This window comes from Hyla sarda, chromosome 4 (genome assembly GCF_029499605.1).
Source record: "Hyla sarda isolate aHylSar1 chromosome 4, aHylSar1.hap1, whole genome shotgun sequence".
Classification (NCBI taxonomy): domain Eukaryota; kingdom Metazoa; phylum Chordata; class Amphibia; order Anura; family Hylidae; genus Hyla; species Hyla sarda.
In genome coordinates, this window is record NC_079192.1 from 273,860,016 (window position 1) to 274,148,373 (window position 288,358).

Consider the following 288,358-nt stretch of genomic DNA (forward strand, 5'->3'; position numbering starts at 1 on the left):
TCCTCCCGGGAGCGCTCACGGCGTCTCTCTCCCTGCAGCGCCCCGGTCAGTCCCGCTGACCGGGAGCGCTGCACTGACATGGCCGTCGGGGATGCGATTCGCACAGCGGGACGCGCCCGCTCGCGAATCGCATCCCAAGTCACTTACCCGTCCCGGTCCCCTGCTGTCATGTGCTGGCGCGCGTGGCTCCGCTCTCTAGGACGCGCGCGCGCCAGCTCTCTGAGACTTAAAGGGCCAGTGCACCAATGATTGGTGCCTGGCCCAATTAGCTTAATTGGCTTCCACCTGCTCCCTGGCTATATCACATCACTTCCCCTGCACTCCCTTGCCGGATCTTGTTGCCTTGTGCCAGTGAAAGCGTTTAGTGTTGTCCAAAGCCTGTGTTACCTGAACTCCTGCTATCCATCTTGACTACGAACCTTGCCGCCTGCCCCGACCTTCTGCTACGTCTGACCTTGCCTCTGCCTAGTCCTTCTGTCCCACGCCTTCTCAGCAGTCAGCGAGGTTGAGCCGTTGCTAGTGGATACGACCTGGTTGCTACTGCCGCAGCAAGACCATCCCGCTTTGCGGCGGGCTCTGGTGAACACCAGTAGCCTCTTAGAACCGGTCCACCAGCACGGTCCACGCCAATCCCTCGCTGACACAGAGGATCCACAACCTTAAGCCGAATCGTGACAGTAGATCCGGCCATGGATCCCGCTGAGGTGCCGCTGCCAAGTCTCGCTGACCTTCCCACGGTGGTCGCTCAGCAATCGCAGCAGATTGCCCAACAAGGACAGCAGCTGTCGCAGTTGACCGCCATGTTACAGCAACTTCTGCCTCTGCTACAGCAGCAACCATCTCCTCCGCCAGCTCCTGCACCTCCTCCGCAGCGAGTGGCCGCTCCTAGCCTCCGCTTGTCCCTGCCGGACAAATTTGATGGGGACTCTAGACTCTGCCGTGGATTTCTGTCTCAGTGTTCCCTGCATATGGAGATGTTGTCGGACTTGTTTCCTACAGAACGGTCTAAGGTGGCGTTCGTAGTGAGCCTTCTTTCAGGAAAGGCCTTGTCTTGGGCCACACCGCTCTGGGACCGCAATGATCCTGCCACAGCCACAGTCCAGTCCTTCTTCGCTGAGGTCCGTAGTGTCTTCGAGAAGCCAGCCCGAGCTTCTTCTGCCGAGACTGCCCTGCTGAACCTGGTCCAGGGTAATTCTTCAGTGGGCGAGTACGCCATCCAATTTCGTACTCTTGCTTCCGAATTATCATGGAATAACGAGGCTCTCTGCGCGACCTTTAAAAAAGGCCTATCCAGTAGCATCAAGGATGTGCTGGCCGCACGAGAGATTCCTGCCAACCTGCAAGAACTTATCCATTTGGCCACCCGCATTGACATGCGTTTTTCTGAGAGACATCAGGAGCTCCGCCAGGAAAAAGACTTAGATCTCTGGGCACCTCTCCCACAGTATCCTTTGCAATCTACGCCTGGGCCTCCCGCCGAGGAGGCCATGCAAGTGGATCGGTCTCGCCTGACCCAGGAAGAGAGGAATCGCCGTAGGGAAGAAAATCTTTGTCTGTACTGTGCCAGTACCGCGCATTTCTTGGTGGATTGCCCTATTCGTCCTCCACATCTAGGAAACGTACGCACGCACCCAGCTCACGTGGGTGTGGCGTCTCTTGGTTCAAAGTCTGCTTCTCCACGTCTCACGGTGCCCGTGCGGATTTCTCCTTCAGCCAACTCCTCCCTCTCAGCCGTGGCCTGCTTGGACTCTGGTGCCTCTGGGAATTTCATTTTGGATTCTTTGGTGAATAAATTCTGCATTCCGGTGACCCGTCTCGTCAAGCCGCTCTACATTTCCGCGGTCAACGGAGTTAGATTGGATTGCACCGTGCGTTACCGCACAAAACCCCTCTTAATGTGCATTGGACCCCACCACGAAAGGATTGAATTTTTCGTCCTTCCCAACTGCACCTCTGAGGTCCTCCTCGGTCTGCCATGGCTCCAGCTTCATTCTCCCACCCTTGACTGGACCACCGGGGAGATCAAGAATTGGGACTCTGCTTGCCACAAGAAATGCCTCTCCCCCCATCCCAGTCCCGTCAGGCAAGCCTCAGTGCCTCCTCATGGCCCCCGTCCTGGTGTCACCCTGCCCCGTGCCAAGCTTCACCCTCTGCCCTCCCTCCCCATTCCCACTCCTGCTGTACGGCCTGCCTTTGAGGAAACCCTTCAATCATTCCCGGTGTCCTCATCCCATGGGAAGCAGTTACCGGACAAAGAAAGGGGGAGACCTTGGGGGGGGGGGGTACTGTTACGCCGAGCGCTCCGGGTCCCTGCTCCTCCCGGGAGCGCTCACGGCGTCTCTCTCCCTGCAGCGCCCCGGTCAGTCCCGCTGACCGGGAGCGCTGCACTGACATGGCCGTCGGGGATGCGATTCGCACAGCGGGACGCGCCCGCTCGCGAATCGCATCCCAAGTCACTTACCCGTCCCGGTCCCCTGCTGTCATGTGCTGGCGCGCGTGGCTCCGCTCTCTAGGACGCGCGCGCGCCAGCTCTCTTAGACTTAAAGGGCCAGTGCACCAATGATTGGTGCCTGGCCCAATTAGCTTAATTGGCTTCCACCTGCTCCCTGGCTATATCACATCACTTCCCCTGCACTCCCTTGCCGGATCTTGTTGCCTTGTGCCAGTGAAAGCGTTTAGTGTTGTCCAAAGCCTGTGTTACCTGAACTCCTGCTATCCATCTTGACTACGAACCTTGCCGCCTGCCCCGACCTTCTGCTACGTCTGACCTTGCCTCTGCCTAGTCCTTCTGTCCCACGCCTTCTTAGCAGTCAGCGAGGTTGAGCCGTTGCTAGTGGATACGACCTGGTTGCTACTGCCGCAGCAAGACCATCCCGCTTTGCGGCGGGCTCTGGTGAACACCAGTAGCCTCTTAGAACCGGTCCACCAGCACGGTCCACGCCAATCCCTCGCTGACACAGAGGATCCACAACCTTAAGCCGAATCGTGACAGTAACTTCCAGAAGTGGAGAAAACACTCCTTTACTCCTGGTATATTGAAAGGGTTGTCCACAGAAAAATGTTATTCAACCTATGTGCCCATAATAAAACAAATAAAAAAGCTTTGACTTACTTCCCTCACTTCTTTGCAACCTCCAGAATCAGTGCCTGGTCACAGCCACTGCAGCACTACATGGAGCTTTAGATGACATCATGCTCAGCCAATCACTGGCTACAGTGATGTCCTACCCCAGTGATTGTATGCTACCCTGAGCCATACATGATTTAGTCGGCGCTAGGACCACGCGGACACTGCAGTCTCCAATTGACTGCAATGTGTTCCGCGAGTATTTCCGCCTGCAGAATGAGCAACGCCATTCTTCAGCCGAAAATTTTCAAGCGGATTTTCCGTTCATAAATTCACTATACTATACATTTTTAGTAAGCGGAATTTCTGCCTGCAATTTCAAAGCGGAATGGCAGGCGGAAATTCCGTAGTGTGAACCCAGCCTTACTTACGTAATAGCGTGTAATCCACCTACTTACACACTCACATTGTGGGGCAAGGTACTTTCAGACTGTGGGGGGTATCTCAAAAGGGAGGTACTTGGTTGGAATTAGGGATGCACCAAAAGGGAAATTTTTGCCCCAAACTGAAAATTTAGGCTGTGCTTGGCCGAAAACCTAAAATGCATTGTTCCACCCACTTTTTTTTTTTTTAATATAGTCTTTATATAACTTTTTTTTTCAGTCCTATTGCCCCCTACAGTTCACCCGGCTGCAGTGCTATTACCTGGGGGTAAGAACAAACTGTCCCTGACCGCCCCCTCCCTCAGTCTGTTCAGTGGGCAGAGCGATGACGCGGCCTGTCAATCAAGCCGAGGGGGCGTCGCTGGCGGCCAAAGACAGGACTAGGTGAGAAGAGCTTCCCTGCCCAGGGGACTACTTATGGGGCTGGTGGGGAGCGTCTTCTAAGTTCATATCCTCACCATCCCTCGGAGCAGGAGGGTCCCCTGGAGATGGTGAGGATAAAGATATTACTATATAACGCTTTGCTAAGCGTTATATAAGGTAAAATCTGATGATTGGTTCAGTTTATCTTTATATTTTAATAGTTCGGATATTTATGCATTTTGTTAACCTTTACTTGAAAAAGGGGGGGGGGGGGGGGGGGGGGGGTTGAGAATTAAAACTTTTTTAGGGGAGGGTCTTTTTTTTTTTTTACATTTATTGCCTTATATTTTTTTTTCACATTTCTCCCCCATAGGGCAGTCTCCAGTTGTAGTGGGAGTTGTAGTTTTGTAACAGTGGGAGACACACAGGAGCACTCTTGTGTTTGCAAACACTGATCATTGCTGTGCCATAGAAGCCTATAGCACAGCACTGATCAGTGTTATCAGTGCTCCATTTCTACAGGATGTTAAGGCTACCTGCATATTGGAGCGCTGATCGAACGAGTCGGAGGCAGGTAAGGAACCTTCGCCTTTCCTTTATGCTGATCGGGACCTGTGAGTTTTGCTGCGGTTGTCCCGATCAGCTCCACTGAGCTACCTAAGAGTGTGTTAGCCATTTTAGACACCGCAATCAATGTCGATCGCGGTGTCTGAAGGGTTAATGCGGACATCACCCAGATCGGTGATGTCTGGCATTAGCCAGCTGATCGGGACCTCGCAGGTGTCTTGATCAACTCCACTGAGTTACCGAAGACTATTTAAGCCAATTTAGGGTTAATGTGGGACATCAAAAGAATCAGTGATGTCTGGAATTAGCCAATATGAAGCAAGCTCAGCTCCTGACATCGCTTCATACAATCGTGCATGGCTGTGCTGTATTCATCCAGCGGGCGGTCGTGGAGGGGTTATTTCACCTATTCCCAGCGCTTAGCACTGCTGGAAGGAAAAACAGTTCTCATAATGGAGAGCTCGCATGGGACCTGAGGGGGGAACACACTGCAGCAGAGTACCGCCATCTCACCGAGCTCCCTCCCGTGGCCAGAGACACACAGAGGACACGCCCAGGAAAATCATGGACCTGAAAAAGGCAGAAACTGCCATTTTCAGACGATAATTTTCGGTGGCCGAAATTTCGGTGAATCCCTAGTTGGAATAATGTGGGTAAGGTCCAGGAAAAGTGTGGAGCCTAACATGTTTGTCCAGCAGATTCTCCAAAGATAAGGCATGGCTGGAAGATGTAGTCATGGCGTGCTGGACTGGATGAAGAAGAAAATGGAAAGTGAACAATTCTAATCTGAGAAGATGTCACCTGTGAGTCACTAGACAAAACTGCAATGTTATATGTATACAACTGCACTGATATATGTTACTGGTGTGGCGGTATTAGAAATGTATGTGTACTTTTATCATGTAATAGAGATGTGTGTGTACTTGTATCCACATGTAATAGAGATGTGTGTACACCTATATCCACAAGTAATAGAGATGTGAGTACACGTATATTAACAAGTAATAAAGATATGTGTAGGGCTCAAGTCTTGCACTTTTCCACAGCAGGAGCACCATTCCCATTAGCAGGAATCTTGCAGGAACAGACTTTTAGTGGAAAGAGTTCCCACAGTTTTTTTCCCCACGACTTGATCCTTGATGTATGTATGTGTATCCACATGTAATAGAGATATGTGTACATGGATCCCCATGTAAGAGATGTGTGCAGTTGTATTCACATGTAACAGAGGTCTGTGTGCAGTTGTATTCACATGTAACAGAGGTGTGTACGTGTATCCACATGAAGAGATGAGAGTACCTAAATGTAACAGAGATGTGTGTACATGTATCCACATGTAATAGAAATGTGTGTACCTGTATCTAAATGTAACAGAGATGTGTGTACATGTATCCACATGTAATAGAAATGTGCGTACCTGTATCTAAATGTAACAGAGATGTGTGTACATGTATCCACATGTAATAGAAATGTGCGTACCTGTATCTAAATGTAATAGAGATGTGTGTGTACGTGTATCCACATGTAATAGAAATGTGCGTACCTGTATCTAAATGTAATAGGTGTGTGTACGGGTATCCACATGTAATAGAAATGTGAGTACCTGTATCTAAATGTAAGGGTGCATTCACACCACGATTTTGCAATACAGTTCCCGTATCAGGTTTTTGATGAGAAACGGATTTCTCAAAACCGGTCTAAACTGTATTTAAATGTGTGTACAAATTTTAACCCGTATACGATTAAAAACGTATAGGGTTTGAAAAATGATGTCCGGTTGCATCTGTTTTTTAAGAAAAAAAGTATACGTTTTTATCTTTTCACTTCATTATGAATATAGTTTCACTTGTATGATTGAAATTCCAAGAAAAAAAACTTTGCAAAGTCAAAAACCGTATGGTGCAAACCGGATGGAATCATACACACATACGGTTCTATACGGTTTCCATTGACTTCCATGTAAAAAAAAAAAACTTATACGGTTTTTCACCTGGACCAAACACCATGGTAGTCTACGATTTTGGGTACAGGAAAAAATGGACAAAACCGTACAAGACGCAAAACAGATGCAGCAGGATGTATCGTTTGGCATATGGTTTTCAATGGAGAGTCAATGCGTACTGTTTTCAATACAGTTCCATACGGTTTTCACATTGAAAGCGTATACAAGAACTGTATTGCAAAAACGTGGTGTGAGTGCACCCTAAAAGATGTGTGTGTACGTATATCCACATGTAATAGAAATGTGTGTACATGTATCTAAATGTAATAGAGATGTGTGTGTACGTGTATCCACATGTAATAGAGATGTGTGTACCTGTATCTAAATGTAATAGAGATGTGTGTGTACGTGTGTTCAAATGTAATAGAGATGTGTGTACCTGTATCTTAATGTAATAGAGATGTGTGTGTACATGTATCCACATGTAATAGAGATGTGTGTACCTGTATCTAAATGTAATAGAGATGTGTGTGTGTGTACGTGTATCCACATGTAATAGAGATGTGTGTACCTGTATCTAAATGTAATAGAGATGTGTGTGTACGTGTATCCACATGTAATAGAGATGTGTGTACCTGTATCTAAATGTAATAAAGATGTGTGTGTACATGTATCCACATGTAATAGAGATGTGTGTACCTGTATCTAAATGTAATAAAGATGTGTGTGTACATGTATCCACATGTAATAGAGATGTGTGTACCTGTATCTAAATGTAATAGAGATGTGTGTGTACATGTATCCACATGTAACAGATATATGTATACAGATGTAACATCCAATGATTCCACAGCACACAGGAGTTTATCCAAAAAAAGAGAAGGTGATTTATTCCATTCCCAGTGTTACAAGATAAGTGCTACGTTTCAGCAGCCTCACGCCGCCATTTTCAAGCATGTTCAAGTGACTTATGGGGAGGGTATATATAGCCCCTCCCATTAATCAGTGTCTTTACATAATTATACATAATTTAACATCATAAAGTGCATATAAGGTATAATTTTCAAGTAAACACATTATAAAGTGCATCAGTGTTACATGTGTGTACTTGTATCTAAATGTTTTAGAGATGTGTGTGTACATGTATCCACATGTAACAGATATATGTATACAGATGTAAGAGATGTGGATACATGTACACACACATCTCTATTACATTTAGATACAAGTACACACATGTAACAGAGATATGTGTCGTGTATCCACATGTAAGAGATGTGGGTACCTGTATCTTAATGTAACAGAGATGTGTGTGTATGTGTATCCACATATAATAGAAATTTGTGTACCTGTATCTAAATGTAATAGAGATGTGTGTGTACGTGTATCCACATGTGATGAGATATGTGTATGTGTATCCACATGAACAGAGATGTGAGTACCTGTATCTTAAAGGGGTAGTCCAGTGGTGAAAAACGTTTCCCCTATCCTAAGATCTCCTGTACGGGGCCCCGGCTCGCTGGCCAGATAGTGCGTGTTGACCACTTCACGAAGTGGCCGCCGTCACACCCCCTCAATACAACTCTATGGAAAAGCCGGAGATTGCCGAAGGCAGCGCTCCGGCTCTGCCATAGAGTTTTATTGAGGGGGCATGTCAGCCGCCATTTCGTGCGGTGGTCAACACGCCCCCTTACCGTGGGCAATCGGGGCCCCGTACAGGAGATCACGGGGGGCCCCAGCGGTCGGACCCCTGCGATCTGAAACTTATCCCTTATCCTTAGGATATTGGATATGTTTTTCACCACTGGATATCTCATTTAATGTAACAGAGATGTGTGTGTACGTGTATCCGCATGTAATAGAGATGTATGTGCAGTTGTATTCACATGCAATAGAGATGTGTGTACCTATATCTACATGTAATAGAGATGTGTGCAGTTGTATGCACATTTACTAGAGATGTATATGTACATGCATCCATGTAATGGGGTGTATGTGTACTTGTACACGCATGCAATAGAGGTTTATGTGTACTTGTGCATAGATGTAATAGAGGTTTATGTGTACTTGCGCACACATGTAATAGAGGTTTATGTATATTTGTGCACACATGTAACAGAGGTTTATGTATACTTGTACACACATGTAATAGAGGTTTATGTATACTTGTACACACATGTAATAGAGGTTTATGTGTACTTGTGCACAAACATGTTATAGAGGTTTATGTGTACTTGTACACACATGTATTAGAGGTTTATGTGTACTTGTACACACATGTAATAGAGGTTTATATGTACTTGTGCACGCATGTAATAGAGGTTTATGTGTACTTGTGCACAAATGTAACAGATGTGTGTATGTACCTGTATCCACATGTATGAAGACGTTTATGTGTACTTCTACACATGTAATAGAGATGTATGTGTACCTGTATCAACATTTAATAGAGGTGTATGTGTACTTGTACACACGTGTAATGGAGTAGTATGTGTATTTGGAATAAACATGTGTAATAGAGGTTTATGCTTACTTGAATACACAGTATACAATTGTACACACATGTAATAGACGTTTATGTGTACTTGTACACACATGTAATAGAGATGTGTATTTACCTGTATCCACATGTATATAGATGTTTTATATAGACATGTAATAGAGATGTACGTGTACCTGTAGCCACATGTGATAGGTGTATGTGTACTTGTACACTCGTGTAATGGAGTAGTATGTGTACCTGTATCCACATGTGATATGTGTATGTGTACTTGTACACTCGTGTAATGGAGTAGTATGTGTACCTGTAGCCACATGTGATATGTGTATGTGTACTTGTACACTCGTGTAATGGAGTAGTATGTGTACCTGTAGCCACATGTGATATGTGTATGTGTACTTGTACACTCGTGTAATGGAGTAGTATGTGTACCTGTATCCACATGTGATATGTGTATGTGTACTTGTACACTCGTGTAATGGAGTAGTATGTGTACCTGTAGCCACATGTGATAGAGGTGTATGTGTACTTGTACACTCGTGTAATGGAGTAGTATCTGTACCTGTAGCCACATGTGATAGAGGTGTATGTGTACTTGTACACTCGTGTAATGGAGTAGTATCTGTACCTGTAGCCACATGTGATAGGTGTATGTGTACTTGTACACTCGTGTAATGGAGTAGTATGTGTACCTGTAGCCACATGTGATAGGTGTATTTGTACTTGTACACACATGTAATGGAGTAGCATCTGTAGCCACATGTGATAGGTGTATGTGTACTTGTACACTCGTGTAATGGAGTAGTATGTGTACCTGTAGCCACATGTGATAGAGGTGTATGTGTACTTGTACACTCGTGTAATGGAGTAGTATCTGTACCTGTAGCCACATGTGATAGAGGTGTATGTGTACTTGTACACTCGTGTAATGGAGTAGTATGTGTACCTGTAGCCACATGTGATAGGTGTATGTGTACTTGTACACACGTGTAATGGAGTAGCATCTGTAGCCACATGTGATAGGTGTATGTGTACTTGTACACTCGTGTAATGGAGTAGTATGTGTACCTGTAGCCACATGTGATAGAGGTATATGTGTACTTGTACACTCGTGTAATGGAGTAGTATGTGTACCTGTAGCCACATGTGATAGGTGTATGTGTACTTGTACACACGTGTAATGGAGTAGCATCTGTAGCCACCTGTGATAGGTGTATGTGTACTTGTACACACGTGTAATGGAGTAGTATCTGTACCTGTAGCCACATGTGATAGGTGTATGTGTACTTGTACACTCGTGTAATGGAGTAGTATCTGTACCTGTAGCCACCTGTGATAGGTGTATGTGTACTTGTACACACGTGTAATGGAGTAGTATGTGTACCTGTAGCCACATGTGATAGAGGAGTATGTGTACTTGTACACTCGTGTAATGGAGTAGTATGTGTACCTGTAGCCACATGTGATAGGTGTATGTGTACTTGTACACACGTGTAATGGAGTAGCATCTGTAGCCACATGTGATAGGTGTATGTGTACTTGTACACTCGTGTAATGGAGTAGTATCTGTACCTGTAGCCACCTGTGATAGGTGTATGTGTACTTGTACACACGTGTAATGGAGTAGCATCTGTAGCCACATGTGATAGGTGTATGTGTACTTGTACACTCGTGTAATGGAGCAGTATCTGTACCTGTAGCCACATGTGATAGGTGTATGTGTACTTGTACACTCGTGTAATGGAGCAGTATCTGTACCTGTAGCCACATGTGATAGGTGTATGTGTACTTGTACACACGTGTAATGGAGTAGTATCTGTACCTGTAGCCACATGTGATAGGTGTATGTGTACTTGTACACTCGTGTAATGGAGTAGTATCTGTACCTGTAGCCACATGTGACAGAGGTGTATGTGTACTTGTACACTCGTGTAATGGAGTAGTATGTGTACCTGTAGCCACATGTGATAGGTGTATGTGTACTTGTACACACGTGTAATGGAGTAGCATCTGTAGCCACATGTGATAGGTGTATGTGTACTTGTACACACGTGTAATGGAGTAGGATCTGTAGCCACATGTGATAGGTGTATGTGTACTTGTACACTCGTGTAATGGAGCAGTATCTGTACCTGTAGCCACATGTGATAGAGGTGTATGTGTACTTGTACACTCGTGTAATGGAGCAGTATCTGTACCTGTACGCACATGTAACAGAGTTGTGTGTACATGTAGCCACATGGAGTAGGTCGGGCTTTGCACTACTATGTACACACATACAATAGGACACATGGCTGTACAGTCCTCCCCCTCATCAGGAGGGATTCCCTGGCCGTAGCTTGGAGCGGGGCCACTCCGTGCAGCTAGTAGTCCCGCCGGCACGTGAGGTAGCCCCCGTGTTTCCCTCCCCAGCAGCGCTGCCGGACTTGTGTTATATCTGGCCGGCCTCCAGCCTCCGCTAGCTGCTTCTCTGCCTCCTCCTATTTTTTCCACCCACGGGTAAAGGTGTTTTTTTTTAACCATCCCACTATAATCCGTGGGCCGTCCTTGTATCACATGCCCTACTCACACAAACACAAGCCCTCCCTTACCCCCCAAATCACACACACGTGTAGCCGCACAGCAATACTTATATGTGGCCAGACGCATGCAGCAGCGTAGTGTCATTACCTCCGCTGCCCTGTAACCTCCATTGTCCCCGTCCCATCACACACACACACACATATCATCCCCCCCCGGGCTGCCAGCAGTGTGTATAGGGGAAGAAGCCCACGGTGGTCTGGACATAACAGGAGACCCATCGCTGCGCTCTCCTCCTCTCTTCTTCTCCTCTCACTTTGGTGGCAGCAGCAGGACGTCCGGTGCGGTAGCGGCGGCGGCTCCTCGCGTGGATCGCTTAAGGTGCAGCTGAATCGTCGGTGCACGGCAGAAATACCATGAGTTCAAAAGAGAGTGCCCGCCAGTCCACGTCTGCGGAGCATCCTGCATCCCCCTCATCAGAGTCACCGAAGAGGGCTCGGGGCAGACCTCGGAAACCGCAAAAAGTCAGTACCCGCAGCATGCTGCACCTCACACCGCACCTCACACTGCAGTTACCTCACACAATGCGCTGGAGCCCGTGCACAGCGTGCGTTTTCATTCATACTACTGCACTCATTGCGCTGTGGGAGTCGGTGCAGGCAGGGGGGTCTTCAGTCTGGCATTGGGGGAAGGCGGGGGGCTGTGTGTAATACTTCTCACATCATACAAAAGCTGGACTGTTCACACATAACAATGCAATAAAAGTATCGCAGCGCTCCATGCTTAGTGTTTTAGTTCTTGTGGACATACATGAGTCTGTTGCCTGTGGATACACTGCATGCTTTCATTCATGGTTTTTTTTTAGAGATGCATGTTTCACTATTGGTAGTGTGTGGTTTTACTAGACAGGTTTTTACATTGCCCTGTGCACACTAGCCTTTTTTGTCATTTGTGGTTCTTTGGGTTCTAAAGCAGAGAGTGACTGAAAAAGCAGAAGTTTCACCTCTGGGAAAGTTCATGGAGTCCCTAGAAGGAACCTGCAAAGAACACTGTATTCATGTAGTTCAGTGGTCTTTAAACTGTGGACCTCCAGGTGTGGCAAAACTACAACTCCCAGCATGCCCGGACAGCCGTTGGCTGTCCGGGCATGCTGGGAGTTGTAGTTTTGCCACACCTGGAGGTCCACAGTTTAAAGACCACTGATGTAGATGATGGTCACATGATGCAAGTGATTGGATCCAAACAAGGACTTTATTTACTACCCACTGAAGCACGTATGGAAGCGTTGAACCCTGTGGTTACCTAATGGCTATTTGGTGTCTTTATGGATCCATCAGTATCCGGTAGACCACACGCGTGTTTGCGTATTTGGAACGTGTGGCCACAACTCCATTCCAAATCAAGGTCCAGTCCCGTCTCTTTGTTTATAGGTTAACCTCACCACTGTAGTAAGCTGTGTCCTATGTAGTCATCGCAGTCCTTAAGTGCCCAACTTAAAGTTTTATGACCTATCTCAGTGCGTAAATGTTTTCTTTTCCTGCAAATCATTGGGTTTGTCCATTAGTTACATATGTTTCCCTGTAAGGTTTTCTTTTTCTTTTAAGTGTTCCAGTACATCATGGCAGGAGAGAGAAAAAAAAAAAAAAAAAGGTTTAGTTGCCCTTGGAGAGTCTTCTATAATTTCCCATGTTAAATTCCTTCCACTATATCAAGTTTATTTCTGTATTTAGGAGCCAGCAGCTGGAGAACCCTCTCCTAAAAGACCCAGAGGAAGACCTAAGGGGAGCAAAAACAAAGGTCCTTCAAAATCGGCACAAAAGGTGAGCTTAGCAGCACATTCTGGCCCAACAAGTTACTAGGAACATGTGCTTTTAGAGTGGGATTCTCTGCCAATATGTCCAGAATCTTTAATGTTTTTACCGCAGCTAACTAAGAAGCAGTTCTATAAAATACACAACACAAGCCATGCCTTTTAATGAAACACAGACAGTGTAATGACCCCAGAAAGGATTGCTTGCTTCTTTGTTGTGTACAGTGGTGTTATTGTTTTAGAATCTCTTGCTTATATTTAGTAACATGCGGTATATATGTGATTTCCATTAGCTTTTCATCCGGTATGGTCATAGGCACAAGTGTTCCTTTAAATAGCAAAACAAAAAGATTCTGGTGTCCATTCATAACAACCCCAGACTTGTCAGAACTATATGTTCCTTATCATTATTTAACAACGTAATTGGTGCAGAATGAGATGTTTCCGTTGGCAAATATTGTTTGATCTATTCTGCAGCACTTCTGTAAATCTATAGGATACTTCTAATTATCCCATGGGATTGTTGTAGAATGTTGTAGTGCCATTGTCACTTGTTATGTCCAAAAATATGTATATGGCACGTAAGGCTATGTTCACTCTTTGTAGTTTGGCAAGGAGTGGAATAAACACAGAGTAACTATAATGAAAAGATTTGCACCTTCTTCCACTCTTGGTTTGGGCTTCCTCAGATACCAAATGTGAACATAGACTTACTCTGGAATTCCTATAACTCTTACTCTTGTATCTTTTAAAGTTAGCAATGCCTGACTATATCTGTATTTATTCGTTGGGAGATTGGAGATTAAGACTTTAAACACTTTTCACCATGTAATGTTTATTGTCTGAATAATATACAGTATCTTCCAGTTGTGTGCTAGAAAACATGTCAGGACAAAGTGTTTTCCTAATGTATAGACAGTGATTCTCCGGATAGCCATGCAGCATGCTTTCCCAGTTTCTTAGTTTGGAAAGGGCATCTAAGGTCCTTCATGCACTTTATAGCTCATCTATGTCATGCAGAACCTCTGCATAATGTTTTATTGTTTAAAATGTATCACTTTTGTTTTGAAGTGTTTTTTTTTTTTACTTGAGTATTTACAGTTCTGTATTTTAATAAATTATACATTTTGCTTGTTAATTTTTTATTTTTTTTTATCATTGGCCACACATACATTTTCTTTTTTCATTACAATAAATACATACAGACTTATCACACCAATGACAAAACACTATTCAGACTGGTGTGCTGATGGAGTCAATACTCATCCAATGAATAATATTCCAAACAAGCCTCTCCCAAGTAAAGGATAGTTTAGCAGCAGCTCTGTATTCCCACCTGTTTGCTGTATGTTTTTCTCCTTATCTTTCACAACTTCTGTTTGATTTTTGCAAACTGTCCTTGGGCTGTTTCACAACAATTTTGCATGTTTAGAGTTTGTTGTGTGAAAAAGACTTGTGTCCCCTTGACTGCTCCTTACTGTTCTTTAAAACATAGGAACTTATGTCTTATTTGTTTAGTCCATAACTATGGTTACATTTTTATTTATTTTTTAACTTAGAGTTTTCAGGGAAACACTTTTAAGATATGTCAAACATACAGTACATGTGTCCTACTTGTGGGTGGTTTTCCATGCATGGCACGCTCTATTGAAATGGATGGGATTTATGGAAACTTTCAAGTGCTCCCACTTGAAAGTTTCCCTATTACTATATTTTGCAAACTGTTCATGAGCAGCTGAGTGGGACCCTCTCATCCTCAAGATCAGTGGTGGGAGCTAGTTTAACTGGATCTGGTTTTAAAACTCCTCAGTAGGTGTTTGTTAACAGTATTAGGCTTTATATGTACAACATTTAGTATTCCTAAAGGTCTTGTTGATGTATTGAAAAATAGCTAATATCAGACTTAAAGCAACATAGTTGGCTAAAGGAAAATGTTGACATAAAAGTAAGCCATCATAAAGTAAATACAGTGTTTTCTTTTTGCCTTTATTTTAACCTGTTGATTTGTTAAATATGTTCATATGGGCAAAAGCTTATCTGGAAAAAAAACACCTCAGAATCCTCATGGAATCAGCTGTTTCTTATTTTTTGTGTAGTTTTCTTGTGGCTTTTCAGGCATGTTGTGGAAGGGTGGTGTCATTTCATGATGAAAATTAGTAATATTCTTAGGAGTATTTACAAAAACTTGCACTTGTGATGTCTAGTTGTGTTCTCATGTTAAACTGGTTATTTATTTATTTATATATATAGTGCCTACAGATTCCGCAGCGCTTACAATTATGGGGTACAAACAAAGACAAGTATCAGACATAAAATTACACAATAACTATTCAAACAAGAGGTGTGGGGATATATTGAGGATATGTTGGGGATATGTTGGGATATGTTAGGGATATGTTGAGGCCAATTAGAGACTGTTATAGGCCTGTCTGAAGAGATGTGTTTTTAGGCCACGTTTGAAACTATGAATGTTGTTGTTGAGTCTGAGGGATTGAGGGATAGCATTCCAGAGAACCGGTGCAGCACAAGTCTTGGAGACGGGAGTGAGAAGTTCGGATTATAGAAGATGTTAGTGTGAGATCATTAGCAGATCGTAGAGAACGTGTAGGATGGTAGACAGAGATGAGAGAGGAGATGTAGGGAGGTGCAGCATTGTGGAGAGCTTTGTGTGTGAGACTGAGGATTTTGTACCTTATTCTAGACTGAATTGGTAACCAGTGTAGTGACTGGCACACGGAGGAGGTGTCGGTGTAGCGGCTGGAGAGGAAGATGAGTCTGGTTGCGGCATTAAGGATGGACTGGAGAGGAGAGAGTTTGGAGAAAGGAAGGCCTATTAGTAAAGAGTTACAGTAGTCGAGGCGGGAGTGAATCAAAGCAATAATGAGAGTTTTAGCAGTTTCAGTAGTGAGAAATGGGCGGATTCTTGAAATGATTTTGAGATGCAGGTGACAAGAACGTGAAAGAGACTGAATATGGGGAGTGAAAGACAGATCAGAGTCAAGTATAACTCCAAGACAGCGAGTCTGCTGCCCAGGAGTTTTGGTAGTACCACATACCGAGATGGAAATGTCAGGGTTAGGTACAGTATCAGTTGATGGAGAAAGACAAGAAGTTCTGTTTTAGAAAGATTTAGTTTCAGATATAAAGAGGACATGATGTCTGAGATGGCAGAGAGACAGTCACTGGTATTCTGTAGGAGTGCAGGGGTGATGTTGGTGGAGAAGGTATAGAGTTGGGTGTCATCAGCGTAGAGGTGGTACTGGAAACCAAATCTACTGATTGTTTTTCCAATGGGGGATGTGTAGAGTGAAAAGAATAGAGGACCCAGGACCGATCCCTGGGGAACCTCGACAGCAAGGGGAAGAGGAGAAGAAGTAGAGCCAGAAAACGAGACGCTAAAGAAGCAGCCAGAGTGATAGGAGGAAAACCAGACGAGAGCAGAGTCCTTGAGTACGATGGAGCGGAGACTACTGAGGAGGAGTTGGTGATCCACTGTGTCAAAAGCCGCAGACAGGTCCAAGAGAATCAGTAAAGAGAAATTGCCATTTGATTTGGCCGTCAGAAGATCGTTAGTGACTTTGGTTAGGGCCGCTTCTGTGGAGTGAAGGGAGCGGAAACCAGACTGTAGGGGTCAAGGAGAGAGTTCTCGGAGACATAGCGGATAAGGCGGGAGTAGACCAAGCGTTCCAGGAGTTTGGAGATAAAGGGGAGATTTGAGACGGGTCGATAGTTGGCTGCACAGGACGAGTCCAGAGATGTTTTTTTCAATAGTGGGGTTATGATAGAGTGTTTGAAGGAGGAGGGAAAGACCCCAGAAGAGAGGGAGAGGTTAAAGATTTTAGTTAGGTGACAGCTGATAGCAGGAGAGAGAGACTGGATGTGGTGTGAAGGCATGGGGTCACTAGAGCAGGTAGTGGGGCGGGCGGAGGAGAGGAGCCTGGAAACCTCATCCTCCGTTACAGGCTCAAAAACTGAGAGTGATGAAGAGCAGACGTGGCTGGGAATTGGATCAGAACTTTTAGGGGACTGGGAGAGGATTTCATCACGAATGTCATCGATTTTAGTTTTGAAGTATTTGGCCAGGTCTTCAGCACAGTGATCAGTGATTGGGGTCTGTACTTTGGGCCAAAGGAGAGAGTTGAATGTGTCAAAAAGGCGTCTTGGGTTGTTAGACAGAGAGGAGATGAGGGAGGTAAAATATGTTTGTTTGGCGAGATGAAGAGCGGAGTAATAGGATTTAAGCATGAATTTATAGTGCAGATAGTCTGAAGAAGTCTTAGTTTTCCTACACAGACGTTCAGCACACCTAGAGCATCGCCTGAGAAAGCGGGTTGTTAGCGTGTGCCAGGGTTGCTGCCATCTGTGTCGGGAGGTTTGTGTTTTAGAGGGTGCCATTTGATCCAGGGTAGACTTTAGGGTGTCGTCATGGCAATGTTTGGCTGCTAGATTAGGGCAGGAGAGAGAAGAGATAGGTGATAGTGAAGATTGTAGAATGTCTATCAATTGACTAGTGTTTATGGCAAGCAGGTTTCTGTAAGTGTACAAGGTTGGAGTGTCCGGAAGAGGATAGGAGTTACTGATAGAGAAAGAGAGAAGGTTGTGGTCAGAGAGCTCAAAAGGAGAATTAGTGAATTTAGAGACAGAGCAAAGTCTAGAGAAGATCAAGTTCAGTGTATTCCCATCCTTGTGTGTGGGAGAGTCAATAAGCTGTGAAAGGGCAAAGGAGGAGGTTAGAGACAGAAGCCGAGAGGCAGAAGTGGAGATTGGGGTATCAATGGGGATATTAAAATCACCCATGATGAGTGTAGGTGTTTCTGAGGAAAGAAAGTGAGGGAGCCAGGTGGCAAAATGATCCAGGAACATTTGGGGAGAACCAGGAGGACGATAGGTGACAGCCACTCTTAGAGGCAATGGGCGGAAGAGCCTGAGGGTGTGGACCTCAAAAGAGGGAAATGTGAGTGAGGGTAATGGGGGGATGACTTGAAAAGTGCATTGTGGGGCTAGAAGCACCCCAACTCCTCCACCATGCCTGGTGTCAGATCTAGGGGTATGGGAAAAGTGAAGGTCACCATAAGATAAAGCAGCGAGAGAAGCAGTGTCAGAAGGTTGTATCCATGTTTCTGTGAGAGCCAGCAGATTAAGAGAATTAGTGAGAAATAAGTCATGAATCTGGGTGAGCTTATTGCACACAGATCGAGAGTTTAGAAGAGCGCAGTTAAAGTTTGTAGTAGTTCCGCAAGAGGCAGGTAGTGTAGAGCAAATATTCGTGAAAGGTGGGCCAGGGTTAGGAGCAATGTCCCCAGCAGCTAAAAGCAGAAGAAAGAAGAGGGAGAGCAGATGGCTGGGTGAAGTGATGAAGCGACTTCTGTGCTGTACCATGGAATGAGGTGACTTTGGGTGGTTTATGATGGTGAGCAGTGCATGCGAGCAATACATAGGTGAGGGAAGGAGGCATGGACAGATGTATATAGAGTCCACTGGCAAAATCAGTGGGGGATAGAAGAGAAAATGTATCGCAATGATGTAAGCAATAAGTGAGTGCATGTTGTTTTTTTTTTTTTTTTTTCTGAAAAAGAGTGACTTACTTTTGTAGTTATAATGTTGAGTTAGTTCCCTTTTGTTCCCTTCTGGTTCAATTCTGGTATAATTCTTGATGTCACACTTAAGAAGCACTTTAGATGGCATATTTGAATGTCTCCAGACCTAAGGTCTAAAAGACCTATAGCCTCTGATATATAGTGCTAGGGTAAGCCAGAGAATTGGCAGAGGAGTGCAATCAGGTGTGAAACAGGGTGGGGAGCAATAAAGTTTGGGGAATAAAGTTAAGAAAAAATAAACAGTTTGGGATCACTCAGGGGAAATAAATTGTGATCAAACAAAATAGAAACACTTGCCAGATAACAGTAATAAATATGCATGACAATTCAATGATGGGGGAATGGGAGTACACAATCACAAGATGAGTGACATACCAGGTTGATTATTTAAATACAGCTAAACAGATATGCAGTGGTGAGAACAAATGATGGTGGTAGTTGTTCAAGAAATGAATGATGACATACCATTTGTTCTCACCACTGCATATCTGTTTAGCTGTATTTAAATAATCAACCTGGTATGTCACTCATCTTGTGATTGTGTACTCCCATTCCCCCATCATTAAATTGTCATGCATATTTATTACTGTTATCTGGCAAGTGTTTCTATTTTGTTTGATCACAATTTATTTCCCCTGAAGGATCCCAAACTGTTTATTTTTTCTTAACTTTATTCCCCAAACTTTATTGCTCCCCACCCTGTTTCACACCTGATTGCACTCCTCTTCCAATTCTCTGGCTTACCCTAGCACTATATATCAGAGGCTATAGGTCTGTTAGACCACTTAGTTGAAAAAACTCACCAGCCCACGTTGCCACTTAGCTATGACATGCATACAGTCCACTTTTATGTGGAAATGCTACACAGATGGATCCTTGGGTAAATTTCTTTAAATATCATGGTACTGATACTGCTTTGCAAGTCATAGAGAAAGCAAGATAAACTAGAGTAGACTACATGATAACATGTTTCTATAAAACAAATAACCCTGGAGAATATCTAGACCACTCTCTAAGACCAATAAGAATAGGTGTGAAAGAAGTTCCCTTAATGCCACTGTAAGTAGTCACTTCAAATTTCAAGTTGACCTTTTCATATTGATGCTATGAGATTGGAATGAAGGCAGTTAAAATGAATAATAGATAACAATCTCTGTTGAGGTTTACCTTTTCACTATGTCACTGTACTAATGTTATGGTTTACTGAGATGTAGATGTGACAACCAGTAGGTTGCCTTCTTGTTGTCTTTATGTTGATACAACAAACTGCCAATATTTCTGTATGTAATAGATACATAATCATGTTGCTTAACTATTGATGTACAATCAGCCTAAAGCCACCTACCTAGAAGTGTGCTGGTCCCCCTCATATGAGCAAAACAGCTCTGACCTGTCAAGGCATGGGCAAGATATCTGTGGTGTCACAACAGCAAATCCTTAAAGTCCAGTAAGTTTCAAGGATCCTTGGATTAGATTTGTTTTTTTTCCCAGCAGATCTATCTTGTGCTTGATTGGATTCAAATCTAGGAAATTTGGAGGATGCATTGAACTCTTTAACACGTTCCATATCATTCCTGATCAATTTTTCAGTGTGCAATTGCATATTATGCTTCTAAATTAGGCCATCTGTTTAAAGAGTACCTGTCATTAAAACTTTTTATATGTTGCTAAGAAAGCTATTTTTTTTTTATAATGTTTATTTCTATGTTTATTTTAACTTGGGAAAACCCACCACTAGGGGTCTCCCTACATGTCCCGGTGTAACACTCACGTTTCTGAAGACAGGACTCCGGTGTATGTGGATCCGCTGGACCTGTGTGGCAGATGACTAGGACCATACCAGGGAGCGGAGTCTAAGGTGCCGCTGGTCTTCACCAGAGCCCACCGCAAAGCAGGATGGGCTTGCAGCTGCAGGCGACACCACGGTCGCTACCCCTGGCATGGCTCAACCACACAGGCAGCTGAGGAGATGCGAGGCACAGGAGGGATGAGGCAACTCGTAGTCTGGATAGCAGAAGGTCAGGGCAGGCGGCACAGTAGCATAGTCAGGACGTAGCAGGAGTTCAGTAGACAGGCGGCAGAGGAGCAAGGTCAAGTCACAAGAGCAGGAAATCTGGTACACGGCAAGGCAATACAAAGGAACGCTTTCTCTAGGGCACAAGGCAACAAAGATCCGGCAGAGAATTGAGGAGGGTGAAGGAATTTATAAACAAGCCACAGGTGGTTACACTAATGAGCGTACTGGCCCTTTAAATCTTAAAGCTCCAGTGCGCGCACGCCCTAAGGGACGGGGACACGCGTGCCGGAGCATAGAGGTGGAGGCAGGAGAAACACCCTGAGAGTGATGGACTGGGGCTCGCATGCGGGCGCGTCCCACGATGCGAATCCCAGCCCCGTCGGCAGCAGAAGGTAAGGGGACCATGCGCTCACGGCCAGCGTGTGAGGCCAGAGCGCATAGTGTAACACCCGGCCGCTAGATTTTGGACTCATGCTGGTCTGGCATGTGTCCTAAATCTGACTGCAGCTGGGACACATGACCAGCACAGCGCTGCTCCTGGCGGGAGTGAGCGCTGTGCCTGCAGCAGCTGCGGACATGGCTGGCCGGGTGGAGACAGGAGACAGAGCTATGGAAGAAGTTCTCACCTTCTCCCAGCTGGCCTGCTGCTTCTCAGCTGCTTCTCCGCTGCTCCAGACTCCGTGAACCAGCATGAACTGAGGGCAGAAGCGTTCCTCCCCAGCAGGCTTCAGTGTCGTAGCGCCTGCTGGGGAACTCCCACATCCTCCTGCCGGCAGCTTACTCTGTGAGCAAGAAGAAAAGGTATGGCATTCACCCCCGTGTTCTAAAGGGATTAAGTAATGTAATAGACCCCCATTTTAACAGGGACTGTTCACCAGGACTGGTGCATGGCAAATGTGGTGCCAATATTTAAAAAGGGTGCCAATATTTAAAAAGGGGTCAAAGGGGTCAAGGTGACCCCGGGAATTATAGACCTGTTAGTTTAACCTCCGTTGTATGTAAATTGTTTGAGGGTTTTCTGAGGGATGCTATTTTGAAGTATCTTGATAAAAATAAATGTATGACTCCATATCAGCATGGCTTTATGAAGGATCGGTCCTGTTAAACTAACCTGATCAGCTTTTATGAGGAGGTGAGCTCCAGACTGGACCAGGGGCAATCGCTGGATGTCGTATATCTGGATTTTTCCAAAGCATTTGATACGGTGCTACATAAAAGGTTGGTGCATAAAATGAGAAGGATTGGGCTGGGGGAGAATGTGGGTAAGTAACTGGCTCAGTGATAGGAAACAGAGGGTGGTTATTAATGGTACTTATTCTGATTGGAAGACTGTTACTAGTGGGGTACCACAGGAGTCCATCTTGGGTACTGTCCTATTTAATATATTCATTAATAACCTTGTAGAGCGGTTGAATAGTAAAGTAGCAATCTTTGCAGATGATACTAAACTCTGTAAAGCAGTCAACACTATAGAGAACAGTGCACTGTTACAAATGGATCTGGATAGTTTGGGTGTTTGGGCTGGGAAGTGGCAGATGAGGTTCAACACTGATAAATGTAAGGTAATGCACATGGGGAAGAAAAATCTGGCCTGGGATTATGTATTAAATGGGAGAACACTTGGGATGACTGACGTGGAAAAGGACTTTGGAGTCTTAGTTATTAGTAAATTTAGCTCTAGTGACCAGTGTCGGGCAGCTGCTGCCAAGATAAAATAAAATCATGGGGTGCATCAATAGGGGCATAGATGCCCATGACCAGGAAATAATTCTACCACTGTCCAAATCACTAGTCAGACCACACATGGAATACTGTGTACTAGGGATCGACTGATATATTTTTTTAGGGCCGATACCGATACTTTGTGGAGGTTAGGGCTGATAGCCGATAACTTATACCGATATTCCGGTATAAGTTAACGGCTATTTATTCCCCCCCCCAGGCGACACCGCTGCAGATGAACTGCAGCGACTTTTGCGGGGCCAGAGACCACCGCTGCCACCCGCTTCTCTCCCCCTGCCTCTCCTGGGGTCCTGAGTCCTATCACCACCACCCCCTCCCTGCACCGCACCCCCCCACCATCGCGCCACAGTAAGGAATACTGTTGTCACGTAGGGTGTACTTGGACTGCAACAATGTTTTTGTAAGTGGTACATATGAAAGTAACATCCAGATATTCTTCCAGGAAATGTTGAGTGCTACCATTCATTAGCCATAGTATCACACTCTGCCACCATTTTCTTCCATTGCCTTGTAGGTGAATTCTGATGCTCACACACCCATTGTAGGTGATTTCAGCAGTGGATAAGGGTCAACGTCAACTGACCAGTCTGCAGCTACACAGTACCTTATGCAGAAAGTTGCTGTACATTGTTCTGACACCTTTCTACCATAGCCAGATTAATGGGGATCTCTCCAGATTGAAACTTCTTACCTATCCACAGGAGTTTGCCTGTGTCACATGGTTTTTGTGTCTCACAACAATATTCCCTTTTTAGGCTATGTTCACATGGTGAAATGTCCGCACAGAAAATTTCTGTGTGTCCATTCCAAAGACTGGAGTGCCGGTAGTACATGCTGGTGCTAGAACCGCTCAGAAGTATGCTGTCTCATAGACTGCAATGCATTTCTGAGAGGAATCTGCAAAAACATTGAACAGATTAAATGTTTTTGTGGACGCCGTAATTAGGAGTTCTGCCAGAATCTGCTGCGGAAATTGACATGTGAACAGAACAGCAGACTCCCATTGAAATCAGTGGGACTCTGCTGCTGTGGAATGTTCGTTCTTTTGTGTGAACATAGCCTTAGTCCAGCCGGCTTGTATAGAGCAGATTGTGAACCTTACTTAATTGAGGAAATTGAAGTGACGGTGTGACATGAAATCCAGTTATCTTTGGCTTCCTTTTCACAAACAAATATTACTGTGGGTCCAGCTACTGTAGCTAAGAAGAGGAAAATTTTCCTAAAGGAAGGCGGGCATCAATTCCGGAGGAGTATCTGGAAGAAGGGGAATTGTCTTTGGCTGACATAAAGGAAGATGACAGGAAATATTATTAAACATTATGTAGATTGATTACTGCTTTCTGTAAGAAGCAACATGGATAGTGAGGAAGTTAAGGAGAAACGAACCAGATAAAATGTTCACTTGTCTTAGAAAGAAAAGGGAGTTTCAAATGCCTAAGTGGCAAAAAAAAGACAATACTTCTGTATGGAGACAGAATCCAAGCTAAAGGATCTTGTGGATAGAAGAGCAAAGAGTCTTGTTAAGACTTTCTTGTAGACTTCAGTGGTATTATTAACCCCTTAAGGACGGAGCCCATTTTCACCTCTAGGACGAAGCCCTTTTTTGCAAATCTGACCACTGTCACTTTAAACATTAATAACTCTGGAATGCTTTTAGTTATCATTCTGATTCTGAGATTGTTTTTTCGTGACATATTCTACTTTAACATAGTGGTAAATTTTTGTGGTAACTTGCATCCTTTCTTGGTGAAAAATCCCAAAATTTGATGAAAAAATTAAAAATTTTGCATTTTTCTAACTTTGAAGCTCTCTGCTTGTAAGGAAAATGGATATTCCAAATAATTTTTTTTTGGATTCACATATACAATATGTCTACTTTATGTTTGCATCATAAAATTGACGAGTTTTTACTTTTGGAAGACACCAGAGGGCTTCAAAGTTCAGCAGCAATTTTCCAATTTTTCACAAAATTTTCAAACTCGCAATTTTTCAGGGACCAGTTCAGGTTTGAAGTGGATTTGAAGGGTCTTCATATTAGAAATACCCCATAAATGACCCCATTATAAAAACTGCACCCCCCAAAGTATTCAAAATGACATTCAGTAAGTGTTTTAACCCTTTAGGTGTTTCACAGGAAAAGCAGCAAAGTGAAGGAGAAAATTCAAAATCTTCATTTTTTACACTCGCATGTTCTTGTAGACCCAATTTTTGAATTTTTACAAGGGGTAAAAGGAGAAAATGTATACATATATTTGTAGCCCAATTTCTCTCGACTAAGCACATACCTCATATGTCTATGTAAAGTGTTCGGCGGGCGCAGTAGAGGGCTCAGAAGCGAAGGAGCAACAAGGGGATTTTAGAGAGTACGTTTTTCTGAAATGGTTTTTGGGGGGCATGTCACATTTAGGAAGCCCCTATGGTGCCAGAACAGCAAAAAAAAAAAAAACATGGCATACCATTTTGGAAACTGGACCCCTTGAGGAACGTAACAAGGGATAAAGTGAGCCTTAATACCCCACAGGTGTTTCACGACTTTTGCATATGTAAAAAAAAAAAAAAATTTCACTAAAATGTGGGTTTTTGCAAGGGTTAATAGCAGAAAAGACCCCCCAAAATTTGTAACCCCATCTCTTCTGAGTATGGAGGTACCCCATAAGTGGACCTGAAGTGCACTACGGGCGAACTACAATGCTCAGAAGGGAAGGCGTCATATTTGGCTTTTTGAGAGCAAATTTTACTCGGGGGGCATGTCGCATTTAGGAAGCCCCTATGGTGCCAGAACAGCAAAATAACCCCCACATGGCATACCATTTTGGAAACTAGACCCCTCACAGAATGTAATGAGGGGTACAGTGAGCATTTACCCCCCCACTGGTGTCTGACAGATCTTTGGAACAGTGGGCTGTGCAAAATTCCCAGCATGTACTGATTGCGGAAGGGCATGCTGGGAGATGTAGTTATGCAATGGCTGGAGGCAAGCAAGTACAACTCCCAGCATGCCAAGACAGCCTTATGCTGTTCCTGAATGCTGGGAGTTGTAGTTTTGCAAGATTTAGAGGGGTTCAAGTTGTAAATCACTGTCCAGTGGTCTCAAAACTGTGGCCCTCCAGATGTTGCAAAACTACAACTCTCAGCATGCCCAGCCAGCAAACTGCTGTCTGGGCATGCTGAGAGTTGTAGTTTTGCAACATCTGGATGGCTACAGTTTGAGACCACTTAGTGATCTACAACCTGAACCCCTCTAAATATTGCAAAACTACAAGTCCCAGCATGCCCACACAGCAAACAGCTGTCTGGGCATGCTGAGAGTTGTAGTTTTGCAACATCTGGAGGGCCACGGTTTAGAGACCACTGTAAACTGTGGCCCTCCGGATGTTGCTAGGCAACAACTCACCTAGCAGGACCCGGAAGCCGCCGCACGTGGGGGATCCCCGCATGGAGGATCGCGATCCGGGATCCAGGTAGGGACCTTCGGCGCCGACCCTCCCTGGACGGTTCCCCCGTTTTGCCCGGACACCGATAGGTGGGCAAAGCTGGGGAACCGAACTTTAACCCCCCCTCCCCCGGTCTGCTATCGGTCGGTCGCTCGGCCGACCAATAGCAGGGATAGGAGGGGTGGCAACCCTGCCACCAAACTCCTATCCCTTTAGGGGGATCTAGGGTGTCTCGGACACCTACGATCCCTCTTATTTTCCGGGTCACCGGGTCACCAGTGACCCGTATGACCCGGAATCGCGCAGATCGCAGGTCTGAATTGATCTGCGATTTGCGCGCATCGCGGTCATGGGGGGGGTCTCAGGACCCCCCTCGGCGATGTGCCGGGATGCCTGCTGTTAGATAACAGCAGTCATCCCGGCCCGATCACCGCTACCGGTGACGCGGCGCTCCCGGAACCCCGCGACGTACATGTACGTCGCCGCGCGCCATGTACGCCGTACATGTACGCCGCTCGTCGTGAAGGGGTTAAAAACTCTTTGTGTCTGGATGTGTAGTAAGATCCATGTTCAAGTGTCTAGGTCAGTTGGAAATTCTATCGTTCCTCCCTATTCTCCACAAAGCAAATTCTTTTTATTTATTTATTTTTTATCAAACCGATGCTTTTGTATAGCCTACCAGAAAAAAACATTACTGTATTTTTCGCCCTATAGGAAGCACCAGCGTATAACACGCACCCAATTTATAGGTGCAAAATCTAAAAAAATTAAGATTTTGAACCCAGTAGTGGTCTTCAACCTGCGGACCTCCAGATGTTGCAAAACTACAACTCCCAGCAAGCCCCGACAGCCGTTGGCTGTCCGGGCATGCTGGGAGTTGTAGTTTTGCAACATCAGGAGGTCCGCAGATTGAAGACCACTGCTTAGGAGGTAATACTCACGTGTCCCCGTCGCTCCAAACCCGTCACCGCTGCCCTGGATGTGGCTCCATCGCTGTCGCCGTGTCCCCGTCGCTCCGGAACGTCTCTGCTGCCGGCCGGGTATCCTCGCTGTCCGTCGCCGCCATCACGTCGTGACGCACGCCGACCCACGTACGTGATGACGAAGAAGGAGAGCGCCGGCCATACAGGGGATACCTGAACGGAGAAGACACCGAGGAGGCAGGTAAGGTCCCTCCCGGTGTCCTGTAAGCACTAACCCGGCTATTCAGTCGGGCTGTTCGGGACCACCACGGCGGTCCCGAACAGCACGACTGAACAGCCGGGTTAGTGTCACTTTCCCTTCAGACGCGGTGGTCAGCTTTGATCGCCGCGTCTGAAGGGTTAATAAAGGGCATCACCGCGATCGGTGATGTCCTGTATTAGCCGCTGGTCCCGGCCGTTGATGGCTGCAGGGACCGCCACGATAGGGGTGTATTCGCCATATAAGACGCGCCAACTTTTCCCCCCCCCAGTTTTGGGGAAGAAAAAGTGCGTCTTATACGGCGAAAAATACAGTACATATTTAAATCTCACAGATTGCCATTTCCTGTGTCTTAGTGGCAGGCAGTCAGTGATGATGATAAGGCTGCTGAAAAAGGTGACACTGGCAACCTTCCCTCCTCTGTGGAATGACCTCTGCAGAGGTCACAGAACATACTTACAAGCCTACCCAATGCAAGGAATAGGTTCTGCAGATGCTCATTGTGTCCATGGGGCTTGCTGTAAAGCATATAACTTACATGCTGTAAAAAAAACTGCTCCAGTAAGATGGCTGCCTCCATAATATTGCCCCTAATATAAGACAAAAAAAATGACAATCAGAAAATAGAAACAGATTAAAAAAATGTTTTAGTATGTGGCGCTAATCAGTAATAAAAAAAAAAAGTGACCCATTTACATTCAGATAAAACCTTTATTATTTTAAGGGTATGTTCACACTGATTAATATTTGCGTGGAACTCTCGCTGAAAAAAATAATTTTTTTCTGCGTGAAATGTGTACAGAATTCCGCACGGCATAGGAGACATTATTAAAAAAAAAAAAATTTTTTTTGCACGAATTCTGTGGGAATTCAGTGCAAAATCCGTGGAATTTCTGAGCGAATTTCTGAGCTAGCGGAAATTCCTCAGTGTGAACTGAGGAGCATAAATTTTATTACATACTATGGGGTTTTACACTGCTGAATGAATTGGAGAGGAATAAGCGAGCAGAATTACTTGCGGAAATTCCTTTCCAAACCTTCAGTGTGAACATACCCTAATAAGGAATATAAAAAATCTACCATCTGTGAAAAGATTACGTGGTGGCAACTATTGACCTTCTGGATACGTACCACATCCCTGTAAGCTTTCTTTATCACAAATACTTATGGTTCATGATCTACTAGAAATGAGTTGCTTTTTACTTATTCCGCTGCCATTTGAAATATATTCTGCTCCTTTATATTTCACCAAGCTTATGGCAGAAATGTAGTTTCTCAGATGTAGTTCCTCAAAGTGTTAACATTGTTCTTTGCTTGTTCAATCTCCTAATGGTAGCTCTACCAGCATCTCTTATGTCCAATAACCCAGAAAAGAGTTCCCAGATCTAAAGGAGAAATAAATAAATAAAAATGGTTGATCTTCTTTCATCCTGCACACATTTTCTGGGATTCTTGCTAGATTCACACAAGCAGATATCTTTTGTCCCCCAAGAAAAAAAAAGCATCCAGATCATTAGGAATATGTTCTCATTCCAAAAGCAGTGGACATTTAGGCCCACTTAAGACTAGGACAATCACGGATCTTGAGTGAGAGCAATCATTACCTATAATGGCAAAATGGGTTGGGGTCTCTTATCCTGCAACAGCTTTTTTTTCAGGGCTCCTGGCCTCAGTCAATGCTTGGCTCTTTTCTAACGATTGACAGCTTAAAGCAGTTTTGGAAGCCCTCAAGTATTCATCATATTTTATAATAGAGTATATTCAGACAATATGACATCAATTGACAATCTTAGCCATCAAGAGAGAGCACCAGACAAAAGAAAATGTTAATCTTTTTTAAATTCCTTGGCGGAAACTTGTCTACTATGCCTTTTTACAATCCATTTAACCCCTTAAGGACTCAGTCCATTTTGGCCTTAAGGACTCAGACAATTTAATTTTTACGTTTTCATTTTTTCCTCCTCGCCTTCTAAAAATCATAACTCTTTTATATTTTCATCCACAGACTAGTTTGAGGGCTTGTTTTTTGCGCGACCAGTTGTCCTTTGTAATGACATCACTCATTATATCATAAATTGTATGGCGCAATCAAAAAACACTATTTTTGTGGGGAAATTAAAACGAAATACGCAATTTTGCTAATTTTGAAAGGTTTCGTTTTCACGCCGTACAATTTATGGTAAAAATGACGTGTGTTCTTTATTCTGAGGGTCAATACGATTAAAATGATACCCATTATTACATACTTTTCTATTATTGTTGCGCTTAAAAAAAATCACAAACTTTTTAACCAAATTAGTACGTTTATAATCCCTTTATTTTGATGACCTCTAACTTTTTTATTTTTTCGTATAAGCGGCGGTATGGGGGCTCATTTTTTGCGCCATGATCTGTACTTTTTTCGATACCACATTTGCATATGAAAAACTTTTAATTAATTTTTTATAATTTTTTTTTTAATCAAATGCATTACAAAAGTAGGAATTTTGGACTTTTATTTTTTTTTTTCGTTCACGCCGTTCACCGTACGGGATCATTAACATTTTATTTTAATAGTTCGGACATTTACGCACGCGGCGATACCAAATATGTCTATAAAAAAAGTTTTTTACGCTTTTTGGGGGTAAAATAGGAAAAAACGGACGTTTTACTTTTTTATTGGGGGAGGGGATTTTTCACTTTTTTTAAACTTTTACTTTTAAATTTTTTTACATTTTTTTTTTACACTTAAATAGTCCCCATAGGGGACTATTCATAGCAATACCATGATTGCTAATACTGATCTGTTCTATGTATAGGACATAGAACAGATCAGTGTTTTCGGTGATCTTCTGCTCTGGTCTGCTCGATCAGAGACCAGAGCAGGAGACGCCGGGAGCCGCACGGAGGAAGGAGAGGGGACCTCCGTGCGGCGTTATGAATGATCGGATCCCCGCAGCAGCGCTGCGGGCGATCCGATCATTCATTCAAATCGCGAACTGCCGCAGATGCCGGGATCTGTATTGATCCCGGCACCTGATGGGTTAATGGCGGACGCCGGCGAGATCGCGGGCGTCGGCCATTTCCGGCGGGTCCCTGGCTGCGATCAGCAGCCGGGATCAGCCGCGCATGACACGGGCATCGCTCCGATGCCCGCGGTTATGCATAGGACGTAAATGTACGTCCTGGTGCGTTAAGTACCACCTCACCAGGAACGTACATTTACGTCCTGCGTCCTTAAGAGGTTAAAGGGGTCCTCCAATGTACAAGAAGAGTTTGAACAACAATATGTTTTTACTGCTAACGAAAAATTAGGTCTGTCTTAAAATAGACTTCTTTACCTCTCAGAACAATTTTAACAAGGTTCCTCTGTTTTGGAGGTGGATGCCCAGCAATAGCCAGGGTGTGTTACATCATTGTCTTGTTCATCATCTGGGGGCTTCAAAACTGCATCTTACAGCCTTGGCTTAATGAAGCCCCATTCTGAAAACGTGTTCCATATGTTACAAGACATCATTTTACCATTCTTCTGTCAACGTTCTACTAATGAAAGAGAAGAGTTTTGTATTTTGGTTGTCCACAGAATAATGTTAAAATATTATAACATCTCTAAACATTTAAGGAATAATTCAAAAATGTTTTTGTCCAGTTCAAATTAACCAAAAAAAGTGTCCAAAAGCTCCTTAACTAATTTTATTAACAAAGCGATCTGTACAGTTTATTAACTTCGGGTGAAGGTTTTCATCTCCAGAAAAGCTTAAAGCCCATTCCAGTAAGGCTATGTTCACACAATGGAATTTCCATGCAGAATTCCACATTGGTATTCTGCACGGAGATTTTGCAGCAAAGTCCCGTTGATTTCAGTGTTCAGTGAATTTCGGCGCTGGAACCATCTGGTGTGAAAATTAAAATTCTGGTATCTGCAGAAATAGACATGTCTATTATTTTCATGGACTCTGCACCGAATGCATTGCTGTCTATGAGACGGCGCATTTCCGAGTGGTCCTAATGCCGGCATGTTATGCTGGCGCTACGTACTCAAGGGCATATCCGCACAAAGATTCTCTGTGTGGACATTGCCCGTGTGAACATAGCCTAAGACTCTGTTAGGGTTAAAAAGGCTAGCCCATCCATCCAGCATATTGCAGAGCTGCGACCTGGTCATCACTTCACACTTCTCAAGACATGGCAGATCTTGCTTTTAAAACGACGTTCTGATAGGAGATTGGGTTCCCTGGTCTTAAAATTAGAGGGATTTCAGTGAATGAAACCTCCTTGATCAAATTCTTATCTCCTTTCCTATGGGTAGAGGATTTGTGTCATGGCCTAAAATACCCCTTTAAAGTAACTTTTAACAGAAATTTGGTTTCTAGGAATCCTCTCTGACATTCTTTATTTCTCTCATTGTCATTGTTTACCCTCTTGTGTAATTTAAAAGATGACTGACTACTTTAAAAACGCTGAAGTACTACTGAAGTAAAAGGTACTGAAACATCCACTGTGAACACAATCAATATACATGCTAAACATGTCCATATGCTTCCATTGCCTATGGTAGACTATTCTATCATGTTTGGCAAATTCTTTTATTTTTCGTTTGGTATAATTGACATGTAAACTTTGTATTTTGGGTCGGTACGATTACCATGATACTAAATTCATATAGTTTTTGTTATATTTTACTGCTTTAAAAAAAATAATAATAATAAATAAATATGTGTATATATGTATGTATGTATACATGCTTCGGTGGGATAGTTGCCATCCACGCCCACTGAAGCAGGGTATACCAACAGGCCAATATCTCCGGATTAGGAGAAATTGTTCCACACTGGAAGAATTCAGGATAAAAGCCAGTGAATTACGTCTAAGACTAAAAAACAGAGGCTATCCAAATAAGGTCCTAAAAAAAGCCTATCATAGGGCTCTTAGAGTAAATAGATCAACACTCCTTACCCCCAGACAAAGAACGACAAGAGGGTAGTGATGTATCTAGAATCATAGGGGTATATGATGAAAATGCGAGCGAAGTCAGGGACATCCTTGTAAAATACTGGGATATACTCAAACTAGATGCTACCCTGAAAGGATTAATCCCGTACGCACCCCAAATTACATACAAGAGAGGGAGCAACCTTAGGGATAGAATAGTGCAGAGTAACTTTGAAAAAGTAACCCAAAAAGGATGGTTTATGGAAAAGCCAAAAGGAACGTTTCCCTGTAGCAAATGCACTATGTGCCAATATGTTAAAAAAGGAAAAAGCTTTATAAGTGTGGTCACAAGTAAAGAATACTACATGAAAGAATTTGCTAATTGTGACACAAAAGGAGTAGTCTATTTACTTACCTGTACATGTCCCTATAATTATGTGGGAAAAACCTTCAGGACTTTCAGACGAAGACTACAGGAGCACATAGGGGACATAGTGCATATGAGAAACACACCTGTGGCAAATCATTTTGCAGCCCATTATGAAAGCGATGTCAAAAGTCTAAGTGCCCAGGTTATAGAAGTCGTCCCCCCACCGACAAGAGGTGGGGACTGGGACAAGAAACTCCTCCAGAGAGAAGCCTTCTGGACGTATACATTGGCCGCAGTAAAACCAGAGGGCTTAAACGACTTCATATCATATGCGTGTTTCATAGAGTAGTGAAAGTTAGTAATAAGAGTACTTCCAACATCATCAAAAATCACATATGCACTGGTCACCATAGTAAACCTAAATTATCAACTGTATAACAATGCTGAAGTTATAATATAATTAATAAAGGACAATAATAAGAAAGAACGTTTAAATATCTCCAGCAAAAAAGGAGTTAACTTATCTGAAAATTATCCTGGAACGCAAACACCGCTACTAAGCCACAGATACATCCGGAACTCAGAACGAGGGCTGAGAAGCACACCTGAGTCGAAAGGATACTCCCCTCCCTGCCATACCTGAAGAGTTCAGTTTCGGTAATAGGTAAAGCCGTGGACGGCTGTTCACACCGTGATTGGTTGGTCAGAGTAGAGGCGGAGTGAAGGAGGAGTCAAAGAATATAAAAACTCGGCGGGAAGGCAAAAGCAGTACGGCCGTCATCAGTGCCGCACAGATGAAATGGAGCTGCACGAGCTGCATAAACTAATGGATGCATAAAGAAGGTGGAAGCCGAAAATAAGGTCCCTGAGGAATCGTTTAGAGGAAACGCGTAGGACGGCAGCCCTGAGCATACCACTAGCTCCAGTGCACACAAAAGACGCACCTTACTCCAGCGCACTCAAAAAATGCACCTTACTGCCGGAGGAAGAGAAAGATAAGTGGCAATGTGCAAAAACCTGTGGTGTTACATATATTGACTGTAGATACATTGTGCAACATTTTACCATTCTATATATGCACTAGTTATATGGATACAGTCTGCAACATACTGTGTAATATGTGACACTTGGAGAAACAATTTTGCACAAGAGACACCGGCACGGGACACTTTAATTGCCACATTGCATAAAAAAACTGTATACTGTGAGCTCTGAGGAATATAAAAAGAACCACAAAAATACCGCACAGTCTGAACATTGCCCGGTATTGTGCAATGAAATATTGCACATGAAGGAATAGTTGCAATTCTCCTATGCACTTTATGACGGTGGCGATTTAGAAGGTAGTTTATGGTGACCCATCACTATTAGTACCCAGAGTGTTTGCATTTCACATTTTAATGGAAAGAAATAAAATGTAATTTTTAAGGTTCCCTAAAACGATTCATTTTTGCTATATAGATATATAAGATATATATATATATATATGTATATATGTTTGTTTGCATCCACACATACTGACACTCATAACCTTATGACTTCCATCTATCTAGTTGTGTGAGGACTTGTTGTGAGCTGATTGGTTTGAGGGTTCATTCATCCTTTTTTTTTTTTTTTTTTTTTTTTAGCACACTTTTTATTTCATGTTTTCTGGAGATAGACAAAAACAGCAATGGTGACTTTTTTTTATTACAGCGTTGTCTTTAAAAAATATTGCACATTCAGCAATACCAAACAAGTTTGTGTTTGTCTGTTATTTTTTTAGTTATTTAAAAAAATGCGTTGAACTTTTCATTTTGTGTTTATCCAGTTTAGACAGATTATTTTAAATATTCCCTTTTTGGGCCTATGAATATAATAGTATGGGGCTGTGGGGCTATTCGGCAAAGCAAAGAGCTGCTACAGATAGCCCTCTGCTTTTGAAGGTCTACTTCAACCATGCATAAGGAACACCTTTGTTGTGAGGCAGTGCACTTGGTCTGCAGGGATGTACACATGAATGCCAGGACCAAAGGTTTCACTTATTAAGGCCCTTATCTTCCTATATTTATGAGAAGTTTTGGCACATGTCATTAGCCACATTTATGATGCGACTTTTCCCAGTGTTGACATATGCGCAGGCAAATCTAGTGGTCGTGGTTTTCTAGGAGCCCTAATTTATTATGTACAATGCAGAGTTTTGCTCAATGGTCTCAAACTTTTGTGCAAGAGGCCACTCTAGCCGAGACTGGGTGCAGGCAGTCGCTCCAGGGAGACTGACTAGTATGCTCCATATTAGCTCTGTAAACATTAGCTAGCGTGTATCAAAAGGTGCAGGCATCTTGATAAATGCTGACCACCTGTGCCTTATCAGCTGCCGTATGATCCACAGGAAGTTCTTTTTTTTTAATTTCCTTTCTGTCAGACCACAGTGCTCTCTGCTGACACCTCTGTCCATGTCAGGAACTGTCCAGAGCAGGATATGTTTTCTAAGGGGACTTGCTCCTACTTTGGGCAGTTCCTAAAATGGACAGAGGTGTCAGCAGAGAGCACTGTGGTCAGACAGAAAGGAAATTATAACTTTCTGGCAGCAGTTGATAAAAAAAAAACAATAAAATAAATGTTTTCCAGTGGAGTATCCCTTTTAAGCCTGATGATTTGGTGGTATTGCGTACTAAGAGAAATGGTGCAGTGCAAGCAAAGTCTTGGTGATGGGAGTAAAAGGTTTAGATTATGGAAGATGTTAGTTTTGGATCAATAGCAGAGCAAAGAACTCCGGTAGGATAGTAGACAGAGATAAGAGAGGAAATTTAGGAAGGAGCAGCATTGTGGAGAGTTTTGTGCAGAAACAAAACAAAAACACTGTCCCTTGGCAGCTTCCATTAAAAATGGGATGTGGTCACGATAAAAGGGTGTGTGCCTTTTAGTAAAAAGGGCACTGGTTTAAAATGTGGTTTTATGTGGTAAAAATGCCCCGAAATACTGGTGCAAAATTCTGGCGCAGTTTAAGCCAACTAAACCTAGACAGTCTAAACAGTCTAGAAATGTGAGCTATTTATTTTAGCAGCCTGAGCCACTGTGATAAATTTAATTCATTCTTAGACTCTCCGATTTAAGGAAAAAGACAGTTTTAGTAAATGTGGGCCACTATGTAAACATAGCATTACTCATAGGGGGTAATTAACTAAGACAAGCATTACACACACCAATCTTATCCCCTAAAGAACAGGCTGATGTCTGCCATTAATCCTTCAGAGGTCATGATCGATACTGATTACAGCATCTAAAGAATCAAGGGGACTTTGTGAGACCCATCTTACAACCTGCAACATGAGTCTGATGAGTCAAAATGGCGGGAAGAGATCTGCTTATCCGCTCCACGTGGCTCTGTTGCATGGCCTGTCTTCATGCAGACTACAGTGGATCCCAGATATTACTGATAAGTGCTTTGCTAATGCATAGCATTGAACAGTAATCACAACCAATAAATTGCTACAAATATTCCCCTGTGGGGACTTCAAAAATGTAAAAAATAAAAACTGAATAAGCCAATCCCCCTTTAAAATGTAAAATCACTGCGTTTTCCCATTTTACAAATTAAACAGAATGTAAAATAAATTTAAAATAAAACGACCATCCATATTTGGTATCACTGCATGAAGAAATATCCTAACTATTAAAATATAATGTTAATAAAATCCTACTCAATGAATAGCGTAAATGTAAAAGGTACAAAAGTCCAAAATTGATGATTTTTGGTTACATCACATCCCAGAAAAAAAGTTATCAAAAAGTTATGGATAGAAAAATAAGAGTTATGGGTCTTAAAAGTCAAAGAACGGAAAACGCAAAATTGAAATCTGCTGTGTCCTTAACCCCTTAAGGACCAATACAAGTAAACCTGTACGCCACTGAAAAACCACGCCTGTTTTTTTCAAATCGGGGATGTCTGTCTTTATTAGAGAATAACTCTGGTAATGTTTTGCCAATCAAGATAATTCTGACATAGTTTTTTTGTCACGAGTTGTCCTTCATGTACATAGTAAAAGTAAGCCGATATCATTTGTATTTTTTTACAATTCAAAAAATCATGAATTTTTTTTTAAATAAACGATTTTTTGCTATTTTAACACTAATAGGTTGCATATATTTATACTTTCTGAACAAATAGTTTATGAAACTTTAACTTTCAGATGTCTACTTTATTTTGAAAGCATTTTTTTTTGTTTTTATTAACATTTAATATTAATTAGAAACCTAACAATTTACCTTGAAATTTAGAAAATTTGAAAAGTACATAATTTTTTTTAATGTGCTATGCAAGGTTTGAAGGTGGTAGAACATAGGAACCCCCCCCTGAAATGACCCCATTTTAAAAACTAGACCCCTCAAGGTATTCGCTAGGGGGTACAGTGAGTATTTTAACACCATAGTTTTTTGGCAGGAATTGTTACAAAGTCAGTGTTAAAAATTCAAAATTTGCTTTTTTTCACAAATGCATCATTTGTGGGGCATATTTTTTGTACATCGCTTCTGATATTGAAAGAAATTCCCCCTATATTTTGAGCTGCTCGGCCTGTGTTTGGAAATACCCCCGCTTAGGCCATAATTGGTTCCTTGGCCGCGTGGTAGGACCCAGAAGGAGAGGAGTGGCATTTGGCTTTCAGGGCATCGTTTTAGGCCGAATGGATTATAGGCTGCACTTCATGCCTGCAAAGGGATTTAGCTGCCAGAATCATACAGAACCCCCACAAGGGACCCTATTTTGGAAACTACACCCCCTAAAGTATTCACCTAGACCATAAGTGAGTACTTTGATTCGGTTTTTGTGTGGCTGGAATGGTTACAATGTCAGTGGAAAAATTAACATTTTCTTTTTTTTTTCACAATTGCATCATTTGTGGGACATACTTTTTGTACATTGCATCTGAAAAGTAGAAAATGTGTCCCATATTTTATTACGCTCTTTGTCCCGTGTTCGGTAATACCTCCCCTTAGGCCATATTTGGTTGCATGGCCACATGGTGGGACCCAAAAGGAGAGGAGCGCCATTCAGAATATCATTCTACAAATTATAGGCTGCACTTCATCTTGTAAAGCATTCTAGTTGTCAGAACAATACTGCACCCCCAGGAGTGACCCCATTTTCGAAACTTCACCCCCTAAAGTAATCACCTAGGGCAAAAGTGAGTACGTTGTGCCCTTATTGTGTGGCTAGAATTTTTTCAAAGTCAGTGGAAAAAAATAGCAATCAGCTTTTTCCCCCACAAATTCTTTATTTGTGGGACATCATTTTGAAATGGAGGAAATACATCCCATATTTTATGATATTTTATGACCCTGTTCGTCCCGGGCTGGGCAGTACCCCTACTTAGGCAATATCTGGTTGCCTGACCGCTTGGTAGAAACAAGGAGAGAAGCGCCCTTTGGCTTTCAGGGCATCATTATATGAATAGTCCCAATTCATACTGCATTTCTGCAGAATAGGTGTCCGTTGTCATGTCAAAAAAGGGATGCCAATGTTTACTTTCGCATTCTCATTCAGAAATTAATGGAGCTGCTACAGTATACGTCAGCATCACCTTTTTTAACGTGATGCTGACTGATACCTCCAACATACTGCGGAAACGGCAGCTGATAAGTACTGGAAGGATTAAGATTTTTTAATTAGAAGTAATTTACAAATCTGTTCAACTTTCTGGCACCAGTTGATTTCAAATAAAATGTTTTCCAGTGGAGTGCCCCTTTAACCCCTTAAGGACCGGAGGTTTTTCCGTTTTTGCATTTTCGTTTTTTGCTCCTTGCCTTTAAAAAATCATAACTCTTTCAAATTTACACCTAAAAATCCATATGATGGCTTATTTTTTGCGCCACCAATTCTACTTTGTAATGACGTCAGTCATTTTGCCCAAAAATCTATGGTGAAGCGGGAAAAAAAATCATTGTGCGACAAAATTGAAAAAAAAACGCTGTTTTGTAAATTTTGGGGGCTTCCGTTTCTACGTAGTACATTTTTCGGTAAAAATGACACCTTATCTTTATTCTGTAGGTCCATACGATTAAAATGATACCCTACTTATATAGGTTTGATTTTGTCGGACTTCTGGAAAAAATCATAACTACATGCAGGAAAATTAATACGTTTAAAATTGTCATCTTCTGACCCCTATAACTTTTTAATTTTTCCGTGTATGGGGCGGTATGAGCGCTCATTTTTTGCGCCGTGATCTGAAGTTTTTAACGGTACCATTTTTGCATTGATAGGACTTATTGATCACTTTTTATTCATTTTTAAATGATATAAAAAGTGACCAAAAATGCACTATTTTGGACTTTGGAATTTTTTTGCGCGCACGCCATTGACCGAGCGGTTTAATTAATGATATATTTTTATAATTCGGACATTTCCGCACGCGATGATACCACATATGTTTATTTTTATTTACACTGTTTTTTTTTTTATTGGAAAAGGGGGGTGATTCAAACTTTTAATAGGGGAGGAGTTAAATGATCTTTATTCACTTTTTTTTTTCACTTTTTTTTTGCAGTGTTATAGGTCCCATAGGGACCTATAACACTGCACACACTGATCTTCTATGTTGATCACTGGTTTCTCATAAGAAACCAGTGATCAACGATTCTGCCGGATGACTGCTCATGCCTGGATCTCAGGCACTGAGCAGTCATTCGGCGATCGGACAGCGAGGAGGCAGGAAGGGGCCCTCCCGCTGTCCTGTCAGCTGTTCGGGATGCCGCGATTAGCCGCGGCTATCCCGAACAGCCCAACTGAGCTAGCCGGGAACTTTCACTTTCACTTTTAGCCGCGCGGCTCAGCTTTGAGCGCGCGGCTAAAGGGTTAATAGCGCGCGGCGCCGCGATCGGCGCTGCGCGCTATTAGAGGCGGGTCCCGGCTTCACTATGACGCCGGGCCCGCCATGATATGACGCGGGGTTACTGTGTAACCCCGCGTTATATCAGAAGAGCAGGACCAAGGACGTACCGGTACGTCCTTGGTCCTTAAGGGGTTAAACCCAGCATCCACAGTTTTGAATATGCCCTTAAAACTCAACATCTCTCTTCTGGCATTCTGGCATTCATGTGTCATTTTTCTAATTGGTCTCTACTCACATCGCACCCCCCCCCCCCCCCATACACACACACCATCAATCAATCCTTTTATTTAGCAGTGTCCCCATGCCCTGTGTACTATAAACATTCAGAAATGTATTGTTATCTGGGTCACCCACCTTTATGTAATCTACCTTGTTTCTAAAGGATGGCTAGACCATTGTGGATTTATTTGTACCCTCAGAATTGTAAAGTGCTGCAGAATATGTTGGTGCTATAAATAAATAAATATTATTCTTATGAAGGCTATCTCCCAGCATTACTCATGGTCTGAATTATTTTCTCCAACTTCTCTGGTCAATCACAGGACAGCAGCTCCTCATAAACCCTCTTCCTCTCTGCCATGCCTTGACACAGTTAATGCTAGAGTAAGGTGTACTATATTGAACAGTATGGCACTGTATTGGGTGATAATTTACAATACTGTAGATCAATGTAAAACAGCAGAAGGATTTGCTAAATGCAGGAACACTGCTTGCAGAAGATCATCCATCGAGGGTTAGTTTCATAAAATTATACTCAATGGCCCAGATTTATCAATGAATGTCTACTGTAGAGCTATTTTCCCACGTTTATTTGGGTGGTGGGTTTGACTAGCGTGCATCTTATTTATCAAGAAGGTACAGCAGGATGATGAATTTTGCGCAGCTCTGCTGTGGTGGGAAAAGCTCTACCACATATACTTTTTCTAGACGCTTGTGAGGGAGGGAAGTAGACACTTCCTCGGATCCCAATTTGGAAGGTTAGGTGTTTTTACTTACTTTCACAGAGCTGCCGGGACAATTTTACTTGCATTTCAGACGCTACAATCAAATTTGGTGTCTAAGGGGTTAAAGCCGGGCATCACCATGATTGTTGGGGTCTGGCATTAGAGATGGGTCCTGGTGGCAGATAGGACCACCCAGCTATGACCCGCGCTCAGCTCCTGAGCGCGTGTCAAAGAAGGGGAGTGGCCATACTACTCTATTAGGCCAGATAGCACATGTAGAGGTAATAAGCCAAACAACAGAATAACCCTAGGGGGTTAAATATCCTCTAAATCACATGTGCTACAAATATATAGTAAAACCTAGCTTTTATTAGTCTAATCTAAATGTAACAAAGGTGAGAAGCACAGTGGTGGGAGTGGGACACTGTCGTCCACAAGAGGTTAAAGGTTGAATTGCGGAAGGTAGAAGTGATTCTCACTCCTATTAATGTGGTGGTGTACCTTTGCGCACAAAATAGGGACTTTTGACAAAAGTCGCAAATGATTAATACGTGACCACTCCATGGTGCATAGGCAAAAAGAAAAAAAAGTTCTATGGGTAGGCAAAAAGAGTGAAACTGTATATCAAGACGCATAAAAGTCGCTAAATATGCTGCTTGCGCCTGAACTGCGCCAAAAGATAGACCAAAATCATGCTCTAAAAGCAATGTAAATCTCCCCCAATGTGTTTCAAAATAAAGACAATCTCTTCAGGTCTGTTTTACTAACAACCAGAATAAGTATATATTGTGGGAGATTAGCTCTTTATAACCAGTCAAAAAGCAGTGAAACAGCATTTTTGACAGTCACACAGAAGTAAAGTTTAAACATGTCTTCTAATGTCTTAATTTTTTAGTAAAAAAACAAATACAGCCTTCAGGCACAAACTTCAGCACAAACAAATACAAATAAATCTTGCTTGAGCGCTAACTTCACAAAATCTTCCTACTCTGAACAGGTGACTTATTATTATCGGCCACCCAACAAAACAGTCACCAAAATGTGTTACTCACACAAGGTAAATGTCCCTTTCTATGTTTGCACGTCAGGACTTAACCCCTTAACGACGCAGAACGTAAATGTATGTCCTGGTGATGTGGTACTTAACGCACCAGGACGTACATTTACGTCCTGAGCATAACCGCGGGCATCAGAGCGATGCCGGCATCATGCGCGGCAGGTCCCGGCTGTGGATCGCAGCCAGGGACCCGCCGGTAATGGCAGACACCCGCGATCCCGCGCCATTAACCCCTCAGATGCCGTGATCAATACAGCTCACGGCATCTGCAGCATCGCGGTCACTTAACAGGATGATCGGATCGCCCGCAGCGCTGCCACGGCGATCCGATCATCCTGCACGGCAGACGGAGGTCCACCCCCCTGCCTCCGCTGTCTTCCGGGAGTCTTCTGCTCTGATCTGCCTTCCCGCAGACCAGAGCAGAAGATGACCGATAACCCTGATCAGTGCTATGTCCTATACGTAGCACTGAACAGGATTAGCAATCGAATGGTTGCTATAAATAGTCCCCTATGGGGACTAGAAGAGTGTAAAAATAAAAGATAAAGTAAAAAAAAATGTGAAAAAAAACCCTCCCCAATAAAAACGTAAATTGTCCCATTTTCCCTATTTTACCCCCAAAAAGTGTAAAAAATTTTTTTTTATATACATATTTGGTATCGCAGCGTGCGTAAATATCCAAACTATTAAAATAAAATGTAAATGATCCCGTACGGTGAACGGCGTGAACGTAAAAAAAAAGAAAAAGTCCAAAATAGCTTTTTTATAACATTTTATTCCCAAAAAAATTAATAAAAAATGTAATAAAAGTTTTGTATAAGCAAATATGGTATTAATAAAAAGTACAGATCACGGCGCAAAAAATTAGCCCGCATACCACCGCTTATACGGAAAAATGAAAAAGTTATAGGTCTTCAAAATAGGGGGATTTTAAACGTACTAATTTGGTTAAAAAGTTTGCGTGTTTTTTTAAAGCGCAACAGTAATAGAAAAGTGTATAATCATGGGTATCATTTTAATCGTATTGACCCAGAGAATAAAAAACACATATCATTTTTACCATAAATTGTACCGCGTGAATACAAAACCTTCCAAAATTTGCAAAATTGCGGTTTTCTTTTTAATTTCCCACACAAATAGTATTTTTTTGGTTGCGCCATACATTTTATGGTAAAGTGAGTGATGGCATTACAACGGACAACTGGTCGTGCAAAAAACAAGCCCTCATACTAGTCTGTGGATGAAAATATAAAAGAGTTATGATTTTTTGAAGGGGAGGAGGAAAAAACGAAAGCGTAAAAATAAAGAGTCCTTAAAGGGGTACTCCGCCCCTGGCATCTTATCCCCTATCCAAAGGATAGGGGATAAGATGTTAGATCGCTGCGGTCCCGCTGCTGGGGACCCCGGGGATCGCCGCTCCGGCACCCTGCCATCATTACTCGCTCTGCGCAGTAATGATAGCGGGGTGCTGCAGCAGCGATCCCCGGGGTTCCCAGCAGCGGGACCCCGGCGATCTGACATCTTATCCCCTATCCTTTGGATAGGGGATAAGATGTCTAGGGGCGGAGTACCCCTTTAAGGTCCAAATGGGCTGAGTCCTTAACCCCTTAAGGACACATGACGTACTGGAACGTCATGAGTCCACTCCCGATCTATAACGCGGGGCCTCTAACAACGGCCGGGACCCGTGGCTAATAGCGTGCGACATTGATCGCTGTTAACCCTTTAGATGCGGCGTTCAAAGTTGAACGCCGCGTCTAAAGTGAAACCGAAAGTATACCGGCTAGCTCAGTGGGCTGTTCGGGATAGCCGCGGCGAAATCGCGGCATCCCGAACAGCTTACAGGAAAGCGGGAGGGCCCCTACCTGCCTCCTCGCTGTCCGATCACCGAATGAATGCTCAGTGCCTGAGATCCAGGCATGAGCAGTCAAGCAGCAGAATCATCGATCACTGGTTTCCTATGAGAAACCAGTGATCAATGATAAAGATCAGTGTGTGCAGTGTTATAGGTCCCTATAGGAGCTATAACACTGCAAAAAAAAAAAGGGAATAAACATCATTTAACCCCTTCCCTATTAAAAGTTTGAATCACCCCCCTTTTCCCATAAAAAAACCAGTGTAAATAAAAATAAAAATGAACATATATGGTATCGCCGCGTGCGGAAATGTCCGAATTATAAAAATATATTGTTAATTAAACCGCACAGTCAATGGCGTGCGCGCAAAAAAATTCCAAAGTCCAAAATAGTGCATTTTTGGTAACTCAATCAATAAGTCCTATCAATGCAAAAAATGGTACCGTTAAAAACTTCAGATCACGGCGCAAAAAATGAGCCCTCATACCGCCCCATACACGGAAAAATAAAAAAGTTATAGGGGTCAGAAGATGACAATTTTAAACGTATACATTTTCCTGCATGAAGTTATGATTTTTTCCAGAAATACGACAAAATCAAACCTATACAAGTAGGGTATCATTTTAACCGTATGGACCTACAGAATAAATATCAGGTGTCATTTTTACCGAAAAATTTACTACGTAGAAACGGAAGCCCCCAAAATTTACAAAATCAAATAATTTCAATTTTGTCTCACAATGATTTTTTTTTCCGTTTCACCGTAGATTTTTTGGCACAATGACTGACGTCATTACAAAGTAGAATTGGTGGTGCAAAAAATAAGCCATAATATGGATTTTTAGGTGCAAAATTGAAAGTTATGATTTTTTAAAGGTAAGGAACAAAAAACGAAAATGCAAAAACGGAAAACCCCCCGGTCCTTAAAGGGGTATTCCGCCCCTAGACATCTTATCCCCTATCCAAAGGATAGGGGATAAGATGTCAGATCGCCGCGGTCCGGCTGCTGGGGACGCTCTGCGCATAATGATGGGCGGTACAGGGGCCGGAGCATCGTTACGTCACGGCTCCGCCCCTCGAGATGTCACGGTCCGCCCCCGTCAATACTAGTCTATGGGAGGGGGCGTGGCGGCCGTCACGCCCCCTCCCATAGACTTACATTAAGGGGACGGCCCGTGATGTCACGAGGGGCGGCGCCATGACGTCACGCTGCTCCGTCTCCCGTATCGCCCGTCATTACGCACAGAGCGAACTCGCTCTGTGCTGTAATGATAACGCGGTGCCGCAGCGGGGATCCCGGGGGTCCCCAGCAGCGGGACTGCGGCGATCTGACATCTTATCCCCTATCCTTTGGATAGGGGATAAGATGTCTAGGGGCGGAATACCCCTTTAAGGGGTTAAAGGGGAACTCTGGTGGAAACAAGTAGAAAACAAATGTTTTCAAATCAACTGGTGCCTGAAAGTTAAACAGATTTGTAAATTACTTCTATTAAAAAATCTTGATCCTTCCAGTACTTATTAGCTGCTGTATAAAACAGAGACATTTGTGAATTTCTTTTCTGTCTGACAACAGTGCTCTCTGCTGACACCTCTGTCTGTGTCAGGAACTGTCCAGATTAGATTTTTCAAGAAAATGAAGTATTTCTCACAGAAAAGTATTGCAGTAACACATGTTTTGCTATACACATGTTTATTCCCTTTGTGTGTGTATTGGAACTAAACCAAAAAAGGGAGGAAAATAGCAGATTGGACATAATGACACACCAAACTCCAAAAATGGGCTGGACAAAATTATTGGCACCCTTTCAAAATTGTGGAAAAATAAGATTGTTTCAAGCATGTGATGCTCCTTTAAACTCACCTGGGGCAAGTAACAGGTGTGGGCAATATAAAAATCACACCTGAAAGCAGATAAAAAGGAGAGAAGTTCACTTAGTCTTTGCATTGTGTGTCTGTGTGCGCCACACTAAGCATGGACAACAGAAAGAGGAGAACTGTCTGAGGACTTGAATACCAAAATTGTGTAAAAATATCAACATTCTCAAGGTTACAAGTCCATCAACAGGCGTCGGAGTTGTCATGGAATAGTGAAGCTCTCTGCACTACTTTCAAGAGAGGAATATCAAGTCAAATGAAGGATGTCCTCGCTGCCTGGGAATTGCCATCTAACCTGAATGAATTTATACAGTTGGCATCCCGGATTGATATCCGTTTCTCTGAGCAGCGAGAGGAACTGCGACAAGAAAGGGAATCTGCGCGACCTCTGCGCTTTCCTCGTCTGGCACCAGTTTTCCTGCAACCACCGCAACCTTCTATGTTGCCTCCCACAGTGGAGGCTATGCAAGTGGATCTGTCTCGCCTGACCAGACAGAAAAGAACTCGCCGACGAGCCGAAAATCTATACCTATACTGCTCCAGTGCAAACCACTTCCTTAAAGGGGTACTCCGGTGAAAACCTTTTTTTTCTTTTAAATCAACTGGTGGCAGAAAGTTAAACATATTTGTAAATTACTTTTATTAAAAAATCTTAATCCTTTCTGTACTTATTAGCTGCTGAATACAACAGAGGAAATTCTTTTCTTTTTGGAATGCTCTCTGATGACATCACGAGCACAGTTCTCTCTGCTGACGTTATTATAATAATAATAACGCTTTATTTATTGTTGTCCTTAGTGCGATTTGAACCCAAGTCCCCAGCACTGCAGGGCAGCAGTGCTAACCACTGAGCCACCTTTCTGCCCTTAGCATACATCTGCTATGCATGGTTGCTAAAATGGACAGAGATGTCAGCAGAGAGCACTGTGCTTGTGATGTCATCAGTGTTCCAAAAAGAAAGGAATTTCCTCTGTAGCATTCAGCAGCTAATAAGTACTGGAAGGATTAAGATTTTTTTAATAGAAGTAATTTACAAATATGTTTAACTTTCTGCCACCAGTTGATTTAAAAGAAAAAAGGTTTTCACCGGAGTACCCCTTTAAGGATTGTCCTCTGTGTTCACAGCCACAGGGAAATGCTCGCACCTAGGGTTTGTGGGAGAGGCCTCCCTAGGTGTGAGTTCCACCTCTCCACCCTTAAATCTGATGGTCCAGCTTCTTTTTCCTGCTAAAGAGATCATCTCCTTTCTGGCTTTCCTTGACTCTGGCTCAGCGGGAAACTTTATTGATACCTCCCTAGTGCATAGGTATCATCTTCCAGTGTCCGGCCTCTTAAAACCACTGTATATCTCTACGGTCAATGGAGAAAGACAGGACTGTACCGTGCTTTATCGCACAGAACCATTATCTATGAAAGTCAGAGTCTCCCATAGGGAGAACTTGTCTTTCTACGTTCTCCTACATTGTACTTCTCCTCTATTGCTTGGCCTGCCGTGGTTGCAACTCCATGCTCCGCAGCTTGATTGAAAAACTGGAGAAGTTCTTCGCTGGGGTCCGTACTGCAACCACCACTGTATACGTATACGTGTGACCAAGTTGAAATCTTTGTCTAGTCCTCTGCCAGGTTTACCTTCGTTCCTCCAGGACTTTGCTGATGTCTTCAGTGAAAAGCAAGCTGAAGTCTTGCCTCCACATCGTCCTTACGATTGTCCCATTGATCTACTGTCTGGCACCACACCTCCCAGGGGCCGAAACTACCCCTTGTCAGTTTCCTGAAACCCAGGCCATGTCAACTTACATCCAGGAGAATCTTCAGATGGGATCCATCAGGAAATCCTCTTCTCCTGCCCGAGCCAGGTTCTTCTTCGTGGAAAAAAAGATGGGTCGTTGCGTCCTTGCATCGACTACCGAGGACTGAATAAAATTACAGTAAAAAATCGTTATCCCCTTCCTTGAATCTCGGAGCTGTTTGATCAGTTGCGAGGTGCCAGGATTTTCTCCAAACTGGATCTTCGTGGTGCCTATAATTTGATTCGTATAAGAGAAGGGGATGAGTGGAAGACTGCGTTTAATACTCGAGACGGACATTTTGAGTACCTTCTAATGCCATGCGGACTATGTAATGCTCCAGTAGTCTTTCAGAAGTTTGTCAATTACATTTTTCGGGACCTTCTCTACTCCTGTGTTGTTGTCTATTTGGAAGACATTCTCATCTATTCGCCCAATCTCCACACTCATTGTCTCCATCTCCGTCAAGTTTTACAGCGTCTCCGAGACAACCAACTCTATGCAAAACTTGAAAAGTCTACTTTTGAAAAGACCAGTCTACCGTTTCTGGGGTATATTGTTACCAGTCAAGGACTTCAAATGGATCCTAACAAATTATCCGCTGTACTGGAGTGGCCTCAACCTTCTGGTCTGAAAGCGATTCAGTGCTTCCTTGGCTTTGCCAATTATTACCAGTAGTTTATTCCCCATTATTCCACCTTGGTTGCCCCCATCGTGTCTCTTACCAAGAAAACTGGCAATCCGAAGGTCTGGACTCCAGAGGCCGAGGAAGCCTTCAAGCACTTAAAGTCTGCCTTCGCTTCTGCTCCGGTGTTGTCAAGACCGGATCCGGACAAGCCATTTACTTTGGAGGTGGAGGCATCTTCAGTTGGTGCAGGAGCAGTCTTGACACAAAGCTCTTCCAAGGGCAGGACGGTGACTTGCGGATTTTTCTCTAAGACTTTCTCTCCAGCGGAGAGAAATTATACTATAGGAGATTGTGAGCTTCTGGCTATTAAGTTGGCCTTGGAAGAGTGGCAACATCTCTTAGAGGGCTCAGTGCATCCAATAATCATCTACACGGATCACAAGAATTTACTCTATCTTTAGTCTGCTCATTGTCTCAACCCTCGACAGGCTCGCTGGTCTTCTCCAGGTTTAACTTTTTTATTAATTTCCGTCCAGCAGAGAAGAATCTTGGGGCTGACACTCTATCAAGATCTTCTGAAATACAAAACCTGGAATCACACCTTCAACATATTGTTCCTCCTGATCGTCTTATTTCCGCAGCACCAGCAAGTATTCAGCATCTGCTCCCAGGGAAGACTTATGTATCTCCTCGTCTGAGACTCCAAATGTTCAAATGGGGTCATTCCTCTCTGTTGGCTGGTCATGCCGGTATCCGTAAATCCTTGCAACTAATATCCCGACAATATTGGGGGCCCACTCTGAAACGGGATGTCACAGACTTTGTTCGTTCCTGCCCAGTCTGTGCCCGGGACAAAACACCACGTGCCAAGCCAGCCAGTCTTCTGCATCCTTTACCTGTTCCTGGCCTGCCCTGGAGTAACATTGCAATGGACTTTATTACAGACCTTCCTTCTTCTAGTGGCAATACGTTCATCTGGGTAGTTGTGGACCGATTTTCTAAAATGGCTCACTTTGTGCCCTTGCCTGGTTTGCCATCTGCGTCTCAACCCGCTAAACAGTTCCTTTCCCATATCTTCCGTCTCCATGGATTACCGACACATATTGTTTCTGACCAATTCATTTCTAAATTCTGGAGGGCACTCTGCTCACATCTTCAAGTTAAGCTGGATTTCTCCTCTGCCTATCATCCCCAATCTAATGGTCAAGTTGAGAGGGTGAATCAGGTCTTGGGAGATTACCTTCACCACTTTGTTTCTGCCCGCCATGACGATTGGGCCGATCTACTACCCTGGGCAGAGTTTTTGTACAACCATAAGGATATCGAATCCACAGGATCTTCACCTTTCTTTGTAGTCTATGGACTTCATCCTCGTCCACTTTTGCCCTTGTCTTCTCCCTCCGGTGTCCCTATGGCTGATTAAGAACTTCTGCTCCATCTGGAAGAAGACTCGTCTCTCCCTTCTTTGTGCCATGACCCGTATGAAATTTCAAGTGGACAAGAAAAGGCGTCCTCCTCCCGAATTCTCACCCGGGGACAAAGTGTGGTTATCATCTAAATACATCCGCTTCAAAGTACCTAGTTACAAACTGAGTCCACGCTATTTGGGTCCTTACAAAGTCAAGAAACGCCTAAATCCAGTGGCTTATTCTCTTCATCTCCCTTCCTCCCTTCGGATCCCAAATTCTTTTCACGTCTCCCTCTTGAAACCCGTCATCTATAACCGCTTCTCTAAAAAAGGACGTTTCTCCTACTCCCATCTCGGGTACCTCGGATGTATATTTGGTCAAAGAAATTCTGGACTCCAAACTCATCAGAGGAAAACATTTCTTTCTTGCAGATTGGGAGGGGTTCGGACCAGAGGAGAGGTCTTGGGAACCACAGGATAACATCCTAGATCAGGATCTTCTCAAAAGGTTCTTAAGCCATAAAAAGACGGGGAGCACCCCAAGCACCGGCCATGAGCGCAGTGTCCCCGACCGCCAGCGGGGCCGGGATTTGCATCGTCCCGGCCTGTCACTCACCTCGTCCTGCTCCTGCAGCTCTCTCACTCTCAGCTCCGGTGCGCGCGTCCCCGTCCCTTAGGGCGTGCGCACGCCGGAGCTTTGAAATTTAAAGGGCAGTACGCCCATAATTATTAAAAGCACTTGACAGCACATTATAAGTTGTTGCACCTCCCATACACCCCTGCCATATCTTCAGTGCATATTGCCTGAGAGAAAGCGTTCCCTATTGCCTGTTTTGCCATACCCGTGTATCCATACCTTCATGCTTCGTTTTTTGACTATGAACCTTTGCTGCCTGCCTTTACCTTCTGCTACGTTGACTATGCTACAGCCACCTCCTTCGGTACCTCGCCTTGCCCAGTTACCTGTGTGGTCGAGCCATGTCGGGGGTAGCGACCTGGGTGTCGCCTGCCACAGCAAGCCCATCCTGCCTTGCGACGGGCTCTGGTGAAGACCAGCGGCACCTTAGACTCCGCTCCTATGATACGGTCCGAGTCATCAGCCACACATGTAGAGGATTCACATCCAGTTCCATTACATTTATTTTATTTTACTATTTAATTTCCTGCATTAAGATTATCAACATTATATTTTAATTTAAAAGCTTGGCTATTTACACATCAGCGTTTGTTTCATTTTTTTTTTTTTACTTCGATTTAGTAAAATGGAAAAAAGGGACATTATAATTTTTCAAGAAGATCCCCTACGCAGTGTAGCAGGTGAGCAGAGCTCCAGCCAAATTTTTCACTCAGCGTAACCCCACGATCGTGCTGCGGATGGTCCGATAAGTGACTGCAAGCCCTGTAACTGCTTTAGGTACCGGGATCTGTTATGATCATGGCATCTAAAGAGTTAATGACAGGCTTTAGCATGATCGCTGATATCCGCCATCAGTGGAAAGGTCTTGGCTGCTGATAAGAACCAGGACCTGGTGTCTATAAAGCGAGTGCAGCTTCTGCTCTCACTTTATATTCATAATGCCCCTTACGGTGCGTTCACACTGCATAATGAACTCTGAATCTTCACCTTCAGCAGAATTCAGCGTGTTGAGATTCAGCCTGGCAGCCGCCTGTCGGCAGTAGGACCCCGCTGCACTGCGCCATCACCATTGACTGCTATTCAGTGCTCACGGAATTCCGCACAAAGAATGAACATGTTCATTTTCTGTGCGGAACAATTTCAGTAGCGGAATTTTCCGCCGATGAAATTGCTCAGTGTGAATAGGTCTCGCGGAAACAATTTACAATGTAAAAGTTCACCGTTCGTAATGCCGCGGGAATTGCGTAGTGTGAACGCACCCTTAGGATGTAAATGTATGTCGTGATGCTTTAAATACCAGGGTACTAGGATGTACACTTACATTCAATGAGGGTACTGATTGCTTAAAGCTTCAAAATGGGTCAACAGTGTGGCCAAGCATTAGGTAAAGCAAGTTGAATACTTAAAGGAAAATTGTCAGCTTTCTTCCCCCGCACTAACCAGCAGTACTGGCTGGTAGTGCGGGGGACGCTGATCAGTTTAATGCTTACCTTGCCCGCATCCGCCGCGCCGTTTGGCCTTAATCTTCTATTTTGGTATATTCAAATGAGTGCTAACTGGCACTCTGACATCAGTGCCGGGCTGCAGCGCCGCCCAGCTCATCAATATTCATCCCCTCTCTCTTCATTACAAAGCAGGGAGAAGAGGGAGGGGAGGAATATTAATGAGCTGGGTGACGCTGCGGCCCGGCACTGACATCAGAGTGCCAGTTAGCACCTCATTTGAATATACCGAAAATAGAAGATTAAGGCTGAACGGCGTGGCGGATGCGGCCACGGTAAGCATTATAGTGATTAGCGTCCCCCGCACTACCAGCTTACAGTTTTCCTTTAACTGCATAGCTAGAGGTATAAAATAATACAAATTGGCAAAAGGTGTTGCTAGATAAGTTATTTAAATTTGGTCTTTTAGGGGGTTATCAGACCCTACAACATTTTTCTCTGCTCAGGCTGGCTTAAAAATAAAAAAATTATACTCTCATGTGTAATCTCTGCCTGTCACCGCATTTTCTGATTTCTTCTTAGCACAATAGAAATGAATGCTTAAATTTAGAAAAACATGTCAAAAGCTTTGATCTGTCTGGGGCTCAGTGCTAAGACCCATACCAATCAGAAGAATGAGCTGGAAGAAGTTCACAGGATTGCTGTTCACTCCCTGGCTCATAACTATCTTTGTCTTGCTGCTTCATAGATTTTAATTGAGTAGCCAGAAAAAAAATTGCTATGGACCAGGAAGTGAACAGAATTGCTGCGCAGTTCTCCCGGCTCATTCTCCTGATTGGTATGGGTTTCAGCACTGAGACCCAGACCAATCAAAACTTATGACAGTCCCTGGGACACATCAAAGATTTTTCTAAGTAAAAGCGCATCTGGCAGGTCACCACTACAGCCAGTAACTGACTGGTTGTTTTCTGTGTGTCCAGATGAAAGCAGGAATTGCTGCTCAGCAGGGACCAAACACTGTTGTGGTGGCAGCACTGGGAGATCAGGCAAGTAGCTATAGCTTTATTGTGAGATAGACAACCATTTAAATCCCTGGTTTCATGGATTTGCAGTTGGCTAAATGAAAGTTATTTGAGGGTTTCTATGTGCATTCTGGAGAGAGACTAGTTACATGTGGTGGACTAAAAGTTTTTGTCCTGGACCATTTTCTTTTTAATATTCCTATTAGGAACATAGGATGTTTGGTAGGGAAAGGTTTGCCTGTTTGTAGTGTCTCAATAGGGTTGATATTCCTGGAGGTTGAGGAATTGGGAGACCCTGTAAAGATGCAGAATTGAAGGTTTTTTTTGTTTTCATTTTCAGTTTCACCCCACATACAATATTTTTTTTTAAATATAAACAAACATAAAACTTAACAGTTAGTTTAGCAAAAAAAAAAAAAAAAGAAAGGCCTTGTACCACTCTGTCGATGGCAAAATAAGGGCTATGGCTCTAAGAAGGAAAAAAGGTAAAAGAAAATAAAAAAACGCTCTTAAGTGGTTAAATTTGTAATCTAGCACTATTCACTAGATATATAAAAATTGATGTCTTTCATGTCCCTTTACTTTTCAGAAATTGTTTGATCGTATATATTTGTTCATAATATACATTTTTTTTTTTATCCCTAAAGAAAGAAGAGGGCAGTGGTGAGAAACGTCCAAGAGGGCGTCCAAGAAAATGGGTAAGTATTTATTGATTTGAGTGTGCATGTTTATGAAGAGCAATATACCAAAACCCAGGGCACAAAACCCAGGGCACTAACTGTTTATGGAGAGACTCCCAAAAATGCATGAACACAATACAAATTTAAAAAATAGCATACTTTACTCAATCAAACTTACTTTACCCAAACAAATATTAAAACAACACGAAGAGGGGCATAATGTGGAATTAACAAAAATAAGTTCAGCGCATTCTGCATAGTTCAATGCATATACACAAGTAAGGCAGTATAAATGCATTGTCCAAGTAGTGTAGCATTAAGCATAGCATGTAGAACAACTGAGCTTGTGTTTCCTCTTGGCAGATTTTTGGGAAAACTGCCACTGCAGTTTTTGAGCCAAAGCCAGAAGTGGATCCATGAGGAAGGAGACATATAAGTCCTTACTTTATATTCCCAATTCCTTTAGAATACAGTCCTAGCTTTGGCTGGAAACATAGCCTAATAAAATCCTAAATCAAGAGTAATGCAGACGAAAACATTACTGTTGCCACAGCGAAATGTATAGCATAAAGAGTGTAACAAACAGCTTATGATGCACATACCCTTACATTACAGAGAACAGGGTAAAGTTTAGTAATAAGCCCCCTAATGAGCCAATGGTCAGTCAACATAGATCTAATATGAAGAGCTGGTTTAAAAATATGATTTGGAAGAACAGTTCTTCATTCACATGTTTTTTTTTTAACCAAAACTAGGACAGAATACATAATATGAATGAATAAAGCTAGGTTTACTTGTAGTATTTTGGTCCGTATATTAAGCCACAACCAGGAGTGGAATCAACATACACAACAACTATAACAGAAAGATTTGCACCTTTTTCTGTGGTTTGGACACACTCCTGGTTTTGGTTAAAATGCTGACAAAAATACTTTGCGTAAACCCAGCTCAAGTCTTACTTTCACTTTTCTGCATCTTCAGAATCCTCTCGTAATTTGGGCACCAAAATTATGAGGAAAAAAGTGCACCAAAACTGTACTGTGGGAATAATACTTAAAGTGTGAAACTGAACAAACTAATACCTAATGTAATAAGGACGCAACCTTTTATTTTTATTATCTGTGATGCAGCACAATTCAGGGAGCGCAGCACAGTGCTTTTTAGTGCATAACCTGTGTCATAGCCAAAGCCAGTGTGATGTGTAACCCCAGCCTAAAGGCATGCTATCCAGTAACCAAATAGTCAAATTGACAGTTTCACAAGTTTTAAGTAAAATCGTGTTGACTTCCAGTTTGCTTGATTATTAAGAGTCTCTAGAGAGCTAGGTATTTTGTTGTGTTTTATATTTTTATTCTACTTGTCTGGGTGTCTTTGTATATCAGTCTGTTTTTTTGTTTGCATAGTATTTTACATTCTAACCAGTGATAAAGAAGTTTACATCTTTTGTAGACTAAACATTTTACTGGAGCTTCTTATAGTATGTATATTTTAGATAAAAATCTTTACACAAAAAACTGTTTTATCATTAAAACTTCAAAGCATTCCTGTTTGTAAGATCTATAGCAAGGTCAGGTCAACTAAAATTCAGTTGTTTGAGCTGTCAAACTACTTTTTTTCCTGAAAGGATGACAATATATTTGCAGTCTATAAAATTGCATTAAAGGAAAACTGTCAGCTTGCTTCACCCGCACTAACCAGCATTACCAGCGGGGGACGCTGATCAGTTTGATGCTTACTGTGCCCGGATCTGCCCGGCCGATATCTTCGTTTTTCCCTATATAATAATGAAGTGCTAACTGGCAGAGGCTGGGTAACTGGCACTCTGACATCACCGCCGCTGGCCGCAGCTCTGCCGAGCTCATCAATATTCCTGAGGAATATTGTTGAGCTGGGCGGCGCTGTGGCCGGCGGCAGTAACGTCAGACTGCTAGTTAATGCCGCCTGTGCCAGTTAGCACTTCATTACCATATAGGGAAAACAAAGATATCGGCAGAACGGCCGGGCGGATCCGGGCACAGTAAGCATCAAACTGATCCGCGTCCCCCTCACTGTCAGCCAGTACCACTGGTTAGTGCGGGGGGGGGGGGGGGGGGGGGGTAAGCAGACAGTTTCCTTTAAAGGGAAGTAAAAATTTAATTTATAACTTTCAATAACACCCCCAAAATAAAATAACTACTCATATTGTTTCTCATTACTAAACCTACATGATTTTTCCTGCAATGCAGGATTTTTATTCAAATAGATGTAAGGCTGGGTCCACACTACGTTTTGTCCCATACGGGAGCGCATACGGCAGGGGGGAGCTAAAACCTCGCGCTCCCGTATGTGACCGTATGCGCTCCCGTATGCCATTCATTTCAATGAGCCGACCGGAGTGAAACGTTCGGTCCGGTCGGCTCATTTTTCGCCGTATGCGCTTTTACAACCGGACCTAAAACTGTGGTCAACCACGGTTTTAGGTCCGGTTGTAAAAGCGCATACGGCGCAAAAATGAGCCGACCGGACCGAACGTTTCACTCCGGTCGGCTCATTGAAGTGAATGACATACGGGAGCGCATACGGTCACATACGGGAGCGCAAGGTTTTAGCTCCCCCCTGCCGTATGCGCTCCCGTATGGGACAAAACGTAGTGTGGACCCAGCCTTACCCCTACCTTTTGTTATCAGTAAATTTTGTTTACATGATTTTGTATTTTAGCCAGTGAAAGTGGTTAATCATTTCAGTGTGTTTGTATTCAAGATTAAACAATAATAAAGGATTAACAACTGATTGTAGGAGCATTACACTCTCCACTGGATAGGCAAACAGTTATGCAACAAAATGATTCTTATGGGTAGGACACTCTCTTATTACTTAAAAAATAAAGGACTCTGAAGTATGGCTGTTTTGGGGAGAGTTTCCTCCTGCTTGGTAAAGTTTTTTGAATACAGTATGGGGGAGATTTATCAAAACCTGTGCAGAGAAAAAAGTGAACAGTTGCCCATAGCAACCAATCGGATTGCTTCTTCCATTTTTAGGGACCTCTGAAAAATAAAACAAGCATTCTGGTTGCTATGGGCAACTGGTCAACGTTTCCTCTGCACAGGTTTTGATAAATCTTTCCGTATAGCTTTTGATGAATGCTAGGTCTCCATTAAAGGGGTTCTCCACCATAAGGTGATTTTAGTACATACCTGGCAGACAGTAATGGACATGCTTAGGAAGGATCTGCACTTGTCTTGGGGATAAATTGCTATGTTGTGAGATTACCATAACGCTGTGGCTAGCTTTTTGTGAACTTTTATTTCCTGTTTGACTTTTCTTTTTTTTACTACAAATCCCACAATTCCATTTTCCTCCCTCCCACACATCAGCCATCCCACCCATTGAAACAAAAATGAGCTTCATCCATTCAAAAGACCTGTGGTTTTCAATCAGGGTGCCTATTTCTGTTGCATTAGTTGCAGATTTATCCCTCCACCCATTGAAGCAGACAGGCTCCCTGTCATCAGCTGACTAGTGAGTCAGGTCTCGGCCGCATTGCAAGCTGGGAAAAATCTGAGACAACAGTCATTTTGTATGCTGTTAAAAATAAATATTGGGGTGAAAATCACAGATGAATTGTGAGAAAACCGTCAAACTGGTACAGACACTATATTATGAACTACACTAACTTTACAGCATAGTGAAATAAAAAGAAAATCCTGGAATACCTCTTTAATATCTGTGTAGTGGTTTCTCTTAAATAAAAAAATGAATTAAAAAATTGCACATTCCATAATGGTGGCCATTATTTTGAAGGGAAAAATAACACTGTATGCTGCGCTATTCTTCCCATCAAATATGATAGAATTTGCAACTTGGGCTATGTTCACATCATCGTTGTTGAAATCCATTCTGATATGTCTGTTATTTACACATAACAGAGGTCGCTCATAATGGATGTTAACTGATGTTAACAGAAGTAAAATGGTAAAAGATTTAGTAAAACTTGCCTGTAAAATAACAGACTGTCAACATCCATTTATGTCCGTTAATGTCAGTTATTTTAGAACTGAGTTACTTGCGTCACCTTAGACTTCAATGTTAAATTACCACATATGTGGTTTCATCTTTTCTCTGCTCAAAAATAAAGCAAATGTAACGCAATGGACTATAACAGAGTACAGCAGAGATTAAAAACAGCCCGTTGACATGAAGGGGATTAGTTACCGTCTTTTTTTCATCTCTGTTGCTCATTTCTATAATGGAGATGAACAACGGAGGAGAAACACGCTGATGTGCAACTAGCCTTAGGCTCCTGACAGAGCCACTGAGCCTAAGGCTGGGTTCACATCAGCAACATTGTCTATTAATTTATATAATTCCTCTAATACAGTAACAAACATATTAACTGCAGACCATTTTGAAATGTTTGTTTTATCTGGTATAATCTCTCCTGACAAAGACTCCTGGCATTGTGTTTATCGTTAGTGATGAGCTGCAGGGGCCATATTCGAATTCGCGATATTTTGCGAATATATTGAAGATTATTCATCCTATGTTCACGAAATTCGCATATTCGCTATGTTCATTCACTTTTTTAAATTTGCATAAAATTTGCATGTGAAAAAAAGAATATTCGTTATTACGAATATATAGCACTATATATATTAAATATTTGCGAAATCGCATAGTGCTGATATTCACGATAAAATTTGCATTACAAATATTCGTGCTCAACACTATTCATCATTTATCAGACTGTTATTTGAATCTAATTTACAGTAGATTTGCATATTTATATTATACTTTGGTTATTGACATGCAGATTTGCATATTTATATGATACTTTAGTTTATTGCCATGCAGATTTGTGATTTCATCTCTAGCATATAGGCCATACATCACCTTCCTGGTTGCCTTTGTTGGCACCTTGTCAAATTCTTGTGGGTTAGAGGAATTCATTGTTCTTGTTTGAACTGATAAGAACAAAAAAGGGTTTTCTGCCTGAGACCTTGGAAAGGCAGGGGGTGGAATGTTGACATGGAGCAGCAGGGCTGCACTTTCCCAAGCTTTTCACACTGCATTCTTCTATAGAAGTTAGGTGTACAGATCAGAGCTTTATGTACTGTGCACGAGGAAACCCAAATAATTCAAGTCAGAGGCTATTACGAAAAAGTAATCTTTGAATCTTGGGGATTACCCTGTCTGTTTTACTTGTGATCATTTATCAGGGTATACCATGCATCGATTTATAACAGGCATCCTAATTTTTCCAAGGAAATTTGGGTAAAAAAGGTTTTTACCTAAATATCCTTGTTAAAATGAGGGTGCATGTAGGTGTGTGTACACCCTGATAAACTCTTTCTGGTCCAGCAGAAGCCGCTGCGGTTCAATGATTTAAAGTGGCCGCTTTAAATCGTGTAACTGCAGCGGCTTCTGCAGGGCCAGAGTCCCACCGCCACCACCCAATTCCCTCCACATCCCCGACTTTCATATCTACCTCTCCTGAGGGCTTGCCCCTGCAGGCGCCGGTGGCGTCCTGTGCTGTCGCTGTGTGCTGCGCTCTGACAAGTGTCGTCGCATAGGTGCAGAATTGAAAGGGTTATGATTTTTTAAAGGTAAGGAGAAAAAAAAACGAAAGTGCAAAAAATTGAAAAATGCTCAGTCCTTAAAGGGGTACTCCGCTCCCCAGCATCCAGTACATTGAGCATTGAGTTCCTGAACGCTGAGTGTGGGCTTCCGTGTTCACGCCCTCCCCCTCGTTAAGTCATGTGACGTCACGTCCCCCCCCCCCTCAATGCATGTCTATGGGAGGGGGCGTGACGGCCGTGGAGGTCTAGACAATAACTCCAGTGGGGTCGGTGAGTGTTTTCTGCACTGCCTGTGTGTGCGCGTGCATACACTCTACATCAGTGTTTCCCAACCAGGGTGCCTCCAAGTGTTGCAAAACTACAACACCCAGCATGCTTGGACAGCCGGGCATTCTGGAAGTTGTAGTTTTGCAACATCTGGAGGCACCCTGGTTGGGAAACACTGCTCTACATGATACTGCAGGGATCACCTATACTAGATACTGGCACGCTTTACGGCTGATATCAAGGATGTTGCAAAATCTAGACTAGTCTGTCTGGCTAAAAGACAAGGCGACTCCTAGTGGCAGCTACTTTGAGCTTTAATTTTGGGTGAAAATGATTTTTTTTTTTAACAGTTGTATATTGTGACATGGCATATTTTAATTAGTTGTGCAATATATCAAAAGTTTTCAACATTGACAGTGCCTCTTTAACCCCTTAAGGACCAGGGGTTTTTCTGTTTTTGCACTTTTATGTTTTCCTCCTTACCTTTTAAAAAATCGTAACTCTTTAAATTTTGCACCTAAAAATCCATATGATGGGTTATTTTTTGCGCCACCAATTCTGTTTTGTAACGACATCAGTCATTTTACTCAAAAATCTACGACGAAATGGAAAAAAAAATTGTGCGACAAATTGAAGAAAAAACACAATTTTGTAACTTTTGGGGGCTTCCGTTTCTACGCAGTAAAAATGACACCTTCTCTTTATTCTGTAGGTCTATACGATTAAAATAATACCCTACTTATATAGGTTTGATTTTGTCGTACTTCTGGAAAAAATCATAACTACATGCAGAAAAATGTATACCTTTAAAATTGTGGGGATCAAAAGTTTGGACACCCCAGGTAAAAATGTGTATTAATGTGCATAAAGAAGCCAAGGAAAGATGGAAAAATCTCCAAAAGGCATCAAATTACAGATTAGACATTATTATATGTCAACAAAAGTTAGATTTTATTTCCATCATTTACACTTTCAAAATAACAGAAAACAAAAAATGGCGTCTGCAGAGTTAATATCTTGTACTGCCCCCTTTGGCAAGTATCACAGCTTGTAAACGCTCTTTGTAGCCAGCCAAGAGTCTTTCAATTCTTGTTTGAGGTATCTTTGCCCATCTTTGCAACCCCAAAGCATGATTGATCCACCCCCATGCTTAACAGTTGGACAGAGGTTCTTTTCATTAAATTCTGTTCCCCTTCTTCTCCAAACGTACCTTTGCTCATTCCGGCCAAAAAGTTACATTTTAACCTTATCGGTCCACAGAACTTGTTTCCAAAATGCATCAGGCTTGTCTATATGTTCATTTGCAAAGTTCAAACGCTGATTTTTGTGGTGAGGACGTAGAAGAGGTTTTCTTCTGATGACTCTTCCATGAAGACCATATTTGTACAAGTATCTCTTTATAGTGGAATAGTGTACCACAACTCCAGTGTCTGCCAGATCTTTCTGGAGGGATTGTGCAGTCAAACGTGGGTTTTGAATAGTTTTTCTCACAATCCTGCAAGATCTGTCAGTTTTCTTGGTCTTCCAGATCTTGCTTTAACTTCCACTGTTCCTGATGACTGCCATTTCTTAATTACATTCTGAACAGAGGATATTGACATCTGAAAACGTTTTGCTATCTTCTTATAGCCTTCTCCAGCTTTGTGAGCGTCAACTATTTTCAGTTTCAGATTTCTAGACAACTGCTTAGAAGAACCCATGGTGCTGATTGTTGGGGCAAGGTCAGATGAGTCTGGGCATTTAAAACCTTTGGAATTGACATCACCTGGTCTTCCCAGATGATGATTGAGAACAATCCATGACACTGGCAGGTCTCAGCTTTGCAAAGGGGGCAGTGCATGCCATAAATTCTGCAGGGTGCCCAAACTTTTGCAGACGCCATTTTTTTCTGTTATTTTGAAAGTGTAAATGATGGAAATAAAATCTAACTTTTGTTGACATATTATAAGAATGTTTAATCTGTAATTTGATGCCTTTTGGAGATTTTTCCATCTTTCCTTGGCTTCTTTATGCACATTAATACAAATTTTACCTGGGGTACCCAAACTTTTGATCCCCACTGTATAACTTTTTTTAAATTTTTTTCACTTACAGGGCGGTATGGGGGCTCATTTTTTGCGCCATGATCTGAAGTTTTTAGTGGTACCATTTTTGTATGGACCGGACTTTTTAATTGCTTTTAAATTGCGATTTCATTAACAATATATTTTTATAATTCGGACATTTTTGCATGCGGCGATACCACATATGTTTATTTTTATTTACACTGTTATTTTTTTTATTTATTTTTTTATGGGAAAAGGGGGGTGATTCAAACTTTTATTAGGGAAGGGGTTAAATCATCTTTATTTACTTTTTTTCCACTTTTTTTTTGCAATGTTATAGCTCCCATAGGGGGCTGTAACACTGCACACACTGATCTTTTACATTGATCAATGGTTTCTCATAGGAAGCCATTGATCGATGACTCTGCCGCTTGACTGCTCATGCCTGGATCTCAGGCGCTGAGCAATCATTCGGTGTTCAGACACCAGGAGGCAGGTAAGGGGACCCTCCTTGTGTCCTACAGCTGTTCGTGATGCCGCAATTTCACCGCAGCGGTCCCGAACAGCCCCCTGAGCTAGCCGGGGGTAGTTTAGTTTCACTTTAGACGCGGTGATCAACTTTGAATGCCGTGTCTAAAGGGTTAATAGCGTGCGGCACCGCGAACAGTGCCGCACGCTGTTAGCCACGTGTCCCGACTGTTGTTAGAGGCCGGGCCCGCGTTATAGAAAGGGAAAAGACCCAGGATGCACAGGTACACCCTTGGTCCTTAACAGGTTAAGGACTCAAAACAATCTTCATTTTTGCACTTTCGTTTTTTCCTCCTCATATTCTGAAAATCAGAACACTTTCAATTGTGCACCTACAGACTTGTTTTTTGCGTAATTACATTACTTATTTTATAACATAGTCTGCGGCAGAACAAAAAAAAATATTTGTGGCGTAAAATGAAAAAAAAAACGCCTTTTTGCTTCTTTTTAGAGCTTCTGTTTCTATGCAGTGCACTTTTTGGTAAAAATTACACATTACCTTTATTCTGTAGGTTCATACGGTTACAGGGATACCCAATTTATGTAGGTTTTATTTATTTTACAACATCAAAAAAATTAAGTATATGCACCACAATTAGTATGTTAAAAATTGGCATCTTCTGACCCCTATAACTTTTTTTTTACTTTTCTCCATATGGGGCTATATGAAGGCAATTTTTTTTTTGTGCTGTGGTCTGTAGTTTTGATTGGTACCATTTTTGTTTTGATGGGACTTTTTGATCGCTTTTTATTAATAATTTTATGGTATATGAAGTTACAAAAAATTCACAAATTTGGACTTAGGTATTTTTTTATGTGTATGCCATCGATCGTGCGGTTTAGCTAACCTTATATTTTAATAGTTTGGACATTTACGCACACAGTGGTACCACATATGATAATTTTATTTTATTACATTATTTTATTTTAAAAATAGGAAAAGGGGGGTGATTTACATTTTTATTAGGGGGGCGGGGGGGGGGTTGTTCATATTTATTCTCTTTATATATATTTTTTTACCACATGGAGCAATAGATTGCCGATTGGACAACAAGGAGGCAGGTGAGGACCCTCCCGTCAGCTTACTGATCGGGACATCGCGATTCTGTCCCAATCAGCTCCGCTGAGCTGCCGGAATAGTTTTCCTTTCAGTTTAGACGCTGCAGTCAACTTTGGCGGCATCTAAGTGGTTAATGCCGGACATCGGCCCGATTAGCAGTGCCCGGCATTAGCCCTGGGTCCTGGCTGTCGTAGCAACCAGGACCCATTGGGTTTAACCCATTCTCCGCTCGTGAGAACAGTTTAAACCCTGTTAGCGGGATCAGGGTACCCTGAGTACGCCCTGAGTCCAGAGAAGTGCCATGACGTGCACAGAGGAGTGGCAGAGGCCTAAATTCATCAAGCAGAGGTCGCAGCAGACTAGGGGCGAGTGGCAGCAGGAGTTGCAGCGAGAGGCCTGAGCTCCCGGTATCAGCTAGCGGTCGTGTCTCGACCAGCAACCCATCTGCTGTCATCGATTGGTTAACACGGTCATCCACTTCATCCCAAGTGACATCTGACACCCCCAGTCAACAGTCGGCTGGTTCCTCAGACACACCCCTCAGTTGGCATGGCCGGTAGCAGTCCCTGTCCTCCCATTGCCTCTGTCCTATGCTGTCCCCCCCCCCCCCAACAGAAGTATCTTATGCTGTGGGTTCAGCACCACTATTTAGTAAGGACGATCTAATAGAGGACAGTCAGCAGCTACTGCCCAGCCAAGAACTGGAGGAGACATTCCCCTCTTCCTCCGCTAGGCGAGCAAGTAGTGATGAGGAGAGTGGCGTGGGATTTGGTGTTGCGAGCATTCAGGCTCCTGAAGCAGACACTGTTGAGGAACCTGAGGAGGACATCAGTGATGTGCAGACACAACTCGATGATGATGAAGCTGATTGCACTTGGGAGCCGGGTACAGAAATTGCTTCATCAGGAAAAGAGGGTTGCAGGTTACCTGTGAGGCAGCAGCTGAGTCAGCAAGGTGGTAGCATGGTTGGCAGTCAGCATGGTGGCAGAAGTGGAAAGTCTGGAGCCAAAAGTGCCCAGGGTAGACCACCTGCTTCGCGGCAGCCTATCTTCCTGGGAGGTAGTGGAACAGGGGTTCCTGGAGTCGGTGGCAGTAGCAGTCAATCAGTGCGGACTGTTGATGGGAAAATCAGCTACTCGGCGGTGTGGCAGTTTTTCATCAAGCATCCGGAGGATGTTAACCTGGCCACATGCAAGATGTGTCAGCAGAAGGTGACACATGGCCAGGATCCCAATGTTGGCACCACGGCCCTGCGTCAACATATGCAGCGTCACCATAAAGCGGCCTGGGAGAACCGTGGCGCCGATGTGGTGGTACAGCCTGCTGCATCACCCAGTGGCGTATCATACCCATCTTCTGTCGCTCCAGATGCTCCTGCTCCTCCTACTTTGAGTCAGTCATTCCACCAGCAATCCATAGGTGAAGCCATGTCCAAGAGACAGCAGTAATTGCCCACTCATCCAACCGCGCAGAAGCTGAATGTGCTCTTGTCCAAGTTACTGGTGCTGCAGTCCCTCCCTTTTCAAGTGGTGGACTCTGCACCTTTCAGAGAACTGATGGCTTGTGCCGAGCCGAGGTGGAGAGTCTCAAGCCGTCATTTCTTTGTGAAGAAGGCAGTACCAGCCTTGCACAATTTTGTGGAACAGAAGGTGGGCCAGTCCTTGAGCCTGTCGGTGTGTACCAAAGTGCCGACGTGTGGAGCTGTAAGTCAAGGACAATACATTTCCTTTATGGTCCACTGGGTAAATGTGATTCCTGCACAGCCACAACAGCTACTTGGACAGGTCACTCCGCTTCCACCTCCATGCTCTCAAGCCATTGGTCCTGTGACAGTGTGTGACTCCGCCTCATCATCCTCTATCGTGTCCTCAGCCTCCACTGCATGGACAAGTCTCAGCGCCCCTCCAGCATACCATGTGTGCAGGGCACGGTGGTATCACGCTGTTCTTCACATGGTTTGCCTTGGCAAATGGAGTCACACAGGGGAGAAACTGCTAAGTCATTTATCAAGAAATCAAATCATGGCTTACTCCACGAAAACTGAAAATGGGAACCATGGTGACCGACAACGGGAAGAACATATTGTCTGCGCTGCAACAAGGAAGCCTGAGACATGCACCCCGCATGGTACACATGTTCAATCTGGTTGTCCAGCGGTTCCTGAAGTGTTCCCCCCCCCCCCCATCTTCAAGACATCCTAACAATGGGAAGGAAACTTTGCATGCACTTCAGCCACTCATACAAAGCACACACTCCTTGAGCTGCAGCATCAGAATGGTATCCCCCAACAGTCTGATTTGTGACCTTTCCACATGTTGGAATTCCAACCTCCATATGTTGGACCGACTATACGAACAGAGAAAAGCCATCACCGATTTCTGGATGATCCAGGCAGATAGGGGGACTCCCCTGTGTAACTTGAATGTCAACCAGTGGCAGCTAATACGTGACACCAGCCGTTTGCTCAGGTCCTTTGAGGAAGCCACATTATTAGTTAGTCGCCAGTATTACGGGATGAATGATGTCATTCCACTGCTTCATCTACTCCAACACTTGTTGGAAATAATGGCTGGTCAGGGCACTGGAGACGTGGCTCCTACATCTCATGGCCACATGAGCCCTGTGGGGGCTGAACTGGAGGAGGAGGAGTACAGTTGAGCACAGTTTAGGTTTCGCGAGAAGCAGTTTGGCAGTTTTTCTAGTCCTCTGACAGGAGAGGAGGAGCCGGAGGAGCTAGAGGGTTATGAGGAAGGCGATACAGAGGGCCCAGACACACCGTGGCAGTATGCAGTAGAGATGGAGTCAGAGAGTTCCTGTTACGCCGAGCGCTCCGGGTCCCCGCTCCTCCCCGGAGCGCTCGCTACACTCTCCCCGCTGCAGCGCTCCGGTCAGATCCACTGACCCGGGGCGCTGCGATTCCGCTTCCAGCCGGGATGCGATTCGCGATGCGGGTAGCGCCCGCTCGCGATGCGCACCCCGGCTCCCGTACCTGACTCGCTCTCCCTCGGTCCTGTCCCGGCGCGCGCGGCCCCGCTCCCTAGGGCGCGCGCGCGCCGGGTCTTTGCGATTTAAAGGGCCACTGCGCCGCTGATTGGCGCAGTGATTCCAATTAGTGTCTTCACCTGTGCACTTCCCTATATCACCTCACTTCCCCTGCACTTCCTTGCCGGATCTTGTTGCCATTGTGCCAGTGAAAGCGTTCCTTGTGTGTTCCTAGCCTGTGTTCCAGACCTCCTGCCGTTGCCCCTGACTACGATCCTTGCTGCCTGCCCCGACCTTCTGCTACGTCCGACCTTGCTTCTGTCTACTCCCTTGTACCGCGCCTATCTTCAGCAGCCAGAGAGGTTGAGCCGTTGCTAGTGGATACGACCTGGTCACTACCGCCGCAGCAAGACCATCCCGCTTTGCGGCGGGCTCTGGTGAAAACCAGTAGTGGCTTAGAACCGATCCACTAGCACGGTCCACGCCAATCCCTCTCTGGCACAGAGGATCCACTACCTGCCAGCCGGCATCGTGACAGTTCCTCTAAGTACCTTGCACAAATGGCACGATGCATGCTCAATTGCTTGTGTAGTGACCGCCAAATTGTCACCATTTGGCAGCGTGATGACTTCTGGCTCTCCACCTTATTGGACCCTTGCTACCGGCACAAAATGGGGGCCTTTTTTTACACCCACTGAGAGGGAGGACAAACTGACCCACTACAGAGACATCTTACGTAGTCAGTTGGCTGATGCCTATCTGCGCCATCGTCTATCCTCTTGCAGGTCTGACTCGGGGGGGCCCTCTGCACTCACCTTCCACTACCATTGCTGCTGGGGAGGGCTGGAGTGGCAAGAGCAGTACCAGCTCCATCAGTAGCAGCCTGAGTCTACAGTCACTGATGAATAGTGTTCTTCACCCGCATAGTGAAGCAACTCTTCATCATCAGGTAGACTTGGAGCAGGACTTGAACCAGCAGGTGGTGGCATACCTTGACATGACCATGCCAACACACTTTGAAGATCTGCTGGACATCTGGGCAGTCAAACTTGATTTGTGTCCGCAACTAGCAGTTTGCCCTGGAAAAGCTGTCCTGCCCGGCCAGTAGTGTGTCCTCAGAGCAGGTGTTTTGTGTGGCGGGGGCCATAGTAACCCCAAGGAGAACTCGTCTGTCCACGAAAATTGTGGAGAGACTGACCTATGTGAAGATGAATTGGGCATGGATCAGCCAGAATTTCCACCCATCAATGCCTGATGCATCAGAAGTGATTGACCATGGTGCCACGCCAACACTTCACAAATATGGATAGTGCTTAACATAGTTAAGGCACTGCTCCCCAGTTACAGACATTTTTTTTGTTTGTCCCTGCCTATTGCCCATTTTTTTTTTACTATATTAAAAATGGCTTTTTGTCTGACTGGTAGTGTGCTCACTACCAGGCGGGTTTCCCCAGCAGGCACGACATCACTGATGCCTGCTGGGGGCCGACTTCCACCATTATTTCATATACACAGGGTGCCTCCAGCTGTTTCACCACTACAACTCCCAGCTTGCCCTGACATCTATTGGCTGTCAGGGCATGCTGGGAGTTGTAGTGGTGAAACAGCTGGAGGCACCCTGTGTGGAAAACAATAAGTTAGGGCCATGGCTGCGGCACTACCTCCTCCGCTCCGCCCCCCCCCCCCCTGTTGAAAACCATGAACCCCGCTCCGCTCTCCCCCAACCCCGCTCTCCCCAAGACATACCCAAGTGCAGAGTGTACCCGGCGTGCAGGAGACATCCCCGGCGTGCAGCAGACATAATAGTGTAGAAGACCTACCCAGTGCGTGAGGCTGCGGAGCCGATGCGCTCTCAGCGCTCGCTCCCGCCTGTCTGATTGACAGGCAGGGAGCGAGCGTAGGCTGAATTAATTCGGACCGATTGCCCGGCCAGTGTATTGGGACCGAATTCATGTGTGACGTCACGCCAGCCTGCAGCCGGCCACTAGGAGGGAGACCCCTAGTGGCCGGTTTTTAAAATTAAAATTAACTATTTTAATGAAAAAAAAATAATGGATGTATATTAGAGATATGTTGTAGTAGTTAAGTACTACAACATATCAAAAAAAAAAAAGTTTGGTGACAGTGCCCATTTAACTTTTAATAATATTCTTAGGATAAAATATATGTACCCAAATTTTTTTTGAAATCAAACAAAAGGAAAGGTGTGCAAAAAACGCCATGTGCCACCTACACCACCAAGTATTGTTGTGATGCAAATACCTCTAAAAGGGGGAAGGGAACAGGGTATATTCCATTGTAACTGTGGGGGTAAAATTTTCCCCTGTAAGGCCCTACTCTTGCATTATTAATTCCCTTCTTGGCAAGTGTTACTCGCAAACACTGCCATTTCACAGGGTTTTTAGGTGGAAATAGGGAGAGTTTCTTGTGTGAGGCCACCCTTTTTAGGGTGAGTAACACTTGCCAAGAAGGGAATTAATAGGGCAAGAGTAGGGCCTTACAGGGGAAGTTTTTACCCCCACCGGTTACAATGGACCATACTTTGTTCCCTTCCACCTTTTATAGGTCTTTGCTTCACATCAATACTTGGTGGTGTAGGTGGCACATGGTGTTTTTTGGACACCTTTCCTTTTGTTTGATTTAAAAAAAAAATTTAGTTTTACGTCATGCGTATCCTCAATACTTACTTGTGCACACTAACACTTTTACAAAAGAGGCTGTTTTCTTCTGCCTACCTACCTCATCTACAATTCTGATCCTGCCATCTGCCTGATGCCACACATCTGTTGCAAAGTTTTCCTTTTTCACCCACCTTCGTCACCTGGTACTGGTATTGCCACCCACCGCTCCACTCTGTCACTGGGTCACTTTCAGGACTCCTGATGCTGCTGCTGCCACCTCCAGGCCTTCTCATTCTGACACCATATGTTTTCCTCATGCTGATGCCAGCTTCAGGCTGTCTCATTCTGCCACCATATGTCCTCCTCATGCTCTTGCCAGCTCCTAGCTGTCTCATACTGCCACCATATGTTCTCCTCATGTTGCTGCCACCTCCAGGCTGTGTCATTCAGCCACTGCTTGTTCTCCTCATGCTGCCACAGACTCCAGGCGGTGTCATTCAGCCACTATAGGCTGCCGCCAACTCCAGGCTGTGTCATTCAGCCACTATATGGTCTCCTCATGCTTCCGCCACCTACAGGCTGTGTCATTTAGCCACTCTATGGTCTCCTCATGCTGCCGCCACCTCCACGCTGTGTCATTCAGGCACTATATGGTCTCCTCATGCTGCCGCCACCTCCACGTTGTATCATTCAGGCACTATATGATCTCATGCTTCCGCCACCTCCAGGCTCTGTCATTCAGCCACTATATGTTCTCATCATGTTGCGGCAAACTCCATGCTGTGTCATTCAGGCACTATATGCTTCCGCCAACTCCAGGTTGTGTCATTCAGCCACTACATGTTCTCCTCATGCTGCCGCCACCTCCATGCTGTGTCATTCAGCCACTATATGGTCTCCTTATGCTGCTGCTACCTCCACGCTCTGTCATTCAGCCACTATATGGTCTCCTCATACTTCCGTCACCTCCAGGCTGTGTCATTTAGCCACTATATGTTCTCCTCATGCTGCCTCAAACTCCAGGTTTTTGTCATTCAGCCACTATATGCTGCCACAAACTCCAGGCTGTGTCATTCAGCCACTATGTGGTCTCCTCATGCTGCCGCCAACTCCACACTGTGTTATTCAGCCACTATATGTTCCCCTCATGCTGCCCCACCTTGACGCTGTGTCATCCAGCCACTATATGGTCTCCCCATCCAGCCCCACCAGCACGCTGTGTTATTCAGCCACTATATGTTCTCCTCATGCTGCCCCACCTTGACGCTGTGTCATCCAGCCACTATATGGTCTCCTCATCCTGCCCCACCAGCACGCTGTGTCATTCAGCCGCTATATGGTCTCCTCATGCTGCCGCAAACTCCATGCTGTGTCATTCAGCCTCTATATGCTGCCGCCAACTCCAGGCTGTGCCATTCAGCCACAATGTAGTCTCCTCATGCTGCCCCACCTCCACGCTGTATCATTCAGCCACTATATGGTCTCCTCATGCTTCCACCTCCACATTGTGTCATTCAGCCACTATATGTTCTCCTCATGCTGCCTCAAATTCCATGCTGTGTCATTCAGCCACTATAGGTTGCTGCCAGCTCCAGGCTGTGTCATTCAGCCACTATGTGGTCTCCTCATGCTGCCCCACCTCCACGCTGTATCATTCAGCCACTATATGGTCTCTTCATGCTGCTGCCACCTCCACATTGTGTCATTCAGCCACTATATGGTCTCCTCATGCTGCCACCACCTACTTGCTGTGTCATTCAGCCACATTATGGTCTCCTCATGCTTCCGCCACCTCCAGGCTGTGTTATTCAGCCACTATATGTTCTCCTCATGGTGCCACCAACTCCAGGCTGTGTCATTCCGCCACTATGTGGTCTCCACATGCTGCCGCCACCTCCACACTGTGATATTCAGCCACTATATGGTCTCCTCATACTGATGCCACCTCCAGGCTCCGTCATTGTGCCACTCTGCGACAGTGATTCTAATAGCGACGCCTCTGATCTGCATGTCATACGGAATAACAGTAATATTTGACTAATCCAGCACACACCCTCTGCGTGTTACAGCAAGGTAAAGTGTTCTATACCCCTATTGAGTCTCACTGTAGGACAGAAATAGCTGTTTTTAATAGCGATTCACCTAAACAATTTTTTTGAGAAAATTTGGAGAATCAGCCAAATCGAATTTTTCTAAAATTCGCTCATCTCTAATAACATCTGTTACTGTAATGCCAGCTGTTGTATGCCATAATACATCCCTAAGCCACACAGATCATTTGGAGGGTGGGAGATTCCCATGCATGAGAAGAGCCTTGGTTTGTCCCGTGTAACAAACAGGCAGTGTTTCAGTGCTCTCTGCTGGAGAAGCTATGAGGTAGTACTACAAGGTCTCTAGCAACTGCCAAAAGCACAGGTGTAACTCATGCTGGCTTGTCCTCAGAAGGGTATTATGCATGTTTTTTTTAAACTTAAGTTTAAAAAGTGGCAGTCTTTTACACTACTTCTTAGTTTTTGTAACACTAAGGTATTTTTCACACATCGTTTTGTTGATTGAAAAAAGCTTGAAAAAGCTTCTTTCATTTTTAAAGAGGTCTGTGAAAATGACAATCTGGTTGCTATGGACAACTGGGCATCTTTTCCTTTTTGATCAATTTTTGTACTACTTATTTCAAACAAATGTTTTTTTTTTTTTTGTTACATTCTCTTCTGCTGCTCTTTTCCTTTTATATGTCATATGAAAAAATGATTTTAATGAGAACTAACATACAAAAAAACATCATACATTTTAAAGCAGGAATAAGACATATGGAGGTCTATGGGAGAGAAACACCATACTGGGTAAAAAAAAATCAACACACCTTGTTTTGAAAAGCTTAAACATGCGCCCCAAGTGAGTAAAAATGGCACAAATTCAAAAAGCATTGTAGTATATCCGTATTTCTCTATTGATGTCCAGCCAAAATCTGTAAAACCACCCTAAAACACAATAAAACTATTGTTAAACTGCAGGCTGCAGTGCCACATCACTTGACGTTTGCAGTATGTGTATTTTAAAGTCTAAGAACATTTTATTGTTGTTTAGGATATGTTCACATATATGTAATCTGATACAGATTCTCTGCAGCGGAAAACATAATCCATTTGCAGATTTTCCTGTTGCAAGAAACCTGTAGTTGATTATTTACATGTGAACATACCTGAAATGTAACTTTAATGTTTGGTATATGCTCATGATTACTTCACCCCTTTTTTTTTTTTGTCTTCTAAAAGCAAGTTGACCGAATTTAAAAGTTTTGTATTTATATTATACACGAGCAGACAGGGGGAGAATAATCGTTGACGCATGTTTACTGTGCCATTGCATGTTCTGTGAACTGTGTGGCCAAACCAGATGAATTATAGCTGGATCGGATAGTCTGGCAATTATCATCTTTTTTATCTTCTTTTAAAAAAAAATAGTCAGGGAGGGGGTGATAAAAGAAAAAGAACCCGCTCTTACCCTTCTTGCTCCTGCGCCACTGCTGCTATCACAGAGTTTGGGGTTGTGATGTCACATGCTTGCTCAGCCAATCAGCAGCTGAGACAGGACATCGCTGAGGCCACAGATGACCACACTTTTCACCTTTTGCCTTCTCGCCTTCTAAAGCCCATAACATTTATATCTTTATTATATACATGGCTGTTTGGGGCTTATATCTTGTGGAACAAGTTGTCCTGATGTTAACATTATTCTATGGGTCCAAAAATTTCATTTTAGCTTACACTGCTGTGATTGCAAATTGGGGGGAAAAGTATTTAGTCAGCCACCAATTGTGCAAGTTCTCCCACTTAAAAGATGAGAGAGGCCTGTAATTTTCATCATAGGTATACCTCAACTATGAGAAACATAATGAGAAAAAAAAATCCATAAAATCATTGTCTGATTTTTAGCCCCTTAAAGGGGTAGTCCAGTGGTGAAAAACTTATCCCCTATCCTAAGGATAAGGGAAAAGTTTGAGATCGCGGGGGGTCTGACCGCTGGGGCCCTCTGCGATCTCTCTGTACGGGGGCCTGGCTCTCCGGCCAGATAGCAGGTGTCGACCCCCACACGAAGCGGCGGCCGACACGCCCCCTCAATACATCTCAATGGCAGAGCCGGAGATTGCCGAAGGCAGCGCTTCGGCTCTGCCATAGAGTTGTATTGAGGGGGCGTGTCGGCCGCCGCTTCGTGCGGAGGTCGACACGCCCCCTTCCCGCGGGCTGGCGGGGCTCCGTACAGGAGATCGCGGGGGGCCCCAGCGGTCGGACCCCCCGCGATCTGCAACTTATCCCCTATCCTTAGGATAGGGGATAAGTTGTTCACCACTGAGTCACCACTGGACTACTCCTTTAAGGACTCAGCCCATTTGGGCCTTAAAGGGGTACTCCGGCCCTGAAACATCTTATCCTCTATCCAAAGGATGGGGGATAAGATGTCTCACTGTGGGGGTCCCGCGTGGGATTCCATTAACCCCTCAGATGCCGGGATAAATACAAATCACGGCATCTGCACCATTGCGGTACTTTGAATGGATGATCGGATCGCCCGCAGCGCTGCCGCGGCGATCCAATCATCCAGCATGGCGGCCGGAGGTCCCCTCACCTTGCTCCGGTCATCTCCCGGGGTCTTCTGCTCTGCTCTGGTCTGAGATCGGGCAGACCAGAGCAGAAGATGAACGATAACACTGATCAGTTCTATGTCCTATACATAGCACTGAACAGTATTAGCAATCGAATGATTGCTATAAATAGTCCCCTATGGGGCTATTAAAGTGTAAAAATAAAATTAAAAAATGTAAAAAATAAAAGTAAAAATAATTTGAAAAACCCCTTCCCCCAATAAAAACGTAAATTGTCCCATTTTCCCTATTTCACCCCCAAAGTGTAAAAAAAATATTTCATATACATATTTGGTATCGCCGCGTGTGTTAATACCCGAACCATTAAAATAAAATGTTAATGATACCATACAGTGAACGGCGTGAATGTAAAAAAAAAAAAAAAGTCCAAAATAGCTGCTTTTTATAAAACTTTATTCCCCCAAAAATTAATTTAAAAAAAGTATTAAAGGGTACTTCTCATCAAATAAACTTTTGATATATTTTAGATTAATGAATGTTGAATAACTTTCCAACAGCATGTTAATGAAAAATATGCTTCTTTCTATTGTATTTTTCCCGATCAGTCCTGTCAGCAAGCATTTCTGACTCATGCTGGAGTCCTAAACACTCAGAGCTGCCAGCCTGCTTTGTTCACAGCCAAACAGGCTGGCAGCTCTGAGTGTTCTCCTTTGTGAACAAAGCAGACTAGCAGCTCGTAGTGTTTAGGACTCCAGCATGAGTCTGAAATGCTTGCTGCCAGGACTAGTAGGGAGACCCCTAGTGGTCATTTCTTCAAAGTGGAAAATTTAATTGAAAGAAGCATATTTTTTAATAACATGCAATTGTAAAGTTATTCTGCATACATGAATCTATAATATATCAAAAGTTTTTTTGATGAGAGGTACCCTTTAAAAGTTTTATATAACCAAATATGGTAACAATAAAAAGTAAAGATCACGGCACAAAGAATGAGCCCTCATACCGTCGCTTATACGGAAAAATGATAAGTAATAGCTCTTCAAAATAGGGGGATTTTAAACGTACTAATTTGGTTAAACAGTTTGCAATTTTTTTTAAGCGCAACAGTAATAGAAAAGTATATTTTGATGGGTATCATTTTAATCGTATTGACCCAAAGAATACAGAACACCTGTCATTTTTACCGTAAATTGTACGGCGTGAAAACGAAACCTTCCAAAATTTGCAAAATTGCGGTTTTCTTTTTAATTTCCCCACACAAATTGTATTTTTTTTGGTTGCGCCATACATTTTATGGTAAAGTGAGTGATGGCATTACAACGGACAACTGGTCACGCAGAAAACAAGCCCTCATACTAGTCTGTGGATGAAAATATAAAAGAGTTGTGATTTTTTTGAAGGCGAGGAGGAAAAAACGAAAATGTAAAAATAAAATTGTCTGAGTCCTTAAGGCCCAAATGGGCTTCGTCCTTAAGGGGTTAAGGACTCATAATAAAAAAAATTACTTTTACGTTTTAGTTTTTTTCCTCCTCGCCTTCAAAAAGTCATAACTCTTTTATGTTTTCATCCACAGACTAGTATGAGGGCGTTATTTTTTGTGCAACCAGTTGTCCGTTGTAATGCTATGACCCACTTTACCATAAAATGTATGGCGCAACCAAAAAAATACTATTTGTGTGGGGAAATTAAGAAGAAGACTGCAATATTGCAAGGTTTCGTTTTCACGCCATACAATTTAAGGTAAAAATGACATGTGTTCTTTATTCTTTGGGTCACTACGATTAAAATGATACCCATGATAACATACTTTTCTATTACTGTTGCGCTTAAAAAAAAATTGCAAAAACTGTTTAACCAAATTAGTACGTTTAAAATCCCCCTAGTTTGAAGACCTATAACTTTTCCATTTTACGTATAAGCGGCGATATGAGGGCTCATTTTTTGCACCGTGATCTGTACTTTTTATTGATACCATATTTGCTTATATAAAACTTTTAATACATTTTTTATACATTTTTTTGGGAATAAAATGTTATAAAAAAAAAAGCTGTTGTTTTGGACTTTTTTACGTTCACGCTGTTCACGTACGGTATCATTAACATTTTATTTTAATAGTTGGGATATTTATGCATGCAGCGATGCCAAATATGTATAAAAAATATTATTTTTACACTTTTTGGGGGTGAAATAGGGAAAATGGGACAATTAGTTTTTCTTGGGGAGGGTTTTTTTTTCAAATTTTTTTATTCTTTTTTTTTATTTTATTTTTACACTTTAATAGTCCCCATAGGGGACTATTTATAGCAATCATTCGATTGCTAATACTGTTCAGTGCTATGCATAGGACATAGCACTGATCAGTATTATCGGTCATCTTCTGCTCTGGTCTGCTCAATCACAGACCAGAGCAGAAGACCCGTGGAAGGCAGCGGAGGCAGGTGAGGGGACCTCCGGCTGCCATGCTGTATGATCGGATCACCGCGGCAGCGCTGCGGGCGATCCGATCATCCATTTTAATGTCTGCAATGCTGCAGATGCCGTGATCTGTATTGATCATGGCATCTGAGGGGTTAATGGTGGACATCCGCGCGATCACGGATTTACGCCGTTACTGGCGGGTCCCTGGCTGCTCGTAGTTATGTATAGGACGTAAATGTACATCCTGGGGTGTTAAGTACCAGCTCACCAGGATGTACATTTACGTCCGGCGTCGTTAAGGGGTTAAATAATTTTTTTGCAAATGATTGTGGAAAATAAGTATTTGGTCACCTACAAACAAGCAAGATTTCTGGCTCTCAAAAACCTGTAACTTCTTCTTTAAGAGTCTCCTCTGTCCTCTACTCATTACCTGTACTAATGGTACCTGTTTGAACTTGTTATCAGTATAAAAGACACCTGTCCACAACCTCAGACAGTCACACTCTAAACTCCCCTATGGCCAAGACCAAAGAGCTGTCGAAGGACACCAGAAACAAAATTGTAGACCTGCACCAGGCTGGGAAGACTGAATCTGCAATAGGCAAGCAGCTTGGTGTGAAGAAATCAACTGTGGGAGCAATTCTTAGAAAATGGAAGACATACAAGACCACTGATAATCTCCCTCGATCTGGAGCTCCACAAAAGATCTCACCCCGTGGTATCAAAATGATCACAAGAACGGTAAGCAAAAATCCCAGAACCACACAGGAGAGGACTAGGCAGGAAAAAAGAGTGCAGAGCTTCCCATAGAGTAGTATTGCGACAAAAGGAGTGGTAAACGTCATGTCTCATTAAAGAAACTGCTCACCTTTTGGTTGTTGTGTTTCCCAAGACACAACAACTTATAGTAGCATAATGGAATATCCGTGGTAGTGGTGCTACCTCCCAGTTATCGGTACTGCGTGTTCCCCGGACTGATGAATACAAATCAGTGACTGGAGGGTAGAAGAACAATGCCGGATAACAGGCGCGATCCACTGGAACAGACTTGCTTCAGACAGGTTGATGATAAAAGTTGATTTATTAACCAAAGATGCACAAATGTGTTTCAAGATATAGCAACCTCTTTATCAATGTGAGTATGGCGTGACAAGAGACTGACATGTTACAAATTTAAAATACAGGAAACGGCGCCAACTCTTGATGACGTCAGTGGGACGGGAACACTGACGTGTTGTGGTAAAAACTTTTTATAAATAAAAACACAATAAAAGACAGTGAAAAAGATTTGCAATAAACATACACATATAAGAAATGTGTCATCATAAAATCATCCCATGTCTGAGAGCTGAGAGGTGTGGCTTATTTCTCTCATGCAGACCTCCGAGAGGGGGAGATGAGGGGGCATGGCTTCTTTCTCTCATGCAGACCTGCATTCTCCGGGAGGGGGAGATGAGGGGGCGTGGCTTCTTTCTCTCATCCAGACCTGCGTCCTTCGGGAGGGGGAGATGAGGGTGCGTGGCTTCTTTCTCTCATGCAGACATGCGTCCTCCGGGAGGGGGAAATGAGGGTGCGTGGCTTCTTTCTCTCATGCAGACCTGCATCCTCCGGGAGGGGGAAATGATGGGGCGTGGCTTCTTTCTCTCATGCAGACCTGCGTCCTCTGGGAGGGGGAGATGAGGGGGCGTGTCTTATTTCTCTCATCCAGACCAGCGTCCTCCGGGCTCTGAAAGACAAAAAATAAGCCCTGACGCATTGCCCACAGCCTAATGCTAACATGGCCGACGCTGTGGACGACTGTAAGAGATCCAACACAGAACTTCCTGGCCCACAAACAGGTAAGAAAAAATCACATGCTAAACAAACATATAATACATGTCAATTGCAAAAAACATGAACATTAAAAGAAGATGCAATATAGCCAAAAATCTTAACCACTGGGAGTACCCCTTTAACAGCTGCTGTCAGCTGCAAATAGCAGCCGACACTTGTCATGTATGGAGCAGGCTCAGCTCCTGAGTCTCTGGCCTACTTCTTCACCTGAATCAACTGTATGTGATTGGTCAGGAAGAGGTTAAAACAAGTTAACAAAGAAAATAAGTATTTTTTAAAAATATAGTCATGCAGGAACATATACTGTGTATGTGTGTGTATATATATATATATATATATATATATATATATATATATATCCCAGATTCTGTTGTCTTTTAGTGGAACTGGAAACATATAGGTATAAATCATGGGAAGGGCAATGTTGCAACAATGTCAGATTGCTATTATACCACACGCCTTTTTAAATGACTTATTGCTTGGCTTTGTAAAAGTGTGTTTATTTTACAGTGGTTTACCAAAAGTATGAAAGTGGTTACAAATATGTAGACTGCTAATGATAGGAGGTGCCACTACATTGTGAAATCCATTCACAAATATTACACACAGGCATTTGGATCACTAGTAAAATGTTATTGGGAAAAGAGCCTCTTCAATCACTAATCAATAGGTTTTATTTTTTCTTACAAAGATAAATACATTTATAATTGTAAACAGGGCAAAACAAAGCAGACACATAAGGGGATAATAAGTATATATCTCACAAACAGTACATTTTCAGAATGAACATTGGAAATATTTTTACTTTTTTTTTTTTATATATATGTGTCTTCATGGCAAAACCCATTTAACAGATCTATTACTATTATGAAGAATCTGACTAATTCTTTACCTGTAATAAGTCTGTTGGGTCTCCATCAGTGGTTCCAGTGTTTTTGACAGCATGAACAGTGCTGCAGTCTACACTATTCTATCATTAAAACAGTGAACCCTGTGGAAAACAGACACAGTGGTAATGTAAACAGAGCATAACACGCATCTGTCTAGTTTTTAAGTATGGATGACACTGTGCGCACCCAAGCGCACAGCGTCATTCGGCCATTCACTTGGGCTTGCATGTTCCGTGTCTCAGCCGCCGGGAGCGGTTCTCTCCCCTGTCAGATGACGCAGCTTCCTGTGGCTTAGCCTGATGAAGGACGGATCAGTTCCAGCGGTGGTAGATGTAGGTGCATGACATGCCACGTGCCATGTTAATTTGTCGTTATCATTTGATAGGTGATAGCCATGATCTGTGTATTCCATCCATAAATAGCTCTTAGACTTCCCCCACCTCACTACTCCTAGAAAAGGGAAAATGCGTTGGAGTGTGAGGTGGGGGAACACCTTGGTGGCAGCAGCTCTTCATTGCTAGTTTGTCTTATAGTTAACATCAGTGTTTGTGATGCAGTTATTTATTTAGTCATTTGTACTTGCCTTACTTCACCTATGGTGCACATGTCCCATAGTTCTTAGGTTAAGGCAATTTGTCTGCACTTGGGTGACCATACCCTTGTGCATATATTTTGTGTTTGCCTATATATTATTTACAATTGTACAAGGTCCTTTTTTGGTATTGTATATTCTTTCCAGCAAGTTTTGCACATTAAAAAAAATGTTTTACATGCTCTCCTACATTATGTATCTATTTGATATTCCCTCACCAGTTTGTCTTTAATACATCTGATGTGTATGTGTTTTTAGGGGGGTTTCCAATAATGTTGTATTTATTTGGTACATTCAATACAATTTAAGTACTTAATAGTATCATGACTATTGTTTTTCATATTCATTAGCAATGTTTGTAGGTGATTTAGCTTTGTGCTTTGTCTGAAAGACAAACAATACAAGTCTATGGAAAAGTGAGGCTGGAGCTCACCCTCCAGCTCTGGGAAAAATGCCTGCAGAGCAGAAATCTGCTGAAAAATATAATATACAAGTTATATAATGGCCAGGAATAGTGCTGCTTCTAATGTACACACACAGAGCAGATTATCCTAAAAAGTCCCCTGAAATGACGATGGTAGTTACAGTGACTTCAGAGCGAGCCCCCGACTGCAGCCAGGTAGCTCTGTGTGTCAGCTCCTAGCGGCAGATTTCTACAGCGGGAAATCCGCTACTATTAACACACACACAGAGCTACCCGGCCACATCTGTGAGCTCACCCTGCAGTCCCTCTGTGACTGCCATCAGTGCATGCGCAGTGGGAAATACTCTGTGTATGTCCCCCAGTGTAACCCTTGTTTTGCTTTGTATGAAATCATTGTCATGGTTGTGAAAAAGCATGGAGTTGCTGGATTTTTTCTTTTTTTTTTTTTGCTGAATTTATGTTATTATCTAATGACATAAAAGAATTAACAGTTCATGACTTTTGCTTCTTTAAATGCCAGTTACAAAAAAATATTGTAATTTAGATCTTAAATGGCATGGATAAGGCAGGGCTACTATTCCATAGAGGCAGTACTATATAAGCCATATGGAATAGTTACCTGGAATAGTTACCCTTCCTTATCCTTATCAAATGTCAGAATTTAGGACTGATTTCAAAATATTTTGGCATTAATAAGCATCTTTAGTCAATTGATTTCTTAAAGAGTACCTGTCACCAATCTAAACTTTTAATATATTGTTCCTTATGTTATTATAAGCCACTTTGCTATTTATTTGCTGTTAAAATTCTCACCCTTTATATATTTTTAATGTGATTGAAAAAACGGCCACTAGGTGGCTCTGTTCTGTTCTGTCAAACAGTTAGTTTGGTCTCCACTTAGACTTGCAGAAGTCCAAACTCAGGAAGTGCGTATGGGGCATGGCGAGGCACATCTCTCACAGGCTTGGACCCACTTTCTCTTGCCAGGAGCTCACACAATGTGAGCAAAGAGAAAGGTATGATACACAGCTTTTTAAAGCTCGGAATTGTTTTTTTACGGGCAGGAGGGGTGTTAGGAGTAGTTAGGGAATATAATCGGAGTTAGCTTAGAAACTATGGTTTGATGACAGGTACTCTTTGTTGCTATAATGTATGATAACTTGAAGAACAAATTTTATTTTGCACAGTTAGGGTCTATTCACACGTACAGTATTCTGTGCAGATTTGATGCACAGATTTGATGCATAGGATTTTCTGCTGCAGATTTCAATGTAAACTGAACACAGCTTGAAATCCTGCGCATCAAATCTGTGCAGAATACTGTACGTGTGAATAGACCCTTAGACATGCAGACAAATCAATTAGGCTGTATGTTTGCATACTACATACAATAAAAGACAAACCTGATTTCACAATTTGAAAATAGAAAACCTCAATATGTTATAGTTCTTTGTAGTTACAATACTGTTCTGTTCACATTTAGTTTTCCCCAGTATTTTGAAGGAATATTTTAGCAACCTGTCAAAAAATTTAGGCTGATGTGTACCCAGGAACTGGCAGCTGGCACATTGAGTTTAACCCCTTAAGGACATTCGCTGTAAATGTACGGCACTGCTAAAAGCATCTTAGGGCACAGCGAAGGGCATGCTGGGAGTCGTAGTTATACAACAGCTGGAGGCACACCACTACAACTCCCAGTATGCCCTTTGGCTGTCTGTGCATACTGGGAGTTGTAGTTTTGCAACAGCTAGTGGCACACTTTTTGATGTCCATGCATACTTGGAATAGTTATGCAACAGCTGGAGGCACACAACTGGAGGCACATAACTACTACTCCCAGCATGCCCTTCGGCTGTGCGTGCATGCTTGGAGTTGTAGTTATGCAACAGCGAGTGGCACTTTTTTCCATTAGCTGTTGCATAACTACAGCTCCCAGCATGCATGGACAGCTAAAGGGCATACTGGGAGTTATACAGTGCCTTGCAAAAGTATTCACCCCCTTGACTTTTTTTCATATTTTGGTACTGTTACACTTTGCGCTCCAGCCGTGAGCGCAGTGTCCCTGTGTCCCTGTCTGCCGGCGGGGCTGGGATTCGTATCCCGGGACATGCCCGCATGCGAATCCCAGCCCGTCACTCACCATGCTCCGCTGCTGCCGCCTCCTCTGTGTCTCTGCTCCGGCGCGCGCGTCCCCGTCTCCTAGGGCGCGCGCGAGAGCTCTGAGCTTTAAGGGGCATAGTTGGTTGTTGCACCTCACACTACATTATAAAGTCCCTGCACCTCCCACACTTCCCTGCCGGTTCTTCAGTGCCCCTAGCCTGAGATTAAGCATTCCATATTGCCTGTTCGTCTTACCCGTGTATCCAGACCTTTCCGCTACATTATTTGACTTCGCACCTCTGCCGCCTGCCTTGACCTTCTGCTACGTTTGACTATTCTGCTGCCTTATCATTCGGTACCTCGCCTTGCCCAGCTACCTGTGTGGTCGAGCCGTGTTGGGGGTAGCGACCTGGGTGTTGGGGGTAGCAACCGGGACCCACGGGATTTAACCCGTTCTCCGCTCGTGAGAACGGTTTAAATCCAGTTAGCGGGACTCAGGACGTACAGATACGCCCCGAGTCCTTAAGGATTTGGGAACGGGGGCGTACCTGTACGCCCTGCGTCCTTAAGTGGTAAAGGTCAAAATGGGCTGCGTCCTTAGGGGTTAATGGCCCGAACGGCAATATTCAGCCGTTAAAGATTTATTGGCACCACAAAAGATACAATCAGTCAATAAATTAACTTTTTAGTCAGCTGATTACTGGCCAATTATCATGAATAAGTGTTCCTTGGAATACTTATTTGCCCGATATTTGGCAGGTATAAAAGGGACTTTAGTCAGCTAGTGACTTATCATAGGGGATCCCAGCAGAGGGACAATTTATATTTGGAAAACTTAGCTCTGCCTCTGCTTCAGGCATATAGCCCTGGTGAATATTTAGAAGGCACCATATATTTATATGCAGTCATGGCCGTAAATGTTGGCACCCCTGAAATTTTTCAAGAAAATGAAGTATTTCTCACAGAAAAGGATTGCAGTAACACATGTTTTGCTAGACACATGTTTATTCCCTTTGTGTGTATTGGAACTAAACCAAAAAAAGGGAGGAAAAAAGGAAATTGGACATAATGTCACACCAAACTCCAAAAATGGGCTGGACAAAATTATTGGAACCCTTTCAAAATTGTGGAAAAATAAGATTGTTTCAAGCATGTGATGCTCCTTTAAACTCACCTGGGGCAAGTAACAGGTGTGGGCAATATAAAAATCCCACCTGAAAGCAGATAAAAAGGAGAGAAGGTCACTTAGTCTTTGCATTGTGTGTCTGTGTGTGCCACACTAAGCATGGACAACATAAAAGAGGAGAAGAAAACTGTCTGAGGACTTGAGAACCAAAATTGTGGAAAAATATCAACAATCTCAAGATTACAAGTCCATCTCCAGAGGTCTAGATTTGCCTTTGTGCACATTGCGCAACATTATCAAGAAGTTTGCAACCCATGGCACTGTAGCTAATCTCCCTGGATGTGGACAAAAGAGAAAAATTGATGAAAGGTGTCAACGCAGGATAGTCCGGATGGTGGATAAGCAGCCCCAAACAAGTTCCAAAGATATTCAAGCTGTCCTGCAGGCTCAGAGAGCATCAGTGTCAGAGCGAACTATATGTTGACATTTAAATTAAATGAAACGCTATGGCAGGAGACCCAGGAGGACCCCACTGCTGACACAGAGACATAATATGTGCCAAAATGAATTTGAGTAAGCCAAAATCCTTTTGGAAAAATGTCTTGTGGACAGATGAGACCAAGATAGAGCTTTTTGGTAAAGCACATCATTCTACTGTTTACCAAAAATGGAATGAGGCCTACAAAGAAAAGAACCAGTGCCTGCAGTGAAATATTGTGGAGGTTCAATGATGTTTTGAATGTGTACAAGGCATCATGAAATCTGAGGATTACCAATGGATTTTGGGTCGCACTGTACAGCCCAGTGTCAGAAAGCTGCGTTTGCATCCGAGATCTTGGGTATTCCAGCAGGACAATGACCCTAAACTTACATCAAGAAGGACAGAGAAATGGATGGCAACAAAGCACTGGAGAGTTCTGAAGTGGCAGCAATGAGTTCGGATCTAAATCCCATTGTGCACCTGTGGAGAGATCTTAAAATTGATGTAGGGAAGTTTGCAAAGGAAGAGTGGTCCAACATTCCGGATGAGAGGAAGAAGTATCTTATTGATGGTTACAGGAAGTGATTGATTTCAGTTATTATTTCCAAAGGGTGTGCAAGCTAATATTAAGTTAAGGGTGCCAATAATTTTGTCCAGACCATTTTTGGAGTTTGGGCTGGACAAAATTAACTTTTTTCCCCCCCTTTTTTGGTTTAGTTCCAATACATACAAAGGGAATAAACATGTGTATAGCAAAACATGTGTTACTGCAATCCTTTTCTGTGAGAAATGCCAACATTTACGGCCATGACTGTAAGTATATAAAATTAAAGAAGATCTTGAACTAGCAAAAAGACTGTCTGTGTATTTCACATTTAAATCTTTTTTTTCCTCTTAGGCTTAGTTCACACTCAGAAAATGTGCAGAATGTCCACTCAGAAAACATTAATGGACATTCCTACGCACATTTGAATAATACTGTAGGCGCTAAGACTACTCGGAAATGTGCTGTTACATAGACGTCAATGCATTTCCAAGCAAAATCCGAACAGTATTCCACCGTGTGCACAGTGCAGCAGAATTCCATTAAAATTAATGGGACTCTGCTGAAGTGAAATTTCCATGTGAAGTATTCCTGCACACATTCCGCCGTAATTTAATGTCTGTTGATTTCAGGGGGATTCTGCAGTCCCATTCAGACAGCTGAATTCCGCTGCAGAAATTCCATATTCCACAAAAAGTCTTTTATTAGGCAGAATTCCACGGCATAATCCAGTTAAGGTCAATGGAGCTTGCATATCAGTGGCGTTCCATGTTCTGAGATCTCAGAAATTCTGCCGCAATTCTGGCGGAATTCCGCAATAAATCCAGAAAGCGTTACTAAGTGGAGTTTCTTCGGAATTGTGAAAATATACATATCCTAACTTTGTTTTCTGCTTTGTACTTGCACTCAACTGCAGTCTAGGGCACAGGGAAGAAAATAAAACGAAAGTGCACTTATTTAGCAAGCCCCATGTTCTTGTGTTATTGCATTCCCTGCACTTTTTGATGTGAACTTCTACTGTATTTTTGCTGTGTTCTTTTCCAACTTCTCAGTGTGAATTCAGCCTTGGGGAACCAGTGCATTTAGCACAGCCTTTATGTAAACCTTTATGTGCAGTGACCTTACAATACCTTTCCATGGTATTTTTTCTGTGTTCATTCCTTAAATTCCATGTCTTTTTTTTTTTTTTTTTTTGCCACGTTAAACACAGAGCTGAGCTGCACATACATGCAGTTTTCTCTGTCTACTATTTGTTTGTAATGTGGTTTCAAACTGATGTAAAACTAAACATGACCGTTATATCTTCATGGATCTATGCCAAGACACATTTTCATTCAGACTTAAGAGATTCATGTCCTCTGTGAATTTCTGTATGGTACTCGGTTTGTGATGTTAGCCCATTCAAAGCTAAACACAACGATCTTTCTTCTATCCTATGCTTCTTGCTGGCTAGTGGTGCTATTTAAACAGTTATGTAAAAATAAGTGGTTTGTTTACTATGTGAAATCATGGAACATAATTTCTTCAGGAAACAATGTCTGTTGATCAAACCTAGACACTATAAAACATAAACTTCTTTGCCATAACAACATGGTTTCAGGTGGCAGGACTGGCAAAAAAGGTATGTGATCAGCCCCAGCAAAGGAACCTATACATACCACTACATTGTATTTTTAGAAATTAGGACAGGTCCTTTTTAAAGAATGAAACAAAGATAAATCCTGTTAGAATTTTTTCCATCTTTTAATGTGAACAATGCAATCGATTCAAACAAACGCAAATATTTGAGGGGAAAAGAAAAAAATAGCACACCTTACCTGGTTGTATAGGTTTGTACACCCTCTTATAACTGGGGATTTGGCTGTGTTCTGAATTAACCATTCACATTCAAACTACTCTAGAATAAAAGTCATTACACACCTGACATTTCAAGTGATTCGGAATAAGCATAAATAAAGTTCAGGTTCTAGGAGGATATTCCTGACATTGCTTAAAGCAAAAGCCATAGTCCACAAAGAGCTTCAAGAACAACAGAGGGATCTCATTGCTGAAAGATATCAGTCAGGAGAAGGATTCCTCCAAACTGGTCATGGAAACTTCCAAGAGGCCTACTGCAACCTGTAGGAATTCTTAGCAAGTACTGGGTGTGTGCTACATATGACAACTATATTCTTCCTAGCAATGGGGTATGGTGGCAAGAAGGAAGCCTCTTCCTACAAAGAAAAACTATACAAATATGACTTTGATGATAAGGTAGAGACTGCTGGAAAGTTATCTGTACAGCATTACAGCAAAAGGTGACACAAGTTTATAGATAAGACAACATTCACGGTAACTAAAGGTGAGAGCTCACGGCCTTCTTTCCTTTGGAATGTCCTTTGCAAAGGTCACAAAATGCCCAGCAATGTGTCCAGTTCATATAAATGGGAGAGCTCCTTGCCATTGTAGCCAATATTCATGGGGCTTGCAGTAAATAAAGCAAATGTCTAAATGCTGTTGAAACAGCTCAGGGAAGATGGTAGCTCCCATAATAAGGTACAAGAAAATTGAAATAACACAATTACGAGAAAATAGAAACCTATCCAAAATAAAAAAAATTCAGGGTTTCTTAAAAAAAAAATGTATGTGACACATTACCTTTAATGGTGCTAGGGGCACCTTTTGAATATTTTAGTTTTTTTTTATCTAATGCATTCTTTGATCTGTATTATCTTTACTAGCAGCTTTCATCTCTACTTGTATTTTCTATATGGTACAGTATTTTTATTTTTCCCCTGATTATGAATACACTTGGAGGGTAACATTTTACCTTGCTGCTTTTTTGCTTCATAGAAAAAGTAAGAAGGAAGAAGAGAAAATCTTGCCTCCCACTCCTGCACTTAGCCGATGGTTTTGGCAAACAGACAGATACTGTTGGCAGAGTTCAGAGAGACACTCATAGTGGTAGCAGCTCAGAGGAATTTGGCAGGGATATAAGCCACATGATTGTGATTCATTTTGTACTCTTGAAACAAGGAAAACTCGGAAAGGATTTCTCTGCCAGAGCACTGCAAATACGGTCACACTCAGACATCACATGCTTTTTATAGTACAAGCATGCCTGATGCTAAATATTGAACTTCACCTCTCAGTCTTCCCCAACTTAGTCTCCACCTCTGATCTCTCTGCGTGAGTCACCAAATTAATCAGTGGTCACTTGCATGGAGGAATTTAGGAAACATTCTATTAAATATTCTAAGTCAATTTGTTTTTAGTGTACAGTCTTCTTTTAGATTCTTTAAAACATGTTAACACTATTAAGAATCTACAAGGAATGTTAGGGTTCTTGGCACATAATGGATACTCTCAAGCCTATATTGTCCAAACGACGTAGAGAGGTATGTAAACATTTTTAAATGATCGCTCTGTAAAGATCCTTGATACATAACTGAGGATTATATTCAGTCAGTCAAAATCTCTCCCAAAAGGGGAAAGTACTCATCTTTAGGGGTTCTTGCCTCTCATTAGTATAGGGCACTGCGAGGTCTTTGTTGTGAGACTGGGACTATTTTTCTTCTTTGAGAAAACCACCAAACCAGGATACGGAGTCTTAGGCTGCTTTCACACTATGAGCATTCATCCGTTATTAAACGTCTTTTTCTGTGTAAAAACGGATGTATAATAACAGATGAAATAATGGGTGCTAACGGATGAATAAATATTCATTCGTTAAGATCCGTTATAACATCCGTCATGTATGGCCGAACACCTCTGCCTACAGACTCCCACAGCCGGGACTACTACTACTCCCATCATGGAACAGACTTCTTTCCATGATGGGAGTAGTAATTCCCTGGCTGCGGGAGTCTGCAGACAGCTAGGGAGGCTACATTAGTGTTTGTACGACAACCCCCACTAAGGGGGGATTTATCAAAACCTGTCTAGAGGAAAAGTTGCTGAGTTGCCCATAGCAACCAGATTGCTTTCATTTCCGAAAAGGCCTCTGGAAAATGAAAGAAGCGATCTGATTGATGCTATGGGCAACTCAGCAACTTTTCGTATGGACAGTTTCTCCATGAGGTGTTAAAACAAGTTTAATTCTTATCATTACTTTAGTTTGAATCAGTGAGTATTGCAGGGAGCAGCTGGAACTGGTTACTAAAGCAAATATTGCTAGCACTGCTATGAACTAATAAATTGTGGGAGATATATCAAAACTTGTCCATAGTAAAAGTTGCTGAGTTTCCCATAGCGACCTATCAGATTGCTTCTTTCATTTTTCAAAAGCATTTTCAAAAATGAAAGCAGCGATCTGATTGGTTGTTATAGGCAACTCGGCAACTTTTCATATGGACAGATTTTGACAAATTTCCCCCATTGATCGGGCTGTCTAAATGGTCAAAAAGAGACAAGTTATAATCCCCAAACTCTGTGTGCAATGCTTGTTCTTTTGAGCTACTGATTAAAGGGGTATTCCAGGCAAAAACTTTTTTATATATATATATCAACTGGCTCTGGAAATTACTTCTATTTAAAAATCTTAATCCTTCCAATAGTTATTAGCTTCTGAAGTTGAGTTGCTGTTTTCTGTCTAACTGCTCTCTGATGACTCACGTCCCGGGAGCTGTCCAGCTCCTATGGGGATATTCTCCCATCATGCACAGCTCCCGGGACGTGACATCATCATTGAGCAGTCAGACAGAAAACTTCAGAAGCTAATAACTATTGGAGGGATTAAGATTTTTTAATGGAAGTAATTTACAAATCTGTTTAACTTTCCGGAGCCAGTTGATATATAAAAACAAGTTTTTCCCTGGAATACCCCTTTAAGTACATAGACATGTGAATGGCTCTGCCACTGCTTTATTCATATGAATGGGGCCTGCAGCAAACCATTTACATGCTGTAGAAACAGTCCCATTCAGATCACTCGGGAATTTATTTGTGGAGGCATGCATGGGGCCACAGAACAAATTGCCAACGGCATGAGTAACAACTTAAAGGGAAAGCAAAAACTATTATTAGTCTTTTTACACTATAAAATTACTCTTATTTTCTCTGGTGAAAAAAATTAAGGAACAGCTGAAATATTCTTTCCTTATGGGGAAAGTGAACAGGCGATACCCACTGTACTGTATTTGTTAAAGTTATTCCTGTGCTAAAAGCAATTAGAAAGCTCAGCTGTAATTTCACCCCTCATTCATACAAGACCTTCTCTCACCTTAAACAGGAAGCAGGGGCTGGTTTACTGAAGCTTGAATATAATAGAAGCTTGTGACTGAAGTATAGCATAGTAATCAATATAAATCTGTCACAGACACAGGCAATAAGGGAGAGGAACGCCTGCAATCCACACGGCTAACAATTTTTTTTTTGAGCAGCAAAATATTTTAATATTGTGCAATAAAACCATTTAAGCCTGGATTCATACACAGCGTTTTAAAAAGCATATTGTTGCTGCAGTGCTAGATCAAAGCAGCTGAGATCAGATGTTATTTTAAAACCTAAAGCTAAATATTGATAGGTGAACATACACAGGTTTGGAGTGTAGGAGATAGGAACTGAAATTGAAGCATCATAGATCCCTATGAGCCAGTTAGTTCGGAATGTTATACTCAGCATCCTGCTTTGTACTTATGAGGATAGGTGCCACCTCCTTCTATCCCCTGTGATTGGCCGATCCGGACTGATGGCCAATCGCAGGGTATGGGTGGGGGGTGAATGTTAGTGGTTGTCGGGGCAGAGCGGGGGAAAGATGGAGGCGATGTGCGGGGGGCCTGTGGATGCGGTGGGGACCGCCGGTTACCTGGGTTCTGGCGGACCGAGGACCAGGGACCGGTGGCTGCAGGAGGGGGCAGGCAAGTGGAGGCAGTGGCGGCGGTTAGTGCAGTGAAGGCAGCGGTCCTAGATACTGCAGTGAAGATCGCCGTAAAGTGATCTTCACTGCTGTATCTAGGTGTTTCAAAACTACAACTCCCAGCATGCCCAGACAGCCTTTGGCTGTCTGGGCATGCTGGGAGTTGTAGTTTTGCAACATCTGGAGGGCCACAGTTTGGAGACCACTGTCCTTCCAGATGTTGCAAAACTACAACTCTCAGCATGCCCAAACTGTCCAGGCATGCTGGGCGTTATAGTTCTGTAACATCTGGCCCTTCAGATGTTGCAGAACTACAACTCCCAGCATGCTTGGACAGTCTCAGTATGCTGGGAGTTGTAGTTTTCCAACATCTGGAGGGCCACAGTTTGGAGACCACTGTCCTTCCAGATGTTGCAAAACTACAACTCTCAGCATGCCCAGACTGTCCAGGCATGCTGGGAGTTGAGGTTCTGTGACATCTGGACCTTCAGATGTTGCAGAACTACAACTCCCATCATGCTTGGACAGTCTCAGCATGCTGGGAGTTGTTGTTTTTGCAACATCTGGAAGAGCACTGTTTGGAGACAACTATATAGTGGTGTCCAAACTGTAGCGCTCCAGATGTCAATTCAAAGCATGCCGAGATTGTCCAGGCATGCCGGGAGTTGTAGTTCGGCAACATCTGGCCCTTTAGATGTTGCCGAACTAGAACTCCCAGCATGCCCAGGCAGTCTGGGCATGCTTAGAGTTGAAGTCTTGCAACATCTGGAGGGCTACAGTTTGGAGAACACTAGACAGTGGTCTCCAAACTGTTCTCCTCCAATTGTTGCATAACTACAACTCCCAACTTGCCCTTTGGCTGTCTGGGCATGCTGGGAGTTTTAGTATTGCAACAACTGGAGGCTCACTGGTTGAGAAACATTGTCTGTTTCCTAACTCAGTTTTCCCAACCTGTGTGCCTCCTGTCACTCCGAGTTACCCTACCATTGATTTAAATGGGTCTGTGGACAGTCCGCAAATCTTACTTACTGTCTGTGGACCCATTCAAATCAATGGTAGTGTAACTCGCAGCAGGTTTCCCGCAGCGTGAAACCCGCTGCTAGTAATAGTGTGTGAAAGCACCCTAAATCCTTTGATAAATCTCCCCCATAGTGTGAAAGTAGCCTTAGAAAGAAAGTAGTATTTGTAATTTAAAATGTTGGTAGACTGTCAGTGTGTTTTGCAAAAGGACATTTGCTGACATTTAAGCAGAACATTCCATTTATTTTACCATATTATAGAAATGTCACATATACTGACCAAGTGATAACTGTTTTGCATATCCAAATGCTTTTGTCAAGTTATGTTTTACTTATTTTTTTCTGGGATATGATATTCTAAAAAAAAGTGGTTTGGTATTTTTTTACGCTAACGCGAATGCCTGTACGGGATATATAATGTTATAATGTTTATAGTTTGAACAATTACGTGCCACTACTAAATACATTTATTTTTATTATGTTTTCTTGTTTTTTATATGGAAAATTTGAAAAGGGGCGGTGATGTAAACTTTTAATATGGAAGGGGTTAATGTGTGTTTTTTAAACTTTTGTTAAATGTTATTTTTTTTTTACACTTTTAGTCCCCTTAGCGGACTTAAAGAAGGAATCATTATATTCCTCATACAGATCAATGCAGTCCTATTAAACTCCATTGATCTGTATGATCTGTGCTTATTTGGTTAAAGGGGTATTCCAGGAAAAAACTTTATATATATATATATATATATATATATATATATATATATATCCACTGGTTCCAGAAAGTTAAACAGATTTGTAAATTACTTCTATTAAAAAATCTTAATCCTTTCAGTACTTATGAGCTTCTGAAGTTAAGGTTGTTCTTTTCTGTCTAAATCCCCTCTGATGACACCTGTCTCGGGAAACGCCCAGTTTAGAAGCAAATCTCCATAGAAAACCTCTTCTAAACTGGGCGTTTCCCGAGACAGGTGTCATCAGAGAGGATTTAGACAGAAAAGAACAACCTTAACTTAAGAAGCTCATAAGTACTGAAAGGATTAAGATTTTTTAATAGAAGTAATTTACAAATCTGTTTAACTTTCTGGAGCCAGTTGATATATATATAAAAAAGTTTTTCCCTGGAATACCCCTTTAAGCCTGCTCCAGGAAGGCTCAATGAAATTCAGATCCACGGCAGCCATGGGATGAGAAGTAAGCCCTCCGGCTACCTCTACAGTGGATCACCCACCAACACCCCCCACCCCACCGAGATTACATGGAAGGGAGGAGATCCACCCTACTAGACCACCAGGGATGGTTAAAAGGTGCCTTTAGGCACTGCTGTCAGCTTTGACAGCGGCAATCTAATGGGTTAATAGACGGCCACGGCGATCGCAGCATGCTGGCTAATAGCAGCGGCCCGGCTAATAGCCAATTCATCTGCCCGGTGCTGCATGTCCTGGACGTCGGGTGATAGGATCTCCATCTATATATATATATATATATATATATATATATATATATATATATACATACATATCCAATTTGGGTGACATTCATCAAAACCGGTTGCTCATAGCAACCAATCAGATTGCTGCTTATATTTTTCAGAGCCCTTTTTAAAAACTGAAAGAAGCAATGTGATTGGTTGCTATGGGAACTGGTCAACTTTTCCTCTGCACAAGTTTTGATGAATCTGCCCCTATATGTATTGTAATGACCAATACCTGGAGATGAGAACATCCAGGAATGTTGGGGTGAACCAGGTGACCAGTGCCTCAAATTCAGATTTCTGCCAGGCCACAGAACAAAAATGTCATCATTATATTTTTACCATAAAAGAGCATATTCTCCAAAATGCTTCAGCCAAATCTTCCCAAAACACAGCATCATAATATAATTTTATTCACATTTTATAATCTATTCACAGCACAATTGTTATGCTTTATACTCAACACTGTAGATGCAGTACTTGTCTTGCAGTACTGCTAATTCTACATTGAATCGCAATCACAGTCCTAAGCATCAACAGTGATAGGGTTATATGTACCTATACCCTTATAATAGAAGTGGGGAAATAGTTGCCCCAGCTACTATGAGAATTATCTCTTCCCCTCCTGTATTCTGGATGGTGGTCTCTGCTCCTATTTTTACAGGATCCAATATCATTATACTCTATTTATATAAGCACAGTTACAGTGGTCAGCACTCCAACCCTGTAAAAGTCCTGAGCAACAAATTGCACAATGAGAATAGCAGCAGTACAGTTAGGCTAGGATTCCACTCGTTTTTTTTTGTGAAAACGCCAAGAAAAACGCCAAAATTCTTATTCCACTTGGCGTTTTTTCACTTTGGCGTTTTTTTAAATCCTTTTGGCGTTTTTTCACTTTTTATGCGTTTTTCTTAGCTCCTTGGCGTTTTGAAAAAACGCTGTATGTTGCTCAAACCGGTGTTTTTAGTCAAAATCGTGGCGTTTTGCTCCAATAGAAGTCTAAGGGAGTGAGAAAACTTTAGCGATCCAAAAAAGCCATGTTTTGAATAAAATTTCGTAGGATACCATTAAAAAAAAAAAAAAAGATACAGTAGTGAAGGAAAAAATTGTATCTAACGAAATTTATATTTTTTTTATAAAAAAACATTTTTACTTTTTAAACAGGGATCAATTTATGTGTGCGGGGAAATAAAAATGTAGCCGACAATTATAAAAAATGTATTGTGTGTGTGTGTGTGTTTTTCACCTTTTTTCTTTATCTTTTACATTTTTTTAGTTAGTACTACTACTCCCAGCATGGAACACACTGTTCCAAGATGGGAGTAGTAGTACCTGTACTAATAGACAGATCACCTGCTACGATCTTTCTGTATAATATATAGATGCGGCGGCCGCTCTTCTATGGTCCCCTGCACTCACGTATATATACACATATTCATATTTCCCACAGAGAACTGTGATTGGCCAGATGGTTCCAGCCAATCACAGCTCTCTGTGGGAAATCGGAATGTGTATATATGCGGCCGTGCAGGGGGACCATAGGAGAGCGGCCGCTGCATCTATACATTATACAGGAGCATCACAGCGGGTGTCAGGAGTGATACCCGCAGTGATCTTTCCATAACTGCAGGTAATACTACTCCCAACATGGAGCACACTCTGCCTCATGTTGGGAGCTGTAGTACCTGCATTAATAGACAGATCGCAGCAGGTGTCAGAAGTTACACTCGCTGCAATCTGTCTATTAATGCAGGTACTACAGCTCCCAGCATGGAGCAGAGTGTGCTCCATGTTGGGAGTAGTAGTGCCTGCTAAGGGACACATCACAGTGGATGTCACTACTGACACCCAGTGTGATCGTCCTGTCTATAGCAGAGATGGAGCGACTGTATACATCGCTCACATCCCTGCTCTGTACTATACTCACTCTGGCAACTCACTCATTCATATTTCTCTCATAGCTGTGATTGGCTGCAACCATCCGGCCAATCACAGCTCTGGATGGGAAATATGAATGAATTATGCTCTATTTACATCACTGACCATCCCGGAGTACAGAGCAGAGATGTGAGCGCTGTGTACAGCGGCATCTGTGCTATATAATGGACGATCGCATCGGGTGTCAGGACTGAGACCCGGGGCGATCTGTCTATTACTACAGGTGCTACTACTCCCAGCATTGAACAGTGTGTTCCATGCTGGGAGTAGTAGTACTACCTAAAAAATGTAAAAAATAGAGAAAAAAATAGTGAAACACGCACACTTTATTAAAACAATTATAAAAAGTTTGTTATAAAATATATACATTTCGTTTAATAAAATGTTTTCCATCACTGCAGCATCCTTTTTTTTTAATAAATTTTTTTTTTTTGGGGGGGCGTTTTTTTAATCCCAAAAAACTCAGAACAAAAAACCGAGTGGAATCCCAGCCTAAGGAAGTGCGGGGTGCGTATTCAGAGAAACACAGTTCAAGCAAATCCAGCAATGGAGAAAATGAAATTGCACCCACCGCTTCCAAAGTGAAAATAGCCAGTTTATTTCAGCTTCAACAAGTAAGGTGCATGGTGCTATACATGGACAAGACGTGGCTCCATCATGAAAATGGATGACAGCTGTTGGGCGTGCGCTCAGGCACGCTTCCTCAGACTGGCTATTTTCACTTTGGAAGTGGTGAGTGTGATTTCATTTTCTTCATTGCTGGATACTCTATTTATAATTTCCCTATTAATCTTGATTCTCACCAACTGAGAGTTCTTTTTTTTTTTTTGCAATCTCCAGTGTTTTCATGTGTATTTTCCTGAGCAGAGGCTTCTATTCTCCATGGGGGTACGTTCACACTACGGAATTTCACACCGCTGAAAGTGTTCCGCGCAAGAGAAAGAACATGTTCATTCTTTGTGCGGAATCCGCGAGCACTGCATAGCTGTCAATGGTGACGGCTCAGTGCCCCGCAGCCCTAGCGCCGAAGTATTCGGCCAGCGGAGATTCCGCATTGTGAATGAGCCCTATAGCTTATGAAGCTCAGATTTGGGGGCTTTTTTTTTATTTTTATTTATTAGCAAAAGGCTGCAACTAAGCAAACTGTGAAAAAAATGAGTGTCTGAAAAATTTCTGAAAGCATTGTAGGTAAGATTACTTTCTACGGCTAAGTTTCCACTTGTTTTTTTTTTCTGGCAGTTTTTGGAATACTGCCACTGCAGTTTTTGAGCCAAAACTAGAAGTGGATCCATGAGAGAGAAGTATAAGTCCTTCCTTTATATGTCCTGTTCCTTTTGAATACATTTCTGGCTTTGGCTCAAAAACTGCAGTGGCAGTATTCCAAAAACTACCAGAAAAAAAAAAAGTGGAAACTTAGCCTACACATGGTAATTCTATAGACCTCTAAATAATAGTCATACATTTACCAAGTGAGACCTGTATAAAACAAGCAAATATCACCATATGTATTACCACCATACAGTTACCAACCAAATCTAGTATAGCAAGACGATTACAATGACAAAGAATCAGTATACAAGGAACAATGAATATTGCTGCACCTTGACAACTACCTCTTTCCACTACATAGACACTGGATAATACCATTATACTGTTACTGAATAAAATCCACTATACAAAGACCAATATTTCCTCTAAATAGTGACCCAGATAGAGGTAAGGTACAAGCTCTACACAGGTTCAACATACCGTATTAGTAATAGTGCAGATTTTCTGCTGCAAATCTTGAGGCAGGGATGTTGTGAAAAATCTGCAGCATTTCTACTATGAGTAATGTACCCGATGAGTTTTAGCTTACCAGAAAGTTATAAAATATGTCAGCAATGTGGTGCTTCAGATGCTCAATGTGTTTGTCTTCTCACTTTTTTTTTTTGTATGTGGAAAGATTAAGACTTGAAACAACCTTTCACATAATGTAACTCAACAAAATGATAGTTATACTGGCTGTATATTATTCTAAACAGATTGGTTCAGTAAAAAAAAAAAAAAAAAAAAAAAAAGGAATGTTTAAATGAAGTCTATGAACTTTTTTCCAAATACTTACTGCCTCTCAGATCCCTTTTTGTGCCTTTATTTGCTCCAGAATACCACTAGACTTCCAACAAAGGAGGACCTGTGCTCCCAGGAATTCACTGCATTCCATTCTGGAGTAGGCATTTTTCTGAGCTACAAAGGCCCTTTGGCAAATTCTCTCTAATCACTGGATTTATCCTAGACTCTGATAGGTGCCATTCATGAACCTAGTCTGCAATGTGATGGGGCACATTCATTAATGGGATCTTTTCATGGTACAAAAAAATAAAAAATGTAACATTACTGGAGGGATCACAGAGCTGCTGTTGCATAGTAGAGAATTGATGCCCCACCCACCTTCTCACTTCTTCTATACGTTTTTTAACATGCTTTTTTCCATTGTTTTTCCAAATACATTTTAGCACTCATGTAACCTGCTTTAAACTCAGCAAGTCAGTGGAACAAGTAGACTGATGGATCCTATTAATAAATACAGACCATGGAGGTCTGGGTTGTTGTTTGTTTGTTTAGTGCCAAAATATTTCACTGCAATGTAATATATATATATATATATATATATATATATATATATATATGTGTGTGAAGGTCTGGGTTGTTGTTTGTTTTATTTATATAGTGCTAAAATATTTCACAGCACCGTATGGTTATTCAGTCACATTGTTCCCTGTTCCTTTTGGGGTGCACAATCTAAATCCAAATTAACCAGAATGTTTATAGTGTGTGGGAAGACACCAGAGTACGGGCAGGGCAGGACAAACAGGGCTCTGTGCAGGCTCCTGGCTTGTCAATCATCCTGATGTGTGAGCTGGGAGTGTGTCACGGAACCTCAGTGCACAGAGCCCTGCTTGTCCTCAGTGTACAGAGCCCTGCTTGTCCTCAGTGTACAGAGCCCTGCTTGTCCTCAGTGTACAGAGCCCTGCTTGTCCTCAGTGCACAGAGCCCTGCTTGTCCTCAGTGCACAGAGCCCTTCTTGTCCTCAGTGCACAGAGCCCTTCTTGTCCTCAGTGCACAGAGCCCTGCTTGTCCTCAGTGCACAGAGCCCTGCTTGTCCTCAGTGCACAGAGCCCTGCTTGTCCTCAGTGCACAGAGCCCTGCTTGTCCTCAGTGCACAGAGCCCTGCTTGTCCTCAGTGCACAGAGCCCTGCTTGTCCTCAGTGCACAGAGCCCTGCTTGTCTTCATACCTCCTATCCCGACCTCCTATCCCGACCTCCTATCCCGTCCTCATATCTCGACCTTATATCCCGACCTCCTATCCTGTCCTCCTATCTCAACCTCATATCCTGTCCTCCTATCCCGACCGCCTATCCTGACCTCCTATCCATACCTCATATCTCTTCCTCATATCCTGACCTCCTATCCCGTCCTCCTATCTTGTCCTCCTATCTTGACCTCATATCCCGACCTCATATTCCATCCTCATATCTCTACCTCCTCTCTTTGTGAAATGGGGTTAGGCTTGCAAGCCGGATTGACACATTCACCAGGAGATGCAGAGCGGAGCTTGTGAAGTAAGGTACTGGAAGAGTCCCATATACTCGCACGGGACTTGAAACAAAGACTAATCTTTTATGTAAGGGTGTAGGTAAGGGTTAATTTAACTATCATATATTTTTATTTTACATATATGTACCAGGGTATTATTTAAATATCTCCAGCCGTATGAAAGTTATGTGGGAACATACATTTCCCATTGATTTGCAGGGGACTTTAGACAAAAACCCTGACCCTCACAAATGGGGGTAGTGAAGGGTTAAATTAACTATCCTTTATTTTAAGTCGACATTTAAGTAACATGTCCTATGTTTGTTATTGACATATAAGTAACGTGTGTGCCAAGTTTCATGTTAATATCTTTAGCCGTTTGGAAGTTTTTGTGGAACATACACACATACATACACACACACGTTGAGTTTTATATATATAGATATATATACACACATAAAGTCAAGGCTGTAAATGTTTCTAGAAAATTAAGTTTTGGGTCGAATTTTGGGTCGTACTGTATAGCCCAGTGTCAGAAATCTGGGTTTGCGCCTGAGATCTTGGGGCTTCCAGCAGGATATTGACCCTAAGCATACATCAAAAAGCCCCCAGAAATGGATGGCAACAAAGCGCTGGAGAGTTCTGAAGTGGCCAGCAATGAGTCCAGATTTAAATCCCATTGAACACCTGTGGAGAGATCTTAAAATTGCTGTTGGGCAAAGGCGCCTTTCCAATAAGAGAGGTCTGGAGCAGTTTGCAAAGGAAGAGTGGTCCAACATTCCGTCTGAGAGGTGTAAGAAGCTTATTGATGGTTATAGGAAGAGACTCATTTCAGTTATTTTTTCCAAAGAGTGTGCAACCAAATATTTAAGGGTTAAGGGTGCCAATAATTTTGTCCACCCCATTTTTTGGAGTTTAGTGTGACATTATGTCCAATTTGCTTTTTTTCCTCCCTTTTTTGGTTTAGTTCCAATACACACAAAGGGAATAAACATGTGTATAGCAAAACATGTGTTACTGCAATCCTTTTCTGTGAGAAATACTTCATTTTTTTGAAAACTTTCAGGGGTGCCAACATTGACGGCCATGACTGTATATATAACTCAATGTGTGAGTATCTATGTGTGTATGTTCCAGCATCACTACCACTGCTAAATATATTTCCTTGAAACTTGGTACACATGTTACTTATATGTCAACTTAAGATATAAGATAGGTAAATTAACCCTTAGCAAAGATAATCAACAAAAAATATTTTTGTGCTGATCGGAGGGGAACTCCATAAAAATAAACTTTTAATATTCATAGTTAAAAGCCACCAGAGTAATCAGAATGAGTGCTCAAAACTATATCCAACACCAAATAATACATCAAAAAGATTACCACACTTCAATGTGGATTTGTCAAGAATTATTCACATCTAATGCTAGTAGTATAAGCCCAACGCGTTTCTACCACAGTAGTGTGGTGTCATCAGGGGACTAAAAAAGATCCTGGTATGAAGGCTTTTTGTTCTAAGCCCTCCTTAGTTACCATAATCTTTCATAATGCACCTTACCACTATCCCCTCTGGATTTACTATGACTGATTAATAATTCACGTTAGATATATGGACCATGAGTCTTTATCCCCGTTTAAACTTATTTACACTAGTGATCATCTCCTTACACGCATGTCATGTTTTTATGTGTGTGTGGGGATTTCTGTTCATCCTAATCTATATATATTTATATCTATTCTAGAATAATATAGAGGCATGTGGGTGATTTAGATCATGGTCCATTATTATTTTTCCCTACCTTAATGAGTGCTTTATTGTTAGGAGAGTCATACTTTTTGGGGTTCTTTCACTGCTTAGTTAGCTCGCGGGACCTTGCATCCTTTTAAGGTTAATGGATGCGTGGCAGTGTTTCCCCCCTCCTCTCTTAGCTAGGTACCCCTTCTTTTCTTCTTTTTTCTTTATTGCATTCTCATAGTTTTTGGTCCATAATGCTCTGTCCTTCATTTGGATATTACCTACCGTTCGCTCCGAGCATATACATACATAGCGGCACTTTGTGTCTCTCTGTCTGTACCAGGCATATTGTCCGAGTATCAATATACCGCTGCCGTTACTAAGAACGCTGTTCTGTCATATCTAGCGCCGCCCTCTGTTCGCGTCTGGAGGGTTGGGCGCTTAGACGCGGCTTCCAGTCGGCAGCGGATATGACATCAGACGCCGGCATGGTCTCAGTGTGCGCCCAGCAGCCGCTAATACTAGACGGCTCCCCGCCACAGCGGGTAGGAGCGCCGCACTGAGAACCATTTGCCGGAAGCAAGTACATCCTAACAGTGAGTACACTTGCCGGTGCTTTATGCACCTTTTTGCTTTTCAGGTACACATAAGCAGTACACTTATGGGGATTATATTCTATTTCCCTCTAGGTACCTATGGACTCCTCAGGGCTATGTGAGTGATTATAACAAGTGGAATCTATTAGTACTTTTGAGGAATGTCTATTGAAACCATCCATTCTGTGTATGTTTTCCTTTCAGATCCACTGATGACAATCAACCCTGTTGCCTAGGAGTCTGTGTCCTGAAATTATGCATGGGGCACACTAAGTATCGGGTGTACCCCTTCTATGAGTAATCATGGTTCTCAGTTCTTTAATATTTTTCTAATTGTATTATTTCTAGTGCTTGATGGGCTTAGAACAAACAGCCTTCATACCAGGATCTTTTTTAGTCCCCTGATGACACCACACTACTGTGGTAAAAACTCGTTGGGCTTATACTACTAGCATTAGATGTGAATAATTCTTGACAAGTCCACATTGACGTGTGGTAATCTTTTTAATGTATTATTTGGTGTTGGATATAGTTTTGAGCACTCATTCTGATTACTCTGGTGGCCTTTAACTATGAATATTAAAAGTTAATTTTTATGGAGTTCCCCTCCGATCAGCACAAAAATATTTTTTGTTTATTATCTTTGCTTTAATTATCCGGGAATGATCTGGTCATATGCAGGCCGTTTAATTATTATAGGCATATTTCTCTAAATTAACCCCTACCCACCTCCATTTGCAATGGTCGGGGTCTTTGTTTAAAGTCCCATAAAAGTCCATGGAAAATATATTTCCCTGCATAAGTTGCAAACATAATATAGGATAGTTAATCTAACCCTAACCTACCCCCATTTGCAAGGGTCAGGATTTTTGTCTAAAGTCTATGGGAAATGTATGTTCCTGCATAACTTTCGTACGGCTGGAGATTGTTCGATCATACTTTGTACTCATGAAACTTATATGTCAAATAAAAATATAGGATAGTTAAGTTAACTCTAACTCTAGCTGGCTCCATACATGACAGTGCGCTCAGCCTATCACCGGCCAAGGCGGGACATCGCTGCGGCCGGCGATACGCTGACAGCGCTGTGACATTCCGAGCCTAAGAAACATGGAGCAGAGCAACGCCAGAGGAACGGGACACAAATATCTCCACAACGGGGGAACGTAGGAAGGTGGGTTACAGTTTTTTATTTTTGCAGCCCGGGCACAAGGATGAAGTAAAAGATTTTCGCCGCATATCTCCTTTAACCTGTTTAGTACCCAGCTTTTTCTGCATTATGTTGCACTTTTTCTTTTCTTTTGCCAGGAAACCTGTCTAAGGCTGGGTTCACATCTGTCTGACAAAAGTACATAAGTTGTCATTAGCTAGGCCCAGATTTATCAAAATGTGTGAGAGAAAAAGTGGAGGGATTTTCCCACAGCAACCAATCACAGCTTAGGCTGTCCCCGTCTAGATTTTGTCCATTATTGCCTCCTAAACGGACCATTCTATTAACGGATGCAAAGGGATGCTATTTAGTGGCATCCGTTTTCATCAGTTTTTCATCCGTTAGTATCAGCTGTCTACAGACTCCTGCAGCCGGGACTACTACTACTCCCATCATGGAACAGACTTCTTTTCATTATGGGAGTAGTAGTTCCCTGGCTGCGGGAGTCTGCAGGTGGCTGAGAGGCTAGATTAGTGCTTGAACTACTACCCCCATCATGGAACAAAGTCTGTTCCATGATGGGGGTTGTAGTACAGGGGCTGAAGGATTGATCGCACCGGGTCTCACTTCTGAGACCCAATGTGATCAGAAGTTATTAACCAGGGGAGCGGGCGGCATGGTCCGCAACCCGGGGATGTAGATCATGTGTGTGTGTTTTACTTTCATTTTTAAATATCTTTTTAAATATTTTGGGTGATAACTTGATGCCATCTGTGAAAAAGCTGAAGTTAAAGTGAGGATGGCTTCTACAAATGGATAATGATCCTAAACACACCTCGAAATCCACGGGGGATTACATCAAGAGGTGTAAACTGAAGGTTTTGCCATGGCGTTAACAATCTCCTGACCTCAACATAATTGGAAATCTATGGATAGACCTTAAAAGAGCAGTGCGTGACAGACAACCCAGAAATCTCAAAGAACTAGAAGACTTTTGTAAGGAAGAATGGGCAAAGATACCTCAAACTGAATTGAAAGACTCTTGTCTAGCTACAAAAAGCGTTCACAAGCTGTGATACTTGCCAAATGGGGCAGTACAAGATATTAACTCTGCAGGGTGCCCAAACTTTTGCAGAGGCCATTTTTTTGTTTTCTGTTATTTTGAAACTGTAAATGATGGAAATAAAATCTAACTTTTTTGTTGACATGTTATAAGAATGTCTAATCTGTAATTTGATGCCTTTTGGAGATTTTTCCATCTTTCCTTGGCTTCTTTATGCACATAATACAAATTTTTCCCTGGGGTGCCCAAACTTTTGATCCCCACTGTATAGATATAACTGTCCCCCTGCTGCCCTTCTATACACACATGTCCCTCGCAGCGATATCTGTGAATAGCATGCTATCAGCAGCGCATCTGCTGGCCGGGAAGTGAGCGGCAATGCGCTGCCTTTGCCAGCCAGCAGCATGATGTGCTGCTGATAGTATTCTAATCACAGATAGCGCTGCAAGGGATTTATGTATGCGCTCGCTGGGGGGACATATGTAAGCGCAGCGGGGGGCATTATACATAGCTAGCGCAGTGGGGCGTTATACATATAGCGCTATATGTCTGGCCCCCCATTGCGCTAGCTATGTATGTTGCCCACGGCTGACTGTGTGAATGAGCCCTTAGATAACGAGCTGTGGTAAAGTGAAAGCCGAGCTGGGATTGGTTGCTGTGGGAGAATCCCTCCACTTTTTCTCTCACACAGTTTGATAAATCTAGGCCTAGTTGTTTTTGGATCCGGAGTTCATTATTGCATTCCCCCGTCTGGCGTCTAACGTGAAATGCTAGATAAATGTGAACTGTCCCATTCAAATCAATGGAATCAGTTCTACAAAATAGTTTCCCTCTGGTCCTTTTTCTAAATACCTGGAGGAAAACGCCACTGGACGACTGACATATGTAAAAGAGTGCGGGCGACGGACATATGTAAAAGGGTGATTAATCATATTTTTGTCTTACAGTAAATAATAGTGTGCCTTTAGAACTGTTATGTATTTCTATCCATGAACGCTAAACATAACTGTTAGGCTAGGTTCAGACTACGGAATTTCCACCGGAATTTTCGCTTTGAAATTTCCGGCAGAAATTCCGCTTACTATAATGCATAGTGTAGTGAATGGTTTTCTGTTCCCAAATTCACACTTCGGAATTTGTGAAGCGGAAAATCCGGATAAAAAATCCACTCGAAAATTTCCGCCTGAAGAAATCCATTTCTTTCTTCAGGTGGAAATCCTAGCAGAACTCATAGCAGTCTATAGGAGACTGCAGTGTCGGCGCAGGTGGAACTCAGAATCTCCGGGCGGAAATTTTCTGCCTGGAGATTCCGTAGTCTGAACCTAGCCGTAATCTATTTTATTTTTCAAAGCTGTCATCTTCTCATATTTCTAGACTATATTCAGTTTTCCAGTTATACTTGGTGAAGCACATCTTAGTATCTCTCCTCTAGATGGAAGTAATCAGGGATTATTATGTACCTAATAAGTTAAGACTTGTTTAATGCAAAATAAAATCTATTACCTGTGGAATGTAGAAGGTTGTAAGGTGCAGTACACCCTCTAGGCAGGAAGCTAAAATGATAGCTTGCCTTTTATATAACAAATGTTCTATCAGGATAAAGTATGCAATGCTCCCAAGCTCAGTACTCTAATTATACTGCTAGCAGCTGCCCCAGAGATTAGCAATTAAAATCTGTCACAGATCATGTTAACACTGGTAATTAATTGTAAGAAAGATTTTGTAACTCTAGTTACTTTGTGTTTCTATAATAATTCAAATGTGATCTTGAATAACTAAAAGAAAATAATAAGTAAATATATATGTATGTTATAAGCTAACAAATTAAATCCTCATGAATTCTATTTACCACCAATTCTTTGCTTGTTTATTACCCAAATGGTACCTATAAAAACCATGGATCACTGCACAAAAAAATAAGCCATATTACAACTCCATAGATTAAAAAGCGATGTATCAGGGGTCAGAATATGGATGACAACTCAAAGCATTTTTTTTTTTCCAAGTAGCTAAATGTAACAAAATTTACATTCACTTTTAGGTACACCATGCTAGTATCAGGTCGGACCCCTTTATTCTTTGTGGCATTTCTACAAGGTGCTAGAAACATTCCTCAGAGATTTAGTAAGCTGTGATGTTTAAACAATGCTCAATTGGTACTAACTGGTACCAAAGTGTGCCAAGAAATTGTCCCCCTCACCATTACATCACCACCAGCCTGAACCTTTGATACAAGGCAGAATAGATCTATGCTTTCATGTTGACACCAAATTCTGACCCTGCCATCTGAATGTTGCAGCTGGAATCGAGACCGATCAGACCAGGAAATATTCTTCCATTGTCCAATTTTGGTGAGCCTGTGTGAATTTTAACCTTAGTCTTCAGTTGAAAGGAGTGGCACCTGGTGTGATCTTCTGCTGCTGCTGTAGCCCATCTGCTTTACGGTTCAATGTGTTCTGCATACCTTGATTGTACTGAGTGGTATTTGAGTTATGTTGCCTTTGCCGTCTCAAGCTATTCTCCCCAATCTCCCCTGACATCAACAAGGCATTTTCAGTCACACAATTGCAGCTAACTGGATGTATTCTCTTTTTTGGACCATTTTCTGTACACCCTAGAGATGGTTGTGCATCAAAATCCCAGTAGATCAGCAGTTTTTGAAATACTAAACCAGTCCATCTGGCACCAACAACCATGCCATGTTCAAAGTAACTTAAATCCCCTTTCTTCCCCATTCTGATGCTCGATTTGAACATCAGCTAGTTGTATTGACCATGTCTACTTGCCTAAATGTATTGAGTTGCTGCAGTGTGGTTGGCTGATTAGCTATTTTTCTTAATAAACAATCTAACATGTGTATCTAATAAAGTGGCCAGTGAATGTATATAAACTGGGTATTGCTATAATCATACCAATCATATACAGTGGGGCACAAAAGTATTTAGTCAGCCACCAATTGTCTAAGTTCTCCCACTTAAAAAGATGAGAGGCCTGTAATTTTCATCATAGGTATACCTCAACTATCAGAGACATAATGAGAAAAAAAATCTATAAAAATCACATTGTCTGATTTTTAAAGAATTTATTTGCAAAATATGGTGGAAAACAAATATTTGTTCACCTACAAACAAGCTTAATTTCTTGCTCTCACAGACCTGTAACTTCCTTAAGAGTCTCCTCTGTCCTCCACTCGTTACCTGTATTAATGTCACCTGTTTGAACTTGTTATCAGTATAAAAGACACCTGTCCACAACCTCAAAAAGTCACACTCCAAACTCCACTATGGCCAAAACCAAAGAGCTGTCGAAGGACACAAAATTGTAGACCTGCACCAGGATGGGAAGACTGAATCTGCAATAGGCAAGCAGCTTGTTGTGAAGAAATCAACTATGGGAGCAATTATTAGAAAATGGAAGACATACAAGACCACTGATAATCTCCCTCGATCTGGGGCTCCACGCAAGATCTCACCCCATGGTGTTAAAATGATCACAACAATGGTGAGCAAAAATCCCAGAACCACACGAGGGGACCTAGTGAATGACCTGCAGAGAGCTGGGACCAAAGTAACAAAGGCTACCATCAATAACACACTACGCTGCCAGGGACTCAAATCATGCAGTGCCAGACATGTCCCCCTGCTTAAGCCAGTACATGTCTGGGCCCATCTGAAGTTTGCTAGAGAGCATTTGGATGATCCAGAAGAGTATTGGGAGAATGTCATATGGTCAGATGAAACCAAAGTTGAACTTTTTGGTTAAAAAAAAAAAAAAACTCAACTCATCGTGTTAGGAGGAGAAAGAATGCTGAGTTGCATCCAAATAACACCATACCTACTGTGAAGCATGGGGGTGGAAACATCATGCTTTGGGGCTGTTTTTCTGCAAAGGGACCAGGACGACTGATCCGTGTAAAGGAAAGAATGAATGGGGCCATGTATCGGGAGATTTTGAGTGAAAACCTCCTTCCATCAGCAAAGGCATTGAAGATGAAACGTGGCTGGGTCTTTCAGCATGACAATGATCCCAAACACACCGCCCGGGCAACAAAGGAGTGGCTTTGTAAGGAGCATTTCAAGGTCCTGGAGTGGCCTAGCCAGTCTCCAGATCTCAACCCTATAGAAAACCTTTGGAGGGAGTTGAAAGTCAGCATTGCCCAGCGACAGCCCCAAAACATCACTGCTCTAGAGGAGATCTGCATGGAGGAATGGGCCAAAATATCAGCAACAGTGTGCGAAAATCTTGTGAAGACTTACAGAAAACGTTTGACCTCTGTCATTGCCAACAAAAGTTATATAACAAAGTATTGAGATGAACTTTTGTTCTTGACCAAATACTTATTTTCCACCATCATTTGCAAATAAATTCTTTAAAATCAATGTGATTTTATGGATTTTTTTCTCATTATATCTATAGTATCTATGATGAAAATGACAGGCCTCTCATCTTTTTAAGTGGGAGAACTTGCACAATTGGTGGCTGACTAAATACTTTTTTGCCCCACTGTAAATAGGATATCTATAATCATACTGACCTGCAGAATATAGTTTTAGGCTGGGTTCACATGAGCGTTTTCATTTTCATTACTCAGTTCAATTGAAGAATTTAATCCTATTCATTTTGAATGGGTGATTTTTCATTTCCACTCATTTGTCACCAATTCTGCTTAAGTTACGTTATTTTATTGAAAAAAATTAGCGGGTGTCTTTAAAAAGTACAGTTTTTCCTGCAAAACAAGCCCTCAAGACATGCCAAAAATCGCGATGGGGTAAAGGGCTAGTTAAACATCAGTTAGGCTAAAACGTTTTGTCTTCTTAGTGATGATGTACAGCAATAATAGTATGGTACTACTATGGTAGCTGGGGTCTATGTGGAAGCATTCTGGGATTTTGCTTAAAAGTGCTGCACATATTAAACAATAACAGTCTCATCTGTTGGATGACCTATGTGTTAAAGCTTCATGGAATTTTTAGTTTATATATTATACTTTGTGCTTTTAGTTTTGCATACTATTACAGTTTTCTTCGCAAATGCATATTATTGGCTGCTTATGTGCATCTGTAACAAAATGAATAGTCAAACTTGAATTGTGTCGTGGAAATATTAAGTTGTTATTTTGCCTTCATATTGTGTGATATGGTGTAGGTTCATGTGTTGCCAACTGGTCATCATAGCTGCAGATGTGGTGGTTATTGATGGCACATGGAGGTCATATCTTCTGTAGGCTGAATCATTACCTTGTAACCTAATGCTGACTATGTATGGGCGTGGCTTTGTACTGTATGTGGGAGTGGCTATTGAAAACCCTCCTTTTGTTGTCTGTATAAATAAACTGGACACTGACCTCCACCAGGTATTTTTTCTATGCTGGAGGAGGAATCAGTTTTCAGGATCACTAACTGTCTGTCTGTGTTTTACCGAACTATTGTGAATTCTCTATCCTGGGCAGGCACCACTGAAGCTGAATATTATTACAAGTCTGGATTCCTACAACAATTGTAAACTGCAGTCATTTTTTCCTTTGTCCACTAGATGGTGTAAATGTGAATGTGGGTTTTATTTTTTCAGGTGTTCATTTTGTTAATTACAAAAATAAAGGGATTTAGATAGTAATCAATGATTAAGTAAGATCTTGTACCGTATAGCATTTATGTTAAATCCAATCCTTAACATATACAACTGTGTTAGGGTGGGTTAACATGTGACATCATTCTATGCCACACATTTGGCTGCACCATCCACCATTAAAACAGCATTCACTACTAAAGACTAAAATCTTCATCCACATCTGCATACAACACATAACGTCTGTGGTATAAAATTGTCTCACAAATGTCTCCAACTTAATAGTGGGAGGGATACATGCACTAATGTGTTAAATTCCTGGAGTCTAGCTTTTTCCTGGGCTCGGGAGCTTTGCTCATCCACAAGTAATGGATGAGAAAGAAAGTGGTCATTTCTGTTTATTTCTTATGTATGGACTATGATTTCAGTTAGCCGCAACCTCAATTGATAATTGTACCAATTGGTTGTGTGTGTGTATACATTAAGGGTCTATTCCCACATACCGGATCCTGTGCATATTTTATGCACAGGATTTAAAGCTTCTTATTTGATGTTCAGTCGTTTGTTTACATTGAAATCTGCAGCATCAAATCCCTGTACATCAAATATGCGCATTATACTGTACATGTGAATATACCCTAGAGGTGTCTTCTGTTCTTAAGTGTTATGCAGTCTGTTGTGTAAGGGCGTTTCGCTACTTTTAAATGCATTTTATATGTTTGTTGTTTTTGCTGTTTATTTTTATTTAAGCTTTACGTTAGTGGTATGGCAAACAATAACAACAAAAAAGCCTTTATCAGCTGCGAGAGTTACACAAACCCCAGTCCTACACGCCAAATATGTGAACATATTACAGTCCGCATAAAGAGGACGAGTACTATCTCTTTAACAAAAGAAAAATTAAGTAACTAAATACAAATCTAAGAATACAGAAATGTATTCCAAGAACAGCAAAGTCAACAAAAGTGGCTAAGTACACCAGTGAATAGACAAAAGAAGTAACATGCCTATGAAGGTGCTGTTCAGGAACATCAGTTGCAATTGAAGAATGTCAAAACATAGGGAAAACAAGGACAAAAAAGGGGGGAGACAACCAAAAGAAACGTCACGCCCCCCTCCTCCCCTAGACTTGCATAGAGGGGGGTGACCTCACATGGGGCCGGAGTTGTGACGTCACGATACTCCGGCCCCGTGGTCGCCACCCGGCTGTTTGTGAGCTGGCACCACGACGTGCAGCTCAAACAGGTGGGTGGCGAATACAAGATTGTGGGGGTCCCCAGCGGCGGGACCCCCACGGTGAGACATCTTATCCCCTATCCTTTGGATAGGGGATAAGATGTCTCAGGGCCGGAGTACCCCTTTAATGATGTGGAAAAACAGCCTGGCAGCGGGTTTGCGGAGTCCCTTGGGAGGAATATTCAATAGGTAGATAGAAATGTCCAAGGGATACTGTCACCCACAAACTTCTGATATTAAATCTAACCTTTCCCCAATATGGCCCCATTTTAGAGAGGTCCCAAAACATATGCTGAAGGTAAAAATAGTCATACTGGTTTTTCCTGAAGAAGAAACAGGAGAAGGATTTTGTGTCCTGGGACTTTATCACTTGCCACATAGAAAATAGAAACATAGAATTTGTCCACAGATAAGAACCATTTGGCCCTTCTATTCTGCCCAATATTCTGAATACTATTAATAATCCCTGGCTCTATCTTATATGATGGGTTATTATGCCTATCCCATGCATGCTTTAATTCTGTCACTGTAATTGCAGCTACCTATTCTCCAGGAAGGCTATTCCATGCATCCACTACTCTCTCAGTAAAGTAATATTACCTGATATAACTGCATAAACCTTCGCCCCTCTAATTTAATACTGTGTCCACTTTTGGAAGTTTGCATTGAATATATGGCCTCCGTCTAGCCATATACATATGTTTATGTATAGAGGTTAGGGATCGACAGATTATCGGTTTGACCGATATTATTGTCCGATATTCCGGAATTTCAAAGTTATCGGCAATTACCTTGCCGATAATGCCGATCAATGAACTGCAGCGGCTTTTGCAGGGCCAGAGACCACCACTGCCCGCTTCTCTCCCCCTGCCTGTCCTGAGTCCAACCACCGCCGCTGCCCGATTGCCTCCCCTCTGGCCAGAGACCACTGCTGCCGCTGTCCCATTGCCTCCCCCATCCCCGGTTTTATAATAACCTGTTCACGGGGTCCGTGCTACTTCTGGCTCCGGCGGCGTCCTGAGCTGTCACTGTGTGCCGGGCCACTGATAGTGACGTCGCGTTGAGGACGTAACTCGTCATTGTGCAGCGCATAGCAACAGTGCAGTACGCCGCAGGAGCCAAAAGTAGCGCAGACCCCGGGAACAGGTAATTATAATTATATCCCCAGGACGGTGAGTCTGTTCATGGTTAAGGCCAGGCTGGTGACCAGGGCAGCACTCCTCCGGTGTCCGGTTACAGCAAGCTCCGGCCGCAAGGCAGGAGAGTGCAGGGCCGGGGCAGGGCTGTGGAGGGGCGGCTGGGGCTGAACTCACTCAGCAGCTTCTCCATCTCCATTGTGCAAAGCGGCCAGGTTGGACACACACACGGTAGCCCCCCTTTCTCTAAAGGTAGCTCTTTGGAATAGTTACAAGATTTGACTCTAGCAAATATAAGAATTAAGAAAGTATAGATTTTTTCAGTACTGACACTTTGCCAAAGAAAGTTTTGGGTAGCTTACTCCATTTAGAAAATAAAACAACCACTTTCCTGGAAGAGCGGAGAAACATTGGATTCATATAAGGTAGAGTAGGAGGAGGTAATAATCATCTTTTTACCTCTTAGGGACGGAGGGCGTACAGCTACGCCCTACATCCCCAGTCCTTAAGGACGTAGGGCCTACCTGTACAACCATGGGAATTCCTCTCCTTTTACCCCTTGTAAAAATGAAAATAATGGCTCTACAAGAACATGCGAGTATAAAAAAAAATGAAGATTTAGAATTTTCTCCTTCACTTTGCTGCTATTCCTGTGAAACACCTAAAGGGTTAAACTCTCTGAATGTTATTTTGAATACTTTGAGGGGTGCCATTTTTAAAATGAGGTAATTTATGGGGTGTTTCTAACATGAAATGTTGCACACTTCCCTACATTTTGCTTTTTGTACACATGTTCTGATCTGTAGGGTTTTTCTCAGCTCAAATCCACCACATTCCGTAAATATGTAGGGTTTTTGCTAAAAAAATAAATAAATAACCAAAGACATGGGTTTTCTCAGTAAAAGGGAGAGTTGGCCTGGTTTTTCATTTCTGGCACAGACAGAATTCTGGCGCAAATTGTGGCGCAGACAGATATTCTGGTGCAGTGCGCCAGATTCTGACACACAACCTGACAAAACATGTCGGGTTTACAATAGTAAATCAGGGCCATTGTATATGTGAATTGATATATAATTTATTTGAGATATCCATTTTCCTTATAAGCAGAGAGTTTCAAAGTAAAAAAAATGCAAAATGTAAAAAAATGTTATCAAATTTTGGAATTTTTCACCAAGAAATTATTCAAGTATCGCCGAAAATCTACCACTAACATAAAGTAGAATCTCGGAATCAGAATGAAAAGTAAAAGCATCCCAGAGCTATTAATGCATAAAGTGACAGTGGTCAGAATTGCAAAAAAGGGCTGAGTCCTTGAAGCAGTGTTTCCCAACCTTTTTCGGCTCGGGGCACCCCGTGGAAAAAAAAGTAGGGGGTGATAGAGGGGTTTACAGTGGTGGCAGAGGGGTGTAGAGGAGTGTACATGGGTGGAACAGGGGTGTAGGAGTGTACATGGGTGGCAGATGGGTGTAGAGGAGTGTACATGGGTAACAGGGGTGTACATGGGTGACGGAGGGGTGTAGAGGAGTGACAGATGAGTGTAGAAGGGTGTACATGGGTGGCAGAGGGATGTAGTGGAGTGTACAGGAGTGGTAGAGGGGTGTACATGGGTGGCAGAGGGGTGTAGAGGAGTGTACTTGGGTAACAGAGGGGTGTACATGTGTGGCAGAGGGGTGTAGAGGAGTGTACATGGGTAACGGAGTGTACATGGGTGACAGAGAGGTGTAGAGGAGAATACATGGGTGGAAGAGGGGTGTAGAGGAGTGTACATGGGTGGCAGAGGGGTGTACATGGGTGACAGAGGGGTATAAAGGGGTGGACATGGGTGACAGAGGGTTGTACATGGGTGTAAAGGGGTGTACATGGGTGACAGAGGGGTGTAAAGGGGTGTACATGGGTGATTGAGGGGTGTAGAAGACTGTACATGGGTTACAGGGGGGCGTCTGGGGTGACGAGTGGACAGGAGTGACAAGGTGGTAACAGGAGTGACAAAGGGACAGGGGGTGTACATTGGTGACAAGGAAGTGGTCAGAGGGGGGGACAATGGGGATGAACAGGGATGACAGAGGGGTGGACATGGGAGACAGGTTCAGAGGGGTGGACAAGGGTGACAAGCGGTTAAAAGAGGGGTGGACAGGAGTGACAAAGAAGGGTGGACTGGGGTGACAAAGGGACAGAGGGGTGAATAGGAGGGTGGACATGGGTGACAAGGGGTAGACTGGGGTGTGGACAGGGGAGGTGAACATTGGTTACGGGGAAGACTGGTGGGTGAACATGGGTGACAGGGATGGACAGGGGGGGTGGACATGGATGACAGGAGGATAAACATGGGTGAGGAGGGGGAGGATGGACATGGGTGAGAGGGGGAGGATGGACATGGGTGAGAGGGGGGATGGACATGGGTAAGGGGGGGGTGGACATGGGTGAAAGGGGGGGTGGACATGGGTGAGAGGGGGGGTGGACATGGGTGAGAGGGGGGGTGGACATGGGTAAGAGGGGGGGTGGACATGGGTGAGAGGGGGGGATGAACTTGGGTGAGAGGGGGGATGAACTTGGGTGAGAGGGGGGGTGGACATGGGTGAGAGGGGGGGTGGACATGGGTGAGAGGGGGGGATGAACTTGGGTGAGAGGGGGGGATGAACTTGGGTGAGAGGGGGGGATGAACTTGGGTGAGAGGGGGGGATGAACTTGGGTGAGAGGGGGGGTGGACATGGGTGAGAGGGGGGATGAACTTGGGTGAGAGGGGGGGATGAACTTGGGTGAGAGGGGGGGATGAATTTGGGTGAGAGGGGGGATGGACATGGGTGAGAGGGGGAATGGACATGGGTGAGAGGGGGGGATGGACATGGGTGAGAGGGGGGGATGGACATGGGTGAGAGGGGGGATGGACATGAGTGAGAGGGGGTCATGCATGGACATGGGTGAGAGGGGGGATGGACATGGGTGAGAGGGGGAGGATGGACATGGGTGAGAGAGGGGGATGGACATGGGTGAGAGAGGGGGATGTACATGGGTGAGAGGCTGGATGGACATGGGTGAGAGGGGGGGGTGAACATGGGTGAGAGGGGGGGGGTGAACATGGGTGAGAGGGGGGGTGAACATGGGTGAGAGGCTGGATGGACATGGGTGAAAGGGGGGGGATGGACATGGTACAGTACCTTAGGCAAGCCATTTTTCTTCCCCACCCCGGCAGGGCACCGACTCAGGGCTCTGGCAGGGCACTCATTCACTGCGCCGCAGGGGGAAGCTGGGGCACGGGTCACTACACCAGCCCGGCACAACTTCCGCATACTTCCCCTCTCTGGCAGGGCACTCACTGGGCCACAGGGGGACGCACGGACAGATGCACACACAGTGCACACAAACTTCCCTCTCCCTGCGGCGCCAGGGAGGGAAATTAAAAAAAAAAAAAAAAAACTAAATCCTGCAGCACCCCAGGCAGTGCCGAACCGGTTGGGAATCACTGCCTGAGTCCCTAAAGGGTTAAGATCATGGCTGTTGTCAGTGAATTGAAACCTTTTTGTTTCATCTATAATGAGGGTTTCAAACAACCTTAGTTATACAAAGCTTTTATTCAACATCTGCAAATGTCTGTTACTTACGTATTCTGTTGTAGCCTTACATTTACTATTTTGTTCGTTTTTTCTGACTATATAGTTGCTTGTATTTTTTGTAGGATTCCTGCAATGGATAGGAAATCTTTATACATTAAATATATTTCTAACATGTTGTAGACAAATAAAATATTTGTCTGTTTCTCTTTCCAATTAAACTAAGTTTCATTTACTGAGTGTGTGAATGTGCTAGAAGTTCAAGAGCACACAACATTCATAAATCTAAAAACACATGAAGAAAAACCCTCCATGTAGTGTCTGGAGCCACTGGGTGCCACAAGCTGGAAAAACATGCACATGGTTGTAACCCCGACAAACACTAAAAGTTTCAAGGGTCTGTTTGTATGGTGGTCTGAAAAGTATGGAGTTCATTTTTTTAGAAGGGCAGCTTTTAGAATTACTGTGACACATACTAGGCAGGATGCCAAAGCTGGCCCGGTTTCAGACTTTGTCTTTCCCCTCATTGAAGTGTCAGAAAGTAATTCATGGAACATTTGGTAGAGCTGGCAGCTCTTTCATTGAGTTCCAGTGTGGCAAAGTCACATGAGTTCAGGACCTCAAGCCAAGCGATGCACAGTGATTTAGTGAGGAGTGGGAATCAGTCAGGCTAGAAGAATGTCTGTCTGTGTTTGATGTGGTTCTAACATCGTTTCAGGTGTGAATAATATCACTGTAATGCAAAGGGAAAATTTCTTTAGGCCACGTTCCAAAATGCAGGTGAACGTATGCAGCAGAAACCAACATCACGTGGCCATTGGTAAATGCATGGGGGGAGTGGTTTGGCCGCATGCGTTTACAGGGTGTGGGAAATGGCTTTAGGATATTTTGGGAAATGCCTATTTTTTTTTTTTTATTCTATCCCATTATTTATTTTTACCATATTTTGTAAATAAATTAGATTTCCAAAATGAAAACATTTTCAATAAATAATTTAAAAAAATAATTGCTTTTCATTCAGATCAATGAATGTAAAGTTTCCACCTTAAAGAAGAACTCCAGAACATAAAAATTGTCGGCCATACTGCCGGCAGTAAAAAAAATAAAGATGTACATACCTTTCTCCGCTCCCCCGGGGCCTTCGGTATCCGGCTCCGGACTCCGCCGAGATCTACTTCCTGGTTGCCGGTGGTCGGAGAGTCTTACTGTGCTCAGCCAATCACCGGCCACAGTGAAGTCCCGACTCGGCCGGCTATAGGCTGAGTGGCAGTGTGACGTTTTCGGCCCCGGCAGCAGGTGCCGGTGTAGTGAAGGATTTTGTGTCCTGAAGCGTTCTCACACTGCCGCTCAGACTATCGCCGGCCGAGTCTGACTTTGCTGCGGCTGGTGATTGGCTGAGCGCAGTATGATTCATCCGACCACCGGCAACCAGGAAGTGGATCACGGCGGAGACCGGAGCCGGTTACCGGAGGCCCCGGGGGAGTGGAGGAAGGTATGTACATCTTTATTTTTTTACTGCCAGCAGTATGGGCGACAATTTTTATATTCCGGAGTTCTCCTTTAATTGCAAGTTTCCAGCAAACCCAACTGCTAAGCTTCAGAGGGCATGGCCCTATTCATGAAATAAATATACGAGGTATAAAAATGTCTCTTCATTTTTTGGGTGCACATTGCACCTAAAATGAAATAATGTGGAAATACCTGTAATACCGCAAAATTACACAAACTACATATAGCATTTGGGGCATGCACGCTAAAATGTATGGGTTGAACGCTATATGTTGATGCTTTAAAAATAAAAGAATGAAATTGTTATAGTGTTCAACCCAAACATTTATGTTTTAAAGTTTTAACATCCGAAAACTGTGGAGAGATTTTAGCTGTTCTATAGATCTACATTTTAAGCGAATATATCTGACTTCTTAGGCTGAGGTTTCGCACACACGCAGTATTTTGGTAAGTATTTTTATTCAAAACCAAGAGTCTAAAACACAGAAACATGCAAACCTTTCCCTGATATTTTTTCTGTGTCCGTTCCAGTCTGGATTTGTCTAAAAATACTGACCAAAATACTGCATTTGAACCCATCTTTTGTTTCCCACAATGAAGGGGGATAATTAAAAACCATCTATTAGTAAAGCTGTCTTTGTTGCTCTTAGCCAGCTGCGACACGGACTCAGCCCGAATAAAACTGGTAGCGATCCAATAAAATTGAGAAAAGATGTCCAGCGCAGCCAAGACTCAAATGCTAGTGATTTATTGTGGACACAGCAACGCACATGAAGACAGCAGTGACGCGTTTCGATCGGTTAAGCGATCTTAATCATACTGATACATCCGTCTGAATGTTAGGAATCCTATATAGGGGGAATATCCCGGCACAGGTGCGTGCAATTTTATTGCACCTGGATTCCAGGCACTCCCCCAAACAGGAAAACACCTTTACAACAAGATTTACAACAAGATTGCATATATAAAAATCCTAAGATTGTATATATAAAAATAAATATATCTATAAAAAAACATAATAGGTAATTAAATTAAAATATATATATATATATATATATATATATATAAACTTGTGTACACAGAAGGAAAAATACAAGCCAGTACAATATTGAACAATAACATAAACAGATAGAGTATATTCATGCTGTACTTGTCCCTTATGTGATCATATGTCAGTACAAACTCATTTATTTGCGAAAAAAAAGAGAGAGATATTGCATCCTATATAAATATGTGCATCGATTTCTTTTCTTCCTCATCTCTAAGATACCTTTATGTGTGTTCATACAGAGGATCTCATGAGAGACGAACATTTGGTTAGCAACACGTGGGAAATATAAGCAGCCATATAGCCCCCCAAAAAAACATGTATTCAGTCTCACATCCAGTATATTCGGACCATGCGTGTTGAAAATTATTTAATAATGTAAAATCACATCCTGTCTTTTATTCAGGCCCATAGGATATCTACTTTCAAGACGCATGATCCATTATACTTCTCTGTCGAGAAGTTTCTGTCTATGGTCGCCCCCTCTCACTGGGGCTGCCACCTTCTCGATACCCTGAAGAATAAGGCAATCATGGTTGCCACCATGTTGCTCTGCGCAATGCCGGCTGACCATGGAGACATGTCGGGAGTTAAAATGCTTGACATCTGACAAGTGCTTCCTAATTCTTACTTTTAAAGGGCAGGTGGTACACCCTACATATTGCATACTGCACTCCCGACTTGTCACCAGGTACACCATTTGCCCTATCGTTGGTGCTTTTCTTGGGACACATGTATAACCTCCTGCTAGCGCAGATCTATATAGGGGATCACCACTGATAATGGGCATGTACTTGTCTATAATTTTTGTGATTTCCCTATATTGTGCGCTATATTGAGTAACAAAGGTGACAGGTTGTTCAACTGCATTGGTGTGAGTTATCTTTGGTGATAGAAGGTCAGATCTATTTTTGGCTCTAGCTACATTTTTGTCATGTGTAATATGCCATTTTTGGCATCCTCTCGTAAGTAGGCGTGCCCCCACAGCATCAGCTTCTCTTTCGAAATCCTTGTCCAGTGTGCAATTCCTTCTGGACCATCTCCCCCACGGGCAAGTTTTTCGCCACATGGGGGGGATGGCACGAAGCCGCATGTAAGATGGTGTTGGCAGCACTGGATTTGTTTTTTTGGGGGGCTATATGGCTGCTTATATTTCCCTCGTGTTGCTAACCAAATGTTCATCTCTAATGAGATCCTCTGTACGATCAAACATAAAGGTATCTTAGAGATGAGGAAGAAAAGAAATCGATGCACATATTTATATAGGATGCAATATCTCTTTCTCTTTTTTTCGCAAATAAATGAGTTTGTACTGACATATGATCACATAAGGGACAAGTACAGCATGAACATACTCTATCTGTTTATGTTATTGTTCAATATTGTACTGGCTTGTATTTCCTTCTGTGTACACAAGTTTATATATCTATTAATTTAATTACCTATTATGGTTTTTTATAGATATATTTTTATGTATACAATTTTAGGATTATTTTTGCATAGTGGGACCTACCAAATGTCTAGGTATGTCCCGTGTTTTCTAGATGTATCACTACTTGTTGTAAAGATGTTTTCCTGTTTGGGGGAGTGCCTGGAATCCAGGTGCGATAAAATTGCACGCACCTGTGCCCGGGATATTCACCCTATATAGGATTCAGACAGATGTATCAGTATGATTAAGATCGAAACGTGTCACTGCTGTCTTCATGTGTGTTGCTGTGTCCACAATAAATCACTAGCATTTGAGTCTTGGCTGCGCAGGACATCCTTTCTCAATGTTATTCAATCTGTTATATTTAAAACTGAGCTCTGGTTGCTATAGGCAATAAAGACAGATTTACTCATTTTTACTCATGATTATAGCATTTACATTTCTAAAGTTGCAAGCCAAAGACTCTGAAGACAACATTTTAGGAGCTTTTCCTCTACTGACTGTGAGATGATGTATGTACTGCTTCAATAGTTTACTGACTCTCATAAAGGCAAGCTCACATTACGGAAAATCAAGGCGGAATGTCTGCATTCAATTCCATGCAGATTCCGCCTTGAATTAGACTCCCATTGACGGTATTGGGTTTTCCACTGCTGTGGAGAATTTCCACACAAATATCCGTTGCAGATTTGAATTCTGGTAGAAGAATGAATAACTTCATTCTCCTGGCGGAATTCGCAATTAAAATCCCATTAAGTCAATGGGAGTTTGAATTTGTGGCCTAAATTCCGCGAAAAATAAGCAACAATTTAATATGATTTCTGCTTCATTTTACCATGGTGCAGAAAGAGGATTTCTAAAAGGAAATATTTTGCTGAATTCAGTACTGTGAACATACCCTAAGGACGCATTCACATGGCAGAATATCACTGACATTCTGTGTGCTAGGACCGATTGGAAATGTGCCATCTCCATACATAGCAATGCATTTCCAAGAGGACTCGGCTAAAAGAATGAACAATGTCAGGAATTTGAATTTACATAGCACAATTTTCCGTCGCAGAAATTCTGCCTTGTGCAGGGTGCTGCAGAATCCCATTGAAAAGAATGGATGGATGTTGCCTTAGAATTTCCAAGCACAATTTTTATGCTGAATTCCGCTCGGAAATTCTGTAATGTAAAAGATTTGCATTTTTTTTCCTCTGTCTTGCATTAAAACCTTTTGCTGGACCTCTTAACTGTAAGCTCAAAAGACTGCAGAATTGTGAATGCATGTGTGAATTAGAATTTATGTACTGTATTTGTTACCATTATTTACATGAAAATAATTAAACCTTTTTTTTTTCTTTGCAGCCACAACAGGAAAAAAAGTCTGGGCAGGTAAATCACTGTTATATATATTTCTGATCTATATTTATATTGTTACTGACTTTAAAATAACAATTACCTAAGCTTTGCCCACAAAAATCTGGGGTAATATAAAAGTGGTTGTCTGCAGAAAGCAAACAATTTCTCTATTGCTGGGTGTGGTGCAATAACACTAAATAAGCTATACTCATCTCTTGCAACTGATATGCTGATGCTTCAGGTCCTCCACTACATTGTGGTTCCTGTGATGTTCCAACCCCAGAGGAACTTCCTGTTTAGCCAATCACTGACTGAAATGGGACAAAGCTTTGTCCACTTATTGGCCAAGCAGGACAATTCTTTTTGAATCAGGACATCACAGAAACCAGGAAGTGGCAGTGACCAGCCGAGGAACAGGAGTATCAGCACATCAGCTGTGAGAGGACCAACCATAAATCAAATTTTAAGGGGTACTCCACCGGAAAGCATCTTATCCCCTATTCAAAGGATAGGGAATAAGATGTGTAATCAAGGGGGGGGGGATGTCCCAACACTGGGGACCCCCCTGAACTCCGCTGCAGCACCCCAGTCATCCGGTGCACGGAGCGAACTCTGACTGCTGACCACAGCCACCACGTCCCCTCCATTTGTGTCTATGAGAGGAGGCGTGACAGCTACGTACTATCCGTCACGCCCCCTCCCATAGACATCAATGGAGGGGTGTGTGTCATGACGTCACTAATATGGAAGCTCCAAGCTTCTGTGTTCCGGACGCCACAGCTGCCTGCCCAGAGATCACAGGGGTCCCCAGCAGTGGGACCCCCCTGATCAGACATCTTACCCCCTATCCTCTGTATAGGGGATAAGATGTTTTCCGGCGGAGTACACTTTTAAGGGGTTGTCAGGATAAAACTTAAATTGTGCAATTTTAGTTAAATCGCATGTTACTGATCTTTTTTTTTTTTTTTTTTTTTAGCATTGTGTGATATTGCTTTTGCCCATTTGCTGGTTTATTATATAGATATACACATATATGCAGTTCATGTTGTTGACAGGTATTCACTCTAGATAGCACTGCCATTAAGTGAATGGAAGCTGTTCCAAAGATCTGTCAAACGCCAGTGGGGTGTAAATACTCACTGCACCCCTTATTAAATTCTGTGAGGGGTGTAGTTTCCAAAATAGGGTCACATGTGGGGGGGTCCACTGTTCTGGCACCACGGGGGGCTTTGTAAACGCACATGGCCCCTGACTTCCATTCCAAACATTTTTTTCCCCATAAGCTCAATGGCGCTCCTTCTCTTTTGAGCATTGTAGTGCGCCAGCAGAGCACTTGACATCCACACATGGGGTATTTCCATACTCAGAAGAGATGGGGTTTCAAATTTTGGGGGGCATTTTGTCCTATTACCCCTTGTAAAATATTTAAAATTTGAAGGAAAACTAGCATTTTAGTGAAAAAAAAAATCATTTACACATACAACTTTCACGAAAAGTCGTCAAACACCTGTGGGGTGTTAAGGCTCACTGGACCCCTTGTTACGTGCCTTGAGGGGTGTAGTTTCCAAAATAGTATGCCATGTGGTTTTTTTTTTTTGCTGTCCTGGAACCATAGTGGCTTCCTAAATGGGACATGCCCCCCAAAAACCATTTCAGCAAATTTTGCTTTTCAAAAGCTAAATGTGACTCCTTCTCTTCTGAGCATTGTAATTTGCCCGCAAAGCATTTTACGTCCTAACATGGGGTATTTCCATACTCAGAAGAGATGGGGTTACAAATTTTGGGGGTCATTTTGTCCTATTATCCCTTGTAAAAATTTTACATTTGAGGGAAAACTAGAATTTTAGTGAAAAAATAATAATAATTTTCACGGCCAATTTTAACGAAAAGTCGTCAAACACCTGTGGGGTGTTAAGGCTCATTGGACCCCTTGTTACGTGCCTTGAGGGGTGTAGTTTCCAAAATAGTATGCCATGTGTTTTTTTTGATGTTCTGGCACCATAGGGGCTTCCGAAATGTGACATGCCCCCCAAAAACCATTTCAGAAAAACTCACCCTCCAAAATCCCACTGTCGCTCCTTCCCTTCTGAGCCCTCTACTGCGCCCGCCGAACACTTGACATACACATATGAGGTATTTTCTTACTCGAGAGAAATTGTGTTACACATTTTAGGAAGATTTCTCTCCTTTTACCTCTTGTAAAAATTCTATAACGGGGTCTAAAAGAACATGCCAGTGTAAAAAATGAAGATTTTGAATTTTCTCCTTCAATTTGCTGCTATTCCTGTGAAACACCTAAAGGGTTAACAAACCTTTTGAATGTCATTTTGAATACTTTGAGGGGTGCAGTTTTTATAATGGGGTCATTTATGGGGTATTTCTAAGATGAAGACCCTTCAAATCCACTTCAAAACTGAACTGGTCCCTGAAAAATATCGAGTTTGAAAATTTTGTGAAAAATTGGAAAATTGCTGCTGAACTTTGAAGCCCTCTGGTGTCTTCCAAAAGTAAAAACTCATAAATGTTATGATGCAAACATAAAGTAGACATATTGTATATGTAAATCCCCCCCCAAAAAAAATTTTAATATCCATTTTCCTTACAAGCAGAGAGCTTCAAAGTTAGAAAAATGCAAAATTTTCATTTTTTTCTTCCAATTTTGGGATTTTTCACCAAGAAAGGATGCAAGATACCATAAAATTTTACCACTATGTTAAAGTAGAATATGTCACGAAAAAACAATCTCGGAATCAGAATAAGTAAAAGCATTCCAGAGTTATTAATGTTTAATAGTGGTCAGAATTGCAAAAAATGGCCGAGTCCTTAAGGTGAAAAAGGGCTAAGTCCTTAAGGGGTTAAAATAAATAAATAAAAAAAAATGATGGTGTTTCCTCTATTTTCATTATCAGCCAGATAGCAAACAAGCAGCAGCCTGATGTTAACAGGGTGGACAAGGACCTCTGTCAGCTCTGTCATCTTCCCAAGTAGCTCCGCCTCTATTGATGTCAACAGTAGAGACGGGACTACAAGGACCAGGCTGGAGCAGGAACGGAGGTGAGTAAGTAGATGTCTAATCACTGTGTAATGTATACAGCCATATATAGATGGCTGTATACGGTATACACCTTAACCAATTAACTAGCGCTTTTTTTCACATGAAAAATCTGCAATGGTTTTTATTATCCATTGACTTCACTGAGTCCACAATAGTGTAGGATTTGCAAATTTGCTATGGACCCATTTAAGTCAGTGGGTAGCAACAAAATCTGCAGTGTACCTCCCCATTTTTATCAAAGAGGTGCATGTTCTTCATGAATAGCAAAGTAGGTTAGATGTAGACAAGTTTCTGGTCTGGGCTAGCGTGAGATTGTTTGCACAATAATTTTACATCAATTAAAAAATAAATAAATCACAGACCACTGCTAAAAACTAACCATGCCACGATGCATTCAAGTTGTTTTCTTGAGTCTAAATAAGTTGCCGAAAAACTAGCAACTTTTTCACCCATTTGACATTGTTTCTTAAGAATAATAATCGGTGAAAAAGAAAGCGAAACCTTACAATTATTTTTGTCTTCTAAGACTTAAAGAGTTACACTACTTGACTTCATTTTTATTTGTTGTTAAAAGGATGCCAGACTCCCATCATAAAGGGTCAGAGGCCATATTCAACTATTTTGTCAGTCTGCGCCACAGTTCTCCTTTGTGTTAATGTGAGTTTCCCTTTAAAGGAGAGGAGTTCAGACTAAGACTTCACAACAAGGACGTGAGCTCATGCGGGTTTCCTAATCTTAGTGGTGTAAGGAAATAGTGATAAATTATATAAACATGGGGACTACATGGAAGTTCATGGAGGATAATGTAAATCTTAAACTACATTCACAGTCTTTTTCTTTTCCATCTGTTTCCTTGAGAATATCCCCATTGATGTCTTTTCCATGCAGCATTGAAAATTCAGTTTGAAACTTATCCTTTTTCTAACAATGCTCCATGGGGACTTTACACTCTCGGAACTGTTTAGCAAACAGTATACAAGCCTAATTTAATGCAAAATTACTGTACTTTGATGTTAATAATTGATTTTGGAAGATACTGCTCCCTGAAATGTGAAAAAAATTATTTATATTTTAGTTAATTTGTGAATTCTAAATGTATAATAAATAGTATTTATTGAATATAGAATATAAAGTGCAATGTGTCTCTTACAATAGATCTGTCTGATGTAGTCTCAGTTTCACAGATGATCTGCAAAAGAGGCAATCTGTGAAAATGAGACTACATCAGACAGATCTATTGTAAGAGACACATTGCACTTTATATTCTATATTCAATAAATACTAATTATTATACATCTTTTATATTCTGTCATTTTATTAAGCGCCAGCACTTTATATTTATTTATTTATATAGGTGGGTAAGACCACTGATCATATAGGTATACAGGACCCTATATTGTGCAAGGCAGCTCCCCATCATTAGATCATATATATTGCACTTGTATTATTTCCTATATACCAATTTGTGAATTCTATTTAGAGTTTTGTATTTTCTAGTTACTTTGCATTTAGAAGGTAGTAATTATCTTTGTGGAGATCCAGCAGGTAAATGAAGTCATACTAGCAATGCTCTCTGGGAAAAAATAATTTAGCTCCCCTTAGAATAAAAAAAATCTGTCTTTTTCTAAATATAGGGGGCTATACTGTAGAATACTGTAAGTCAATGCCTGGCCCATAAAAAAAAACCATGAAATATAACTATGGAGAAGTCTAATAAAATAATTGCTGGACTAGCACAAATCCCTTTTCTTGGTTGTGTTATTTGATTCAAGTATGCAAAATGCAGGTCTTCTTAAAATGTGCTCTTTATTTATGTCTGCAATATGTTTTCGGGTAAAACAGTACCCCTTTATCAGGTGAAAAAAAACTGTGACAGGAGTAAAGCTCAGCACAGCCTCCTTGACACTTGAACTCTGAGCTTAATCTAGAGTTGACTGATGCCCTTTAGGAGAGACCGAATGAATCAGGCCAGTTACTAAAACTGCAAATTACAGGTCAATGTTTAGTTAATATGAAAATGTAGATTCAGGTTCCTCCTGTCTAGAAACAGCATAGAAGGTTCAACACACTTTGTTCTCAGCATAAAATGTGGTTATCAGTTCCCTTTACTTGCATACCACTGAATGTGGGAATGGAGGTCTCCAAGCCTGAAATGCAAACCTGAGAAAAGTTTTTAGTGTTACATATTTACATAATTAGTATGGTTGAAAAAGGACATATTACCATCAAGTTCAACCAAGGAGGTGAAGGGAAGGGGTTTTTCACATGGTGGAATTTATGATTAAAAACCATGGGAATCTGCTGCACCATGCACACAGTGGAATTTCTGTAGTAGATGTTTCCACCACAGAAATTCTGATTCCTCTCTCCCGAAGCAATGAACATGTTTATTCTTTCAGCGAAATCCATTTGGAAATGCGTTGCAGTCTATGAGGAGGGTGCGTTTTCGAGCAGTCCTAGCGCCAGCGGAACATGCTATTTCTGGAATGTCCACAAATTTTCCACTGTGTGAATAAGGCCTAATTTTTAGTTTTCTGGCAATATGTATGATAAATACTCCATGCAGTATTGTTAAAAAAAAAATCCACATTTTATTTCCAGATTAGATACAATAAACACCTGTTTCAATTAGTTCATACTTTACTATAAAAAACAAAAACAAAAAAAATTGTAACTCAATTGTCAAAGTAGGTTTCGTTGCATATTTATTTTGCAGATAGCAGAACGAAAAGGATTTACACAGGGACTTTACCTTTCCCTATATCCCTCAACCTCACAATTCCCCCTCCTAAAGAATGTTCTCTGCAATGCTATGTTCATTTTCTTTGTGAAGTGGTTGGGGAAGTGACTGTGTGAGCTGTTCAGTGTTCAGCAGCCCTCATGCCTGGTACTCATAAAAACGTCACTGTGCACTTCCACTTTGAAAGGCTCTTTTATGTTACTTTCCTGAAGTCCCTTTCCAATGGCTAAGTGGCTTGACCTGGAAGCTTCAGATTGGCCTTACCACATAGCTAGGCCTTAATGAGGTGTGTATGTGTATCTCTTGGATACAAATTTTAATCCTGCATTAGTTCTCTTTTAAGGTTTAACATTTAGACACGTTCACAACAATAATAAAGAACCCACATATCAAACAACAATAATGTAGAATGCTAAACTGTATGCCGGACTATATTAATGTGTATTAAAAACTAGTCTATATTTAGGGATCTAGTTAGAAGTTTGTGCTACTGTAATGAAAATTGTAAATTAATGTTGACTAGTTGGTAAATGCCTTCACGTATGGGGCAGACAGATAGTGGTATAGGGAATTCCATGCTAAGCATTTACGTGGGCAGAAATTAAATATGTGATATACCGTATTTATCGGCATATAACACGCACTGGCGTATAACACGCACCCCCATTTTAACAGGGAAATTTAAGTTAAAAAAATAAAATGTCTAAATGTGACTAAATGCCACATCATCCCCCCAACTTCATTTTCTTCTGCACCTCAGTTTGGTCCTGTCCCCTCCAGTGCCACATGATTCCTTCCCTTTTATTAGTCCCTGTGCCACATTTACCCCTCTCATCGCCACCCCCCATGTCTCATCATCCCCCCATGTCTCATCATTTCCCCCTGTCATAGACCACCACTAGCCATATAGACATTAAGCATTTAGTGCTTCCCCCACCATCATTTCCCCCTGTCTCATCATCCCCCACCCTGTCTCATCATGTCCCCCATCATTCCCCCCTCATCATCCCCCCCACCCTGTCTCATCATGTCCCCCATCATTCCCCCCTCATCATCCCCCCCACCCTGTCTCATCATGTCCCCCATCATTCCCCCCTCATCATCCCCCCCACCCTGTCTCATCATGTCCCCCATCATTCCCCCTCATCACTCCCCCACCCTGTCTCATCATGTCCCCCATCATTCCCCCCTCATCATCCCCCCACCCTGTCTCATCATGTCCCCCATCATTCCCCCCTCATCATCCCCCCACCCTGTCTCATCATGTCCCCCATCATCCCCCCACCCTGTCTCATCATGTCCCCCATCATTCCCCCCTCATCATCCCCCCCCACCCTGTCTCATCATGTCCCCCATCATTCCCCCCTCATCATCCCCCCACCCTGTCTCATCATGTCCTCCATCATTCCCCCTCATCATCCCCCCACCCTGTCTCATCATGTTCCCCATCATTCCCCCTCATCATCCCCCCACCCTGTCTCATCATGTTCCCCATCATTCCCCCTCATCATCCCCCCACCCTGTCTCATCATGTCCCCCATCATTCCCCCCTCATCATCCCCCCCACCCTGTCTCATCATGTCCCCCATCATTCCCCCCTCATCATCCCCCCCACCCTGTCTCATCATGTCCCCCATCATCCCCCCTCATCACCCCCCCACCCTGTCTCATCATGTCCCCCATCATTCCCCCCCTCATCATCCCCCCACCCTGTCTCATCATGTCCCCCATCATTCCCCCCTCATCATCCCCCCACCCTGTCTCATCATGTCCCCCATCATCCCCCCACCCTGTCTCATCATGTCCCCCATCATTCCCCCCTCATCATCCCCCCCACCCTGTCTCATCATGTCCCCCATCATTCCCCCCTCATCATCCCCCCACCCTGTCTCATCATGTCCTCCATCATTCCCCCTCATCATCCCCCCACCCTGTCTCATCATGTCCCCCATCATTCCCCATCATTCCCCCTCATCATCCCCCCACCCTGTCTCATCATGTCCCCCATCATTCCCCCTCATCATCCCCCCACCCTGTCTCATCATGTCCCCCATCATTCCCCCCTCATCATCCCCCCACCCTGTCTCATCATGTCCCCCATCATTCCCCCCTCATCATCCCCCCACCCTGTCTCATCATGTCCCCCATCATTCCCCCCTCATCATCCCCCCACCCTGTCTCATCATGTCCTCCATCATTCCCCCTCATCATCCCCCCACACTGTCTCATCATGTCCCCCATCATTCCCCCTCATCATCCCCCCCACCCTGTCTCATCATGTCCCCCATCATTCCCCCACATCATCCCCCCACCCTGTCTCATCATGTCCCCCATTATTCCCCCCTCATCATTCCCCCCACCCTGTCTCATCATGTCCCTCATCATCCCCCCATCCTGTCTCATCATGTCCCCCATCATTCCCCCTCATCACCCCCCCCCACCCTGTCTCATCATGTCCCCCATCATTCCCCCTCATCATCCCCCCACCCTGTCTCATCATGAGTCTCATCATCCCCCCACCCTGTCTCATCATTCCCCCCCCCTCATCATTTCCCCCTGTCTCATCCCCCATCATCCCCCCCTCATCATTTCCCCCTGTCTCGCCCCCCCCATCATCCCCCCCTCATCATTTCCCCCTGTCTCATCCCCCCATCATCCCCCCCCCCATCATTTCCCCCTGTCTCATCCCCCCCTCATCATTTCCCCCTGTCTCATCATCCCCCCCATCATGTTCCTCCTATGGCATCCAGTGGTCTTCAACCTGCGGACCTCCAGATGTTGCAAAACTACAACTCCCAGCATGCCCGGACAGCCAACTGCTGTCCGGGCATGCTGGGATTGTAGTTTTGCAACATCTGGAGGTCCGCAGGTTGAAGACCACTGTTCCCCTTTCCTTACTTGTCTGCGATTCGGCTGTCTTGCGGGGTCAGTAAAGCAGATGAGATACGTCCTCTCCCGGCTTCTCTGTGCAGCATCACGGATGTCACTTTTCGGCGGCGACTACAGGAAATAAAAAGTGACGTGAGTGAAGCCGCACAGAGAAGCCGGTGCATTGCCATAGAATGAAATTTGCACCGGCAGAGGACGTAACTCATCTGCTTCACTGACCCCGCAAGCCCCCCCCCCGCCTGATCTGACCTGCCAAAGCGCAGACAGGTAAGGAAAATAAACAAAACTATAAAAAGCTAGGAAAGGGGGAATGATGAGGGAGGGGGGAGGGAAAATGAAAAGTAAAACTCACTTGTCTCCTGCACGATCCACAGGTACTGGTGGATTGTGTGGGAGACGCTGATTAAAAGGTAGCGCAGATCCGGGCAAGGTAGGGCTCATTTTAATCAGCGTCTCCTGCACTATCCACCACACCAGTACCTGTGGATAGTGCGGGAGAAAACAAGTGACAGAGCGGGGGGAGACGCCGCTGGTCACTGATTTAAAGTGGCCGCTTAACAAGCAGACGCTGCTGCGGCCGCTTTAAATCAGTGACCAGAAGACTTATAGGCGTATAACACGCAGGCAGACTTTTTGCCTTAAATTTAAGTTTTAAAGAGGCCTGTCATTTTCATCATAGGTATACCTCAACTATGAGAGACATAATGAGAAAAAAAAATCCATAAAATCACATTGTCTGATTTTTGAAGAATTTATTTGCAAATTATGGTGGAAAAAAAGTATTTGGTCAACATGGAATTTTTAACTCCCTCCAAAGGTTTTCTATGGGGCTGTGATCTGGAGACTGGCTAGGCCACTCCAGGACCTTGAAATGCTTCTTACAAAGCCACTCCTTCGTTACCTGCTTGGTGTGTTTGGGATCATTGTCATGGTGAAAGACGCAGCCACGTTTCATCTTCAATGCCCTTGGTGATATAAGGAGGTTTTCACTCAAAATCTCCCAATACATGGCCCCATTCATTATTGACTTTACACGGATCAGTCATCCTGGTCCCTTAGCAGAAAAACAGCCCCAAAGCATGATGTTTCAACCCCCATGCTTCACAGTAGGTATGGTGTTCTTTGGATGCAACTCAGCATTCTTTCTCCTCCAAACACGACGAGTTGTTTTTACCAAAAAGTTCTTCTTTGGTTTCATCTGACCATATGACATTCTCCCAATAGTCTTCTGGATCATCCAAATGCTCTCTAGCAAACTTCAGATGGGCCCAGACATGTACTGGCTTAAGCAGGGGGACATGTCTGGCACTGCATGATTTGAGTCCCTGGCAGCGTAGTGTGTTACTGATGGTAGCCTTTGTTACTTTGGTCCCAGCTCTCTAAAGGTCATTCACTAGGTCCCCGCTTGTGGTTCTGGGATTTTTGCTCACCGTTCTTGTGATCATTTTGACACCACGGGGTGAGATCTTGGGTGGAGCCCCAGATCGAGGGAGATTATCAGTGGTCTTGTATGTCTTCCATTTTCTAATATTTGCTTCCACAGTTGATTTCTTCACACCAAGCTGCTTGCCTATTGCAGATTCAGTCTTCCCAGCCTGGTGCAGGTCTACAATTTTGTGTCCTTCGACAGCTCTTTGGTCTTGTCCATAGTGGAGTTTGGAGTGTGACTGTATGAGGATATGGACAGGTGTCTTTTATACTGATAACAAGTTCAAACAGGTGGCATTAATACAGGTAACGAGTGGAGGACAGAGGAGACTCTTAAAGAAGAAGTTACAGGTCTGTGAGAGCCAGAAATCTTGCTTGTTTGTAGGTGACCAATTACATATTTTTCCATAATTTGCAAATAAATTCTTTAAAAATCAGACAATGTGATTTTATGGATTTTTTTTCTCATTATGTATCTCATAGTTGAGGTAAACCTATCAACCTAAAAATTACAGGCCTCTCATCTTTTTAAGTGGGAGAACTTGCACAATTGGTGACTGACTAAATACTTTTGTGCCCCACTGTATATATTAGCCTAGTGTACGTTTTGTCATAAAAATATCAGGGAATCTCCCAACACATAGGACAAACATATCCTCACACCCCCATCACCAAACAGAGGCCAACAGAATGTTATACTTGACTACATTTTTTGTCGTTTCTGTCAAATTTTCCATGTATTTGCTAGATGGAATAGCACAGACCTTTGCTCTGTTCTATCTAACAGGATCCAGTAATAATGCACACTATACTTTTTTAAAACCTTTCTTGACAATAGTGAATTTATTTCACTTGCATTTTTTTCCCTATTTACATCGTAACACCCATAATGTTTTTCCACTGAAAAAATTTCATTTCATCCATAATCGAAATGAGGTCGCATTTTTGTGAATTGCAGCCAAATTTTGTAATGTCCTTCTTTCTACCATATAATGTATTGCAAAACTAGAAAATATTATTTATGCAGTGAAATAAAAAGGGAAATAATTGCAGGGCAATAATTTTTTTCACCCGATGGTTAAAGGGCAACTGTCATGAACTTTTACTGCAATAACCTGCCCACAGCATGTGCCACGGACAATCGGGTAGGCGTGATGCGAGGTCCGCGATGCCCCGCCACCAGCCACATCCCACCTACTGTAATTCAGCGCTCGGACTCTGTGTGATTGACACACAGGTCCCAGCGATTGTGCCATTCACTACTTGTAACGTGCGCGCCACTGCGTATAATGCTTGCAAGCGCTCGCTCCCGCTGTCTTCTTTCTACTCAGGGCGCCTCGAGTAGAAAGACGGCAGTGGGAGCGAGCACTTGCAAGCGTTATACGCAGCGGTGCGCACGTTTGAAGAAGTGAACGGTGCATGCGCTGGGACCTGTGTGTCAATCACACAGAGTCCCAGCGCAGAATTACAGTCGGTGGGCGTGGCTGGCGGCGGGACATCTCGGACCTCATGCCACGCCTACTCGACTGTCCGTGGCTTTTCATAAAAAGCCTTTTTTAGGGTAATAAAAGCCGGGAACTATTAGGTAGAAAGGTTGTTATACGAACCACCTGCACACAGTACACATTGCAGTAAAAGTTCATGACAGTTGCACTTTAACTCAAACGGCTCCTTTTCCGAGTCCTTAAGGACTCAGGACGTTTGAGTACGTCCTGTCCATTCCCGGCCCCCCGCAGCTAGCTGGAGGGGAGCCGGTGCCCGATGCCTGCTGAAATCGTTCAGCAGGCATCGCGGCATATCGCCCAGGGGGGACAATTCAGCCCAGCGATCTGCGGCGATACCGGGTCAATCGGGTCTCCAGTGACCCGGAATTACTGGCTGATCGGGGCCGTCTCTGACGGCCCTGAACAGCCATAGCCAGCAGGGGTGAGGTGGCACTGGTGCCACCTCACGATCGCCCTGATTCGTTGGCCGGTTTCCCGGCCGACCAATCAGGGCGCCTGCTGCGGGTGTCACTCCCGCAACCCGCTCCGCCCCTCTTCTGGAGGACGTGAGCGGGTGCGGGACGTGCAACCCGGGAGCTGGGGACCCCGCTCCCCGGCGCGAATGTTGGGATCGGGGCCCCAGGAGCAGCGGCGGTGATGACGAGGGACTGACCTGATGCGGCTGGATCGTTGGAGGTGAGTGACAGCCTCCTGCTGTTGCTTAGCAACAGCTCCCAGCATGCAAAAAGGGCATGCTGGGAGCTGTAGTTATGCATCAGCAGGAGGCAGACCACCACAACTCCCAGCATGCCCTTATGGGCATGCTGGGACTTATAGTTTTGCAACAGCTGGAGGCACATTTTTTTCTATGGAAAAGTGTACCTTCAGCTGTTGTGTAACTACAACTCCCAGCTTGCACAAACAGCTAAAGTGCATGCTGGGAGTTGTAGTGGTGCATCTGCTGGTTGCATAACTACAACTCCCAGCATGCCCGTTGGCTGTCGGTGACTGCTGAGAGTTGTAGTTTTGCAACAGCTGAAGGCACACTGAGTTAAGTAGCAAACCAGTGTGTCTCCAGCTGTGGCATGACTACAATCCCCAGCATCCCCAGCCAAAGTAGTATGCCTCCAGCTGTTGCATAACTACATGACCCAGCATGCCCTTCCGCTGTCCGTAGATGCTGGGGGTTGTAGCTTTTGCAACAGCTGAAGGCACACTGGTTGCAAAACACTGAGTTTGTTACCAAACTCGGTGTTTCACAACCAGTGTGCCTCCAGCTGTTGCAAAACTACAACTCCCAGCATGCACTGATAGACCGTACATGCTGGGAGTTGTAGTTTTGAAACAGCTGGATGTTCCCCCCCCCCCCCCCCCCCAATGTGAACGTACAGGGTACACTCACATTGGCGGAGGTTTACAGTAAGTATCCGGCTGCAAGTTTGAGCTGCGGCAAATTTTCTGCCGCAGCTCAAACTGCCAGCGAGAAACTACTGTGAACCCCCGCCCGTGTGACTGTACCCTAAAAATACTACACTACACTAACACAAAATAAAATAAAAAGTAAAAAACACTACATATACACATACCCCTACACAGCCCCCCTCCCCAATAAAAATGAAAAACGTCTGGTACGCCACGGTTTCCAAAACGGAGCCTCCAGCTGTTGCAAAACAACTACTCCCAGTATTATCAGACAGCCACTGACAGTCCAGGCTAGTGGTCTCTAGACTGTAGCCCTCTAGATGTTGCAAAACTACAACTCCCAGCATGCCCAGACAGCTGTTTGCTGTGTGGGCATGCTGGAATTTGTAGTTTTGCAACAGCTGGAGGTCTGCAGTTTAGAGACCACTGCACAGTGATCTCTATACTGCCCTCTAGATCTTGCAAAACTACAACTCCTAGCATGCCCACACAGCTGTTTGCTGTCTGGGCATGCTGGGAGTTGTAGTTTTGCAACATCTGGAGGTCCACAGTTTGGAGATCACTGTTCAGTGGTCTCTAAATTGTAGCACTCCAGATGTTGCAAAACTACAAATTCCAGCATGCCCACACAGCAAACAGCTGTCTCGGCATGCTGGGAGTTGTAGTTGCGTACCTCCAGCTGTTGCATAACTACATCTCCCAGCATGCCCTTCTGTGATCAGACATGCTGGGAATTGTAGTTTTGCAACAGCTTGAGGCACACTGGTTGGAAAATACTGAGTTAGGTAACAGAACCCAACTCAGTATTTTCCAACCAGTGTCCCTCCAGCTGTTTCAAAACTACAACTCCCAGCATGTACTGACAGACCGTGCATGCTGGGAGTTGTAGTTTTGAAACAGCTGGAGGTTTGCCCCCCCCCCATGTGAACGTACAGGGTACATTCACACGGGCGGGTTTACAGCAAGTTTCCTGCTTCAAGTATGAGCTACGGCAAATTTTTCGCCGCAGCGCAAATTCCTAGCGGGAAACTCACCGTAACCCGCCAGTGTGAACGTACCCTAAAAACACTACACTACACTAACACCTAATAAAGAGTAAAACACTACATATACACCCCCTTACACTGTCCCCCCCAATAAAAATGAAAAACGTATTGTATGGCAGTGTTTCCAAAACGGAGCCTCCAGCTGTTGCAAAACAACAACTCCCAGCATTTCCGGACAGCCACTGATTGTCCAGGCATGCTGGGAGTTTAGCAACAGCTGGAGGCACCCAGTTTGGGAATCACTGGCGTAGAATACCCCTATGTCCACCCCTATGCAATCCCTAATTTAGTCCTCAAATGCGCATGGAGCTCTCTCACTTCTGAGCCCTGTCGTATTTCAAGGAAACAGTTTAGGGCCACATATGGGGTATTTCCGTACTCGGGAGAAATTGCACTACAAATTTTGGGGGCTTTTTCTCCTTTTACCCCTTATGAAAAGGAAAAGTTGGGGTCTACACCAGCCTGTTGGTGTAAAAAAAAAAATTTTTACACTAACATGCTGGTGTTGCCCTTTACTTTTTATTTTCACAAGAGGTAAAAGGAAAAAAAGCCCCCCAAAATTTGTAACGCAATTTCTCCTGAGTACGGAAATACCCCATATGTGGGCGTAAAATGCTCTGTGGACGCACAACAAGGCTCAGGAGTGAGAGCGCACTATGTACATTTGAGGCCTAAATTGGTGATTTGCACAGGGGTGGATGATTTTACAGCGGTTCTGACATAAACGCAAAAATATAAATACCCACATGTGACCCCATTTTGGAAACTACACCCCTCACGGAATGTAATAAGGGGTACAGTGAGCATTTACACCCCACAGGGGTCTGACAGATTTTTGGAACAGTGGAACGTGAAAATGAAAAATTCTATTTTATTGTTTGCACAGCCCACTGTTCCAAAGATCTGTCAAACGTCAGTGGGGTGTAAATGCTCACTGCACCCCTTATTACATTCCGTGAGGGGTGTAGTTTCCAAAATGGGGTCACATGTGGGGGGTTCCACTGTTCTGGCACCACGGGGGGCTTTGTAAATGCACATGGCCCCCGACTTCCATTTCAAACAAATTATCTCTCTAAAAGCTCAATGGCGCTCCTTCTCTTCTGAGCATTGTAGTTCGCTCGCAGTGCACTTGACGTCCACATATGGGGTTACAAATTTTGGGGGGCATTTTCTCATATTACCCTTTGTAAAAAAGTAAAATTTGGGGAAAAACCAGCATTTTAGTGGAAAAATTTTTTTTTTTCATTTACACATCCGACTTTAACAAAAAGTTGTCAAACACCTGTGGGGTGTTAAGGCTCACCGTAGCCCTTGTTACGTTCCTTGAGGGGTGTCGTTTGCATAATAGTGTGCGATGTGGGGTTTTTTGCTGTCCTGGCACCATAGGGGCTTCCTAAATGGGACATGCCCCCCAAAAACCATTTCAGAAAAACTCACTCTCCTAAATCCCATTGTTGCTCCTTTGCTTCTGAGCCCTCTAGTGCACCCGCCGAACACTTGACATACACATATGAGGTATTTTCTTACTCGAGAGAAATTGGGTTACAAATTTTGAGAGGATTTTTTTCCTTTTACCCCTTGTAAAAATTCAAAAACTGGGTCTACAAGAACATGCCAGTGTAAAAAATTAAGATTTTGAATTTTCTCCTTCACTTTGCTGCTATTCCTGTGAAACACCTAAGGGTTAGCACACTTACTGATTGTCATTTTGAATACTTTGAGGGATGCAGTTTTTATAATGGGGTCATTTATCGGGTATTTCTAACCAGAAGACCCTTCAAATCCACTTCAAACCTGAACTGGTCCCTGAAAAATTCCAATTTTGAAAACTTTGCGAAAAATTGGAAAATTGATGCTGATCTTTGAAGCCCTCTGATGTCTTCCAAAAGTAAAAACTCGTCAATTTTATGATGCAAACATAAAGTAGATATATTGTATATGTGAATCAATATATAATTTATTTGGAATATCCATATTCCTTATAAGTAGAGAGCTTCAAAGTTAGAAAAATGCTAAATTTTCAATTTTTTCATGAAATTTTTGCATTTTTCACCTAGAAAGGATGCAAGTATCGCCGAAAATTTACCACTAACATAAAGTAGAATATGTCACAAAAAAACAATCTCAGAATCAAATTTATAAGTAAAAGCATTCCAGAGTTATTAATGCTTAAAGTGACAGTGGTCAGATTTGCAAAAAATGCTCCCGTCCTTAGGGTCATAATGGGCTCCGTCCCCAAGGGGTTAAAAATGTAAAATTTTTGGGAAAAGAAGCATTTTAGGTAAAAAAAAAATGTTTTTTTTTACATATGCAAAAGTCGTGAAACACCTGTGGGGTATTAAGGTTCACTTAACCCCTTGTTACGTTCCCCGAGGGGTCTAGTTTCCAAAATAGTATGCCATGTGTTTTTTTTTTTTGCTGTTCTGGCACCATAGGGGCTTCCTAAATGCGGCATGCCCCCAGAGCAAAATTTGTTTTAAAAAAGCCAAATGTGACTCCTTCTCTTCTGAGACCTGTAGTGCGCCAGCAGAGCACTTTTCACCCCCATATGGGGTGTTTTCTGAATCGGGAGAAATTCGGCTTCAAATTTTGGGGAGTATTGTCTGCTATTACCATTTTTAAAAATGTAAATTTTTTGGGAAACCAAGCATTTTAGGGAAATTTTTTTTTTTTTATTTACATATGCAAAAGTCGTGAATCACCTGTGGGGTATTAAGGTTTACTTTACCCCTTGTTATGTTCCCCGAGGGGTCTAGTTTCCAAAATGGTATGCCATGTGGTTTTTTTTTGCTGTTCTGGCACCATAGGGGCTTCCTAAAGGTGACATGCCCCCCAAAAACCATTTGTCGCTCCTTCCCTTCTGAGCCCTCTACTTCGGTCGCTGAACAATTAACATAGACATATGAGGTATGTGCTTACTCGAGAAAAATTGGGTTTCAAATACAAGTAAAAATTTTCTCCTTTTTACCCCTTGCAAAAATTTAAAAAATTGGGTCTACAAGAACATGCGAGTGTAAAAAAGGAAGATTGTGAATTTTCTCCTTCACTTTGCTGCTATTCCTGTGAAACACCTAAAGGGTTAAAACGCTGACTGAATGCCATTTTGAATACTTTGGGGGGTGCAGTTTTTATAATGGGGTAATTTATGGGGTATTTCTAATATGAAGACCCTTCAAATCCACTTCAAACCTGAACTGGTCCCTGAATAAAAGCGAGTTTGTGAAAAATTGGAAAATTGCTGCTGAAATTTGAAGCCCTCTGGTGTCTTCCAAAAGTAAAAACACGTCAATTTTATGATGCAAACATAAAGTAGACATATTGTATATGTGAATAAAAAATTTTTGGGGGGAATATGCATTTTCCTTACAAGCAGAGAGCTTCAAAGTTAGAAAAATGCAAAATGTTAACATTTTTCATAAAATTTTGGGATTTTTCACCAAGAAAGGATGCAAGTTACCACAATATTTTACCACTATGTTAAAGTAGAATATGTCACGAAAAAACTGTCTCGTAATCAGAATGATAACTAAAAGCATTCCAGAGTTATTAATGTTTAAAGTGACAGTGGTCAGAATTGCAAAAAATGGCCGAGTCCATAAGGTGAAAAAGGGCTCAGTCCTTAAGGGGTTAAACAGATATATTTGCTGTATTCTTCAGGTCAGTAAGATTACAATGATACAAAATTAACATACTTTTTATTTTACTAGATTTATTTAAAAAAAAAAAATTACTTTTTAATCTTTACATTGCCATTATGTAATCAGATCCCCATAACTGTCTTTTTTTAATCTACAGAGCTGCATGAGGATTTTGGGGACTATTTTGGGGTAGACATTTTGACAGCTTTTTATTAAAAAAAAAATTCAGGTGTGTGATGTGACCAAAAAATCAACAATTCTGACATTTGGTATTTTAAGTTTGTTTATAGCATTCACTGTCTGGGATCAATAATATTATAGTTTACTAGCTCAGACAATTCCGCACGTGACAATGCCACATATGTAAAAGAAATTTTCAAATAAGTGACTAGATGCTGAACTTGCTAGTGAAAAAACAGACATCCTTGTATGTAGATATTGAGGGGACACAGTTGCGCATTTATGCATTCATTTTCTTACCTCTGGATTACGTTTTGGTAATAGAGTAAAGTCTTATAGTAGAGATGAGCGAGCCAAGCCTGGTGAACCCGGTTTTGGTCAGAACCTTGGGTGTAAACATGACTCTCCAAACTCTCAAGCTTTGCCTGCCAATGGTGCCATTTAGGAGGAGGGATAAGGTACACATGACGTTTTGATGCCTGAATGCACGATAGGATGAAGAACTAAAATTACATCAGTGTACCCCAGCATACCTTGCAGCTAGCAGCAAGATCACATGACTGCAGGTTAGCCAATCATTGCTTGCATTATGTTACATACAGCTCCCAGACCAATCAGTAAAGTATAGGATGGGTTTAAGAGACTGATAAAATCATATGCCTTCACAAATACAATACAAAAGCAAGCTAAACAAAGCATTGTGCAGTGGGCTGACCTCAGACAGTGACCTCTCACCAGCAGTACTGTGTCCATTTGCTGCATTACAATTCCCAACAGTGTGACATCAGAAAGAGCCCATAGAAAATTGTCACACTATAAATCAAAGCAAGTTGGGCAAAGCATTGTGCAAAGGGCTGACCTGTCTTTTAGCATAAATCTGCATTAAAAGTGTTGAGAGTGAACGTGGAATTAGCATTTTATGCCAGGTTAGGCCCCTTTCGCACTGCCGTTGGTGCCCGGCAGTGTGACTGCCGCTGCAGAATATCGGGGGGAAAAATTACAGCATGTGCCTTCTTTTTTTCCCGCTATTCATAACTGGTCCTGGGGGCCCCTATAATAGTAAATGGGAGCCACCGGGACCCATTGTTTGCCGGCTCCCCTTTAAGAGAATGGCCGTTAAAGTCAGAAAAAAAAGTGACGTGACTTTGACGGCCGTTCTCGACGGGGAGAAACAGCAGTGTGAAAGTAGCCTAGCTTGTATTTTCTTGGTTTAATCAAACAGCAGGAGCATCTTCATGTTGAAGTACATGATGCTAAAGTTTTTACATCTGGTATTCCACCCTGACATGAATGTCACTGAAAGGATGCCCACCACCACCTGAACAACCAGGTTGGTGCATGCCTAAGCTGTGCCCTTTCTCTGACAGATACCATGAGCCCAGAACTCATGGACTTCTGGGTCACCAGATTAGCTCATTGGCCAGCACTTGCCCAGTTTGCCATGGGTGTTCTGTTTTGTCCACCCTCCAGTGTAGCATCAGAGAAAGTGCAGTGTTACCCCTAAGTGAACAAGATTGTGTGCCAGCAATGTGGGAAAACTCAGATTTGTTAAAATTTGTCAGGCATGGATCAGTGAGGAATTTAAACCTTTTGTGCCAAATGCCACTGATTAGACAGTACTACCACCCCTCCTGTCTGCTGGCTACTACAACTCCCACCAGTCTGTCACTGTCTGCTGGTTACTTCAACTCCCATCTGTTATTCACTGCCTGCTTTTCACTGGCTACTACAACTCCCACCAGTCCACTACTATTTGCTGGCAACTACAACTCCCACCAGTCTACAACTGCCTGCTGGCTGCTACAAGTCCCACCATTCCACCACTACCAGCTGTCTGCTGGCTATTAGAATGCCCACCAGTCCACCACTGCCTGTGGTCTGCTGGCTACTACAACTTCCACCAGTCCACCACTGCCTGCTGTCCGCTGGCTACTATAACTTTCACCAGTCCACCACTGCCTGCTGTTCTGTCCACTGGCTACTACAGCTATCACTGGTCCACCACTGCCTGCTGTTCTGTCCGCTACCTACTACAACTATCACTTGTCCACCACTGCTTGGTGTCCACTGGCTACTACAACTTTCACCAGTCCACCACTGCCTGCTGTTCTGTCCACTGGCTACTACAGCTATCACTGGTCCACCACTGCCTGCTGTTCTGTCCGCTACCTAATACAACTATCACTTGTCCACCACTGCTTGGTGTCCACTGGCTACTACAACTTTCACCAGTCCACCACTGCCTGCTGTTCTGTCCACTGGCTACTACAGCTATCACTGGTCCACCACTGCCTGCTGTTCTGTCCGCTACCTACTACAACTATCACTTGTCCACCACTGCCTGCTGTTCTGTCTACTGGCTACTACAGCTATCACTGGTCCACCACTGCCTGCTGTTCTGTTCGCTACCTACTACAACTATCACTTGTCCACCACTGCTTGCTGTCCACTGGCTACTTCAACTTTCACCAGTCCACCACTGCCTACTGTTCTGTCCACTGGCTACTACAACTATCACTGGTCCACCACTGCCTGCTATTCTGTCCGCTACCTACTACAACTATCACTTGTCCACCACTGCTTGCTGTACTGTCCACTGACCACTACAACTCCCACCAGTCCATCACCTTTGCTGCTGCTACTGCCAGCCAGGCCTACAGATACACAACCCATGATGCCCAAAAAAAGGGTTAATTTTTTCACCTTTTCTTTAAAAAAAAATATATTTTTTCTTTACTATTGTGGGACACCAATCCCGTTGCAACTCCCAAAAGGTAGAATTTTTGGAACACTTGAAAAAACTCATGGTGTCTTGACTTGCCAGACTCAAACCTTTTGCTACTTCCAAAAACTTGGAAAAAAAAACATTGCATCTTCCAATACTTCCGTGTGCATCCTAACACGGACAGGCATCTGCCAACAACCAGGGATACTTTATGCACCTTTATTTTAGTGTCAGAAAGCATACAAAATCCACTATCGCAGTTTGTTTTTAAACAAGTTGTAGGTTACCATGGGTTATTGCATGTTGCTGTAACGTTGACATTGACCTAACTGTAAAACCACTTTAAAACATTTCTTGTTTTTTTAGGCTTATTTCATTGACAGTTCTTCACCGCAAACCAAACTCTTTAAAAAAAATTAGGCAAGACTAACTTTTAAAAAGCTTGCCCAACCAACTCCAGTGTATAGGTTTAAGAGTCCTTCATATGCATTCTTCTTTTGTCAAGAATAATTTCAATCCATTTTTCTTTATATTTTGTCTTTGTTGTCCCTCTATGTGGTAAAGACAAGATTACTTTGAGAATAATGAGATTCTTATACATCCTATTGGTGTCTGAGACCAGTTTGAATGGATGTTTACTACTTTGGTAACTGCCAGGTGTATAACCATATTCCAGTTAGCTATCTATTTACAATGGGATTTTCCCAGGTGAAGAAAGTATGGATCTTGGTTATTTTGCTATAGGAAGGGCTTCTCTTTGAGTCTTGGTTTTCATGTTTCCCACATATCTTTAAACTGACAGAAGTGGTGTGAAATGTCACAGATTGGTGCTGCTGTAGCATCTTGAAGCTGTCATCCATGCATGTGTTCATGTGTTTATTCTCTGAGTTTACAGCAAACGGAGTTGTGAATGTATTTAAAGCATCCCGCGTGAGGTTTACTGTAAGCATTAGGCAGTGATTAAAGGATCTGACTGCGTTCCCTCTGAGCTGGGCGCTCCTCTGCAGCGGCATTACACGTGGTAGCATTTAGGAGCCCCTTCACAGCTGAAGTGTTTCAAACACTAATGAATTAAATGTTGCTCATGTAACGCAGACAAACTTTAAGGCATACTTTACTGAATGGTGCACTGTAGTGGCCTGGGAAAGGAAGAAGGTTATAAATTCTGTCAGTTAACCACCCAGACAAAATGAAGCCATGTGGAAAATTAAATCTATTAAAGTATGAAAACTTTCATAATCTGGTTTAGCTAGTTCATCTTAAAGATTTTAACTTTTTTGTGGTTGTAAATGATTTTCCTCTGGGCGAATAATCATTTGCCAAATAAATAAATAAATAACCACCTACGGTTCTCTATACGTAATCTCTTTTTGCCACTTTTTAATGCCGCTAGACAAGATTTGCCACCTGATCAATCTCCTTTTGTAATTTATTTTCTTTTAGTGGAGAAACACAGTACCATATTAAGTGTGCAACAAACCTTTGTAGCAATTACTGTTAATGGGTGCAGGAAACTAGCCTGTATGAGGTGCTGTTGCTTTACATGCTTTTAGCAGGTGCCACCCAGGGTACCTTAGAAAGAAGCTTAAAAGACAGAGCAAGAAAGATTTGCCACAGACCTGTGAGCAAACATTTAATTTCATTATTTAGAGCGTTACAACACAAGTGTGAGCAGACCCCTCGACTGCAAACTGGCAGAGGAGAAATACTAAATGTAATGTGCGTCCCTTGTAATGTGTGTCATCTGGGGCTTCTATAATATGTAAGATCACTGGAATATGTCCCTTTGCAAACATCGTTCTTGTTGCATGGCAGCAGCTGGGGATCTGTCGTTGAGTATATATATTTTCAATGACAACCTGAGCCAGGACAAACATTCTGTGTTCGCTACCTTAAAGGAAAACTGTCACATATTTTCTCCCGCACTTGTAGTTTTAATCTGTGTATATCCGGCTGTAAATGGCAAAGGCGGTGCTTCTGCGGGCTAACTGACACTGACGTCAGCGCCGCTCATCAATATCCCTCCTGTTCTCCCTCTCTTCGCCGCTCCTAATCAGAGGGAGGGATGAATATTCATGAGCGGCGCTGACGTCAGTGTCAGTTAGCCCACAGAAGCACCGCCTTTGCCAGTTACAGCCGGATATACACGGAGATTAAAACTACAATTGCGGGCGAACGGCGGTGCGGATCAGACCAAGGTAGGGCTTGTTTTAATCAGCGTCTCCCGCACTATCCACCAGTACATGTGGATAGTGTGGGATAAAATATGTGACAGTTTTCCTTAAAATATATGCACAGGTTTGCATTTTTTTTTTAAAGTGTGTTGTACAGGCTCCATCAGGTGAAATTCCCATCCTTCCCAAGAAGCAATGCAATAAAGCAAGCAGCAGTTTCTTTCTGCTAGATTCTCTACAGAATATGTCCGTAAAGACCTATGTATGTGTCTTTGCACTTCTGTTTAGAGCTGTAACAGAGCTCTTACAAATCTCATTGTGCAAAGAGGCATAAATGCTGTCTATTTAGTCCCTGAGAACCTTAGTAAGTTCAGAACAATTGCATTTTTTTTGGTTGTTTAGTTTTTTTTTTTTTACACTATTTCATTTTTCACATGAAATAAATCAATCTTTACTTTCACATGTGTATTTGTGTGCGTATAAATATATACATGTGCAGGAACATTCTGACAGAATGCCAAGAAGGCTTTATAGAGGCTTAAAGTTAGCTTATATCTAAAAATGTTATCCTGCATATTGTTTTACTGTGGAGCCAGCTGCAGAAAGGAAGAAATGGACTAAAATGTGTGTGTATAGAGTGAGAACAGAGAGTTAAAGAGAAATTCTGCCATATCGGAAAAGGAAATAAAAGATACCTCTGTTTCAGTTTTGACGGTAGATCTGTCTTTTTGTGCCAGCCTTGCATATGCTACATTTCCTCTCTTGTTTCCTGTTTGGTGTCCAGAACAAGTATTCATTGTTACATAGCTGACAGATCTATGGAGATTAAAACACTTATCACCATATAGTTTTATTGCCAACAAGAACAGCCCACTCAGTTTTATCTGTTCTTTCAGTTTGCTTTGAGACTTTAGATGCTGGCTACAAGTATGTATTTTTTCTTTTTCTTCTGTAGCGTTCTGTCAACAGATCAATGGGTTTTTTACACATTTAAACCACCATTTCTACATGTTTATTGACTAAATCTAAACCATGCTAAATCTAAACCCATCACCCACATCTTGCTCAGGACAGCATGTAAAGTGATAGCATCACTATTAATATTTCCCTGTAGAGTGTCCCCTGACTATCTACCAGGCTGCCTCTATACTATTTAAAGGGGTACTTCAGTGGAAAACAGTTTTTAAAATCAACTGATGTCAAAAAATTTAAACAGATTAATAAATTACTTCTATTAAAAAAATCTTAATCCTTCCAGTACTTATCAGCTGCTGTATGCTCCAGAGGAAGTTGTATAGTTCTTTTCTGCCTTACCACAGTTCTCTCTGCTGACACCTCAGGAACTGTCCAGAGCAGGAGCAAATCCCCATAGCAAACTCCTCCTGCTCTGGTCAGTCCCAGACACAGACAGAGGTGTCAGTAGAGAAGAGGAAAAGAACAGTGCAGTAGAATCCAATTGATATCAGTGAACTCTGCTGATGCGGAATGTCCGTTGTGTGGTCTTCAATGGTGGCCTTAAAAATTTGCCACAATCTGTGTGCATCTCCTGTACCCTGGTCAATTCATGTATAGACAACATTGTTGGTAAACAGAAAAACCCACAATGCTCCCTGAAATAACTTGAAATAGACAAAAGTAATAGTGAATAAACATTTCCTAAAAAAAAAAGAAAAAAAAAAGTTTTTTTTTAGGAAATTTTATATTTTGTTGCACAATCTTTTGAGTCAGTTACTGTTATGAAGTGATTTCTGTAACTCTCAATGAGACTTCTGCACTTGTCTACAAGTATCTTGGCCCACCCTGTTTGTAGGATGCCTTCTCCAGACTTCATGTTTGATCAAGATCAAAGCTCATAGAAGCAACTTTAGAATAGTCCAGTGTTTTGCTCTTAGCCATTATTGGGTGTTTTTAGCTGTGCGTTTTTTTTTTTTTTAACCCTGTTGATGACCTGTGACTGAGACCAAGCTTCCTGACACTGGACAGGGATTGTGCTCCAGAATGCCTTAATAGTCCAAAAATTGCCTTGGACCCTGTACATATTTAACACATATTCTATGTGGGCCTCTATAGTTCCTCCTCGCATAGAGCGTATTGCACTGAAAAGATAATCTTGTTCCAGTACATGTCCATTGTGGGCTTTAACCCCTTCATGTCCCAGCTAGTTTTGGCCTTCATGACCCAGTCCATTTTTTCAAATCTGACATGTCTCTTTAAGTGGTAATAACTGCTTTTACCTGGCAAAGTGATTCAGAGATTGTTTATTCGAGACATATTTTACTTTATATTAGTGGTAAGTTTTTGTTGATACATAAAGCGATTTTTCTGAAAAACTTCTAAAATATTGTGAAAAATTTCTTATTAGAGAAATAGTCATGCCAAATAAATTTAGTTATTAATTCACATCCACAACATGTCTACTTTATGCTGGCATCATTTGTTAAACATTCTTTTACTTTTTTACGACATTAGAAGGCTTATATTTTTATGAGCATTTTTTAAATTTTTCTACAAAAGTTCAAAATCATATATATACATATATATATATATATATATATATATATATATTTTATTTTTTATTTTTTTTGGGAACAATACATTTTTTTAGTTTTAATATACATGTGTGTGTATATATATATATATATATATATATATATATATATATATATATATATATAAATAAATATATTATACATATATATACACACTTATATATAATTTCATTTAAGTAGTTAATCTGTTTTCCCTTAGTCTTGTCAGCAAGACAATAATGGGTTCACTTGGTCCCCTGTGTACTTGCAGGAATGTGGAATTTTTTATAAAAAATTTGTATTAACACCCCTCCTGGATAGTATATAAACCCCCATCACCCCCTGGTCACTGAGTTATTTATAAAGTAACTGAGAGGAATAAGAGGGAGGGAAGCTTGTGCTGCTGACAAGACTAAGGGAAAACAGATTAACTACTTAAATCTAATCTTCCCTAGTGTCTTTAAGCAGCACAATGATGCGATTTGTATAGTAATAGCCATGGGAGGTTAATTATTATTTTTAACTGAATTTAATACAGATTTTGTAAAATCCATTCTTTCAGAAAATAAAGATTACATTTTTTAATGCTTGAAGAAAGTCAATGGAGTGGACCATGAAGCACTCTGACATATATGGTCCAAAGGGACTGAACCCCTTTCAGCCCAAGATGTGGCGGCAGCCCTCGTAGAATGAGCCCTAATAAACTCTGGGGGCTCAGAGTCCTGGGCCTCATAGGCTGTTTTAATACAATCAATTATCCACCTAGATATTGTTGGTTTAGAAACAGTTTTTCCTCTACAATTCCCTTGATAAGAAAACAAAAGGTTCTTATCATTGCGTAAGGGCTTTGAACGTTTGATGTAGAGTTCTAGACACCTTACTATGTCAAGACTACTATAGTCCACTTCTCCATCATCAGAGGTGGGAGTATACCCGGGAGGCAAATGACTATCCTTTGGATAAGGGATAAGATGCCTTAGCACTTGAGTACCCCTTTAAGAAAGTCTTTCACTTGTAATACCTGATGTAATTTAGTCTGAAAACAGGCTGATAAAGCAGACACTTGAACTCATATAGTATTCGGAGAGAATCCTCTATCAAAACCATCCTGTAAAAATTCAAGTATTTGTGGAATAGATGGAGAAGTGGGATCTACATTTTTTGTAGAGCACCAAGAATCAAAAATATTCTTTATTCTAGCATATGTTTTTTGTGTAGAGACACTCCTAGAGTGTGCTAGTGTATTTAACACCCGATCAGAAAACCCCTTGGATCTTAATACGGGCCTACCAACTTCCAGGCTGTTAGGTGGAAGGTTTTCAGGCTGTGGCAAAACTGGGTTCCCTGGGAGACGAGGGGCAGCTCCCAATAGATTCCCTGAGACATCGTCATCAAAAGAGAAAACCACAACCTCTTCGGACAAAACGGAATGATTGCTATTACCATAGCTTAATCTTGCTTGATCTTGGCTAGGCCCCTCAGAATCATTGAGGTTGGTGGGAACACATAGGCCAGCTTGAATGATGAAAGGAATGGACATTGCGTCTATCATAAATGGGTGGTCTGTCCCGTAAAGAGAGCAATACTTGTTAGTTTTAGAAAGAGAGCAAAACTTTTTAGTTGCACTTTCATAAATGCGTGGTCTGTCTCGTAAAGAGAGCAATACTTGTTAGTTTTAGAAAGAGAGCAAAACTTTTTAGTTTTATATTTAGTCTGGTTGCCATCAGATCTATCTCTGGAAGTCCCCACAAATCCATGATTTGCTGAAAAACTTCCTGGGATAGAGACCACTCCCTCGGAATAGACATATTCCTACTGAGGCGGTCTGCGAGGATGTTCAAGAACCCCTGATGTGAATAGCTGACAACCTGGTTGTCTTCTGCTCGGCCCAACATAATATTCTCCCTACTTCTGTAAGTAGGATTGAGGACCTTGTGCCCCCTTGTTTGTTTATATAAAACACGGAGGCCATGTTGTCTGTTTTTTTATTCTGACTGCTTTCCCTACCAGGAAAGGTTCGAAGTATTTTAGTGCATAGTAAATGGCTCTTAACTCTTTCATATTTGAAGATAGTTGCTTTTCCTCTATCTTCCAGAATCCTGAGGCAGTCTGGAGCCCCAGGTGAGCGCCCCACCCTGATCCTGAGGCGTCTGTCGTGAATGTACTCCAGATAGGTTCTTCCAAGGATACACAGTCTTTGAGATCTATCCACCACTGAAGGGATTTCCTGGTGGCAAGAGAAAGTCTGTTTATTTTATCCAGGTCCGAGGAAGATCTGTTCCACTTTCTGAGAACCTCCGACTGTAGAGGCATTAAGCGCCACAGCACCCAAGACACGGCATCCGCCGAGGAGGAGAGAAGACCCAGATACCTCACTAGAGTTCTCGGGGTTACTTTGCGAGGAGATTTCAGATACCGACCTCCCAACTGGATGCAAGCTTTCCTCTGAGCAGATAGGTAAATGTTCATGGACTGGGAATTTATGACGAAACCGAGGAATTGTTTGGTTGTGGCTGGAACTAGGTCTGATTTCTCTTGATTGACAATCCAGTCTAGATCTTTTAGTAATGAAAGAACAGTCTGAAGATGCTCTTGGAGCATCACTTGTGTACTGGATATAATCAGCCAGTCGTCTAGGTAAGGAATAATTTTTATCCCTTGTAACCTGAGGACGGACACCACCGCAGATACCACTTTGGTAAAAACAAACGGGGCTGTGTTTATTCCAAAGGGGAACACTTTGAATTGAAAATGCTGAGGGACCCCCTTAATATGAACCGCAATTCTTTGCGCGGGAAGGATGGGCATTTGGAAATACGCATCCTTCAGATCTAAGAAAGCCATGTACTCTCCTCGAGACAGGAGAGTCTTGACTAATTTTGTTGTTTCCATGTGAAATTTCTTTTTCACTATATATTGGTTTAAGTATCTCTCAAGTCTATTATTAGACAAGATTTTCCTAAGGGCTTTGGCACTAGAAACACTGGAGAGTATACTCCTGTTTTTACTTGCAATGGTGGCAGAAGGTCTAGTATAGATTTTTCCAGTAGATCTTTCTCTGTAGCCTGGTTTGATTACACTGTAAACCTGTCTGGGAGAGGAAATAGAAAAGAGAGGGCATACTCGTCTTTTATAAGTTTGAGGACCCATGGGTCTTTTATTTTTTGCTTCCACATCAGAAAAAACAAAGAAAGGCGACCGCCTACTGGAATATCTTGACCGTCAAGCTTCTTATTTGACTCAGTGCTCCCCCACCCCTAGAGGAACCACCACTTCAACCCCTAGTAAAGGCTCTAGAGGGTCCAGGTAGGTCTTTGAGGTGATCTAGACCTGTAATTAGTGAACTTGCGGCGGGCTCTAGGAGCTTGAGGCAACGATTTCCTTTTCTTGTCAGACAGATGTAACATAATGTTATCTAATTCTGCACCAAATAATCTACCTGATTTAGTTACATAAATGGTATTTAGAGGGATAGTCCCCAGACCAGGGAATCAACCAAAGGGCCCCGCGACCCGCTGTTGACAATGCCATAGTTTTTGCAGCAAATCTTATTTGCTGGTTGGCCGAGTCGCAGAGTTATATATCACCGACAAAGTTACATCTACATTAGAGGGTTGCTGAAGCAGCCAAATGGAAAACTCAACACCAAAACAAGAAATAGCAGCAACAATAAATTATGAAACATAGCAAAACTTTATTAGGGGTATCATAAAACATAACATACGTTAAAAAATCTTTTTATGTAGAACAGCACAGTGCACAAGGCTAGATGAAATGGCAGGAACATACAGGCTAAGATAAATGGTATAACATGTAGAATGCTGACAACAATTGCATGTGATGGACAGGTACTGATAGAATAGAGATATAGCAGTCTCAATAAATAACCCAAAGTGAACACAAACGCAAGAGAAGTCAAAAGGAAAAAGCTATTTCTACCAAGACAGAGCCATGTATTACCTGCACCTACCCCAACGCACGTTTCACGCCAATGCGCTTCATCATGGGGCGTGGCTATTTCTGGATCAAGGGGCTCTACTTGTACTGCAGGCTAGCCTATCCCAAGCTGCCTAGATTAAACTGGCAGGCTCATGAACCAATAAACAACTGTTGCTTACAAGAAAGTAATCAACTGGTTACCTGCTGTGTGTCAATCGCCATTATGACGGCAGACGCCGTCCCAATGCCGCGCGAACACGGAAGTGACTCCGGTCATGTGACCGCACAGGTCACATGACCGGAGGCACGCTCGCCTGATGACGCGGCCATAAACTGAGCCCATGCATAGTATAGATCTTATCTGCGCAGGGATGCTCTGTACGGGTGCATAAATGTGAGTGAGTGAAGGTGCTTAAAAAACCAAACATGCAGTGTAAGTGAAATTTTTTTTTGTGAAAATAGGTGAATAAAATAAGAATGTGAACCCACCTGTGATGTGTGATGACTATTATTCAGAGGGGAAAAAAAGGTTATTTAAAGAAAAAAGAAACAAAATAAAAGGTATACCTATTAAATTTACCTCACTAGGTCTAAGTTCCTGATGCACTTTTTTCAGTACCCATCACATTCCCCACTTGTCACTCATATTAGTTTCAACCCCTTTTAGATGCACTGCACATCTTCCTCACTAGACATTATTTCCAATCAGCACTATTTTGTGCACTATACCCCATATTTGGTTCATTCCACTTTATTTTTTTCAGTGCTGTGTTTTATTCACATAACATATTTTCTTTAATGCATTACACTTCTTCCACACTTTCCCATGCACTTATCTCCTTTTTCACATTAATTTCACCCACATCACTCCTCTACATCACACATGTACAGTCATGTTCACTTCACACTTTCTTTATGCACTTCTCTCCTTTTTTTTTACATTTCATTTCACTCACATCACCCTCTCACATCACTCGTACACAGTCTTGTTCACTTTCTAAACATTGATCATATTGTGGCATTAGAGGTAGTCATCTATATTGCTTTTTGTATTATTTTGTAGGTTTCTTTTTTCTTTAAATTACCTTTTTTTCCCCTCTGAATAATAGTCATCACACATCACAGGTGGGTTCACATTCTTATTTTATTAGCCTATTTTCACGTGTGTTCACAAAATTTTTTTTTCACTTACACTGCATGATTGTTTTTTTAAGCACCTTCACCCACTCACATTTATGCGCCCGTACAGAGGATCCTTGCGCATGTGCTTATCATCACCAGCGCTCATTCCGTACTCTGCCAGCTAAGATCTATACTACGTATGGGCTCTGTTTATGGCCGCGTCATAACCCGAGCGTGCCTCCGGTCATGTGACCTGTGCGGTCACATGACCGGAGTCACTTCCGTGTTCGCGTGGCATTGGGATGGCGGCCGCCGTCATAATGGCGATTGACACACAGCAGGTATCTATCAACCAGGTGATTACTTTCTTGTCACCAACGGTTGTTTATTGGTTCATGAGCCTGCCAGTTTAATCTAGGCAGCTTAGGATAGGCTAGACAGCAGTACAAGTAGAGCACCTTGATCCAGAAATAGCCACGCCCCATGACGAAGCGCATTGGTGTGAAACGTGCGTTGGGGTAGGTGCAGGTAATACATGGCTCTGTCTTGGTAGAAATAGCTTTTTCCTTTTGACATCTCTTGCCAACTTTGGGTTATTTATTGAGACTGCTATATCTCTATTCTATCAGTACCTGTCCATCACATGCAATTGTTGTCAGTAATCTACATGTTATACCATTTATCTTAGCCTGTATGTTCCTGCCATTTCATCTAGCCTTGTGCACTGTGCTGTTTTACATAAAAAGATTTTTTAATATATGTTATGTTTTATGATACCCCTAATAAGATTTTGCTATGTTTCATCATTTATTGTTGCTGATGTTATTTCTTGTTTTGGTGTCGCGTCGCAGAGGTAATTAACTGCTAGATTAACATGTTTAAAAGCGGCAAGAATATCATCTCTCTGGACCCCACCATCTATGTCGTCTTGAATTTTATTCAGCCATTTCCTAAGGGAACGGACTACTTCATGGAAAACAATGGAGACCACATTCTGGCTAGCCGCAGTAGTATAAGTCCTTTTAAAGGCAACTTCAATTCTACGGTCCATGGGGTCCTTGCAACTTGAACCGTCCTCGGAACAAGAGTTCTTTTGGACAGCTTGGCTATTGCTACATCAACCTTTGGAGGGATCAACCAGTTCTTAGACTGTGATTCCTCCAAAGGAAAGATTGATTTAAATCTTTTAGAAACCACAGGGATTTCTCTGGTTTCACCCATTCTGTCAGGATAAGAGAATTAACCAAGCTGTCCACCTTAAAGGCCCTTGACCCTCTAGATGATGAAGAAGCTCCTCGTTCATCTATGGCTTCATCGTCTGATAGGCTCTCAGAAGCTGCAGTAACTTTGTCTTCCATAAAAGTAATGTCATCCTTAAAGGGGTACTCCGGTGGTCAACGTCTTTTCCTGTTTTTGACTTACCCTGTATGTATTGTTTGCTATCTTTTGTTAGTGTTTAGACAGCTTGTTTTTTGTTCTTTGTTGTCTTTTTATCCCCCACTTTGTTTTTCTATCTATGTTTCTATTTCCTTTTTCTTCCTGTGACAAAAACTACACATCCCAGAATGCTATATGGCCTGCTGGTTTGGCTTGGGGCGTTTCTTTTTCCCCCCTGGGTTACACCTGGTTGACGCCCACCTGTTTTTGCTGCTTGAACTCACATGGCTAATTGTGATGTCAGGAAGCAAGATGAGCAACAAATGTATTACACCTGGACATTAGAAGACAATCTACATTTACACCCTCTAGAAACAAACATAACCTTAAAGAAAACATACATGCGTATGCGCAAAATACACACACGCACACAGAAAAAGAAAAAACGGATGAATGAAATGAAGGGCATAAGAAACCACGCCTTATACATTCTGATTGGATGCACAGCGAGCGCAACAACACATACAAAGAGAAGCACGCATGCATATGAAACAACCAGCGATTGGTTCAGCTATGTAGAGGGAGAACATGGCTAACCAAGCAAACAAGAGCAGGTATGTGTATGCTGAATAGGCTAGCAGTGTTTCCTAACCAGTGTGCCTCCAGCTGTTGCAAAGCTACAACAAAACCCAGCATGCCCAAAGGCTGTCAGGGCATGCTGGGAGTTGTAGTTTTGCAACAGCTAGAGGCACCCAGGTTGGGAAACACTTGGTATATACACACACACAATAGGGACAACAACTCCCAGAAGTTTTTTTTTAACAGAGCGCCTGCACCTCCTTACTTCCACAGCCCTCAGACATGTTACTTCCACAGCCCTGCACACAGCATGATCTGCTATACACTGATGACAGGCAGATGGGAGTGGAGGAGGGGCCTGTATCTCCTGTCTTCCTCAGCTCTGCCTTCACCCGCCCTTTCCCTAAACAGCATGCATATTCAGAAGCTGGGCGTGATAGAAGCCACCCACTCTCGTGATGCGTTGTCCACAGCCTACTCCGAACATGGCCGACACTGTGGACAACAGTAATAGATAGTACTCTGAACTACAGAACTTCCTGCCCCACAAACAGGTAAGAAAAAATGTCAATTGTAAAAAGATAAAGCATAAACAGAAGCTGCAAGCTAGGCAAAAATATAAACCACCGGAGTACCCCTTTAAATAAGGTGTATAGGGGAGATTGGTGGACTAGCACCATATCTATTTTTCTTTTTATGCTGTGAAGCCAAGGCATCCTTTACAACATCTCTTATAGTGGGGTCTTCGGACTCTGGAAGACGGGGGCGGCAGGAATGACATGTAAAGTATTGGCAGTCATCAGGGAGAGGGATGTGACACTCTCTACATGCAAGGTGTTTGCGTTTTTGAGTGGACTTAGTAGCAGAATCTCTACCTCCTGAGTCCCTAGATTACATCTAGAAGATATATACAATGTATAATCAGTAGAGGTGCACCGAAATGAAAATTTCAGAACCGAAACGAAACCAAAATAAATAAAAATGTCCGGCCGAAACCGATATTGACTTCTCCCCGTCTTCTGGTAAAATGCAGCGCTCCGCTCATTAGATTCCCCCACATTAGATTGCCAGCTCCTCCACATTAGGTCGAGAGTTCCGCCTCATTAATAGGCAGCTCCCCCACATTAATAGGCAGCTCCCCCACAATAGTAGGCAGCTCCCCCACAATAGGTCAGCATTTCCCCCACAATAGTAGGCAGCTCCCCCACAATAGTAGGCAGCTCCCCCCAACAATATTAGGCAGCTCCCCCCCCCCCACATTAGGTCAGCAGTTCCCCCACAATAGTAGGCAGTTCCCAAACAATATTAGGCAGCTCCCCCACAATAGGTCAGCATTTCCCCCACAATAGTAGGCAGTTCCCCCACAATAGTAGGCAGCTCCCCCCAACAATATTAGGCAGCTCCCCCCCCACATTAGGTCAGCAGTTCCCCCACAATAATAGGCAGTTCCACAACAATATTAGGCAGCTCCCCACAACAATATTAGGCAGCTCCCAACAACAATATTAGGCAGCTCCCCCCAACAATATTAGGCAGCTCCCCCCACATTTGCAGGCAGCTCCCCCCCCCCCCCCCCCAATATTAGGCAGCTCCCCCTCAACAATATTAGGCAGCTCCCCCCAACAATATTAGGCAGCTCCCCCCACAATATTAGGCAGCTCCCCCCACATTTGTAGGCAGCTCCCCCCCCCCCACAATATTAGGCAGCTCCCCCCCAACAATATTAGGCAGCTCCCCCCAACAATATTAGGCAGCTCCCCCCACAATATTAGGCAGCGCCCCGCACAATATTAGGCAGCTCCCCCACATTTGTAGGCAGCTCCCCCCCCAACAATATTAGGCAGCTCCCCCCCCCACATTTGTAGGCAGCTGCCCCCCAACAATATTAGGCAGCTCCCCCCCAACAATATTAGGCAGCTCCCCCCACAATATTAGGCAGCTCCCCCACAATAGTAGGCAGCTTCCCCCCACCCCACAGACATACAGCTTCCAGCCATATACAGTTTATGGCTGGAGGCTGTATGTCTGTACTGCTGCCCCCACAGTGTTCCGGTCACCGCTCCTCCGGCCCGGGGTCACATCTACTGCTATGGCCTATGGACCATAGCAGCAGGTGCCGGGACCGGGGGAGCAGTGACCGGAACACTCAAAAAGATGACGCGGTCACTTACCAGGCCCCGGCCGGCGTGCGTTCTCCTGCGACGATCCTGCGGTCCTCCTGCGTCTCTATGGTTGTACGCACGGGACATCAGTGACGTCCCGTGCGTACAACCATAGAGGCGGAGAAGCGAGGGACCGAAGGAGGATCGCAGGAGGACGCCGGGGAATGGTGAGTGACCGGCGGACATCCTCATGTCTTTTCGGGACACAGGGATGTCCGGGATAGGAATACTTCTTTTTATGTGCCCGGGCCGACTCCCGTGTGTGGCTGCAGGCGGGGGCCAGCCAGAGCATATAAAACCTAATACTGTATACTAAAAACCAGGGGGCCTCCAACTGTTGTGAAACTACAACTCCCAGCATGCCCGGACAGACTTTGCCGGTCCGGGCATGCTGGGAGTTGTAGTTTCACAACAGCTGGAGGCACCCTGGTTTTTAGTATACAGTATTAGGTTTTATATGCTCTGGCTGGCCACCGCCTGCAGCCACACACGGGAGCCGGCCCGGGCACATAAAAAGAAGTATTCCTATCCCGGAGAGCGCGCCCCCCCAGATGTTGCGCCCGGCCCCCCATGCACCCCCCACGAGTACATCTGCCACTGGCAGTGTTTTTAACTTGTGCTGTGGGCGGGCAGGGGAGGTGGGTCATTATCGGCACATTTTTTGTTGTTTCGGCATTTCCCCGAAACAGCTATTTTCGGCCGCCGATATATCGGTGCATCCCTAATAATCAGTGTAGTGTAGAATAATAGAAGTGAGGGTAGGTGGGTAGGAAAAAAAACATATTAGTGATAGCCACCATCTTACTGGGCACGACGGGATGCTGCGAGTAGCGACCAGTATCTGCATGACGTACATGTATGTCATGGGTCGGGAAGGGGTTAAAGAGTCTCTATTAAGAGAGTAAATGCTAATTGTTAGAGCCCATGTACATTTAAGGAGTAAATTCAGCAAGGAATTTCCTCTTAAATTGCTCTAATTGCTCCTATCTTTACATTTTTATTTTTTTTGGTTTTGAGGTTTTTTCTTTTTGTTTGATTGTTTGTATCTAAGATGGTTCATTTTGTTATTGCAATTTATGTGGATTAAAAAGAGAGCAGGCGAGAGTGCTACCTGGTCTGTGCCATTGCCTTAACACATGGACAAGTTTAGAATAACAAAAGGCTGCTCCCCTTGTGGTGTTGGGCTCAGGGCACAACACCTTTTATAGCATGTAGTTAAAGGTGATAATCTCCAGTAGCTGCCTGTGATTTGGACCAGTATTCAACATTTTTGAATAAACAGTGATCACCAAACGGTAAGCCTGTTCTTTTTGAAAACTTTTGGGTTCCCCTAACTTTGTTGTTTTGTTATTACGGTATTCATTTCAGCAATATATTACTGTTTTCTCCAGTTTTCATTTCTGGCTGTTTTGGCTTAGGAATTGATAAGCAGAGTTATTTTTAATTAGGCTTCTTTTTCTTACAGGGAGAAACCGAAGAGGCCTCATCACATGAATCTGAAGAGGACTAGACTGCAACCGACGTGAATTTCTACCTCAAAAAGCAGTTGGTTTTCTTGGGTTCAGATTCAGTCCCTTCAGTTTATCTGGATCTCAGAAATGAAGACACTGCCTTGACCACTTAATTTGTACTACCACCATCTCTCCACTTCTTGCCTTTGGGCAGGAAACAAAGTCACCCAACCTCTTTAAGAACTTTCAGTTCATTACTTTCTTTGTTATTTTTTTACTGTCCCAGTTTTAGTGCTGAGAAGAAAAACTGCTGTAAAACGGGGATACAGATAAATGGTAACTTTTTTTATTTTATTTGTGACCTACTAGTTAGTGACACGTGGGGCAGACATTCTTATATCAGGTTTCGTTTTTGCCACTCACTGCACTGCATAAACATGAGGATACTTGTAACATATACTATGTTAAAATGGGCATTGAACTTAGAAACTTGGTGGATATCCCTGTGTAGACCACCCCAACCCCATTAACATTCTAATATGATGAACTCCCCATAGAACACCAAAGATTGGGGATTCTGTTCCCCAAAACCTCAGCACCATTTGTCTTACAGCAAGAGATTGCTATTTTGTGCATATTTTTTGGGGGGGTTTGACATTTTGGGATAAAAACATAATGCCAGATAATATTGTTTTAATCTGTATCTTTAAAATTATGTAACAAATTTTCTTTTTTCAAGGTACCACAAATATTCTTACCAGAATAAGGTTCCAGCTTTTTGCCATTTTGCAAGGGTAGCATGCTAGAGTCCGTACTATGTGTTTGATTTCTTAATCTCATAAAAGATAACCAGCATAGGGATAAAGGGCATGATTATTTTTGTACTGTTCTCTAACAGAAAAACAAACTAGAAAAATCCAGTTTAATTACGTTCCAAATATTAGGCTATGTTCACAAAGCATGCATTTCATGCTGTTTCTCTGCCAAAATCTGCATGTAGTATTCCTCCTATTGTTTTTATGGCACATGTTCTGCTGCACATTTAAAATTATGGGGAAAAAAATTGCACGTCACTTCTTGATTCAAAATCTGTGTGGAATCCCAGGAAAGTAGCCACACCCGGTTTAGCTGGTTAAATCCGTGGCACATCAAAGGGCAAATCTGTGGCAGAAATCCTAGGCACTGCCTCAGATTTCTGCCACAGATTTTCTTCTAAATCCCACGGCATATTTTTCAGTGAAAGAATCCTTGTGTGAATATAACATTTTTGGCAAACAGCATGTGTCCCTGTTCAGAGGCATAGATATTTGTTGCAAAAGAAATCCATATAATACATCTATGCACTGGGGTCATGTATAACTACTAATACATATAGAAACATATACAGTCCATATTTTGAAAGGGAATGTTTAAAGGGGTACTCCGGTGGAATTTTTTCAAATCAATTGGTACCAAAAAGTTAAAAAAATTTGTAAATTTTTTAACTATTTAAAAATCTTAATCCTTCCAGTACTTTTCAGCTGCTGTATGCTCCACAGGAAGTTGTATTTCTTTCTGGAATTAATTTCAGTCTGACCACAGTGCTCTTTACTGACACCTCAGTCCATGTCAGGAACTGGACAGTCCCTGACATGGACAGAGGTGTCAGCACTGTGAGAGCACTGTGTCCAGACAGAAAAGAACTCCAGAAAGAAATAAAACTTCCTGTGGAGCATACAGCAGCTGTACTGGAAGGAATAATATTTTTATATAGAAGTAATTTACAAATCTAAGTAGAAGAAAGGGGGGATGCCAGCGAATAGAAAACTTCTTTTATTTAGTCATATTAAAAACATTGACATGGAAAATCTTCAATAGACAACGTGGATAACATCTTTGGAAAAAGCACCCAGAATGCTGGATGCTTTTTCCAAAGATGTTATCCACTTTGTCTATTGAAGATTTTCCATGTCAATGTTTTTAATATGACAAAATAAAGGTGAAGTTTTCGATTCGCTGGTATCCACCCTTTCTTCTACTTGCACTTGGAGGGCTCTTTTGCCGTGCGGGGAACTGGTGAGCTGACTTTCCGTTACTCTAATTTACAAATTTGTTTAACTTTGTGGCACCAGTTAATAAAAAAAAGTTTTCCACTGGAGACCCCTATCACAAACTTCTTCTCTAATTTTACAGAGAAATCACTGGTTTTTGTAGGCCCAATGTGTCTGTCTCACACATGAAAACGTTTGTATAGAGAAACAGCTAAACATTATTCTTGTTGTTAATACATGACCCTATTGTCTAGAGATTCTGTAAACCCCATGTAGATTAATACTTTCTGCTTGCACAAAGAGTGCTTTTAGTTTGCTGGATTCAAAAGTGATAGTAAGGAACCCCTGTGTATTTATGAATGGAAAGCTAAAATTTCTTCTCAGTAATATGGCACACATACCTAAATAGTGATAGGGTCTGTTTCCATCACATAAAGCATTTGGATGCACCAGCTTACATAAATTATTATTTTGTATTATTGCTAGAGATGAGCGAACTTACAGTAAATTCGATTCGTCACAAACTTCTCGGCTTGGCAGTTGATGACTTTTCCTGCGTAAATTAGTTCAGCCTTCAGGTGCTCCGGTGGGCTGGAAAAGGTGCATACAGTCCTAGGAAAGAGTCTCCAGCCCACCGGAGCACCTGAAAGCTGAACTAATTTATGCAGGAAAAGTCATCAACTGCCGAGCCGAGAAGTTCGTCACGAATCAAATTTACTGTAAATTCGCTCATCTCTAATTATTGCTAAAATAGTTCTAAAGTCTTGCATATAGTATAATCAGCCATGACATTACAAGCACTTGCCTTATATTGTGTAGCTCCCCCTTAAAAATAGCTCTAAAATAGCTCTGACTCACCAAGGCCTTTACTCACAAGGACCTTTGAAAGTGTCCTGTGCTATCATACATCAAAGCCTATAATATATCTTTAGGGCTTGTTCACATGGGCAGATTTGATTGCGAACTAACAGCGATTTTGAATGGGGCGGGCTGTCCGCAGTAGATTTTTCGGAAGGGGAATTTTCACTGCAGCAGATTTTTGTCAGCGGAAATACTTAAAGGGGGTATTCCAGGAATTTTTGTATTTGACTATACTACAGGGGCTGTAAAGTTAGTGTAGTTCATAATATAGTGTCTGTACCTGTGTGTGACGGTTTTCTCACAATTCTTCTGTGATTTTCACCTCAATATTTATTTTTACTAGCATACAATATCACTGTTGTCTCAGATTTTTCCCAGGTTGCAATGCGGCCGAGACCTGACTCACTAGTCAGCTGATGACAGGGAGCCTGTCTGCTTCCATGGGTGGAGTGATCGCTTGGTAGGAAAGAGATTAATCTACAACTAATGCAACAGCTGTAAGCACCCTGACTGAAAACCACAGGTCTTTTGAATGGATGCAGCTCAATTATGCTTCAATGGGTGGGGTGCCTGATGTGTGGGAGTGAGGAAAATGGAATTATAGGATTTGTAGTAAAAAAAATAAAAGTCAAACAGGAAATATCAGTTCAAAAAAAGCTAGCCACAGTGTTATGGTAATCTCACAACATAGCCATTCAGCCCCAAGACAAGTGCAGATCCTTCCTAAGCATGTCCATTACTGCCTGCCAGGTTTGTACTAAAATCACCTAATGGTGGATAACCCCTTTTAGGCTTAAATGTCCTTATTTTGACCTTCAAATGTTAGCATGTATGCATCATAGAAGTTAGTTTCCTGTTTTTACAATCCAGCCCCCACCACCACCATTACCACCACCTTGACTCCGTAGACATTTATGGGCAGCTGTAACCTGATACTTCAGTGAAACTAAAAATAAAGAAAAAACATTGCTAATAAATCAATTGATGCCAGAAAGGTATACAAATTTGTATATTACTTCTATTAAGCCCCAATTTTCATTTTTGTATTTTAGTTTTTTCATCCTCGCCTTTTAACCTCTTAACGACGTACGGCGTACCTGTGCGCCCGGTCCCAGTCTTTAATGCAGGGTCACGGCGTGACCCCGCGTCATAGCAGGTTGGTCCCGGCGGCTAATGAAAGCTGGGACCCTGGGCTAATAGCGTGCGGCACTATTAACCCTTTAGATGTGGCATTCAAAGTTGATTTTTGTGCATGTATTTATGATTTTTTCCAGAAGTAAGACAAAATCAAACCTATATAAGTAGGGTATCATTTTAATCATATGGACCTACAGAAGAAAGAAAATGTGTCATTTTTACTGAAAAATGCACTGCCTGGCATTTTTTCTTCAATTTTGTCGCACAATGAATTTTTTTCCCGTTTCACCGTGGATTTTTTGGTAAAATTACACTGCAGAGTAGAATTGGTAAAAATAAGCCATAATATGGAATTTTAGGTGCAAAATTTAAAGGGTTATGATTTTTAAAAGGTAAGGAGGAAAAAACGAAAGTGCAAAAACGGAAAAATCCTGAGTCCTTAAAGGGTTAAGAGGCGTAACTCTTTCCATCTACTGACCCATATAAGGACTTTTTTTTGCACAACCAATTCAATTTTCTTTTTAATGACACCTTTCATTTTACCATAAAATGTATGGCAAAACATCTTTTCTGGACTTTTGTTTTTACGCAGTGCAGTTTATGGTAAAAATGACTTGTTTGTTTATTCTGTAGGTCAGTGCAATTAAAACAGTACTACATTTGTACTACTTTGGGAGAAAAAAAAAGCCAAACAGGTTTTTTTTAACAAAAGCAGTATGCTTAATATTGTCCTTTTCTGGCACTTACAATTTATTTTTATTTTTCCGTATACAGGACTGTATGATTGAACTTGATGGGACTTTTTGATAATATTTGCTGATATCATAAATCTGCATTTTTGGCTTTTGGTATTTTTTTATGTTTACACTTTTCTTCATGCATGGTCATAAACATAATATTTTATTTTGACTATGCACACAGTGATATCAAATATGTTTATTTTACTTAAAGGAAGGGCAATTTTATTTTTATTAGAGCAGGGGCTTTCATATAATTTTAGAAATATGAAGCTCCTGTGCTCTCTTCATAGGCATTTAACGATCCTGTTTGTACATGTATGCCCTGGCTTGTTGAGTTCACAATGGCAAGGAGGGGGACCTGTATGGCCTGTGTCATCTAAGGCTTAAAAAACTCAAGTCTAGTACTTATCAGTTCTATATATTTGTATAACTATCTGGCTCCAGTTGATTTGAGAACTTGTAAGGGCGCAATATGGGGAAGGTGCGGAAAAAAGAAGCCTGTTAAACGGAGGAAAAACTTTTTTGATAAGATATATTACAAAACATTTCTCAGGAATACCCCTCTAAAGCATACCTCCAGAGTTGCCGTGCCACACATTCTGCACAGTTCAGCATAGAGAGACCTGGTCAGGCTACTAAGGCAACTCTAAGACATGCCCAAGTCCCATTTATTAAAGACTATTGCATGGAACTTGCTGGGCATTGTACAGTTGCATTGAGAATCTGATCACCCAGCGTGACAAGCATTTCTCCACACCTCTCCAAACTGTGCAGAACATGTGGTACTGCAACTCTTGAGGTACAGTATAACACTTTTTTTTTTACTAAATGGTAGCTGAGCTGCAGTGCCACACACTGTTTTTGGAATCCTGTACAACACTTGTAATCTGATTTTATTGCTCCAAAATTGTACAGCTATTTATTAAGATTAATAAGTAGTAAAGCTATGTTCACACAATTGAATTTACGTGTGGAATTTCGCAGAAGAATTCCGCACGAACATTCCGCAGCAGCAGAGTCTCAATAGTTTCAATAGGATTGTAATGCACTGTTCACATGGCAGAAATGCCGTACCTGATTTTTCTGGAGCGAAAATTCAGATTCCGGCACCTGCAGAAAGAATAGTCATGTCTATGCGGAGTCCACACGGAAATGCATTGCCATCTATGAGATATCGCTTTTCTGAGCGGTTCTAGCTGTCTGCAGAGTGTCCGCACAGAAATTTTCTGTGCAGACATTTAACCATGTGAACATAACCTAAGAATTGTTAGAATACAAACAGTCTGAAAATATCTAAGACTGGGTTGACACATAGCAGCAGTATGCCCCATGGCCAATTAACACACTGCAAAGCTACATGGTAAAAATGTTGGACTAACAACAGTATTGCAAATCCACTGCAGTTTGCAGTAAAACGTGATTTTGCCCTGTAGTAATTGCATGCACAGAACACTACAGCTACATGTGTGATCAGCCTAAAATATGTTAAAACAGAATTATATTTATGTAAACCTTCAACTACGTAATGAAGTACATTTGACACCTTAGCACTTGCAGTTGAATGCACATATACACAGAATCTCTTAATTTACATTTTAAAAATGGCAGGAAATAAAAATGATGAAATCGTAGAGATGCAGTTTTATAGCGCCCATTGGTAAATGTTTACTTTCTCTACGATTATGGTCTACATCTCTGATTTACGGACCGTCTAGTGCTCAGTGGAATTATATGTGCCTTTATGCGAAGAATATTACATACAGGAAATTTTGGTTGGCTTAAAAAACATGCACTGCCCTGTAAATGGTAAATGAAAGCAGAATGAAACCTCTAGATCAGTTATCTTCTATATTGCTTTTATACCTGACATAGCTCAATGAAAATCAGGGTCATATGTTTAATAGTACATGCCTAACCCCAGAGCCTGCCCTTACCAGCAGATGTTTTACTCCCCTCACCACTCATGACTACCTCTGATTTCCACAGATCCCTACAGCCTAATCATTGAATGCTGCTATACACAGTACATTGCAGAGAACTGCTATAGAGCAGTCAGAGATCCTTTATTACATTTTTTATCTACTTAAACACAGTTAGACCGTTATGCAAGCAATATCATTGTTTCATCATGAACATGTTGTTCCTTAGTTTTCAGCTTTGTATTTAGATTTCTGTATAATGAACTGTTAACTTGAATATATTTTTGTACTGAATTTGTCTAGGTTTGTAAGGATAATCTTTCTGATATTACACATTACAGAACATTCTTATCCTTATGTTGAAATATTACTGTCCATATTTGTACCTCAGATTTGTGTCGTTAAAGGAAAATGGACTGATAAAACCAACAACTGTACCTCCAGATTATTTACAGGAACAAGTTACCATTAGATATTTTCACCAACATTTAGGACTGCAGTTAATCCCTAACCAAAGTATTTTGTAGGACATCGTACTAACTAAACACATATGTCAGTCCACGTTTGATATTTTGGCCATCAATACTTGAGAGCTGAAAGCAGTGTCCTGTTCTAGCACTCTTTTATGTACATGGATCCCAATGCCTTCTAGTGAAAACCTTCAAAGAAACTTGAAGCTTTGTAGGCGGGAAGATGCAAGCTTGGCTTTTGCATAATGCAATCATAAGTATGTGTTTAATGTAGTGGGGTAAAATGTATTTTCATGTATTTTACACAAATGTGATTTTATATTGTTTCATTAAGATGTTTATTAAATTCTCAAGTAGAGTTTTTATTCTCTGTTTAGCCAGTATTTACACATTCTTAACATTGTATTATTAACTGGGCAAGAGAGAGTTCCTCAGGGGCGTCAGTGCAGTTTGAGTGGAACTGGTAAATGTGGCAGACTTGCAATTCTCTTTGCCACAGATCAGCTTTACAAGGGCTTGGTTCTAAAGTCTTTAGTGTTCAAATGACTTGTGTGAGAAATCATCATGTTACTATATGCAGAACACCCCGGTCATCCTCCTACTAAAAGTGGCAATACAAGTGGATTTAGTTTATATTGATTTAGGTGTGCATTGTTATCTCCAACACAGTATCCAGTTTGTACCTTCTGAATGTTAAAGCACATGTGCACCCTGTGTCACATTCTGCTTGCACCTTTTTATGCAGTATTACCTCAAAGGACACAAATGAATATGCACCATCAGTGATCCTTAAGGCAACATGACTACACCTTTTGTGTACACTTAAGGGGGAATTTATCATTGTCGGCATTAGGCTATGTTTACACGGCAGAATTTCTGCACGGAATTCTGCAGTAAATTCCGCAGAAATTAATTGCCTATTCCCTTTAATAGAATTCCTTCTGCTGTGTGCATGGGACAGCAGAATCCCTTTGAAGTGTATTGGCTATAAATTCATCCAGTATTCAATGTGGAAATTCTGGCGCATGAACATAGCTTTAGACACAGAGGCCCTCATTTACTCTTGCAATCCCAACATGTTTTGTCGGGATGTGCGCCAGAAATTAGAAAAATCCGACTAACTCTCCATTTTACTGAGAGAACCTGAAAAAGGGGCGTGGTCATCTGGGGAAAAGGGGGCGTCGTCACAGAAAAGGCGCGTATTCCCGACATTTTCACAATAACCCAACATATTTACTACGGTTTCCACAGAAAATGTGGTGGATTTAAAATGAGGAAAACCCGACAGATCGGAGCATGTGTAATAAAAAGGAAAATGTAGGGAAAGTGGAAAATGTAGGGAAACCTTAGTAAATACCGTGGAAAATAAATTGTAGGGAATTAAAACCCACAAAGAAACCTACACAACACTCTTAGTAAATCAGGGCCAGAGTGTAAATAGTCCCAAAATATTTGTGCAAGTCTCCATTTTGCACAAAAATGTTGCAACTTTTTTAACTTTATGCCATCCCCACCAAGTGTGCAGAGCTTGGCGTAAAACAAGGCATGGTCTCCTACAACACCAGATTTATCACAATTTATGCCACAACGGTAGCATAAATTGTTGGTAAAATCTATGCTAGCTGTACGCTATCTCTCTACGTGTCTATTTTAGAAGTACTGTGCAGGGCCCGCTTCACTGCCTGATTTATTAAGAGGCATCCGCCTTTTAAAGGGATTTTCTGGAATTAGAAAAACAGAGCAATTTCCTTCTAAAAACAGAACTTCATCTGTCCTCAGGTTGTATGTGGTATTACAACTTGGCTCTATTCACGTCAATGGAACTGGTTTGCAATACCACATACAACCTGAGAACAGGTGTGGCACACTTTTTCTATCCTGGATAAGCCCTTGATGGTGGAAGTGGAAAGTAATGCGTTTTCATATTATGACTGATGTATGAAACGCAGGTCTTGATAAATTCCCTCCTTTGTTATTTACTACACAAAAGCATAGTATGTTTGCCTGCGGGACAAATGGTCAGTGTCCTGTCCCTATATTGCATGAGAATATGATACAGAGCATTGCTACTCGCAGGATCATGGGGAAGAAGTTCATAAAACAGTCTAAGGTTGTTTTCACACAAAAATTTGTTTTTCATTAGCAAAAAAAAAAAAAAAGGAAAATTGTTAATTTACAGCCAAAAATATACACAATAGTGTGTTATGCAGTGTAAACATGACCTAACAGAAAAATTGTATTTGTTGTCAATAGCAACCCATCACTATGCAACATATATTTTCAAGAGCATCATAAGAAATGAAAGTAGTATTGTGCTTGGTTGCTAAGGGCAAAAAAAAAAAATTTTTCTCCTTTTTAGACTGTGTATATATATATATAATCTAAATCTTCATTACAGTTTCTATATTTACAGAAACCACTAAATTGAAAGTGATTGCAAAATGATCTACATACGCTTTCTAACTGAGATCAGATAAACCTGGTCTATAAGCAATTATAAAAAGGAGAGTTACATTTAACCATTGCATTTCGGGTTGTGTTACAGGATTATGTGATCCGCCAAGTTGGATCATAAAACCAAATTTTCCATTTGGTATTCATCATGACGGAAATAGTAATCTTACATCTTCGTAGATGTAAGGAACTTCAGGCCAGTTTGATTTAAATTCTAGTAAATCTTTGACATGTTAGGATCTTGCCCTTGTGTGTTAACTGCAGAGACATCAGGCACTGAGGAGCTCATATCTCTGTGGCACCATTGTGTTTTCTGTGTTTTTAGTACAATCAGATAAAGACATTACTACCTCTTAGGGCTTACTATACCTCATTTTTCAGACTGAACAGAAGCAGCTGGTGGCCATCCAAACAGAAAGAACATTATAAATTTTTATACATATAGTTTATTTTTGTGGGAGATAAATTTTATAAGACTGTTCTTTGCTGTTCTTGGTCACCTGTATACAAGACTGGACATTTTACTTTTCAGTTCTTCCGTCAACATTATTTTGATGGCGGAGGGGAGCAAAAGTATCAAAATGCTTCACTGATGTTTGCTTTTATTCCTTTTCTCCGAGTGTCCTCTAACCTTTGCCTTGCTCCTTGCATAGACCTCATGTCTGTGATTGTACTTCAAATTGCTTGCTTGATGAACATATTTCTTTTAATGTCTGTTTAGCACAATAAACATAATAGCCTCTGTTATTCCTATGTTGTCTGTGAACTTTTTTGTTGTAAATTGTCAACTAATGATTCTATACAAATATAGTTATACATATATATGGCTAGTCTTGGCTGAAAAGCGGATAAACTTGTATTCAATCAAGGCAATGCTCTTCAAGCCAAAAATATCAACTCTCTGGTACTTTGCTATAGTGTATCAGTCTGGAGTTCAGGCTTTTAATGCTGGGCTTAAAGAGGTACTTTGGGATACAAAAACGTATCCCCTATCCCAAGGATAGGAGATAAGTGTCAGATTGCGGGGGGGTTCGACCGATGGGCCCTCCTGCGATCTCCCATACGGGCCCCTGGCTCTCCTCCTGAATGGGGCGTGTTGACCACTGCACGAAGTGGTGGCCGACACACCCCCTCAATGCAGCTGTGTGAGAGCCGGAGAATGCTCAGTGCAGTGCTCTGGCTCTCCCATAGAGAGGTTTTTTTTTTTAAATATATTTCTTTGACTTTGTTACATGGGACAGGGCTGCATGCCGGTATGAGAAACCTCACTGAACACACAGGGCTACTGCTGGGTAGCCTTGTGTGTATGCTGATAGGAGAATACACAGCGTATTTCCCACTATGCAGCCTATTTTGCACAGCGTGAAATATGCTGCGTAAACACTACATGGGACCGTAGCCTAAGTCAGCACTACAAAATTGTTAAGCACTGTGGGAGCTCAGCTAAACTGTATGGGGTGTCATTTTTGCTATAGACAATAGTGATACAGTTGTCCCTTAAGTTACAATATTAATTGGTTCTGGGCCGACCATTGTATGTTGAAACCATTGTATGTTGAGACCATAACTCTATGGAAACCTGGTAATTGGTTCTGAAGCCACCAAAATGTCATCCAAAAAATAGGAAAAAGTGAGGATTAAAGAAAAATAAGTAGATAACTAATACAGATAAAGAAAGTCCTTACATATAAAAGTAAGAAAGAGCTGCTGGGAGCTGTAATCACTGTCTATGTAGAGGACAGGAGCTTCTTCGGGGTCCTGTACAGTACACGCAATGTACTAAAAAAGTAACATGGAGCCGCACTTACCTGGTGTCCAAAGGAATAGCTAACCCTGGAACAGGTAAAGAGTACAGAACATGTAATACCTCCCTGTACTGTAGGAGGCACTACCAAACAGCCAGTCAGTGCATGCACTTCAGTAATACAGGTGCTTAACCAGTAAAATGCCCATTCTGATTGGTCAGTTCTTCCATCCATTGACACGTTTCACAGTTCTGAACTGTCCATAGCATTGTATGTTGAGTCTGGTTTCAAGTTACAATGGCCAGAAAAAATCTTTGTATGTTGTAACTATTGTATGTTGAGGCCATTGTAAGTTGAGGGATCACTATATAGCGGAAAGTTTTGTCTGAAGTAAATAATTGTCAGCATTGTCTTTCCTGTTTTTTCACCTAAAAGTATATGAATAATTTGACATCTGGGTGTTTTAAATTAGGGATGTGCACAGAGACACACACCACTGACAAGGGTAATTGCAGTACCTGTTCATTTTTTCCCTTACATTTCTATAAAGAATAACTAAGGAAAGGCAAAATGTAAAGTTATGACAATAGATACAAAAACGTAGTTTTATAGGCATACAGGTAAAATAATCACTATGGGGAAGTAAAGACATTACTACCTCTTAGGGCTTACTGTATCATATTTTTGAACAGAAGCAGCTGGTGGCCATTTCTAAATGCAGTACAACAGTGCTATATGCTGATCTACTTTTTGCACATAGTGCACCTTTCTGCAATCAATGGGGCCTGGCGTTAGCCACAATTAAAACTAGCGCTAACCCCTAATTATTACCCCGGTATCCACTGCCACAGGGGTACCGGGAGAGCTGGTACCAACAGGCCTGGAGCATCAAAAATGGGCCTAGGAGGTAACAGGCTGGTGTTGTTTAGGCTTGGGAGGGCCTGTAACAATGGTCCTCGACCAACCTGGTAAAGTCAGGCTGTTGCTGTTTGGTTGGTATCTGGCTGTGAATAAAAATAGAGGGAACCACACGTTTTTTTTTTAAATTTAATTATTGGAAAAAAAACGCATAGGGTTCCCTGTATATTCATTCTCAGTCAGATACCAAACAACCATCAGCAGTCTGACATCACCAGGGTGTCGAGTACCATTGTTACTGGCCCTCCCCAGCCTAAATAACGCCAGCCTGTTGCTGCCTAGGCCCAGGAGCGCCATTTTTGACAATCTGGGCTTGTTGGTACCGCTCTTCTCGGCACCCCTGTGACTGTGGGTACCAGGGTAATAATTGGGGGTTAGCGCTAGCTGGAATTGGGGCTAACACTGAGCCCTGGCTTAGTAATGGACTCTGTCTATAAGACAGCTTTCACTACTAAGCCTGTAAAGTAAATTAAAAAAGACACAACACGTTATAAAAACTTTTATTACAAAAAACACTCCCCCACAAGCCCTCATTAACCATTTTGTTAATAGTAAACAACAAAAAAATTGTTCAATCAGCGTAGTCCACCTAATCCGAAGTAGCCCTCTGCATACACAGATCTGAAATGAATAGAAAAAAAAAGACACAAAAAATGGTTAGTGCAATTATGGCACTCTCCTCTGGGTAGAACGCCCATAAAGCAGGGTTTACAAACAGGGAGCCTCCATCTGTTGCTAAACTACAACCTCCTTAATTTCCAGACAACCTTTGGCTGTCTGGGAATGATGGGAATTGTAATTTAACAGCGAGCCTCCATTTAAGCACCAGCTGGAGTCTTGCTGTTCTTAAACTAGAACTCCAGTGATGGGAGTTGTAATTTAGCAACAGCTGGAGGCACCCTATCTGACCTTTCTTACATTTGCGTCTTTTTAAGGGGGTTTGCACTTTATTTTTTTTGCCTACGTGTGACTTTTGCACTTTATAAATTCCCGACCACTGCAAAGTGTAAACTGAAAATTGCTTATTAGTACTTTATGCTTACCCGCAAAAGTCACACAAACATTTGCTTAGACGCACATGTGACTTTTTTGTGTGACTTATAAGCAAAAAAAAAACCTCTAAATCCCTTGATAAATCTCCCTCCTTATTTTCCATAAAAAAGTCTTAACAATTTGTTGGCACTCCTGTCACAACACCTTCCCTGGTACCCTAAAGTAGAGAACTGCATTGCGATTGGGATCCTGCAGGTCTAGGTATTAGGTACAGTGGGGCAAAAAAGTATTTAGTCAGCCACCAATTGTGCAAGTTCTCCCACTTAAAAAGATGAGAGGCCAGTAATTTTTATCATAGGTATACCTCAACTATGAGAGGCATAGTGAGAAAAAAAAATCCATAAAATAACATTGTCTGATTATTAAAGAATTTATTTGCAAATTATAGTGGGAAATTTGTATTTGGTCAATAACAAAAGTTCAATAAAGTTCTCAATACTTTGTTATATGCCTTTTGTTGGCAATGACAGAGGTCAAACGTTTTCTATAAGTCTTCGCAAGGTTTTCACACACTGTTGCTGATATTTTGGCCCATTCTTCCATGCAGATCTCCTCTAGAGCAGTGTTTTATGGCTGTTGCTGGGCAACGCGGACTTTCAACTTCCGCCAAAGGTTTTCTATGGGGTTGAGATCTGGAGACTGGCTAGGCCACTCCAGGACCTTGAAATGCTTCTTACCAAGCCACTCCTTCGTTGCCCGGGCAGTGTGTTTGGGATCATTGTTATGCTGAAAGACCCAGCCACGTTTCATCTTCAATGCCCTTTCTGATGGAAGGAGGTTTTCACTCAAAACATATGGCCTGGTCCCTTAGCAGAAAAAGAGCCCCAAAGCATGATGTTTCCACCCCCATGCTTCAAAGTAGGTATGGTGTTCTTTGGATGCAACACAGCATTCTTTCTCCTCCAAACACGAGTTGTTTTTTTTCCAAAAAGTTCTACTTTGGTTTCATCTGACCATATTCACCCAATACTCTTCTGGATCATCCAAATGCTCTCTAGCAAACTTCAGATGGGCCCGGACTTACGGATGTACCGGCTTAACCTCTTAAGAACCAAGGACGTTCTGGAACGTCCCCACACCCTGGGCTTTAAGGACCAAGGACGTTCCAGAACGTCCTGGTGTTTCTCCGGTCTCTGCCGCGCGCCGGGCAGAGATCGGAATGGCATTCCTGCTGAAATCCTTCAGCAGGCATGCCGTGCAAATGCCGAGGGGGGTCCCTGGACCCCTCCATGTCGGCGATCGCAGAAAATCGCATGTCAATTCAGACATGCTATTTTCTCCTATTCTGGGCTGATCGGGTCTCTGGTGACCCGATCACCCGGAAAATTGTGATGATATGACCTGTCAGTGACAGCCCAGATCATCCTGAAGGGTAGGAGTGAAGACGCAATGCTGCGATTTCCTCCTATCCCCTGCCATTGGTCAGAATTGATTCTGACCAATGGCAGAGCAGGACAGTGGGTTGCCCTGGCAACCCCCCGTTCTGGCCACCCCTGGATGTTGAGGGGATCGTGGGAAGAAGATGGAGGTCGGTACCTGCAGGAGAAGATGCCTGGAGACCCCGATCGTTGCTGGAGACTGCTGGATCCTGGGTCAGGTAGGGAAACTATTGTGGGGGAGAGGGGGATTGAAAGTGAAAGTAAAGTGATCTTTACTGTGGCAACCACTAGGAAGGCCAAACTGCAACTCCCAGCATGCCCAGACAGTCAAAGGCTGTCTGGGCATGCTGAAAGTTGTAGTTTTGCAACATCTGGAGGGTCTCAGTTTGGAGACCACTGTTACAGTGGTGCCCAAACGGTAGCCCTCCAGATGTTGCCAAACTACAACTCTCTGCATGCCTAGACTGCCCAGGCATGCTGGGAGTTGTAGTTCTGTAACATCTGTCCCTTCAGATTTAGCAATTTTCATGACATTTTTTAAAATTGCTGCCTTACTTTGAAGCCCTCTAATTTTTTCAAAAAGCAAAAATATGTCCATTTTATGATGCCAACATAAAGTAGACATATTGTGTTTGTGAAAAAAAATAAAATTTATTGGGAATATCCATTTTCCTTACAAGCAGAGAGCTTTAAAGTTAGAAAAATGCTACATTTTCATGAAATTTGGGGATTTTTCATCAAAAAAGGATGCAAGTAACGCCGAAAATTTACCACCAAAATAAAGTAGAATATGTCACGAAAAAACAATCTCAGAATCAGAATGATAACTAAAAGCATCCCAGAGTTATTAATATTTAAAGTGACAGTGGTCAGATGTTCAAAAAACGCTCTGGTCCTAAGGTGTAAAATGGCCTGGTCCTTAAGGGGTTAAGCAGGGGGACACTTCTGGCACTGCATGATTTGGGTCCCTAGCAGCGTAGTGTGTTACTGATGGTAGCCTTTGTTACTTTGGTCCCAGCTCTCTGCAGGTCATCCCTCTGTGTGGTTCTGGGAATTTTGCTCACTGTGCTTCTAATAATTTTGACACCCCAGGGTGAGATCGAGGGAGATTATCAGTGGTCTTGTATGTCTTCCATGTTCTAATAATTACTCCCACAGTTGATTTCTTCACACCAAGCTGCTTGCCTATTGCAGATTCAGTCTTCCCAGCCTGTTGCAGGTCTACAATTTTGTTTCTGGTGTCCTTCGACAGCTCTTTGGTCTTGGCCATAGTGGAGTTTAGAATGTGACTTTTTGAGGTTGTGGACAGGTGTCTTTTATACTGATAACAATTAATTAATACAGGTAATGAGTGGAGGACAGAGGAGCCATAAATCTTGCTTGTTTGTAGGTAACCAAATACTTATTTTACAGAGGAATTTACCAATTCATTCTATAAAAATCAGACAATGTGTTTTTATGGATTTTTTTTCTCATTATGTCTCTCATAGTTGAGGTATACCTATGATGAAAATGACTGTCCTCTCTCATCTTTCACTGCATCTGCAGTTTCAGAAGCCGCTGGGCTTCCGAGACAGGGACGTGACGTCACGCCCCCTCCATTCATGTATATGGGAGGGGGCGTTGCGGCCGTTACGCCCCCTCCCATAGAAATGAATGGAGGGGGCGTGGCGTGACGTCACATCCCCGTCTCGGAAGCAGTTTCTGAAACTGCAGATGCAGCTACGCATAGAATGCGGGCTGGTGCTGGGAGATCGCGGGAGGTCCCAGCAGCGGGCCCCCACGCGATCAGACATCTTATCCCCTATCCTTTTGATAGGGGATAAGATGTTTTTGCCCGGAATACCCCTTTAAGAAAACATAATAATAAATCCTGCATGTGCTAGCTGAAAAAGTAAACACTATAATCCAAAAATTATATTCAAAGCTTTATTAATTCAATATCAGAAACAGACATGAACAAGCCCTAACCCTTAAAAAAAGACATATACCCCAAAAGAATGGCACAGAGTAACTATCATGCAGTGACAAGTCAAATGATGGTAAGTATAACCATGTTCTATTCCCAGTACAATACAATAACTCTATCCGTGAGAAACCTGGGTTAGACATGGTGGTGTGCCATATGGGGACCCTCGTGCCTCCTCAACGCCGTTTTGTAGCAGAGCTACTTCATCAGGAGGTGCTGTTACCCACATAAGCCCCTATATTTAACCCGTCAAGGACCAAGGGCATACCTGACGTCCTGGTACTTAAGGACCCAGGGCGTATCTGTACGCCTGTGGGAATTCCGGTCCCTGCCACTCGCTGGGCGGGGACAGGACCGGGATGCCTGCTGAATACAAGTCCCAGCATGACATTCGACTGTCAGTGCATGCTGAGAGTCGTAGTTTTGCAACAGCTGTAGGCACACTGGTTGCGAAACACAGTTTGTTACCTAACTCAGTGTTTCGCAACCAGTGTGCCTCCAGCTGTTGCAAACTACAAATCCCAGCATGCACTGATAGACCATATATGTTGGGAGTTGTAGTTTTGCAACAGCTGGAGGCACACTGGTTGCGAAACACTGGGTTAGGTAGTGTTACCTAACTCTGTGTTTTGCAACCAGAGTGCCTCCAGCTGTTGCATAACTACAACCCCCAGCATGCACGGACAGCCAAATGAAATGCTGGGAGTTGTACTTTTGCCCCCCATGTGAATTCACACGGGCGGGGGTTTACAGCGAGTTTCTCGCTGCAAGTCTGAGATGCAGCAAATTTTCCACTGCAGCTCAAGCTCCCAGTGGAAAACTCGCTGTGAACCCCCGCCCTTGTGACTGTACCCTAAAAACACTACACTACACAAAAAAGGGTAAAACACTTCATATACACATACCTCTACACAGTCATCCACCGCCCCCCCCCCCCCCCAAATAAAAATGAAAAACGTCTGGTATGGCACTGCTTCCAAAACGGAGCCTCCAGCTGTTGCAAAACAACAACTCCCAGTATTGCAGGACAGCCATTGACTGTCCAGGCATGCTGGGAGTTTTGCAACAGCTGGAGGCACCCTGTTTGGGAAACACTGATGTAGGGTAATTTTGGTATCAGAGGCAAGTGTAATTTTGCATCCAGGTCTGTCCCTATGCAAATCCCTAATTTAGGCCTCAAATATGCATGTTGCTCTCTCACTTCGGAACCCTGTCGTATTTCAAGGCAAGAGTTTAGGGCCACATATGGAGTATTTCCCTACACGGGAAAAATTGCCTAGACATTTTTAGGGCTTTTTCTTCTTTTACCCCTTATAAAAAGGTAAAGTTGGGGTCTACACCAGCATGTTGTTGTAAAAAAAAATATATTTTTTTTACACTAACATGCTGGTGTTGCCCCATACTTTTCATTTTCACAAGAGGTAAAAGGAAACAAAGACCCTCAAAACAGGGCTCAGAAGAGAAGGAGCGCCATTGGGCTTTTGGAGTTGAGTTGAAGGCCATTTGCGTTTACAAAGCCCCCATGGTGCCAGAACAGTGGACCCAGGTGTCTGACAAATTTTTTGAACAGTGGTCCATGAAAATGAAAAATTTAAATTTCCATTTGCATAGCCCACTGTTAAACATATTTGTAAATTACTTCTATTAAAAAATCTTAATCCTTCCAGTACTTATTAGCTGCTGAATGCTACAGAGGAAATTCCTTTATTTTTGGAACACTGATGACATCACGAGCACAGTGCTCTCTGCTGACATCTCTGTCCATTTTAGCAACCATGCATATCAGATGTATGCTAAGGGCAGCATGGTGGCTCAGTGGTTAGCACTGCTGCCTTGCAGTGCTGGGGACGGGTTCAAATCCCACTAAGGACAACAATAAATAAAGCGTTATTATTATTATAATAACGCCAGCAGAGAGAACTGTGCTCGTGATGTCATCAGAGAGCATTCCAAAAAGGAAAGAATTTCCTCTGTAGTATTCAGCAGCTAATAAGTACAGGAAGGATTAAGATTTTTTAATAGAAGTAATTTACAAATATGTTTAACTTTCTGCCACCAGTTGATTTAAAAGAAAAAAGGTTTTCACCGGAGTACCCCTTTAATAACCACCCTCTGTTTCCCATCACTGAGCCAGTAACTTATCCACAGGACACAAGGATGTCCCTGTGTTACCTCTCTGCGGCCCCGTGGTAACTATAAAAACGCAGGGGCCACCAGGAGGTAGCACACGCAGGGACATCACGTGCGTGCACCCATAGAAGAGCAGAGCGGAGTGGAGCAGTGAGGAGGACGTGCGCATGGTAAGTCGCCACTCACCAGCACATCATCTTCAGTGTTCTGACCACCGCTCCTCTCCGGTTACGGAACCTACTGCTATGGCCCATAGGCCATAGCAGTAGATCGTGACCCCGGACCGGTGCTCGTGAACACTGGGGCAGTAAACAGGCATACAGCCTCCAGCCATATACTGTATATGACTGAAGGCTGTATGTCTGTGGGGGAACTATACTGCACCTATTGTGGGGAACTATACTGCACCTAATGTGGGAGAACTATACTGTACCTAATGTGGGAGAACTATACTGCACCTAATGTGGGGAACTATACTGCACCTAATGTGGGGGGAACTATACTGCACCTAATGTGGGGGAACTATACTGCACCCAATGTGGGGAACTATACTGCACCTAATGTGGGGGGAACTATACTGCACCTAATGTGGGGGGGGGCGGAACTATACTACACCTAATGTGGGGAAACTATACTGCCAACCTAATGTGGGGGAACTATTCTACACCTAGTGTGGGGGAACTATTCTGCACCTAGTGTGGGGGAACTATACTGCACCTAGTGTGGGGGAACTATACTACACCTAATGTGGGGGAACCATACTGCAACTAATGTGGGGGAACTATACTGCACCTAATGTGGGGGGACTATACTGCCAACCTAATGTGGGGGAACTGTACTGCACCTAATGTGGGAGAGCTGTACTGCACCTAATGTGGGGGAACTGTGCTGCACCTGATCTGGGGGGAACTGTGCTGCACCTAATGTGGGGAAACTATACTGCACTTAATGTGGGGAAACTGTACTGCACCTCATGTGGGGGAACTGTAATGCACCTCTAATGTGGGGGAATTGTACTGCACCTCTAATGTGGGGGAACTGTACTGCACCCCTAATGTGGGGGAACTGTACTGCACCCCTAATGTGGGGGAACTGTACTGCACCCCTAATGTGAAGGAACTGTACTGCACCCCTAATGTGGGGGAACTGTACTGCACCCCTAATGTGGGGGAACTGTACTGCACCCCTAATGTGCAAGGACTTATACTGCACCTAATTTGCGGAACTATGCTGCAGCTAATGTGGGGCAACTACAACCTAATGCGGGAGAACTATACTGCCAACCTAATGTGGGGAAACTATGGCCATCATAATGAATCATCATAAATTAATCTGGCCCTGCCCATAAGGTATATACATCTTACAGTTAGAGTTTAAGATATTTTTAAAAGTCTCCCCTTAAGTGTCAGTATTCTTGTTTTTGAGGACAGTATCCCATTTTATATTGTTATGGGCTTCTCTGAGTTGGTCAAACTTTGCCTTCCTAAAGTTCATTGTTTTTGTGGCCCCTCGAGAGATTCCCTTATTGCAGAACAAGTTATTATGATCACTATTTCCTAGGTGTCCTTCTACTTGCACATTAGTTACTTTGTCAGGTCTGTTGATTAAAGGGGTACTCCCGTGGAAAACTTTTTTTTTTTTTTTTTTAAATCAACTGATGCCAGAAAGTTAAACAGATTTGTAAATTACTTCTATTAAAAAATCTTAATCCTTTTAGTACTTATTAGCTGCTTAATACTACATAGGAAATTATTTTTCTTTTGGAACACAGAGCTCTCTGCTGACATTATGATCACAGTGCTCTCTGCTGACATCTCTGCCCATTTTAGGAACTGTCCAGAGCAGCATATGTTTGCTATAGGGATTTTCTCCTACTCTGGAGTTCTTAAAATGGACAGAGATGTCAGCAGAGAGCTCAGTGTTCCAAAAAGAAACTAATTTCCTCTGTAGTATTCAGCAGCTAATAAGTACTGGAAGGATTAAGATTTTTTAATAGAAGTAATTTGCAAATCTGTTTAACTTTCTGGCACCAGTTGATTAAAATAAAAATAGTTTTCCACCGGAGTACCCCTTTAATATTAAGTCTAGTAGGGTGCCACCTCTGGTCGGGCCCTGCATCGTTTGGGACAGATAATTGTCTTTAGCTATAGTCAGAAACCTGTTTCCTTTATGAGATTGACAGGTCTCAGTCTCCCAGTTTATATCAGAATAGTTAAAGTCCCCCATTATTATCACATCATTCTAATTTGCTGCCTTGTTTATTTCCCTCAGTGATTGATCTTCTGCCTCTTCCATTATGTTTGGTGGCTTATAGCAAACCCCTATCAGAATTGTTTTATTTTTATCTCCATATATTTCTACCCATAGTGACTCCACATTATTGTTTCCCTCCCGTATATCCTCCCGCAGTGCGGCCTTCAGACTGGACAAAGAAAGACAAACTCCTCACCCTTTCCGTTTTGTCCGATCCTTCCTGAATAGACTATAACCCTGTATGTTGACCGCCCAGTCACAGCTATCGTCCAACCAAGTCTCTGTTATACCCTCTACATCATAATTCTCCTCAGACATTATCAACTCCAGTTCGTCAGTTTTATAGGACAGACTTCTGGCATTAGTCAACATGCAATTCAATGGTGTATGTTTTTTTTTCCTACGATGCCTATCCCTATTACCTATCCCTATTAACTATTCTAACCCCTCCCTCTGCTCCACCCCCAGGTACATTATTAAGTCCCCCCTCTCTATCTACACTATCTTCCCCCTCTATGTTGTAGGTTCCCTGCCCCCCAGTCCCTAGTTTAAACACTCCTCCACCCTTCTAGCCATCTTCTCCCCAAGCACAGCTGCACCCTCCCCATTGAGGTGCAGCCCGTCCCTACGGTAGAGCCGGTATCCGACAGTGAAGTCAGCCCAGTTCTCCATTAACCCAAACCCCTCCTTCCTACATCAGCTTCTGAGCCACTTGTTTACTTCCCTAATCTCTCTGCCTCTCTGGTGTGGCTCGTGGTACAGGTAATATTTCAGAAAATATTACTTTGGAGGTCCTTGCCTTAAGCTTGCAGTATAAGTCCCTGAAATAATTTTTAAAGGGGTACTCCCACCCTAGACATCTTATCCCCTATCCAAAGGATAGGGGATAAGATGTCTGATCGCGGGGGTCCCGTCGCTGGACTTCCGTTCCTGTGGCCGCGATCCAGACCCTTCAGCGCTTCCGGACATGAAACAGGTGGGTGCCGCATGCAATATTGCGGGGGTCCCCACCGGCGGGACCACCGCGATCAAACATCCCCTATCCTTTGGATAGGGGATAAGATGTCTAGGGTGGGAGTACCCCTTTAAGTACACTCCACCTACCTCTTACTTTGTCATTGGTGCCAATATGTACCATGACCGCTGGGTCCTCTCCAGCCCCACGCAGCAACCTGTCAACCCGATCCGCGATGTGCCGAACTCGAGCGCCAGGAAGACAACACACTGTTCGGCGTTCCCGGTCTTTGTGACAGATCACCCTGTCTATCCCCCTAATAATTGAGTCCCCCACTACCAGTACCTGTCTGGCCTGCCCTGCACTCCTCCCTCCCTCCTTACTGGAGCAGACACCCCCTGGCGGTCAGAGGCAGAATCCTGCTGCAGTACTGCTAGCTCTGAAATGGCATCCCCTTCATCTGCCAACCGGGCAAACTTGTTGGGGTTTGCCAGTTCAGGACTAGCCTCCCTGACACTTTTCCCTCTACCCGGTTTTCTAACTGTAACCCAGCTAACTGCCTGACTGTCCTTCACCTCCGTTCCACTATCCTCCCCCACCTCTACCCCAGAGAGTACCTGCTCAGTGAGCAGGAGACTCCTCTCCAGGTTGTCAATGCATCTCAGTGCTGCCAGTTGCTCCTCTAGATCCAGGATCTGGGCTTCCAAATGAACAACTCTCACACATCCTGCACAACAATATGCACCCTCAAACTGCTGTTCAAGGATTGAATACATTGAACAGGATAAATTGGTAAATTTGGGGAAAAAACTGCATTTTAGTGGAAAAAAAATATTTCATTTACACATCCGACTTTACCGAAAAGTCGTCAAACACCTGTGGGATGTCCACATGGAGGCTCACTGTACCTCTTTTTACGTGCCATGAGGGGTGAAGTTTATAAAATAGCATGCCATATGTTTATTTTTTTATTTTTTTTTTTGCTGTTATGGCACCATAGGGGGTTCCTAAATGTAACATGCCCCCCCCCCCCCATAAACCATTTCTGCAAAATTCACTCTCCAAAGTCCCATTGTTGCTCCTTCCCTTCTGAGCCCTCTAGTGCATCCACAGAGCACTTTACATTCACATATGAGGTATTTCCTTATTTGAGAGAAATTGGGTTAAAAATTTTGGGGGGCATTTTCTCCTTTTGCCCCTTGTAAAAATTCAAAAACTGGGTCTACAAGAACATGTCAATGTAAAAAATTGAGATTTTGGATTTTCTCCTTCACTTTGCTGCTATTCTTGTGAAACACCTAAAGGGTTAACACACTTACTGAATGTAATTTTGTATACTTTGAGGGGTGCAGTTTTATAATAGGGTAATTTATGGGGTATTTCTAATATGAAGGCCCCTCAAATCCACTTCTAAACTAAACTGTTCCCTGAAAAATTCCAGTTTTGAAAATGTTGTGAAAAATTGGAAAATTGCTGCTGAATTTTGAAACCCTCTGATGTCTTCCAAAAGTAAAAACATGCCAACTTTATGATGCCAACATAAAGTAGACATATTGTATATGTGAATAAATATATAATTTTTTTGGAATGTCTATTTTCCTTACAAGCAGAGAGCTTCAAAGATAGAAAAATTGTAACTCTTCACATTATTCATGAAATGTTGGAATTTTTAACCAAGAAATGATGCAAGTATCGACGAAAATTTAGCACTAACATAAAGTAGAATACGTCACGAAAAACAATCTGGAATCAAAGTCATAAGTAAAAGCATCTCAGAGTTATTAATGCTTAAAGTGACAGTGGTCAGATGTGCAAATAATGCTCTGGTCCTTAAAGGGTTACTCCCCAGCGTGTTCACGCCCGCCCCCTTGTGACATCACCCCCCGTCATGTGACGTCACATCCCGCCCCCTAAATGCAAGTCTATGGGAAGGGGGCGCATCGGCCGCCACGCCCCCTTCCCATAGACTATCATTGAGGGGGCAGGCCATGACGTCACGAGGGGGTGGGCATGAACACGGAAGCCCGCACACAGTGTTCAGGAACTCAATGTTTCAGATGCTGGGGAGCGGAGTAACCCTTTAAGGTGAAAATGGGCTTGGTCCTTAAGGGGTTAGATACCAGTTCCTCCAATTGGCACACGGACCGAGTCCCGTTCTGGAAGTTCCGACACTGCTGGGTCATCGGGCTTTAGCAGTCACATGACTGTGACCACTAAGAAGACAGTGCCATGCAGGCTCTATCCTGAAGGTCTCTGCTTACTCTAGTGATGACATGTCAAGCATTGCCTCAGAAGCACCAGAAGGTTCATATACTGCTTTTTTCTTTTAGCCCATGAATATGAAGGGGGGGTGCTATAAAACTTAGGTTTTAATTGCTCAATTAAAATACACCACATATAAAAGGTGAATGTAAATTAGGAAACCAGAATGGTGGTTCCCTATCGGACAAAAGAAGACACAAAATATCATATACCACACACTGTTAAATATGCAAAAGGGGTACTTAGATATAAATAGCACCACGTAAATTGCGATATCTGTCACACCAAACCTCTCCTTGCCCCGGTACACAAGTGTTTGTGACCTCATCAGGGGGTAAACAAGGTGTGCATAGACTGAGTGAGTGGCTGCCAATACAATCATGGCCCCCAAAATATATGCCATAGCAGTCCTGGTACCTATGCTCCAGGTTACTAAGCAGCAGGTACCTACCGTATGACAAACGACTCATCGCCATCCAGACCAAAGGTAAAGTTGGTTTTGGTGTCCGGATAATTCCTGTGTGCACCCTCTGTGGCAGGGAGCCGTGCGATGCTGCCAGCTACTAGCGCACATGATCCTTTTAATGATTTGTTTTTACATTTTCATTTTTTCCTCCTTGTCTTCTAAGAGCCATCATTTTTTATTTTTTCCATCTACAGAGTCATATTGGGGCTTGTATTATACAGAACCATTGTACTTATTGTATTGACACCCATTTTGCCATAAAATGTACCACAAAACCCCAAAAATTCTTTGTGGGGTGAATTTTAAAGCCCCAAAAAAAACCTACACAATTTTTTAAAAATTGGGAGAGTTTTGACGTAAGCTTGAGGCACTCAAGGTCCAAGGGCCTGTTGGATGACCGATGGGGGGAGGGGGGATATCTGTGGTGGGGAAAGTTTGTTTGTTGGGGGAGGGTGGGGGAATTGACTTCATTTACTGTGTCCGTTCAAGTATTCCATTGTGTATGAAACAACCCTTATGGCGACTGCCGAAATCAGGGTATGCCCTGATGCCATATTTTGTAAAATTTAGAAAATGCTAATAAAACTTTGTTTTAATAAAAATTTGGGAGAGTTTTGTTTTCACTGTGTGGTAAAACAGACTTATTGATTGGGTCAGAGCAATTAATGTGATATCTAATTTATGCCTGTCCCATCATGGCCAGTGATTTGGCTGAGCAAGATGGTCCTGCTACAACCACTCATGTGAGAAGCAGGCAAAAAGACAGAGGGAGGGTATAAGCTTATATATAACAATATATAATTTTTGTTTTAAGGATACTGGAGTGTCCCCTTTAATTCCCGCAGTGATATCAGTATTTAAAATAATAATCACAATAAAGTCAAACTGCTAAAATATTTAAGACATAATGCTAGAGAACAGAATGCACACAAAAAATACATTGATGTCTCAGTACAGGGAAAATGCTACTATTGCTGTTACTGCACAGATGTAATGCACACAGTGATGTCACTAGGTCAGGGATAATGCATATGGTGATGTTGTAATAGAGAGAAATGTCACCTAGTGTTGGTAATGTAAAGTACTGTGACAAACCAATGACATAGCATTGCAGTAATGCACATAATACAGTAATGTACATGAAAGATAGAAATAAAGTTTAGGAATCATGCATAAACTGATGATGTCACAAGACAGAAAACAGTCATTGTATAGAAAAACTTTTTGTCACAGCACAGGAAACGTGTGCACAGTGATATCACAGCAAAGAAATAATGCACACACAAATTAATGTAATCATAAATAGTAAATGCTCAAAGAAAAGTCAAAGTATACAAATAATACACTAAATATATACTGTACATGTAAACCCCATACAGAGACTATGTCTATCACCATAATAGGAGCCTACATGCAGGGCCGGTTCTGCCTATAGGCAAAACAGGCAGCCGCCTAAAGCGGCCTCGCGAGGGGGGCACAGCTCTGGCTGGGTAGGGGGTAGCCCTGATAGCGCACCCCATGTCTAGTCCCCCCCCTCCCCTCCACTGACAACTAACATCACCCACCCACCGTCCTGGTCCTGATCATACTGATGGAGCGCTCCGCTAACAGCAACATCCTCATCATTCTTGAGGAGCGCTGCTTGCGATCCACTGATAGAGATCCTGCGTACACTCCCCCTGCAGACACCACCTGGGGCCTGAGTTGATGGGCGCCGTGGTCACCGTGATGGTTGAAGAAATGTAGGCTGGAGAGGAGCCCACGCACTTCAGTGGTGAGTGCTGCCTCCATCATCCCCAGCACCTCACCAGTAGCAGGCTACGACACTGATCTGAATTCATAGTGGCTGCATGAAAGGTGAGGAGACCAAGGATGGGGGATGTATGTATTTTAAATAGATGTATATATGATGTGTGTGAATGTATTATGTGTGTGTATGTATGATGTATGTATGTATGATGTGTGTGTATGTATGAATGATGTGCACATGTTTGATGTGCATATGTATGTGTGCATGTATGTAAGATGTGCATATGTATAATAGATGTATGTATGATGTGTGTTTGTATGTAGGTATGATGTGATATATCTGTATGATGTATATATGATCAGGGATGTGGATATTTTTGTGCCCAATGTTTTTGCAATTTTGCAAATGTGGTGGGTTTTTAACTTGGGGTCAAGCTAACATGTTATTTTGATATTCTGAACTTGTTAGAATTTTTTTTTAATTGCCATTTTCTGACCCCTGTAACTTTTTTTTTTTTTGCCATATACCAGGCTGTATGAGGGTCATTTTTTGCACCTTAATCCGTTGTATGTATCAGTACCATTTTGGTATTGATCTGACTTTTTAAATGTTTTTTACTTTTTTTCCGGGATGTTAAAATTTTATTTATGAGGTCTGGTAATTTTTATTTATTTACCGTACTGAATGTCTAATGCAATATTCTAATAGTTCGGACAATTACGCACGCGGTGATACCAAATATGTTTATTTATATTATGTTTACATGTTTTTTTATATAGGAAAAGTATATTTAAACTTTTATTATGGAAGGGGTTAAAGGAGTACACGTCAAAAGGAGCTTCAGCCTATCACCGGCCGAGGCGGGACATCGCTGCGGCCGGTGATAGGCTGAAGCTCCGTGTGACGTGCCGGGCTAACAGGAAGTAATAAGAATACAGCCCGGGGACCGAACACCTGTACCGGAGCTACGGGGGCTAGTTGGCAGGTGAGATAAAGTGTGTTTTCTTTTATTTTGCAGCCCGGACAGGATAAAATGAAAAAAGTGCGTGCCGGACTACTCCTTTAATGTGTGTCTTTTAAACTTTTATTAAACTTTTGTTTTAAACTTAGGGGACTTTTAGGAGGAATTATTAGATTTCTCATACAGCTCAATGCAGTTCTATTGGTCCACCCAGGCTCTATCAATGACAGAGCCATGGAGTGCAGGGAACAAGAGGTAAGCCCTCCGGCTACCTCTACAGTGGATCCATCCTATACTTTTGTCCTGGACCCCAGTGTGCCCCCCCAAAATTTAAAAGCTGGAGACGCCACTGGCAGTGATGGTGCTCCTGAGCAATCATGTCTGTCTATCTCGGAGGAGTACTGCTTTCAGCGGCAGCGCCATGCTCCTCCGAGGCAGTCAGGCTTGATCGCTCAGGTCCTGCTGCTCCTGCCTCATTACATCACAACTGCGTCATTTCCCCTCCATCACCAGTTTGTCACCCCAGTAGTAATTACCTATAAAACATGATAGAAAGCAATATTACAGTAGAATCCCCCAGTGCAGTTCAATCACCCCTTATCATTCCGCCATGCCATTTCATTCCCCCTTCATTACCCTGTTGTTATATTACCTGGCCAGCAGGCTCAAGTGCAGAGGCTCTTAGTGTGTTTGACATTCTCCTGACACCCTCTGTCCTGCACTCACTGAGAGGCTTTAAGCAGCAGCGGTGGCGGGCTCTGACGAGAGTGATGAGATCCTTCAGTGTTTGGATCCGCTGCTGCTGAGAGACCTGCTGAGGGTCTCTGCACCTGAGCCCAGGAAAGAAGAACAACAGGGGGAGGAGGGAAGGGGTAAAGGGGAATGAAATGGCACAGGGGGATGAAATGGTACAGGTGGGATAAAGGGGGAGAGAAATGGCGCAGGGGGTTAAAATGTCACAAGGGGTGGTAAAGAGGGGGTGATGAATTTGCACAGAGGGTAGTAAAGGGAGGGATGATTTGGCACAGGGAGTAGCACAGGGGGAATAAAGTGGCGCGGGGGGATCAGGGGGTGGGGGAGAATGATGTGGCCGGTGGACTTACAGAAGCAGGAGACCACTGTTTAAACAGCAGTCTTCTGTCTCTGTGCTGGGGCTGCTGCAGGGGGGTTATATTGCGCAAATCGCTTCATTAACCTCCATTTTGTGCGGTCCAGGCATCTTAATGGCGGATCCACATGTGAGGACATGGGGCAAGCAATCCTGGGAAGGCGGGAACAAGGGTCGGCGGGATGACCCTGAATCACATGCAGCATGCAGCTTATCAGCAGCCAGCCACACCTGTGATGTCACAGCCCTATATAATTGGCAGCCATCTTGCGGCCAGTCACTTCAGCCTTTTATTGCAGAGAGAGAGAGAGGGAGAGACAGCAGTGTGTGTTGCACAGAAAAGCATTTTTACAGCAGCGATTCATCTTCAAGTCACATCAGTGTTCTATTGCAGAGAGGGACAGAGAGCAGTGTGTGTTGCACAGAAAAGCTTTTCTACAGCAGTGATTTACCTTAAGCCCAAATCCAGCATAGAAGCATTGATAGGGAAAAGAGTGAGATTGAGAGAGAGAGTGCAATTTTGGTATAGTACACAGCGACTGTGTGCTGCAGCACTGGTGTGTACAACAAATGAAAAGCTAATAGTAGCCAGCCAGTTAGGGTGAGCAGAGCACTAAAAGCTTATTGTCCTCTAGTAAGTGTAACCTGTGCATACATCTAAGTGGTGTACCATTTTGTTCCTGTGATACTGTGAAAGGCCAGGCAAAAGTACACACCTGCCGGCGTTGTAGACAAATACGGTTTTAAGCGTACTGGAGCGCATTGTCCTCACCTGATAAGTGCATACCACATACGCACATCTAAGTGGTGTACCATTTTGTTCCTGTTAAAGTCTTAAGGGCATAGATACTGTGAAAGGCCAGGCAAAAGTACACACCTGCAGGTGTTGTAGACAAATACTGTTTTAAGCGTACTGGAGCGCATTATCCTCCCATCATAAGCGCATACCACATACAAACAACTAAGTGGTGTACTATTTTGTTCCTGTTAAAGTCTTAAGGGCCTAGGTACTGTGAAAAGCCAATCAAAAGTACACACCTGCAGGTGTTGTAGACAAATACTGTTTTAAGCGTAGTGGAGTGTATTGTACTCCCCTCATATACGCACTAAGTGTGTCAGGCAGAGAAGTGCGAGGACGTGCACAGAGGAGTGGCAGAGGCCTAAATTCATCAGGCAGAGGTCGCAGCAGACTAGGGGCGAGTGGCAGCGATAGGCCTGAGCTCTCGGTATCAGCTAGTGGTCATGTCTCGACCAGCAACCCATCTGCCATCATTGATTGGTTAACACGGTCATCCACTTCATCACAAGTGACATCTGATACCCCCAGTCAACAGTCGGTGGGTTCCTCAGACACAACCCTCAGGTGCAGTCCCTGCCCTTCCATTGCCTCTGTCCTATGCTGTTCCCTCCTCCACAGAAGTATCTTATGCTGTGGGTTCAGCTCCACTATTTAGTGAGGATGATCTACTAGAGGACAGTCAGCAGCTACTGCCCAGCAAAGAAGTGGAAGAGACATAAGCTGCTTCCTCCGCTAGGCAGGCAATGATGAGGAGAGTGGCGTGGAAGGTGGTGTTACAAGCATTCAGGCTCCTGAAGCAGACACTGTTGAGTAACCTGATGAAGCCGATCGCACTTGGGAGCCGGGTGAGGAAGGGACTTCATTATCATCAGGAGAAGAGGGTTGCAGGTTGCCCGTGAGGCAGCAGCTGAGCCAGCAAGGTTGTAGCATGGTTGGCAGTCATCATGGTGACAGAAGTGGAAAGTCTGAGGCCAAACGTGCCCGGGGTAGACCACCTGCTTCGCGGCAGCCTACGTTCCTGGGAGGTAGTGGTACAGGGGTTTCTGGAGTCGGCGGCAGTAGCAGTCAATCAGTGTGGACTGTTGATGGGAAAATCAGTTACTGGGCGGTGTGGCAGTTTTTCATCAAGTATCTGGATGATGTTAACCTGGCCACATGCAAGATGTGTCGGCAGAAGGTGAAGCGTGGCCAGGGTCCCAATGTTGGCACCACGGCCCTGCGTCAACATATGCAGCATCACCATAAAGCGGCCTGGGGGAACCGTGGCTCTGATGTGGTGGTCCAGCCTGGTGCATCACCCGGTGGCACGCCGCTCCCTGTTTCGGACAGCCAAGGCTCCACCACCTCAGCCGAAGGGAGCAGTGTGTCATACCCATCTTCTGTCGCTCCAGATGCTCCTGCTCCTCCTACTTCGAGTCAGTCATTTCGTCAGCAGTTCATCAGCGAAGCCATGTCCAAGAAACAACAGTATGCACCCACTCATCCAGTGGCGCAGAAACTGAATGTGCTCCTGTCCAAGTTGCTGGTGCTGCAGTCCCTCCCTTTTCAAGTGGTGGATTCTGCACCTTTCAGAGAACTGATGGCTTGTTCCGAGCCGAGGTGGAGAGTCTCAAGACATAATTTCTTTGCGAAGAAGGCAGTACCAGCCCTGCACAATTTTGTGGAACAGAAGGTGGCCAGTCCTTGAGCCTGTTTGTGTGTACCAAAGTGCACAGCAGTGCCGACATGTGGAGCTATAACTACGGTCAAGGGCAATACATGTCCTTTACGGCCCACTGGGTGAATGTGGTTCCTGCACAGCCACAACAGCAACTTGGACAGGTCACTACGTTTCCACCGCCACACTTTCAGGCTGTTGGTCCTGCGACAGTGTGTGACTCCGCCTCCTCATCCTCCAACGTGTCCTCAGCCTCCACTGCATGGACAAGCCTCAGTGCCCCTTCAGCATACCATGTGTGCAGGGCACGGTGGTGTCACATTGTTCTTCACATGGTTTGCCTTGGTGAACTGAGTCACACAGGGGAGAAACTGCTGAAAGTCATTCATCAAGAAAACTGGAAATGGGAACCATGGTGACCGACAACGGTAAGAACATCTTGTCTGCGCTGCGACAAGGAAGCCTGAGACATGCGCCCTGCATGGCACACATGTTCAATCTGGTTGTCAAGCGGTTCCTGAAGTGTCCCCCCATCTGCAAGACATCCTAACAATGGGAAGGAAACTTTACATGCACTTCAGCCACTTGTATACAGCAAAGCACACCCTCCTTGAGCTGCAGCATCAGAACGGTATCCCCCAACATAGGCTGATTTCAATTCAAATAAAGAAAACAGACATTGTCGCACATCCACAACATGCACAATGATCTAATGCTTCTCAGCAACATTTATTAAACTAACAGGTCGTACTTTATGATCATGAAGTGTAAGCCCATTAGCACGTCATGGCCACCTGTAAGTAGTGGGTCAAGGACTTACCTAGAATAAAATGGCGTAGCACTGGGCGGCGACCACCAGCACACCACACCAGTGTGAACAAGGTGTAAAAGCTCACTTACCATGTACTTCCAGTCAGACTGGGAGGCTGCCAGAAAGGAAGGGGCCCTGTGCAGCTTCCTGCTAATTTATATAGGGCTGGGCTGAGGGGGAGGGGCAGAGTGCAGACCAAGTAAAAACAACAAAACAAGAGAGGGGGATAGGAAACACAATGTGAATTCAAATAGAGAAAACAGACATGGTCGCACATCCACTACATGCACAATGATCTAATGCTTCTCAGCAACAGTTATTAAACTAACAGGTCTTTAGTATACTTTATGATCATGAAGTGCAAGCCCACTAGCCACGTCACGGCCACCTGTATGTAGTGGGTCCCTAAGGTTCCTAGCATAAAATGGTGTAGCACAGGGCGGCAACCACCATAGTCGCAACACCAGTGCCCACAAGGGGAACGACCCACTGGCAGAGCAGCCCCAATGCCACTCAAACCAGTCCAAGGGCCGCACCTCTCCATAGACCCTGTGCCACGGCAGCAATGGACACCGCACAGCACCACACTGTTGTTTTTACTTGGTCTGCACTCTGCCCCTCAGCCCAGCCCTATATAAATTAGCTCCAGCCCTATATCCACAGGGCTCCATTCTTTCTGGAAGCCTCCCAGTCTGACTGGGAGCACATGGTAAGTGAGCTTTTACACCTTGTTCACACTGGTGTGGTGCTGTGCGGTGTCCATTGCTGCCATGGCACCGTGTCTATGGGGAGGCATGGCTCTGGGACTGGTTTAAGTGACATTGGGGCTGCTCTGCCAGTGGGTCATTCCCCCTGTGGGCACTAGTGTTGCGGTGGTGGGGGTCGCCGCCCAGTGCTACACCATTTTATGCTAGGAATATTAGAGACCCACTACTTACAGGTGGCCGTGACGTGGCTAGTGGGCTTGCACTTCATGATCATAAAGTACACTAACGACCTGTTTAATAAATGTTGCTGAGAAGCATTAGATCATTGTGCATGTTGTGAATGTGCGACCATGTCTGTTTTCTCTATTTGAATTCACATTGTGTTTTCTATCCCCCTCTCTTTTTTAGTTGTTTTTACTTGGTCTGCACTCTGCCCCTCCCCCTCAGCCCAGCCCTATGTAAATTAGCAGGAAGCTGCACAGGGCCTCTTTCTTTCTGGCAGCTTCCCAGTCTGACTGGGAGCACATGGTAAGTTAGCCTTTACACCTTGTTCACACTGGTGTGGTGCTGTGTTGCGTCCATTGCTGCCGCAGCACCGTGTCTATGGGGAGGCATGGCCCTGGGACTGGTTTAAGTGGCATTGGGGCTGCTCTGCCAGTGGGTTGTTCCCCCTGTGGGCACTGGTGTTGCGGTGGCGGTGGTCGCCGCCCAGTGCTACGCCATTTTATGCTAGGAATATTAGAGACCCACTACTTACAGGTGGCCGTGATGTAACTAGTGGGCTTGCACTTCACGATCATAAAATGACCTGTTAGTTTAATAAATGTTGCTGAGAAGCATTAGATCATTGTGCATGTTGTGGATGTGCGACCATGTCTGTTTTCTCTATTTGAATTCACATTGTGTTTTCTATCCCCCTCTCTTTTTTTGTTGTTTTTACTTGGTCTGCACTCTGCCCCTTTCCCGCAACCCAGCCTTATATAAATTAGCAGGAAGCTGCACAGAGCCCCTTTCTTTCTGGCAGCCTCCCAGTCTGACTGGGTGCACACGGTAAGTGAGCCTTTACACCTTGTTCACACTGGTGTGGTGCTGTGCAGTGTCCATTGCTGCCGCGGCACTATACAAACAGAGAAAAGCCATCATCGATTTCTTGATGATCCAAGCGGATAGGGGTACTCTCCTGTGTAACTTCAATGTGAACCAGTGGCAGCTCATACGTGATACCTGCCGTTTGCTCAGGCCCTTTGAGGGAGCCACATTATTAGTCAGTCGCCAGGATTACAGGATGAACAACGTCATTCCAATGCTTCATCTACTACAACACGTGTTGGAAACAATGTCTGATCAGGGCACTTGAGACATGGCGCCTACATCTCGCGGCCACAGGAGCCCTGTGAGGGCTGAACTGGAGGAGGAGGGGGAGAGGCACAGTGGAGCACAGTTTAGGTTTCGTGAGATGGGCGGTTTATCTGACAGGAGAGGAGGAGGAGCTAGAGGGTTATGAGGAAGACGAGACAAAGGACACAGACACACCGTGGCAGTATGCAGTAGAGATGGAGGCAGGGAGTCCCTCTGAGTCACTTGCACAAATAGCACGATGCATGCTGACTTGCTTGCATAGTGACCGCCGAATTGTCACCATTCAGCAGCGGGATGACTTATGGCTCTCCACCTTATTTAACCCTCGCTACCGGCACAAAATGGGGGCCTTTCTTACACCAACTGTGAGGGAGGACAAACTTGCCTACTACAGATACATCCAACATAGTCAGTTGGCCAATGCCTATCTGTGTCATTGTCCATCCTCTCGCAGGTCTGCCTCAGGGGGCCCTCTGTGCTCACCTTCCACTGCCATGGCTGCTGGGGAGGGGTGGGGTGGCAGGAGCATTACCAGATACATCAGCAGCAGCCTGAGTCTACAGTCGCTGATGAGTAGCTTTCTTCACCCACATAGTGAAGCAACTCATCAGCAGCAGGTAGACCTGGAGCAGGACCTGAACAAGCAGGTGGTGGTATACCTTGACATGACCATGCCAACACACCTTGAAGATCTGCTGGACTTCTGGTCAGCCAAACCTGATTTGTTGCCTCAACTAGCAGAGTTTGCCCTGGAAAAGCTATCCTACCCGGCCAGTAGTGTGCCATCAGAGCAGGTGTTTAGTGTGGCGGGGGCCTCAGCAACCCCAAGGAGAACTCATCTGTCCATGAAAAATGTGGAGAGACTGACCTTTGTGAAGATGAATCAGGCATGGATCAGCCAGGATTCCCACCCACCAATGCCTGATGCATCAGAGTAGATTGACCATGGTGCCACACCAACACTTCACAAATATGGATAGTGCTAAAAATATTTAAGGCGCTGCTCTCCGGTTACAGACTTTCCTCCCCATCAGACGACAATTAAGTATTGAGGATTACCTTTTAATAATATTCTTAGGATAAAATATATGTACCCAAAAGTTTTTTTAAATCAAGCAAAAGGAAAGGTGTGCAAAAAACACCATGTGCCACCTACACCACCAAGTATTGATGTGATGCAAAGACCTCTAAAAGGTGGAAGGGAACAACTTATGGTCCATTGTAACCAGTGGGGGTAAAAACTTCTGTAAGGCCCTAATCTCGCATTATTAATTCCCTTCTTTGCAAGTGTTACTCGAAATTCACAGAAAGGGTATAACAATTTAAAACTTAGCGTTTAATGTGCAATGTAAAACCACAAGACCCCACTGACAATTAGTGTTGAGCGGCATAGGCCATATTCGAATTCGCGAATATTCGCGAATATATGGACGAATATTCGTCATATATTCGCGAATATTCGCATATTCGTTATACCCTCGTTTTATTTTCGCATATGCGAATATTCGCGTATGCGAAAATTAACATATGTGAAAAGTTGCATATACAAAATTAACGCATGCGAAAATTCGCATGTGCGAAAATTCGCATGTGCTAATTTTCGCATATGCGAATTTCCACACGTCAGTCTTACACAGTAGTATTACAGCCTTCTTTACACCACATAAGCTGGAAGCAGAGAGGGATGATCACTGTGATGTGTACTGTGAAGAAAAAAAAAAAAAAAAAAAAAAAAAACGAATATTCGTAATTACGAATATATAGCGCTATATTCGCGAAATTCGCGAATTCGCGAATATGCGATATTCGCGAATAATATTCGAATTGCGAATATTCGCGAGCAACACTACTGACAATACAACAACAGATATTAGTCATATAAAACAATGACCCAGAGACCAAGAAAGCTGGTGTAGCAGTCCGAGCCCGTGTCAAAAATTGGCCAAAATAAGGAAGTCAGGGGATAGGGGTATGATGGAAATGTCCAGGGAGGGTATGGATGGTAGCCCTAAAAAAAAAAACTAGCGGGGAGATGTAGTGCCGCTACCCCTGCTCGCTCAGGGAACTGTCGTGGCACTCGTCCTTGAAAGGATGACCCCTGCCCCGTTCTACTCCTTTGTCAGCCCCTACACTTAAGAAAACAAAAAAACCTGCCCAACGCGTTTCCCCCAAGTTGATGGGTTCGTCAGGGGCTAGAAGGCCCAATGTAGTCAGTCTTATACAATTAGAAATCAAGACAAATAAACCATATAGAATGATTAGAAGTCACGGCCAACAAGGTGCATCACAAACAATATCGTGCACAAAACAAAATCAGTCCATCGCTATTACATCCACCGTTCATAGATAACCCATCATTATTGTCACGATTCGGCTGGCAGGTGGTGGATCCTCTGTGCCAGAGAGGGATTGGCGTGGACCGTGCTGGTGGACCGGTTCTAAGTTGCTACTGGTATTCACCAGAGCCCGCCGCAAAGCGGGATGGTCTTGCAGCGGCGGTAGCAACCAGGTCGTATCCACCAGCAACGGCTCAACCTCTCTGACTGCTGAAGATAGGCGCGGTACAAGGGAGTAGACAAGAGCAAGGTCGGACGTAGCAGAAGGTCGGGGCAGGCAGCAAGGATCGTAGTCAGGGGCAACGGCAGGAGGTCTGGAACACAGGCTAGGAACACACAGGAAACGCTTTCACTCGCACAATGGCAACAAGATCCGGCGAGGGAGTGCAGGGGAAGTGAGGTACAAATAGGGAGTGCACAGGTGAACACACTAATTAAGCTAACTGCGCCAATCAGCGGCGCAGTGGCCCTTTAAATTGCAGAGACCCGGCGCGCGCGCGCCCTAGGGAGCGGGGCCGCGCGCGCCGGGACAAGACCGACGGAGAGCGAGTCAGGTACGGGAGCCGGGATGCGCATCGCGAGCGGGCGCCTGCCGCATCGCGAATCGCATCCCGGCTGAGAGAGGTATCGCAGCGCACCCGGTCAGCAGGTCTGACCGGGGCGCTGCAATTGCGAGAATGTTGCGAGCGCTCCGGGGAGGAGCGGGGACCCGGAGCGCTCGGCGTAACAATTATATAGTACATTGACTGGGAAAGCGATGTGCTAGAAACCCAGGGCAGAGCCCTGCTCCTGGGTATGGACTCACGGATACCACAGTGGTGGTCGGCGAGAGGCTGGCATCTGCAGTGGCGGTATGCCCAGCTTTGGCGTTTGTTATCCGCTGCTGGTAGCAGTGAAAACGGGGCCTTTTTAAAGCACTTACCTAAGTCAGACGCTACCACGCTCAATTCACCCGCGCCGCTTCCGGATGCCGACGTCAACCAGTGAGTCCGCGTCATTTCCGGGGGCGCGTCGTTGCTGCCGAGCGGAGCGTCTGTCGTTGCTAAGCGACGCCCGCGATGGAAAAGCCAGGCATGTTGTTGATTGCACTATATAATGATGGGTTATCTATGAACGGTGGATGTAATAGCGATGGACTGATTTTGTTTTGTGCACGATATTGTTTGTGATGCACCTTGTTGGCCGTGACTTCTAATCATTCTATATGGTTTATTTGTCTTGATTTCTAATTGTATAAGACTGACTACATTGGGCCTTCTAGCCCCTGACGAACCCATCAACTTGGGGGAAACGCGTTGGGCAGGTTTTTTTGTTTTCTTAAGTGTAGGGGCTGACAAAGGGGTAGAACGGGGCAGGGGTCGTCCTTTCAAGGACGAGTGCCCCGACAGTTCCCTGAGCGAGCAGGGGTAGCGGCACTACATCTCCCCGCTAGTTTTTTTTTAGGGCTACCATCCCTACCCTCCCTAGACATTTCCATCATACCCCTATCCCCTGACTTCCTTATTTTGGCCAATTTTGGACACGGGCTCGGACTGCTACACCAGCTTTCTTGGTCTCTGGGTCATTGTTTTATATGACTAATATCTGTTGTTGTATTGTCAGTGGGGTCTTGTGGTTTTACATTGCACATTAAACGCTAAGTTTTAAATTGTTATACCCCTTCTGTGAATTTTGATTTGACATTGGGTACCGCAATAATTTTTCTGTGAATCATCGCAAGTGTTACTTGCCCTAAAAAGGGCAGCCCCACACAGGAACCTCTCCCTATTTCCCCCTACAAACACTGCCATTTCCCAGGGTTTTTTTAGGTGGAAATAGAGAGAATTTCCTGTAAGGGCCGCCCTTTTTAGGGTGAATAATACTTGCCAAGAAGGGAATTAATAGTGCGAGAGTCGAGCCTTACAGGGGAATTTTTAACCCCCACCTGCTACAATCGACAATACGTTGTTCCCTTCCAACTTTTCGAGGAAAGTGTTATTTGTCTTAAATGAGGTGGACCCACACAGGAACCAATAACTATTTCCACCTAAAAACCCTGGGAAATGGCAGTGTTTGTACGTGGAACTAGGGAGAGGTTACTGTGTGGGGCCGCCCTTTTTAGGGCGAGTAACACTTGCCAAGAAGGGAATTAATAATGCGAGAGTGGGGCCTTATAGGGGAAGTTTTTACCCCCACCAGTTACAATGGACCATACATTGTTCCCTATTAGAGGTCTTTGCATCACATCAATACTTGGTGTTGTAGGTTGCACATGGTGTTTTTTGCACACCTTTACTTTTTCTTTGATTTAAAAAAATTCTTTGGGTCCATATATTTTATCCTAAGAATATTAAAAGTTACGTTTTACGCAATGCATATCCTCAATACTTACTTGTGCACACTAACACTTATACAAAAGAGACCCTTTTCTTCTGCCTACCTGCCTCAGCCACTATTCTGATCCTGCCACCCGCCTGATGCCACACATCTGATGCCAAGTTCTCCTTTTTTCACCCACCTTCATCACTGGGTACTGGTATTGCCACGCACAGCACTACTCTGTCACCGGGTCACTTTCAGGACTCCTGATGCTGCTGATGCCACCTCGAGGCTGTCTCATTCTGCCACCATATGTTCTCCTCATGCTGATGCTACCTTCAGGCTGTCTCATTCTGCCACCATATGTTCCCCTCATGCTGATGCCACCTCCAGACTGTCTCATTCTGCCACCATATGTTCTCCTCATGCTGATGCCAGCTCCAGGCTGTCTCATTCTGCCACTATATGTTCTCCTCATGCTGCCGCCACATCCACGCTGTGTCATTAAACTATATGGTCTTCTCATGCTGCCGCCACCTCCGCACTGGGTCATTCAGCCACTATCTGGTCTTGTCATGCTGCCGCCAACTCCAGGCTGTGTCATTCATCCACTATATGGTCTCCTCATGCTTCTGCCACCTCCAGGCTGTGTCATTTAGCCACTATATGGTCTCCTCATGCTTCCGCCACCTCCAGGCTGTGCCATTCAGCCACTATATGGTCTCCTCATGCTGTGTCATTAAGCACCTATATGTTCTACTCATGCTGCCACAAACTCCAGGCTGTGTCATTCAGCCACTATATGCTGCTGCAAACTCCAGTCTGTGTCATTCAGCCACTATATGGTCTCCTCATACTGATGCCACCTCTAGGCTCTGTCATTGTGCTGCTCTGCAACAGTGATTCTATTAGTGATGCCTCTGATCTGCAACAGTAACAGTATTATTTCACTAACCCAGCACACACCCTATGTGTGTTACAGCAAAGCAAAGTCTTCTACACCCCTATTGAGGCTCTCTGCAATCCAGAAATAGCCATTTTTAATAGCGTTTTTAATCTGCCAAATCTAATTTTTCAATAAATTCGCTCATCTCTAACAACTATGGTAAGTGCTCCCTTGAAGAACATCTTCATGTTATAAGCCAAATATTATATCTTGAAAAAGAATTTTGTTCTATAAAATATTGTACAGTGTCATTCACACATCATTATTTCTTAGCATTTTGACATGATAAGATGTGAACATATCATTTTTCTGAAGTTTGGTTCAACTTCCCCAAAACCATAATCCCCCATCATTCATAGTAATATCCTGTGTTTTTTTTCCCAATGCTCCTATGGGATATAACATTTCAAAAAAAGAAATATTCTGTAAAAAAATAAGCAAAATACAAATGGATTTGTAAATATTCCGAATGAAGAGACCAAGCATTTCTCTGCACCTAGTGTCAACAAGATATCTGTTCTGACAGTTCAGGACTAATTCCAGACTCCAGGGATGTGACCTCACTGTACAATGTTCTTGAAGGCCGGGAAACAACATGTTAGGCTTTGAACAGTATTATGTGTTGAATCCTGGTAGAGAATGGACTCACAAGAGAGCCATACAATGGTTACTTTACCAATCGTCTTTTTAATTTCTGTGGCTTTATTACAGGTATGGCATGAACGGAAAACATTACACTTACATTTCTCAAAAGGACACGGTCAACTGTCTTGACAGAAGCAGGTCCTAAACTCAGAGTAAGATGGAAATACAATTTCACTTGGAAAATGGCTTCCTAAAGAGGTTGTTTGCTCATAATTTATATGTCCAAACTAATCAAATTTTCCATTATTTGTTCCTATTTGATCCTGCACTTGTGGTCTGTTTCTAAGGGCGATCCCCAGCATAAAATGCATACAATGGAGGATGCCTGCAGGAGACTACAAGTGCCACAATGGCATCCTACACCAGATGAAAGGAGTGAATTTGTATCAATTAGAAGAATAATACAGGAATTTAAGGGAACTACTGTGGTAGATGTAAACAATTGCATTGGCTAACCCTCAACACTGATGTTAAAATTGAGACATTAGCCCGTATATCCTTATATGAAGGACATACCTTAGCCCGCACGCCAATGCCAAAGTTTCTCAAGTGGCACAGGACCTAACACTAAACCTACCTAAGCCATATGGGCGATACCAGGGGCCAGTGGGCAATTACAACAGCATTAGGCCGACTCACAGCCTGCTCCCAGATACCTCCAGTGTGGCTAAGCACACATACAATGGGAGGAGGGAGGCAAACTATAAGCCCCACCTAAGTTGGCTAATGTGTTGCCGCCTCACAGGTGGACCTTAATGCTGCCTAGAAAGTGATCATGTGCATTTAATGAGGCGTTTATACACCTCCAAATATAGGAGTTAAACAACAAGAAGAAAAAACGTGGTCTCAAAAAGCAGCAGGTGCTCAACCCCAAATGCAGTTGTGCATATATACTGGGGGATCCTGCACTTGTGGTCTGTTGCTAAGGGCAATCCCCAGCATAAAATACATACAATGGAGGATGCCTGCAGCAGACTACAAGTGCCACAATAGAATCCTACACCAGATGAACGGTGTGGCTGTGTAAAATATAGAATAATACATAAATGTAGGTGCACTACTGTGGTAGATGTTAACAGTGACATATGACTAATGTTAAAAGTTAGACATTAGCCACATTTAATGCGCCTTGATCACTTTTTAGGCATCATTAACCCCTTAAGGACTCAGCCCTTTTTAACCTTAAAGGGGTGTATCAAGGGAAATAACTTTTTTTATATATCAACTGGCTCCAGAAAGTTAATCAGATTTGTAAATTATTTCTATAAAAAAACTTAATCTTTTCAGTGTTTATGAGCTCCTGAAGTTGAGTTGTTCTTTTCTGTCTAAGTGCCCTCTGATGACACCTGTCTCGGCAACTGTCCAGAGTAGAAGCAAATCCCCATAGCAAACCTCTTCTACTCTTTGCAGTTGCCGAGACAAGCAGAGATGTCGGCAGAGAGCACTGTTGCCAGAAAGAAAAGAACAACTCAACTTCATCAGCTGATAATTATTGGAAGGATTAAGATTTTTTAATAGAAGTAATTTACAAATTTGTTTAACTTTCTGGAGCCAGTTGATATGTAAAAAAAAGTTTTTTCCTGGAATACCCCTTTAAGGACTCAGCCCCTTTTTGCAATTCTGACCACTGTCACTTTATGCATTAATAACTCTGGGATGCTTTTACTGTTTATTCAGATTCTGAGATTTTTTTTCGTGACATATTCTACTTTAACATAGTGGTACATTTTTGTCGTTACTTGCATCCTTTCTTGGTGAAAATACCCAAAATTTGGATATTCCAGTTAAATGTTATATTGATTCACAAATACAATATGTCTACTTTATGTTGGCATCAGAAAGTTGACACGTTTTTACTTTTTGAAGACATTAGAGGGCTTCAAAATATAGCAGCAATTTTCAAAATTTTCACGGACATTTCAAAATCTGAATTTTTTAGGGACCAGTTAAGTTTGAAGTGGATTTGAGGGGCATCATCCTATATTTGGAGGTGTATAAACTCCACATTTAATGTGCCTTGATCACTTTCTAGGCAGCATTAAGGTTCACCTGTGAGGCAACACATTAGCCAACTTGGGTGGGGCTTATAGTCTGACTCCCTCCTCCCATTGTATGTGTGCCCAGCCACACTGGAGGTAACCTGGGAGCAGGCTGTGAGTCGGACCTAATGCTGTTGTAATTGCCCACTGGCCCCTGGTTTTGCTTATCACGCACAGGTAGGTTAGTGTTAGGTCCCGTGCCACTTGAGAAACCTTGGCGTTTCTGTGCGGGCTAAGGTATGTCCTTCATATAAGGATATACTGGCTAATGTCTCAATTTTCACATCAGTGTTGAGGGTTAGCCAATGTAATTGTTCACATCTACCACAGTAGTGCACCTAAATGTATGTATTACCGTACAACAATAACAAGAACATTAGTCCGTTCACCTCCTCCAAAGAATGAAATAAAAATGGTAATACAAACTAGAGCTTGTCCCACAAATGACAAGCCCTTACAAAGAGCCATCAATGGAAAAAAAAAAGTCCTACTGGGTCTCAAAATATGGCTAGCAAAACTGTTTTGTTTTTTTGTTTGTTTGTTTTTTAAGTAATAAACATGACAAAAAATTTTTAAAGTTGATATAGCCTTAATCATACTGACCTAAAGAATTAACATGTCACTTATATTTCAAACTTCTTGATAATGGCAACATTGCATTTTTTCCCCATTCCACCACACTTAAATCATTTGTAGTTTTTCAATATGGGGGAGCTGGAGGCCTTGATACTGGAGGAATATATTGTGGTAGCCCTTGGGGTGTATGGTAGTGGTGGTATGGTATCGGTATAGGAGGGGTTAATGTTAACCCTATAGTTCGTTACGCCAGGCTGAGGGCTGTTATGCTGAGTCTATGCTCCGGCCTATCGCCGCCCTTCCCAGTAATGATAGGTGCATGAAATGACTGAAGGTCCACAAAGAGATTGAACTTGAACTTTAACAACTTTACTTAAGTGCTTGCAGTATCCAAGGCACAGTAACAGTTGCATATAAACAGTCCTCATCTTGCTTAGTGACTGACAGTTGTTGCGGACCTTGAACTAGTCATACAGTCTCTGAATTTAGGGTAGATATTTGCAGATCCGTCCGGATTTAGGGGTATTATTAGGTCCGGTGATGCTGCAGAGTGTCTGGGGATTGATACACTCTAGATTTAGAATTGTTCAGCCGTTGCCGCAAGGCTCATGCCTAATAGTGTTGAGCGGCATAGGCCATATTCGAATTCGCGAATATTCGCGAATATATGGACGAATATTCGTCATATATTCGCGAATATTCGCATATTCGTTATATCCTCGTTTATTTTCGCATATGCGAAAATTCGCGTATGCGAAAATTCGTATATACAAAATTAGCATATGCGAAAAATCGCATATGCGAATATTAGCATATGCTAATTTTCGCATATGCGATTTTTCACACGCCAGTCTCACACAGTAGTATTACAGCCTTCTTTACACCACACAAGCTGGAAGCAGAGAGGGGTGATCACTGTGATGTGTACTGTGAAGAAAAAAAAAAAAAAAAAAAACGAATATTCGTAATTACGAATATATAGCGCTATATTCGCGAAATTCGCGAATTCGCGAATATGCGATATTCGCGAATAATATTCGAATTGCGAATATTCGCGAGCAACACTAATGCCTAACTCACTGCGTTAGTTGCTGCGCAGATCCTTCTCTCATGACAGCCCGCAAGGTAAGAGCAAGAAACATGGCTGTCGCTCCCTTATTTGTGCAGTTGGCGGGGCAAATCCGATTGGTCCGAACATCTGCCATTCACCATTACAGAGATTAATGGGATTGCTTACGTCACAAGGCCTCCAAAGGTCCTTAAGCTTAATACCATAGAGTTCACCTAGTCACATGACCCGCAGGCCCTGCAACGCTATGGCACAGGTAATTAACCATTTATTTACAGATATATCATTATATTTACATTAACCTTATATAGACCACTGGTCTATTAGTAGAAATAGAGGCGAAAAGGGGTTAATTAAATGACAGGTCTAGGTGTTTCACTAAGGCTGAAAAGGGTTTGGTTTCAATCACACTGATAATTGTTTTTATCTGTTTTTCATACAACATGCATAATATTGGTTGTTTGTATGTTACCATGGTTCTCACCTGTGGCTGCAGGTATAAGAACCCTCCCCTCAGCGGCATGACGTATGGCCTGACGAAGTGCTACGTGCACGATACGGTCCGTCGCCTCTTTACTTCCCCCTTGCACACTTGTTCACCTGCTCCCCCGCACAAGCAAGCCGCTGTTTGTCTCTTCAATAAAGAAGTTGATTTTACCTGCATCTTTTTCAACACATCTCTCTTACATGTGGATTTGCTTTGCCTTTGACTTGCGCTATTGCACCCGGGACGCACCTGTGCAGCTTGTTGTGCGATTTCCCTGTGTTTCGTTTCCACCAATGCAACACGTGGAATACACCCTAGAGTGGTGCCGGTAGTAATCTCTATAGACTGCATTTGTATTACCTGTGTATCTTAACTACCTGGGCACACCAGAAAACTGGGTGGACGGAATCTACATTGATTATGGAAGATACAATGAACACAGAGGAGGAAAACGATGTGAGTGCGGGGAGAGCAAATGCAGGGGGGTTCTTCATGTCATGTGAAACACAAGAGGACATAAGTGTCATGAGCAATAAAAATTTGGAATATAAAATCCACAATTTGGCAGACCATGAAACACGCCTTTTCTGGACAATTAGTTCCCTCCAGGCTTATGCTGACAACAATAGATCCCCACGTGGACTTAGAACTTACAAAGTCCCCTCTCAATTTACGGAAGAAGCCGTTTTTATGGAAGCTTGGAAAGCTGAGCATTTGCAGCATTCTCTGAATCTCCAGAAATTGATCTTGGAGAAAAACAGACAAGAATACTCCCTAGTTACAGAAAACCTCTGTAGAGCTAGGTGTGAACTTAGGACAAGATTAACGGAGCAACAGTACAAGAATTTCATTGCTGGCCTAGATAAGAAAATCACTGCCTTACAGAATACCATCAAGGAGTCGAAAAGGGACAAATTTATAAGGGACAAAAGGGACTTTGACCTCCACCAGGAATTTAACTGGAACAAGTTTAAACCTAATACAGGAAAAAACAGGACTGGCTTCCAAAAAAGTGGAGGATTTAATAGATACAACAAAAATAAAAAAATTCCTAAAAAATCTGATTATTTGACAACCGAATCAGAATCCGGTGGATCTGATGAGGGAGCGCCGACAACAAACACGGGAAATGCATCTAATAATTTTTTGGAGTTGGTCCGAGGAGGAGGAAGAGACCAGGGAGCCGGAAAAGAAATAGGAGATGGAAAAAAATCACTGCAGAAGCGGAAATTTGTAACCTGGAAGAAATAACAGAGAACAACATAGTTGTGAATTTAACTGACTATGTACTAAGTGATGACTGTCTATCAGTTTTGAACAAGGGTCTAAACTTTGGTATTAATGAATCTTTTTGATATGACAGGTTTGAGGAGGATTTCTCTCGTGCCATTAGAAAAATTACTTTGAAAAAATTATTTGCCACCAATACACATATCAATAAAAGTGTGTCTACACAGCAGAAGAAAGAGGGTGAGGTACCTATAATTATTGGACCCTTGGGTTTCACAGTTACAAAAGAGGGTGATACCAGGGATGAACAAGTCATTCGAGATTTGATGGAGTTAAAGGGTGGTTGTAGTGGAATAGACAACACAGATGAGTCCCCCTTCTTCTTAGGAGGTAATCCATCAAAATTCAACCCCCAATATACCCCTGGTGGAGCAATTGATTTGTTTTATAAAGCAGTGTGTAGGGATACGAAAGCCCTTATATACCCCACACATTCACCTAATTTAACCCCTGAAGAAATAAGGGCACTAACTTGGTTAGCAGAAAAAGAGGACATCGTGGTGTCCAAACCTGATAAAGGGGGAGGGGTGGTAATATGGAAAAAAAGTGATCATGACAGTGAAGTATCAAATCAATTGCGAAACATCATGGTGTATGAAAAGTTAACATCCAATTCCACCCAGAAAATAATGAATAAACTCCGAACACATTTAAGAACATTCACGGAAAAGAACATTATTTCTACTAAATCAGCGGAACGACTCATCCCGGATAGACCCACTGACCCTAAATGGCACATATTACCCAAAACCCATAAAAACATTTTGCCCCCCCCTGGCCGTCCGATACTAGCTGGTATAGATGCTCCTATGGAGCACCTGTCCAGCTATATAGACTGGGAGATTTCGCCGTTGTTGAAGCATACACCAACATACGTGCGTGACACAGGCGACCTAATTTCCTCTCCCAACAATTTCAGTTGGCAACATGGCTACCGACTGGCATCGATTGATGTTGAGAGCCTCTACACCCGCATCCCGCAGGATGCGGGTGTGGAGGCTGTCCGAGAGTTCCTGATTGGCTCAGGAAAATCGACAAGTTTTGTAGAATTCATTACTGAATCATTGTCCCTAATATTGCAGAATAATACTTTCAAGTATGATGGCCAATGGTACAGACAGCGGACGGGCACAGCAATGGGGACTCCCGTGTTGTGCTCGTTCGCTAATCTGTTCCTGGCCATCTTCGAGAGAAAATACATTTTTACTACTGGAAACCCTTTCATAAAATACATAAAAAATGTCCTCCGTTTCGTGGACGATATTTTTGTCGTATGGGACGGAACGGAGGAAAAATTCTCCGAATTCGTTTGTTACTTGAATACCATCAACACAGAAAACATGACTTTTACCTACATCTTTGGTGATACCTCTTTGGAATTCTTAGATGTCAAAATTGACATAGTAGATAATGTAATTGTCACGTCAGGTTTTAGAAAACCGACCTCCAAGAACTGAAGGATAAAGAGAACAGATTTGTATTTACATTCAACAATACACCCATGAATGAAACAATTAAAAAAGTCATCCAAAAATATTGGTATATATTACAACAGGACAGTGATCTTACAGCAAGTACAGTAAAACCTCCTATCATGACATATAGAAGAAATAGGACAGTGCATGATCATATCAAAACACATAAAAAAAGACATCTTGATAAGAAGAAGGATTGGTTATCGGAGGGTAGACCTCTAGGCAACTTTCAATGTAAATCTTGTTCTTTTTGTAAATATAACTTGAAACAGAGGTTCTACAAATTGGGAGGATACGATGTTAAAGTTAATCAATGTACTACTTGCAGATCCACGCATGTGGTTTATGCTCTGACATGCGAATGTGGAAGGTATTATATTGGTAAGACCATTAGACCTCTCTTCCACAGAATACGCGAGCATGTCAGATCGGTAACTACAGGAGTGGGTGCCACACGATTTATCACTCACATGCGTGACTACCATGGAGGAGATGCAAAAGCTATGAAATTTGCAGGCTTAGAGAGGTTAGAAGGAACTACAGGTATACGGGATAAAAGTCAGTAGCTTCTTAAGAGGGAAGCGAGGTGGATTATCCACACCGATGCCCTGGGCAACCTACGGTTAAATGAACGGAGCGAGATTGGGTCTGCTGCTCTATTGTAAAATAGCATGAATATTGCGTTTTGAGTTATATGTGTTTCACTAATGCTTAAAAGGGTTTGGTTTTAATCACACTGATAATTGTTTTTATCTGTTTTTCATACAACATGTATAATATTGGTTGTTTGTATGTTACCATGGTTCTCACCTGCGTCTGCAGGTATAAGAACCCTCCCCTCAGCGGCATGACGTATGGCCTGACGAAGTGCTACGTGCACGATACGGTCCGTCGCCTCTTTCCTTCCCCCCTGCACACTTGTTCACCTGCTCCCCCGCAAAAGCAAGTCGCTGTTTGTCTCTTCAATAAAGAAGTTGATTTTACCTGCATCTAACCTGATGAGTGCTGCGTTTTTCTACACATCTCTCTTACATGTGGATTTGCTTTGCCTTTGACTTTCGCTTTTGCACCCGGGACGCACCTGTGCGGCTTATTGTGCGATTTCCCTGTGTTTAGTTTCCACCAATGCAACACGTGGAATACACCCTCGAGTGGTGCGGTAGTAATCTCTGCAATTAAATGACAGGGATCCCTACGTCCTAGGGACTCTGGCTATGGGGACCCACACATACCTAGGTACCGCATAGGATGCGGCACCGGGACTTCACAATATTGATATAGTTGGGGTCACTGAGACATGGCTGGACTCCTCGCATGACTGGGCTGTGAATTTGCAGGGTTTTACATTGTTTCACAAAGATAGAATGAACAGGAAAGGTGGTGGAGTCTGTCTGTATGTTAGAAGTGGTATGAAAGTCAGTGTGAACGATGCCATAGTGTGTGATGATTCTGAGGAGGTGGAATCACTGTGGGTAGAATTACAAAAGGAGGTACTACTGAAAAAATATTTGGTGTAATATACAGACCCCCTAATATCACTGAGGAAATAGAAGGTCGGCTGTATAAACAAATAGAGAGGGCTGCCCGGGCCGGTAAAGTGGTAATAATGGGAAATTTTAACTATCCAGACATAGATTGGGGTCGGGGGTTGGCTAAAACTTCAAAGGGGCGACAATTCCTAAATTTATTGCAGGATAATTTTATGGGCCAGTTTGTGGAGGACCCAACAAGAAGTGATGCCTTGTTGGATCTGATCATTTCCAACAACGCAGAGCTGGTTGGTAATGCAACTGTGCGGGAAAACCTTGGTAATAGCGACCACAATATAGTTACTTTTGTTGAAAACAAAGACAGACGGGGAAGGCAAAAACATATAACTTTAACCCCTTAAGGACCAAGGACGTACCGGTACGTCCTTGGTCCTGCTCTCCTGATATAACGCGGGGTTACACGGTAACCCCGCGTCATATCACGGCGGGCCCGGCGTCATAGTGAAGCCGGGACCCGCCACTAATAGCGCGCAGCGCCGATCGCGGCGCCGCGCGCTATTAACCCTTTAGCCGCGCGCTCAGAGCTGAGCCGCGCGGCTAAAACCGAAAGTGAAAGCTGCCGGTTAACTCAGTGGGCTGTTCGGGATAGCCGCAGCAAAATCGCGGCATCCCGAACAGCTGACAGGACAGCGGGAGGGCCCCTTCCTGCCTCCTCGCTGTCCGATCGCCGAATGACTGCTCAGTGCCTGAGATCCAGGCATGAGCAGTCATGCGGCAGAATCGTTGATCACTGGTTTCTTATGAGAAACCAGTGATCAGCATAGGAGATCAGTGTGTGCAGTGTTATAGGTCCCTATGGGACCTATAACACTGCAAAAAAAAGTGAAAAAAAAGTGAATAAAGATCATTTAACTCCTCCCCTATTAAAAGTTTGAATCACCCCCCTTTTCCAATAAAAAAAAAACCAGTGTAAATAAAAAAAATAAATAAACATATATGGTATCACCGCGTGCGGAAATGTCCGAATTATAAAAATATATCATTAATTAAACCGCTCGGTCAATGGCGTGCGCGCAAAAAAAATTCCAAAGTCCAAAATAGTGCATTTTTGGTCACTTTTTATATCATTTAAATATCAATAAGTCCTATCAATGCAAAAATGGTACCGTTAAAAACTTCAGATCACGGCGCAAAAAATGAGCCCTCATACCGCCCCATACACGGAAAAATTAAAAAGTTATAGGGGTCAGAAGATGACAATTTTAAACGTATTAATTTTCCTGCATGTAGTTATGATTTTTTCCAGAAGTCTGACAAAATCAAACCTATATAAGTAGGGTATCATTTTAATCGTATGGACCTACAGAATAAAAATCAGGTGTCATTTTTACCGAAAAATGTACTATGTAGAAACGGAAGCCCCCAAAAGTTACAAAACAATGTTTTTTTTTTTCAATTTTGTTGCACAATGATTTTTTTTCCCGTTTCACCATAGACTTTTGGGCAAAATGACTGACGTCATTACAAAGTAGAATTGGTGGTGCAAAAAATAAGCCATCATATGGATTTTTAGGTGGAAAATTGAAAGAGTTATGATTTTTTAAAGGCAAGGAGCAAAACACGAAAATGCAAAAACGGAAACCCCCCGGTCATTAAGGGGTTAAAAATGAGAGACAGGGGGCCAAAGAAAGCAAAACTAATCCTAAATATTTTTTTAGATATATAAATGCAAAAAAAACAAGGACAGAGCATGTAGGACCCCTTAATAATGATAATGGGGAGGTTGTCACGGGCGATCAAGAGAACGCGGAGCTACTGAATGGGTTATTTAGTTCTGTATATACTAGGGAAGAAGTAGGAGCTGACATTGGCCAGGTCAAAAGCTGGTAACACATCATGTAATGTACGAAACTGGCTTAATATAGAGATGGTACAAGGTAAGTTAAGTAAAGTAAATGTAAGCAAATCTCCAGGACCGGATGGATTGCACCCAAGAGTTCTTAGAGAGGTAAGTTCAGTAATATCTGTACCCCTGTTCACGATATTTAGAGATTCTCTGGTGTCTGGTATTGTGCCAAGGGACTGGCGTAAGGCGAATGTGGTACCAATCTTCAAGAAGGGCTCTAGGTCTTCCCCAGGAAATTATAGACTGGTAAGTTTAACACGCATTGTGGGTAAATTGTTTGAAGGACTTATAAGGGATTACATACAGGAATACATAGGGGATAATAGTATTATAAGTGATAGCCAGCATGGGTTTACTAAGGATAGAAGTTGTCAAACCAATCTAATTTGCTTTTATGAAGAGGTGAGTAGAAGCCTTGACAGAGGAATGGCTGTGGATATAGTGTTTCTGGATTTTGCCAAAGCGTTTGATACTGTCCCTCATATACATCTGACAGGTAAGTTAAGGTCTTTGGGCTTGGAAACTTTAGTTTGTAACTGGATTGAACAATGGCTCATGGATCGTACCCAGAGAGTGGTGGTCAATGATTCATACTCTGATTGGTCCCCGGTTATTAGTGGTGTACCCCAAGGTTCAGTACTGGGCCCGCTGTTGTTTAATTTATTTATCAATGATATAGAGGATGGTATTAACAGCTCTGTTTCTATCTTTGCAGATGACACCAAGCTTTGTAGCACAGTACAGTCTATAGAGGATGTGCATAAGTTACAAGATGACTTGGATAGACTAAGTGTCTGGGCATCCACTTGGCAAATGAGGTTCAATGTGGATAAATGTAAAGTTATGCATCTGGGTACTAATAACCTGCATGCGTCGTATGTCTTAGGGGGGGATTAAACTGGCAGAGTCACTGGTAGAGAAGGATCTGGGTGTACTTGTAGATCACAGACTACAGAATAGCATGCAATGTCAGGCTGCTGCTTCCAAAGCCGGCAGGATATTGTCATGTATAAAAAGAGGCATGGACTCAAGGGACAGGGACATAATACTCCCCCTTTATAAATCATTGGTACGGCCTCACCTGGAATATGCTGTTCAGTTTTGGGCACCTGTCCATAAAAGGGACACTGTGTTGCTAGAAAGGGTGCAGAGACGCGCGACTAAACTAATATGGCGCATGGAACATCTTAGCTATGAGGAGCGATTAAAGGAGTTACAATTGTTTAGTCTTGAGAAGAGACGTTTAAGGGGGGGATATGATAAGCGTATATAAATATATTAATGGCTCATACAAAACATATGGAGAAAAACTGTTCCAGGTTAAGCCCCCTGTGAACACATTTTATAAGTGGTCAGAAACTTGTAAATAACTCATGAAAGAATAAAGTTACGTTAAAACGAAGCACATCTTTGTTTTTCTTGTGAAATTCCCAATAAGTCACATGACCCTCTTCCTATTGAAAAAACAAAAGTTGGTTTCAAAATGGCTGACTTCAAAATGTCCGCCATGGTCACCACCCATCTTGAAAAGTTTCCCCCCTCACATATACTAATGTGCCACAAGCAGGAAGTTAATATCACCAACCATTCCCATTTTATTAAGGTGTATCCATATAAATGGCCACCCTGTATAACACTTTCAATTTTCCACCTGCAGACCCATATGAGGGCTTGTTTTATTGCGCCATCAATTGTACTTAGCAATTACGTCACTCATTTTACCACAGTATCACATGACCAATTTTCTTGTTATTGTTGTATGGTACTCATCAAATAGGGCAAATAATGGTATATTTGATCAGTTTGATCTGTTGTACAATACACTGCAGTACTTCTGGATTGCTAGATTGCATTATATTGCTCTATGACATCTCCCATAGTGGACCAATTAGATTGTGTTGTGGGACCACTGGATAACAGAGGGATCCCCCTCTCATCAAGATGTCATGGCCATTATTGACTGCAGCATATAGGGGTTTTATGATGTACAATATATGGGTGCCAAATGTTGTGAAAGGTTATCAGGTAAATGTTTTTCCTATTTATAACATTTCCAGCAGCCAGTGTAACCCCTTAAGGACTCAGCCCATTTGAGCCTTCATTTCTTCTTCTCTTGGATATTTGAGTATTTCTTTATTCCTTAAATATTAAACTAATGAATAATTATATTTCATAACTCTTAACCCTTTAAGGACCCAGCCAATTTTCACTGTAGGACCCGGCCATTTTTTGCACATCTGACCACTGTCACTTTAAGCATTAATAACTCTGGAATGCTTTTACCTTTCATTCTGATTCCGAGATAGTTTTTTCGTGACATATTCTACTTTATGTTAGTGGTAAAATTTTTGTCGATACTTGCATCGTTTCTTGGTGAAAAATTCCAAAATTTGATGAAAAAATTGAAAATTTGGCATTTTTTTTTACTTTGAAGCTCTCTGCTTATAAGGAAAATTAATATTCCAAATAAATGATATATTGATTCACATATACAACATGTCTACTCTATGATTGCATCATAACGTTGACATTTTTTTAACCTTTGGAAGACACCAGAGGGCTTCAAAGTTCAGCAGCAATTTTCCAATTTTTCACAAAATTTTCAAAATCAAAATTTTTCAGTGACTAGTTCCGTTTTGAAGTGGATTTGAAGGACCTTCTTATTAGAAATACCCCAAAAATGACCCCATTATAAAAACTGCACCACAAAAGTATTCAAAATGACATTCAAAAGGTTTGTTAACCCTTTAGGTGTTTCACATGAATAGCAGCAAATTGAAGGAGAAAATTCAAAATCTTCATTTTTTACACTGGCATGTTCTTGTAGACCCAGTTTTTGAATTTTTACAAGGGGTAAAAGGAGAGAAATCTTCCTAAAATGTGTAGCCCAATTTCTCTCGAGTAAGGAAATACCTCATATGTGTATGTCAAGTGTACGGCGGGCGCGGTAGAGGGCTCAGAAGGGAAGGAGCGACAATGGGATTTTGGAGAGTGAGTTTTTTTTAAATGGTTTTTGTGGGGCATGTCGCATTTAGGAAGCCCCTATGGTGCCAGAACAGCAAAAAAAAAATACACATGGCATACTATTTTAGAAACTACAACCTTCAAGGAACACATCAAGGGGTACAGTGAGCCTTAAAACCTCACAAGTGTTTGATGACTTTTTGCTAAAGTCGGATGTGTTAATGAAAAAAAAAGTTTTTTTCACTAAATTGATGGTTTTCCCCCACATTTTATATTTTTACAAGGGGTAATAGGAGAAAATGACCCCCAAAATTTTCCAAAAATCTGTCAGACACCTGTTGGGCGTAAATGCTCACTGTACCCCTTATTACATTACGTGAGGGGTGTAGTTTCCAAAATGGGGTCATATGTGGGGGGTTCCATTGTTCTGGCTCTATGGGGGCTTTGTAAACACACGTAGCCTTCAATTCCGGACAAATTTTATCTTCAAAATCCCAATGGTGCTCCTTCTCTTCTGAGCATTGTAGTTCTCCCGCTGAGCACTTTACATCCACATATGGGGTATGTTCTTACTCAGAAAAAATGGGGTTACAAATTTTGAGGGGCTTTTTTCCTATGATTCCTTGTGAAAATGAAAAATTTTGGGTAACACCAGCATTTTTGTAAAAATTTTTTTTTTTCATTTTTCCATCCAAATTCGTCAAACACCTGTGGGGTGACTATACCCCTTGCTACTTTCCGTGAGGGGTGTAGTTTCCAAAATGGGGTCACATGTGGGTATTTATTTTTTTGCGTTTATGTCAGAACCGCTGTAAAATCAGCCACCCCTGTGCAAATCACCAATGTAGGCCTCAAATGTACATAGTGCACTCTCACTCTTGAGCCTTGTTATGCGCCCGCAGAGCATTTTACACCCACATATGGGGTATTTCTGTACTCAGGAGAAATTGCGTTACAAATTTTGGGGGGCTTTTTTTCCTTTTAACACTTGTGAAAATAAAAAGTAAAGGACAACACCAGCATGTTAGTGTAAAATTTAAAAATTTTTTACACTGACAGGCTGGTGTAGCCCCCAACTTTTCCTTTTCATAAGGGGTAAAAGGAGAAAAAGCCCCCCAAAATTTGTAACGCAATTTCTCCCGATTACGGAGATACCCCATATGTGACCCTAAACTGTTTCCTTGAAATACGACAGGGCTCTGAAGTGAGAGCGCCATGCGCATTTGAGGACTAAATTAGGGATTGCATAGGGGTGGACATAGGGGTATTCTATGCCAGTGATTCCCAAACAGGGTGTCTCCAGCTGTTGCTAAACTCCCAGCATGCCTGGACAGTCAGTGGCTGTCCGGAAATGCTGGGAGTTGTTGTTTTGCAACAGCTGGAGGCTCCGTTTTGGAAACACTGCCATACAATACATTTTTCATTTTTATTGGGGGGACAGTGTAAGGGGGTGTATGTGTAGTGTTTTACCCTTTATTATGTGTTAGTGTAGTGTAGTGTATTGTTTTTAGGGTACATTCACACGGGCGCAGGTTTACAGTGAGCTTCCCGCTAGAAATTTGCGCTGCGGCGAAAAATTTGCCGCAGCTCATACTTGAAGCAGGAAACTTACTGTAAACCCGCCCGTGTGAATGTACCCTGTACGTTCACATGGGGGGGGGGGGGGGCAAACCTCCAGCTGTTTCAAAACTACAACTCCCAGCATGTACTGACAGACCGTACATGCTGGGAGTTGTAGTTTTGCAACAGCTGGAGGCACACTGGTTGGAAAACCTTCAGTTAGGTTTTGTTACCTAACTCAGAATGTCCAACCAGTGTGCCTATAGCTGTTGCAAAACTACAACTCCCAGCATGTACTGATCGCCGAAGGGCATGCTGGGAGATCTAGTTATGCAACAGCTGGAGGGATCGCAACTACAACTCCCAGCATGCCGAGACAGCTGTTTCGGCATGCTGGGATTTGCAATTTTGCAACATCTGGAGGGCTACAGATAGAGACCACTGCACTGGGATCTCCAAACTGTGGACCTCCAGATGTTGCAAAACTACAAATTCCAGCATGCACAGACAGCAAACAGCTATGTGGGCATGCTGGGAGTTGTAGTTTTGCAAGATCTAGAGTGCTACAGTATAGAGATCACTGTGCAGTGGTCTCTAAACTGTAGACCTCCAGCTGTTGCAAAACTGCATCTCCCACCATGCCCAGCAGCTGTCTGGGCATGCTGGGAGTTGTAGTTTTGCAACATCTGGAGGGCTACAGTCTCAGACTGTAGCCCTCTAGATGTTGCTAGGCAACTTACCGGCTTCCGTCGGATCCAGGGAGCCGTCCTCTTCTGCTGCACGACATCGCCGCCCGCGCCGATCACTGCCGCCGATCCCGTCCTGCAGCTTCCACCGACGGGTAAGTGGATCTTCGGCGTTCGGTCCCCGTCGTTTCCCCATCCTGCCCCGCCTATTGTGGGTGGGCAGAACGGGGAAAATGAAAGTAAACCCCCCCGCCCCTAATCTGCTATTGGTGGTCGCGTCTAGACCACCAATAGCAGAGATAGGAGGGGTGGCACCTCTGCCACCTCACTCCTATGGCTACAAGGGGATCGTGGGTGTCTTAGACAACCGCGATCCCCCCTTATATTCCGGGTCACCATAGACCCGAATTCACTTGCGATTTGCACCGATCGCCGACATGGGGGGGTCTGATGACCCCCCTGGGCATTTGCACGGGGTGCCTGGGTGCCGGCGGGGACCAAAATTCCCACTGGCGTACAGGTACGCCCTGGGTCCTTAACACCCAGGTACAGAAGGCGTATCCATACGCCCTAGGTCCTGTACGGGTTAACCAATCATAAGCTCTGTGCTGTTATACTTTTTATACTAATTTTCATACATGGAACACTAAATACAGCCCTTTGTGTTTTTTGACAACATTGACAATGTTTGTGAGTGATTTAAGGTCTTAATAGCCATTTTTTGTTATTAATTAACAAATGTATTAGAACTGCATCTGATTACATTTGTTTATATCCTTTTGGGTTTTGGATAGGAGATATATCATATTGTGGCACACAACAAAGCTAAGAACTTGTATTGTTGGAGGTGATTAACAATTATTCTGTATTGTCTGCATACAGATCACATGCTTAAGTTAAAAAGAAAAATTACTTTTGGCCTACATGCCAAACTTAAGGATTCCAAGAACCAAGAGATGAAATAAAAGGACAAAAGATAAGTTTGAATGTAGTCCAGGAGGAACTACATGAGACACTGACTTCTCTGTAAAAAATTCAACAAGATGCTTATCTACGCAATGATGCTTGTCTGGTGGTAGTAAATCTTGTACAAAATGATTAACTATGGTAACAAGGTATGAAAAGTGGACCCTGGTTTTATCTCAATAATATTTTTCCAGAATTTGCACGTTTTCTCTAGATATAACATAAGAAGTGCTCAGAAAATTACTTTTAGTATCAATTTCTCAATGTATTCCATTGGGTGATGGCACTCCACTACTTTAGAAGATATTTTGTTAATATATTTAAAGGGTTTGCACAAATTTGCACTTCATATTTTTATTATTCATTTGTTTCCTAAATTAGGCATCTTTACAAATAGTGTTAGTCCTGTTATTTTGCTGCAGTAGAGTGTGTATTTGCTATCAAGCTGGCTACCTCTCAGAGTGATTCTGATGGACTGTTATTGAGATAGCAGCATAGCAGAGGAGGAAGTTGTACTCTTTAGACAAGACTGGAGAGTTGGGAGGGCATACACTGAGGGCAGCTCACAAAGGCTGCAGATAGGTAGGTTTGAAAACAACTGATCAATTCTTTTCTTTTTTCTCTGTAGGAAAAAAGACCAATATGGAAAGGAAAAAATTGATGGACTTATTTAATGTTCTCAAAGACAGATACCATTTGATGTCATTCATCGCAATCTGTTATTCTATACTTTTCAGAAATCTAAGACTTATTGAGACAGAAAGTGCCATATCCAGTTTTTTGCTGTGATGAATATTAGTACCCCATTCAACTTAAAAACATACGAACCAGCAAGCTTAAAAAAAACTAACAGAATACAAAAGAAACTACAGAAGAAGAATGCAATTTTGTCATTGGAAGCCTATGTATATGTTAACTACTCTGTATGACTAAGGGTGGCATCACCTGAAACGCGTTACCTGTTCACTCTGTGTCTCTGGATTTTTTCTCAATAAACGGTACTTTCTTGCATTCATCCATCGCTGGCTTTATTTCTACTATATGTTAACTACATACAGGTCTGAAAAATTATTAAGAGATCTCTTCTCTAATTTTTCTTACATGTAAGGCAGTGTTTGTTAAATCCAACACAGGCACACCTAACCCCTTAGTAAGGTACTGATTAGGTACTGACTGTACTCAGCGTACATGTGCCTGTTTCCCTGACTGTACTGAGTGTATGTGGGCATGTGTCCCTGACTGTACTGAGTGTATGTGGGCATGTGTCCCTGACTGTACTGAGTGTATGTGGGCATGTGTCCCTGACTGTACTGAGTGTATGTGTGCAAGTGTCCCTGACTCTACTGAGTGTATGTGGGCATGTGTCCCTGACTGTACTGAGTGTATGTGGGCATGTGTCCCTGACTGTACTGAGTGTATGTGGGCATGTGTCCCTGACTGTACTGAGTGTATGTGTGCATGTGTCCCTGACTCTACTGAGTGTATGTGTGCATGTGTCCCTGACTCTACTGAGTGTATGTGGGCATGTGTCCCTGACTGTACTGAGTGTATGTGGGCATGTGTCCCTGACTGTACTGAGTGTATGTGGGCATGTGTCCCTGACTGTACTGAGTGTATGTGGGTATGTGTCCCTGACTGTACTGAGTGTATGTGGGCATGTGTCCCTGACTGTACTGAGTGTATGTGGGCATGTGTCCCTGACTGTACCGAGTGTATGTGGGCATGTGTCCCTGACTGTATTGAGTGTATGTGGGCATGTGTCCCTGACTGTACTGAGTGTATGTGGGCATGTGTCCCTGACTCTACTGAGTGTATGTGGGCATGTGTCCCTGACTGTACTGAGTGTATGTGGGCATGTGTCCCTGACTCTACTGAGTGTATGTGGGCATGTGTCCCTGACTGTACTGAGTGTATGTGGGTATGTGTCCCTGACTGTACTGAGTGTATGTGGGCATGTGTCCCTGACTCTACTGAGTGTATGTGGGCATGTGTCCCTGACTGTACTGAGTGTATGTGGGCATGTGTCCCTGACTCTACTGAGTGTATGTGGGCATGTGTCCCTGACTGTACTGAGTGTATGTGGGCATGTTTCCCTGACTGTACTGAGTGTATGTGGGCATGTGTCCCTGACTCTACTGAGTGTATGTGTGCATGTGTCCCTGACTGTACTGAGTGTATGTGGGCATGTGTCCCTGACTGTACTGAGTGTATGTGGGCATGTGTCCCTGACTGTAGTGAGTGTATGTGGGCATGTGTCCCTGACTGTACTGAGTGTATGTGTGCATGTGTCCCTGACTGTACTGAGTGTATGTGGGCATGTGTCCCTGACTGTACTGAGTGTATGTGGGCATGTGTCCCTGACAGTACTGAGTGTATGTGGGCATGTGTCCCTGACTGTACTGAGTGTATGTGGGCATGTGTCCCTGACTGTACTGAGTGTATGTGGGCATGTGTCCCTGACTCTACTGAGTGTATGTGGGCATGTGTCCCTGGCTGTACTGAGTGTATGTGGGCATGTGTCCCTGACTCTACTGAGTGTATGTGGGCATGTGTCCCTGACTGTACTGAGTGTATGTGGGTATGTGTCCCTGACTGTACTGAGTGTATGTGGGCATGTGTCCCTGACTCTACTGAGTGTATGTGGGCATGTGTCCCTGACTGTACTGAGTGTATGTGGGCATGTGTCCCTGACTCTACTGAGTGTATGTGGGCATGTGTCCCTGACTGTACTGAGTGTATGTGGGCATGTTTCCCTGACTGTACTGAGTGTATGTGGGCATGTGTCCCTGACTCTACTGAGTGTATGTGTGCATGTGTCCCTGACTGTACTGAGTGTATGTGGGCATGTGTCCCTGACTGTACTGAGTGTATGTGGGCATGTGTCCCTGACTGTAGTGAGTGTATGTGGGCATGTGTCCCTGACTGTACTGAGTGTATGTGTGCATGTGTCCCTGACTGTACTGAGTGTATGTGGGCATGTGTCCCTGACTGTACTGAGTGTATGTGGGCATGTGTCCCTGACTGTACTGAGTGTATGTGGGCATGTGTCCCTGACTGTACTGAGTGTATGTGGGCATGTGTCCCTGACTGTACTGAGTGTATGTGGGTATGTGTCCCTGACTGTACTGAGTGTATGTGGGCATGTGTCCCTGACTGTACTGAGTGTATGTGTGCACACCCCTGACTGTACTGAGTGTATGTGGGCATGTGTCCCTGACTGTACTGAGTGTATGTGGGCATGTGTCCCTGACTGTACTGAGTGTATGTGGGCATGTGTCCCTGACTGTACTGAGTGTATGTGGGCATGTGTCCCTGACTCTACTGAGTGTATGTGGGCATGTGTCCCTGACTGTACTGAGTGTATGTGTGCACACCCCTGACTCTACTGAGTGTATGTGGGAATGTGTCCCTGACTGTACTGAGTGTATGTGGGCATGTGTCCCTGACTCTACTGAGTGTATGTGGGCATGTGTCCCTGACTGTACTGAGTGTATGTGGGCATGTGTCCCTGACTCTACTGAGTGTATGTGGGCATGTGTCCCTGACTGTACTGAGTGTATGTGGGTATGTGTCCCTGACTGTACTGAGTGTATGTGGGCATGTGTCCCTGACTCTACTGAGTGTATGTGGGCATGTGTCCCTGACTGTACTGAGTGTATGTGGGCATGTGTCCCTGACTCTACTGAGTGTATGTGGGCATGTGTCCCTGACTGTACTGAGTGTATGTGGGCATGTTTCCCTGACTGTACTGAGTGTATGTGGGCATGTGTCCCTGACTCTACTGAGTGTATGTGTGCATGTGTCCCTGACTGTACTGAGTGTATGTGGGCATGTGTCCCTGACTGTACTGAGTGGATGTGGGCATGTGTCCCTGACTGTAGTGAGTGTATGTGGGCATGTGTCCCTGACTGTACTGAGTGTATGTGTGCATGTGTCCCTGACTGTACTGAGTGTATGTGGGCATGTGTCCCTGACTGTACTGAGTGTATGTGGGCATGTGTCCCTGACTGTACTGAGTGTATGTGGGCATGTGTCCCTGACTGTACTGAGTGTATGTGGGTATGTGTCCCTGACTGTACTGAGTGTATGTGGGCATGTGTCCCTGACTGTACTGAGTGTATGTGGGCATGTGTCCCTGACTGTACTGAGTGTATGTGGGCATGTGTCCCTGACTGTACTGAGTGTATGTGGGCATGTGTCCCTGACTGTACTGAGTGTATGTGGGCATGTGTCCCTGACTGTACTGAGTGTATGTGGGCATGTGTCCCTGACTCTACTGAGTGTATGTGGGCATGTGTCCCTGACTGTACTGAGTGTATGTGTGCACACCCCTGACTGTACTGAGTGTATGTGGGCATGTGTCCCTGACTGTACTGAGTGTATGTGGGCATGTGTCCCTGACTGTACTGAGTGTATGTGGGCATGTGTCCCTGACTGTACTGAGTGTATGTGTGCACACCCCTGACTGTACTGAGTTTATGTGGGAATGTGTCCCTGACTGTACTGAGTGTATGTGGGCATGTGTCCCTGACTGTACTGACTGTATGTGGGCATGTGTCCCTGACTGTAGTGAGCATATGTGTGCACACCCCTGACTGTACTGAGTGTATGTGGGCATGTGTCCCTGACTGTACTGAGTGTATGTGGGCATGTGTCCCTGACTGTACTGAGTGTATGTGGGCATGTGTCCCTGTCTGTGTGCATGTGTCCCTGACTGTACTGAGTGTATGTGGGCATGTGTCCCTGACTGTACTGACTGTATGTGGGCATGTGTCCCTGACTGTACTGAGTGTATGTGGGCATGTGTCCCTGTCTGTGTGCATGTGTCCCTGACTGTACTGAGTGTATGTGGGCATGTGTCCCTGACTGTACTGACTGTATGTGGGCATGTGTCCCTGACTGTAGTGAGCATATGTGTGCACACCCCTGACTGTACTGTGTGTGTATGTGTGCCCTTCACTATACTGAGCCATGTATTCAGGGGATCTCGAGTGGTAGCATGTTTGGAATGTGCGCATAAATATAACGTTATTGATCCTGTACAGCAAAAAAAAAAAAAGGCAAAAATTGATCATTTTTGGTCACATAAACCAAAAAAGTACAGATAAAAATGATAGATTGCGGTGCCAAAAATGAGAACCTGAAGTATATTGGTAACATGGTGGTAACATGAGTGATATAATTACAGTTGGTGCAAAAAAACAAGGAAAATTTAAAACATATGGCTATTAGAAGGTGAGGGGGGGGGAAATGAAAGTGCAAAAATGAAAAATCTCTGCTTCATTAGGGGGTTATTTGCATAAATAAAATAAAAAATTAAATAAATAAAAAACAAAGTCCAGAATTGCTGATTTTTGCTCACTTCATATACCAGAAAAATTTATAAATGTATAATAAAAAAATGAAAAAGCAAACATGAAAAAATGCTACATCCTTATAAGAGTACTCCACTGCATTAAATCTAGGGGATAAACGATCAGACACATGCTGCTGATAGGGGATAAGATTAAATGCAGTGGAGTACCCCTTTAACCCCTTAACGACCAAGGACGTATATTTACGTCCTTGGCCGGCTCCCGCGATATAACACGGGGTCACGCGGTGACCCCGCGTCATATCGGGTCGGTCCCGGCATGTATCTGATGCCGGGACCCGGGGCTAATAGCGCGCGGCAGCGATTGCGGTGCCGTGCGCTATTAACCCTTTAGTCTAAACCGAAAGTGAAAGCTGCCCGGCTGCTCAGCGGGGTTGATCGGGACTACCGCAGTGAAAATGCGGTGTCCCGATCAGCTGGGACACGAGTGGAGGTCCTCTTACCTGCCTCCGGCGTGTCCCCTCGGCGATTGATTGCTCCAAGCCTGAGATTCAGGCTTGAGCAATTGACCGCCGATAACGCTGATCATTGCAAAACTATGGCTTTGCAGTGAACAGTACTGGCAATCAGTGTGTGCAGTGTTATAGGTCCCTATGGGAGCTATAACACTGCAAAAAAAAAAAGTGTAAAAAAAAAAGTTAATAAATGTGATTTAACCCTATCCTTAATAAAAGTTCAAATCACCCCCCTTTTCCCATAAAAAAAACCACCATGTAAATAAAAATAAATATAAACATATGTGGTATCGCCGCGTGTGTAAATGTCCGAACTATAAAAATATATCATTAATTAAGCCGCACAGTCAATGGCGTACACGCAAAAAAATTCAAAATTCCAAAATAACGTATTTTTGGTCGCTTTTTATATCATGAAAAAATGAAGAAAAAGTGAGCAAAAAGTTCGATCAATACAAACATGGTACCTCTAAAAACTTCAGATCGCGGCGCAAAAAATGAGCCCTTAAGCCGCCCCATATGTGCAAAAATAAAACAGTTATAGGGGTCAGAAGATGACAATTTTAAACGTATACATTTTTCTGCATGTAGTTATGATTTTTTACAGAAGTGCAACAAAATCAAACCTATATAAGTAGGGTATCATTTTAATTGTATGGACCTACGGAATAAAGATAATGTATCATTTTTACCGAAAAATGTACTGCGTAGAAACGGAAGCCCCCAAAAATTACAAAATGGCGTTTTTTCTTCAATTTCGTTGCACAATGATTTTTTCTTCCGTTTCGCCGTAGATTTTTGGGTAACATGACTGATGTCACTGCAAAGTAGAATTTGTGGCGCAAAAAATAAGCCATCATATGGATTTTTAGGTGCAAAATTGAAAGGGTTATGATTTTTAAAAGGTGAGGAGGAAAAAACGAAAGTGCAAAAACGGAAAACAGCGTGGTCCTTAAGGGGTTAAGGGGCTAAGCAGGTTAGTGTGGGTGATGCTGATGATCACTACCTTTAAGCTAACAAACAAACTAATTAAACAAGTAGTTGCTTTACCTGAAAGAGAAATCTACTGTATGCTTACCCCTCCATGTACCCCTTACACATCTGTCAATAACATATGGACTGAGGTTCACAGCACAAAACCTGTTTTCTTTTGTACTTTGTAGAATGAGATTTCTTGAGAGGACAACATTATCCTATAAGCAACACAATGACTACTAAATCATCAAAGGAAACTTCATATAGGTTTAATAACGTGGTTGTTTCTGCTCAATCCTTGGCCTAAAAGCCAAATTTATCAGAAAAGAAAATGTATAGGCTAAACCGATTGACTGTTAATAAAACAAATTGTAAAGTTGGATGTTAAACAATAGAGTATTGTCATAAATTGAACAATGTTTTGCTCTTATAGCAACAGTTAGGGAAAACATATGAAGACAATAAAAATCATTTCCACAATCCCTTTCACCACTCATTGCATGTGGGAATGATAAGTAGAGCCCTGAAATACATTTAAAGTAAATGAATAGAATAAAATAGTTCCTGCAAATAATGGCTGTGTAGAACAAGGAATTTCACTATGAGCTCTGTATGTGATCATTGTTGTTGTGGCTTTGTTCTGTGTCCCACCTGGCATAAATGTGCAGATTGTCCTGCGGTTCAGGCTTTGCGTTCCAGCTGGCAGGGACAAGAAGTAGTGTCCCTTGGAAAACCAACTGTACGTAAAGCCAAACTTCGAACTCGGTGGTTAATGTGGTGGAGCTTAACATAGCATTACTCACTGATACACCACCGATACTAAATATGTTCTCTAGCTCTGTGTACACACTTCTAGTGTTCTGTAGGATTAGTTTTACTATTTCCTCTATATTCAGCTGTTTTTCTGACATTTACAGTATTTTATTAAATCTATCCCAGTAAACAATACTGCTGTTGCCGCTACTCAACACTGTTTCCTTCAATGATGTCCAATTTCCCCAAGTTTTATGAATTGTAATGTTTTATTTCTCCTCTAACTCTTAGTGTATTGTAGGCAGCATCAGAAAGGGATCATGCAGGATTTTTTGGTACACAGGGGGGGTTTGATTCTGAGGTCATTTTAATCACGTGTATGCTTCATTTTTAAAGGCATTTTCTGGGCAAATATATTATTTTCATAACTTTACTTTTTTCTTGCAAAATCATTTATATATGCCATGCTTAAATCTAACATACTGCATGGATGAGCTTTCCTTAAACCAGAGCGTAACAATATTACCACTGCCATTCATGATCAGCTAGCCGTATTTGACATGGGCTGCTGATGTGCCAATCTGGCATGTTACATGCCTCCAATAGTGCACGAGGGAAGGCGTGTACAGCCGCGTGCGTATATCCAGCAGCTGACCGGCAGTGACGTCAGACGCCGTCACCTTGCTGGAACGAGTGAGTCTAGCTGATAAGACTCAGCTCCCTGCGCTACAGCAAGCTGTGCTCTTGAGATCCACTCTGGACATGAGGAAACCGTGAGTAAGACTAGGGGTCTTTTATTAGCTCCCCAACTTTCTCTTTCAGGAACTCTATTGATTGGATCTCTTTGTGCCTGTTCTTTATTTTAGGTGGATCTACTCATTTCATCCTGGGCAACTGTGATTCATAGGGACAGAGCATCTATCTGTTTTACAGGCAAACTAAATATCCTGTATTTTTCCTTATAGGAATACCAGGGAAAGCCTTTCTCTTACAGGATAAGTGCCTTGAACCCCAAAACGGAACTTTGCCAATGTCCAAGTTGTATATCTATTATTTATATCTTGTGGTTGCTATATTCTATATCTAACTTACTACCATACCTCCCTGAGGACGCCATTATAACTAGTGGCAGAAACGCACCAGTGGTTATTCTGGTGGGAGTAATTGATGCGCAGGTGGCACGACTGGGCTGGCAAGGCCAAGCAGAGCCCACTTATGCTATCCTGTGAACATCAACCACATCTCATGTTGCTATTCCTTGACTAATATGGTGATTGGCTACACAGGCACATTTGCCTTAATATTTTAATTTAAAGAGTATCTAATAAAAGTTAAATTTTAGTTAATTTTTTTTCCCCTTTAGCTCTCCTTTTCCCCGCCCTGCTCATTAGTATACTCATCCCATCCTCACTGTACAGTCCCCACATCAGGGAATGAATTGTCAGCGGGGGGAACTAATCATATGTGACCCGCGGGGCGCTGCTCTCCTCCCCCCCCCCAATAAATTGTCATCCGCATCGCGCTGTCCCCACATTAGGGAACTAATCATATGTGACCTGCGGGCGCTGCTCTGCTTCCTGCACAACGGTGAACAAACATGGCCCTGAGTGTGGACGACAGTCAAAAGCAACCAGAAAAACTACTGAACTTCCGTCACAGAAAAGAGGTCAGTAAAAAATATATAGGCTGTGGACAGATGAATTTAACATGTGAATAACAAAAGTGCTAAACTCGTTACAAACACGCTAGATAACCATAAAACTGTGGTACCGGAGTACCCCTTTAACCCCTTAAGGACGCAGCTCATTTTCACCTTAAGGACTCAGCCCTTCTTTGCAAATCTAACCACTGTCGCTTTATATATTAATATGTCTGGGATGCTTTTACCTTTCATTCTGATTCCGAGAATATTTTTTCGGGACATATTCTACTTTAACAAAGTGGTAAATTTTCGTCATTACTTGCATCCTTTCTTGGTGAAAAATCCCACATTTGTTTGCATTATAAAGTTGACATGTTTTTACTTTTTGAAGACATTAGAGGGCTTCAAAGTTTCACAAAAATTTCAAAATTTTAATTTTTCAGGGACCAGTTCAGTTTGAAGTGGATTTGAAGGGCTTTCATGTTAGAAATACCCCATAAATTACCACATTATAAAAACTGCACCCCTCAAAGTATTCAAATTTCAGAAAGTTTGTAAACCCTTTAGGTGTTTCATCGGAATAGCAGCAAAGTGAAAGAGAAAATTCAAAATCTTCATTTTTTACTCCCGCATGTTCTTGAAGAACCACTTTTTGAATTTTTAAAAGGGGTAAAAGGAGAGAAATCTCTCCAAAATGTGTAACCCTATTTCTCTCGAGCAAGGAAATACCTCACATGTGGATGTAAAGTGCTTTGTGGGCTCACTAGAGGGCTCAGAAAGGAAGGAGCGACAATGGGATTTTGGAGAGTGAATTTTGCTGAACAGTTTTTTGGGCGGCATGTCCCATTTAGAAAGCCCCTATGGTGCCAGAACAGGGAAAAACACCCCACATGGCATACTATTTTGGAAACTACACCCCTCAATGAATGTAACAAGGGGTACAGTGAGCTGTAACACCCCACAGGTGTTTGACAACTTTTCGTTAAAGTCGGATGCGTATATGAATTATTTTTTTCACTAAACTGCTAGCTTTTCCCCAAATTTTACATTTACAGGGGTAATAGGAGAAAATGCCCCCCCAAATTTGTAACCCCATTTCTTCTGAGTGTGGAAGAACCCCATGTGTGGGCGTGCTCTGCTGGCGCACTATAATGCTCAGAAGAGGAGGAGTACCATTGAGCTTTTGGAGAGAGAATTTGGAAGTCGGGGGCCAAGTGCGTTTACAAAGCCCCCATGTTGCCAGAAAAGTGCCCCCCCCATATGTGACCCCATTTTGGAAACTACACCCCTCACAGAACTTAATAAGGGGTGCAGTGATCATTTACACCCCACTGGCGTTTGACAGATCTTTGGAACAGTGGGCTGTGCAAATGAAAAATTAAATTTTTCATTTTCATGGACCACTGTTCCAAAAATCTGTCAGACACCTGTGGGGCATAAATGCTCACTGTACCCCTTATTACATTATGTGAGGGGTGTAGTTTCCAAAATGGGGTCACATGTGGGGGTTCCATTGTTCTGGCACCATGGGGGCTTTGTAAAGACACGTGGCCTTCAATTCCGGACAAATTATCTCTCTAAAATGGTGCTCCTTCCCTTCTGAGCATTGTAGTGCGCCCGCAAAGCACTTTATATCCACATGTGAGGTATTTCCATACTCAAAAAAAAATGGGGCCTCAAAATTTGTGGGGCTTTTTTCCTATTTTCCCTTGTGAAAATGAAAAATTTTGGGTAACACCAGCATTTTAGTGAAAACATTTTTTTTTTCATTTACCCATTGAACTTTAACAAAAATTCGTCAAACACCTGTGGGGTGTTAAGGATGACTATACCCCTTGTTACATTCTGTGAGGGGTTTAGTTTCCAAAATGGGGTTACATGTGGGTATTTATTTTTTTGTTCTTATGTCCGAACCGCTGTAAAATCAGCCACCTCTGTGCAAATCACCAATTTAGGCCTCGAATGTGCGCTCTCACTCCTGAGCCTTGTTGTGTGCCCGCAGAGCATTTTATGTCCACATATGGGGTATTTCTGTATTCAGGAGAAATTGTGTTACAGATTTTGGGGGTCTTTTATTCCTTTTTCCTCTTGTAAAAATGAAAAGTATGGGGCAACATCAGCATATTAGTGTAAACATTTTTATTTTTTTACTCTAACACTTTTCATATGGGTTAAAAGGAGAAAAAGCCCCCCCAAAATTTGTAAAGCAATTGCTCCCGAGTATGGAAATCCCCCATATGTGGGGGCAAACCTCCAGCTGTTGCAAAACTACAACTCCCAGCATGCACTGACAGACTGTGCATGATGGGAATTGTACTTTTGCAACAGCTGGAGGCACACTGGTTGGAAAACCTTGCGTTAGGCTCTGTTACCTAACTCAGTATTTTCCAACCAGTGTGCCTCCAGCTGTTGCAAAACTACAACTCCTAGCATGTACTGGTTGCCGAATGGCATGCTGGGAGTTGTAGTTATGCAACAGCAGGAGGCCTTTTGCTGTTTGTGCATGCTGGGAGTTGTAGTTTTGCATGATTTTGAGGGCCACCGCACAGTGATCTCCAAATTGGGGCCCTCCAGATGTTGTAAAACTACAAATCTCAGCATGCCCAGACAGCAATCTGCTGTGTAGGCATGCTGGGAGTTGTAATTTTACAAGATCTATAGGGCCACGGTTTAGAGACCACTGCACAATGATCTCCAAACTGTACCCCTCTAAATCTTGCAAAACTACAAATCCCAGCATGCCCAAACAGTAAACAGCTGTCTGGGCATGCTGGGAGTTGTAGTTTTGCAACATCTGGAGGGTTACAGTTTAGAGGCCACTGCATAATGGTCTCCAAACTGTCACCCTCCAGATGTTGCTAGGCAACTACTCACCTCCTGCAGCAGGATCGCTGCATGCTGTGCAAGCTGGAGTATCGCCGCCGATCGCCGCCCATTAAGAGACCTCCACCCCCGCCACCGCCGCTCACATCATGGTTCCCCCACTCTGCCCGGACTACCATGGGTGGGCAGAGCTGGGAAATTGAACTTTAACCCCACCGCTCCCCAATCTGCTTGTGGTCAGTCGCTTCTGACCGACCAATAGCAGGGATAGGAGGGGTGGCACCCCTGCCACCTCACTCCTATCCCTTCAGGGGGATCGGTGGTGTCTTGGACAACCCCGATCCCCCTTTATTTCTGGGTCACCGGAGACCCGTATGACCTGGAATCGATGCAGAGCGCCGGTCTGAATTGATTATCTTTTTATTTGTTTGCTATGAGTCCTAGAATAGTAAAAATAAAAGGATATTAAATTTACTTCTTCCTTTAGCAATAAAAAATTAGATTTTTGGATGTTTCAGTCATAATTGATAATGGTGAACTACATACAAAAGTTTAACACAAGTCAACTGTGACAAATACCTTTCTTTAGCTTTCATCCCCCAGACGTTTAAACACGTGATTCGGTTTGGACAATTTTTGCGCCTCGTTAAGACCAACAGCAGCCTGGACAGCTTTACAGAGCCAGCCAACAATCTTAAAGCTTGCTTTACAGCAAAAGATCTTCCTTGTATCCTAATACAATCAGCTATGAAGAAAGCAAACAATATTACTAAGGAAGAAATCTAGAGTAAGAAACTTTGTTTTTTCTTTTATATACAATACACTAGGAAACACCATCAGTGTTTTTTAAGAACTGACACATCATTGAATGCAATATTTATTAGGTTATGTACTTGTCTCTGTATTTATATAGGGATTGTGCTGAAAGTATGTTTCCCTAAGTAGCATGGTGTTGTTAGACTTGTGACCTCCGGGTGCTCTTCCTGTATATTCACTGCTGCTGCTGCTGCTGCATTCAGGCAGTTCTGCTGTCAGGAGCACTGTGTATAGGGGCCCACTGCTGCTGGCTCTGCCACCCTCCTCCCGCACTCCACACCGCATGTCAGTAAAAAGAACAAGCACCTTACAAAGCAGCAGTGATTATTCTCTTTACTGAGGTATAATCATGGGGGGCCATCCCCTCCCCTGCCCTGCCTAGACTCTGCAGGGCCTACCTGCTAAGAAGCTCCTGGGGCTCATCACTTCCTCACACAGGCAAAAAGCTGTACCCGGACTCCTCTGCTCTCTCCTGGGCCTCTCCCCTGGCCCTCAGTAAGATCCCCCACCTCTTGCTGTATACAGCTCGGCACTCTGGAAATAGGAGGAGGGGAGGGTTGCTGGCTGCATAGTATGAAATTGAGAACAGAAGGCCACACAAGATGTAGAGCCTCACTTCCGGTTCCGGCGCGGGGATTTGAGGAAGAACTTTCAGCAGCTCCCGCCAGTGAGACTCACGCACACCCTGCCACCAGCTAATACCCGCATCTAATTGTAACCAGAGGACCGGGTGATCGCGGTACAGGTGCCGTGATCACTTGTATGGAGCGGTATCTTACCAAACCGCCGGGCAGCCAGAGAATTCCAGGAAGACCTTCTGTGGCCTCTGAGGGCTCCGTCTCCATCATGGCCGTGGCAGCTGCAGAGAAGACGGCAGCCGGCCCTGACCACCACCCTTCTCCACAATCCAGCGCAGCCATACCGACACTGCAGACGTAGATGGACACTGCCATTCCATCTACCCCAGACCTCTTTCAGCAGACACCGGACTGTACAGCAGACTTGCCGTCCTCAAGTACCGGGAGGGAGATGGAGGGAGCTTTCTCCGGCATAGACTTTAAGCTACATGCCGCGGCCATCGCAGAGTGCCTGTTCCCTGAATTGAGAGCGGCCATGATTGAAACACTTTCGACCACCTTGCAAACAGTGCAGGCAGACCTGCTTAAAGTTACCCAGCGGGTAGCAGAGGTGGAAGACAGGGTACAGAAGACAGAGGACAGCACCACCGCCTCCATAACGGCGATAAAATATGTCATGCATGACACTGCCTACCTCAGGGACCGCATCGAGGACCTGGAAAATAGGTCCAGACGCAACAACCTGAGCATGGTTGGCCTACCTGAAAATGTTAAGCCCCAACAACTGCAGCAACTATGTGAAACAGAGCTACCAGAGGCACTTGGCCTACCGCAACGGAGAGGGGTGGTACGAGCGCATAGGCCCACACAGCAACCTGGGGATGGTCATTCACAACCTGATCCTCGCCCGAGACAAGTGATAATGCGCTATCTGGACTATAACGACAAAGAAGAAATCCTGCGAACCTTCAGAGCGCGCAAAAACTCTCTGCTGATATACTCAGTGGAGGTCACGAAGAAAAGAAAGGCTTTTAGCCCACTCTGCTTTTTCTTGTTTAAAAAAAAGGCCTCAAATTCCAGCTATAATACCCTGCTATAATGCATGCTCAGTTACCAGACAGCTCCACCCGTACTTTTCACCACCCTAAAGAAGCTACTGACTTTTTCCATATTTTACCTGACAGACAGGACCCCATGGAAGAGGGCTCTGTTAACCTCAATCCAATTGCGGAGGCTCCCTTCATCAGCCCTGAAAAGAAGAGACGAAGACATCATCCGGGTTCTCTGCCTTCTAAAGTTCATCCATTTCAATGGCCTCCTACCCAACCCACTTAAGACCCCGTTGAGGCGTTGCCTACTGCGCACCATCTAGCTGAGGATCGTCATCCTATGAACTCCCCAACCTGATATACATGATGGTGATGAGGGACTCTACGTCTTCTCCACGTTCTGCTTACCCCTATAAATGCTGCTGGATGCCTAACTGTTATCCATGGCCTAGTTCCATACAGCAATCCTCGTGTGCTTTAGGCCAAGAGAGTCATCATCTCTGTTGATTGGACTTCTCTGTTTATTTATGTTTTCCTATTAGAGGATCCCCCTTTTTTTTTTAGATTGAGGTGTTCACATATTAAGTAAGCTTTGGAAAGTAAGATACCCCGTATATCCTGCTTATTTTAGATTCCCCCCCTTACCCCCCTTCTCCCCCTTCTGTACTACCCCCTCTCTCACCCCCTATCTCCCCTTTCTCCTCTCCTCTCCCTTCCTCCCTCCCCCATTCCTACCCATAACCTCTTGTTTTCAGGCTCTGATGGCAGGGCCAGTTGATACTGCTGGATTAGGCATTCACTAGCCTATTCCTTCTATTTGTTTATACCTACAAACATACATGTTGCACGGGCGGGGGCCTGTACTCTCCCCGAAATAAGTGAAGTGATGTGCTCTTGGTGGCGTTTTGAGACACGCCTTTTTCTATTTTTGCTTAATTTTGTTTTCTTTCATAGGTTGATTACTTTCCTTTTGTTGCATTTGATTTCTAGTGCTACATGTTTTTTGTTCCCTTTTATGTTGCCAGCCGATGTCCAGAGTCCCCAGATGTTCTCTTCAAGATTAAGCTCCTCTGAGGTAATTACAGCCACGGTTAGACTACTTACATGAAAGTGGTCTCTTGAAATGTTAAAGGGTTACGTTCCCTCCAAAAACATATGATGGTACTACGGCACCTGCATAAATTGAATGTAGATATCACTCTAGTACAGGAAACACACTTACCAGAATCTGACTATCATTGCATGAAAAAGTTGTGGGTGGGCACAGTATTAGGTTCTCCATCGCAGAACCACAAAGCTGGGGTTCTTACCCTGATTAGCAAACGCTTCCAACATACAGTTCTGCAATCACACGCTGATGGGGAGGGCAGATTACATTCTATGATCCTGGAATCTTCGAATGGGACTCATAGTGTGTATAACATTTACGGCCCCAATGTGGCCAATGAAACCTTTTTTGCTTCCTTAGAAGCACGAATATTGGCAGACTCTGTCACCATGAAAATAATTGGAGGTGATTTTAACTCGGTAGTAAAGCCCTCTGAAGATAGGTCGGGTAATATTCCACAACTAGAATCAAGACGTGACCAGGTGCTCTGCCCTTTGTTGGAGAATGCCTCCCTCATAGACCCCTGGAGGCTCCACAATCCAGCTGAGAGGCAATACTCTTTTTTTCTCCCACGCTCAGTCCTCCTGGTCACGAATTGATCACATCTTCATACACTCATCTATGGGCTCCTCGGTACTTGACACACAAATTGAAGACATACTTATCTCTGACCATGCTCCCATTATGCTTCACCTATCTGACCGTCATCCACATGGTACGGACATATTGTGGCGTTTCCCTGCTGCTTTGCACCAGGACGACTCGTTTGCTACCCTTTTACGTGGTTGGTGGCTAGAATATGTATCGCATAATGCTGATCATAACATTACGCCGGCCTTACTATGGGACACAGCCAAGGCGGTGCTGAGGGGACATATTATTTCATATGTAGCGGGCAAGAAGAGGGTCTTGGCTTCCAAATACGCTGCAGCTAGCGACTCACTAAGGAAGCCATATACTACTTTTATCGCTGATCCTACCCACACTAACAAACAAAACTGGAGCAGGGCTAAAAGTGACTTTGATGATTGGTTGGCCAAGAGGGAACAGTATTACCACACTGACTTTCAGGCATTACTACATAGATTTGGCAACAAATCGGGATGCCTCTTAGCCTCCCTAGCTAGAGGCCAGAACCCACCCGCCTCTATTCGGTCACTCAGGACCACAGATGGCACCCTCCTCACCAACCCTAAACATATAGCAGACTACATGGGGAAATATAATGCAAATTTTTATTCAGATGTGTCCCCCCCTACCGATGAACACTCTCCTTTCTAAAGTAACCTTACCACATGTCACCACCGAACAGTTAGAGCTCCTAAATGCCCCTGTTACACCTGATCTGGTTGGGCAGGCTATTAGGCATCTCAAGAACTCAAAAGCTCCTGGTCCGGATGGGCTGACAGGCGAATTTTATAAGCTCCTCAGGGACCAAGTCTCGAGTACGCTTTCTGACTTGTACAACCAGATACTACAAGCCAAAGACTCCCTGACCTCTGCATCTATGTCCTATGTCCGACTCATACCTAAATCAAATAAAGATTCCTTAGATCCAGGATCATACAGACCGATCTCACTCATTAATGTGGACTTTAAAATATTATCTTCTATAATGGCTGATAGATTAACTGATATTATGCCACATCTAATATCTCATGCCCAAACAGGCTTCATGAAACACAGATCTGCAGTCCTGAACTTGCGGACGGTACTCGCTGTCCTGGATACCGTCCATCATCGCCCCGGCTTACCAGGCTGTCCTACACTTCTAACCCTCTACGCTGAAAAAGTGTTTGACAACATTAGTTGGAGGTGGTTGGGTGCTGTGTTGGACGCCATGCAGATACAGGGGGCCTTCCGTAACTTATTAAACTCCATTTACACCTCCCCGAAATCAAGAATATATTTACCAGGCTTTTTGTCCCCTATTTTCCCACTTAGTAAAGGCACCAGACAAGGATACCCTTTATCTCCCCTTTTGTTTAACATAGTTTTAGAACCACTTGTGCGGTACCTGACTACCTCAACGCTGCTTGAGGGTATTACAATGGGTGATAGGGAGGTCAAAGCCTCTTTTTATGCAGATGATGTCATTCTATATATCCAAGACCCTGCGAGAGATGTCCCCCATATCTTGGATGCGCTGAGGCAGTTTGACATATATTCAGGATACCGTGTAAATGTTAATAAATCATCACTTTTGCTCTTGAAGAGGCCTCTCCCTACCTATCTCCAACTTATTCGTACATTTCGGATTCCGATTGCCTCCCAATACATTACCTACTTAGGAATCAAATTAGGCAAACTACCCAAATCACAATACACCCTTAACTATCCTCCCTTGATAGATAAAATTAAAAAAGAACTACATTGCTGGCATAACCTACCTTTGTCATTTCTCGGAAGATGTCATCTTCTTAAAATGTGCAGCTTCACCAAGCTGCTCTATCCTCTCCAAACCATTCCCCTATTATTGACACACATGGATGTCAAGATAAACCTTGATGCTTCCTACTCATGAAGGGGGGGTGAACTTCCCAGGAATACGGAGCTACAACTTAGCTTGTATCTTACGACATATCATGGACTGGTTCCATAATTCATCTCGATACTCCAATCTCCTGTTAGAGACCGCTCTAGCTGCCCCTTGGCATCCCATAGCGATACTCCATTGCTCTGCTTCCTCTTTGCCGCCATTGGTTAAACATTCACTACTCTACAAGGACACCATAGCCACGTGGAAAGAATTGAGACGAAGAATGGGGTTGTCACGCGCATGCTCCAAACACCTTTCCCCTTGGCATACACCAGATTTTATGGCAGGACATGACAACCCACTTTTTCGACTGTGGCGACTAAATGGGATCAATACAATAGGGGATCTTATCCATGAGGCGGAGGCACGATGGTACACGATGAGGGAACTGACCATTCATTATAACATACCTGCTTCACATTTCTTAGCATATAATCAGATTCGTTCATATTGCAGATCTAAGCTTGTAAATCTTCATAAAGAGGCCATTACTACAGATTTTGATACCATCCTGACGTCCACCACTCAACGATCTATCTCAGACCTTTATATTAAGCTACGTAAATGGTACGTCAAGTCACCACCGAAGAGAGTGGGATCGACATGGGCCACTCTCCTCACCGATCAAAATGTCCCAGATCACATTCTCCAGGGTTGGTCGGATTTTAGGAAGCATTTATATATTGAACGGTGGAGAGAGACACAACTGAAATTGATCCATTTGGCCATATATGCCTTCGAAATCCCACCATCATTGTCCAATCCATCTAGAATCAATCATTGCCCAAAATGTAAGCTGCCAAATGCCGACCTATACCATTGCATTTGGCTATTCCCCCAGATACAGGAATATTGGGCACAAGTCTTTGACAAACTGTCGGAGGTGTGCCAGTTAGATAGTGCCTTGGGCCCTTACGAGGCTCTCTTTCATGTTAAAGTATTAGATTCTGGGGATTGTTTTTTCCAAATACATTTACCTCCAATTGCTCATACCATCATCATTCAGGCTAAATTACATATATTACGGGAGTGGCTATCGACATCTCCTCCTTCTATACCCCATCTGATTGAGGCTCTGAAACACATATTTACACTAGAAAGGAGAGATGCACTTAATAACAAAGAACGGAGAGCTAAACAATTATTTCATAAATGGAGGCGATTCTTGACCAAGTATTACCCCCATCAGAAATTGAGTCTATAGTTAGACCCTTTGCTTCAACACAGTGGTACGCCATGGCGGCTCTGGCGGCTTCCCTCGGAGCTTTGAGGTCCCCTAACCTTTCCATAGCCCCTGTTTGCTCTATTTTGACCCTTTCCTTTGCATATATGGATAATGACCCTTTCAAGCGGTGGAGGAGATATCTCAAGATGGACTCTGGATGTCGGCTGTGTTCGTATTTATGTTTGTGAGTCTAGTATATTAGTCTGTTTGTCTCCCCTGTCTGTCTGTATTAACTTTTTCTCATGTTCTCATATGTTGAGCTCATCCCTATGTTCTTACCTTTCGTATTGGACCTGATTGGACTTTTCAACTGGCTCCGGAAAGTTAAACAGATTTGTAAATTACTTCTATCAAAAAATCTTAATCCTTCCAATAGTTATTAGCTTCTGAAGTTGAGTTGTTGATTTCAGTGTAACTGCTTTCTGATTACTCACGTCCCGGGAGCTGTGCAGTTCCTATTGGGATATTCTCCCATCATGCACAGCTCCCGGGACGTGACATCATCATTGAGCAGTTAGACAGAAAAATTTAGAAGCTAATAACTATTGGAAGGATTAAGATTTTTTAATAGAAGTAATTTACAAATCTGGTTAACTTTCTGGAGCCAGTTGATATATATAAAAAAAAGGTTTTGCCTGGAATACCCCTTTAACTAGACTGCACTTCAGCTGAAGTTCCTTGTCTTGGACGCTCTCATCAGGATTTTGTTCTCATTCATCAGCTTCGGCAATAGCCATTATATGCACTCTCATTGGTTCATAATAGTGTGTGCCCATACCTATTTCCATGTATTGCATGATACTTACGTGGCCTGCGTGCCACTCTCGGAGATCTCTCCTGTTATGTAAGATGTTGTGTATTGCTTTTATGACCCTGTCATTGTTATTTCTTTTTCCTTTTATTCAACAATTATAATTAAAAATTGTAAAAAAAAAAGATGTAGAGCCTCTGGAGCTGTTCAATTCTGCCAAAAAAGTAAGGGTGCTTGTGTGTATATGTTTATGTCCTGAGTAGGGATGAGCAAGTCGAATCTGACAAATCCGAATTCGTTACGAATTTCAGGAGAAATTTGATTCGTAACTAATGAAAATATCGCTGCGATTCGATCACGCGAATCGCTTCATTAAATTCCATTAATGTGGTCCAGGCTTCAGGGGCATGGCATCTAAAATCTAGGGGCATCTAGGGGAGTGTATTGTACTCCCCTCATATACGCACTAAGTATGTCAGGCAGAGAAATGCCAGGGCATGCACAGAGGAGTGGCAGAGGCTTAAATTCATCAGGCAGAGATCGAAGCAGACTAGGGGCGAGTGGCAGCAGGAGTCACATCAAAAGGCCTTAGCTCCTGGTATAAGCTAGCGGTCGTGTCTCAACCAGCAACCAGTCTGCTGCCATCGATAGGGTAACACGGACATCTGACACCCACAGTCAACAGTCGGTGGTTCCTCAGACACAATCTTCAGTTGGCATGGTCCGGCAGCAGTCCCTGTCCTCTCATTGCCTCTGTCCTATGCTGTTCCCTCCCCCAACAGAAGTATGTTATGCTGTGGGTTCAGCTCCACTATTTAATGAGGATGATCTACTAGAGGACAGTCAGCAGCTACTGCCCAGCAAAGAAGTGGATGAGACATCCGCCACTAGGCGGACAAGTAGTGATGAGGAGAGTGGTGTAGGAGGTGGTGTTGTGAGCGTTCAGGCTCCTGAAGCAGACACTGTGGAGGAACCTGAGGAGGACATCAGTGACGTGCAGATACAACTCGATGATGATGAAGTCGATCGCACTTGGGAGCTAGGTGCAGAAGGGGCTTCATCATCATCAAGAGAAGAGGGTTGCAGGCTGCCCGTGAGGCAGCAGCTGAGCAAGCAAGGTGGTAGCATGATTGGCAGTCAGCATAGTGGCAGAAGTGGAAAGCCTGGAGCCAAACATGCCCGAGGTAGACCACCTGCTTCGCGGCAGCCTACCTTCCCGGGAGGTAGTGGAACAGGGGTTCCTGGAGTCGGCGGCAGTAGCAGTCAATCATTGCAGACTATTGGTGGGAAAATCATCTACTCGGCAGTGTGGCAGTTCTTCATCAAGCATTGGTAGGATGTTAACCTGGCCACAAGCAAGATGTGTCGGCAGAAGGTGAAGCGTGGCCAGGGACCCGATGTTAACACCACGGCCCTGCATCAACATATGCAGCGTCACCATAACGCGGCCTGGGAGAACCGTGGCTCCAATGTGGTGGTCCAGCCTGCTGAATCATCCAGTGGAACTCCATTTCCTGTTTCAGCCAGCCAAGGCTCCACCACCTCAGCCGAAGGGAGCTGTGTGTAATACCCATCTTCTGTCGCTCCAGATGTTCCTGCTCTTCCTACTTTGAGTCAGTCTTTCCACCAGCAATCCATCGGTGAAGCCATGTCCAAGAGACAATAATATGCGCCCACTCATCCAACGGCGCAGAAGCTGAATGTGTTCCTGTCCAAGTTGCTGGTGCTGCAGTCCCTCCCTTTTCAAGTGGTTTCTATGGCGAGTAACACTTGCCAAGAAGGGAATTAATAATGCAAAAGTAGGGCCTTACAGGGGAAGTTTTTACCCCCACCGGTTACAATGGACCATATGTTGTTCCCTACCACCTTTTAGAGGTCTTTGCATCACATCAATACTTGGTGGTGTAGGTGGCACATGGTGTTTTTTGCACAACTTTCCATTTGTTTGATTTAAAAAAAAATGTGGGTACATATATTTTATCCTCTCTGCTACCTGCCATCCTTGACAAAGCCACATATGGTGGCAAAACATGTAGGATGGTAGCAGTGAACCGATTTTAATTGCACTAGTATCTACCAATAGAACTAAGCAAATAAGAGGTATTGGACACTGCAGGTGCAATTACCTCATAGTGGAATAAGCTCAATGTACTATTAGTCAGCACTGGATAGTGCTGAATATCCTTCCCTAAGCTAATTCTGACTAAGAATAGTGACACAATACAGAAAGGATAGTGGATTAAGCTGGTGGAACTAGTTGTGGTTTTAATTATTAATTCCCTTAATTATAAGTAAACTGATTAAAAGTTAAGTTTTATAGGAGTAGGGAAGAAGAGGGAATCGGTGCCTTATGGGCACAATTGTTGTTTAGTAGTCTTGCACCCTCCCCTCCTCTTTGGGGCAAATTCCTGTTGTTGTTGACTGTACTGCCATGTGGTCTCCTCATTCTGCTGGCACATTAAATTAAACTTTTTAGGTTCATCTATTTGAAATCTTCAAATAAAATGTTAAAAAATATCTTTATTCAATTGTGAGGCCCTATGGTCTCGTCAGGCTGTTTCATAGTTAGTACGGTTGAAAAAAGACATACGTCATCAAGTTCAACCAGGGAATTGAAGGGTAGGGGTGTGGCGCGATATTGGGGAAGGTATGGGATTTTATATTTCTTCATAAGCATTAATGTTATTTTGTTCCAGTAATGTATCTAATCCTGTTTTAAAGCTGTTAATTTTTCCTGCTGTGACCAGTTCCTGAGGTAGACTGTTCCATAAGTTCACAGTTCTCATGGTAAAGAAGGCGTGTCGCCCCTTGAGACTAAACTTTTTCTTCTCCAGATGGAGGGAGTGCCCCCTCGTCCTTTGGGGGGTTTAACCTGGAACAGTTTTTCTCCATATTTTTTGTATGGGCCATTAATATACTTATATACGTTGATCATATCCCCCCTCAGACGTCTCTTCTCAAGACTAAACAATTGTAACTCCTTTAATCGCTCCTCATAGCTAAGATGTTCCATGCCCCATGTTAGTTTAGTCGCGCGTCTCTGCACCCTCTCCAGCTCCACAGTGTCCCTTTTATGTACTGCTGCCCAAAACTGAACAGCATATTCCAGGTGAGGCTGTACCAATGCTTTATAAAGGGGGAGTATTATGTCCCTGTCCCTCAAGTCCATGCCTCTTTTTATACATGACAATATCCTGCTGGCCTTGGAAGCAGCAGCCTGACATTGCATGCTATTCTGTAGTCTGTGATCTACAAGTCAGGGATGTGGAATTCCTATCGCCCGACGCCCGGGACTAGCAGTTTTGGGCACCGGGCAGGTGAATTTGTCCGGCCCTTAGCCGGACCTGACAAGTGCGACGGCGATCTGCAGTCTGTATGGAGCGGGCTCCCGACTCCTGCCCGCTCCATACTCTGCAGCCTGTGTCCTCCGAAGCAGAGCAGCAGACGTGCGGGGGGAGATGAGGGGGCGTGGCTTATTTCTCCCCGTGCAGACCTGCGTCCTCTGCCTTCACTCCCCGCACGTCTGCACGGGGAGATGCTTGCAGCGCTCACAGGGGAGTATGGAGCGGGCTCGGGATTCCTGCCCGCTCCATACTCTGCAGCCCCCGGCTGTTCTCAGTAGCCGGGGGCTGCCGCTAATAGCCAGCATGCGGCGATCGCCACGGCTGGCTATTAACCCTTTAGATCGCCGCTGGTGGGCTAATGGGTGGATCCACTATGGAGGTAGCCGGAGGGCTTACCTCTGTTCCCTGCTGTCCTGCTCTGTCATTGATAGATCCTGGCTGGACCAGGCTCTATCAATGGATCACAGAGCACACAGATGAATAGAGTTCAATAGAACGCTATTCATCTGTCTGAGGAATCTAATGATTCCTCATAAGTGTAATAAAGTGTAAAAAAATAAAATAAAATAAAAAAGTTTTAATAAAAGTTTGAAAGACACACATTAACCCAGTGGTCTTTAAACTGTGGCCCTCCAGATGTTACAAAACTACAATTCCCAGAATGCCAGGACAGCCGTTGGCTGTCCTGGCATGCTGGGAGTTGTAGTTTTGCAACATCTGGACGGCCACAGTTTGAAGACCGCTGCATTAACCCCTTCCATGTTAAAAGTTCAAATCACCCCCTTTTCCTATATAAAAACATGTAAACTTAATAAAAAGAAACATATTTGGTATCGCTTTGTGCGTAATTGTACAACCTATTAAAATATAACATTATGTATCCCGTACGGTAAATGTAAAAAAAATATCAAACCACAGAATTGCAATTTTTATAATATCCCAGAAAAAAAAGTTAAAAAGCGATTAAAAAGTCAGATCAATACCAAAATGGTACCGATACAAAAAACAGATTATGGTGCAAAAAATTTGCCCTCATACAGCCTGGTATGTGGAAAAAATATAAAGCTGCAGGGGTTAAAAAATGGCAATTAAAAAAATTTGAAAAAGTTCAGAATTAGTAAAACATGACGTAAACTATACAAATCTTGTATTGCTGTAATCAGGCGGCCTAAAGTATAAAACTAACATGTTACCTCAACCACAAGGTAAATGGCGTGGAAAAGAAAAACCACCAAATCTGCAAAATTATCTTTTACTATTTCAATTTCACTTCCCTTAATATATATATATATATATATATATATATATATATATATATATTTTTTTTTATTTTTTTTTTTTTTGGGTTCAGAGAATATGTTATTGAAAAATTAAAAGGTATCCTTATAGTAGTAAAATTAGAGCGTAAAAGCGAAAATTGGCCCAGACAAGTGGATCGTCATGAGGGACAAGTAGATTTTGCTCCATTTTAAGTCCCGTGGACAAGTAGTTTTTTATAAAATTTCCACACCCCTGCAAGTACACCCAGATCCTTCTCTACCAGTGTCTCTGTCAGTTTAATCCCCCCTAAGACACCTCCTGCTGTGTCATTCAGGCACTATATGGTCTCCTCTTGTTGCCGCCACCTTCACGCTGTGTCATTCAGCCACTATATGGTCTACTCATCCAGGCTCTGTCATTATGCCGCTTTGCGACAGTGATTCTAATAGTGACCCCTCTGATCTGCATGTCATACTAAACAGTATTATGTCACTAACCCAGCACACTCCCTATGCGTGTTACAGCAAGGCAAAGTGTTCTACACCCCTATTGAGACTCTCTGTAGGCCAGAAATAGCCGTTCTTAATACAGATTTGCGGCAAATAAATATGGACCGAACCAAATTTTTCAGAAAATTCGGCAAATCGTCCGAATCAAATTTTTCAAAAATTTGCTGATCTCTAGTCCTGAGCCTAATCATGTGTGAACGTGTATATATCATGATCCTAATCATGTGTGTATGTGTACAGTGGGAGAACAAGTATGTAATACACTGTCAATTTTGCAGGTTTTCCAACTTACAAAGCATGTAGAGGTCTGTAATTTTTATCCTAGGTACTCTTCAACTGTGAGAGGCGAAGTATAAAACAAAAATCCAGTAAATCACATTGTATGATTTTTTTTTATTCATTTGCATTTTATTGCATGATATAAGTATTTGATCACCTACCAACTAGCAAGAATTCTTGCTCTCACAGACCTGTTATTTTTTCCTCCTGTTTTCCACTCATTACCGTTATTAACTGCACATGTTTGAACTAGTTACCTGTATAATCCCTTAAAGGGGTACTCCGGTGAAAACCTTTTTTCTTTTAAATCAACTGGTGCCAGAAAGTTAAACATATTTGTAAATTACTTTTATTAAAAAATCTTAATCCTTCCAGTACTTATTAGCTGCTGAATGCTACAGAGGAAATTCCTTTATTTTTGGAACACTGATAACATCATGAGCACAGTGCTCTCTGCTGACATCTCTGTCCATTTTAGCAACCATGCATAGCAGATGTATGCAAAGGGCAGCATGGTGGCTCAATGGTTAGCACTGCTGCCTTGCAGCGCTGGGGGCTTGGGTTCAAATTCCACTAAGGACAATAAATAAATAACGAGTTATTATTATTATAATGACGTCAGCAAAGAGCACTGTGCTCGTGATGTCATCAGAGAGAATTCCAAAAAGAAAAGAATTTCCTCTGTAGTATTCAGCAGCTAATAAGTACAGGAAGGATTAAGATTTTTTAATAGAAGTAATATACAAATCTGTTTAACTTTCTGGCACCAGTTGATTTAAAAGAAAAAAGGTTTTCACCGGAGTACCCTTTTAAGGACTCAGCCCATTTTCACCTTAAAGGGGTACTCCGGTGGAAAACGTATTATTATTATTATTTTTTTTTAATAAACTGGTGCCAGAAAGTTAAACATATTTGTAAATTACTCCTATTAAAAAATCTTTACCCTTCCAGTACTTCTTAGCAGCTGTATGCTACAGAGGAAAATGATTTTCTTTTTGAATTTCTTTATTGTCTTGTCCACGGTGCTCTCTGCTGACACCTGATACCCGTATCAGGAACTGTCCAGAGCAGGAGAAAATCCCTATAGCAAACCTATGCTGCTCTAGACAGTTCCTGACACGGACAGAGGTATCAGCAGAGAGCACTGTGGACAAGACAAAAAAGAAATTCAAAAAGAAAAGAATTTCCTCTTTATTATACAGCAGCTAATAAGTACTTAAAGGATTAAAGGGGTATTCTGGGCAAAAACATCTTATCCCCTATCAAAAGGACCCCCCCGCGATCTCCCTGCAGCAGCCCGCATTCTTTGCGTAGCTGCGTCTGCAGTTTCGGAAACCGACGGGCTTCCGAGACGGGGACGTGATGTCACGCCACACCCCCTCCATTCATTTCTATGGGAAGGGGCGTAACGTCCTCAACGCCCCTCCCATAAGACATGAATGGAGGGGGCGTGGCGTGACGTCACGTCGCCGTCTCGGAAGCCTGGTGGTTTCCGAAACTGCAGACGCAGCTACGCATAGAATGCGGGCTGCTGCAGAGAGATCGCGGGGGGTCCCAGCGGCAGGCCCCCAGCGGCGGGCCCCCCACGATACGACATCTTATTCACTATCCTTTCGATAGGGGATAAGATGTTTTTGCCCGGAATACCCCTTTAAGATTTTTAAATAGAAGTAATTTACAAATCTGTTTAACTTTCTGGCACCAGTTCATTTAAAAAAAAATGTTTTCCACTGGAGTACCCCTTTAACCCCTTAAGGACCCAGCCCATTTTCACCATAAGGACCCAGCCATTTTTTGCACATCTGACCACTGTCACTTTAAGCATTAATAACTCTGGAATGCTTTTACTTTTCATTCTGATTCCGAGATTGTTTTTTCATGACATATTCTACTTTATGTTAGTGGTAAAATGTCATCGATACTTGCATCATTTCTTGGTGAAAAATTCAAAAATGTGATGAAAAATTAGAAAATTTAGAATTTTTTAAACTTTGAAACTCTCTGCTTATAAGGAAAATGGACATCCCAAATAAATTATATATTGATTCACATAAACAATATGTCTACTTTATGACTGTTTCATAAAGTTGACATGTTTTTACTTTAGGAAGACTTCAGAGGGTTTTAACGTTCAGCAGCAATTTTCCAATTTTTCACAAAATTTTAAAAAACGCAATTTTTCAGGGACCAGTTCAGTTTTGAATTGGATTAGAGGGGCCTTTATATTAGAAATACCCCATAAATGTCCCCATTATAGAAACTGCACCTCTCAAAGTATTCAAAATGACATTCAGTAAGTGTGTTCACCCTTTAGGTGTTTCACAGGAATAGCAACAAAGTGAAGGAGAATATTCAAAATTTTCATTTTTTACCCTTGCATGTTCTTGTACACCTAGTTTTTGAATTTTTAAAAGGGGTGTAAGGAGAAAAAGCCCTCCTAAAATCTGTAACCCAATTTCTCTTGAGTATGCAAATAACTCATATGTTGACGTTAAGTGCTCTGCAGGCTCGCAGCATGGCTCAAGAGGGAAAGAGCAACTGTGGGATTTTAGAGAACAAATTTTGCTGTCATGGTTTTTGGGGGCCATGTTGAATTTAGGAAACCCCCATGGTGCCAGAACATAAAAAAAAACCTCCAAATGGCACACTATTTGGGAAACTACACCCCTCAAGGAACATAACAAGGGGTGTAGTGAGCATTAACACCTCACAGGTGCTTGATGACTTTGTGTTGAAATTGGCATGAAAATGAAAAAATAGGTTTTGAACACTAAAATGCTGGTATTAACCCAATTTTTTCTTTTTCACAAGGGGTAATTGGAGAAAATGCCCACCAAAATTTAACACTCCATTTCTTCTGAGTATGAAAATACATCATATGTGGACGTAAAGTGCTCTGCTGGCGCACTACAATGCACAGAAGAGAAAGAGCTAAATCTGGCTTTTTCAAAGAGAATTTTGCTGAAATGGTTTTGGGGGGCATGTTGCATTTAGGGAAATTACACCCTTTAAGGAATGTAACAAGGGGTAAAGTGAGCCTTAACACCTCACAGGTGTTTGATGACTTTTCATTAAAGTTGGACGTGAAAATGAAAAATTTTATTTTTAACACTGAAATGCTGGTGTTACCCCAAATTTTTCATTTTCACATGGGGTAATAGGAGAAAAAGACCCCCAAAATTTGAAGCCCAATTTCTCCTGAGTAAGGAAATATCCCAAATGTGCATGTAAAGTGCTCTGCTGGTGCACTACAGGTCTCAGAACAGAAAGAGCGACAGTGGACCGAAAAAGTGAAACATTTGATTTATAACATTAAAATGATGGTGTTATTCCAAATTTTTCATTTTCACATGGAGAAAATGGACCCAAAATTTTTAGCCCAATATCTCCCGATTAAAGGGATTCTTATCCAAAGAATAGGGGATAAGATGCCTGATCGCGGGGGTCCTGCCGCTGGGGACCCCCGTGATCTTGCACGCAGCACCCCAGTTAAAATCAGTCCCCGGAGCATGTTCGCTCCGGGTCTGATTACCGGCGACCACAGGGAAGGCGGCGTGTGACTTCATGCCTCCGCCCCCATGTGACGTCACGTTCTGCCCCTCAATGCAAGCCTATGGGAGCTTGTGAAAAAGAAAAATTTGGGGTAACACCATCATTTTAGTGTTAAAAATCTAAATTTTCCATTTTCACGTCCAACTTCAGCGCAAAGTTGTCAAACACCTGTGAGGTGATAAGGTTCACTATACCCCTTGTTATGTTCCTTGAGGAGTGTCGTTTCCAAAATCATATGCCATGTGGGGGTATTTTGCTGTTCTGGCACCATAGGGGCTTCCTAAATGCAACATGGACCCCAAAAACCATGACAGCAAAATCATTTAAAAAAATCCCACAGTTGCTCTTTCCCTCTTGAGCCATGTTGTGAGCCCGCAGAGCACTTTATGTCAACATATGAGGTATTTCCATACTCAAGAGAAATTGAGATAAAAATTTTGGGGTCTTTTTCTCCATTTACCACTTATAAAAATGAAAAAAAATGGGACTACAAGAGCATGTTAGTGTAAAAAATTTAATACATTTTATAAATTTTCTCCTCCACTTTGCTGCTATTCTTGTGAAACACCTAAAGGGTTAACAAACTTTCTGAATGTCATTTTGAATACTTTGAGGGGTGTAGGTTCTATAATGGGGTCATTTATGGGGTATTTCTCACAGAAAGGCCCCTCAAATGCACTTCAAACTTGACTGGTCCCTGAAATATTCAGATTGTGACATTTTTGTGAAAATTTTGAAAATTGCTGCTATACTTTGAAGCTTTCTGATGTCATCAAAAAGTTAAAACATGTCAACTTTCTGATGCCAACATAAAGTAGACATATTGTGTTTGTGAACCAATATAAAATTTATTTTAGTGCAACAATAAAATGTTTCATTTTCACATCCAACTTTAATGGAAAAGTAGTCAAATACCTGTGGGGTGATAAGGCTCACTGTATTCCTTGTTTCTTCAGGGGTGTATTTCCCAAATAGTGTGTCCTGGTTTTCTTTTTTCTTTTTTTTTCTTTTTTTTTTTTTTTTTGCTGTTTTGGCACCACAGGGGCTTTTTAAATGTGACATGCTCCCCAAAAATCATTTCAGAAAATTTTCTCTCCAAAATCCCAGAGTTTTTCAACAAATTTTGAAAAAATAAAATAAAATGGGTCTAAAAGAACATGTTAGTGTAAAAAATTGAGATTTTGAGTTTTCTCCTCCACTTTGCTGCTATTCCTGTGAAACACCTAAAGGGTTAACAAACTTTCTGAATGTCATTTTGAATACTTTAAGGGGTGCAATTTCTAAGGCCCCTCAAATCCACTCCAAATTGAACTGGTCCAAGAAAAATTAAGATTTTGAATTTTTTTGTGAAAATTTGGAAAATTGCTGCTAAACTTTGAAGCCCTCTGATGTCTTCAAAAAGTGAAAACTTGTCAACTTTATGATGGAAACATATTGTATATATGAATCAATATATAATTTATTTGGCATGTTCATTCTCCTTACAAGGAGAGAGTTAAAACATTTTATTAAATTTTGCAATTTTTCACCAAGAAATGATGCAAGTAATTAAAATTTACCACTATCTTAAAGTAGAATATGTCTCGAAAAAGCAATCTCAGTATCAGACTAATAAGTAAAAGCATCCCAGAGTTATTAATGCATTAAGTGACATTGATCAGATTAGCAAAAAATGCCCTGGTCAAAATGGGCTTCATCCTTAGGGGTTAATTACAAGTGTTGTAAAGGATATATGAGAAAAATAAAAATACTTTCCATCCAAAAGAGTAGGAATAATAATGGAAAAGTAAAAGGGTAAAATTAGCATTGGGTAGAATTAGCTTTGCAAGATTTTAGCATTAGATGCACAAAGACTGCAAAGGGAAATCTGCATTAGATCATATGGTTTTGGTGTGCATTTGGGATTGCAGATTTTCCTGCAGATTATGCACAAAAAAGTAAAAAAAAAAATTATAATATAAAAGGTTTGAAATCTGCAGGAAAATCTATAAATCTGCACTGTAGGTAAATTTCCACATAAATAGAATCTGCAGCAAGTGGATGAGATTGGTGGTTAGCCAGTCTGCAGGTAAAATCCACAAAAAATCATCCCACGTGAACATAAGGCCCTTGCTTAGAATAATATTAGCTGAGTATTGACTTTTGTAAAAGGCCCAGCAAGAAGCCTGTGAACAAGCAAACACTCATGTATCCACTCATTTATCAGTAACATATAAACATGTATACAGAGGATGTGCTGTTGACAATAATGGAAATGACAGGTCACACCAATGCTTCTTCATGTAGATACTTTACCTAATTTTAGGACTTTCTAAAGACTAGATTTTTTTTATTCCATGTTAAGTAAAACCATAGCATGCAAAGAAGTTGTACTTTATTTTTATCAAGCATCGTACAGGTAAAGAAAAAAGCGTAGGGGCACTCACCAGGTTCGTTACTTCATAGATTGCTTTATTCCATTAGAAGGTGCAGTGACATGGGCGGCATCAGATCCAGCCGGACCGGGACGCCAGTGCGTTCGCTTGCTGGGTTACAATTGTTTCACGCTTGCGCGCTTCAACAGACCCAGGGGCTGGATCTGATGCCGCCCATGTCACTGCACCTTCTAATGGAATAAAGCAATCTATGAAGTAACGAACCTGGTGAGTGCCCCTACGCTTTTTTCTTTACCTGTACGATGTTGGACAGTCTGCATTTCTAAGTAGTCGAGCACCTCCACACGCAGTTCCCCTTGCGAAGTACTTCCCACTTATACAGAGAGGGATAAAGCAGTGCCGATCAGCTGTCTCTACCTACCAGGACTTGTTTTTATCAAGACTGTACATTTTAATTAATTTAGTGTAAAAACAAAGTCATATGTGTTATCTATGATGATCACACATGTTGTCACTCACCCATGCTGACAAGTGATCATCACGAATATGTCAAACTATTAACAGTGATGTCATCATATAACTATTCAAACATATTGTGCAAAAATAGAAATATACTGAACATACAGAGAAGCTGTGGAATAAAAAATAATCCCAGTGTGTTCCATTGTTTACAGAAGATCGCTGCATAACTATTGCAGCTAGTTTTGAAAGCTTTTTTAAACATATACTCCATCACAGACTATAACATTTCCATATTAATTGACAACAAAGCTTGGCAATCCAGTATATCACTCATTATTATAACCCTGCGCCGGTCATCCTCCAATAGGGTACAGGTTGACCCATGGGTTACAGGGAGCTAAAAGTAAAAGAGCAGTAACACCAAACAGATGTCACCCCACTCCCCGCAGAAACCACCAACTTCCAAGATAACTTTTTCATGTTTAGGCTTGCACATAGTGAAAGCTAGCATATGTTCTCAATAGGGAGAGCAAATATTTTCCTGTGAAAACAGGGGTTGAGTGTGTGGAATTTCAACATGCCCAATACTTCTTTCCCACAACTTCTACTGTTAGAGGAAATCTGACTTCCCTCATACACATTAGATGGTTGGCTGGTCCTACTAAAATCAGTAGGTTTGGCTGATATTCATCTAACATCCATGGGGCAAAGAACATTTGTTATAGACTCAATATAAATTTTAAGGATTAGGTATCCTAAGGATCACAAATTAACTCCTCTATAGAGCGTGACAGACCACTGACTTTTATACAAAATGGCTACACCTTTAATGGTGGATGTGTGGGAGGAAGGGCTGCATTTTGCTTTTAGCATAGTTCCTGAAAGTATTCAATGATAGGTTTGTACTATTTTAGGTGTTTTATACGACTATTAAGGCCAAAAGTGGACTTGAGGGTACAGTATTTTTTGGCAAAAGTATTGGGGCACATCTCTTAAACTTCAAGAAGAACATTACTTGTCTGAGCTGTAAAGTTTGGGGAAGGCTGTGGGGTTGTTTTTCAGGGGTAGGCCTAGGACCCTTAATGCTTTAGTACAGCATGACATTTTGAACAATTGTATGCTGCCATCTTTGCACAGCTTTCTGAAGGCCGTTTTCTGCTCCTGCATGACAGAGCAAAGTCTGTAAGGGCATGGTTCGGTGAGTTTGGTGTAGAAGAGCTTGACAGGCCTATGCAGAGACCTTACCTCAACTTCTTTGAAAACCTTTGAGATGAACTGGAATGGAGATTGCGACCTAGGCCCCCTCATCTAACATCACTGTCTGACCTCACACATATGCTGGTGTCTCTGCTTAGGGGGGCAACTCTGATTAATGCCTATGGTTTAGAATGTGATTCCCTAAAAGCTCCTGTTGATGTAATGTGTAGGTGTTCCAATACTTTTGTCCATATAGTGCTAACTAGGGCTTGAGTGGCTAGGAAAGTTTGCCTGGCATTCTACCTTACAGGCTGTCTGCAGTGACATCCTCTGCGTGACCAAAAGGCCGTGTTATCAGTTTGGTCCTTTTTTTCCTGATGCTTCCAGGAGTGTATGGTGGTGTTTAGTTTACCAATTACTTAGGGTATCTGTAGATACTGCCTTATTTTCTGGTGTCCAAAGTTTCTCCTATCATATATTGCCTCTACTAAAAAAAAACTTACATTGATGTGATCTGAGGTGATACAAGGTGCCCAACCCCAAGTGCAGTTGTGCACCTACGTTGGAGTGGAGAACCTGCACCTATGGATCACAATGTGGTTTCACTACCTGTATAGCCATGTTGTCTACTACCTGTATAGCCAACCGCAGATGACAGATTTCTCCTTAACCTCCTGAGCGGTATTCCCGAGCGTGACTCGGGGTTAATTTTCCCTGCCAGGATCGGTAACCCCGAGTCACGCTCGGGGTAGAATTGCAAAGTTCCCGGCCGGGCTGCACGATATATCGCAAAAGCAATGCGATATAGCGATGAGGCCCCCGGGAAAACATGCGATTATCTGCTCTGGTTGGCTCCCGTTGCGGGGGCCGGCCAGAGCAGGTAAAGAAAAATACTAAAAGTCAGTGTTTCCCTACCAGAGGGCCTCCAGCTGTTGCAAAACTACAACTCTCAGCATGCCCAAACAGCCAAAGGCTGTCCGGGCATGCTGGGAGTAGTAGTTTCACAACAGCTGGAGGCACCCTGTTAGAAAAACACTGAGTTAAATGTAAAAGGAAAAAGTTGTAAAATAAAAAAACCTTTTGCTCACCTAGTCCCGGTCCCTGAAGATGTCGTTCCCCTCCGTGCGCTCTGGTCACTGCTCTATTCATCTGACAGGACCTTTCACTTTTCAGCCAATCACAGGCCGCAGTGGTGTAAAGCCTGTGATTGGCTGAAGGGGAAAGGGCTTGTTCTGCAGCAAATACACTAGGTTTGAAATCTGCCCGGTAAACCTAGTGTATGCTGCTGCAGGACAAGAAGGTGACAAGGTGACAAGGGGGGGGGGGGAGGGGGGGAATGTGACAAAGGGGGAAATGTGACAGAGGGGGGGATGTGACAAGGGGGGGGATGTGACAAGGGGGAGGGGAATGTAACATGAAGGGGGAGAATGTGACAAGGGGGGGAATGTGACAAGGGGGGGAATGTGACAGGGGGAAGAATGTGACAAGGAGGGGGGGAGAATGTGATGGGGGGATGTGACAAGGGAGAGGGGGAATGTGACAAGGGAGGGGGAATGTAATGGGGGAGATGTGAAATGGGGGGGGGGGGGGGGAGATGTGAAATTCAGTGCAAAAAATTATACCGCTTTTGGTACAAATTTCCAGAAAGAATCATACCGCCAGGGAGGTTAACACTCGAAATGGTAGACAGGGACTCTATTTTTTTTTTTGGCTGTACACTGCTTGCTTTCGGTTGAAGGTTCTCCTAACCTATAGTACATGTGGCTTACAGGACAGACCACAGAAAACAGAGTAGTTAAAAAAAAAATGGTCCGCTTTTTAATGATTTTTTCCCCCTCAGAAATGATGCCATCACTAGCATAGACTATGTTGCTTGAAAGGAGCTAAGCTGAAATACCTGAAATCACCCATGGACAAATTCAGTGTTGTGTAGAAAAACAAAGATCATTTTTCACACTGGATAATTCCTTACATACTCTGCACTTTTAAAATACAAATGCAGTTTTGTCTGCAATATACTATGATGAAAAAGTGCCCGACAACAGACATTTACATTTAACAACATCACAAATAATTTTTATACAAATATTTTAACCAAAAACTCTATTGTTTTATACTGGACCGTGACCAATAAGATTTCCTTTCTTTAAACAATCCCTGCAGAGAACATGTAATATTACATTTTACTTGTGAGACATCCAAATATTAATTTTAAATGAACTGAATGACTCAAGCATTACCCTTTTCTATGGCAAGGAGTTCCGTAGCATCACTGATCTTACAGAAAACAAAACCTTGTGAAAGTCTAGACATTACAAATATGCCTAATTAGAGTGCAAAAAACAAGTCAAAAGTTTCACATGTACAAGAAATATGTTCTCGTTTTCCCACTTTAATATGAACGATTTGATGGTATGTACAATACGAATAATAGTACAATAATGTGTCTTGGCCTTGGTTTAGATCTGACATGTTTTATATCCATGCCATGTTAAATGCATATATGTCAGTAGAGTGTTTTATCGGTCTCATTAAGATACTTAGGGTAATGTTACAGATGGGTGGTAGACAAAATTACAGTGTTCTATCATGAGGGCTATTTCCATTATTGGTGCTTGTTAAATAGATCTGTCAATACCTTACTAAATAGTTCAGTTTAAGGCATCAGGGACACTCCATTTCTCAGTGTCACATCTAAAGGCACAGCATCTATTAATAATAGTGATATAAATGAAAATCATATTTCATACCAAAGCTTTTCACATTCTAGATGGTATAAGTAATTACATATGAGATGAAGATCGTGATCAAATCGTCACGTATTATCTCTAATAGAAAAACATAGCAGTTAATATATTGTTTTTAATTTTACCATTCGGTTAGGCCCTTTACACATACATCTGTCAATCCAACAGCATTTCCCTCTGACACTGTAGAAAAGCACCAGAGGGAAACTAACTGTAGAACTGACTCCGTTCATTTGAATGGGGCAGCTCACATTCATACAGTGTCTCAACTTGGATGCCGGATGGCCGGACACGCTGCACACGTGCCAAATGGAACAGTGCATTTTGCTACTTTCCCCACTCAGACCTGCACAATTAATGGTCGCTGGATGCTTAACAACTGATGTACTTCATCATCAGTTGTGACATCAGTTGCAGTCAGTTTTAAAGGGGTACTCACGTGGAATTTTTTTTTTTTTTTAAATCAACTGGTGCCAGAAAGTTAAACAGATTTGTAAATCACTTCTATTAAAAAAATCTTAATCCTTCCAGTACTTTTTAGGGGCTGTATACTAAAGAGAAATCCCAAAAAGAAATGTATTTCCTCTGATGTCATGACCACAGTGCTCTCTGCTGACCTCTGCTGTCCATTTTAGGAACTGTCCAGAGTAGTATACAGTGGGGATCAAAGGTTTGGGCACCCCAGGTAAAAATTTGTATTAATGTGAATAAAGAAGCCAAAGATGAAAAAAGATGGAAAAGAGGAAAGGTGAAAAAATCTCCAAAAGGCATCAAATTACAGATTAGACATACTTATAATATGTCAATAAAAGTTAGATTTTATTTCCATCATTTACACTTTCAAAATAACAGAAAACAAAAAAATGGCGTCTGCAAAAGTTTGGGCACCCTGCAGAGTTAATATCTTGTACTGCCCCCACAGTATCACAGCTTGTAAACACTATTTGTAGCCAGCCAAGTGTCTTTCAATTCTTGTTTGAGGTATCTTTGCCCATTCTTCCTTACAAAAGTCTTTGAGATTTCTGGGCTGTCTGTCACACACACGCGTTCAGGTCTATCCATAGATTTTCAATTATGTTGAGGTCAGGAGATTGTGAAGGCCATGGCAAAACCTTCTGTTTACGCCACTTGATGTAATCCCCCGTGGATTTCGAGGTGTGTTTAGGATCATTATCCATTTGTAGAAGCCATCCTCTCTTTAACTTCAGCTTTTTCACAGATGGCATCAAGTTAGCATCCAAAATTTGGTGAAATTTTATTGAATCCATTTTTCCTTCTACTCGTGAGATGTTCCCTGTGCCACTGGCTGCAATACAACCCCAAAGCATGATTGATCCACCCCCATGCTTAACAGTTGGACAGAGGTTCTTTTCATTAAATTCTGTTCCCCTTCTTCTCCAAACGTACCTTTGCTCATTCCGGCCAATAAGTTAAATTTTAACCTTATCGGTCCACGGAACTTGTTTCCAAAATGCATCAGACTTGTCTATATGTTAATTTGCAAAGTTCAAACGCTGATTTTTGTGGTGAGGACGTAGAAGAGGTTTTCTTCTGATGACTCTTCCATAAAGACCATATTTGTACAAGTATCTCTTTATAGTTGAATAGTGTACCACAACTCCAGTGTCTGCCAGATCTTTCTGGAGGGATTGTGCAGTCAAACGTGGGGTTTGAATTGTTTTTCTCACAATCCTGCGAGCTGTTCTGTCTGATATTTTTCTTGATCTTTCAGATCTTGCTTTAACTTCCACTGTTCCTGATGACTGCCATTTCTTAATTACATTCCGAACAGAGGATATTGACATCTGAAAACATTTTGCTATCTTCTTATAGCCTTCTCCAGCTTTGTGAGCGTCCACTATTTTCAGTTTCAGATTTCTAGACAACTGCTTAGAAGAACCCATGGTGCTGATTGTTGGGGCAAGGTCAGATGAGTCTGGGCATCACCTGGTCTTCCCAGATGATGATTGAGAACAATCCATGACACTGGCAGGTCTCATCTTTGAAAAGGGGGCAGTGCATGCTATAAATTCTGCAGGGTGCCCAAACTTTTGCAGACGCCATTTTTTTGTTTTCTGTTATTTTGAAAGTGTAAATGATGGAAATAAAATCTAACTTTTGTGGACATATTATACGAATGTCTAATCTGTAATTTGATGCCTTTTGGAGATTTTTTCATCTTTCCTTGGCTTCTTTATGCACATTAATACAAATTTTTACCTGGGGTGCCCAAACTTTTGATCCCCACTGTATGTTTGCTATGGGGATTTTCTCCTGCTCTGGACAGTTCCGGAAATGGATTTCTCTTTAGTATACAGCCCCTAAAAAGTACTGAAAGGATTAAGATTTTTTAATAGAAGTGATTTACAAATCTGTTTAACTTTCTGGCACCAGTTGCTTAAAAAAAAAGTTTTCCATGGGAGTACCCCTTTAAGCAGGGTTCACTGAGCTGGATTGATGGATATATATATATATATATATATATATATTGTGATGACTCGCTCTTGCAGACAGGTGCAGTTGAAGTATAGAGGCACGGAAACAGGACTTTTCAAATCAAAGTTTAGTGTTTTATTCACATTTGGAAACAGTCTTAATTGCAGATCAAAGAAAAAGTAACAAAAGTCCACCTGCGTTCCTTAGGTGTTTGTTCACAAGCAAGTCTTTTCTAAGCCTCCAGGCACTCTGCTCACCAGCTTCCACACTTCACAAGGAAGATCTCCAAACTCAGCTCTCTGGCAGTGTGAGCTGCAACATGCAAAATCCCCCTCAGCTGGTGGAGCAGCCTGCCTTTAAGGCCAACAAAAGGCGACCTGGACAGTTATTTGCTGCCAAGGCAAATACAATCATTGGGTGCATCAATAGGGGCATAGATGCCCACGACAAGGAAATAATTCTGCCGCTGTACAAATCACTAGTCAGACCACACATAGAATACTGTGTACAGTACTGGGCACCAGTATACAAGAAAGATATAGTGGAGCTGGAGAGGGTTCAAAGATGGGCAACCAGAGTAATATGGGGAATGGGAGGACTACAGTACCCAGAAAGATTATCAGAATTAAGGTTATTTAGTTTAGAAAAAAGAAGACTTAGGGGAGACCTAATAACTATGTATAAATATATCAGGGGACCATAAAGAGATTTCTCCCATGATCTGTTTATACCCAGGACTGTATTTATAACAAGGGGGCATCCTCTACGTCTAGAGGAAAGATGGTTTCTACACCAGCACAGACAGGGGGTTCTTTACTGTAAGAGCAGTGAGACTGTGGAATTCTCTGCCTGAGGAGGTGGCCATGGTGAACTCTGTAAAAGAGTTCAAAAAGGGTCTGGATGCATTTTTGGAGAATAATAACCGCTGTTTATGTATACTAGATTTATAGGGACAGAACATTGATCCAGGGATTTATTCTGACTGCCATATTTGGAGTCAGGAAGGAATGTTTACCTCTAGTATGAGGGTTTTTTGCCTTCCTCGGGATCAACGCAACCCTGTAGGGACTCATTAGGGGGAATAGGTTGAACTACTAGTATTCCCTTTACTGGAATCTGATCAATTTTCTCATTTCCCACACACTATCCCCATCTCCTCTGCCCTTTTTCTATCCCCCTTCTTTTTTCCCCCTTTTTTTCCCTTCTCATTTCCCTCCCCTCCCCACTCTGTTCCTATCCGCTCCCCTCTCCTTTTAAAGCCCACACCTCACCCTCATCACACACAGATATCCCCAGGTGAACACCTGAGAATGCACTTTTTCTTCTACCTTACAATAAGGATACATAACCCTTTCCCTGGCTGAGGAGTAATTCCCAGTTATTTTTATTAGTTTCATATGAACTAGCAGATTTATATAATTTTTCAGCAGTGATTTATTTTACTCTAAAAATGAATCTTTGAAATGCCCCAAGCATTTTAGAATGTTCTTAATGCTCTGGCTCAGTAATTCCACCCCGGCTTCCTTTCTTCTGTGTCACACAAGGCTTCCTCTGGCGTGTTGTCACTTCATACCCTTGTCTAAACACCTAAGTTCAGAATAAATAAAGAGAGAAAGCTTCTTCCTGATGTCTGACTCATTCATTCACTCCAGTCTTCATTCAGGATACCAAACCCTAATGTCCGACTAGTAAAGAAAATATGTGAACCATTTGGTACTTTCTATGGTGGGTGAGCTAGAACAGAGAAAACTGCTCTTAGTGTCATGTTTATACTTGAAAAACTTTTTATTATGATTTACTTGTTCCAGGAGAATGACTACTGCAACTATTTGGAGTATTTGAATATAGAGATAACTTCACGTGCTAAAATAGCCAAACAATGTAAGCTCAAAAAGCATATTGGGGTTGATTTACTAAGAGTGGAGTGTAGGTTTCTTTGTGGGTTTTGATTTCCGACAGGTATTTTCCCAAGGTATTTAGTAAGGTTTCTCTACATTTTGCACTTTTCCCTACGTTTTTCTTTTTTTACACCTGCTCTGATCTGTCGGGTTTTTCCTCAAATCCACCACATTTTCTTAGTAAATATGTTGGGATTTTTTTTAAACTGTCGGGGACATGCCCCTTTGGTCAGGACCATGCCCCCTTTTCAGGATTTTCTTGTAAAATGGAGGGTTTTGGTTTTTTTGGTCGCAAATTGTGTCGCATGGAACGTGCAACACAATTTGGGCGCAAAACCTGAGCAAAAAGAGTCGGGATCATGTTAGTAAATAAACCCCATTATCTGCAATGCAATCCTCAAAGTATAGTTTATTTAGTGTTACCTGATTATTATATTTGGCTCCAAATAGTGTAGCACAGAAGTGTAGGCACACGTGAAAATGCACCAGATTAAAATGATCCTAGTAAGGCTGGGTTCACACTAGGTTTTCTCCCATACGGGAGCGCATACGGCAGGGGGGAGCTAAAACCTCGCGCTCCCGTATGCCTTCGTATGCGCTCCCGTATGTCATTCATTTCAATGAGCCGGCCGGAGTGAAACGTTCGGTCCGGTCGGCTCATTTTTGCGCCGTATGCGCTTTTACAACCGGACCTAAAACTGTGGTCAACCACGGTTTTAGGTCCGGTTGTAAAAGCGCATACGGCGCAAAAATGAGCCGACCGGACCGAACGTTTCACTCCGGCCGGCTCATTGAAATGAATGACATACGGGAGCGCATACGAAGGCATACGGGAGCGCAAGGTTTTAGCTCCCCCCTGCCGTATGCGCTCCCGTATGGGAGAAAACGTAGTGTGAACCCAGCCTAAGTTTTGCTTACCTTCTTTCAAGACCATGCAAACTATAATACTACTTCTTTAAATTACCAATATGGAAAAAGAGCCTAGATGTTTCCCCTTTTCCACAGTAAGCTGGTATAAGGGGAGTGGGAAGCCCCTTACCAAATTATGATGTTTAAATTGTTGTATCATGCCGTGTATATTGCCTAACCACCTTGTGTAAGTAGAGGCTGGCCATTTGGAGGTTGGTAAGGGCAACGTATTGCTAAGTGTAAATTGCAGACACCATTACGTATATTATATATTCAAAAAGACTGTGGATAATGTGCCTTTTTTATGGGACTGCAAGTAGTTTTAGAATATTTAGTCTGGACACATGGGGAAGGGGTTGTGGTTGTATTGTACAGCAGAACTTATGGGGCAGGTTTATGAAAGCAGGAAGCAGAAGTTTTTGGAGCTCTGATCACAGAATCCGCTCAAATGACAGAGTTGAACAGAGAAAAAAAAATTATGCAGGTTTTTTTTTTTTCTCTGCTCAACGAACACCAGACCCCATTCAAAGTCATGGGGACCTGTCGGGACCCATTAGTGTGGCTATGACATGTCTGAAGTTTTCTAAAGATATAGGTAGCCTTTAATTGATACATGCAGTGCTATATAAGATGAAGACACAAGAAGATTCAAAGGGAAAGGGTGTAACAATTTACCATGAGATTGAAAGCAAAACTTGGAAAGGTCAACCATGACCACCTTCAACAGCAAGCTCAGACCTTGAAAAGCTTATAATAGATTTTTCCTCCTAATGCAGTGCTTTACAAACTTTTCAAGTTGGTGACACCCTTTTTAGACGACACACCCCTCGCCGAACTTCCAATTGCGAGTATCACATTGTGCATCATAAAACGCATGACGTGATACCAGTATCACTATCATCCCTGTGCCATTTCATCCCCCTTCATCACCCCTGTGCCATTTCACCCCCTTCATCATCCCTGTACCGTGTCATCCCCTTTCATCACCCCCTGTGCCATTTTATTCCACCCTTTCATAACCCCACATGCCATTGTATTCCCCTTTTAAGCCAATTCATTCCTTCTCTTGATCCCCTCCCATTCAACTTCATTCCTCCCCCCCCTTGAAGCCCCGTGCCACATCATATTTTTACCCCCTGTGAGACATTGTTCCCCATTCTCCTTGATTCTCCTTTGTGCTATTTCATCCCTCTCTACACGACCCCCTGTGTTAACTCTTAACCTCCCCTCTTTATCCCCCTTTATGCAACATTATTACTCCCCTTGATCCCCCTTCATTCAAATTTCTGTGCACATCTTTCCCCCTTTGATCCTCCCCTTTGCCTCGTCATTATCCCCCGTTTATTACCCCCTTATTGTTCTCCTTGATCCTCCCCTATGTCATTTCAATCCCCCCTTTTATCACCCCCTGTACATCATCCACCCATGTGCAATTTTAATCCCCTCCTCTGATCCCCCCTGTACCATTTTCCTGCTCAGATGCCCCTGTACCAATTTCTCATCTGTCATGTGTTTCTGGCTCGGCTAGTCCGACATACTCCCGTGCGGCACTGATGAGTGACTGTAATGGCTCGTCCGGGTCTGAGCTGAAGGGTTAAACTTTTTTGAGCTTTGGTTTGGTTCGGTTGCTGGCTACGCCCTAGCTATCTGGGCTGGTAAGCTGACCATGCTGAGATCGCACCTGTGTAGCCTGCTATTTAAACTTGCAGTGTGCTTCTAGTCCTTGCCAGTAAAAGAATTTGTTTAGTAACCAACAATCTTATAGTGTTTCCAACTTCAGGTTTTGATCTTTGGCTTGGCATTTTGACTACTCTCCGGCTTAGTGTTCCTGTACTCCACTATTTCCTGGTATTGACCTCGGCTAGACTGACATTGATTTGACCATGTGTGTGTCTTAGTGTATCTCTGTTAGTTTATGTGCCTCCAGCTGTTTCCAGACTCCTTTTATTGTATTTGATTATTTTGACAACGATCTCGGGCCGCTCCTCCGGTAGGGAATTCAAGACAGCGTGGGGCGCTCAGAGGCAACTTAATAGTTAGAAATTGGTTTTCTAAGAATATCCCCTCTATTAAGGTATGGGAATTACTAATAGAAAGAATGAAAAAAAAACAATATGAGATTATACTATCAAAAGATAAAGCGGGTGGTTTCAACATAAAAAAGCTAAGATCTGGGAAAATTGGGGAGGATGAGTTATTATTAAATGAACAGTTGATAAGAATGAATAGATGTCGCACTCACCCAGACTTCAAGTGTCAGCAAGATGAAGTTTTATTTCGATAAAACAGCTGCAAACAGACAGGAATATTCAGTCCATGGTGGGGAGCGAGAGCCGGCACGGCTCTCAGACGCGGGGCACACCACTCCCCCACCATGGACTGAATATTCCTGTCTGTTTGCAGCTGTTTTATCGAAATAAAACTTCATCTTGCTGACACTTGAAGTCTGGGTGAGTGCGACATCTATTCATTCTTATCAACTGTTCATTTAATGCCTTCCGTTATTGGTTTGCACCCGAAGAAAAAGAGAGCTGCATTAATGCACCTGTAGCCGACTTATCTGAACGGGACGCTAAGTGTATTATTGGGCAGTGCCTGGTGTATTTGTCTTTTCTAATATTTCATACTTATTAAAGTTTTCCTTTTTTCTTCTTCTTCTTCTTTCTTTTCCATCCTGTGGGAAATGGGGTGGGTGTGGGATTGGTTATCATGGGAAAATGATAGAAAATGGTTTATAAAGTTATCTACACTACTGTAAATTGTATGTGATACTGTGCTTCATTCTTGAAATTGTAAGCTCTTAGATACAGATACAGATAATGTATACTGTATAGTTGCATATCCTGTACAAAAATACGATTTTGTATATATATGTAAACTCTATTCTATGTGACTATGTGGTTTTGGAACCTGATGATATGAAATTGTAATGGTCTTTTAATTTATGTACCATATATACTCGAGTATAAGCCGAGTTTTTCAGCACGATTTTTCGTGCTGAAAACGCCCCCCTCGGCTTATATTCGAGTGAACTCTCCTCCTGTCAATCCCTTCTCAATGGTCTTCAACCTGCGGACCTTCAGATGTTGCAAAACTACAACTCCCAGCATGCCCGGACAGCCATCGGCTGTCAAGGCAACATCACTATTCCGGGGCAGGCCCGGAGCGCGGAGAAGAGGGCCCCCCTGGTGAAAATGGACAGCCCGGAACGACTAACCCTCCCCACCGTCCCTGCAGCATAGATGGCCCAGACCAGCTCCCCCTTCCCTCCCACCGAGCGGAGGTGAGTAGAAAACTAAAGGGGGGGGGTCTGGATGATGACGAAGGCCGCAGTGGTCTTCAACCTGCGGACCTCCAGAGGTTTCAAAACTACAACTCCCAACATGCTGGGAGTTGTAGTTCTGCAACATCTGGAGGTCTGCAGGTTGAAGACCACTGATAAAGGGATTGACAGGCGGGGATGATGAAGGGGAGGGGGATGATGACAGGCGGGGATGATGACGGGGGTCTGAATGATGACGGGGGTCTAGATGATGACATGGGGGGGATGATGTATTTCCCACCCTAGGCTTATAGTTAAGTCAATAACTTTTCCTGGGTTTTTGGGGTGAAATTAGGGGCCTTGGCTTATATTCGGTTCGGCTTATACTCCAGTATATACGGTACACTGTTTTATCTTTTCAATAAAGAAAAAGCATGTCACTATTGAGTGTTATTAATATGACAGAGAACAGCAGTGACTTTCTAAATGTCTCATGTAATTGCTGCTAGGAGTATGCTTAAATGCTGGAAAGGTTGAACAGCATAGCTTTTGTAGGAGAAAGTTAGCCACAGTCCTACTCCTCCCTGTGTACCTCTGGAAGTTAGTCATCGGCTGGGTGTACCGACTCCCTTCATACACCAAAACAAGTGGGAGTGGTAACGCTGCGTGGGCATTGTAGTAAGCAGCTCGGTTACTAATGTTTACTTTATAGTGATTATTATGGAGCTGAATCACTGGTTGTGTTATTTGAGCTCTTTGGAGGCTACAGTGACTCACACTGGAGTCATTTGCCCGGGGATCATTTGTGAATGAAATAGTACGCAAGCTGTGGATGGTCTAAGGCATCATACCAATGTCTGCTTCTGTTTTAAGACAGTGTGCCAGGTACTTCCATATTAGTAATGGAACAAAACATTCTTATGTGAGATCTAAGGAAGTACAGAAACTCCCTATGTTATTTTCCAAAAGTTATATTTTACTTTACTATGTCTCATTGACACATTATGTACACTGTGTACATTAACACAGCCTATCCTGTTATGATAACTTTCACATGTCAGTAAGATCACACTTGTTGATAGTTTTATTTAAAATTATGCATAAAAATACACCTACACGATAGATTAGATCAGATTAGACAGAGAGATAGAGTTTAAAAGTGAAATGATGCTTTGATATCTAATGTATGTCCTACATGATTTTAATGTGAATGTGTACTAAGTACTGTATTATGGAATTCAGATCTGAAGAAAATTTATGTCAGAACCATGAAAAGAGTGGGCATGAAGCAATATTGTCACAGCCTGGTAGAAATATATGCCCTGAAACATCAGTCTATATCTGATACTGTTCGAATAGAGAAAATGTCACTTAGCGAAAAAAAAATTGTCATAAAAAGGGAGCGGTAGAGTGTTAGTGAGCCCTAACTGGGCCCGCTGTTGTTTAATTTATTTATCAATGATATAGAGGATGGTATTAACAGCTCTGTTTCTATCTTTGCAGATGACACCAAGCTTTGTAGCACAGTACAGTCTATAGAGGATGTGTATAAGTTACAAGATGACTTGGATAGACTAAGTGTCTGGGCATCCACTTGGCAAATGAGGTTCAATGTGGATAAATGTAAAGTTATGCATCTGGGTACTAATAACCTGCATGCGTCGTATGTCTTAGGGGGGGATTAAACTGGCAGAGTCACTGGTAGAGAAGGATCTGGGTGTACTTGTAGATCACAGACTACAGAATAGCATGCAATGTCAGGCTGCTGCTTCCAAAGCCGGCAGGATATTGTCATGTATAAAAAGAGGCATGGACTCGAGGGACAGGGACATAATACTCCCCCTTTATAAAGCATTGGTACGGCCTCATGTGGAATATGCTGTTCAGTTTTGGTCGCCTGTTCATAAAAGGGACACTGCAGAGTTGGAAAGGGTGCAGAGACACGCGACTAAACTAATATGGGGCATGGAACATCTTAGCTATGAGGAGCGATTAAAGGAGTTACAATTGTTTAGTCTTGAGAAGAGATATTTACGGGGGGATATGATAAATGTATATAAGTATATTAATGGCCCATACAAAAAATATGGAGAAAAACTGTTCCAGGTTAAACCCCCCCCAAAGGACGAGGGGGCACTGCCTCCGTCTGGAGAAGAAAAGGTTTAGTCTAAAGGGGCGACACGCCTTCTTTACCGTGAGGACTGTGAATTTATGAAACGGTCTACCTCAGGAACTGGTCACAGCAGGAACAATTAACAGCTTTTAAACAGGGTTAGATTCATTCCTGGAACAAAATAACATTAATGCTTATGAAGAAATATAAAATCCCATCCCTTCCCCAATATTGCGCCACACCCCTACCCTTCAAGTCTCTGGTTGAACTTGATGGACGTATGTCTTTTTTCAACCGTACTAACTATGTAACTGTCCCTAACACCGCTGTCCCTTCATATTGCCCATCCACCCTAAGCAACAGATCGACAACCATTAAGACAGTCCCTATACTGCACTAAAGTGCATGGGCATCAAGACAAACAAAACAAACAATACAGTCATGTCGAGGAACAAGTCAGGAACATAACAGAAATGCTACATAGTAACAAACAGATAATTCAAGGCAGGATATAGCATACAAGAACAAGACAGGATAACAAGAGCACAATTCACACTAGACAAAAAGACACCCCACACCATAAAATGGCTCCAATAATAACTCCAAATGGACTCCTTGCTAGCAGCACACTCAACAGTGTGAATTGGTTTTCCTTATCTGAACCATACTTTAGGGAGTGGGAAAATATGGCCAATAGAATTAAAAGGTATGAGTTAATCTTTTATAGAGATAAGAAGAAAGGCCTAGCGGTCATAAAGGAATAGAATTAAATGGTAGGAGTATAAAGTTGTTTCCCGTACCAGACTGGGGAGGAGGGGGGGTTGGATCGGGTGAGGTTGGGTGGGATGGGATAAGAGACTACAACATTATAAAACTGTGTTCTATGGTATTTGTATGATGTTTTTTTTCCTTCTTTGATAATGTTTGTTATTATAACATTCTTTGAAAATGAATAAATAAAAAAAAATTTTTTTTAATTATTATTAAGTGTGAAACGGATATAAGCCAAGGAGGTAACATAAATAAAAATACTTGAAACACGGGCATACTCCTAAATAGACAAATTAGCACAAAGCTCGGAACAGGATTCTATCCTAGGAGATCCAGGATCCAACAAGGTCAAACAGGACTGATACAAATGCATAATGTAAACACGGACTAAGATTCACAAAACTCGGGCAAAAGAGAATACAATCTCAACAAGGGTCTAAACAAGTAACACTAAATATATGCAATGCATAAATACTAAAACCTGACAAGGTACTAAACAAAGCAGGATAAAATCCAGATATCAAAAACATAGACAGGACAGAAAACAATGGTCAAAGTCAGGAAATGTGCTCAGACAGACAAAGATGCATAAAGAAACATGGTCAGAGTAACAGGTGAAAATACCACCCCAGAGCAGCACCCGAAGAGGCCTTATATAACCTCCCAGTGCTGAAAGGCTGGAAGCATTAACCCCTTCCCGCAAATGGACGTGTATACACGTCCATTTTTTCTGTGACTTAACGCAAATGGACGTGTATACGCGTCCAACACATTTTCTATCTCCATGTCCGTTGGCATGGTGATGGAAACGTCATCTTAGCTGTCCTGGACAGCTGACCGATGACACTATGCAGCAGGGGACCAATCAGACTGGTCCCCTGCTGCAGATCGTTGTCATTAGTCAGTCAGTTAGTCACTGACTAATGACAATGACTTGCGGGGTTCCGGGCTGATCGGGTCTCTGGTGACCCGATCGCCCGGAAAATAGGGATGATCGGAGCAGTCAGAGACAGCTCCGAACCATCCTGAGTGATAGGAGCGAGGTGGCAGCTGCCACCTCGCTCCTAAACCCCTGCCATTGGTCGTTAGGACTAGCGACCAATGGCAGGAGGGGGGCGGGAGGTTAGAGGTGAAATCCCTGCTCTGCCCCGCCCCTGGATGTCGGGGCAGAGCCGGGGGAAGATGGCCTCAGTTGTCACTGCATGCTGAGAGTTGTAGTTTTTGCAACGGCTGAAGGCACACTGGTTGTGAAGTTTGTTACCTAACACAGTGTTTCGCAACCAGTGTGCCTCAAGCTGTTGCAAACTACAACTCCCAGCATGCGCTGATAGACCGTACATGCAGGGAGTTGTAGTTTTGCAACAGCTGGAGGCAAACTGGTTGCGAAACACTGAGTTAAGTAACAAACTCTGTGTTTTGCAAGCAGTGTGCCTCCAGTTGTTGCATAACTTTAAACCCCAGCATGCACGGACAGCCAAAGGGCATGCTGGTAGTGGTAGTTTTGCAACAGCTGGAGGTTTGCGCCCCTCCCCCCCATGTGAATGTACAGGGTACATTCACACGGCCGGGGTCTACAGCGAGCTTCTTGCTACAAGTTTGAGATGCAGCAAGTTTTCCGCCGCAGCTCAAACTCCCAGCGGGAAGCTCGCTGTAGACCCCGGCCATGTGAATGTACCCTTAAAACACCAAACTATACTACATTACACAAATAAAAAAATTCTCATATGACACTGTTTTCAAAACGGAGCCTCCAGCTGTTGCAAGACAACTCCCAGTATTGCCGGACAGCGATTGACTTTCCGGGCATGCTGGAAGTTTTGCAACAGCTGGAGGAACCCTGTTTGAGAAACACTGCCATGGGGTATTTTTGGTATCGGAGGCAAGTGTCATTCTTGCATCAAGTTCCGTCCTTATGCAAATCCCTTATTTAGTCCTCAAATGCGCATGGCGCTCTCTCACTTCAGAGCCCTGTCGTATTTCAAGGCAACAGTTTAGAGCCACATATGGGGTATTTTCGTACTCAGGAGAAATTGCCTAACAAATTTTGGGGGGCTTTTTCTCCTATTACCCCTTGTAAAAAATGTAACATTTTGGGGAAAACCAGCGTTTTAGTGAAAAAAAAAAAAATCATTTACACATCCGACTTTAACGAAAAGTCGTCAAAAACCTGTGGGGTGTTAAGGCTCACTGTACCCCTTGTTACCTTCCTTGAGGGGTGTAGTTTTCATAATAGTATGCCACGTGGATTTTTTTTTGCTTTTCTGGCACCATAGGGGCTTCCTAAATGTGACATGCCCCCCAAAAACCATTTCAGAAAAATTCACTCTCCAAAATCCCATTGTCGCTCCTTCCCTTCTGAGCCCTCTACTGCGCCGATCGAACACTTTACATACACATATGAGGTATTTCCTTATTCGAGAGAAATTGGGTTACAAATTTTGGGGGGATTTCTCTCCTTTATAAAAATACAAAAACTGGGTCTACAAGAACATGCGAGTGTAAAAAATGCCTATTTTGAATTTTCTCCTTCACTTTCCTACTATTCCTGTGAAACACCTAAATGGTTAACACACTTTCTGAATGTCATTTTGAATACGTTGAGGGGTGCAGTTTTTATAATGGGGTCACTTATGGGGTATTTCTAATAAGAAGACCCTTCAAATCCACTTCAAACCTGAACTGGTCCCTGAAAAATTCAGATTTAGAAAATTTTGTGAAAAATAAGAAAATTGCTGCTGAACTTTGAAGCCCTCTGATGTCTTCCAAAAGTAAAAACATGTCAACTTTATGATGCAAATATAAAGTAGACATATTGTATATGTGAATCAATATATAATTTATTTGGTATGTCTATTTTCCTTATAAGCAGAGAGCTTCAAAGTTCGAAAATTGCGAAATTTTTGCATTTTTTATGAAATTTTTGAATTTTTCACCAAGAAATTATGCAAGTATCATCTAAATTTTACTGCTATGTTAAAATAGAATATGTCACGAAAAAACAATCTCGGAATCAAATTCATAAGTAAAAGCATCCCAGAGTTATTAATGAATAAAGTGACAGTGGTCAGATGTGCAAAAAACGCTCTGGTCCTTAAAGTGAAAATGGGCTTGGTCCTTAACCCCTTAAGGACTCAGCCCATTTTGGCCTTAAGGACTCAGACAATTTAATTTTTACGTTTTCATTTTTTCCTCCTCGCCTTCTAAAAATCATAACTCTTTTATATTTTCATCCACAGACTAGTATGAGGGCTTGTTTTTTACTTGAAACTATTTTTGTGGGGAAATTAAAACGAAAAACGCAATTTTGCTAATTTTGGAAGGTTTTGTTTTCACGCAGTACAATTTATGGTAAAAATGACATGTGTTCTTTATTCTGAGGGTCAATACGATTAAAATGATACACATTATTATATACTTTTATATTATTGTTGCGCTGAAAAAAAATCACAAACTTTTTAACCAAATTAGTACGTTTATAATCCCTTTATTTTGATGACCTCTAACTTTTTTATTTTTCCGTATAAGTGGCGGTATGGGGGCTCATTTTTTGCACCATGATCTGTACTTTTTTTTGATACCACATTTGCATATAAAAAACTTTTAATACATTTTTTATAATATTTTTTTTTTTAAATAAAATGTATTAAAAAAGTAGGAATTTTGGACTTTTTTTTTTTTTTTTCGTTCACGCCGTTCACCGTACGGGATCATTAACATTTTATTTTAATAGTTCGGACATTTACGCACGCGGCGATACCAAATATGTCTATAAAAAATGTTTTTTACGCTTTTTGGGGGTAAAATAGGAAAAAACGGATTTTTCACTTTTTTTTTACTTTTACTTTTACATTTTCTTACATTTTTTTTTACACTTGAATAGTCCCCATAGGGGACTATTCATAGCAATACCATGATTGCTAATACTGATCTGTTCTATGTATAGGACATAGAACAGATCAGTATTATCGGTCATCTTCTGCTCTGGTCTGCTCGATCACAGACCAGAGCAGGAGACGCCGGGAGCCGCACGGAGGAAGGAGAGGGGACCTCCGTGCGGCGTTATGAATGATCGGATCCCCGCAGCAGCGCTGCGGGCGATCCGATCGTTCATTTAAATCGCGAACTGCCGCAGATGCCGGGATCTGTATTGATCCCGACACCTGAGGGGTTAATGGCGGACACCCGCGAGATCGCGGGCGTCGGCCATTGCCGGCGGGTCCCTGGCTGCGATCAGCAGCCGGGATCAGCCGCGCATGACACGGGCATCGCTCCGATGCCCGCGGTTAGGCTTAGGACGTAAATGTACGTCCTGGTGCGTTAAGTACCACCTCACCAGGACGTACATTTACGTCCTGCGTCCTTAAGGGGTTAAGGGGTTAAAGGGGTACTCCGGTGAAAACCTTTTTTCTTTTAACCCCTTAAGGACTCAGGGTTTTTCCGTTTTTGCACTTTCGTTTTTTCCTCCTTACCTTTTAAAAATCATAACCCTTTCAATTTTCCACCTAAAAATCCATATTATGGCTTATTTTTTGCGTCGCCAATTCTACTTTGCAGTGACACTAGTCATTTTACCCAAAAATGCACGGCGAAACGGAAAAAAAAATCATTGTGCGACAAAATAAAAAAAAAACACGCCATTTTGTAACTTTTGGGGGCTTTCGTTTCTACGCAGTGCATATTTCGGTAAAAATTACACCTTATCATTATTCTGTAGGTCCATACGGTTAAAATGATACCCTACTTATATAGGTTTGATTTTGTCGCACTTCTGGAAAAAATCATAACTACATGCAGGAAAATTTATACGTTTAAAAATGTCATCTTCTGACCCCTATAACTTTTTTATTTTTCCACGTATGGGGTGGTATGAGGACTCATTTTTTGCGCCGTGATCTGAAGTTTTTATTGGTATGATTTTTGTTTTGATCGGACTTTTTGATCACTTTTTATTCATTTTTTAATGATATAAAAAGTGACCAAAATACGCTTTTTTGGACTTTGGAATTTTTTGGCGCGTACGCCATTGACCGTACGGCTTAATTAATGATATATTTTTATAGTTCGGACATTTACGCACGCGGCGATACCACATATGTTTATTTTTTATTTTTTTTACACTGTTTTATTTTTTTTATGGGAAAAGGGGGGTGATTCAAACTTTTATTAGGGAAGGGGTTAAATGACCTTTATTAACACTTTTTTTTTAAATTTTTTTTGCAGTGTTATAGGTCCCATAGGGACCTATAACACTGCACACACTGATCTCTAATGCTGATCACTGGCGTGCATTAACACGCCTGTGATCAGCATTATCGGCGCTTGACTGCTCCTGCCTGGATCTCAGGCACGGAGCAGTCATTCGTCGATCGGACACCGGGGAGGCAGGTAAGAGCCCTCCCGGTGTCCGATCAGCTGTTCGGGACGCCGCGATTTCACCGCGGCGGTCCCGAACAGCCCGACTGAGCAGCCGGGTCACTTTCACTTTCACTTTAGAAGCGGCGGTCAGCTTTGACCGCCGCTTCTAAAGGGTTAATACCGCACATCGCCGCGATCGGCGATGTGTGGTATTAGCCGCGGGTCCCGGCCGTTGATTAGCGCCGGGACCGACGCGATATGATGCGGGATCGCGGCGCGATCCCGCTTCATATCGCGGGAGCCGGCGCAGGACGTAAATATATGTCCTGCGTCGTTAAGGGGTTAAATCAACTGGTGCCAGAAAGTTAAACATATTTGTAATTTACTTCTATTAAAAAATCTTAATCCTTCCAGTACTTATTAGCTGCTGAATGCTACAGAGGAAATTCCTTTCTTTTTGGAACACTGATGACATCACGAGCACAGTGCTCTCTGCTGACATCTCTGTCCATTTTAGCAACCGTGCATAGTAGATGTATGCTAAGGGCAGCATGGTGGCTTAGTGGTTAGCACCGCTGCCTTGCAGTGCTGGGGCCTTGGGTTCAAATCCCACTAAGGACAACAATGAATAAATAAAGACTTATTATTATTATTATTATTATTATTATAATAACATCAGCAGAGAGCACTGTGCTCGTGATGTCATCAGAGAGCATTCCAAAAAGACAAGAATTTCCTCTGTAGTATTCAGCAACTAATAAGTACAGGAAGGATTAAGATTTTTTTAATAGAAGTAATGTAAAAATCTGTTTAACTTTCCGGAGCCAGTTGATTTAAAAGAAAAAAGGTTTTCGCCGGAGTACCCCTTTATCTCTCACAATACCAAAGAGAGGTTAACACAGACACTGTTCAGACATAAACTGCATGTCTGAACAGGCCACAAAACAGTACTGAAAATACTGAAAAATAGGATTACTGTGTGAGGAATTTCTACAAGGTTTTGAAGTGTGTCTGTGGGAATTTTTTGCCCATTTTATCCAAAAGAGCATTTGTGAGGTCAGACACTGATGTTGAGGCCTAAAGGTGTTCAGTGGGGTTGAGGTCAGGGCTTAGTGCTGGCCAGTCAAGTTCTTTCACACCGCACTCACTCGACTATGTCTTTATAGACCTTGCTTTGTTCACTGGGGCACAGTCGTGCTGGAAAAGGGAAAGGGCCAAACCCAATCAATTCCCACAAAGTTGTCCAAAGTGTCTTTGTATGTTGAAATATTAACATTTCCCTGCACTGGAACTAAGGAGCCTAAACAATACTCTGAATGAGAATCCCAAACCATTACCTCATCTCCATCAAACTTTACAGATGGCACAATGCAGACAGCAAGGTAACATTCTCCTAGCATTCCCTTATTCCAGGCTCATCCATCTGACTGCCAGGTAGAGAAAGTGATTAATCCCTTCACAAAAGATCATTTTACAGCCCCAGTGTCCAATGGCGTTTTTTTTTTTTTTTACACTACTCCACCCGACGCTTAGCATTATGCCTGGTGACAAAATGATTGGAACTTGTTGAGTAAGCAGAGAGTTGGTGACAATAATGTACTACACACTTTGGCACTAGGTAATCTCAGTTTGTAACATTACATGGTCTGCCACTTAGGGTATGTTCATATTGCGGAATTCCGTGAGCGGAATTCCGCGAGTAGAATTCTGCACAGTGAACATTCCCATCAGTGTGAACAGGTCTTCTGCGAGACCCGTTCACACTGCGTAATTACAGTGGCGGACAATTCCGCCGCTGAAATTGTTCCGCGCAAAGAAAAAACATGTTCATTCTTTGCGCGGAATTCTGCGAGTACTGCATAGCCGTCAATGGTAACAGCACAGTGCACCGCGGTCCTACCGCTGAAGTATCTTCTGCGGCGGCTGCCTGACGGAATCTCCGCTTGTGGAAATCCGCAGTGTGAACATACCCTTACAGTTGATTGAGACTGATTTGTGGCAGCAGTGGCATCCTATTACAGTACCACTTTGGAATTCAGTGAGCTTTTTAGAACGACCCATTCTTTGACAAAAATGTGTAAAGGCGAGTGCATTGGTAGGTGATAAATTTTAGATCTGTTGCAATGGGGCTGAATGAAACACCTGAATTCAATGAGTAAAAGATGGAGCCCATCACTTTTGTCATAATAGTGTAGTTTTATAAGGTGAGGCTTCACTTCAGAATACCATTGGTCATTCATCAACCCCTGTATGTGTTTTTTACAGCCACTAAGGGCATGTTGGCTGGGCTGCTGCCTTTTAACAATGGTAGCATATCTGCCAGGTACAGGTCTCCTTTGTTGGAATCACAGAAGCTCAGCTATCACCATGACAGCCAGGCTCCCACGCTAGCCGCCAGGACTAGAGAAACTTCTGATCCTGCCGTGGTCAAATCATAACCATGGCATATAAGGGATATGTGGGGCTCTGTCAATCCATCAGCAGCCTGGTGATATGCCATGTATGTGCCTCTATTACGCTGTGCCAGAGGTATAAAACATTGCACCTCAATAGTGGTGGGGTGTGTTATATGAGTGATCAGAAGGCTGCATGAGAAAGTCTTCTAATGGGACCCTAAAAATAAAAATGTATATATTTCCATTGAAAAAGTCAGTTTTATATAAAGCACAAAAGAATAAAAAAAAAACCTCAACAGGCTATTGCCATTGCCACGTGTTTAGCTACCTGATCTCTAAAAGTATATCAATATTAATCTCACATGGTAAACACTGTTGACCCCTTATGGAACCAGCCCATTTTCACCTTAAGGACCCGGCCATTTTTTGCACATCTGACCACTGTCACTTTAAGCATTAATAACCTTGGATGCTTTTACCTTTCATTCTGATTCCGAGATTGTTTTTTCGTGACATATTCTACTTTATGTTAGTGGTATTAGTTAGTTAGTATTTTGTTGATGCTTGCATAATTTCTTAGTGAAAAATTTGAAGTTCTCTGCTTTTAAGGAAAATGGACATCCCAAATAAATTATATATATTGATTCACATATACAATATGTCTACTTTATGATTGCATCATAAAGTTGACATGTTTTTTTACTTTTGGAAGACATCAGAGGGCTTCAAAGTTCAGCAGCAATTTTCCAATTTTTCACAAAAATTTTCAAAATCTGAATTTTTCAGGAACCTGTTGAGTTTTGAAATGTATTTGAGGGGCCTTCATATTAGAAACACCCCGTAAATTACCCCATTATAAAAACTGCACCCCTCAAAGTATTCAAAATGACATTCAGAAAGTGTGTTAACCCTTTAGGTGTTTCACAGGAATAGCAGCAAAGTGAAGTAGAAAATTCAAAATCTAAATTTTTTACACTCGCATGTTCTAATAGACCCAGTTTTTGAATTTTTACAAGGGGTAAAAGGAGAGTAATCACCCTAAAATTTGTAACCCAATTTCTCTTGAGTAAGGAAATACTTGATATCTATACGTCAAATGCTCTGTGGGTGCTCTAGAGGGCTCAGAAGGGAAGGGGCGACAATGGGATTTTGGAGAGTAAGTTTTGCTGAAATGGGGGGAATGTCACATTTAGGAAGTCGCTATGGCACACTATTTTGGAAACTACACCCCTCAGGGAATGTAACAAGGGGTCCAGTGAGCCTTAACACTGCATAGGTGTTTGATTACTTTTACCACTAAAATGCAGTTTTTTCCCCAAATTTACATTTTTACAAGGGGTGATAGAAGAAAATGTCCCCCCAAAATGTATAACCTTATTTTACACATGGAAATACCCCATGTGTGGATGTCAAGTGCACTGCGGGCGCACTACAATGCTCAGAAGAGAAGGAGTCACATTTAGCTTTTGGAAAGCAAATTTTGCTGAAATGGTTTTTGGGGGCATGTCCCATTTAGGAAGCCCCAATGGTTCCAGAACAGCAAAAAAAAAAAACCCACATGGCATACTATTTTGCAAACTACACCCCTCAAGGAACGTAACAAGGGGTACAGGGAGCCTTAACACCCCACAGGTGTTTGACGACTTTTCGTTAAAGTTGCATGTGTAAATGAAGAAAAAAAATTTAGTATGGTAATATTTTGTAAATTCGCCAAAAAAAATGTCATCAAAAAAGCAAGTCCCTACTCTTCTCTACCAAGAAAAAAAGAAAACGGTTATAGGTCTTGGAATATTTTACTTAACCCCTTAAGGACACATGACGTTCTCATACGTCTCCATTTCCGAGTCCTTAAGGACACATGACGTATGAGAACGTCATGTGTTTTACCGGCCCCCCGCAACCATCTGGAGCGGAGCCGGTCCCCGATGCCTGCTGAAATCGTTCAGCAGGCATCGGGGCATATCGCCCAGGGGGGTCATTATGACCCCCCATGTCGGCGATGGCCGCAGATCGCTGGACAATTCAGTCCAGCGATCTGCGGCGGATTCCGGGTCAATCGGGTCTCCAGTGACCCGGTGACCCGGAATTACAGGCTGTTCGGGGCCGTCTCCGACGGCCCCGAACAGCCAGAGGCAGCAGGGGTGAGGTGGCACTGGTGCCACCTCACGATCGCCCTGATTCGTCGGCCGGATTACCGGCCGACCAATCAGGGCGCCTGCTGCGGGTGTCACTCCCGCAACCCGCTCCGCCCCTCTTCCGGAGGACGTGAGCGGGTGCGGGACGTGCACCCCGGGGGCTGGGGACCCCGATCCCCGGCGCCCCTGTTGGGATCGGGGCCCCAGGAGCAGCGGCGGCGGCGGAGACGACGAGGGACTGACCTGGTGCAGCGAGGATCGTTGGAGGTGAGTGACAGCCTCCTGCTGTTGCTTAGCAACAGCTCCCAGCATGCAAAAAGGGCATGCTGGGAGCTGTAGTTATGCAACAGCAGGAGGCAGACCACCACAACTCCCAGCATGCCCTTATGGGCATGCTGGGACTTGTAGTTTTGCAACAGCTGGAGGCACATTCTTTCTATGGAAAAGTGTACCTTCAGCTGTTGTGTAACTACAACTCCCAGCTTGCACAATCAGCTAAAGTGCATGCTGGGAGTTGTAGTGGTGCATCTGGTGGTTGCATAACTACAACTCCCAGCATGCCCGTTGGCTGTCGGTGACTGCTGAGAGTTGTAGTTTTGCAACAGCTTAAGGCACTCTGAGTTAAGTAGCAAACCAGTGTGTCTCCAGCTGTTGCATAACTACAATCCCCAGCATCCCCAGCCAAAGTAGTATGCCTCCAGCTGTTGCATAACTACAACACCCAGCATGCCCTTCCGCTGTCCGTACATGCTGGGGGTTGTAGCTTTTGCAACAGCTGAAGGCACACTGGTTGCAAAACACTGAGTTTGTTACCAAACTCGGTGTTTCACAACCAGTGTGCCTCCAGCTGTTGCAAAACTACAACTCCCAGCATGCACTGATAGACCGTACATGCTGGGAGTTGTAGTTTTGCAACAGCTGGATGTTCCCCCCCCCCAATGTGAACGTACAGGGTACACTCACATGGGCGGAGGATTACAGTAAGTATCTGGCTGCAAGTTTGAGGTGCGGCAAAATTTCTGCCGCAGCTCAAACTGCCAGCGAGAAACTACTGTGAACCCCCCGCCCGTGTGACTGTACCCTAAAAACACTACACTACACTAACACACAATAAAATAAAAAGTAAAAAAACCCTACATATGCACATACCCCTACACAGCCCCCCTCCCCAATAAAAATGAAAAACGCCTGGTACGCCACTGTTTCCAAAACGGAGCCTCCAGCGGTTGCAAAACTACAACTCCCAGCATGCACTGATAGACCGTACATGCTGGGAGTTGTAGTTTTGCAACAGCTGGATGTCCCCCCCCCCCCCCCCAATGTGAACGTACAGGGTACACTCACATGGGCGGAGGATTACAGTAAGTATCCGGCTGCAAGTTTGAGCTGCGTCAAATTTTCTGCCGTAGCTCAAACTGCCAGCGAGAAACTACTGTGAACCCCCCGCCCGTGCGACTGTACCCTAAAAACACTACACTACACTAACACAAAATAAAATAAAAAGTAAAAAACACTACATATACCCCTACACAGCCCCCCTCCCCAATAAAAATGAAAAACGTCTGGTACGCTACTGTTTCCAAAACGGAGCCTCCAGCTGTTGCAAAACAACTACTCCCAGTATTGCCAGATAGCCGTTGATTGTCCAGGCATGCTGGGAGTTTTACAACAGCTGGAGGCACCCTGTTTGGGAATCACTGGCGTAGAATACCCCTATGTCCACCCCTATGCAAGTCCCTAATTTAGGCCTCAAATGCGCATGGCGCTCTCACTTTGGAGCCCTGTCGTATTTCAAGGCAACAGTTTAGGGCCACATATGGGGTATCGCCGTACTCGGGAGAAATTGGGCTTCAAATTTTGGGGGGTATTTTCTGCTATTACCCTTTTAAAAAATGTAAAATTTTTGGGAAAACAAGCATTTTAGGTAAAAAAAATATATATTTTTTTACATATGCAAAAGTCGTGAAACACCTGTAGGGTATTAAGGTTCAAATTACCCCTTGTTACGTTCCCCGAGGGGTCTAGTTTCCAAAATGGTATGCCATGTGTTTTTTTTTTTTGCTGTCCTGGCACCATAGGGGCTTCCTAAATGCGGCATGCCCCCAGAGCAAAATTCGCTTTCAAAAAGCCAAATGTGACTCCTTCTCTTCTGAGACCTGTAGTGCGCCAGCAGAGCACTTTTCACACCCATATGGGGTGTTTTCTGAATCGGGAGAAATTGGGCTTCAAATTTTGGGGGGTATTTTCTGCTATTACCCTTTTTAAAATTGTAAACATTTTGGGAAACCAAGCATTTTAGGTAAAAAAAATATATATTTTTTTACATATGCAAAAGTCGTGAAACACCTGTAGGGTATTGAGGTTCACATTACCCCTTGTTACGTTCCCCGAGGGGTCTAGTTTCCAAAATGGTATGCCATGTGTTTTTTTTTTGCTGTTCTGGCACCATAGGGGCTTCCTAAATGCGGCATGCCCCCAGAGCAAAATTTGCTTTCAAAAAGCCAAATGTTACTCCTTCTCTTCTGAGACCTGTAGTGCGCCAGCAGAGCACTTTTCACCCCCATATGGGGTGTTTTCTGAATCGGGAGAAATTGGGCTTCAAATTTTGGGTGGTATTTTCCGCTATTACCCTTTTTAAAATTGTAAACATTTTGGGAAAACAAGCATTTTAGGTAAAAAAAATTATTTTTTTTTACATATGCAAAAGTCGTGAAACACCTGTAGGGCATTAAGGTTCACGTTACCCCTTGTTACGTTCCCCGAGGGGTCTAGTTTCCAAAATGGTATGCCATGTGTTTTTTTTTTGCTGTTCTGGCACCATAGGGGCTTCCTAAATGCGGCATGCCCCCAGAGCAAAATTTGCTTTCAAAAAGCCAAATGTGACTCCTTCTCTTCTGAGACCTGTAGTGCACCAGCAGAGCACTTTTCACCCCCATGCGAGGTGTTTTCTGTATCGGGAGAAATTGGGCTTCAAATTTTGGGGGGTATTTTCTGCTATTACCCTTTTTAAAAATGTAAAATTTTTGGGAAACCAAGCATTTTAGGTAAAAAATATATATATATTTTTTTACATATGCAAAAGTCGTGAATCACCTGTAGGGTATTAAGGTTCACTTTACCCCTTGTTACGTTCCCTGAGGGGTCTAGTTTCCAAAATGGTATGCCATGTGTTTTTTTTTTGCTGTCCTGGCACCATAGGGGCTTCCTAAATGCGGCATGCCCCCCAAAAACCATTTGTCGCTCCTTCCCTTCTGAGCCCTCTACTGCGCCCACCGAACACTTTACATAGACATATGAGGTATGTGCTTACTCGAGAGAAATTGGGTTTCAAATACAAGTAAAAATTTTCTCCTTTTTATCCCTTGCAAAAATTCAAAAATTGGGTCTACAAGAACATGCGAGTGTAAAAAATGAAGATTTTGAATTTTCTCCTTCACTTTGCTGCTATTCCTGTGAAACACCTAAAGGGTTAATACACTTACTGAATGTTTTTTTGAATACTTTAGGGGGTGTAGTTTTTATAATGGGGTCTTTTATGGGGTATTTCTAATATGAAGACCCTTCAAATCCACTTCAAAACTGAACTGGTCCCTGAAAAATAGTGAGTTTGAAAATTTTGTGAAAAATTTCAAAATTGCTACTGAACTTTGAAGCCCTCTGGTGTCTTCCAAAAGTAAAAACTCATAAATTTTATGATGCAAACATAAAGTAGACATATTGTATATGTGAACCCAAAAAAAATATATTTTGAATATCCATTTTCCTTACAAGCAGAGAGCTTCAAAGTTAGAAAAATGCAAAATTTTCATTTTTTTCATCAAATTTTGGGATTTTTCACCAAGAAAGGATGCAAGTTACCATAAAATTTTACCACTAAGTTAAAGTAGAATATGTCACGAAAAAACAATCTCGGAATCAGAATGATAACTAAAAGCATTCCAGAGTTATTAATGTTTAAAGTGACAGTGGTCAGAATTGCAAAAAACGCTCCGGTCCTTAAGGTATAAAATGGCCTGGTCCTTAAGGGGTTAACAGAAAGTTTTTTTAGTTTTTACCTTTTTTTTTTTTTTTAATTATTATTCCACCGACATGCCCCCCCATTAGCAAATACAACAAGAGCAAACAAAGCATCCAGTGCTTCACTGGGGGGGGGGGGGTTGTCGGTAGAGGGGTGTATGTATTCTTTCATAAGGTGTATGGCAAATTGGGGTTTTCTAACTAATTTGCTGTTAATATAGCCTGCACAATGTATGTGCTCCCCATTATGATTCAGGATATTTATATATCTACTGGCTATGTTATAATGGTACAGTTTGCCATGTCGTTGTTGTCACATTTTTGAGGGGGAAAAACTTAGTTTATTCCCTTGCTGTAAAATAATACTGCAGATGTCAGTGATCTATTCTGCAGAACACACAAATATCAGATTTATGGTTCATATTATATCTACCACATTAGAAAAAAAAACTTGTTAAAGCTTTTTATGTGATTGATTAGTAGAAAGTGTATACATAAAAGTGTCACATTTTGACATTTGCCATGCATCATCACATCTGGTGCTTTAATAACAATCGTGGAAGGAAAACTGTATTTATTATTGAACTAAACTATATATTGCATTGAATGTTTTTATATATGTTTTGTTCTTAACATATAATCACTGCATCTTTGCATTTAGTCAGGAAAATTTGGTCTTGGATTTAGATACATTTGCTATCGCCTTTTGGTTGAGCAGCATAACAGCTCAGAAATTTGTGCCCCCCCCCCCCCATCAAGTACCATCAGGTGGTCCGGCTAACATAGATTTATTTTTATTTTTCCTATTAATGACATTCCCAGAAATGCCTTGGCATAACTATATTTCACTTAAAGGGGTGCTCCGGCCCTAAGACATCGTATCCCCTATCCAAAGGGGACCCCCCAGTCTTGCATGCAGCACCCAATCTTGCATGCAGCCTCCGACTCTGCCGGATCACGATTATGGGGCCGGAGTATCGTGACGTCACGACTCCGCCCCGTGTAAAGTTACGCCCCTCCCCCAAAATGCAAGTCTATGAGTTTATATGATTGGTACTTTGTAATGACAGGGTATAATCATATTGTAGGACCATAATAATGTCATTACAATCTTTACAGAATATTAGCAATGAGACTTAAAATTTAAAGGAGATATCCCATGGAGAAAAATCTTATATAAAATAACAAACAGGTATCACTTGCTGCTGCTGCCGCTCCCTTAGTGTCCCGGTATCGCCGCTCCAGTTCTCTGGAGTGGGGTGCAATGCATCACACTGCGGCTAAAGCTACTACTGGCCAAGGCGGGACACAGCTGTGGCCAGCGATAGGCTGAGCCAGAGTGTGACACGTTGACCACAGGCACTGTGAAAGAAGACACCATTGGAGAACTGGATCAGCAATACCAAAAGTCCCATTTGTTATTTTATATTTAACAGAATCTGTATGTATCAAATACACTAATCTGCAAAAAAATAAAATAAAATGAAGTTGAATGAATGAAACTGTCTCTATATGTAATGATAAAATATGTATGTGATTACAATATGACAGTGAATGGATAAATTAACTGGGAAAAATTATACAATAAAATGAAAGTTCTAGCATCCTGTTTGGTCGCCTTTAGCCAGGATTTAAGATGAAATACAGATGGGCCTTGAGGCATACAGGTTCACATTTGCCCACAGATGTTGCAGCTAGGCCCGTAGATTCTGCATACTCATAGGTTGATAAAGCTGGCATCCAAGCTGGTCCTGTAAATGCTGGATTGGTGATAAATCTGGCAAACGGGCAGGCCAAGGAAGTTTTGCAATCTGCTGAAGACAATTCCTGGGAAACCCTTGTGTGTGTGAGTGAGCATTTTCCTGCTAAAAATGCTAGTTGAAAGCCATAAGAAGCAACACATGTGGCTAAAGAATGTTCTGCAAATATCACTGAGCTGTTAGTGTTCTTCGTATTACTAGTAGGGGTGACCAACTGTCATATGCCATGGTTTCACAGATCATCACACCAGTAGTTGGGGCAATGTGTTGCTCCACAGCAAAGGCAGGATTTAGGCACTCACCACGAGACCTCCATACTTGAACCCAAACATCGCTTGTTCCCAGACAGAACCTGGATTTGTCAATAAAGACCATATGGTTCCAGTCATTAGTAGTCCAGGTATCTCTTTAACAACACTACTGCACACATTGGCAGCAGTTGCTGCTGGTAATGGCAGGACGTGTAATGGGTACTGTAACACCAAATTTCCTTCTCCGTGTCTGAAAATGATCCCGGGAGAAACAGGGTGTGTAATGAAGGAGACATCTGTGTCTGGATGGTGGACAAGAAAACTGTGGGCAGTGTAAAAGAAATTCGCAGCATTTGCAGGAAGGTAAGTATGATAACAAGCGCCATTCCATAATGCTGTACAATTACAGGAAAAGAAAGATGCGTTTCAGCTATTGCCTTTCTAAACTGCTGTGGGAATTGCTCATGATGTGGGTATATCAAACAATCCTCTCTACTGGTGGTCTATCTGGGACATTTAGAGCCAAGTGCATTACCCAAAATAACCACTGCCCCTACAACCTCCTAACAGATTGGTCAGAACAGCCTAGATCAGTCCATTGATACAAAGTCGCCTCAGCAAAATGTCTTTGCTTGCATCATAGAGGCATGTCTAGCAGTCAGCAATCTATCACCAAGAGATGAACAACCCAAAAGTATCCTCCGAGAGCTTTTAAATAAGACAGCAGCATTTTACACCTTCTTGTGGCAAGACCCAGTGTCTCATCAGACTACACCTGTAATCACTTACATATCTACCTGAGATATAAATGTATGCTGAGTTTTGCAGCAGTCCGACATTTCTATCTGGGTGCATTTATTCTCCATCACCTATGCTCCATCACCTTTTTAAGGTTACTTGTCTAGTCTCCTATGTAAATGTTACTAAATACCCTGATGCTGAATGCTCACATACAGTAAGTGCGTACAGTCTTTTGCTTGTAACTATTTGTGCCCCTAACATGAGAAGAAGCTGCTTCTTCCAACCATAGTAGCTCCCATGAGGCTCATATACCCACCATCACAGCCTACAAGTCTATGTCTATATTTTATCACAACAGGATTCTCCAAATTTCTTCAATCGGCTTTTCCTGGCAACCTGTCTCTGTAAGACAAACCCGCTACTTCCATTTCTCTTGCACATTCTCATTTATTTTGAACAAGTTTAAGTCTGAATGTCTCTATATACATTGGATGGTTGGCTATTTCCATTAAAATAAGTAAAAAGAGTTGCAACAACGATCAACCATTGACGAGTTTTGTCCAAATATATACAGTTTCCTCCCTGATCTATATTTGCCTCCTCTCTCACAATTCCTGCCTCCTGCCTATTATGAGTAATACAACCTATAGCTAGGAATAACCACACAACAGCCCGTTACATGCCATGGCATATACTGTATACATTCCTTTCATTTCAAGGGAATGAGCAACCAGGTATAGCCTGGCAGAAAAAGATACAAAAATGTAAAAACCATGTAAGATTTAATAGCGCACCCTGGGGCACAGCACTACAGGATATTTTGCACATATTACTGGAAATAAGCATTAGGGTGTGTTAATATGGACAGATAATTATAATTTGTAGTGAAAAAATTTGTAGATTGCAAAATATAAAACCTTTTTTTTTACGTTTGCATAAAATAATCTGAATTCATATTTGGTTCAATGTATATATAATGTAACACAACCAAGTACACAGATCAGTACTTAACATTCCTCTGATCATAGTATAGACATTTATTTGAAAAGTAAGTTCCCAGCTGGGATTATCCCATGTGTTGTATCTGATCATGCTATTTTAAGTCAATTTATTTAGTATCCTTGAAATCTTGTAAGTGTTCACAGATGTTGCAGGAAGTCACTTCAGGTTGACTGAAAGTATTCTTAGCTCTCTTTAAGACGTAAGCAAGCAGTACAATTAGAAATGCATTGTAAAAGGGTTTATTATGATAAGCTACAAGTAAACATTTCTGTCACATAACTAGGTGAATCTTAGCCATTAAGACGTAGCCAGCAAAAAGAAAAAGAATAAACAGAATTCCCTTCTTGAACATTATGTCCAGACTTTATTAATAACACGTATTTACAATAAGAAACTATGTGCTGCAATTGCATTGAAGTTGCACAATGTACTTTTTGTCTGTACATACCCACCACACAAACTTTTCTTCTATATTTTCATAAAATTATATTTTCCCACAATTAAGTCATCTTAGGCTGCTTTCACACTATAAAATTCATCCGTTTTAAAGATCCGTCTGATGTTCCCTCATGAAAACCCTGCAAATCGGCCGTTAAACGGCCGTTAGAAAATCGCATTATAGTCTATGGGATTTTTACATTATCCGTTTCAATCCGTTATAGTCCGTTATTAATAACTGACGTTATTTTGTGACGGAAGATGGTAACGGTAGAAATAGTTAATTCTCCCGTCACAAAATAACGTCCGTTATTAATAACGGACTATAACAGATTAAAACGGATAATGTAAAAATCCCATAGACTACGCTCTTAGCGCACTCTTTGATCAAATCGTGTCCCCCATCCACCATGGGGAGGTGGCCTCAGTTAGGATGGGACCCTAGCACAAATTCTGAGCCTAACACTCAAATATCCACTCACCTCTGCTGGGCATATAGCCTCTGACTGGGTGACATGCTGGATCCATATACAATTTAAAACTCCACCTGTGAAAAAGGGAAAAATATATATATATATATATATATATATATATATAGAGAGAGAGAGAGAGAGAGAGAGAGAGAGAGAGAGAGAGAGAGAGAGAGAGAGAGAGAGAGAGATTAATATATTTAAGAAAAGTCTATCTATATAAAAATATAGTTTTTTTTATACATATATGTATATACACACATATTGATAGATGTATTAAAATGATTATTTATATATATATTTTTTGATTCACCATAATTACTGAATAGGGGAGAAAAAACGTGTGAAAAAGCTAAAACATTGTTTAAAAATGAAATTGTGTAGAAAAATAAGAAATTACAAGTAAGAAAGCGCTTGAAAAAGACGAGGCAGACAAAGGAGCAAACAGCCAGAGAATGTACTCCACTTTCTGAAAGTTTAAACATGCTTTAAAGTGTAAGGTTTTCTTCCCAGAAAATTCACACGATTTTCAGAGTGGTTTTCAGGAAAGAAGAGTGATTTTGGATGAAATATGGGGAACATGCCTCTTTTCCCGAAACAACGCCCATTTTGTAGGTTTTTCTTTTTCACTCAGAGTGATTCAGATTCTGCTGTTTTTTTCCTGACACATTCTGTCGCACGTTCCATGTTTAGGTGCAAAATCCGACAAAGAGAGTCGGAATCCTGTTAGTGAATGAGGGCCATAGAGTTCTCAATTAGCTCCTTTTATGCATTTATGTCCATGTATTCCTGTGGAGGAAGGTGGTGGGACTATGTCCCTCTCACCCTGTCCAGCTGGGCAACAGCCTGATACGAGATCTTCTATGCTCTAACTGCTGTATGCACCTCTAGCTGTGTGGGGCGGGTGCTTTTGTGAGGCAGACCGTCTCACTCAGCGAGCGCATGGGAGCAGGAGCGTGTTCACGGCGGTGAGCGGGTCCGGCGTCCTCGCTTGTCTGTATCCCATCCTGTGTACTGCTGAAAGATGTGTGGTAGCCTGGTGGGGGTGTAGGGTAGTTGGGGTGTTGCTGTAGTATATGAGGGGTTAACTCAACCCCTGTCACTCGTGATACCAGGATGAGGGTTAAAACTCTGTAGTGATGCTGGGCCTATCGCCACCCTTCCCAAGAGCGATAGGTGAGTGTAAAATAAATGGATTGTCCACAGCATTGCTGAACTTAAAACTTGCAGGAACTTTACTGAAGATTTTCTGTACATGCAGTATCGGAAACAGTCCAGAGAACAGAGTCTATTATAGACAGCACAGCAGTGACTGACAGTTGCTTAGGACCGGAAAGTTCTCTTAAGATTAGGAGGATTGAATTTGCATAGATCCGCTGGATTTAGGGGTTGGATTAGGTCCAGAGATCTTGCGGAGATAGCGGGGAATTGTAAGAACTATCCGTCTCTAGCGCAGGCCTAGGCAGCAAGGCTTTGGCCTGGTAATTGTCTTGAAAGCTGCGGAGGTCCTACCTGGTCCAGAGTCAGCAACCCAAGAGAGCGACAAAATGGCGCAGCTCCCTTATATAGGCAGGGGCTGGCCGTTTTGGATTGGTCCATATCAGCTGTCACTCACCGTTACAATGGATTGTGGGTGATCACCTGACTAGAACCACCAAAGGTCCTTTAGCAAACCATAGAGCTCTGAACTATGTCACATGACCCGCAGGTCCTGCGATGCCAAAACAAGTGAGTAACACCATAAACATATATTTATATAGATAATATTTATAAATATTAAGTTACTAAGGGGTGACTAGGGGTTAATTAGGGAAGTGAACCCCGACAGTCCTAGGGACAACTTTGGGGACTATTAACTAAGGCACAGTATGAAATACGGTGCCGGGACACCACAGATGCCTAGTGTGCTCAGGGGAAAAAATTAGTGCGCTAAGCATCTTTCAGCCAGGGGCGGATCCAGAGTCTAGTCTCAGGAGGGGCACTATTAGAGTATCAAGCGCTGGTTGACACGCCCCTTCCCATAGACTTGCATCGAGGAGGTGTCGTGTGACGTCACAAGGGGTGTGGCTATGACATCACAACCCCTGCAGCCTGCACCCAGGGTTTGGAACAAAATGTTCAGAACGCTGGGGCAGTGGAGTACCCCTTTAAGTATGCAGCATAGTGCCCCCACACTAGGTAGGCCGCATAGTTCCCAGTTCCCCCACACTAGGAAGGCAGCATAGTTCCCCCACATTAGGTTGTAGTTCCCCCACATTAGGTTGGCAGTATGTTCCCCCAAATTAGGTAGTATTCCCCCCCCCCCCATTAGGTTGGCAGTATAGTTCCCCCACATTAGGTTGCAGTTCCCCCACATTAGGTTGTAGTTTCCCCACATTAGGTTAGCAGTATAGTTCCCCCACATTAGGTTGTAGTCCCCCCCCCCACATTAGGTTGGCAGTATAGTTCCCCCACATTAGGTTGTAGTTCCTCCACATTAGGTTGTAGTTTCCCCACATTAGGTTAGCAGTATAGTTCCCCCACATTAGGTTGTAGTTCCACCACATTTAGTTGGCAGTATAGTTCCCCCACATTAGGTTGTAGTTCCTCCACATTAGGTTGGCAGTATAGTTGTGATGCCCGTAGTGTAGCACGCTGCAGAAAATAATTTCCAGTATAATAATCAAATATGCCAATTGTCACAGAATGGGAAAGTGCTAAAGAAGTTTTTACCATTTAAAACTACAGCTTCCAGTATGACCTAAGCAGTGGTGAGGGTATGCTGGGAGTTGTTGTTTCACCCATCATTACTGCAAAACTTACAAGTTACTACAGCTCTGATTGGACATAGTGAGGCGAATACACAATGATATCAGTGACTACAGGTGACAGCTTCGATGGTACATACCGCTGTGACTTTGTCAGCGAAATCTTCTCTCTGCAGGAAAGGACACCCAGATGGCTCCTTAATTTGTCAGCAGATTCTGATCCTCTATATGAAAACAATAATTATTATAATAATGCTAAATACCGAATCCTCTGAATATCCCACACTGCACCCTCTGAATATAATACTACCACACACCGCACTCTCTGAATATAATACTACCACACACTGCGCCCTCTGAATATAATACTATCACACACTGTACCCTTTGAATGTAATACTACCACACACTGCGCTCTCTGAATATAATACTGTCACACACTACACCCTTTGAATATAATACTACCACACACTGCGCTCTCTGAATATAATAATACCACACACTGCGCTCTCTGAATATAATACCACACACTGCGCTCTCTGAATATAATAATACCACACACTGTGCTCTTTGAATATAATACTACCACACACCACACTCTCTGAATATAATACTACCACACACTGCGCTCTCTGAATATAATACTACCACACACTGCGCTCTCTGAATATAATACTACCACACACTGCGCTCTCTGAATATAATACTACCACACACTGCGCTCTCTGAATATAATACTACCACACACCGCACTCTCTGAATATAATACTACCACACACTGCGCTCTCTGAATATAATACTATCACACACTGTACCCTCTGAATGTAATACTACTACACACTGTGCTCTCTGAATATAATACTACCACACACCGCACTCTCTGAATATAATACTATCACACACTGTACCCTCTGAATGTAATACTACCACACACTGCGCTCTCTGAATATAATACTATCACACACTGCACCCTCTGAATATAATACTACCGCACCCTGCGCTCTCTGAATATAATACTACCACACACTGCACTCTCTGAATATAATACTACCACACACCGCACTCTCTGAATATAATACTACCACACACTGCGCTCTCTGAATATAATACTATCACACACTGTACCCTCTGAATGTAATACTACCACACACTGCGCTCTCTGAATATAATACTACCACACACCGCACTCTCTGAATATAATACTATCACACACTGTACCCTCTGAATGTAATACTACCACACACTGCGCTCTCTGAATATAATACTATCACACACTGCACCCTCTGAATATAATACTACCACACACTGTGCTCTCTGAATATAATACTACCACACACTGCACTCTCTGAATATAATACTGTCACACACTACACCCTTTGAATATAATACTACCACACACTGCGCTCTCTGAATATAATAATACCACACACTGCGCTCTCTGAATATAATACCACACACTACGCTCTCTGAATATAATAATACCACACACTGTGCTCTTTGAATATAATACTACCACACACCACACTCTCTGAATATAATACTACCACACACTGCGCTCTCTGAATATAATACTACCACACACTGCGCTCTCTGAATATAATACTACCACACACTGCGCTCTCTGAATATAATACTACCACACACTGCGCTCTCTGAATATAATACTACCACACACCGCACTCTCTGAATATAATACTACCACACACTGCGCTCTCTGAATATAATACTATCACACACTGTACCCTCTGAATGTAATACTACCACACACTGTGCTCTCTGAATATAATACTACCACACACCGCACTCTCTGAATATAATACTATCACACACTGTACCCTCTGAATGTAATACTACCACACACTGCGCTCTCTGAATATAATACTATCACACACTGCACCCTCTGAATATAATACTACCACACCCTGCGCTCTCTGAATATAATACTACCACACACTGCACTCTCTGAATATAATACTACCACACACCGCACTCTCTGAATATAATACTACCACACACTGCGCTCTCTGAATATAATACTATCACACACTGTACCCTCTGAATGTAATACTACCACACACTGCGCTCTCTGAATATAATACTACCACACACCGCACTCTCTGAATATAATACTATCACACACTGTACCCTCTGAATGTAATACTACCACACACTGCGCTCTCTGAATATAATACTATCACACACTGCACCCTCTGAATATAATACTACCACACACTGTGCTCTCTGAATATAATACTACCACACACTGCACTCTCTGAATATAATACTACCACACACCGCACTCTCTGAATATAATACTACCACACACTGCGCTCTCTGAATATAATACTATCACACACTGTACCCTCTGAATGTAATACTACCACACACTGCGCTCTCTGAATATAATACTACCACACACCGCACTCTCTGAATATAATACTATCACACACTGTACCCTCTGAATTTAATACTACCACACACTGCACTCTCTGAATATAATACTATCACACACTGCACCCTCTGAAAATAATACTACCACACACTGCGCTCTCTGAATATAATACTACCACACACTGCGCTCTCTGAATATAATACTACCACACACTGCGCTCTCTGAATATAATACTACCACACACTGTACCATCTAAATATAATACTACCACACACAGCGCTCTCTGAATATAAAACTACCACACACTGCGCTCTCTGAATATAATACTACCGCACACTGTACCATCTGAATATAACCTTGCCGTGCAGTGCACCCTCTGAATACAATACCATAATGTAATGTGGCCCATAAAAATTGTAACCCCCCTGAAATTTCTTTATAATATACACCATACCTCTAAAATGCAAAACACTCTGTGCCTTCACATATAGTAATAATGCCCCATCCTATGCCCCCACATATAATAATTATGACCCTTCCTGCACCCCCCCCCCCACATAATTATAATGTCTGTCCTGTTGTTCCCCCACATAATAAAAATGCCCTCTGTCCTGTGCCCCTAACATATAATGCTCCCTATGCTGTGCCATTCACATATAATGCCCCCTGTTCTGTGCCCCTTACATATAATGCCCCAATCATGCTCCCCTAACATTTAATGACCCCTGTGCTGTGTCCCTCAAAAAATGCTCTCATCATGTGCCCCTCACATATAATGCCCCCTGTGCTATGTCCCTTACATATAATGCCCCTGTCATGCTCCCCTAACATTTAATGCCCCCTGTGCTGTGTCCCTCATATAATGCTCCCATCATGTGCCCCTCACATATACTGTCCTCTGTCCTGTACCCCTAACATATAATGCCCCCTGTGACATGCCCCTCACATATAATCCCACAGGGGGCATCATATGTGAGGGGCACATGACAGGAGCATTATATCTGAAGGGCACATGATGATGATGGGGGCATTATATGTAAGGGGCACAGAACAGGGGGCATTATATGTGAGTGGTACATGACAGGGGACACCCTGTCATGTGCTCTTCACTATAATGCCCCCCTGTCATGGGCTCCTCAGTTTAAATGTTTCCTTTTTTGTGTCCCCTACGTTTTTACATTGCTCCCTGAACACAATGCCATACAGTTAAAACAAACTTACTTATGTTATGTTCCCCCGCTGAGCAGCTCTCTTCTTCTTGCGTGTACAGTGCAGTGTGCCGACAGGTCAGCAGTGAGCCGCGGTGACAGGATCTTCAGGCGCCGGCGCGATAATATGACATCATCGCGCCGGCCTGCTGTTGATCGGCGATCACGTCCCAGCGGCGACTCGCGAGAAAGGTAAACAAATCAGTGAATGATGGAGCGGGAGCTGTCATCTCCCGCTCCACCATGCTAAAAATCGGGAGGGAGGGAGGCAGAAATTTTGGGAGGGGGGGGGGGGGAGGGGGCAATTGCTCCATTGCCCCCCCCCCCCCCCCTGGATCCGCCACTGTGTCCAACATACTATAGGTTCTTAAAGAGGTTATCCAGGGAAAAACTTTATTTACATAAATATAATACAAAAAGGAAGGCAGCACATCCAAAATAAAAGTAGGTGCAAGCTGGTCCAAGGGGCCCCAGGGTCCAAGTAAGGTTATCCACAAAAAGTTGACCACAGCACACAAGGGTATTAAAGCAAAAAAATGTGCTTTGCCACATTTTTTGCTTTAATACCCTTGTGTGCTGCGGTCAACTTTTTGTGGATATATATATATAAATATATATATATATATATATATATATATATATATATGTGTGTGTGTGTGTATATATATATATATATATATATATATATATATATATCAACTGGCTCCAGAAAGTTAAACAGATTTGTAAATTAATTCTATTAAAAAATCTTAATCCCAGTACTTATGAGATGCTGAAGTTGAGCTGTTCTTTTCTGTCTAACTGCTCTCTGATGACACCTGTCTCAGGAACTGTCCAGAGTAGAAGCAAATCCCCATAGCAAACCTCTTCTGCTCTATGCAGTTCCCGAGACAAGCAGAGATGTCAGCAGAGAACACTGCTGCCAGACAGAAAAGAACAATTCAACTCAACTCAACTTCAACTACAAATCTGTTTAAAGGGGTACTCCGTTACCTTGCTGTCAGAGTTCCGCTTTCCAGCTTCCGGAAGTGTTATTGTTCCGAACGAACAACTGAATATTACAGATGAAGCCTGCAGAACAGAAAGCTGGTGTTTATCCTGAAAAGTCACCAGAAATGACAGGTACAGTTTATAAGGCATGCCTCTAAATAAATGTGACACCTTTCATTGTCCGTGTGCCATACACTGAAATCTATGCCAGCTATAAGCTGTAGTAGATCTTAGCTATATTTCAGGCATATTTGTAGCTAAAACAAACATAAGGAACCTTTCTATTTTTCCTTTGCTTACATGATGTAAGATTACCTGTCACCCCCCCCCCCACACACACACACACACACATATAGCCCTGTCCACATCTTAACCCCTTAAGGACTCAGGGTTTTTCCGCTTTTGCACTTTCATTTTTTCCACCTTACCTTTAAAAAATCTAAATCATAGCAGGCCACCATGGCCCCGCATTATAGAAAGGGAGCGGACTAAGGGCGTACAGGTACGCCCTGTGTCCTTAAGGGGTTAAAAATGGTGTAAACGATGCAAAATTGAAAAAAAAATTAAAATTTTTCATGTAAAGCTAGCCTGATCCAAATTTTTTTAAAACTAGCACACAGCTGAGAAATAATTCCCCCTATGGGTAGGATCCCACATAGAGCATCCGTAGCGTATTTCACATTGCTGTGCTCATAGGTCTGCTCATAAAAGCAATTCGCTCTTACCAACAGACACACAGGGATCTGCGAGTCTGTAGTATACTGTGGGCGCATGCGCAGTTTACCCACAGACATCGCGATCGAGCTCCCTGAGCTAGGCCGCATGCGCACACAGTTTACTACAGACTCGCAGATCCCTGTATGTCTGCTCGTAGCAGTGGATAGCTGCTACGAGCAGACCTACAGGCATAGCAATGAGCTCACTCTAGGTACTGTCATCAGTGAAATATGCTGCGGATGCACTATGTGTGACCCTATCCTAAAAGTGTTTTATTAGAAAATTAAACATTACAATCACATCAATCCAATGAATAATGCACATTTTAAACAAAACACTGGCATTATATATTGGGTCTATGGTACATTATACAGTGGTAATTTTCTTTTTCTTTTCTACATGAATATCTGCAGATGTGCTAATAGACCAGTGTGCATTATAACTTTTGAGCTATGTAAAAGCAGGAAATGCAGGAATAGGAACATAAGCAGCAATAAAGTCAGTGTAGACAGAAAAATTAATATAGCACTTCTGCCTGAGTTAAATGTCAGATCTAAGGAAGGGCAGAGTGTCCTTATTTCCTATAGAATCACTCATCCTTCCTCAGCTTTAGAAATGTTTTTAAGTAGTCTGGGAAAGTTTGTGGCCGCAGATGATATTAACCACATTGCTTACCTAACTAGGAGGACACATCCATACTAGTGATGTTGAGGGAATTGAGGTTAAACAGCTTAATCTCATATGGCAGTATAGACTCTTATCTACTACTCACTATAATATATCAGGATCATCCTGCATAAATCTGATGTATGCTGTGCCACTTTATCTTTATGCCACACGAGCGTCATGATACATCAAAGTCAACAAAAAGCATTCTAAAAGTAACTTCCTCAGGGATTTTTTTTTTTACAATGTATGTCCTTATATTATTCTTATGTTTTTTGAAGAACATTATGCCTCAGGAAAGTGAAATTATGAACTTCCCAGGCTTCTACTTAAAAACCTTTTTACAGCTGTCCCCATCCAATGCTTAAATGCCAGGCCCTATTGACAACTGTCTACTAGTGTTGAGCGCGAATATTTGAAATACGAATTTGCAAATATTTAGAATATAGCGCTATATATTCGTAATGACAAAAATTTGTTTTTGGTTTTTTTTTCTTCACAGTACACATGACAACAATGATGTGTACTGTGTTAAAAAAAAAAAAGTGATCATCCCTCCCTGCTCCCATCTTGTGGTCCAAAGAAGGCTCCAATATTATTTACTGTGTGAGTCGGTGTGGAGCGCAAATATTTCGTATTTGGGAATATTCAAATATTTATGAATATCAGCACTTCCAGAGGACACTGATCCCTCCCTTCTTTTAGGTGAAATAGATAATCGCGCATGCGCACTAGGCGAATTTAATTACAAATTTTCTCATGGAAAAAAGTTAAACATAGCGAATATGGGAATTTTGCAAACATAGGACGAATATTCATCCATATATACATGAAATATCGCTGATTCGAATTTGGCCCCTGCCGCTCATCACTACTGTCTACCCTAGAAGACACTGATCAAATATTTTCCGGATTTGCTCATTTTATGGTGATGGTAACAATATTTGGCCACTGTTCAGAAAGGAGAAGATCAATGATAAACTATAACATTATGGTTTTTAGTAGTCATGCTGCCATGAAAATCATTTATTGTAAAAAAAAAATCGATCAGTAACTGAATGATGCTCTCATACATCTAAATCCTGCCATACCATGAATTGAATAACACCATCATGCTGTGACTAGATAGCACCATAACACTAGATTTCCGCATAGGTTTTTTCTGGCAATTTCTTACAAACAGCAGTTTTTTGAACCAAAGCCAGAACTGTATTTAAAAGGAATGGAAAATATAAAGGAGGGACTTATACTTATAAACTAACTGAAAAACATCACATTTCTGAGACTGAATAATACCTCCATACTGTAGCAGAGTAATAAAACAGTATGAGACCAATATTAGCGCACAGGCGGTCTGCAGAGTAACATCATGCAAGGTCTGGGCAGGTGAAGACACTTCTGATCAGACAGTCAAAGAACAAATAAACAACAATTCCTTCCAATGATTTACAGATGAGGTCACTGATTGTAGATGTATTTTGTCCTCTTCTCCATCCGGCCCATTCTGCCATAATGTTTTTTTCTTTTCTTCTTCAGGGTCCTATACAATACACAGTGTCCCAAATGTTGCCGCCCTTACTTGGTGTCCAATGGAGCAACTAACCCTGGCACAGGTAAGGAGTAGTATGGAACTTGTAATTCCTCCCTGTACTGTAGGGGGCGCTACCAGACAGCCAGTCAGTGCTTATACTTCAGTAATGGAGGTGACTTACCAGTAAAATGCCAATTCTGATTGTTCAGTTCCTCCAGTTGTGACACGTTTCACAGATCTGGACTGTCCGTAGCATTGTATGTTGAGTCTGGTCCAGAAAAGACCATTGTATGTTGAAACTATAGTATGTTGAGGCCATTGTAAGTTGAGAGATCACTGTATTGTCATGTGATCACCAAGTTTGTTATTCTGGTACACCAAAATCCCACTTTGTTTTTCTCATTATTATGGAGTGTTGTAAACTTTACTGCAGAAAAAATAAAAAATAAAGAATACAGTAAAAATAATAACCAAGCAGCGCTCAAAACTGATTCAGAGCAATTTAGACAACAAAGTATACTGGTGGCTTCTCACTGCAATTTCAAGCAGCCTTGGGTAATGCTCTGTGTAGTGTTTGATTTAAAATGGTAAAATATTTGCAGAGGTTTTTCTATAGCATGGTGCTTGTATCAAAATGAAATGACTCATAAGAATCATAAATGCAAACCAGATGGGTACAGACGCTAAGGAAGAGGGAAAATATGAGATATTCAGAGGTCAGTGTGGGTCTGAAGACCTTGTCTGAGTTACTAAAAACTAGGTTTGTAAGATCAGAGAAGAAATGAATGAAATTATTAAAAACAACATTTAATCTTCAATTAAATATACAAACTGTCTACAGCCTCACCCTCCACATATGAACAATACCCAGCTTCAACTAGAACATGCAAGGGCTGATCTGTTTAGGACAACAAAATACACAAAGACTTTCTTACTGTTGGCTCCTTCACATTTTAGTACTACCCTCCCGATTCCAGACATTTTAGGTGTTTGTACAGTTAATGGTAGCGACCTAAATTATTTAGCATCTGTGCCCTCAGTATCCAGGTCCCTACGGGAAAATAGGCCTGGTGGCCTGGTGGAAGCCCGACGTGTGCCGTCCACCATAAGCCGTCCAGCGCAGTTAGTGCAGGGGGCACTATTAGGGTACGTTCACACGCGCGGATGAAGTGAAGGCCCCACTCTATGCTGGCTTTACACGTGCGCCGCTACGAGCAGACACAGTGCAGCGATGTGCGCGACGTACTCGCACATCGCGGCCGCTCTTTCTGCTCTGGGCTAGGCGGAGAGCTCCCGCGATGTGCGAGTATACTGCGACTTGCACATCGCAGTGTGCCTGCTGGTAGCGAAGTATTGCCACTACGAGCAGGCACATGTAAAGCCAGCATAGAGCGGGCCTTCACCAGCGGATCTGCAGTGTAAAATCCGCTGAAAATCCGCACGTGTGAACGTACCCTTAAGGTGGAGGGAGGACCTTGTTAATGGGGAAATTGATGCAATGGGATCAATAATGCAGAGATTTCCTACCTGCCTACTAAATAGGGAGTCTACTTATTATGTGGTGGTCTGCCTACCTACTGTTTGGGGGTACAGAAGAAGGCATTATTGCCATTCGTGGCACTATAGATAGGGTGTTTGTATAGAAGTGCCAAGATTGCTGGAAAACTGCTGCTCCTAAAATGTTTGCCTGACAATTCTGCATAAGGGTGCGTTCCCACAGGGCGTATACGCAGCGTATTTGACGCTGCGCAAAATGTATGGCAGCAGCGGGAAATACGCTGCGTATCCCTTGCTCACTATACACACAGGGCTTTCCGGCCGCAGCC

General features: G+C 42.7%; 1 protein-coding gene and 1 long non-coding RNA gene across 4 annotated transcripts; both read left to right on the plus strand.

Moving 5' to 3' along the window:
- The first annotated feature begins 11,467 nt into the window (after nt 1–11,467).
- Nucleotides 11,468–211,507, plus strand: HMGA2 (high mobility group AT-hook 2). Of its 3 annotated transcripts, XR_008892706.1 has the most exons (6): nt 11,468–11,926; nt 13,133–13,222; nt 52,642–52,692; nt 117,956–117,982; nt 153,903–154,224; nt 160,967–164,239. XR_008892706.1 is itself a non-coding variant. In XM_056574270.1 (5 exons), the coding sequence occupies exons 1-5, from the start codon at nt 11,819–11,821 to the stop codon at nt 211,173–211,175; spliced, it is 309 nt and encodes a 102-aa protein (XP_056430245.1). In that variant the 5' UTR covers nt 11,468–11,818; the 3' UTR covers nt 211,176–211,507. The 3 variants fall into 3 exon arrangements, 2 of the variants coding, with proteins under 2 accessions (XP_056430245.1, XP_056430244.1); XM_056574270.1 differs by lacking the exons at nt 153,903–154,224; nt 160,967–164,239 and adding an exon at nt 211,143–211,507; XM_056574269.1 differs by lacking the exon at nt 160,967–164,239 and having other exon boundaries at nt 153,903–155,413.
- Nucleotides 209,497–210,664, plus strand: LOC130369254 (uncharacterized). Its single transcript, XR_008892707.1, has 2 exons — nt 209,497–209,703; nt 210,431–210,664. It is a non-coding gene; the product is annotated as an uncharacterized LOC130369254 (long non-coding RNA).
- Nucleotides 211,508–288,358: the final 76,851 nt, after the last annotated feature.

Excerpts from the sequence above, each read along its gene's own strand:
- HMGA2 (XM_056574269.1), top strand. The coding sequence starts at position 11,819 with ATGAGTTCAAAAGAGAGTGCCCGCCAGTCCACGTCTGCGGAGCATCCT. Across the intron at positions 11,927-13,132 it reads GACCTCGGAAACCGCAAAAA|GAGCCAGCAGCTGGAGAACC; the intron begins GTCAGTACCCGC and ends TTCTGTATTTAG. Across the intron at positions 117,983-153,902 it reads AGGAAAAAAAGTCTGGGCAG|GGAGAAACCGAAGAGGCCTC; the intron begins GTAAATCACTGT and ends TTTTTCTTACAG.